The sequence below is a fragment of the Pantherophis guttatus genome, chromosome 3 (genome assembly GCF_059756535.1).
Source record: "Pantherophis guttatus breed Tessera chromosome 3, ASM5975653v1, whole genome shotgun sequence".
Lineage (NCBI taxonomy): Eukaryota > Metazoa > Chordata > Lepidosauria > Squamata > Colubridae > Pantherophis > Pantherophis guttatus.
Genome location: NC_142065.1, coordinates 100,996,992 through 101,285,349, shown reverse-complemented (window position 1 = coordinate 101,285,349; position 288,358 = coordinate 100,996,992). Strand labels below are relative to the sequence as shown.

Here is a 288,358-nt window from a genome sequence, read left to right as displayed (position 1 = left end):
AAACTCAGAAGACAAAACTGCTGGTCCCTTTTACCGACCCAGATTGGATCCTGCACTATTATCCTGGGACACATATATTCACCTTCATTCATCAGCTACCTTCATATAGGTTCCATGTCCTTCCTGGCTAACCAAGGTTTCTCTGGAAGTGACATGCAGTTGGATCCTGGGGGTAATGAATTCTTCTCTAAAAGGGGGTAATTTATTTATTTAATTTCTATAGTCACCCAACTCAACTAAGTGACTGTGGGTGGTATGTCCACCACCTTGAGTTATTTATAAAAATAATAAAGGCGAGATAAAAAGTTTTTTTTTTAAAAAAAATGGAGACGTATTCATCTCTCCTTGTAGTCCCCCACAGCTGCTATTTAAATGGATTTTACACAGAGCAGTTTACACAAGAATCTGTGATAAGGAACTTTGCCAAAAGCTTTTGGAAAATCCAAGGCTATAGATTGAGAAGTATTCTTGTCAATGCTCTCTAATAACTACAAGGCTGGTAAATCAAAAAATTATCTTGCAAAAGCCATGTGATTTTCCTTCCACAAGCCGAGTTGCTCTGTGTGCTTAGTTTGTCTTTTTATCTCCATTTCACCAATTTGGGCAGAACAGAGTTAGGATTTCCTCCCTGAAAAATGTCAGTGCAAACTTATTTCTCTTATTATCTGTAAGAAAATTTCCACTGTCACAAGTACCAAATTAGCAAATGCTGAAACTCACCTGGGTATGTGTGATCGGTTGATTCCAATGTCTTGCCACTCTAGTGTGAAAAGGTCACAGGTACTGTTTTTGGGGGTACACAACCATTTTTGCAAATTTGCAAGGACGGAACCCATGAATAATGTGGATTGCTGATATCATGGTTATTGTTTCCTATCAGCTCCATAATATTTATGTCTTATATTAGATTACTACCGTGTTTTCCCAAAAATAAGACCCTGTCTTATATTTTTTTGAACTCTGAAATAAGCGCTTGGCCTTATTGCCATGTGCTCAAAAGCCCGATTGGGCTTATTATCAGGGGATGTCTTATTTTGGGGGAAACAGGGTATTATTTCCCAGGGCTAAATCGGGCTCCTGTCTGGTTGGTTCCAAGATCACTCTTCTAAGACACAGTCCATCAGAACTCTGGTTCCTTTGTTGTGGTCTAAGCATGAAGGAACCCAGTCTCTGTGAGGATAATTGAAATTCCTGACAAGAGCCTTTTGTCTGCATATCTCCATGATTTACCCCAATATCACCTTGATCATGCAAGTGATAGCACATTCCAAGATTTAACTCCAATTTTTTTATTAGATATTGCCACCCATGGTGATTCCATTTGTCTGAAATGCTATAAGGTTTCCTAAGCAGGGAATCTTCAAGGTCCCTTCTAACACTATTATTCTTTTATTCCATGGAGGAACCCTCCTAGGCTTTCAAGTACATTTGTTACCCTGTTTGATATAAAGATCACTGATGTTCCCTTCCTGCCTGTTTGAAGTTTGAATCCAAGAATGACCATATTCCTTTCATTCTCTTCATCCCGTTATGTTTTATTCTATGCACTATTCTTATGGTCTTATCTACAACAAGGCATTCTTAATCCTCCATATTTTCTAAGTGATTTCTAACATTGGAATGGAATTATTATGCCTTTTTTCAAATGATGGCATAAACCAGGGCTCTCCAACCTTGACAACTTTAAGATTTGTGGACTTCAACTCCCAGAATTCCCTAGCCATTAAGGTTGGTGATCCCTGGAATAAACAATTTATGACCCTTTAAAAAAATATCCTTATAGTGACGTCCAAAAGCTCGTTTTGAGCTTTCCTACTAGTTGCTTTCATCTTTGAATTTATAGCATTTCTAGGAATTTCACCTTGGCAGTCATGAACTTCAGCCTGTTTCATAGGAGCCAGAGTGAATTTCCAGGGGGTTTTTTGTCTATATTTTCTGAATCGTAGCCACTGCCTTCTCCCCAACACCATCTAATAATTTATCCAAAGAAGTGTATGATGTCTACAACCAAGTAAGCAAAATAGTGTATGGCAGGGGTGTCGAACTCATATCATCACGGCGGCATCACGTGACATATCGGGACTTTTTCCCTCTTCATTAAATCGGGCACGGGCATGGCCAGCATGTGACACATCTGGTCCACGGGCTACAAGTTCGACAACCCTGGTGTATGGTGTCTACAACCAAAAAAAAAAAAAAACCAACCATGAAACCTACAGACAGGTCACAAACTCACATACCTGTGTTTCTAATGCTTGAAATGTGCATAACAAAAATCTGTCACCCAAGAAGGAACACCAAGGATTAGGTTCCTTCTATAGGAATCTAATCCTCAAAATAATGTTCTCCACCCCAAAACGTCTGTTCTTCAGACAGCCAGGGAGCGCTATCATTGCATGAATGGAATGAAGCTATTACATGCAAGAACATCATGTCTACATATCTCTCTAGTACTTTAAAGCATCTCTCATTCCACCAACTTGTTTCCTCAAAGCCAGGAGCTCATTGAGTATGAATCTTGACTAATGCCCAATATATATTGATACTCTTTTCAATAAACTGAAAAGCACCTTGCCTCTTGCTGGCTTTTTACCTTCATTCTGTGTAGGTATTATTTGGAATATGGTTTTCTTATTCTTTTTAAACAATTGTCATATATTATAAAGCCATATATTACATTTTTACAGCACTGGGGGCATTGAGTTCCTCTCACAAATATTTAAAGTCACTTTAATGCTTGCTCTCTGGAGGTGGGAAGTCAGTGTTCTTTCTCCCACTATCTCACAAAACTTTCTTGTTTGCCTTTCTAATTGCTTGCTTTGATTGCGAGATCTCAAGTGTCTCTTCTTCTTCTTCTTAAGAGTGCTGACGGGGATTGACATATTGACAGAGAATGCACAACAACCTACCATCCATTCACTTCAACAGTGAGTCAACTCAAGCTATAGCTCCCCTGCTGCTTTTACTATGTGCTGGGCCAAAGAGCAAACAAATAGCTCATTCAGCCCCTTCCCCCAAAAAAGTCTCACTACAACTTCATCCAATTATCCCAACAATTTATTAAAAATGTAACAAACTCTACAAATACACCAATTCCCTTGCAAAACTCTATGTTCCTATTTGCTTTCTTCTCATTAGCTCCCAATTGCCTCATTGCTTTCAAAGGCTTGCTCCTTTTTGTCAATATGGAAAAAATAGTTCTTTTGCTCTTTTAAAACAGGTTTAAAACAGATTGCATGCCACTGGCCATATTCAAAGCTTATTAATGTAATTGCAGTTATTATTCCTATGCCTAAAGTAGGAAAATATTTTCAAATGAAATTATATTTATAGAACTATGTGTCAAATAGTCCTTATTAAAGTTAGCCATAGTTCAGAATAATATAAATAATCGATATGGTGAGGATTAATGTCCTTAAATAAGTTATATGACATGTTGAGGAAAGATGATGTCGGCTTTGGAAGCCGTTTTAGGCCAGAAGCTTCCATGCTGCCACCTTCTCATGTGTGGGAAAGTAGGAGGGGAGATTTAGTAGAGGGGTTGTCTGTAGACATAATAGCATTCTTCCTATCGGTCAAGGTCAGGGCGATCCTGCATCTGGAGAAGGAACGGTCGGAGTGATATCTCGAGACGGGATGGCAGTTGATTGGAGCATGTGATCGACTGAGGAGTGAGGGGATGGTTTTGGAGGTTTTGATTTACTGAGGGAAAATCCGAACCTCTCAGATTCGGGTTTTCCCAGATGTGCCAGTTTACCTATTCTAGTAAATGGAACTTTGAAAAATAATTGCTTCAGAGTTTTACTTGGAGTTGGGTTTTTTCTGGAATGCTGACAGATGACTTATACAGCAGCTGTGAACAAAACTAAATACACGTTCTACTTATGATACAAATGCAAATGTCTCGACAGTTCACCAGCTAGTAGAAAAGCTCCTATTTGTCTTCAATCTTGGACATAAACATTTTCAGCCCTAAGAAACAAAAGAAGGGAAATTTAGAGACATTTGCCATAATCCCATATGATATAATAGAACTATCCTTTAAACACCTAAAAGGGAATGATTGTAAGGATTGGTAACCTATTGGAGAGCTTGCCACCACTGGATGATTAGCATTTATTAGCTTTGTGGCTACAATTAGTTTGTTCAGAACTCAAACATTTTGTATTTGATAAATAAAATATTTGTTTTGTAATATTTTCAAAGACTAGGAGAGGGCTGTCAAAGTTGCAGCATCACGTTGTCGTCACATGACGTATCATGACTTCCCCCCCTTTGCTAAACTGGGTGGGGGTGGCCAGTGTGTGACAGATCCAGCCCACGGCCTGCGAATTTGACACCCCTGGTCTAGGACAACTCACCACGGCCAACTCGCTGCAGCCAATAACATGCCTTACGTGGTTATATTTTTGAAAAAACATAGTAAGCTGAGAAGTGCCTCCTTGTAGAATCATCTTTAAATGCTGTTGGGCCTAAAACAGATTCAATAAGCTTTCATGAGAAACAAACATGTGAGGGGTGATTTGAACTCTGTAGTTCATTCAATAAGACAATTACTTGCCCAGAAAAAGAAAAAGAAATAAGGATGACAGGAAGTATACTGAAGAAGGTAAATCAAAAGACAGAAATGGCAAGGGACATTCTAGTAGGTTGGTACTACTGATACCTCTTTTTTTTTAAGTTTTTTATTTTTTTTAAACAAACAAACATACAAACAAACAATACATCCTTAATCATTCAGTGTTTCATCTGAGTACATATTTTGTGTCTTCTACTCCCTCCTCCATCCTTTTCATATTATATTTCTATCATACCTTTATATTTTCATTTAGATTGTTACATCATTCTTCCCAAATTTCTTATGCTTATATTAATTCATCAATTATCTAAAATTTTATATATATCTCTTGTCTAACCATTGATATAATTGCCCCATACTTTAAAATACTTTGATTCTTCCTTTTCTTTAATTACCAATGTTAATCTATTCATTTCTGCACATTCCAATATTTTCTTAATTACTTCTCCCTCTAAAGGGATTTTCTCTGCTTTCCAATTTTGTGCAAAGACAATTCTCGCTGCAGTTACAATATGTATAATCAAATAAGTATTCTCTTTACTATATTTCTCTGATAAGATACCCAATAGGAACAGTTCAGCTTTAAATCAATACGTTGTTGTATCATTTCCTCTAGCCATGTTCTAATTTTAATCCAGTAGTTCCTCACTTCTGGACACGTCCACCACATATGATAATACGATCCTGGTATCTGATGGCATTTCCAGCCTTAAGCTGATTTATCTTTAAACATTTTTGCCAATTTTTCAGGTGCCATATGCTATCTATAGAACATTTTGTATTGATTTTCTTTATATGCTGTGGACATGGTTAATTTATAGTTTCTTTCCCATATTTGCTACCATTTGTCTAACTCAATTGTATATCTAAAATTCTTAGCCTATGATATCACTACTGATATCTCTCATGATGGCCAGTTTGGGAAGAGTTCCCAAAATATGTTCTCAAAATTCCTAGGATGTTCTCTAGCCTTAAAAGGATAGATACAGATGCTGATCTAGATGCTGAAATATAGTTTTAGAATGCTCTTTGGGTTGGTTCAAAAATTTCTGTTTTAACGCAATAGCAATATTTATTCACTTAAAACTTGGAATCATAATCTGTAGGCAAACTAATTTGGGCTGTAAAAAGGACCAAAAAATAAAATAAAAGCTGTTTGGGATCCTGAATTTGAGTTACAATTTATCAGAGGGAAATGTATTTTTGTAACTACACTCAGCAAATTCGAGTAACAGTATTTTATAGAGTTAATGGACTTTGAAATAGATAGAATTTAAGGGACTTAACTATATAGCACTGCATTTTGTTGACCTTGTCTGGATTTACTTGTGTTTTCAGTTCAGCTAAATAGACTGGGGAAATTCCAGTTTGCAGTTTCAAATCAAATAATGTTATCTCTCTTTGATCACAAATGGATATTGTTGTATTATTGCGGACTCTGATGTAATGCACATTTCATCATTTTGCCCATTATCCTACACAGATTATTGTTGTCCTATCTGGAATCAGAATTTATTTCTAGAATAATATTTTGGAGGGTTTTTTAAAAACAATGATTACACTATATGTAATATTAAACAAAACAGAAATATTCACCTTCATAAATATAATCACCACTTATCAATTTATGTCATAGGGAAAAATACACCCCCACACCTCAAATGGTGATCTAACTTTGGCATGTTAGAGATTAGAGAGGTAATTTTTGTAAAGTATATTTGCAGCAATTTAGATGTGTATATTACCACACTCAGAATCTACATGCATACAAAATAAATTTAATAAAACTTCTGTGTACAATGCTACCACTCCCATATCTCTCTCTCTCTCTCTCTCTCTCTCTCTCTCTCTCTCTCTCTCTCTCTCTCTCTCTCTCTCCCCTCCCTCCTCTCTCTCTCGTACACACACAGAGAGTTCAGTAAGGTAACCAATTCCTGGGATAGGGGATAAGGGTGGGAAGCTCAGGGAATGTGCGTTTGCCAATTGCAACTAGGGATTTTTTTTTCTGCATAAGAGCTCTAGGTTTTTGGATTTTTTTTCTGTGTAAAAACTGCATTTATTGAACACTTACATCACTTTTTTTTTTAAAAAAAGCTTTTTTTAAAAAAGTGTTCCATGGTCAATATATTATTAACTAAATCTTTTCCAAAGTGCATACACTTTGATATATATATATATATATATATATATATATATATATATATATATATATATATATATATATATATATATATATATATATATATATATATATTTGTTTTCTCAGGTTTTCGCGGGTGTTTGTATGTAGGTCTTTGGTTATTCGGGTCTTCTCCCACGTAAAATTGGAAGTGTCTTGGCGACGTTTCGACGAAGTCTCATTCGTCATCTTCAGGCTGGTGTTCTCGGCTTCGTGCTTCCAGGAGCTCACCACCCAATCAGCTCACACCTCCACTAGTAGTTAAAAGGAAGAGACAGCTGCGATCTCACATTGCTCCTGGAAGCACGAAGCCGAGAACACCAGCCTGAAGATGACGAATGAGACTTCGTCGAAACGTCGCCAAGACACTTCCAATTTTACGTGGGAGAAGACCCGAATAACCAAAGACCTACATATATATATATATATATATATACATTTCAAAATACTTAACTTTGGAAACAACCCCTCAGACATGTCTGTGCAAACATTGCTGAACTTCAAGTCCCATATTTCCTCTAGTTCTATTCACATTTCCAGTATTAAATGCATCTTATCCCATATTCACATCGGTTTTCAGACTTTAAATAAAAATCCAGCATAAACAGTCATAAACATTTTTACACGCACATGTCCGTAATGTTTGCATTACTGCATTATTGTACAGTTTTTCAATGGTTCTAAACTTTTCATGTAAGCGGTTTTACCTATCGTTTTACCTACTTATTTTTCTCTATGTTTTTTCTATTATGCATATTTTACCAAGTATTATTCAAGTGGTTAAAGTGCATTGCAACCTACAGGAAACTGCAGCTCCATCTTCCTCCCTCCCTCCCTCCCTCCCTCCCTCCCTTCCTTCCTTCCTGAAATGGGAATTGCGTTTTAGTAAAATTAGCCTACAAACAATGGAATTTCTCCTTCCCTCATTACTTCTTATGCCTGATTGATAGGGATATATGAACCACTCTGGCATGTAAATTACACATGGGGTGTTTAGCTACTTTGCATTATCATAGTAACTATAAGTTGTAGCTACCTAGATTGCATTTAAGGAAAAACTTCCTGATGATACAATCTGTACAGCAGTGAAATATTCTACGGACTGAGTTTGGCCAACTTTGGAGGTCAGATAATCATCTCCCAAGAATAGTTTAAGTGTTGTTGTTTTTTGCACAGTGCAGAAAAACAGTCTAGAAAATCCTCATAGTCCTTTTCAACTCCATAGTTCTATGATACTTACATACGCTTCTGAATATTAACAACCAGAACCTCATACAGAATGTTGTATCATCCTACTTTCACTTTTGTCTTTTGCCCACTAAAGAGCAGTATAATAATCTATTCTTAATCATCCAAAACATATTTGAGGACTGTCAGCATCATTATGTACATAATAAGAGCTACCAGATTTTGGATATATATATTGTACATAAAATAATCCTATTAATCAACCTTTGGTCCTGAAAGATTCACTGTTGTTTGTTATGGTCTGTTGAACTATATGGTTTGGAGATCAAGATAGAACAGTTTAAATTGATATTGAATACTTTTATGGTCTTAGCCTTTTCAGGGGAAATGGCCTCATTTACTGGCACTGAAAATATAATTCAGCATTTGAAATGTTCAGATTTATGTTTTTTCTTCAAGTAACTAACCAAATCAAAAACCACCTCAGATCCAGAATTATTTCTGCATCTACTTCATTTACTGAGCCATTGGTTACATTGTTCAACTTGCAATTTACTCAACTTGCAAACCAAGCTTTTCCTAGCTTGGCCTAATTAAATCAATCTTGGTTAAAGTTCTGGACAGTCAGCATTGCTAATGTGGTAAGTTCCCCTCCTTTCCCTCACCTTTTAAAATCTCATTAACTTGAATTTCTAAAGCTTTTGAACAAGGACGAAAGAAATCCCAAACCACTTTTCTCCGTGGAGAAATAATGCCACTAAGCACATCTTAGGAATTGAGACTGCAAGAGTTGGCAGGGTGCTAATCACAATCAGACTTCATGTTCTGGAATTGGAATCAGCATTTGAGCCACAAAAAGTATTTTTCTCTACACCAATCCTAAGGAAGTGAAATCAATTACTCCAATAATTTAACAACAAAAATAGCTGCTTTTATAGGTAGTCCTCAACTTATAACAGTTCACTGAGTGACCATTTGAAGTTACAGCATCACTGGAAAAAAATGACATGACAATTTTTCACACTTATGACTGTTGCAGCATCCCCATGGTCACATTATCAAAATTCAGATGCTTGGCAACGGGTTCATATTTATGACAGCTGCAGTGATCCCAGGGTCATGTGATCCTCTTTTGCAACTTTGTGACAAGCAACGTCAATGAGGATGCCAAATTCACCTAACCATCATGTTACTAACTTAACAACTGCTTAACAACTTAACAACTGTGGCAAGAAAGGTCGTAAAGTGGGGAAAAGTTCACTTAACAACTGTTTCACTTAGCAACACAAACTTTGGGCTCAATTGTGGTCATAGCTTGAGGACTACCTGTACTCTGAGGTATAAAATAGCCTGGAGTATCTGAAGCATGGTGGGTTTCAAAATTTTTTTACTACCAGTTCTGTGGGTGTGGCTTGGTGGGCATAGCTTGGTGGGCGTGGCAGGGGAAGGATACTGTAAAATCTCCATTCCCACACCACTCCAGGAGAAGCTTACTGCAAAATCCCCATTTCCTCCTGATCAGCTGGGACTTGGGAGGCAGAGAATAGATGGGGGAGGGGCCAGTCAGAATTTTTACTACCAGTTCTCTGAACTACTCAAAATTTCCGCTACCAGTTCCCCAGAACTGGTCAGAACCTGCTGAAACCCACCTCTGGTCTGAAGGATTATAATTCTGAATTCTTTTCTGACTCATGGAAGCTATTAGTTATTGCTCATTAATTCAGTTCTAGATAAAATGGGCTTTAGTTCTTGAAGTTCCTTCTACCAAATAGCTGTCAATTCTCTGCTGCACTTGAATGCAACATGACTTCCCCTTTGAAAGATCATGATTGGCATCAACATCTGCCTTGTTGATTTGTTCACCAGAACAAGCCAGATTTCCTCCAAAGAACAACATGCAATACCAATACTCAGAAAGGTTAGACTCTTTTGGATCCATTGGCCTTCTATAATTATCTTACTGTAGGGATGATTATTGAAGTTTTATGCTGTTATTATGCAGCAGGTATATTAACTTCTAATTGAAAACAAATTAACATCTGCAAAACTGAAATCCAGACTGTCATTGTTTGATCTGTGTAGAATTTGATGATAATGATGATTTTGATGATATATTTGAATTTGCTGACATGAAGAGTTAGAAAAATAAGATAATTTTAAAATTTAGTAATTTTAAATGAATAAAACAAAACTTAATCAATACTTTTCTAGGGCATGGTATACCTCAGAAAAATATGCAGATTTTCTAGAATTCTATTAATTTCCAATTTGTGCAATACTTAATAGGACAAATTGAGGCTTAATGTCAAACAAGTTTTGTTTGCTTCTAGTCATTTATGAAAATTGAAAAAAACCACAGTTGGCAATAGGACTATACTTTGTAGGTGAAAGCAGGTGGCATATATGTTTATTTTAATGGTAAGGTACAAAGTGTGATTATACAATTTTGTTAAATCTGTGATCAGCATGATTTCTGGTATTTTTTTTAAGGGAACGATAGGTGCTTGTAACATTTTTTTCAACCTGAGTAAAAAAATTACATCGACCCAGATGCAATGAGTAAAAAGGAACTTCAAGTGAACCTTTTTGTTCCTGGACCCCTTGAAGTTTTTTAAAAAGCCCTATTGTACAGAGAAAGATTCTACAGAGATTGGAAGAATACTCCTTCTTTATCCATTATACAACAGCCTTTCTATATTCTATTTCTGTGAAATTTCAATAACGTACTACAGATAATCTTTGACTTACAATAGTTTATTTAGTGACTGTCTGAAGTTACAACGGCACTGGAAAAAGTGACTTATGACCAATTCTCACATTTATTACTATTGCACCATCCCTATCGTCATGTGATAAAAATTCAGACACTTGGCAATTGATTCATATTTATAACAGTTGCAGTGTCCCAGGGTCATATGATCCCCTTTGCAACCTTCCGACAAGCAAAGTCAATGGGGAAGCCAGATTCACTTAACCATCATGTTACTAACTTAACAACTGCAGTGATTCACTTAACAACTGTGGCAACGAAAGATCGTAAACCTCACTTAACACACGTTTTGCTTAGCAACAGAAATTTGGGGCTCAATTGTGGTCATAAGTCGAGGACTACCCGTATTCCATTTCCTGTTTTTCCTAGATGAAGGAAACCAGTTCCAATGTTAATTGGAATTCCAATGTTAATGGTGTAAATATGTATCTAGGGATTGTTTGGTTTTGCACAGTGGAGATTATGCTTTTGCAGGCTTTTCATTCACATTTGCTTGCTTACTTCTCTGTTCTTTGCATACAATTTTTAAAAAAATCCTTTAAAAACCTTCTTTGGAATGCATTGCCATAGCCATTCCTGGCCAGGAGATGTTGCTGTATGCTTTCAGCTAAACACCTGCAGAATGGCAAGAAAAGCATTAATGAGCCAACCATCTTCAGCTCCAGACCATCTCTGCGTGAAAAGCATTCTATTAGCAAATTGCATCAGCGGTTACATTGGCTGGTTATTATGCAGGTGTCTCTCGACAGCTTCAACAGCACCACAGAGAAACGATGCTGCATCCATTCTAAAGCCCTTCTGTCCCCTTTACAGCCACACTATGAAGATGGAAGACTCAGTTGTAAACTTTCGGCTCCTTGTGGTTGGCTAACGAGAGCAGGATGCAGCAAGACACGAAATGGGTATCAGAGGTACATTAACGATCATAATATAGGTAATGTTATCTGTTTCATTTTGGAAAGGGTCGGCCACATTTCAAAACAGAGGAATAAAAGGCAGCTATCAGCACACAGCTTCTCAGTGGCTAGGGACCTACACTCTCACACAAGGCAGCACATGAATGCCACCATTGAGGAAAATGAAATTGGAGATACAGAGGCAGAAAATTGTTCCTGGTTGGACAGCAACATCTCATCTTCTCAGCAGAGCCCTACTAAAATAGTTGAAGGCATCTGTAGAAGCACTCAGAATTTGATGCTTTCTGCAGCAAATAGGCATCCACACGCTCATTGCTTAGTTACTTGCCAAAGATGTAATCTCGGGATAACCTCTCTTTTGTATTCTTATTGCTATATTCTAACATTAGCGAAGCTTTCAAACAGTATTACGTTCAGCCAATGGTATTGGAATATGGATGTGGAACCATACGCCATTTAGAATCGTACATAATTATAATGGTTAACTGAGTTCAGCAACAAAGTTGCTTATGTTTCAGGGTTCCTCACTTAGGAATTCAAATAATCCATTCCATTCCTTTCTACGCATTTCCCCTTCCCGTTCATAATCTCGTTGCCCTCCGTAACAACTCTGCATACTTCTTCCTCTGATTTATAGAAGGCTTCTCCCTTATATTGTTTGGTTCGATGGCAAACATTGGGGTTCCACCCAGCCTTTTGACACCTTCCTTTTATGTCCTTCATTACATACAGGGCATGACTATTTCCAACAAAGAGTATAATATTGCTGAAATAATGTGACAGGAGGAAGCATTATTGTTGTTGTTGGACCTGCCTAGGGTGTCGAAATCATGGCATTGCCTCATTAACCTTTGTAGATTTGACTTGTACCGATACAAACTGGTAATTCCACCCAACTGCTGGAAGAGAAAATCAAGCTGATTTTTGATTTCCAAGATAACTAAAGTCTGGTTAATGAGGTCAGAGGCCCTGGGGTGATTATCCAAAGCAGCTGAGTGCTCATTTTCAGAATGGTTATGTTACATAATTGATTATTTAATAAATCCTCATAGAAACATTTTGAACTACTCATGTTTGGGGTTTTATGCATTGATTGGCACAAGTTATCACATTGCCTTGGGTCCAAGATCAGAATCACTTATTTCTTGGCCACAATGATTCTATAGCATCAGATATTTCCATCGGGTTCCCTTTCCAAATTCTGGCTGTGGCCTTTTTGTTGCTAAGTAAAACAGTTGTTAAGTGAATTTTGCCTCATGTGTGACCTTTGTTGCCATGGTTTTTAAGTGAATCACTGAAGTTGTTAAGTTAGTAACATGGATGTCAAGTGAATCTGGCTTCCCTACTGACTTCTGCTTGTCAGAAGGTTGCAAAAGAGGATCACATGACCCTGAGACACTGCAATTGTCATAAATATGAGTCAGTTGCCAAGCATCAAATTTCAATCGCATGACCATGGGGATGCTGCAATAGTTGTAAGTGTACAAAACAGTCATAAGTCACTTTTTTTCAGTGCTGTTGTAACTTCAAACAGTCACTAAATGTAATTTGAGGACTACCTGTAACAACTCCATGTTTCTCCCAACGTTACAAAACAGACAAGTTGTCCAAGCAAAGAATGGTTAAAGCAGAAGAAAGTTATGTTTTGAGAAGTCCACTATCTGACCTTAATCCTAGAGAAATGTTGTGGAAGAGTTTGAAGAGAGCAGTTCATGCAAGGAAGCCCATCAGCATTCTTTTTTTTAAAAAAAAAAAACACATTTTATTGGTTTTTTTCTTTTCTCCTCTCCCACCTTCACCCACATCTTTCTTTCTTTTCTTTTCTTTTCTTTTTTTTTGATCAGAGTGTTGGTTGTTTCTTATTTTATACAATTAGTCAAATTCAAATACATTTTACTCAATTACAATTTTTGTCAATATTGTCTTCCTCCCTTTCCTTTTTTTGAAAATACCTTAATATTTCTAAACTTGCATATGTAAACATCTTCTTCATTTACCCCTAAATTCTAACTTTACTATTTATACATAGTTATCCTTTTTTTATTCTTAAACAATTCATTCTTTTTCTTAATATATTTATATTTGTTTATTCGGAGCTGCTCCGAATAAACATCAGCATTCCTGAATGGAAGCTGTTCTGTGAGGAGGAATGGGTTAAAATCCCCCCCCCCAGTCCATGTCCAGGATTGATCAACAGTTATTAGAAATGTTTAGTTTCAGTTATTGCTACCTAAAGAGGGGCACCTGAATTCCTGAAAGCAAAGGTTGTCATATAATTGCCATGCACAAATATGGATCTTTTCCCTCAATATATCAATGAACAAGCCTAATGCTTTTGACTCATTTGTTTAATTGGATTCCCTTTATCCAGTTTTCAGACTTGGGTGGAAACCAGATCACATTTAAGGTCATACAGATAGTCCTTGACTTACAACAGTTCATTTACTGACCATTCAATGTTACAAGGGGACTTATGACTGTTTTTCAAATAACCACTGCAGCAACCCCCTAGTCACATGATCAGAATTCAGATGCTTGGCAACTGATTCATAATTATGACAGTTGCTCTGTTCAGGGGTCATGTGATCATCACTTTTTGTGACCTTCTGGCAAGTAAAGTCAATGGGGAAGCCAGATTCACTTAACAACTGTGTTACTAACTTAACAACTGTAATGATTCACATAACAACTGTGGCAAGAAACATCGTAAAATGGGGCAAAACTCATTTAACAGATGTTTCATTTAGCATTTCATTTTGGGCTAGTTGTGGTCATAAATACAGTCTATCTCTATTTATGCAGAACACTGAAAATTCAAATGAGTTCACAAATGTTTAAGCCACACTGCAGTTAGTCCTCAATTTATGGCCACAATTGAGCCCAAAAGTTCTGTTACTAAGCAAGTCAGTTGTTAAGTGAGTTTTGCCTCATTTTTTGACCTTTTTTGCCACAATTGTTAAGTGAATCACTGCAGTTGCTAAGCGAATCTTTGCTTGTTGAAAGCCAGCTGGGAAGGTTACAAATGATGACCACATGACCCCAGCACAGTGCAACTGTCCTAAATACAGGCCAGTTGCCGGACACCTGAGTTTTGATCATGTGACCATGGGGATATTGCAAAAATCATGTGTAAAAAAACAGTCATAAAACACTTTTTTTCAGTGACATTGTAATGTTGAACAATCTCTAAATGAACATTATAAATTGAGGACTACCTACAGAATACAGCAGTGATGGTTAACCTTTTCCGGACCAAGTTTTTTTTTTCTTTCTTTAATTTATATGCCACCCTTCTCCGGAGACTCAGGGCGGCTTACAATGCATTAAGCAATAGCCTTCATACTTTTGTATATTTATACAAAATCATCTTATTGCCCCCACAATCTGGGTCCTCATTTCACCTATCTTTGAAAGGATGGAAGGCTGAGTCAACCTTGAGCCTGGTGAGATTTGAACTTGCAGTAATTGCAAGCAGCAGATGTTAATAACAGTGCTTTAGTCCACTGTACTACAGGCTCGTACTAGTTTCCAAAGCGTCTGCATACCCAAACCCCGAAAATGCAATGCGCATGCGGCTCCTGTGCATGTGGCTCCCATGCATGCACCCCGCCCCTGTGTATGTGCATGCGCCCCCGCACGCGTGCACCTCCCACACATGAGCGCGCAGCCCCCCACGCACATGTCCCACTCCCCACGCATACGCGGCAGAGACCTGATGACCAGCTGGCTGGCAGGAGGCACATTCGCATGCACGGTGGAGATGAGCTGGGGCGACGGCTCGTGTGCCCACAGAGAGGGCACTGCGTGCCACCTGTGGTACTCGTGCCATAGGTTCGCCATCACGGGTATATAGCATTCTGTACCCTTGCAATTAGCAAGACCGTTAAAATATTCTCATTATACTGTATCTTCAGCTCTAATGAAATGACTGTGGGAAATCCATTTTGGCATGTATGCTTTGTTTTAACTCTCATTGTTTTCTGGGTTTTTGTTTTGTTTTGTTTTAGCTTTGTTAGATACTTGAAGTCTTGCAATTAGGACAATCCATAAGTATTATAAACAGGCAAACTCTAAGAATATTCAACAGTAGCTATGCTGGGATAGGAAATTCCAGGACTTGAAATTTGGAAATCTGTGGGGCTTTGGAAGGATGTTCTACATGACTTGGAGACAAAGTAGCTCGAGTCCTCTAATATGAACCTGTGCAGTATTAGAATAAACTCCTGGATGGCTGTTGTCAAATTGATCAGCGTATAATAAATGCATGCATGGTAGAATACAGACCATTCCCTACCCTTCTCTTTCCCTCTTTCCAGCTTTTTAAAAACTTGGATACAATCTAGAGTTTTATCTGGAAATGTTCATCTATGGATATTTTTCATGACATAGATCACATTGCTTTTAAAGATAAGATAGTCTTGTCCTCACATAATGAATGGAAGAGAAAAGAACCCCAACAGATGCCTTGAATTGAAAGATCTGAAGCAGGTTGCCTGCTGTAGGCATGTGAGACTGAAGACGTAATGCAATTGGGAGTTGCGTTCTGCAGGAAAACTAGCTTCCTGCTGAAGTCTTGATTTCCAATATTTGAAGGATTATAGGACCAAATGGCATAGGCACAGAAGAGGGGATAGGGTCAGCCAGCGCAAACTGCTTGGTCTCAGGAACACCTGTATGGAGCTACAGAAGTAATTTAATGTTCAATTCAAAATATCTTTGGATTAGATACTACACTCAATATGTGTGATTCCTGATTTCATGGCAGTTAGCCAAGTTCTTATTTAACTGCTGTGTTTTGCAGAAATATTAGTTTTTAGTCCATAATTATAATGTAGCAAAACAAAATACAAAAAACAAATCGGATCATATAATGCACCAAACACAAATCATCCATGTTTGTTAACTTTTTATTTTTATTTTTCCACAAAAGCTGCAGCTTCTTCCAAGTCACCCATAGATACCCCCCCCCCCCCAAAATAAAGAAATCGTTGAGAAAGGAATGGTTTTTCTGGAAGGACAAACAAAATCTGACTAATGATTATCTTCTTTTGTTGAGCTACAGTAAGTGCTGTTCCAAACAGAATTACTGAATTTGCAACAGTTGGCTTTATGTAAGTGTAAACACAGTTTAAGTAGAAAAGCAATCTCACCTAAATCTTGCTAAGGTGTCTCATTGTGGTGGAGGTGGGGGTGTTCCTAGGAAGAATAATGAAGGACTCTGGAAGTATAAATCAAGGGTCTATAATCCCAGCAGTATCACGCAAGGCAGGAAGGATCATCCTAGCTGCCAAGCCAAAGCAAGCAGGTACACATGCAGTATATATATATATATATGGCAGCAGTGATGTAGAAAAATTCTGGAGGCAGATGATCACTATAGTAACCATAGCAAAAGCATCATTCCATATTACAAGGGAGAAAGCAGTGGTAAACCTTTCCTGCATGTTACAAAGAAAACTACATGGATAGACAGTATAAAGTGATTGATGGTATAGTGCCATACGATCAGCCTCTCAAGTTGGGTAATGTACAATGTATAATAGAAGGAGAGCTGAGAATCTTTCATACTACTAATGATGTTATGATGTGGCTAGATTAAACCCTTTGGGGCATCTAGTTGCTGATGTTGCTATGCAGAAAAAGAAAATCCCAAACTGCAAAGCCAGACTTAGGCTGGGAACAGGGAATGTAAAAAGCATGAATATGGTGAATGGTCAACATAGCTGAAGATGAAACAAACTGAATACAATCTTAGGCATCACCAGAGAACTCAGATACTGGAATTAAACACTTTCAGTCAGAAAATCATACTGTTTACTACGCAGGGGACACACACACACACACACACACACACACACACACACAGAGAGAGAGAGAGAGAGAGAGAGAGAGAGAGAGAGAGAGAGAGAGAGAGGGAGGGAGGGAGGGAGAAGGAATGGTGTTGCTTCCATAGCAAGAAAGGATATAGCAGAATAGAATACAGAATAATAGAGTTGGAAGGGACCTTGGAGATCTTGTCATCCAACCATCTGCTCAAGCAGGAGACCTTATACTATTTCAGACAAGTGGATATCCACCAGGCTCTTCTTAAAAGCCTTCAATGATGAAGCACCCACAACTTCTGAAGGCAAGCCACGTCACTGGTTAATTCTTCTCACTGTCAGAAAATTTCTCCTTAATTCTAGGTTGCTTCTCTCCTTGATTAGTTTCCATCCATTGATTCTTGTCGTGCCTTCTGGTGCTTTGGAAAATAGGTTGACCCCCTCTTCTTTATGGCAGCCCCTCAAATATTGGAACACTGCTATCATGCCATCCCTAGTCCGTCTTTACTCTAGACTAGCCATATCTAATTCCTCCAACCGCTCTTCACATGTTTTAGTCTCCAGGTCTTTAATCATATTAATTGCAAGGGGAGTTCTTGGGTGTAGTGCAATGAATGACTATCAATTAGACTTTACAGAAACCTTGGCAATATGATCATCCCAAACATGCTTTTTAAGAGGCAACTGGACTTTCTTGTTTTTCTTTGAAGACATTTCACTGCCTCTTGAAAAAGCACCTTTGGGACAATTATGACCTGGATGACTGAGAATCTCCATAGACATCTGGCAATATGATGTTTGTTCACATTTATGTTCCAGCATGGGTGTAGAAAAAGTAATTGTATGGTCAAATTTAATATGAAAGAACATAAAAGCAAGACATGCTACTTGTGTTTGGAAAATAGAATGCTGAAGTTGAGATATTAAGAAGGAAAATGGTTCCTATGCCATGAAATTGGATTATATGAGCTAGTAAACGAAAATGAAGCAGGGGAATGACTTATTAATTACCAACCCCCCAATGATTTCTTCATTGTTACCACCATTTTCATTCAATCCAAACAATGCCAGATATATCACTAGATGAAGTACACAGAAATAGAATTGATTGCACTGTTGGCACAAGAAGGTAGAAGGAAGTCTAGTTATAACAGCAAAAATGTGACCAGGGTCTAACTGTGGGAAAAGATCACAAGCTGCCTATGAGCTAGTTTTGAGTCAAGCTAAAACAGCAGAAGAAAGCCAACCAGTTTCTGCAATATGATTTTACAGGTCAGGAACCTACAGTACACGCAGAACATGGTGAAACAGACTGGCTCCAGGTCCACAAAGGAGCATGCAAGACTGTATATTCTTCATTTATGTATTCAACCTATTGTATTGGAGGCTAAAACATATGAAGAACGGTTACAAGAACTGGGCACAGCTAGTCCAGTGAAGAGAAGAACCAGGAGAGACATGATAGCAGTGTTCCAATATTTGAGGGGCTGCCACAGAGAGGAGGGAGTCAAGCTATTTTCCAAAGGACCTGAAGGCCAGACAAGGAATAATGGATGGAAACTGATTAAGGAGAGATTCAACCTAGAAATGAGGAGGAACTTTCTGACAGTGAGAACAATCAACCAATGGAACAGAAGTTGCCTTCGGAAGTTGTGGGAGCTTCATCACTGGAAGCTTTCAAGAAGAGAGACTGGACTGCCATTTGTCAGAAATAGTGTAGGGTCTCCAGCTTGGGCAGAGGGTGGGACTGGAAGACCTACCTACATGGTCTCCTCCAACTCTGTTAATCTGTATATGTTGAATATATATTGAAGGAAGTGGAATTGGAAGTGGAATTGGAAGAAGATACCAAAATCTATAGTAGTTGGTGCTTAGTTTAGAGTTAGCTATCTCACTGATGCCCTTTTTTTTTAGTACCATTCAAATATCTTTTATTTTCCTTAGCCTTTTAATTGTGCATTATGTATGTATTGCTGTCATAAGTTGTTCAGCTAATCTTAGTGTACTGCTTAGCAACTGTGTGAATTGACGGTTCAAAGTTTATTTAGTGATAGTTACATGGTGATATATATATTAATTATATATGCAGTATATATGTTAATAAAAACATTTCTAATAAAAAATGGTGCATAACTTGCTGCCTTGGAGCCCCTGACATTGGCATGGCCCCCAGCCCTTTCCCAGCTGCCCTCATTTGGTAGGAAATTAAAATTAAGTAGCTTTAGATTAGGAAAAATTGGAAGAAAGTAGGCTGAGATAATCTAATAGAAGATCTTGAAGAAAAATTGGGTTTTATTCCAGGCACAGCTGTTTTATACTTTGTTCTGCTCAAATACAATTCCTAGCACATTCCACAATATTGACACACTACGGTATCAGTATACTATTAACTTTAAAAAGGTAAACGCCCACGTAGTAATTCTGCATATAGTTCAGAGGGTGGGTCTTTTTGACTTTAAGGGAATCTAATATGTAGATTATTATATATTGGCATGCATGTAGAACATGTGTGTGTTGCTTATATGCATTTATGTATTCATATATGCACTGGTTGGCCTGTGTTAAGTGAGTGGGAAGAAGTGGTGTTTAGAAAGGTGCAGCAACTAATGGAGGTTGTCCAACAGCTTCTCCCATCAAGCTAGATTTTTTTTCCTATACTTTCCCTTTCTTTCTGTTATAAACTGAGCCAAATAAAATGTTTTTTTTAAAAAAATAAATCAGTCATGAATGAGAAAAGTTACAAGAAGCATATTTATTTAGGATTTCAGAGATAGATAGATAGATAGATAGATAGATAGATAGATAGATAGGAAGGAGAGAGAGAGAGAGAGATGAGATAGATAGAGAGATAGAGAGAGAGATATATAGATATGTTAGATAGATATGCTAGGTAGAGATAGATAGATGATAGAGATAGAGATAGATAGATAGATAGATAGATAGATAGATAGATAGATAGATAGATATGCTAGTTAGAGATAGATAGATGATAGGATAGATAGAGAGATATGAGAGAGAGAGAGAGAGAGAGAGATAAATAGATATGAGAGAGAGAGAGAGAGAGAGAGAGAGAGAGAGAGAGAGAGAGAGAGAGAGAGATATGCTAGATATTTATTTATTTTATTTATTTATTTTATTCAATTTGTATACCGCCCTTCTCCTAGTGGACTCAGGGTGGTGCACAGCCAGAACTAAAACACATACCAATACAAAATTTAAAATTTTTAAAAGAATTACATGACTTTGGCCCAAAATTTAAAACATTCAAACTAAAACCCATTGACAATTTAAAAAGCTAAAAAAAGGGGGGGTTCACACCAGCCCTGCCTGATGGAAAAGAAAAGATTTTAGGGCACGGCGAAAGGCCCGGAGATCCGATATCCTTCGTATCTCCGGGGGCAAATCGTTCCAGAGGGCAGGAGCTGCCACAGAGAAGGCCCTCCCCCTGGGGGTCGCCAGGCGACATTGCCTGGCTGACGACACCCTGAGGAGTCCCTCTCTGTGGGAGCGTACTGGTCGATGGGAGGCTATCGGCGGCAGAAGGTGGTCCCGCAAATACCCAGGTCCTATGCCATGGAGCGCTTTAAAGGTGGTAACCAACACCTTGAAGAGCACCTGGAAGACCACTGGAAGCCAATGCAGCTCACGCAGGAAAGGTGTCACATGGGAGCGCCCCCTCGCTCCCATAACCCCCGCGCGGCCACATTTTGCACAAGTTGGAGCCTCCGGGTGCTCCTCAAGGGGAACCCCATGTAGAGAGCATTACAGTAGTCCAGGTGGGAAGTGACGCGTGCCTGAGTGACTGTGCGTAAGGAGTCCCGATCCAGAAAGGGACGCAACTGGCGAATCAGGCAAACCTGATAAAAAGCCCCCCTGGCCACAACCGTCATATGCTCTTCTAAAGACAGCCGTGCATCCAGGAGGACGCCCAAGTTGTGAGCCCTGTCCGTGGGGGCCAATAACTCACCCGCAATAGCCAGCGATGGCACCAGCTGGCTATATCGGGACGCCGGAAGCCACAGCCACTCGGTCTTGGAAGGGTTGAATCGAAGCCTGTTACTCCCCATCCAGATCCGCACGACCTCCAGGCATCAGGACATCACTTCAAGGGCATCGTTGGGATGGCCTGGGGTGGAGATGTACAGCTGAGTATCATCAGCGTACTGATGGAACTCCACCCCAAAGCTATGGATGATCTCACCCAGCAGCTTCACATAAATGTTGAATATAGATAGATTGATGATAGAGATAGATAGATGTTAGAGAGAGAAAGAGAGAGAGAGAGATCTTCTGTTTTACTATTTCAGTCAACTACACACAGTTATAAAGTTAAAGCATTTAGGATAGCCCATTCAGCAGTCTAGGATGATTACACATTTGTATAGGCCAACAGTACAGTCTTTGGTAGACCACCATCTCCAGGTCTTTGGGGCAGCAGAATAGCAGCAGATGAGGATGGCTAGATAGAGGGCATGTATATCCGTGAGCCTGAAATTACCAATAAGCATCATTCTGATCCCACTCACTATAGCCACCTGCCTTAGTTTTTGCCACAATGGGCAGTCAATAACGATTAACTAAAGGGAAAGCACTGGTTTAATATCAGTAAAGTTAAGGATAATTTAAAGCTTTTTGGGTTGAGAACAAGATAAAAACAATTTTATGGGCATAGAGAAGAAAAAAGAGACATTTATAAGGCCAGAAGGGAAAGGCTCCAAGAGAGTACTGAGGTATCTTCTGAAGTGTTATTGTCATAGGTTTCACAGTGTTCTGAAAGGAAAAATCACCATCAATCAAGAAAACACTGCTAGTTGTGTATACATAGATTCCATACTGATATTCAACTAAATAACACATCCAGAATTATTTTTTGTTCTACTTTGATATGGAATGAGAACTTCCAGTTCCTTCCAGTTTGAGGTAATTCTGACTACATTGCTGACCTGTTTTTAGATGTTTGGACAAGATGGACGCAAATAATATTTTGAACTGAGAGCATAAATAGAAAATAAAGGAAAATTTTCTTATTCAGAAATTTTTCTTTTCCTCTCATGTTTAATGAATACTGATGATATTACCTAGTTTGGGTAATAAAACATCTTCAGGAAAACAACCAAACTCAGAGAGCATTAAGGACCCTCATTTTAACCATGACCTACAAATATTCTCACTTAATATTAAGTTATTATGAGAATTGATTACAAGATAAGTAGAATAAGGTATTTACAGATTAAAAGGTGATGAATCCAAATTCCACTTTCCCTCTTAAACTGCTAGTGTACACATCTTAAATAGCCCATTAATAATGGGTTTGAGTAGGAACAGCATTATTTTAGGATCTTATTTATCCTCTATCCAAAATTGGATCTAAATTGCATAGTGGGTTCCTAGATAACTGTTTAGTGGATGGATGACAGTGTGAATAAAGCACAGTTTTATCTTATGCAAGAAATCCTTTTGGGGGAAAATGATGGTCTTTGAATTAACAAAGAGAAAGTGATGGAATATGGTGGCCTGTCTAAGATTAGCCAGAATTACTCCATGACTGGAGCAAAATTTGAAACTGTGTGTTTCTGATCAGAAATAAGTGCACCATCCTTCCTCTATAGTTTGAATAGGATTGTGTGTTTTTAAAAAAAACACACAGTGGACATAAACCCAAAAAGGTTCAGCTTTCCCTTTCTGTAAAAATGCCGCTTTTGAAATTTCTCCTTCTTATGCATCTCTAAAAAGCACTGAAACTTTGCTAGGAAAAAAAAGCAACTCTACCTGGAATCTCAAATGACCTCCTATTATTGGGCTACCAGTAAAAATGCTTCCGTTAACGTCTCTTTTTTTGCTTGTTATAAATAGCATATGTACCAGGAGGCGTTTTGCCAACTAGCTGCTGAAAGGCTCTTTTCTTCTGCCATCTCCTAATTATGCTGTTAACAGAAACCCTGGTAATGAATTGTTCCTGCATGAGCTGTCCATGGAGCAAGACAAGAAGATATATTTATATTTACTTTCTTGACCCTGGAAAGATGAAGCTGATTAGAGCAGGCAATATTCAACAGCTATGCAATGGGAGAACAGGCCAAGCCTAAGAACTGTTGGGCAGTTCCAATAGAAATTAATGGTTCTAAACCACTGTGTGATTGCAGAGGCTAAGTTTGCAGGCGTATCAGATGAAATAGAATTTAACTTACAGGCAAGAGTAAAGATTATGCCCAATTCAGTCCAATCCCCTCTGAGTAAAGCATGCTGGAAACTTGGCTTAGCTTTTTCCTTACAGTTGAAAGCATGGCATCTTTCAGCCTTGATAGTGTCTTGTTTTTACAACAGTGGCTATAAACCGCTTCTATTCCAACAATGAGATTGTTGAAAGAGCAGAGTGTTTACCAACTAACCACAAGCATGTCATAACATATTGCCACATATAATGACAGTGTTTACTGAATTTGTTGTGCTCATCAAAGACAAATGGGGGTGGGGGGAGAAATCTCTGCCTGGATCTCCAACATGAAGAGATTTTTTTTCCCTGACTATTTGTCTTTGATGAGCACAACAAAGTCAGTAAATGCTGTCATGCTACCAAGGTGTGTGTAGGGGGAAGTCTCCTGGCATTTTCCAGACCTTGAATGCATACATCAAAAGCTAGACCTTTAAGAACTGTTTTATGGATCTGTCCTGCCCCAATATTGTCTCTTCTTCCTGGAACCAGTTCTTCAAGATCCCTGGAAGAGGGTTTTTTTTTAGGTCAACTATCCATCATTCCTTTTGTCAACCTTCTCCAACCAGATGCCTTCCACATATATTTCAACAAAACCTTCCTGAATTCAGCAGATTATAATCCCGACACAAATAGAGAATCCTGAGTTGAGGAATACCATTTTAACTAGAGTTGCCCATGATACAGAAACTGAAAATTGTTTATAAGCAAAGCATCAGTTTTTATCACTTTCAGTAGTATTTTTTTCCTTTGTTGAACAAGGGGGATCAGTCATGCATTTATGAATATTAACTTGCATAATGAAGAAATAAATTCACCTTGAGCAAATATCTGTATACTATGGAACATGTCTTCTAGGAATATGTTTTCCCGTTTCACATATAATTGAGGTACATTCAGTTGAGCATCAGAGGCAGACAACTTTTTCAGGGCTCAAAGACTTCATCAGTTTTGGAGAAGCCAAAGGCCACAAAAGGAAAACCTTATATATGATGCATTGGCTGTATCCCCCTTACGGTTATGGCCAGAAATTTCTCACTGCTCCTGTTTTATGTCGGGAAGGTTTTTTTTAAACTTTATAGTTAAAACTTTCAGTTATTTCCATATATGGATAAGCCACCCTGTTACTTATATTTCAGTGAAACATTTAAAGCACAATGGATTTCCCACCATTTCAAGACATCAGCTTTGCTGGCAAGAAGCCAATAGAACAATCCCTGTTCACAGTTGGTATCATTTATATATTTATTTATTACATAGATTTACAAGGCCACCCAAATCAACAGTGATTTGATTAATTGCTCTCTATTGCTGTTCTACCTCTGCTGTTTCAGCTCAGCCTTTCATTTCCAGCCTTTCATTTCCACTACAGAGCCATTTCATTTAGCTCTATATTACTCCATACCATCCTCAATGGCTCCACCTCCTCTCTATTGTCCATGTGGCTACCCATATCCAAGCTTTCAGATGTTGCTCTTCCATACTTCCTACTTGTCCTTCTACTGTCAATATTCACTTGTTTGCAGAGAGCAGCAGGAAGGCAGAGCAATCAGGCTATCAGGCTCTAGAAAGCCACTCCCCAGTTGTTGGTCTGAGCAAGTGTCCAGTGGCTCAGTGGCTAAGACGCTGAGCTTGTCAATCAGAAAGGTCGGCAGTTTGGCAGTTCGAATCCCTAGCGCCTCATAAGAGAGTGAGCTCCCGTTACCTGCTCCAGCTTCTGCCAACCTAGCATTTGAAAGCATGTAAAAAATGCAAGTAGAAAAATAGGGACCACCTTGGTGGGAAGGTAACAGCATTCCATGCGCCTTCAGCATTTAGTCATACCAGCCACATGACCATGGAATTGTCATCAGACAACACTGGCTATTTGGCTTAGAAACGGAGATGAGCACCGCCCTCTAGAGTCGGGAACGACTAGCACGTGTGTGTGAGGGGAACCTTTACCTTTACCTAAGTGTCCAGAGTTTGCTGACCTCCAATATAAGCCTATTTCTAACACATATTAAGTAGACATGGGCGTAATCTTGTCAGTTTCTGGGTGGGATTGAGGCAGGGGGCTGTAGTCAAGTAATAGATATCCCAAATCCTTCATAAAGCAGGTGAAAATACAGAACCAAAGAAATGGAATTTCAGTCTCTTTCACTTATATATGGAGAGTTCAAAGTTGGAAGACTTTCTGATGAAACCAAAAGTGTTTCAGCCATACTGAATGTACTGGGTCAGGTGAGTGCTTGTAGGAATCGGACAACATTAGTTGGCTTGGCACTAAAGCCCAGAATAGGGGTTTGGTATGTGGAGGCATGTACCTTTCTCTCTCTCTGTCTTTCTCTGTCTCTGTCTCTGTCTCTGTCTCTGTCTCTGTCTCTGTCTCTGTCCCTGCCTCTCTCTCTCTCTCTCTCTCTCTCACACACACACACACACACACACACACACACACACACAATCTCACACAGAGACACACAGATGTTTATATCCATGAATGTAACAACTGTCATACTCTAGCAGGCTAAGGCAATCTACAATAATTAAAAAGATTCCCAATCAAATTCCCAATAAAGATGGAGAATCCTTTGGTTGCTTAGTCAAAATTTAAATTTTGGGGAGGGAAGCAAAAGCCACATTGTGTATAAAGCTAGATTTTTTTTTCTTCCCCCTTCTCAAGCTTTTAGGGAGGAATTTGTATGCTTTTTCTTTCTTTAAGTCCATGATTCCTATAGTAGAGTTTTATTGCCATTTTATATGTTCCTCAACTCAAAATGATAGGAAATTGTGTGACTTTCCTTTTTGGAGACAACTGAAGAGGGTCATAGCAACCCTAAAGGTTGTCCACCCTTAACAGAACAAGTTGTTAAAGCCATTATGACATCAACTGTCATTTCACCAATCCCCACTCTCATTTCAAGCCTATTTGGAAGCCTAGCAACAAAAAGTTTAAAAAGGCTGTAATTCTCTACAGGTTTAAAAGCAAAAAAAAAAAAGTTAAAAATGAACGTGAGCAGGCAATGACAAGAGACAACTGTAGTTACTTTTCGCAGCTCAGCTATTGTCTATTCGATCACAAACTGTGCAAGTTCCTTCAGGGGTCTGCCCCATTGTGTTAAACACAGTTTGGGATTACAGTCTGAGTGTCTTTTGTGGAAAAGCAAAGTAAAAATATTGTTTTTTGAAATACTGTTTTTTGAAATACAAAATACTTTTTTGAAATGCTTAACGCACTTCAATTGCTTAACACATTGTAAGCCGCCCTGAGTCTCCGGAGAAGGGCGGCATATAAATTAAAGCAAAAAAAGAAAAAAAAAGTGAATTTGATAGAATATAACAATGACGACGATGATCATGTGAATGATGGGGTTAAACAGTAATAACAAGCTGGAGGTGACTATATTTACTTCCCATTGAGTCTTATTAGTGTCAAAATGGATGAAATAAGTAGTGGGTTATTAAATCAAAATACTTTTCCCACTTGCCAGGAATGGATAATGCAGCCAGAATAATCCACATCATCACTGATTAATTTACATAAATGAGAGTGGTGGATTAGTTTCTTAGTTTTACTGTATCTTAGCGGGCCTTTTCAGATTTCAGTCCTATTTCTAGATGACAACAGATGTGCACATCCACCAGAAAAATAAACATTGAGTTAACATTTCATCTAATAAAATTGTTATGCTTTTATATCCTGTTTCATTATCACATTAGTAGGGGCACTAGATGACTTCTGTTTGAAATGGGTGATTTCTCACAGGAATGCTGTCACTTGATGGATGCTATAGACCACAATTTATAATCAGGTTTATGTGACTTGCCTGGGGATTGACAAAGATGGAGTGAAAATCATTGAAGGAAGTAACAATGTAGCTAGAAAGTTAATGAATGAGTAGCCATTCAGTAGACATTATTTTATGCAGTATTACAGCATGAGTAAACCTGTAGTTGCCTAGAAGAGATATACAATGAATTCTTCTGATCTCTCTGTTTTAATTAAAAAGTACAAGCCAAAGTTTGGATATCTTAACTCAGAACTCAACAATATGTTACACAGAAAGAGAACTCTAGACTTTGCCACTTCAGAGTCCCTGATAAAGGAGTAGCATATTTTAGAACAATATGTGGAATAGCATATTTTGGAACATGGAACAGCATATTTTAGAACAATACCCCCCATTTAAGAAAAGAAAATGTCCATCTATACATCTAAAAACACATTTAGCATAGAATTTTATCCCTACCACATTGGATCAGGCTGGAATTTTTCCCAAACCTTTCCTAAGTGCAACCCTATATTAACAACTTCAACCTTAAATTGTATCTTCTAATGTTTCACCTATCATAGCTTCCCATCTTGCTATAGCGATATGATTTCTTCCCAGGCTGTTGAGGCCAGATAGGGAGATTTACTTTGGTTCCTTCTCTTACACCAGTGTGAAAACTATGCACATGCTAAAGCAAGTTGGAAATGATTTGAAGAAACCCATATTGTATGTCTTGAACACAGCTCTTTAGAGACCCTCAGTCTATTGATATAAGGGCTCATGTAGAAACCTTCCTTTCACCTAAAACTTTGCCTGCTGAATGGGAATGAATGGAGAAAAAGCTATTGTACAGAGGTTCACTTCTTAGAAAGACTGAGCAGCACTTGAGGTGGTGAAATAAAGAACTGTTTCATTTATTCATAATATTTTTCTCATTCTTCTTTTAGGCAAGATAGCACACATATCATTCTTGTCTCCAGTTTTTCCCCAAGCATGCAGGAGATTGGAGTGACAGGTAGCTAAGAATGGACCTGAAACTCAGTGTAAGGTATGTGCTGTTGAAGGACAGAATTTGTGATTTCCCCCCTCCCCCACGAAGGGCATCATAACACATATAGCAACTAATTTGTGGAATTTGACTTCTCCAATTTGATCTGGATTTTAGATAGAACCCATTCTTGGTGGAAATTGCAGATGCAGTGTCAGAAAGATTCTTATTTTGTAAAATGTCCTCTCAATATTCATCTGGTGTAAACAACTTTTGGACTCCTATCCAATTTGATTACTTTTTCACTGGAGCTCTCATTTGCCGTATATAGTAAACACCTGGACACAGAGATAAACACCCCATGTTCCATTTGGTAATGAAAAGCTATTTGGTAGTATCAACAATGCATCTTTATGAAAGACCCACCATTTTTTCCTTCTTGTGGAGCACTTGTCCAAACTGTTCACAAATGGTAAGCACTGTAATTGAATTAGAGAGGTCACTGAAAAAGGTCACATCTTAAAAGCTTTAATTCTACTGATGTTGTACTAAACATAAACAAGAGCAGCTACATTGCCTAGTTACTTCTGTCAACATTCCTACTACACAATCTGTCAAATGTTGAAACTCATTAACTCTCATTACTTCTTTTATGGGTGTAGATTGTTACCTCCCCCACGAACACAGTATTTCTATGTCTTTAAGAGAGGAGAACAAAACTTGCTGTCTCATGTGGCTCACATTATTAAATATATAGTGGGAAAATTAATGTATTCATTTTTAATCCATTTAGAGGCATGTGAGTTTTATAAAATCAAACCTATTTTTTTCTCTTAGCTCTGCACGCTTTTTGCAACGTGGATTCTGGAGCACTCGATGTGGCTGTCAACTTGAGAAACTTAACAAACTTTTAAAAGCTTGCACGACAATGAGAAGCTGCAGAAATTTGGCTTTCTCAAATCTGTAGAGTAGTTATCCAAGTGTATCTTCCAGGCCCTCCCCAGGCAAGGCCGCATCAGTTACACAAACAAATCCCCTCTGAGATAGCAGGTTTTTTTTAGGACTGCTAAAAAAGCAGCAGGCATCTACAGGTTGAAGTTCAGACATCTTTCCCACATAACAAAGGGTGTTTGATTGAATCTAAAGTGACCAAACATGTCCTACTACCATTGTTGGTGACATGGAAGACTTTGCAGCAGCTATGAAAGAAAGGGTCTTTCTTTGATGAGTCATTCAGTACTGTGCTCTCACCAAGGCAGCACGGAATATATTTATTAATTTTAAATATTTATACTGGAAGGGGCAATCTGTGGTCCTGTGCAGCTATCAGCCTATTTTTCTATAGCTTCTAGCATGATTTTTTAAGTCCCTCAACAATTCATCAGAACATATTTCTGGCAGGCAAGATAACATGTCAAGATAATATGTCACTTTCCCAGCAGTTTGGAAAAGAGATAAGAGGGTTTCAGGAAGACACCAAGAGAAAAAGAGAGACCAGAAAGAAGGGAGGCACATTTATTTTCCTGGTTTCATTCTACCCGCTGCTAATTTTAGCCTCCCCCTTCCCCATTAATTGGCATATGACCTCCCCCCCAAGAGCTTATCATCCCAAGCCTGAAGCTCCCGACAGAGATACAATTATCCATCTGTATTTGTATTCTGCCTTTCAATTTAATTATTGCAATAATACAAAAGCCAACAGTTATATAGGCAAACAGCACCCTTTAGACTTTGACCAATGCATGGGGTTCTTTCTTTCTTTTTTTTCTCTGATAGAGAATGGATCTTTAAAGAAGTGTTATACAAGTTATCTTGCATGTTTTTTTCCTTGCCATTTTTCATTTCTCCTTAAAAACATGAAGCTTTTAATTTTTTCCCCCCAGGAGAATAGAATTTTGAAAAAAAATCATTGGATGGAAGGATGGAAGATGGTATTTTCACACTTATTCAGTGTTACATTGGCCATGTGCAAATGTTGTCTTTCACTGTACAACCATCTCTCTAATAGCCAGCAGTATCCATGACTTCAGACTTGACTTCAGTTCAATTCCAAGGCAAGAAATCATGATATAATGAACTGTTTCAGTTGGGAAGTGTGTATCTTAGCATGATGCAAAAATGCACAACAGAAAACATCAGCCCTGAGTAGCAGATCTCCTCCTGTAACAATAGATTCAATTTTTTTTAAAAAAAAATAATATCTCAAACTCCCTAACAACTAAGGTAGAACAACTGAGTCATGTTTCTCATGGATGACCATTTTTGAGAAATTGCAGGTCAGGTTTTGGCTCAGAAGCTGTCCCTCACTGGACCAAGACTGGAGCCAGGCAGGATACCTATGACTAATTGTTCTTCCAGGAGATATGGGATGCAGAGTAACAGTAACAGAGTTGGAAGGGAACTTGGAGGTCATCTAGTCCAATCTCCTGCTCACACAGGAGACCTATACTAGGGATTCAAACTGCCGACCTTTCTGATCGACAAGCTCAGTGTCTTAGCCACTGAGCCATCTAGGAGTCTCTGATAGAATCACAGGATGGTGGAAGGGACCACACAGTATCCTTCCATTTTATAGTTTCCAGTTCCTGACCATCTTCCATGAACTCATTCCAGTTTGTCTAAATTTCACCTGATGTTTGGCAGCCAGAACTGAATACAGTTCTCAAAATAAGGTTTAACCAGTGCTGCTTCTGCACATTGGCTTGAAGCCCCTACAGTTAGCCCTGTTTTGCTGATACAATCTCATATGTGCTTAAGAGCAAACTTAAGCAATAAGCTTTAAGTACATAAGCTACGATTAAGCCAAAAGGTGCTGGCACCCTATTCTCAAGACCTCTGGCTTGTCTTCTATGGTGTCTACAAAGTAGACCACTTGAACATTGTAAGCAGATGAAAATCATTTTGCTTATCAGCAAAATATCTCAGCAAAAAAAATTCAGCCAAGTAACAATTCCTTATTTAAAAGGTCATCCATTAGATGGCATCTAGTTAAGACAATGATGCAAAAGGGCCATTGAAGGACTGAAAGAATATTTACTTAAAGGCACATAAATCCTTCTGCAAGTAGCATTCAACCTTGGAAGACAATCTCCCCAGCTGCTTTTAAGTTTTGAAAACAAACTGGATCTTTCAATGCATCAAGAATTTCAACACAATGGAGACTAAATGTCTCTGCGGAGAAATAAACACTAAAGTGTTTATTTCTCCGCAGTTGTACTATAGCCCAGTTTTGCTGCAAAATTCTTAAGAAAACAACATCTCTGTAAGGTAGGATAGGCTGAGAAATCCAGCTGATAATCACCAAAGGTTTCATGACCAAAATTGGAATTCAGAAAAGTATTTGTTAATTTTATAGAAACAAATCTCTGCTTGTACTAACAAAACATTCATTATTGTGAAATTTAAGGTAGTCTGGAATATGCAGAAATCACGGAATGCCTATCTGTATACACAAGCAAGAACTCCACATCCTACCTAGAGTGATTCTCGGTTACTAACCAAATATAGATTGTTACCAACAATATAGATTGTTGCCATTCTGTTTTCTATCAGGATCTAATTTTTTAACTTCCTGATCTAGCCTAAAGCCCTGGGATTTCTTGGTAGTCTCCCATCCAGGCACCATGAAATTTAGTGGAAGCCCATTGAGCTCCCTCCTTAATGCATCCCATCAGTGAAGTATCATTTCTTGGCCACTAGGCAGCAGAAAAACATAAGATACAAAGGCTTTTTGTTCTATATAAAGGCAAGTTCTTGTGTCTCTTGTAAAGAAAACAGCTGAAAGGAAAATGTCATTTTGCTACATTGCAAAATCAAAGTGTCTAAGTATCTGACAAGAGAATTCTGTGTTTGCAGTCAGCTTCAGAAGCCATAGAGATGCCATCAAGTCCCAAAATAATTTTTATTTGAAGTGCTGTGACTTCACAGGGCTTTTAGAAGTGGCGGCAGAAGCTTATCTTGAAATAAAACCAATTTTGTTTACAAATATTTGATTTCAAACTTAGACAACACAGGCAGTCATTGGTTTTTCTCTGATCCATTGGTTAGGTCATTCTACAGATATGCTGAATCAAGTCTCATAATCCAGGTTCATTATAGGAATTCGGTTCTGAAACATCTGGAGAAAACCAAGCTGGGAAAAGCTATGATTCTGAATGATAGTTAACCTCAATGCCAACCTCTGCTTAGGCATCTTATCTAGATCTGTAGCTACAAAAGAGGGATAGGAGACAGAAAAATTATTAAACTCTGTTTTTATATTTCTGTTTTTCATTTTTACTGATTTCCTAAAAATTAACACATCTTGAATCAACCAAGAGGAATCACTCTGGCAATAACAGAATCTAAAGATGTACATGTACAGTTATTACAGTATAGACCCAGACGTTTTGTGAACTTAATATGTTCTTCGCATGAAAATAAATATGAAATTGAAAATAACCTATATGCATATTTCTAAAATAAATGGGAAAATAACTCATATGCATATTTTTTTTTAACGTGTGGGTATATGATCAAAGAATCCCAATGGACATTACTATCTTTAAAATGCTACTAGACAACCTGTGTCCCATTGGATCATCATTTCAGAGATTATTTTTTTTACCTAAACAGAGAAACTGACCAAGGATGGGCAAAAAAGCAGTGGGAGCAGGAATGACTTCTGACTTCCAGCTAGCTTCCCCACTGAGCTGTCTTGTGAAAATATGGTAGGAAGCACTGCAAGTTTTCCTTCCCTCCTTCCTTCCTTCCTGCCTTTCCTTATCAGCAGGAAAGTAAATGGCTGCTGGTGAGTGGGAAAGGGAGCAAGGAATTGCGAGATTGGCTGGGAAACTGTCATATAGGTTGAAAATGAAGATCATGTGACCAGAACTGTAGCCAGCAATGCAGCAGCAGCCATAACTTTCCAAAATTTCATTCTGTAAGTTAACCATTTGAGGTATCTTTGTTCAAAAATTGTTGCCCTATGATACACAGTTTCATTTAGTTAAAGGTCAAGATAATGAGAGTTTTATATATCTTTCTACACACACACACACACACACACACACACCAGATTTCTTTGATTTATACTCTCAAACCAAGGACATATAGATGCTATATATGTCACACCTTCATGGATTAGGTTTTATATTATTTTCAGTTTCCCCATGTATATATCCTATGTAGAATTCTGCTTATACTATTTAGCAGGTGTCCCCCCCCCCCCTGTTTTGGACTATACTGACACCATAGCCACAGATCTTCCTATGAATCACAACCTTCTAGTGGGAATTGACCTCATGGACCATTGTACTAAATACAGAGCATTAATTTTACAAGCTATTCAAGCTCTAGTACTCAAATGGAAACTCTTATCTGTAGTGCTGCACGAAGGAATATATAGAATCTATCTTTAGAATGGTATGTACAGCCCACTTTTCTTTTTCTTAAGCTTTCAGGTGAGAGATATACTGCATAGATGTACATATAACACATCTGCAAAGTGTTACATGATTCCACCCTCATCTCTAACTCACTCATTCTTCTTCATATTGAGGTCTTAAAGTTGCTAAAGTTGCAAAACACTGCCATAGAGAGCATTCTTTGCTTTTTCAAAATAATTCACTGATTTAAAAAAAAACTTTTATAGGTCTTAATTGTGTCTCATTTTTGCCTGATGTGTTGAGCGCCATGCCCCCAAAGCAGGCCAGGAAAACCTGATGGGGGAAATTCAGAATGTTGGAAGGATACCTTCTGCCTTTCTGTCCTAAATGCAAAAATGAGGCCAGTTTTTGGGCCCACTCTTTCTGCAGGAGTTCCTAAAGCTGAAAAACTATATATGTTTTGCATCACTCCCCGGGGTGGTATTCATTTACCTTTGCTACCAGTTCGCAAATGTGAGTGCGCGCTCATGCGTGCTCGCTTTACTCATGCACGCCTCCTCCACACATGCGCAGAGCCTTCTATGCATGGGCAGAGGGTCAAAAACGGGACGTGATGATGTCTGGCCAGGTGGACGGAGCCTCCCACAGCCGGCACTACCGGATCATGTGATCCGGATAGAACCAGCTGAATTTCACCACTGTTCATTGCCTATATGAATACTTACTGTTAATTCCTAGGAAGGAAGATAACAGTATTGCAACTGATCGGAGGTATCAAAATGTTAATTCAGTGAAGGGTTAGACGTCTTGGGGATAAACAAGGTCAAAGACAATAGTTCGATGTCCCTCTCCTTCCCTTTTAGCCTTGAAACTTGCTTCCTTTTGTTTTTTGTTTTTAATAACCAACTACGTATTCTTTGTTTTCATCAGAGTAACATGTTAGCTGGGTTTTCTATTATGTGCACAAAAGGGATTTTGTGTCTGGCAGTGTTAAGCTTAATATGACGCGTTTTATCTTATGAAAAGCAATAGGTTTTTCTGTGATCTGAAAGGAATAGGTAAATAATGGGTGGTTTTGACTGAATAGTGGGATGAGGGGAAAAAAGGCCTTGGGAGTAATCAAGATGGTAAAGCTGGCTTGCCACATGAAAAGGATGGATTAAAAAAAACTCTCCAAAGGCATTAAAAGACTTCATTGGAGTCTTGGGAATTATCTGGTCAGAAATAACTAGGAAGTATTATTTGCTTTAGCAGAGCTGCACCTCCTCTCTATTGCAATCAGTTAGAACAATTAATCAGTGGAACTGCCTTGCCTTCAGAAGTTGTGGGTGCTCCATCACTGGAGGTTTTAAAGAAGAGATTGGATAGCCATTTGTCTGAAATGGTATAGGGTTTCCTGACTAGAAGTTCTCCAAAGTTCCTTCCAATTCTGCTATTCTGTTATTGCAATGTGGCTTTAGAGAAGGCAGAAACAGTCCTTCTCATCAGTTTGTCCATGAGTTTGTCCATTCTTAGGAGGGATAGCATTACAAAACAAAACAAAAAAAATAGTTGGGGGCAGAAAAGAAAAGTAATTTGGCAATATTAAACAGTCAACTTGATTTAATCATCAGTATAGTTAAATTTAAATGTATTTAATTAATTTAACATGTGTTTAATTACGATCACAGATCCGTAGAATTTTACCAGTCACCACCTTAAACTCAATGGTAATATTGGGAAGCTACTGGTATCTATCTTTATAAAATCCTAGAGCTCCAAATTAATTTTTCCAAAAATTGATTTTATCGCAGTCCACTTGGAACACCTTAGGCAGCGCAGACAAATGATAAATTATAATCTATCATTTCAGAGCTTTGGAACAGCGTGAAAAACTGTTCTGTATTCACTTAGTTTCTAACTGTATAGGTCATGGAGCTGTAATGCTTCTCCCAGACAATACAGAGGTTCTTTTCATAGCAAGGCAGACCAAGAAGTGATATTTGTCCTAGAATGACAAACAGTAACAGTTGCCTCTGATGCAGATTAGGTGTGATGATAAAAGGACTGCTGAGCTAGGCTGGACAAAATGTTTCCAGTGAAAACGCAAACCCCAGCAAAACCCACCAGCTTTTCAGTTATATGTCAACTAAGGAACAATTCAGATTTATAAGGTTAAGTAACAGTTGTTACTTTTCCTGACAAATGATGAAAACAGCTTATTGTTTCATATATTATCTTTCCCCAGAGGTACAAATGTATAAGAAGTTACATGTATCCAGTGCAGAGAAACACCATATAAATATCAATTTTGCCACACATTCTCTCATTGAAAACAAAAATGGCTAATAGGAGCTTCTAGCTGAGTAATTGGACAATGAAACATATAAAGTTGCCAGCTTAGGAGTTCAAACAGGTACCAAAAATAAAAGCAAAACAAAACAAAAAGGCAGTTTATCTGGTGGTGTATTTTTTTAAAAAATAAAAAACAAGCCCAATTCTATGTGAAAGAGAAATTTGGGAAGACTCCAAATCCAGGCTCCAACTATACTGTATTGGGATTTTTTTGTAAAAGAAATCAGTGAAATATACACTTACGAAGAAAAACCTTCAAGCATACTTTTTTGCTGCAGATCATCACCCAGTTTGCATGTTACATAGCTGCCAAAACTTGGGGTCTTTTAAAATCAGGAAAAAACAGCAAAAGTCACGGAGAATTTTAAAAATACAGCGCGCTGTTAATACATCTATGAATAACTCAGCTGGGGGAGAACTAAAAGGGAAAAACCCTATAAAGTTAACCTTGCATAGCATGGATCTTATAAGCTAGAGCTATAAATAAACATTTCGTTATTGCCTTTGAAACATCTGGATCTATTTCAGGCATTCTTCTGAAGTGCCCACTGCACACACACTGGCATTTGGAGCTAATACACCCACTCGTTAGTTTGTTTAACTCCACTCATGATGAGATTTAGATTTCCTTAGATGTCCAGAATAAAAGAAATGAAACTGGTTAAGATTAAGGAAATTGAGCCAAGGGACCTTCTGTCTTCCATAGCCTGGCTGAGATAAGATCCAATTGAGTTGTTTGCTAGGTTCCTTCGATCAAGCAGTGCCATTTATTAGGGACTGCAGAAGTGTACCTACTCTATCATCAGATGCCTGTTCTCTGGAATGAGATTCTTTCTAATGGCTTCTACCCTGATAGCATTCTAGAAAGCCCTAAAGATCTGAAATATTCTCCTTGGCCTTGGGTTAGAGTGACTGGGGCCCTTGTCAGATTTGTTTCAGGGCGCAAGTGCTCTTAGCCACCCTTGCCATTGGTTCTTGTTGTCTTTTATAATTTTATTATATTTATTTTCTATTTTCTATGGTTTTACGATGTACTGTCCAAAGTTGGCAGCCAGGCACCTAAATTTTATTCTGAAGCCTTGGAAATCCAGATCTTTGCAATATAACTGGTCCGTTTACATTACTAATACAGCTTATACATGATGACCAGATTTGAGTAAATTTACCATTCACTGTAGAGTTTTTAATACACACATTTGTTACATATTTATTTCTGCCAATGTGACTTTTCATATTTTTAATATATTTACTTTTCTAAAGTTTTGCAAAAACAAACCTCGTAAGTAACAACATGACTAAATCAATTTCTATTCTATTCTATTCTATTCTATTCTATTCTATTCTATTCTATTCTATTCTATTCTATTCTATTCTATTCTATTCTATTCTATTCTTTCCAGAGTTAATTCTTGATGAACTGTGAATATAGATTTAAAAATAATGTTATGCTATGTTCTCAAATCACCCTTTTGGAGTTTTTGGAAAGATTCTTAAGACTCTCATGCTTAATTTAAGATTTCTATACAATATTGATTAGATTACCTCTCTCTTCAACAATAAATGAAATCACTGTTTCAAGGTTGCTAATGGCCTTAACTAGTAAGATCAAGATAAGTTACTGATATATAGAAATTAATCTGACTTGCTTGAAACCAAATTGGAATTTGGGATTCATTATGTTGAAAAATATATATAGAAACAAATATATATTGGAAACAAGGTTTCCAATACATTTCCAGTGCTGTGTTCAATGAACATTTTTCCAATTTTCGTGAATGTATGCATAATGTGGACCTATTATACTATGTGTTTTGAAAAAGAATAAGAAATAGTAAGCCAGATCAATTAAGACATGTGATTAGAAAAAGAAATATAGCTAAATGAGCCTATGTCTACTTCCATTTGCCCATTGATTATTCCTTTATATATTGTTTCACAATTCTACTTTCTTAACTGTCTTTATATCTACCCTAGTCTTTAATTCATTAATTTTCAGATCCTTGCTTCTTCTTGCATTATAGCAGTGCTTCCCAAGCCTGGATTAATTACCCAAAAGTGGATGAAAGGGGATTTTCTTTACATAACTTCCCACAGTCCCATTACCCAATCACCACAGAGACATTTAAATTGACTTAAAGTGTTTCACCTACAATGTGTAGAAAGGGCTTTCCTATAAGGTGTGGAAGGTAATGAAGGAAAAAGTTTGTGAAGCACTACATTACACAATCAAGCTAATATTTATTGCAAATCGGGGTGTCAAACTCCAACTTAAATCTGGCCCATGAGGCCAGCCTGGAAATAGCAAAGGACCAGCCCGCGGTGTCTCTGGCAGCCAAAATGGGGCAAGGGGGGTCATGCACGGGCCATGCGCGGCCCCCACATGGCACATTTTTGGCCTGGATGACCTCCTGTAGCACATTGCTGGCAAAAACAGGGTGCAGGGGGCTGTGTATGGCCCCCCTATGCCCCATTTTGGCTAGTAGGGTGCTGCAGGAGGCTTCCATCCTATCTCCCTCCGCCAGCCCATGAAGGAGAACTACGAAGCTGATCCAGCCCTCGAAGAAATCCAGTTTGACACCCCTGATGTAGGTTGTCAGCCAACAAGTTACCATCCCACCATATAGAAGTATCTGCATATACACATCACCACAGTGCTAACTTTACTATAAGCTTTCTTTAAACTTTAAACAACAAAGATGATATAATATAGTTTTGTCATACTGCCTACATTTCTTTTTATACCTTTTTTACTTGCATTTTGAACCAGTCAATCAATCAAATTTTATTGATCAAAATTCTGTATAAAACACCAAATGTAACACAATACATCTACAATAATAAAAGGTTAAACACATAGTTAAATGTTTTTATATAGAAACCACCAGAATTTAATTATACCCAACTGCTCCTTACTGCAATCACGACTGAATATTTTGCTATTTTTTGAGGTTTCTAAAGACTTAGCAGCTAATAAGAAAAACATATTCTGTTCCACAGACTAATTACTCTGATTTATAATGTGGAATGATATTAATTCAGAGCTCCATCATTGGTACAGTGGAGAATTTAGGAAAACGTATGATGTTAATTCAACTTTCCACATGGGAACAAATGTGATCAATCAGCTTTCATCCCCACAGTCGTGCCAAACATTCCATAATCCAAGCCTATTCATACTCTTTTGGTAAATCGACAAAAGTAAAGTAACTTTCTTTTTCGCATCCATGTATTTCTCAATTAACTAATGAGAAGCAAAAATCCAATCTGTACAATCTGTTTCATATAAAGCTGCACTGCATTTCTCAAGTTTTGCTTTTTATCACCTCGTATAACTTTCCAGGAGAATTCTTCCAAATACCTTCCCAGCCATACTTTTCAAACTAGTGGTTTCTGCATTCCCTTTAATTAAATATCTCTTTGGCTAGGAGAACAATAACGACCCATTTCCAATCATGAGCCTCAGATCATGTTTTCACATACACATTAAACAAGTTGCTCAGGTTCTTCATAAGGAAACCACAGCTATATTTTAACTTTTTTCATGTTCTCCCATCATCTCTGCAGCCTTATCATTGTTTAAAACATTCTTACAGCATGATTTGTCCCCTTTCATCATTTTTCCTGGGTACTAAAACTTCAAATATTGTTTTCATTCTACCGTTATAGCCCAGTAATTTGCATGCAATTCTCTAAAATTTTCTTTTTGGTATTTCTTCATGATTCCTTGCTTCTTTGACAAGTTTTATTCACCATTTTCTTCTTTTTCTCAATCTCATTTTTGAAACAATCGTTTTCTTATGCAGCATGCATTCTTTGTACTCAGAGCCTTTTTGACTTCATCATTAATGAGGCACTTTTCGTATTTCCCATTAATGTAATTCCACATGGTTCTCAGTCATTTTTCATTCTCTTGCAAGCAGCTTCTACATCCTGTTTTATTACATGTATTTCCATGAATTCTGCCAAGAAGTGTATTGCTTTTCCAATACTTTTTCATATAGGACTCATATTTTCTCTTTCTACCTTCCTTCTATTATCATATAAGTTTACACCTCTTCCCTTTTCTCTTATAATTTAGTCTTGAGACAATCCAATAATGGTTTGTCCCACCATTCCTAACCCTTGTATCTTTCATTATTGTTTTTAAATCCAACATGATCTTATCCCCATTCCTTTTCCACTGAAGCTATGTCTCCAATAAGTTTTTAAATATGGATTTCATGTAGTAAATATTTAGATTTTAGCAATAACAATAAAAATAGCCCTTAAACTTATATACCGCTTCATAGTGCTTTACAGCACTCTCTAAGTGGTTTACAAATGTCAGCATATTGCACCCAACAATCTGGGTCCTCATTTTACCAACCTCGGAAGGATAGAAGGTTGAGCCCATCAGCATCAAACCCCAAACAGAGGGCAGATTTAGCCTGCAGTACTGCATTCTAATCACTGCACCTCCACGGCTTATTTTTTAATTTTGATGGCCTGCTTGGGGAGCAAGGGTCAAAATGAGCAACATGGCAGATGTAGCATTGTGATCAAAGCTGTGCCCGTTTTCTATATTCTTCAATATTACACATCTGTATGAAAGGGGAAAGACTCAGATGCTTCATGTTTTCCCATTTCTTCATTTTCAGCCTTGCTGGTTAATGAGGACTCAAATGCTAGTACATGCTAGCCTGTTACACAACTTCCTAGTTAACTGAATTAATTTAATTGTAAAGGAACAAAATAATGTTTCAGGTTTTGCCTAAATAACAGAATAACAGAGTTGGAAAGGACCTTGGAAGTTTTCTGGTCCAACCTTCTGCTCAAACAGGAGACCCTATACCATTCCAGACAAATGGCTGTCCAGTCTCTTCTTAAAAGCCTCCAATGATGGAGCACCCACAAGTTCTGAAGGCAAGCAGTTCCACTGGTTAATTGTTCCATCTGATTGCAATACAGACGAGGTGTAGCTCTGCTAAAGCAAATTACACTTCCTAATTATTTCTGACCAGATAATTCCCAAGACTCCAATAAAAGGCAATTTCTCCTTAGTTCTAGGTTGCTTCTCTCCTTGTTTAGTTTCCATCCATTGCCTTCTGGTGTTTTGAAAAATTGGTCGACCCCATCTTCTTGGTGGCAGCCCCTCAAATATTGGAGCACTGCTATATTTGAGGGGCTGCCACCAAAGGCAGTTTAAATCACTATAGGCAGTTTATTTTATATGAGTCTTTTGCCTAAATACGTCATACCTCACTAGAAAAGCTACCTTTTTGAGTAGGTAATTGCAACTTGATGTGCCTTTTGATGTTTGAAGATAAATAGATATAAATTGATTTGATTTGATTTGATTTATTTGATTTTTATACTGCCCTTCTCCAGCAGGACTCAGGGTGGTGAACAGCCAAGGTAAAACATAGCATACAAAATTTAAAACAATTTAAAAAGATATTAAATAATTTCGGTTCACAATTTAAAACACCCCAATAAAATCAATTACAAATTAAAACTGAAAGATGGGATCAAGCCAGCCCGACTAGATGAAATAAGTGAGTTTTAAGGGCCCGACGAAAAGTCTGGAGGTCCGGGATCATACGTATCTCTGGGGGTAGGTTGTTTCAGAGGGCGGGTGCCGCCACAGAGAAGGCTCTCCCCCTGGGGATCGCCAGCCGACATTGTCTGGCTGACGGCACCTTGAGGAGCCCCTCTCTGTGCAAGCATACTGGCCGGTGGGAGGCTATTGGCGGCAGAAGGCGGTCTCGTAGATACCCAGGCCCTAAGCCATGGAGCGCTTTAAAGGTAGTCACCAACACCTTGAAGTGTATCTGCACCCCCGTGGCACAACTGGCAGCCGGACCAGACCCCTTTCCCCTTGGGTTATCCCCCAAACCCACACAACCCTCCCACCCAGAACTCCTTAAAAGTCTATCTAAAAATTTCCCCAAAAAACCCCTCAATCCCCTTTTTGCAACATGCTACCTCTTGGGGTTCCAAAACCCATCATAAAGGTAGGCCCTCGATAGAGTGGAGGGCCACACCTGCGAGAGGGGGAAATCTCACAGAATAAGAAGCTCCGCCAGCGAATACATCTAATAATTGGGAGAAGCCCATGGCCAGGGGGTCCATCAAGTTGGTCCAAGTTCCGGAAAGAGGGATACCCATTCAGATCCAAGTCAATAAACTCCACTGCCCTCTCACAGCAGTGGGTGGAGTCTTAAGCCATTTCGGGGCCAGATGTCAGCACCAGCCGCCCTCTCACGAAAGCTGGGAAGGGCCAAGGAACAGCAGTCTTAGTCCGACTCCATACCAGACTTGAGATCCAGAATATATCCCTCTACAGTTGGGAAGCATAGGTGACAACCACCAATCCACAGGACCAAGGGCCAGAACAGACTCCGGTGACTGCACCTTAGGCGAATCAAGGAGCCCATATAAACGTCCGTGGGAGGCAGATGTCACATTGTTCAGAGGCCACCTCCAGATGATAAATAGCCATACAGAGGCCAGTAGACCACACAAAGGCACAAAAACCTGGCCAGAGATCTTTCACAGCCAATGGGATCAATAATGCCTCTAGCTCACCCCCCATCCATATGGGGGAGGGAGAGCCTCTGGAACGACCAGGGGTGGGCCCTCTCCAGGTGGGTCACCCCCCATGGCTGCACCAGGCAGTTCCAGTTACAAACGCTGGTAGCGTTTGTATTCCAAAGCTTTATTGCTATATCACAATGATTCTTTCATAAACATATATATTTTGTCTTAAATTCCAAAACAAGCACCTCATTCTCTAGCTTACTTTCCAATCTGGCAGTTCTTACAGATATCATGTTTCCCTGGTTCACACACCAAAAGCTACTTGAAGGATATCTTCTTTATGAGTAAATGGTGAGTTAATGGCTGTCTAGACATTGCTGACCTATAATCTCTGGTAGACCTAAGGAGGATTATAAGTAAAGAGGGATGCTAGGAAGCACAATTTAACAAAAATTTAAGACTATAGTCCATCTATAGTTCAATCATCAATACAATCAGTTTCTGAACAAGAAGTAGAAAGAATTGAAAAATGAAAGAAATGAAAATTTAATTTTGGGATTTGATGATTAGAACTGTTTATGATTATAGCAATACTATATGCCACTGAATTTTAGAGCAAAAAGTTAATGCATTTTATATTTGTAACTGTATCAAAGAAAGTTGAAAGTTACTCTTTTCATTTTTGTTTTTCTTCTTATTCTTTGCACTTCCTCCCTTTAGTTTTTTCCTTTTTGATTTCTTTTTTTCTGTTTTTATATTTTATCTTTACTAGAAATTTAATATATTATGTAGACAAAAAGAAAAAAGAAAAATTCCATCAACATCATCAACAAACCACTCAACCAAATGATACTTTAACCCAGGTTTTAAAGACAATGTTGACAAATTAGCATTTGACCTAAGGAAACAAGTGGAATCTCCCAAAACTTTTTAAAATACATAAAATATAATACATTTATAAAATGTATAAATCAGACAAATATTATTTTGAAAGTATTGACAGTTTCCCTGACACTTTAACTAAAAAGTCCATTAACTAAAGCCTTCTTTAACTTTTAAACAGCCTCCTTCTAGATTATAAGATCAAAGAAGAAATTGAAACATTTCAACAAAGTAAAACTTCTGGGATAAATGAATATAGTGAAAAATTCCATAGTACTCAAGGTGCAGATCTCATACTTCATATTAATTGCCTTTTAAATAATATTTTAGAAGGTGGGATTCCAGAAATGCAGGCTAGATTGACCTCAGAAATATCCTTGCTCTCTGGGACCAACTTGTTAATTGCAATCCTTGCCAAATGTTTTATTCAGTTTATTATCAATACAATTCTAGTGATCAGATTGGGTAAGTGCCAAATTGCCAAATACCTGACACAAAGCTCTTTAGAAGATTGGAATGGCTCTATTTGCTCAGGCTGCTGAACAAATTGTGATATGAAGAAAAAATTAATGAACATAATAAGGCAATTATATCACAGATCCAATGTAACCATCTATAAATGTGATGACTCGTCTCCAATCCAATTTTACAAAGGCATAAAATGAAGTGCCTCCAGAAAACCTTATTGTTTAACATAAGCAGCTTCCAAGCTCAAGGGAGTTTGCATTAATGAAAAAAAATCATAAGAACAATTTACTTACTGATTACGTTCTTTTAGCTGGGTGTTAGTCAAAGAGACTTACAGCCCCGTTTGCTAAAATACTGAAAAATTTCAAATTAATAATAGGTTTAAGAGTCAATTATCATCATCTAGGAGTTCTTTGCCTTAACTTTCATTTTCAGTACACAAAGAACTTTGAAATCTACATTAGCAGTAAAATATTCTGTTACATTATTTGATAATTGTTTTATTCATATTTCCTGCAAAAGATAATAATTCTGATATTAAGATGGGCCCTTGCAACAAAGAAACATTTGTCAGGAAAACGAAAGTTCTGCTTTCTGAGCTAAGATGGCCCTAAGATATCCCATTTTAAAAATAAAGTATTTGTGGAGGGGGAAAAAAACCCAGTGACTAAATTCTTAAAACAATTACAAATGAAAAATAAGGAAATGATTGGTTGCTTTAAAAAAACAACATAAAATTACTGATGGTAGATTAAAATAGGAATAATTATGATTATGACATTTGCAAATTCCCCCTTTATTGATAGTTATTATCAATATTATTTATGCATTTTATTCATTATGCTTAATTTGCCCAATAACTGAAATTCTTTGGCAGTTTACAACATTATTTAAAACACTAGAGGTTTCATAAAACATAAACACATTAATAAAAATGGGCAAAAATGTTTTAAGACTTCATTAAGTATGACTAATAGCATGTTGTCTAGACAATGTATAAAAAAGTTGGACAAGATCTTAAATTTAAGATTATGTTATCTCATAAGCAACTCAGCATGTTTCTATTGAATTACCTGGTAGTCATGAACCATTACTTACTAAATTGGAAATCATTATCTGGAACCTAATCATTCCAAATTCATATTTGCATCCTATATTACATTATCCATTCTTCAGTCATTCTAGCATCTCATAATTCAAGAAACAGAGATCAGAAAGCACTTTGAGCAAAAGCAGAGCCTGACCATTTCTTAGTTTTAGTCAAGTTAGTAGCAGAAAAACTCTCCATCAGTTGTTTGATAATGCCTACTGAACGATGCTAATATTGCTTACAAACTTGCATGATTGGGAATGAATGGACTATGATTATTTTAAAACTTTTCTGTGCAAAATAATGGAGATATCTGTAAATTCATTTATTATGTGACAGTGGTGGAATTCATTTTTTTTTTACTAGCGGTTCTGTGGGCGTGGCTTGGTGGGCGTGGTGTGGCTTGGTGGGCGTGGCTTGGTGGGCGTGGCAGGGGAAGGATACTGCAAAATCTCCATTTCCACCCCACTCTGGAGCCAGCCAGAGGTGATATTTGCCGGTTCACGAAACTACTCAAAATTTCCGCTACTGGTTCTCCAGAACCTGTCAGAACCTGCTAAATAGCATCCCTGCTATGTGGCATTATTTATTTATTTAAAAGATTTTTCTACCCTCCCATTTTAAAAACCAAACTCTGGGCGGCCTACAACCCTGCCATAAAACTATGCTTGGCTAAAATGTGCTGCATGGATAAGACTACCTTGCTCAAATATTGCAGAGGCTGACCAAAATTAAGTTCTTGAAATTCACTTATAGGGTGATATTGATTGGTAGTGGTAAAATTCTGAGAAAAGATTTCAAATATTGCTAGATGCAGCAAATCCAAACATTTTCAACACTGCTGTTGGACTTTGCTTATGCTAATGTAACTATTATTATCCTACGTCTGCAGACAAAATGGGAAGGTTTAGTCTGTTTTTGTAATGGAACATTCTACCTATGGTTGTACCATACTGTATCTTTTTTGAACTGCCACAGCAGCTAAAGAAAATAATAACAAATATAAAAATAAATGAGGTTAACATTCATGTTTTTGCACAAGAAAGCAGGTACGTGAAATGAACAGCTTTCAGCAACATTTAGCCATTTGGCAGCTATTGAGCAAGGATACCAGATTCAAAGAAGAAACGATATAATTATACTTTAAAATCAAAACAAAAATTCAACCTAGATGACAGGTGCTGATCCACACTGACTTACAATTCTTGGATCCTGTATTGCAATATATTCATTTCAGGGTTTTAAAAATTGTGCCAGACCTTGGATCCTATAATTAAATCAGTCCCAGGTTTTGCTCAATTGTTTCTTTCCCAATCCTTCTCTATCTATACCTTTTGTCTCACTGGGACAGCCCAAACTTTCAGAAATTTCTAAGAAATCTGGAATTTCATCTATAGAGTAGTTATTCCAGAAAATTATATATGTCATTTGAGTTGAGACAATTACATCATCCTGTGTTAATTAACTGTAAACATGCCAGATTTCTTTTCTGTTCTGATTAAAGACTTGTAAAATAGGACAGGGTACAATAAATTATAAACTGACCGCTTCGGCCAAAGGAAAATAAAATAAGAAAGGGTCCTAGATTGAACCAAGAGTCTAAGTACTACAGTGTTTGGCTCATGCTGTGTCACCCAGATACATTGGAGAAATTCACAAACAGAAAGACAATACCTTTCTTCTATTATTCTTCCCTACTAACTGGTCTTTATAACACATCCCCTGATTCTGGAAGTAAAATACAGGTATCAAGATGAATAACCACTGATAATGTAATCTTCCATGAGGTCTGAAAGTATTAGACATCTGCTTAAGATAGTAGAAGGCAAAATTAGTCTATTAAAAAGACTGGGAAAGTATAATTTTATTTTTATGGGAGCCATATAAACATAGAGATAATACTTGCTCCGGTCATTTTAATAACCTAGATACAAAGCAACATATCTGCATACATAACAAACTTGTTCATTGCTTCCTTTAAAAATGATTATATGCCAGGAGAACCAAAGGTTCGCTCTGTATGGAGTTGGTGGGCCCAAGAGTTTATGCTGCTGGAGACAATGCGTAACAACATCCAAATTATTATCACAACCAATGTATAAAGGTATTTTTGCCCTCCTAGGCAATTAAAATACACTAGAAATATATTCAATGACTATTTCATGATACCTAATATCAACTACTGGAAGCAACTTCAGGGTCACAGCAATGATGCCTGGCCAAGAACTTGTTGGTTGCTAGACCCCTTGAATGAGATTGTAAAGGATTCTCAAGAGAGTGGAGACATTTGTGTTGTTACAGCCTATGTGTCAACCATAACCAATCAGGTATTATTCAGATTGCTGGGCTACAACCTTCAACCTCACACTCATGCTAAGTGGGGGTAGTCACAGTACTGGTCTCCAGATCTGGTGGAAACACATTGGAAAAGTATTGTAAGTTCAATGAGAGCCAAAGTCATGCTCAGGAATGCCTACACATGTGATTACTCATTCATTTAGGGTTGGATTTTAAGAAGATGAATCAAGGAACTGTTTTCTTCAGTGGGCGTCACCCACTGTTGTTTTTACTCCTCTCTGTTTTAGCATCTGGTTTTTTTCCCCCTAGCTATATTTGTATAGGGTTGCTGTATTTGTATTCATTTTATTTGGCCTCTGACCAAGGGAAGGTGGGATGAAAAGCCTTTTCCCTTAACAAAAATGCCAAAGAAGCAGAGCAGCAAATTTTGTAGCAGTGTGAGGGGGGGAGGGGATGAGTCCTGCTCAGATAAGAATTGATATTCTCAATAAGTCTGTTGTTGATCTAACAGCTGGTTTTTAGGAAGTGAATTTTGTAGCAGTAGAAATTTTGGATGAGAAAGGTCTATTCTTCTGTTGAAAAGAAGGAACTTTGCCCTCCTCACTGAAAAATTCTATAACCTGTCACCATAATTCATTCATTCACATTCCCCACTTCTCCGTTTTTTAAGCCAGGCAGCTTAGCTACACATCCTGTTAGTTTTCATCATCTGCCATTTTTAGATATGATGTGCCCTGACATTTGACAGATATCTCAGAATAACTACCTGATCAGTCACTGGAGGTTTCTGGAGCTATTAATATACTTTGACCAATTGACAGTGTTCAATGTCTGCTCTTCTGTATCATTATTAAATACATCCATTCTTTATTACAGTCAATGATCCACACATTGCAGTAACATATAAAATATATATGATAACCAGGAATACATTATTTCATGACATGTCTTGATTGCGGTTGTGGAAAATTTGGCAACAATTTAGTGATGTTGACTTTACAGTTAGTAAGTAGAAGCTTTGTATACCAAAAATCTGTTTGCAATATTATTGCAAAACAGGTTGAATAAATATGTTCCACAGATCCCTATAAAAATTACAATACAACAGTATATGAATGATAATTTCAATTTTTCTTGAACTGCTTGGCCAAGCTTCTTTAAAGAGGGGGAATTGAATATCTACTCAGTAAGAGAATAGATATCAAAGTATTATATCATATACAGTCAAAGACCTGAGTCAATGTTTATTACAGTATACCATATACAAAACAAGCCCTAGGGAATTACTAGATACCAAAATACAGTGTATTATTTCCCTTTTTATGTGTGCACCACACATCTGACCACTATATGAATGAAGTTATGTATAGCCTAATGTGATGAATAGCAACATCTCTGCTATAAGCACTACAGAAAACTGGAAATATAAACTGGCATTTTAAGACAGTCATTCTAACTGGTAGTGATGGGTGCCGTAGTCTAATATATCTGCCAAATATTAGTTTGGACAAAGCAGCTCTATAATATGAAGCTAAGATCCGACTCTGGCAAGACTAGGTGTCTAGCCATTTGGCAAATCTTTAGAATACTAAGCATCACCATTAAAATGTTGTCAGAAATATGACTTCAAAACACTGGGCTGCATAATTTAGGAAACTATCTTCATCAAATATTTTCCTTTTTTTTTCTGGGAGAAGTAGACAGTTTTCATCTTATTAAAAAAAATAGGTTTTTGTTTTAGTGCCAATCTGGTATGTGAATACTGAAAATCCTCAGGAAGAAGGGGTGGGGAAGATCTCAAAATGCCAAGGGTTTTATAAAGTTCATTAGAGAAAAAGTAATGAAACCAGGAAATGAGTCAGAATCCTCTAGAAACCAATGCTGTCATGTTTCCAGGATGCCTAATTTGGCACCATGTGAATTCTTTGTCATGTACTCTATAATTTGTGTCACCTGCGGTGGGAATTATTTAGACCATCAAATGTTTTTTACGCTATTTTACAATGCCTTCAAGGGTTCTGCAAGGGATATTCTTCTAATATTTTTATTTATTCAATTTGTCACTTCACCTCCAACCCAAAGGTTGTGTTGCTATTTTAAAAGCTGTAGATCATTTTGGTCTGCTTAGATTGGCTCAGTGTATACAGTGTTGGATTCTCAGAAGGCTCAGCAAAGATTCATTTTGGTTATGAATTTGCAATGTTCTAATATACCCATACCTTAACCTGTAATTAGTAACAAAAACAACACCATTAAAATATTGGGAAATTTGATTTTGATGCCCATGTTGGATCCTGAGATGTCTTGGTTCTGATTCAAAGAGATTTCCCAAAGTCCATCTGAGGCCACCCTGGTGGCAATGCTTTAATTCAGCTCCCAAGAATCCACATTAGCTTTTCAAATTTTAAATCCAAGTCTATTGCAGCAATGCTTAGCAACAGCTCAAGGCCCTTTGCCTTTATAAGCATTTATTTACTAAGCATATTTAGTAAGCCACTTTACTTAGAATACAACTTTATTTAGTAAGCATATGCGGGGCTTTTTGAAGTGGAACTGATGGTATTGATTGCTTCATACTGTTTGACAATGGATGCAATAGCGCCACTTTGAACATTTGAAAGTTTGTGATCCTTTATCATTATAACACTGCATATATTATGCCTGTTGGGAGCAAAACACTTAAGAGCTGCCTGGAAGCCAAAGCCATCTGTAATGGAATCCTGCAGTAAAATTTCATATTTGGGATTTGTGGGGAAATGGCACATTTTGTTATATAGATCATTTAAAATATGGGGGGAGAGGGAGGGAGGGAGAGAGGGGAGGAGAGATGGTTTAGTGTGATGTAGTAGTCAAGATACTAGACTAGGAGTAGGGAGACATTTATTTATTTATTTATTTTATTTTATTCAATTTGTACACCGCCCTTCTCCTAGTGGACTCAGGGCGGTGCACAGCCAGAACTAAAACACATATCAATACAAAATTTAAAATTATTAAAAGAATTACATACTTTGGCCCAAATTTAAAACAATTCGAATTAAAACCCATTGACAGATTAAAAGCTAAAAAGCTAAAAAACTAAAAAAAGGGGGGGGTGTTCACGCCAGCCCTGCTTGATGGAAAAGAAAAGTTTTCAGGGCACGGCGAAAGACCCGGAGATCCGATATCCTTCTTATCTCCGGGGGCAAAGCGTTCCAGAGGGCAGGAGCTGCCACAGAGAAGGCCCTCCCCCTGGGAGTCACCAGCCGACATTGCCTGGCTGATGGCACCCTGAGGAGTCCCTCTCTGTGGGAGCGTACTGGTCGGTGGGAGGCTATCGGCGGCAGAAGGCGGTCCCGCAAATACCCAGGTCCTATGCCATGGAGCGCTTTAAAGGTGGTAACCAACACCTTGAAGCGCACCCGGAAGACCACTGGAAGCCAATGCAGTTCACGCAGGAGAGGTGTCACATGGGAGCGACATAGATCCTATATAGTTCAATGCTCCGTTAGTCACGGATAAGGGAGGTGATGATTAGGTGATTTTTTAGATAAGCCACTATTTCTCAGCTTTATCCTGGGAAATCCAATTATATCTACCAGCCTGCAATGGACCAGTATAGAATATTATGATCCATAACCTTCAAGAAGAGAATTTTTTTCTTGAAATGGATTGATTGGGGATGATTATGATGATCACACTCACACACACACACACATATTCACATACACATACAAGCATTACAGGCCAAATGATTTAAACTGTCAGCCAGCAGAAAGAGTTAATGTTTCATACAGCTCTGAGTTTTCCATCTCTCTAAAAGCAGTGAATTTGGCAAACTGATTTTAAGCTATCAAAATACTTTTTGGTCCAACTGTTTTCTCTCCAATATAAAGAAGTGCATATGGATCTTCTTCCAGGTTCATAAAAATTGAAAATATATCAAATTTTTGAATTTTGTTTTTTTAAAAAATCATCTATCTAAGCCATTTTCAGTACTTGGGGCACCCTGGGTCAGTGGAAAAACCCAACAAGTACAATTCTTGCCTCTCACTGAACTTTTTAAGGCTTGAAATAGAAATGGAAACACTATGCAAGTCCCTGAGGAATGTTAGAGAGATGGACTCCCCCTCAAAGTCTCTCTGAGTTAAAGGGGAACTGAGGACGACTACAAACCATTCACCAAATTGCTGTTTTTCTTTGCATTTTGCATATGACCTGCTAGTTTTACCTTATCTATACTGAGTGTATACTCTGATTTGTTTTTTATAAGAAGTTATAGCCTTTTAAAAGATATAATCCTAACAATATCTATGTTACTGGAGAAAAGTCATAAATTTTACAGTTCAAGATGAAATATACTGGAATTATTTTATTTTCACAGCATTCTGCCCTGTTGTAAATAATCATGGAGCAGAGGATCGCATATTCTGAAGATAACTTCAGCATTTCAACAATCTGGTTCCTTTCCTACCATTTTCTGGGATATTCTCTGTCTTTCAGGGCTAACAATGGCTCTGAGATTTTTCCCAGCTTTCTGCCCATATACTCATATTTTTCGGAGTATAAAACGCACCTTTCCCCCCCCCAAAAAGAGGGTGAAAATCTGGCTGCATCTCCGAATGTATCCCCGCCCAGCTTCTCAAATGGAGGTTTCAGAGGCTGAAAAAAGCATCAGAAAAGAAGCTTCAGAAAAGAAGCCCCCAAACAGAGCTTCAGAAAAAAAGCCCCCATCAGAGCTTCAGAGGCTTTTTTTCTGAAGCTCTGTTTCGGAGGCTTTCAGAGGCAGGAAAAAAAGTTTTTTTCTGAAATGGAGTTTCAGAAGTTTCAGAGGCAGAAAAAAAAGCAAAAAAAAAAAAAAAGGCAACACACAGAGCTCACAATCAAGGAACCTGTTGCTAAAATTCACCTCTGGGAACAGCTGATTGGGAGTGTTCTGGGAGGCCGATCCACCTGCCAATGAGCTTTTTTCTTATTTTCCTCCCCAAAGGAAGGGGACCCTCCCCAAAGGAAGGGGACCCTAAGGTGCGTCTTATACTCCGAAAAATATGGTATATTGTGCTTACACACACACTAATTCCCCACCCACTGACACACACCTTATAGCACACACAAACACATCCAATGTAGGCAAATCCATAACATTAATAGGTTATATTTTTAAAATGCTATTAACAATTAGAAGCCTCTAGGCTATCCCCCATGACCTGCTAGGCATGAACTTGAGAACCTCAGTAATTGCATTTAGAGGATCTAAACAGAGTTTGGAACAGTCTTGAGCCAAAAAAAAAAAAAATGCAGGACAAACTCATTTTTTCCTGCCCTAGTTCTAAAGTGGCTTCCTCCAGCTTCCTCCAGCACAAGCTGTGCCATCCAGTCCATTGAAAGTGCATCATACCATGAGTGACCTGCCTATTAGGCACAAAAGACCAGAGCCATATGTAAAGTTCCAGTTAAACAGGTTTATTTATTTATTTATAGGAATCTAGTCAACTAATGGTTAACACTATTTTGGCACTAGATAAAGTTTAACAGAATTCAAGAGGAGTTGGACTTAGCCGTTTGTGGCTATGTAACAACTGTAGGCTGATTCCTCTTTTGACTCCATCCTCAGGAGTCTCTGTCACTCCTTCTTCTACATAGCCTATCCTTTTCCTGTGAATCATCTAAGACCAATGCAGGTACATAACCCCCCCCCCCCATTAGTTCCTGGCCACTGATTTGCAAAGCCTTTCATCTTTTGGCAATGGGAGACTCAGAGCTTTCCCGTTTTTCCAAAAATTATCATCTCTTTCACTTCTATTAGCAAAGTATGAGTGAAAAGAGAAGAGGGGGAGAAAACTTGAAAGTGGGTCTTTGAGGTGACATTTGTTCTGTCACCATAAAGATCTACTTCTTCTTTTGAAGTAGTGGCTGAACAACTAGATTCTGTCATTGTAACCCTATAATAAATGTATTTTTTGTATTCATGACTTTGGTGTTCAAATCTGGTCTACCTTGAAGACTTTAGCCTGCTTTTACCCCATAGAAAAAGTATCCAGTCTGAGACACTTTTCTCAAATTCCATTCATGCTTGTGCTGAGATTTCTCTTGTCTGATCACTGACTGGGATGCAGCTTTTCTTCCTCTTCCTCAACATTGTTCTCATAGCTCATTTCATCTGCAAGACTAATGGTTAGTTTTGCTGGCTCCCGCAGTGAATGATAGCATTTTATTGCCGATGTGCAAAACAGCATTTATCACCAAATTTAATTCCTTACCTCTATTTTAAAATGTCTGTGGGACATATCTCTCCTTTTGGCTCTTACATTGATTGAAAGTTTAGGCAAGTCACTGACTGTGTTCACAGATCAGACTAACTTATAAATTTAAACATACTTTGTTCAGCAAACTATAAACAAGATTTTACAAGCCACAGGGGCTGGGTTCATAGGTTGCACTTAACCAAAATTAAGCAAATCCACTTTTTAATTTTGTGCAGTATGCAGATGCTGCTATTTGCTCTTTATAAAATGGCCTGAGACTCCAGTTAAACAAACATTGCCTAGTTTATTTACCGCAGCTAAATTTATCAATGTCAGCAGTCCTTAATCTATTTTTCCTAGTAGTAAATTCAATCTCCATCTAATCTTTCTAAATTCTTTTTCATAAGATATTGGCTCTTCCTTCTCCTGGTCACTGATTAGACTTGCATATCGCTTCATTTCTCTGAATCATAAATTCACAAATACACAGTAAACAAACTGTATACTCTCCTGACTCTGAGATACTGAGTAGTTTAATCAGTCATCTTGAACAGCACCTAGAAATTATTCTGGCCAATTATGATTGCTATGTCTACTTGCACAATCTAGTCCTTATCTTATAGCCTTATCTTATGTTATAGTTCCATCTATCTCTCAGCTAGAATAACAAGTGTCTCATCACAGAAATTAATCTTTCTCACTGCAAAAAAAATGGCTTGGGTGTGGTAGGTAAGCTATAGACCTACACTAGCTTACCATTTGGTATAATGTTCAGTACTGAATTGTTAGTAGTTCAGATTCAGAAACATATATTATGGGTTCTATGCTGGTGAAATCAATCAGAAATTAATTAATGAAATATTGAGTTTTATTCCTTTCTAAAAGTTAATTTGGACATTTTCAGAGTATTTCAGTAAATATTGGACAAGTATATTGTCTACAAGTGTTTGGATAGGATGATATTCATCATCAGGGTTATATTCCATTGCTATTTGAACTTTAATCTTTGAACTTTATTGAAGAAGCAAAGGCTTGTGGTCTATATCTTATGGGAAACTTCCAGCCCATAATAGTACTTTGAATCTGGTTCACATTGCTTTGACACATTTTTTCTCCAATTGGACATTCTGGATTTTTCTATTGCTGTTCTAGAACAGGCTCTTGGCTTCAATTCTCCTTTCTTCTCTGCAATCTTGAAGTAATATCCCTACTATTTCATTGATGCTAGTATTGGCATCCACACGAGCAGAGCAGTTGATATCACAGACTGACTGGATCTTTGATTAAGACTTGCATGAAATTCCTGAAAGTTTTATCTAATCATGCATGTTTTGAATAATTAATTTAAACGCTGCAAGTTGTCTGCCAATTGTTTTACAAATCCTTCAAGATATTGTAGCAGGTCCCCAAGTGTTCTTAATTCAGCTCTTGGGGGAAGGGGGTAGAGATTAGTTCCCAAAACAGCCTTTTTTATTAAAAAAAATCTGGGTTCCCTCTAAATTCAATTATGAGACATCCAGGGTAAATGAGTTTCTTCAGGAATAGAAGCCATTCCTTTTGTTCAGTTTTAGGTCTGTGGTCATTAGTGTTGCTAAAACTTTAAATGAATTCTGGTGATGCTAATTCTCAAGGAGACTTTGCACAAGGAGTGCCCATGAATACTGAAACATCTTTCCAGTATTTGCACAAATATTGCTCTGGAGAATAGCTTATTTTATTTGTGCTTTGACTTGATAAGGTCGCTTAAGTTGATCTGAATGATATATAAGTATAGGTAGTCCTTGACTTACAGCAGTTCACTTAATGATCGTTCGAAGTTACAACGGCACTGAAAAAAGTGACTTATGACCATTTTTCACACTTACGACCATTACAGCATCTTCATGGTCACGTGATTTACATTCAGATGCTTGACAACTGACTCACATTTATGACGGTTGCAGCGTCCCAGGGTCATGTGATCCCCTTTTGTGACCTTCTGACGAGGAAAGTCCATGAGGAAGCCAGATTCACTTAATAACCATGTTACTAATTTAACAGCTGCAGTGATTCACTTAACAAATGTGACAAGAAAAGTCGTAAAATGGGGCAAAACTCACTTAACAAATTTCTCACGTAGCAGCATAAATTTTGGGTTCAATTATGATCGTAAGTTGAGGACTGCTTGTAGACATAAGCAAACAAACTGAAGTCATTTTTAAAGAGAAATCTAATTTAGGATAACTTGGGTCTAGGTCAGGGGTCTGCAACCCACGGCTCTGGAGCCGCATGTGGCTCTTTCATCCCTCTGCTGCAGCTCCCTGTCATTCAAAATATGCCGGCACATGATTTATTGAGCTTTTCGATCCATCTTTTTTTTTGGAGTTCAAAATGTTTTCGTTGCATGCAGAAATAAAAATTTGTTTTCTCTGTAGCAGGTCATTGATTTCATAAATGCAACACACTATAGTTTTTTTATACATAGCATAAAGGTAAAAAAACAGTGTTATCTTCATTTTAGATGTCAATAGGGTTTTGTGGCTCCCGGTGTTTTCTTTTCTATGGTAAACGGGTCCAAATGGCTCTTTGAGTGATTAAGGTTGCCGACCCCTGGTCTAGCTGGATCTGCCAAAATCCTCTGAAAGCTATTAGGATGTTTTATGCTAGGAATAAGAAATAATAGAAATAGAAATAATGTCATCTATAATAGGAAGGACATATTTCTCTCCTTCCATAGCTTTGTTCAGTTGTTTCACGTCCTCACAGATGCTAACCATGCCATCACTCTGCAGCCATCTATGAATGAGTCATTCAATGAATCATTCCAAAGACCAATTACTTTCATTATAGAGAATAATGAGTGTCATATTGTCTTGGCAGGTTGGACTACATAAGGAATATTTATTTATTTATTTGTTTGTTTGTTTGTTTGTTTGTTTGTTTGTTTATTTATTTATTTATTTATTTATTTATTTATTTATTTATTTATTTATTTATTTATTTATTATATTTCTATACCGCCCTTCTCCTGCGGGACTCAGGAGAGGGACTAAGGAATAGCTCTTTCCTTAAGTTTTGTCTTTCTCAGAGGAAACTTTAGATGCCATAATTCAGTGGTGGGTTTCTACCAGTTTGCCCTGGCTCGGGCGAACTGGTAATGGTGGTGGGAGACTCTGCCCACCCGCCTGGACGTCATCAGGGACGCTCTGCGCATGTGCAGAAGGTTCTGCGCTTGCGCAGAAGTGCCGTGCATGAGCAAAGCAAGTGAGCATAAGCGCATGCTCCCAATTCCGAACTGGTAGCGAAGGTAAGTGGAACCCGCTACTGTCATAATTGTAGCTTCAAGTTAGCCTCTGTGGAGAGTTCTCGAACCAGCCATACTAAATCCACTCCAACTGTGATTCTTAACCTAGAATCATACATATAAACATATATAACATGTTTATGCACATGCACACATAAATCACATCCACTTTCTGTGTACGGGGTAACCCAGCAATGTCATGTTGCGAGAGTCTGGAAAGAATATAGTAATGTGTTAGACATGAAAATTCTGGATTTTTTTTTAAAGATTTTGAAATCAGTTCCCTCATTCCTGTTTCACTTTCAGAGCACATTACAACAGCCTTTGCTTTGCAAAGACATTTCCGTTGATCTGGCAAAATCATCAGAACATGCAAGCAATTGACTCCAAAGAGAAATGCTCATGAATAACTCCACGTTTTTCAAGTTCTCTCATTTCTCAAGCATGATAGACAGTTACAAAGGAAGCTGTTTTGTAGAATTCAGTAGTTTGATCAGCACTTCTAGAGCTCAGTGCAAGACTTTTAACTGTGGTGGCGCTGTGGTTAAAATACAACACTGCAGGCTAACTCATTCTTCGCTCCAGGAGCTCGATTCTGAGCGGCTCAAAGTTGACTTGGCCTTCCATCCTTCCAAGGTCAATAAAATGAGGATGCAGATTGTTGGGGACAATATGCTGCTGACTATTTAAACTGCTTAGAGAGGGCTGTAAAGATCTATGAAACAGTATACATGTCAGAGGTGGGTTTCAGCAGGTTCTGACCAGTTCTAGAGAACCGCTAGTGGAAATTTTGATTAGTTCAGAGAACCGGTAAATACCACCTCTAACTGGCCCCGCTCCCATCTATTCTCTGCCTCCCGAGTCCCAGCTGATCAGGAGGAAATGGGGATTTTGCAGTAACCTTCCCCTGGAGTGGGGAGGGAACGGAGATTTTAATGTATCCTTCCCCTGTCATGCCCACCAAGCCACACCCACCAAACTACGCCCACCAAGCATGACATGCCCACCAAGCCACACCCACAAAACAGTAGTAAATCTTTTTGAAACCCACCACTGATACAAGTCTGAGTGCTATTGCTAGTGCTATTTATCTAGCCAATCTGATTTAATTCATGAGAAACATTTGTTTATATCTTCTAGAATGAGGCACCTCTTGCCTCAGCTTTGTTTCAACTCTCAACAGGTAGGACGCTTAGAAAAGTGAAGGGGGCACAGCAAAGCTCCCTTGAGTGTGCCTGACAATGGCAACTGGCAACTAAGTATGTGGTGGGGCCCTGCTTCTCCTTGTTCAGAAACCAGGAAACTGCCTCTAAGAGTATGAGTTCAGTTGGCCCCAGTTTATATTGCGCATAAAAAAGTTTTTGCCTGATTTAGATAGCACCCTAGTTTTTTTCTACAGTATAATGCAACCACAGCATTTTAGTGACATTGCTTTGATAGTGTGGCAACACTTGTCTAGCTTGGCTCATTGTTTCCCAACTGGAAGCTTGTTTCACTTGTCTGGGGCCTTTAAGCAATCTTCTGCCAGCCCATTAAGGAAGACTATCATATCTGGAGTGCAAAAGTGCAATGAACTAGACAGCAGTGAAGAGTTTTATGTATCTCTTTCTCTTTTCTATATTTCTTTGGAGCCCAGATTTGGTAACCCTACAATTAAGATTCCTTGCTCCTGACCAGGATTAGTTCAACTCAGGTCATATTAAAGCTGCATTCATCTGTAGTTTGAAGGAGAAAGTCATGCCCAAATTTCCCCCCACCTGTCAATCCATGATAATTTATTTTCTGATATCTCTAAGCTCTCAGCCATTTGCTTTCTCAAGGAGCTATATCAAATTAAGCCTAGCAGATTCTTTAAACTTCAAATGTCTTTCATAAAATTATTGGGCTTCTCTTGAACACAAAATATTCATCTTCTTGACCAAAGCAATACTTGTTAGTGCAGCAGCAGCACAAGTAAAATTTAAAGGTTTGTACTACTTGTGGCAAAAATGGGGGCATGTATAGCTTATAGTCCATTCCTAATAACCATTTCTGCAGTTTCTTATCTCCAGTTTCTGTCCTTTCAGGTTTTTGGCTTGCCATACTGAAGTCTGGCTCCTCTTTACTGATTAAGGTTGGATTTCACTACACCAGCCACTATCTCTCAGATCCAATCTATTCTCAGAATAGTGATGACAAAAGAAAACAAGATAACCCCACTATGGTGTCTTGAGTTCCTTGGAGAACACACAAATATACTATAAGCAAATAATTGACTGTCACACAGGCAAAGTCTCTCAAACAGCATTGGTCTGTCTGAAACAAAGCTATATCTGGACTACTCAGTGTAAGCCATTGTAGTCTGTCAGCTGAACTGCATTTTGTTCAAGCCAAAATTGATTTTTGATCTTTCCTTACTATATATTCTCCAGGCATCGCTGAATAATTCAGCACAACACCCTCCATGTCTCTCTTCCTGCCTGTCAATATTGAGCAGCATTCTTGATGAAACCTGTTTCATTTTCAGTCTATTGCCTAGGTGGACGTGTTTGCTTCAAACCATCACGTAGCAAGCAGGATGGTTCTACTTTTTAATGCAGTCTTAAGCCAAGTAATATTGCTTAATTTAGCCATGAATTGTAGCCAGTATTGTAGTGGTATTCCAATAACGTTGTGTTTTTCTGACAAACTCTGTTCCAAACAAATGAATTACTAGCACCAAAAATTTAAAAATTTCCAGCTTTCATGGACTACCCTGTCAACATCCAATTGCAACCAAATTCTTGGAACATTTCCTATAGGATTTCAATTTGGTGCTTTTGTGCATGACTCACACCCACACACCTGGCATCTCAAGACTCTTCCTAACTCTTCTGGTCCATTGCTCCTCAAATGTTTTGAACCATTTTAAGGGCACATTTATTCTCACAGTTGCAAAACTATTGCACTGTTGTTGGCAAACAGCACAGGAAACAAAAGAGGAAAAATTCCAGTTTGCAATTTTAAAATGGATCTACTAAAAATTGCTTAGGAAAATGTATTGAGATGATTCACCCTTCTCTCCATGGTGGATAGGCACATTGAAAAGGCCATGTTGGGCAGCTGATATTCTATTTCATGGTGACCTTGTGACATGTCATAATGTCAGTTGATTCTGCAGTGATTAATGCAGAAGACAGTTGCAGACCACTTCACGAATGCTATCAATTTTATAAGTCCCCTTTGCATTAATAATCTAATTCTTAGAATCCATGCAAGTGGTAGTATAAGCTGATTTCTTCCTGATTTTATTATTCATGTAAAGAGAAATAGCTCAGTATGTAAGAGCTCTCTCTTAGTCTTAATTCACACTTAGACATTGTGCCATTTGTTTGGTTTTGGCTTAATGTGTTGCTTGAATCCAATCAAATGCAAGATAGTCAACAAACCAGGACTCTGCGTGTCTGAGGACAAATATTTTTCCCCATACTGGGTTACAGAAGATGTGAGAAATTACAACCATTTCCTGTTGCAAAAAACTGGATTATTAACTCAAGGTTAGTCATCAGTTGCAAATTTTAGGTTGTAGAAACCTGAAGTGATAGTTATTCTTGAAAGAAAGAAAAGAAAAAGAAAGAGAGAGAGAGAGAGAGAGAGAGAGAGAGAGAGAGAGAGAAGAAAAAGATGATATACAGTAGTGATTTTCAATCATCTTTACAGTTATATTTTATCCTCTCTAAGGGTTATATCAAGACTCTCTTTCTATAGTCTGCCCTTTCTAATCATCAAAACCTATTTATCACAAGTTCATTTTTTTCATTTAAGCAAAAATACAAAAAGGATTTCAAGCCACTAACAAATGTAGTTATTGTTTTACCAATAAAAGAGAATATTTGTAGCTAAAGGTTGAAACGAAGAGTCCTTGGTGCTCTCTGAGCTTGGTTGTTTACTTGCAGATGTTTCATTACCCAAAAATCATCAGTGTTAGATGACGTTACCTAGTTTGAGTAATGAAGTGACTGCAGGAAAACAACTAAACTCAGAGAACATTCAGAGTTATTGTCTTTTCTCTAATTAAACATGTCGATTTTGTCATATCTGAAAATTGTCCTCTTCACCAACCATTTCTCTGTTGTGGATATTTCAGACTCTTTCCAAGCTAGATAAATTTTCAGAGCATTCTAAACTCCTGCAGTTCTGAGGCCATGACATCTTAAGAACAATAAATTGCAGAGCTCAGGGGCCCTTGCAGTAAAAGGCCTCACCTGTGGCTCCATAACCTGCCTTCAATAACTGATAAATGAATTAGAAGGTGGAGCTGTACAGTTGGAGCTCTCAAATTTTCAGGAGGTGAAAGTAGTCTTGCACTTTCCTCTGTACTAGGTAGATCTGACAAAAGTACTATAAGAAGCTTTTATGTCCAACAAGGACTATATGATTATGAAAGAGCCTTGATAGTACAGGGGTTTAGTGCACCCTGTAATTAACACAGCTGCCTGCAATTTCTGCTGGTTCGAATCTCTCCAAGGCTCAAGGTTGACTCAGCCTTCCATCCTTTCTAAGGTAGGTGAAATGAGGACCCAGTTTGTGGGGGCAATAAGCTGACTTTGTATAAAACATACAAAAGAATGAAGGCTATTGCTTAACGCATTGTAAGCCGCCCTGAGTCTCCGGAGAAGGGCGGCATATAAATCAAATTAAAAAAATAAAAAAATAAAAAATAAATAAAATAGTACAAAAAATAATCTTCAAATTATTATGCTACTATTAGTGGCTGAGCATCTGAGCTATAGGTAACAATGAGTCTATTGTACTACTTTCAGCTGTGGGGGGTGGGAGAGGGAAATTGCCTGTCTCCGACTTACGATTCACAACCAAATGTGGAGTGTGCTAAATTTAGTTTATCTCTCTGAGGATTGATGCTTGAAAAAGAATAAAACACACAGAGAGAGGAGATGAGCAACTATAGAAACAATCTGTTATGCTTCCTGATTCAAAACCTTATTATGCTCTGCTTAAAAGCTTGCTCAGGGAAGTAGGGAATTGAGATATACATTATACAACTGACAGAAGTGTGGTTGGCGCTGTTTGTAGTGGAATTTTTTTTTTTAAAAAAAAACAATTTTGTAAAATGGTCTGAATTATTTCAGCCCTTACAAGAGCCATAAGGTGCTGAATCCCATCCATCAGGTGAATTAATATATTTTTCTGACTTATGTATAAGTTTATTAATGGAATGTCAGCATCGCTTTCAAAAAGGAGGTGAATTGAAACAGAGTCTGATAGCTTCCTAATAATGTTTTTGGAGGATTTTAATAGTAATACATATTGCTTTGGTGGATGAAAATACAGCATTATTTTGTTATAATCTAAAGTAAACCAGTCCTTTCTTAAATGATGCAAATCGGGAGAACAGGACTGAAGCTGATACGTTTTCCTTAAGGTTATCTGGTGACTGGCTCAAAACTTCCTCCAAATATTCTGAAATATTTTATGCAACCGCATGTACTGTAAGATTTTAGTTGTGTGTCATAAAATGTGTTGCAGTGTAATAAGCAGATTCAACTTTTTTTTTTAAAAAAATTGATTTATATGCCGCCCTTCTCCGGAGAGTCAGGGCGGCTTACAATGTGTTAAGCAATAGCCTTCATTCTTTTGTATATTAATACAAAGTCAGCTTATTGCCCCCATAATCTGGGTCCTCATTTTACCTACCTTAGAAAGGATGGAAGGCTGAGTCAACCTTGAGCCTGGTGAGATTTGAACTTGCAGTAATTGCAGGCAGCAGATATAAGTGGATGTTAATAACAGTGCTTTAGTCTGCTGAGCCACCAGAGCTTGCATATGATTCTTTCTTGTCACTGAGAATTATTTTGCTTCAAAGGAGCAAATATAAAAAAAGATTACAGGGAGAACTAAGAAATATAGAGAATTACATAAGCAGGATAAGAATAACCAAAAGAAGATGGAGCCCTTCTTGGATTTCATAGCAAGTTTGTTTAAAAGGAGCAAGGTCAGTTAATATTTCATTTGTTTTATGAATCTGGCTATTTGGGCAGAATCCATTCTCCCAGCAATGGACAGTGGCACTAAAACATCCCATGATAATCAGTGTATGATCTGACCGTGACAAAGGATAGACTCTGAGAGCTCCCCCAATTTCAGATTCCATAACTACTGCTCCAACAGGAACATTGGATCAGATGTGTGACTACTGTTCCATGTTGGGCTCTGGATGATCTGTTCTAGTGTAAACTTACCAGTGGAATAACAGAACTAATAGATTGTTTGGTCAAACTTTCCACTTCAGATGGTGCATTCATGCTAGTCTTTACCGAAATAGCTGATATTATTTTATCCCTGGAAATTTTAAAAATACCAAATTACTATATAGTGTAGTCTCAGTCTTTCTGTTGGCAAACTGCCTCTGGCAGGGGTGAAGATAAGTTCAGATTTCTCAGGGAGTAAAGTTCCATGAACAGTATTGCTCTTGTTTAAATTAGTCTGGACTCATGAAGTCTCTACCTGATTTGGTTGTTCAGACTGCTTATTTCCTCTAATGCTGTTTAAGTATAAATGAGGAACTCAATAAGTGTCCAAAGTAAATAAAGTCTTATAAAAAGAAATGGTTATGGGGGGAAAATTGCAGACATTTTTAAAAGCACTATACATCAACTGAATTCAATCAATTGAAATGGCATAAAAGCACCTGTAATAAAATAAATAGACCTTGTTTAGAAGTGCTACCAGACACTTGAGAGAGAATACAAAGAAAAACTCTTCTTTAGTAATTATTTGGAAGGTGTTTCTATGTCTTCATGGTGTCTCAGAGATGTAGCCTTTTGAGCTATGTGTGCAAAAATTATATCAGAGTACCTATTAAATTTAAACATTGAGTAATTCCCTCTGAGCCAAATTGTCTGGCCATCTAAGATGGAATGGGAGTTGTAGTCATAAGGGAAACAAAGGGGAGCAGTTGAAAAAACATGTATCATGGCATGAACCAAATGATTTACATCCCTACATCCAACATCAAAACAAAAGATGGAAAGCTGTGTTTTGCTTCATGATGCTTTCATGAACATTTTTTTTCCATCCTCACGAACTGTACTTAATGCCTGTGGTTGCAACCCAAAATAGCTGGTGGGCACTAGATTCAAAAAGGCTGGGCTAGAAGTTCAGTGACAGCACAGTTGGATGTTCATAACTTAATGATCTATTTTTTAAGTTAACTGATTATATATCACATTTTAAAACAAAAGTTTCCCAACTATTTTCCAAGAAACCTTCTCGCATCAAGTTCCTTCCTGTCCTTGCTCAGATCTGTATTCTTGATAGTTAATAAGCAGAATTGGGGTCTGTCACAAAATGGCACAAGGGATGCATTTGCTAAAAAGTTTCTTGTCACCTGCTGGCCATCAAGATGGCATTTCTCCAGCTTTTCTATCTGTTCTTCAAAGGAAGCACCATCCATTCTTCTGATTTTTTTAAGAAGGCTATGGGATTTAGACATTCTTGTAAGATAAAATGATTGGTGTTTTGCTTTGAGGCACGGCCATTTCTTATTATATAATTTTCAAAAGTTAAAGCCAGGAAAACATTAAGACAGGGCAGTAATGTCCACAAGTACCACGTTCCTTATTCAGCAAAACAATGTTGGCCCTGCTTCTGCTTACTTGGCTTCTGTTCTTGACTTGATTGTGGCATCCTGTGCTGAGGCCATTTTTTAAATATATATTCCAAATGAAATAAATGAAGCTATTTAGGAAAGTGTGTTCCAAACTGGAGGAAAAAATGTAGATTGCAAGATACCTTTGCTCTAATTCAGTACTGCCTAATGAAAGAGTGCAGAATTGAGAATGAAAACCTAACATCCATTACAGTATTAAACAATGGCATGGTGTTAAAGTTGTAATTTTCCACAGCTGTTCTGAGGACTGAAATACTGCCACCCGGACTCTGTTTCCCCCTATTAATGACAACTCCTATCATTGTCAGTAACACATCTAGAACAGCAGTGATTGTGATTACCTTTCAAAGGACACAGTGTTTTCATTCTCAGCTTCTACAGGGTATCTGGGCCAGGGACAAAATGAGACAAATTCTTAGCAGCAACTCAGGAACTTCAACTGATTTGGGGGAAGGGAATTTATTTATTTATTTATTTATTTATTTATTTATTTATTTATTTATTTATTTATTTATTTATTTTTAAATTTGTATACCGCCCTTCTCCCTGAGGACTCAGGGCGGTGAACAGCCAAGTAAAAGCATAAACTACAAACATTAAAATACAATTAAAAAGATATATATAAATTTGGCCCCATGATTAAAAACAATAACAAACAATTAAAAACATTTTAAAAAGTGTTAGGCCAGCCCGGCTTGCTGGAAAAAGAAGGTTGTAAGGGCACGACGGAAGGCACCGAGGTCTTGGATTCTCCTTATCTCTGGGGGCAGCTGATTCCAGAGGGTAGGTGCCCCCACAGAGAAGGCCCTCCCCCTGGGGGTCATCAGCCTACATTGTTTGGCTGATGGCACCCCGAGGAGGCCCTCTTTGTGGGAGCGCACAGGTCGATGGGAGGCCGTCGGTAGCAGCAGGCGGTCTCGAAGATAACTAGGAATGCCCAACAACTTATTTTATGTCCTAAAAGTAGCCTGTTACCCCAAGGATAATAAAGGAAAATAGATATTATGATTGGGAGCATAGTCAGCCAGATGTTTAGACTGGATTTAGCATTTTTGTCCACCTATCAACTCCTCCCCATCTAGTTATCATTGTCTACTTGGCATAAGCACACATTGTTTTAATTTAATTTTAAAGCTATTATCGCGGGAGATATGCTGTTCTATCTTTAATCGCATAGTTAGCCAGATATTTAGATAGGATTTGGCATCTGAGAACTGCATCTGTGCTGTACATTAGGTGGTTTGTTTCTTGCAGTGTGCTGGTGCTTATATTTGACATTACAGTGTTGGCATCTTTTAATTTATTTTAATACTGATGTTAGCTATTTTTTGGAACAAGCTTCAATCCAACCAACCTTATTCTGTTATTTTTGTGCTCTTCTAGATGCCCACACATTCTTTGTTTCAATTCTGTTTCTTTCTTTTTTTGTTAGAGGGTTTGTTCTTTCTGAGAAAAAGGCAGAGAATGGGATGCCTGATTTTGTAATTAAAACAATTCAGTATGTATGCTGGCTTCCTCTACTGCCACCTCCGCCTGGTTTGCCTCTACAGTCTGAGCTACTTCTGTCAAGGCTTTGATTTCTTTGCCCTGATAGATCTTTGTAGTTCTTTTGAATCTGCTTCTGTGATATTTTATTTTGTATTATAAATCAACATTGATCTGCTAGCCTTTGTTCTGTTATTTCTGATTCTGGATGATCTTTCCAGGATTGGTACATTCTTTTCAGAGTTCCTTTTCTTGTTGGAACTGATTTGTAATACTAGATCATTATTTCTTTGTTTTCAATCTCTATATATTTGTGATGGGTAAATGCCTTTTCTTCCAATAGTTCTACAGCTGCTGATCAGCCAACAGTCCTGAGCCCTATAAGCTGTATTGGTATATGGAATGTGAATTACCATAATTGTATTTGTACAATAAAGAGCACAAATAATGAAAGCCTGAAACTACCATTTATTACTGTTGCACACATTGTTTTAGCCAAGTCTTATCATCTATGTTGTCCATATGATCACACTTAACACCAGGCATTGCTCCAAACCTATTATGGAACACATTTGTCAAACTATTAGAAACATACACCAAGGTTTGAATTCCATACATGCTAAGGTTATAAATTCACGCCCCTTTCTTTCTGCCTTTTCAATAGAATCAATCAAGGATATTGACACGCATGCATGTGTCGATACCCATAAATGCACCCCGCTCCCCGCACTTCCCCCGCTTTTGGCACGCAATGGCACGATGGGCCCGGTAGGCCTGTTTTTTGGTCCCCCCAGGCTCCAGAGGCTTTCTAGGAGCCTAAGGAGGGTGAAAACGGCATTTCCCCCCCCCGCCGGAGGCCCTTCAGAGGCTGGAAACCGCCTGTTTCCTGACTTCTGGTGGGTCTGAAAGGCCCAAAAATCAACTGGCCAGCGTGTGCATGTGCGCTGCAGCTGAGGTAGGGCAATGCTCACGTGCCCACTGATATGGCTCTGCATGCCACCTGTGGCACATGTGCCATCGGTTCGCCATCACAAATCTATATCTATCTATCTATCTATCTATCTATCTATCTATCTATCTATCTATCTATCTATCTATCTATCTGATAAAGAACACTCTGGAGATCCCTGCTAATCAGAGTTAACTATACAAGCACACTGCCTGTTTTACACGTTATAATGAATTATTATGATTTGTTTGCTTTGCAAGTCACAATTAGCTGGGTTCACATAGCGAACATATCAACTACATCATGGTTTATATGTGAATCCAGTCAGTCTGATCAAGTAGAGGTAGCTTTCTGCGATTGGGAAAAGAAGAAGCTGCATTGTGCTGAAAGCTTTAAGTGCAATGCAAACTCAAAAGACAGGACCAATCAACATGGTGGGCTATTTCTGAGCTACAGAAGCTCCTCAACCTTTTCTGACTCTGGCTTTATTAGATATATTGCAAAAAGTGGGATGGGAGACCAGGTTATCTTTTGCATAGAAAATGAAAACAACCCCCACCCTTGTTTTTGTAATTTAGATAGGTAAAGGTAAAGGTTCCCCTCCACTCTAGGGGGCGGTGCTCATCTCTATTTCAAAGCTGAAGACCCAGCGCTGTCCGAAGACATCTCTGTGGTCATGTGGCCAGCATGACTAAATGCCAAAGGTGCACAGAACGCTGTTACCTTCCCACCAAAGGTGGTCCCTATTTTTCTACTTGCATTTTTTACGTGCTTTCGAACTGCTAGGTTGGAGACAAGTAACAAGAAGCTGGGAAGCTGACAAGAAGCTGGGACAAGTAACGGGAGCTCACCCCATTACGAGGCACTAGGGATTCAAACCGCTGAACTGCTGAGCTTTCGATTGACAAGCTCAGTCTCTTAGCCACTGAGCCACTGATCCCTCATAATTTAGATTTAGATAGGAACACTCAAATTCCCCCTCGGAAGCCCATTTAAAATCACTGGTGAAGCTGCAGACAGTATTAATGTGACAATACAATTATCAGTGACAATACAATTTTCAAAAGTTTGTGTAATACAGGAATGATTTTTTTTCCCTATGGGAACATGTTTGAAATCCTTGTAGAGCAGCTACACTTTCCATTGATAATATACATGAAATCAATTTGTTCTGTTCCCAATTAGATGTGTTTGAAAAACAAAGCATCTATATCACCGCTGTTCTGTTTCAAGCACATAATTTATAGTGTCTTTCCTTTTTTAAAAACAATGGGATTGGACAGGAAAGGGCAGGAGATTATGTTATGAGTTTGGTTTCCGTAGGCATTAAGTAAATGGTTATGAATTGCTATGATTGTTCATAATTTACTGCAAGAATCTAAGAGCTCTGATGGATCAGACTACTGCTTGCATTGTTGAATGCATTATTTCTTACAAGAGCCAAACATATGTATCAAGGAAGCAGAAGATACCAATGAAACAAAACCCATCTTCAGCATCTAGGATTTACAGCCGTAATACCCATTTCAAAAACTCAGCAACACTATCTTATATTTACTGAAAAATGGGGCATACTGTGGACCTAATTGAGTCTTAGTATCAAAATCAAGAGTGGTTTATTGTACTTAATGTTATCGCATAAGTCTTCCTGCAACTGAGTTATCCTGTTCAGGTGGACATCCTGACTCTATGGACATTGTAGGAGGAGAGCTGTGCTAGCCTATGGTAGCAAAACATTGGAAGTAGTCTTTGTTAGTTAGACAAGACTATAGAGTAGCATGGCTCTCCACTTAGAATCAGAACTGACTTTTTTTCACTTTCTGACTGTGTGGAAATCACTGTAAACACAGATTTAATCCATGATACATGGATATCTATGAACATAGCTGATAACATGGCCCTGTTCATTTATAAACATGTACTCCTCCTTCAAAACATTCATGAGTGAATGAAATAGCTACTGCTAAACTGTGAGACCCTATGTAGATATCATAGCTGATAGCACTTGTCCAGGGAGTCTGTCCTTCATTCATGATTAGATTTGGGATTAACTCTTTTTTTGAATACCGATAGTCCTTGTTTAGCAATCATCTCATTTAGCAACTATTCTCAGTTACAATGCTGATGAAAAAAATAACTTTGTGACTAATCCTTGCCTTTACAACTTCCACAGGTCTGTGAAGCAAAGGAAAGCTGAAATAAGATCATAAATACAGTTGCAGTTTCACTTAGCAACCACTTTGCTTAATTACCATGTTGTCAATACCAATTGTGGTCACTAAGAAGGACTACCTGATCATTTTCAGATACACTTCATTGTAAAAGTGGAAGGGAGATAGAGACTCAAGCTCTAGGTCCACATCAGCTAAATTCCAACCTCCCTGTGTTGAGGTGAATGTTCTGAGCAGAGTTGTAACCATCGCTATGCAGATCACTTTCTCAATCTGGGCTTGCTGTTCATGTGCAGGCAAGTATCCAGAGTCCACAGAATGAAATTTTATGCTTCCAATGCTATGCAAGAATATCTGTAGAGTACAAAGCAGTATGCACATTTATGCTTCTTCCCCATAATGAGAATTATGTGCCTAAAGAAAGTATTGGTAACTATTCTCATATTTTGTGCCAGCAAATTCTATATGCTAATTATACATTATCCTTGGAAAGATACTTCTGTAGTCTATAGTCTGATCTAAAAGTGGTCATACATTTCATGGGGAAAATGAATTAGAACAGAGTTCTAATACCATGAAAAAAGGATTAAAAAAAGATCCCTCTGCTTATATTTCTCATATCACTCATTGGTTGGTTTCATGCATTGGACAAACCATAATGGGGTTGGTTTGTTTTTGACTTAATCTGTTGGGTGACGTTAACCATTGTGGTTTATAAGTCACGGTTTATAGCATACATTTGAACAAAGCTGTTATGGCATCTTTAATAAACAGGAATTAAAGACAAAGAGATTTAGTGACATATGTAAGGCACATCACTGAAGGCTCTTTTATCATGTTCCATATTTGCTATCTTATTTTACACTCAGAAAGCTCCCATAATTTGTATATTCAATGTGGATAGTGTTCCAGTCCTTTAATTGGTTTGATTGATGCTTTCTGTACCTTTCTGGGTCCATTACAATAGACAGATGAGAGACAGTGTATCTACTGAATTAGAACTCCTTGCAATAGTCTAAATATAACTTTAGACTTCTTCTACCTGCTGCCTTTCAGCTGTGCTAGATAGTCCATGGAATTAAAGGACTTGTCCAAGACACATAGAGAGAAATGGGAAGTCCACTTTATATAATGAAAAAGTGAAATGAAGTTGCATTTTGAATATTGAAAACAGTTTATTCCATAAATTTAAACAATAACCATCCAGTCTCTCCATCCTCATTGAAAGACAACAGCAAAATATTTAAATATATTGTGATATATTGTGGCTATTTTTATTCTCAATTGCAGTTTCTGTTATTACAAAGCCACACATGGTTTGCTTTAAACTCTTCATTCTGAATCTCTCTGCATCCGTTATATGTTTTTACCATTTTTATGAATATTCCATAAACCTGGCTGGACTATTTATGTTATCTGAGTAAAGGACAGAGAAAACACCCCTGTGGAGAGAAGCAGCTTGCTGGCTGCATGTGGGCACAGCTGCTGTGCTATACATAACATCTGCCCCCCAAAATGTTTTTAGTTGCCACCAGATCTTTTGTCTTTAAATTACAGTGGAATCATCCAATGGTCTTGGCAACATACAATTTCCCCACCATGTGAAACACACACACACACACACAGGGAGGGAGGGAGGGAGGGAGGGAGAGAGGGGGAGTATTAGATAGTGGGAGGGATGTATGTCAATATTTAATTTGGCTTGTACTTTCTGAAATTCTTAAAGCAGGCATTATCTCAAGGGCTTTCTTTGACATTCTTTTTCAGCCTGGTCTTGAAGACGATATTGCCACAGCCAGTCCTAAATATTTCCTCCCAGGGACAGAAATTGTCCCTCAGCTGCCAGAATTCCTAGAGGAGGGGTGTCAAACTCGTGTCATCACGGTGTTGTCACGTGACATATCATGACCTTTTCCCCCTTCGCTAAATTGGGCAAGGGCACGGCCAGCGCGTGACACATCTGACCTGCAGGCCACGAGTTTGACACCCCTATACCTGGAGTAAGGTCCACAGCTTCTTATTACCCCTCTGTAATGATCATCCATAGAGCTTTGTTTTATTCCATGTTTCTCTGAGCAGAACTTCCATTACTCTTTGAAATCAAGTCCTTTCAATGAGGTTGGGAAAGAAGCAAGATGGCACATGAGTCAAGTAACTAAATGAAACGTTGTCTCATATTCAGGAGCTGATAAAAGCTAAAGCAGTTGATAAGAGCTTACCATTCTGCAAGAACCTTTCTTTCTTATTCTCTGTGGTTCTATGAGTTTGTGTGACCTCTCCACCCACATCTCACTCCCACCCAGATTAAAAGTAATGACTTTATAGTGGGTTAGCATTGGACATGTATAAATATGCCATTTCCTTTTCGTAATATAATTTTAATCTAGATATAAAATGTAATACTAATGGTACCACACAACTTCATAAATTAAAACTTCTGCATTGGAAATAAACTATGAAACATTCAAATCGAAAAGCATATTTATCAATGGGAGGAAGGAATGTTTTTTTTTTTTTTGCAATTTGTTAAACATGTTTAGCATAGTCTTTGGATTTGGGATTTTAATTTTGAGATAGCCAGCCTTCCTGTTCACATTTCTTTTGAATATGGGTAGTCCTCGACTTACAACCACAATTGACCCCAAAATTTCTGTTCCTAAGTAAGACAGTTGTTAAGTGAGTTTTGCCCCATCTTATGACCTTCATTGCCACAGTTGTTCAGTGAATCCCTGCAGTTGTTAAGTTAGTAACGTGGTTATTAAGTGAATCTGGCTTCCCCATTGACTTTGCTTGCCAGAAAGTCATAAAAGGTGATCACATGACCCTGAGACAGTGCAACCATGCAGCCAGATCCCAAGTGTCCCAATTTTTGATCACGTGACTACAGGGATACTGCAATGGTCATAAGTGTGAAAAACGGCCATAAATCACTCTTTTTCAGTGCTGGTGTAACTTCTAACAGTGGTTGTAAATCAAGGATTACCTGTACATATGCCAGTTCTCAAGTGTCCGAATTTTGATCATGTGATCATGCAATGGTCGTAAATGTGAAAAATGGCCACAAGTCACTTTTTTTCAGTTCTTTTGTAACTTCAAACTGTCACTAACCTTATGGTTATAAGTCGAGGATTACCTGTATATATGAATTTTTAAAAGAATAAATATGGAAAAAAACCTCTGATTTACTGATGACTTGTCCAAGCAAAATAGGAGAGAACGGGAGAGAATTCTGACAGTGATTCAGCTTTGGGTACATATTTCCTAAGTCTTGCATACACATCCTATAAAACCATACTCTGGATTGCCCTTTCTGCTTTGCTTGTCAAAGCAGGAAGTGGTTTGTGCAGACAGAATGGGATTGCTTACACAAACTAGTTGTGCAGTTTTGTGTGTGCAACAGAGGTGGGTTTCAGCAGGTTCTGACCAGTTCTGGAGAACCAGTAGCAGAAATTTTGAGTAGTTCAGAGAACCAGTAGTAAACATTCTGACTGGCCATACCCCCATTTATTCTCTGCCTCCCAAATCCCAGCTGATTGGGAGGAAATGGGGATTTTGCAGTAACCTTCCCCTGGAGTGGGGTGGGAATGGAAATTTTACATTATCCTTCCCCTGCCATGCCCACCAAGCCACAGCCACCAAGCCATGCCATGCCCACCAAGCCACACCCACAGAACTGGTATTAAAAAATTTTGAAACCCACCACTGGAAGCCTGGAAAAGTCTGGGTGGTGATCCCATTTTGGATATGCAGACCATCAGGAATGAGAAGTGAGTGAAAAGCCATCATTGAAATCTTAACGATGTCCTGCTTCCAAGGTGGCTTGCTCTGTATTGGGAATGTGATCCTGTCGATTATCCTTCTGATGGCATTGTGCCTTGTGGATTATGCAGAATGTTGACTCTGCAGTGATGTTGCTTAATTCTTGGTAGCTGTTTACAGAAGATAGCAGAATATCGGCTTGATTCCTTAGCTTTTACATTTGGGGATTTTATAGGCTTCTCATTCCCCATGCTTTTTAAAATGGTCATGAAATTCCCCATACTGTTTAACTTTAATGTGATCCTTCAGAGATTTAGGAAGCATGGCCATCAAAATGTTGATGTGATGCGGCTCTATTTTTTTAATCAGATCCTGGTGATGCAGTGAAGATGCTTAATTGATTTATTATTGTTGATTGATTCATTTATTTAATAAAATTTATATAGCGCCCATCTAACCAAAGAAGACTCTGGGCAACAAATGAGTAAAATCATATATAAAAAACCTACAGATATATAATAAAATATAAGAATCACATTAACTGTAAATACTATAAAAACAGAGATACAAACCCTAGGCAAAGAGAGGGTTAAAACGGTCAGCTCAGCAATGGAGCCATCTAAGCATGTCTCTGGTTCCCTGGCTTGATAACATAACTAGAACTTGAGGACCTTCCCAAATACCAAAAGGGATGGAGTTAATTGTAATTCAGGAAGAAAAACTGCTCCATAAATTGGGCACCCATGTCTCCTGTGTGTGGATCACTAGTTGATGATATGCACCCCTTCTCTGGCAGATCTCATAGGGCTTCTTCATTGTGGTAGAGTGATCCAAGTGACTGAAGTTCAATCCAGACAGGAGAGAGGAAAACCTAGCAGAAAGTTAATCTGCCCAATTTTGTGGTTGTTCAAACTGCAGGAGCAAATTTTGCTGACCCTTAAAGCTCAGTTTTGTAACTTGTAGGTAGAATAACAGAATATCAGAATTGGAAGGGACCTTGGAGGTCTTCTAGTCCAACTCCCTGCTCAAGCAGGAAAACCTATGCCATTTCAGACAAATGATTGTCCAATCTCTTCCTAAAAACCTCCAATGTTGGAGCATCCACAATTTTTGCAGGCAAGTTGTTCCATTGATCAATTGTTCCAACTGTCAGGATATTTTGCTTTAGTTCTAGGTTGGAACTAAATCTACTTGATTAGATTCTATCCATTGCTTCTTGTCTTGCCTTCAGGTGCTTTGGAGAATAGGTTGACCAACTCTTCTTTGGCCCCTTAGATATTAGAACACTGCTAATTATGTCACACCTAATCCTTCTTTTCATTAAACTAGACATATCCAATTCCTGCAAACGTTCTTCATATTTTAGCCTCCAGTCCCCTAATCATCTTTGTCATTCTGCTCTGTACTCTTTCTAGTCTCTCAAAATCTTTTTTATATCCTAGCAATCAAAACTGGATGCAATATTCCAAGTGTAGTATTATCAAGGCATTATAAAATGATACTAACACTTCCTTGATTCTACCCCTCTATTAATGCATCCTAAGACTGTGTTGGCTTTTTTGGGGGGTAGAACTTAAATAGCCTCTGAAACACTGAGTAAATTTAAAAGGTACTATCCATGATCTTATTTGGCTAGAGATAGTCTGGTAAATGTATTTTTAAAATATCTTATATTTAGGTTACTGCATTCTGTTGGAGAGGTAAGCTTTTTTCTCAGCACTTTCCATAAATTTTAGAGGCAACTATGGTGGCTCAGGGATACTGGCTGGAACTGGGTGTTATGATTGCATTATTCCAGTACTGGATCATCTTCATGGGATGTCAGTCCACCACTGTAATAGAATGCATGAATGATCTTGAGGGACAAGAGGGGCTGCTACAGAAACCATCAGTCAAGAGAAGGTGGAGCCCTCAAGGGTTTAAAAGTCAGAGGAAGAAACTTAGGAAGCACCTGCCCTGGTTGATCAAATAGTTAAAAGTGGCAGTGGGACATTTCTACCTTCAGACTTAAAAGATTCGGCTAATGTAGCCTTACAATAAAGCAGAATTAACTCATCTAGGTCGTGTTTTCTGTCTGGTTTACACTGGAGGGCTGACAAACCACCAGACCCAGTACAGCATGCTGGTGTTGTGCAATAAAGCCTAAAGGAATATCTGAGGCTCAAAGATGGTCATTGGAGACCTTGCTCTAACAATGGCAATTCAAGAATGGACTTTGTTGGTCGTAGCTTCATAATTATAGAATAATCGGTTCAGATTTGCCTGTTGCGTAGTTTTATCTTTTTGACCCAAGGTGAAATCCTTTTCATTTCTCTTTTCCTTCTAATGTCAGTCCAAATTCTCTGTTCTACAAAGATTTGTTATTTCTCTGGTGGTTTTACCAGCTTATTTTATTTTATGGCAGTTTTTTCCTTTGACGGTACAATTTTACCTTTTTATATGCATTTCTACATGTGTTGAGGGAGTAATAATAGCAACACATGGCCATGTGCTACATTTGTCTCAGTGAGTCACAAATTGGCAGGCCTTTTTTATCTTCTTTTTAATGCTAAGTCATGAGGACAATGGAACTGTTTCCTGCGTTCCAAATATGTTGCTAATTCATTTCCATTAACTAAAATAAAGAAATTCTTATTTCAATTACCCAGTTACATTTTGGCCTTTAACTTCATTTTAAGCATTTGGTAGTCTCGTTTGCAGCTAGGCCAGTGAGTAATTTTAGGGAAGAAAAAGACCTTAATAATGTTTTTATGTGTCGATATAACACAAGGAACACGTCCATTAGATAATTGAAAATCGCAGATCAGAAATATTTTAATATTTGTAATTATTTGGAAAGTAAAACAAAGTCAAGCTGTACAAAGCAAACACTCACCCACAATATTTACATCATTTAAACTTTAGAATGGTAGGCCTTCATACATGCAACACCCATTTTTCTAAGAAATAAATACATAAACTATTCCAAAGTTGAGAGACATTCAAAGCAGCAGCAAAGGTTTCCACGTAGGTGTGATGATGATCTAGAAATGAAGAGACTTAAGTTTAAATCAGGCTTCAGTAATGACTTACCCACCGACTTACCTTTTTTAGACCAGCCTACAGCATGGGATGGTTACCTTCGGGATAAAATGGGAATGCCCCAGGGGTGAAATCCAGCAGGTTCTAACAGATTCTGGAGAACCAGTAGCGGAAATTTTGAGTAGTTCGGAAAACCGGCAAATACCATCTCTGGCTGGCCCCAGAGTGGGGTGGGAATGGAGATATTGCACTATCCTTCCCCCAGGAGTGGAGCGGGAATGGAGATTTTACAGTATCCTTCCCCTGCCACACCCAACAAGCCACACCCACAGAACCGGTAGGGAAAAAATTTGGATTTCACCCCTGAAATGCCCCTTAGAAACCACCTTGAGCTCCTAGAAAAAGCCTGCAATACAAATCTAGCCATTCCTTGTTATAAAAATAAGTGAACATGGCATCTTTAATTAGAGTTACGCAGAGACAAATATGCAACACCCACTCTCAGTTAAGAAATGTGTACCTGTACGGCTGATCATTGTGTTTCAGAAATGATGGATCTGCAATGGTTTTGATCATTATCAGAAGCAGCATCTGTTTGCTTCAAAAACTCCTATTGTTTGCTCTAATAGGGATCAGAGGAACAAATTAGTAACCAGAACCTTTAGATAGCTGACATATTTTGCTCCCTGAGAGATGTGCCTTAGATGAAAGGTAGCAAGAGAAGAGTTTTTAAATTTTCTCTCCCATTGAAAATGATTAGGGTCTACATTTGATCAAGGAGAGCTTGCTCTCATTTTTAGCCCAGCCTGCAGCATGGGATGGTTATTGTAGGGAGAAAATGGAAATGTCCCTTAGAAGTACCTCAAGATAGATTAAACACAAGCTCCCTGACATTTTGAGTAAATGGTACAACTACAGATGATGGAATATTAATTATGTGAATGTGATTATGTTTTCTACTAATGCAAATAACAACCACAGGGCCTCTGGGAGAGAAAATACAATCCTTTCCTAGTGACATCCAGACAAAAACCTTCTCTCTCAAACTGCTTTGTCTCTCTGAAGCTGCTGTGCATTTCAAGAATTTCCAATGGCGTCAATGGACGCTTCCCTTGAAACGCAAACAGAATGGAACACAGGAAGGGTTATGCATCATTAGGCTGTTCAGCCAGCCCTGCCGATGCTGTTTACATAACAGAAAATGATGCATGTTAATTGCCTTCACATAATTAACCCAATTTCAAGCTTTACTCTGAGACACTCTTCACAGGGGCAAAGATCCTATGCTAGTGAACAGGTATTTAATGAGGAAATTGACATATCCTAAAGTACAGGTAGTCCTTGACTTACAACAGTTCATTTAGTGACCATTCAAAATTATAATGGCAGTGAAAAAAGTGATTTACGACTGTTTTTCACACTGACGACCATTGCACCATTCCCCATGGTCATGTAGTCAAAATTCAGACACTTGGCAACTGGTTCATATTTATGATGTCCTGGGGTCATGTGACTCCCTTTTGCAACCTTCTGACAAGCAAAGTCAATGGGGAAGCCAGATTGACTTAACAACCATGTTACTAACTGAACACCTGCAGTGATTCACCTAATAACTGGTGAGAAAGGTCGTAAAATGGGGCAAAACTCACTTAACAAATGTCTCACTTAGCAACAGAAATTTTAGACTCAATTGTGGTCATAAGTCGAGGACCTTGAATATCAGGGTGGAGAACTGAAAACCTTCCCAACATTATTGAATTTCTGATTTTGAGGAAATTCATCTGGAAATCCAATGATGAAGTACATACACTGTACTTCAATGTCAGGAGACCCACAGTTTTCCCATTCCTAGAGAAGATAATTAGATCCCATGTCTAAAAAACAAAACCTATAAAAAAGAGAGAATTTGTATTAGGACTGCATTAATGCACCCCCAGAATTCCAGAACATGCATAAGCTGGTCTCCCATTTCTTATTCTTTTGACATAAAGAATGCTTAAGTGAAAGCAAAATTGTACAGGAAGAACATTGAGATATACAGAATATGCCTTACCGTATAGCATGTATTTCTTCTTTGCTAATAACTCTTTAGTAGTTAGCAGGGTCTGGTTCATTTTTTCTGCCAAAACAGTTTCCAAGAGGAAGATGAAGTGAACTCTGCGGCTAAGCACCATTTAGCTCTTCTTAAGGGCATTATTACAAAACCTAAGATTAATTTAACCATTTGAGATTACTTCTGCACAAAACGAAGCACTACAGCATCCAGCCTTTAAGATAGTTTTGCTGTTGTTTAATAGAGATTTAGTGAAGATATTCACTATGAATGATATATTTGTAATTAAAATCTCTTCCAGCATCCTGATTAATATGCTTTTCCCCAAAAAATTTTACAAGGACAATGTGGGCATGATTCCTACTATATGCCTTTAAAAGGGTAAAGGGAGGGGGGGTTGGAAAATATAATAATTATTCATTATTTTCATATAATCAAGCCACTCCAGTGATGTCTGGATGCGATTCCTGGAGCTATGGACAGAATAAATCAACTGCCACAATATATTTAGCAAATGCTAATGTGCAAGATAGCATGCGACAAAAACAGGTCAGGCAATATATCTCCCCTGGGGACCTATGGCTGGATAACAGATAATTTATAAGAATGAAAGAGGGCTTCTTTGTCTACTCATTTTAAAACCAAACAATAAATTGCTAGTTTATTTTTAATTGCAATTTTGGATTAAAATTAATTCATATTCTCGACAAGACATTTTCTACGCTTTTTGCCAGTCCTCAGTGGCAGGGTTAGCCCTGTTTTTTGCCTCCTGTTCTCCATCTCTAGGTGGTTCATTTATTTGAAAAGGGAGGCAGCCCTATTTGCAAAGCCTGGGTGACGGCCAGAGGCAGCTCCACAACACAGCTGTGCCTTTCCTGCCTATGATTCCGGTCAAGGCTGGTTCACCATTTAAACAGTCAGCTGTGACTCATCACTATTCCACCATGCTCTGTGGTGATGGAATTGGAATTTCTGCCTTTCAGAGAACAATGTAATACCTCTTGTGGAAGAAGTAGCTAAGGAATCATTTTTTTAAAAAAATCCCACCTAAGGATGCATAAGGAGGGAAACATTTCTCTTAATTGTTTCCGCAACCATTTTGCTCATTAGCTGTATTTATCTGGCACACCGAATCATTGACTAGACAACGGATTTTTAGCTTATATAAAGAGTTTATGGTTCAGGGTGTTATGCAAGCTTCAGAAAATCAGGTTAATTGAGTAAACCATGCACGGTTTAATTGGATATGGATAAATATGGCAATATTTTCTTTTACTCCTTTATTTAGGTATCATTAACAAGTTGGGTCTCATAGGAATGGATATGATGCCGTATATAGACAGCTTGCATTTAGTTATATATTTAACTACCAGTCCTGGATTAAGTACTAGTTTATCTCCTTTAGGGCTTCTAGATTATTATTTTTTTTAATGAACTGCAATAGCCTTATCCTTTTCTTTAGCTTCTTTGACAGTAATATATTTATTATTTATTTATATTTCATATTTCTAAACCACCCATCTCCCTCAAAAAGGGACTCTGGGTGGTGTACAATATAATATACACCAGAATGGAACCGAACCGAACCAAACAATATAGAATAGAATAGAATAGAATAGAATAGAATAGAATAGAATAGAATAGAATAGAATAGAATAGAATAGAATAGAATAGAACAGAACAGAACAGAACAGAACAGAACAGAACACTTTATTGGCCAAGTGTGATTTGACACATGAGGAATTTGTCTCCAATGCATAAGCTCACAGTGTACATATAAACAGCAAGCAATAGGTCATAATCATAATTACAACAATTAATCATAAGTTACAAACAACAATTGATAAATCATCAGAAACCAATAGGAGAAGATAGTAGGAAAGATGAGAAGATGAGAAAAAATGAGAAATAAGACAGTGCTGTGGGAATTCAGCAGAGTGATGGCATGGGGGGAAAAAACTATCTTTATGTCTGGTTGTTTTGGCATGCAATGTTCTATAGCAGCATCCTGACAGGAGAAGTTGAAATAGATTATGTCCAGGATGTGAGGGGACTATAGATATTTTCTCATCCCTCTTTCAGATTTGTGCAGTATACAGATCTTCAATGGAAGGCAGGCTGGTTGCAATTGTAACCAATAAATAAAACAATATATAAAAATTCACATTAACATTAAAAATTAAATTAGGGTTGAAAATTACAGTTAAAAATTAAACATCAAAAGGTGGGGGGAAGCCCAAGATGGCCACATACACTGTTTTGCTCAGGAGTGAAATTCATTTACCTTCCCTACCAGTTCGCAAATGTACACGCACTGCGTGCACACGCAGAGGCTTAAAATCATCGCAAAAAAGTGATGTCATGATGTCCGCATGGGTGGGCGGAGCCTTCTGCAGCCGCCGCTACTGGTTCGCCTGAGCCAGATAGAACCAACTGAATTTCACCCCTAGTGTTGCTTCTTTTCTCTGTTTAATATAGCAATAACATTTAGACTTACTGTATATATCACTTCATAGTGATTTACAGACCTGTCTAAGTGGTTTACAGAATCAGCATATTGCCCCAACAATCTCATTTTACCGACCTTGGAAGGATGGAAGGCTGAGTCAACCTTGAGCTGGTTAGGATCAAACTGCTTGCTGCGGACAAAGTTACCCTGCAATTCTGCATTCTAATCACTGCACCACCACAGCTCCCAGTCAGTAAACACTTCTTGAAATAGTAAATAAGATAGTGTACAATTAAGTGCATCCACATTGGAACTAATTTATAGTAAATTTAACCATAAACTTTAGTGTACTAGCTAATGATTTTTTTTTATTGAAAAAGTTTTAAAACAAACACAATTTCCCCACAACCCCCCACAACCCCCCCTCCCCCTCCCCGACTTCCCAGAGCAGAACACAAGGTATTTCTATTGACCTTTAACAATAAACTAAATTGCATAACCAATCATTAAACTAACACCCACTAACAAAAATTCTTAACCCCCCATATATAAAATCTTATTTCTTAAACATAATACTTCTAATATCACTTATATAACGCTTATACAAATAAAAGAGATCATTCATAAGCTATTTGATATTTTTTGGTCTGATACTTATTTTGTATATAATCAATCCATCTTCTCCAGTCCTGTATATACCTTTCTTGTATGTGATCCTTCAGATATGCTGAAATTTTAGCCATTTCAGCTAAATTAGTTACTTTCAATATCCAATCATCAATAGTAGGCAAAAAGTCCTTCTTTCAGTGTTGTGCTACCAACAATCTTGCTGCTGTTATCAAGTTCAAAATCAATTTAGTCTCTGCAACTGTACAGTCCGTAGTTATACCCAGTAAGAACAACTGTGGAGTAAATTTCAGTCTCTTTTTAAGAATATTCTGCATCACCCACCAAATCTTTATCCAAAATGCTTTGATTTTTCTACAAGTCCACCATATATGATAATAAGTTGCATCATCACAGTCACATCTCCAACATTTAGCTTGCACATTAGAATACATACATGATAATTTTTTAGGATCTAAATGCCATCTATAAAACATTTTATAAAAATTTTCTCTTAAATTTTGTGCTTGTGTAAATTTCACATTTCTAATCCAAATCTTTTCCCAAGTCTCCATCATTACTGGCTAATGATTTTTATTGTCTTCAAAGGCTTAAGAAATCAGTAGTTGTACTGAGGGGGTGGAAAACATATTAATATGTTTGTTAGAAGAACTGACATTCAGGGAGTCTGATATATTTAAAATTCCCAGGAATTCTTATCAGGTTTATATAATACATACTGTATTGCTATTTAGTTTTAGAGCAACCAGTATTATGCAAAGTGCAAACAAAAACAATAAGCAAAAGGAATTAGACGCAAGAGAGAAAGATCTGGAGCTTATGATCATACCATTCTTTATATCAGTGGTGAAATTCAATTTTTTTTACTACCGGCTCTGTGGGCGTGGCTTGGTGGGCATGGTGTGGCTTGGGCGTGGTGTGGCTTGGTGGGCGTGGCTTGGTGGGCATGGCAGGAGAAGGATATGCAAAATCTCCATTCCCACCCCACTTGGGGCGCCAGCCAGAGGTGATATTTACTGGTTCTCCGAACTACTCAAAATTTCCGCTACTGGTTCTCCGAACTACTCAAAATTCCCACTACTGGTTCTCCAGAACCTGTCAGAACCTGCTGGATTTCACTCCTGCTTTATATACTACCATGCCTTCACTGCCTTTCAGTGAAGGTGGCTTTCATGCCTATGGCAGGAATAGAAGTCACAGTCCCTGTTTCCTCACCCGGTACCTTAACCACTGGACCAAGCTGGCTCTCATTTGACCTTCTTTTAACAAATGTTCATAATTCACAATAGAACATATAGTGCCTAGTATCTTGTTATCAGTATTTGCATGACTTAACATTTCTCTATCAATTTTTCCATCTTCAGTAAACATTCTACTAAGATAGAAAAAAATAATCTCTTGTTTTAGTTTTTTACCACTTATATTTTAATTTGGAACTATTCTCTCTATTTTCACTGTCAAACACAGTGAAAATGCAACTATCTTGGTATTTGATGTCAAAGGTCAATACACTCTCCGCATGTGTTTCTAAGAATGGGAATCTAATCTGAGCAAGAGTTATAGAAGCAGGTTTTATAATAATAATAAAAATAAGGTGGTTTTATTTTCAGGAAATACATTATAGGACTAGAAAAAGCCCAATACATACAGTAGCTAGCTACATCTTTTCAGGAGCAGAATCCAAAAGCATATCTGTTATGCATGTGTGCTTGGAAAGAAAGGCAAAAGGAAGTAAATTCAAATGAGAAATCTCTTAGACAAAGAGCAGACATAGCGATAGGCAAAGGAAAGACACAGAGTAATGCCTTAGCTTTGCCTTTCACCCTAAAGCTCTCATAGTCAGTGATGAACAGTCACTGCTAGATTTGATACATTAATTTGCAGATCCATACTGTTTGTTGTGTCATACAAATTTATAATTCTTATAAATCCTTTGGCCTTTCAGCTAACAACACAGCAACGTCTGCATGCAAAAGTACTCATGTCTCCAATGTCTAACACCATCACAAAGCATTTCTTATATATTTATCCATAAAAATTCCCTTGCCTGACTCTGTGCTCAGTATTAAACCATTTGCTAAATGTTCCATTTATTCTCATGCAGTTTTACAATGTATACTTTTGCTACATTTAGCAACCAACCTTCAACTCCATTAAGGCAACAAATGTTTGCCTTTCAAGTCAATTGATTTATCACTTTTTTTTCTAAATAGACCTACGCACAATAATGTTTTTCTCATGTTCATATACTGTATTTCTTAGTGACCTGCTAAAGAGCAAAGGACAACCATAAATTAACATTTTGTAGGTTACCTATCATTTGTCCCAACTTTTTTACACCCTTCAACAATCACACTTCAACATATCGTAATTCCCATAAAAATCTCTGAAATGTTCTTTCCAACATTCTGTCAGTTCAGTTTTATTCTAAACTATTACAATTTTGATTCTTTGTTTGCTAGTTTTATACTCTTCCTCTCCTCCAGCAGTTCCAGCAGCTGAGACCTTCTCCAACCTAAGTTGATTGAACTGAGAAAAGGTGAATGGATCGAAGTGACATACTAAGCTTTTATAGGTAAGAATACATCTGAATATTTGTCTACCTAGTCTTAGGCAAGTGTCTTAACCACTATACCACACAGGTTTTCTGTTCATTCTGCTAGAGCAGGGATGTCAAATTGGCGGTCTGTGGGCCAGATGCGTCACACGCAGGACAGTGGTGGGTTTCAAAATTTTTTACTACTGGTTCTGTGGGTGTGGCTTGGTGGACATGGCATGGCTTGGTGGGTGTGGCTTGGTGGGCATGGCAGGGGAAGGATACTGTAAAATCTCCATTCCCACGCAACTCCAGGGGAAGGATACTGTAAAATTTCCATTCCTTCCCCAATCCAGGGGAAGGTTACTGCAAAATCCCCTTTTCCTCCCGATCAGCTGGGATTTGGGAGGCAGAGAATAGATGGGGTTGGGACCAGTCAGAATTTTTACTACCGGTTCTCCGAACTACTCAAAATTTCCGCTGCGGTTGTCCAGAACTGGTCAGAACCTGCTGAAACCCACTTCTGACACAGGCCATGTCCACCCCAGCTTCATGAAGGGAAAAAAATGTTGTAGTATGTCCTGTGACAGCAACATGACACCATGAGTTTGACACCCATGTGTTAGAGTCTTCTTGTTTAGCCTTTTTCACCTCCTTCCAAAACCTTTTAAAAAAAAATTCGTCAAAAGGCCTTTAGCATTTTCTTTGCTTCTTTTACACTCTCTAGGTTCTATGGCAACATTTTTCTGAATTCTTTTTCTACCCCTATACTCATTCTGCAACATTTTATCTTCATTTTTTGTAGCAATAATTCTCTTACACACAGTTTTTATCTCCACATTTTTCTCACTTTATCATTCCAAACACACTTTTCCATATTCTGCATTAACATAACCATGCACTCTTTTGTGGAACTTGTAATATAATATTTTCACTTTGTTCCAGGGGGCTTCTGCATCCTCTTTCCTTGTTGTCAGTCAATTCTGTTGGGAAATTAATCTTTTATACAGGACTTGTTTCTCTTCCTACAACTTCCTTGTAGTTGTTCTAGTTTACCACTAGTTTCTTTTACTTTTTTCTCTCTCTATTTTTCTCAAAGATCCACTTCTGACACTATTTAACAATGGTCTGTCTTATATTCAGAACATCACCTTGATAAAGAAACCTTGTATCTCTCATTAATTCTTTTTTTTTCATTATAAAGAATAAGCACAATCATTCCTTTGCCATGTGTATGCATAAATAGACTTATACCTAAACCACACTGTCAAAACAGGTATTTCTTCCTAAGCAAATTCAATTTTTCATCAGGCAAATTAAATGTCAAAGAAAAAATGTGAATGTTATTTAAGCCTACACCAGATTACTCTTCATCTTCCTGTAGCACATAGACATGTGGGTAAGTGCAGTAAGTATTTACTTATTTCTTTTTCTCAGGAAGTTTTGAGGAAGTTCTTTGTGCAGCCTGACACCATCTCTGCATCAAGGACATTCTAATGTGCACTATAATAATGTGATTATTATAGGCTTACCCAGAGTGACAGATTAATCTAATGAAGGCACAGCTTAAACAAACAACCACATTTTTTCTGCCTCCTATTTTACTGGACTTTTAATCATTATGTCTGTGGAAGAGTTCTTGCCCATTATTTTGTAAGCTTTTAGGTGACTTAATAAAGTCATTATCTTAATATAGGTGTAGTTTTAAGAGAAATTATTCTGGTAATTTGACCAACATACCCTCCTTCAGAAGAAAAACAATTAGTTGGCTTGATTCACACATCTTGAACTATAAAGTGGTTCATTTGGCTTAGTCATTTTTGTTTATTCAACAAAACAAACAATGTACACCATGACTGGACTCACAAAATAGTCAACAATACACCATGGCTAATATACTCCAATGATCGTTATCACTCAGTATAATGCAGGAAACTAAAGAAACTGTGTTATGACTTTAGGTGGTAAGTAAACACATTTATCAAAGCAATGTCCAAAGAATGAACAGAATTTATTTCAAAGTTTGGAGATAGACATGATTCACTGTGAGTGAATAAACGATATAAATAAAAAAAAACATTAAATTGTGTGCTTTATGTCCTTTTCAGCAACAGCCAACCCCATCATTAACTTTGTTATCCATTGTTATCCATAGAGAAACTAATAGAAATCTCAGAAACAATTATTGATATTTCTTGGAGACAACTATTGGCTCAGTGAAGTTTTGAAATAAAAAGTATTAAGGTGTAAATCCAAGATACATCAAAGAACCACCAAACTGGTAGTTGCAGAGGATTTGGGTAGCAGACTGGTGTGCATCTCATCCTTGACAACTATAAGATGCATGGATTTCAACTCCCAGAATTCCACAGCCGGCAGCTCTACATGTTGTAGAGTTTCCAAGGTTAAAAAATAGTGATTCCTAGACTAATACAAACCCTCCTCCCCTCCCCTCTTTCCCTTTTAAATCCATTAGTTGAGTAAGGATGATGTGTGTTGAAATCTATCTTGCCAAGCTGTCAACCTGAACATTTTCATTTTCTTTTGGATTCCATGTAACATGTTCCCACACTTCAGAAGAAAGGAGCAGGTGGACGCGGATGAAACTTCAGCAGCAAGGGCTTTGTAGTACATCACCATTACCCAATCAAGTCCTTTAAAATGTGGAGGGAGTGGGAAAGACTGTTTCTCCTTGTTAATTGTAAATTGGGAGTGGTTGCAGGGAACTAAGTGATCAGAAGCTTGGGAAAGGAGATGGCAATGAGCAAAGGAAGGAAAAGTGGGGAAACATTGGCAGAATACTTAGAAGAGTGGAACTTGAACAGATTAAGGCATTTCTTGTGGAGGGGAGTCTGGAAGAAAAAAATGACAAGGATCTCCTCAAACCATATATTATTCTTATATATTACTACCATATTACTACCGTAGTTTATTTTTGGTTACTCCATTGAGAATGTAAAAATTATCTGTGGCATCACGCTAAGGCCCATTTGAGTTCACTGGTTTAGATGGTGGTTCTGGAATGGTTGTAAGTAGGAAGTGGAGGTACAATCCTTTCCTGTTGCTCTTCCCACCAAGTGGAGACATAATAGCTACAACTGGAAGTAGCACAAGCTTTTCAAAACTGAAAGCATATGCTAAACCTATCCAGTTCTTTCTCTATTATAGGTTGACTTTCTCAACTTCATTATATAGAGAAAAATATGATTTGCTTAAATTTATCGTGAAGAGATTAATTAAATGCTTCTGTGATGGACATATTATGCTTGAATATAAGATGCTTATTTCTATTTATATCATACTAAGTAAAGGAATTTTCTAACTTAACTTTCTGAAGTTAAATCCAGCTTATACTGTAGTTCTAAAATTTTAATTATACTCCATGAAATATGAAATGTACCTATGTCATATTTTTAAATTCTGTTACAATTTTGCTCTGAAATACTTTTCAACGAAATCCAGCATTTCCTATTTCAGATTAAAGCAAGTGTTAGCTTTTGCTTGTTTAGGAATTTGACTACTTTTAGTCAATGAAGCAACATTTCAAAATATCTAAACATTAATAATTTCTCTTCCTACTCAGGAAACTATTTTTTGTATCTTCTCAAATCTCTTTATTTTGTAGAAACTTTTTTTTCCAAATACAGTACAATTTTAATATCACATTTAATTAAAATAAACTAATATAGCCAATTTTATACACCCTGTGCAGAAATAAAGTCAATATCCTTCAGTTGTTTCACACCTGTTTTTGGACAGATGATATGCTGCTAAGGAATGTACCAACTATTCTGCTCTAGAGGAATAATTTGTCTTTGTTGAAATGCCAATATTTTATATACTGTTTTCCTCTTTGCCTAATGCTTTGCACTATGTGAACTGATCTGGACCTTTTTAAAAAAAGAGGTGTTTGTGAGTGAGTGAGAGAGAGAGTGTGTGTGTGTGAATTGTTGCAATTGCTCTGGGCCCCAAACATCAAAAGGTGAATATGGTTCTGTATTTTAAACAATCAGATGGATCAACACTTTCCATACAAGGTGGCAAAATTAATCAGTTAAAGTATAATTTGAAGAGTTATTTCAATACTTTTAGGCAATTTCACTCTTTAGTTTATTGATCTGTTGACCACAATGGACAACAACAACAACCACAGCTAAAGATATTGTACCACATAGGATGCAATGAGAAGAAAGTGTGTAGAGGAGCAGGGCTCACATGAATTTTTTACAGAATCAATTTTCTTGATGTCTGAAGACCTGAAACTGACTCAAGACTTATGTATATTCAATAATCCATTCCAGTATGGACAGTTTTGTAGCCAACAAATTATTAGCCAACAAGGAAGCTAGAGTAGATATTCATCACATCCGGGGGATTTGAAAATGGGGGTTATGATTTTTGGCATTATGAAAAAAGCCATTGTAATGTAGTGATTGGCACCAGAGACATCCAGACTTCTGGCAAGCCATTCTTGCTCAGTGTAAACTACTACACAGGATTGTTATGAGGCACTTTGTCCATGAGAAAGAGAAAACTTTATAGGTTATTCTGCTCTCCCTGAAGTAAGAGTAAGATAAAATGCAATAAATGCAAAGTGGTGCCATCACACACCTGAGTTCTCCCTTGAGGTCAATAGATTTGTATCTTTCCAGGAGCACCAGAAGGACTTGTGCCAAAGTGGAAAATATTAGACCACATCTTTGCATGTAGCAGACTACAGTGCTTAACAAATGTTGCCATGTCAGAGTGCAGGTGAATGATACCATTTCTGAACAGCACTAGTTTTAAAAAGATCCCTGAAAGTAAAACACTTGGAGAGAAGGAGAAAGAACCTTCTCCCCTGTTGTGCTACTGTTTTATCTGCAGAAAGTTGAATATAGAGAGGTTGAGAGGCAGGAAGGCATGTGGACCACCGTCTAAATTATAGCATCCAAATTTTGCTCAATGAATATAGTCCAGATTTGGACAGGGTACCAAGAGGTGGAACAAGGCTGGAGTGTACCATTCTAAGAATGGGAATGGGAATTATTGTTCTACTCTGGCAATTGCTTTATTTAGACACAGAGGACCCAAAGAGACCCCCCCCCCCAGAGCGGAAAAAAGAACGCAGCGATCGAAAACGTTCGGCGTCGTTCCCTCTTTTTGCAGTAACTTTTTCTTAAGATAAAAGCACAATATTTTCCCCCGACCCCCCGCGTTGGCCATCCGAAGTGGCACAGTCCAGCCAAACACCTCGGGATTCTACCGGTTCGTCTTTGACGCCTCTGTCGGTGCAGCGCCGTAATTGAAGCTGGGGCGAGGTCTCCTCCTCCTGCGGGCTTTTTGAGCGGAGCCAGGTGTGCTTACCAGCTGTTTCCCACCACCCCGTAACCCCCCTCCTCCCGCTGCAATTCTGTCAAGCGGCTGGGAGAAAGGGGGCAAAAAAAAGAAAAGAAAAGAAAAAAAAAGGATGCCTTTTGCGTGGGCACCCTGGGCCGGAGGGAGGAGTTTCGCTCCGGAAGGCTGAGAGGCTCAAAGTAGGACATGCGTAAAGGAAGAGCGGGCTGTAACGAGCCGCACCGCTCCCACGTCGTTCTCGTTTTTTCCATTTATTTCTTCCCGGGCCGAGTTCCTCTTTCTCCTGTTCTCCAGAGCCGTTGCTGCGCGTCCCGCCCCTTCCTCGCTTCGGTCCCGCCTCCGACTCCCCGGAGAGGCCGCCCAGCGTCCGCCTGTTTGCCTAGGCTGCCGCCGCCGCCGCCGCCGCCTGCCAGCTCGCTCGCTCTCTTTCCCCAGCCTCGCGCTCGCTCTCTCCCTGCTGCCTCGGCGGTGGCGCGGACGGGCTGGAACTCGCGACCTTCTCCTGCTCTCCCCCCCCCACCTTTCTCCCGAACAGCCCCGCAAACTAGCAAGCCGCCGCGCCGTCAAACCGGGGACTTGAAGCCCAAGGAGGCACTTCTTTGCAAGCCCGGCCGTCGGGGCTGAGAGGGGAGACGGCCAAGGCCGTTCGGCAGCGGAGCTCCTAAGGTGAGAGCGATACACGGGCAGCCTCGCAATCTCTCGGGGTCGCCCCGCTTGCCTGCATGTCAACGCGCGCCCGTCAAAGAGCCTCTCCCCCCCCCCCCAGCCCCGGGAGAGAATTAGGGATCTGCTGCTGGCGCTGGAAGGAAAGCGATGCTGCTGCTGCTGCTGCCGCCTTTTCCAGGTCCTGGGAGGCCTGGTTTTTCGCACTTTGGACGTTTGGCGTTAAAGCTGCGACCCAGAGCTTGGCGCTGAGCGAAAGGCACCCAAGCATCCTCCCCCTCGACCCAGGTTGCCGAGGGCGAGCATCTTTCCTGATACGGGGTTTGGTTTAGATGGGTTGGCAGGTGATTTAGGCCCTCCAGGATTTGGGCGACCGTCTTTCATCTCTCTCTGTCTCTCATTTAATGTTGACCTTTTTTTGTGTTTTGTTTTAGTGTTTTTGGGTTGCTCTGCTTCCCAATACAGTATCGCGATGGAATGCCTTCTGCTAGGTGACAAGATATGGCTTGGGTTGATGAGGGAAAAATAACCCGATTTCTCATCTCTTTCGGTTCCAGTTATTCTGGAGAATAAACAAAAAAATAGATGAATGCCTCTGTTGTTTATTTTTGTATGCATGTTGTTTCCCCATAGAGGAATTCAGACATAAATACTTCTTAGTGCTATACTGGGAGGTAGACCAGTCATGTAGCTGCTGGCAGTTGTTTGAAAGAGTATCTGAAATTCACCCATTGTTTTTGTGTTTCGTTTGTAAAAGTTAACTAATAATAATTACCGTAAGTTACCTTTGGGAATTACTTCTTTTTTTAAAAAAAAAGAAGAAGAAACCAAACCACCTAGGTTTTAAAATCCTGTTGTTATCCTCTCCAGTTTAAAAGAAAATACATTTCAATGTGCAATGTCTATAAGAAAGCCAGCATTTACATTATTGCTGACTTAACTGTAGGTGTCAGACTCTGCTTTCCCTGGCATGATGATGGATAGATAGATAGATATATTTGCAGTTTTAGACTTCCTCCCAAAGAGGCCAGTGGAGGGCTTCCTGTTTGTTTTCAAGCTGCATTTAGCAGTGTGAGTAGTAGTAATAAAGGCGTCTCCCTACATTCTCTCCAATTAGTGCATAAAAGCTTCATTTCTTTAGGGAGTGTCAGTACTTTTTGAGGTGTTACTGTATTGCAAACTTGGAAGAGTATTTGTTTGTTTGTTTATCTGCCATTCATTGGCTCCTATATGTGTCAGTTGTATTTTTGGAAATATCAACTGCATTAGAGAGCCATTTTTGCACAAGGTTTTCTTTGTGCGATTTATACTGCTATGAGTTTTTCCTGTTTGTAATAGAAAGCTGCTGTTTGCTGCTTATGTATGCCAGTGAACAATAATTCTGGAATGATGGGATGAGTTTGCCCATTGCATGCTAAGTATTCAAAGACATATGAATTGAAATGGTTAGGGAATTCTGGGAGTTGAAGTCCACACAGTGGTCAAGGTTGGAAAGCTCTGCCCTACAGCTTCAAGATTGCAGTCAAGAGTGTTCACATTTGTCTGACAGATGATTTCAGATGCACTGCTGTTCAGTAGAATCAAATTTCATGTTCTATTCATTTGGTCCTGAGAAGAGTTTCTATTTGCAAGAAATCACTTAGAATTCAAAAGGAACTAGTTAACCTAGTGTAGCCCCTTCTCCTCAGTTCTTGAAGCTGAGATGTTATGAGGAAATTTTCCCAGCACATGTTGATTTATCTTTTTAAAAATCCTCTTCAAAAGGGAGGAGGTTTTACAATTTAGCTTATCCTAATGCTGAGAAGTTTTAACAGTTGGCATTTTCTCTGAATCTTATTTCCCTATAATATATATCATATTATCTTTTTGGATGGGCAGATTTATTTACACATTAACTTCATTGGTATTTAAATATTTTGATTAAATTGTGCATACCGCTCATAATATTCTGAGTTGGTAAAAAAAAAAAATGATGTCAGATTATTTAGTGATGCTGTCTTGCCTGATTGTCTAGGGAATGATTCTTAGGCAATTGGTATGAAATTTGTATTCAGTATTCTGAACATATGCAATCATATTTTAATATATGAAAAACAACACTAGTTTTATTAACACTGAAACATTGTAGGTAACTTACTAGATGCTATAGTGTAACAAGGGAGCCCTAATCCTTAATTGAACCATATGAACATACCAAATGTAATAGCAGGATGTAGAAAAGGGATTCAGACTAGCAATTTACTGTAGTTGCACATAATTTTTGCCTTCTCCTTACTGGCTGTTATGTCTGAGTGTGTAGGTGACTCTATTTTGATATCTTAAAAACATTTAATGACCTCATAATTTTAATTATAACAGAAAGCTGATGTATTTCTAGGCTCTACGTTCTGTCAGTGTGTGTGCCTCAGGAAGTTTTGCTAATTATGATTAATTTTTTTTGCAAAGTTTAAAGACATGGATGAACTGTCAGAACTGTCTGTGTGGTAGTGTTGGCAGGGGAAAAGATTTAAGCACTGGGATTGTTAAAAGTTCTGATTTGCAGATATGTTGATAATACTTGTACAATCATCTTCAGAATGACAAGACCCAAGAATTATGACTTATCTTTTCTCAATTCACTAACGTATGCTGAAACTCCATGTCATATTCTTTTTTTGATAGCTTATGTTATAGCAGCAGCAGAACACAGCAGGGTGTGTGTTTTGTTGTGCAATAATATTGGCGGCTGAAAGCCATTTTTCACTTTCTGTCTTGCAACAGGCTTTGGGACTGGGTGTTAGTAGACAACAGGCTTTGGGACTGGGTGTTAGTAGACAACATCTGTGCATAGTTCCCTTTTACAACATTCAGTATTCTTCAAGACTGATAGATAGAAGGTGGATGCTTTTGTCCAACAGAAATCTTTTTTTTAAAGTGAACTTCAGTCTTTCACATCACTGCAATTCTAATGTGCATATTTCTATTTCCTCCCTTATTTTTTTCTTCTCTCTGACTTCCATATGTGGTCTTACAACTTTTTAGGCATTTATTTGTATCTTGTTTGACCAATATAGGTTTGTATGTGGGTTTATGTATGCATATATTTGGAAAAGTCGGACAATGGAACATGATGTGAAAATTGTCATTTTTTGTCATTTACTCATGATTGGTTTACAGGATAGTTTTCAGGATAAGTGAGAAAATATTTCAACATTCAAAAAAGTGCCTTATATAATGATAATTGTTTTTGACTAACGTTTTTGTGATAGTTTGAAAGGGAGTGATATCTGCATATTTTACTCTACAGTTCTAAGATTTGATGCAAGAGGCTTCTATTATGATAAAAATGCTTGTCATACAGTGACACTTGCTAGAGTTTAGGGTCGTAGAACTGATCCTGGAGTCAGTAAGCATCATAGAAGTGAAGAAATATCTTGCTATTGAGTTTAGAAAATGGACTTTTTAAGTATGGGAGTGGAGGTCTGGGGTAAAAATAACACTGTGGTGGGCCTGTCTGTTGCCATGCCAACAGTGCTCTGTGAGCTGTTACATTGTTCAGTTGCAGGTTGCTTTATACAGTATTGGCTTGCCAAACAGATAACAACAACAACCTATGTTTTCCTGCTATGGCTGTTCTGCATGATACAGTGGGTGGGTGGGGGATATAGTTGGGCAAGAGTAGATGTGCCATTTAAGGAAGTTTCCCTGTTTCATTTATGACTGAGGAACATCCCTTTCTGCGGCTAGTGGTTTTATGGTTTGCATACTGAATGGCTGTTGTTAGACTGAGCTGAGCTATCCCTGTGTACATCTTTAATTTTGTCATATTTATATTGTGCTTTTACTTTAGGGGTTATAGTTGCCCTCACAGCAAGCAACATGAATAGATAAAGAGTGACTTCTTACACAATGGCAGACCACAGAGGATCTTGGGTTCACTGCTGTTATGTGTGTATCTTCCTAACTGCTTCCTTTGGGGCAATTACGCCTGACACAATGAATTGGACTATGTCTCTTTCTATAGCATATGCATCTGACAGTATTTTGCATGTGTTTGTTTTCTAGCCCTGTGAACTATGGGCAGAAAACGTGAAAGGATGGAAAGGAAAGGGGGGAAAGTGCTTTTTTAAATTAAACTTTTCTACCTTTGCTTCAGGTAAAGAGTATAATTTATATCAAAATATATAGGGTTTTGGTTTTCATTTTTGTATTTTCAGCAATGTTTGAATAAGGTGGACACACAATTAAGTACCCTCTACCGGAGATGCTTTTTTTCCATTGAAAAAGGGAGATCAGACTAAACTATCTATGACTATATTTATTGTCCTATACACCTGAAGTGTTGGACTATATTCTGGAAATAGTAGAAAGATGTTTATGCTTTTGAAGAATCTTATTTCTCTTGGCTGGGGGTGTGTACTTTTAAGAGAACCAATGTGATACAATAATTAAAATGCTGAATTAGGTCTAAGAAGAAGCCCAATTCAAATCCTGCTTTGATGACTTGACCAAGCATTATTTTTCATCCTAAAAAGAGAGGATCAAAATTTTATCTTGATGAGATAAAATGAGGGAAGGTTTCCATTAGTGCTGCCTTTTGTTTCAATGGAAAGATAGGATTTATGTACAATAATAAGAATAACAAAATAAATATACTTACAAGAGGACTGATGAACGACTTCCAAAATTATTATACCTAGAAAATGGAGGTGCAGGGATATACGAAAGATGCATGAACCAGTTTGAGAAAAACCTAGTTTTCCTCTTAAGAAAAATAAGTATAACTTGTTCTACTTAGCATAACATCAACCTTTTAAAGTTCTTATTAGTTCCTTTCAAATCTACCTGATGGATTGGTTATGACAATATTCTGTTCATTCTTTAAATGCAAGTAGATAATCTATCATTGAAAGGGTGGTCTTTGTTTTGGAATTTCAAATACAAGTAGTCATTGACTTACAGCCAATTGTTTAGTGGCAGTTCAAAATTATAACAGCACTGAAAAATATGAGTTATGATTGTTTTTCACACTTACGACCTTTCCAGCTTCTCCGTGGTCATGTGATCAAAATTCGTGTGCTTGGCAACTGGCATGTATTTATGAAAGAGGTTATGTGATCACCATTTGTAACCTTCCCAGCTGGCTTCCAACAAGCAAAGTCAATGGGGAAGCCAGATTCACTTAATGATCGCATGATTCACTTAACAACTGTAGTGAACTGCTTACCAACTGTGGGAAAAACATCATAAAATGGGGCAAAACTCACTTAACAACTGCCTTGCTTAGCAATTTTGAACTCAGTTGTGGTCATAAATCAAGGATTACCTGTAGTATAGAGTAGTTGACTAAGAAATGTCAATTTGCATTTTAATTTACAGTATGTTATTGTTAAGAAATATCAATTTGCATTTTTATTTTTATTTATGTTACATATAATCTAATGTGTTGCCTGTAGCTAATCATAATAATAACTGAAGCTCTAGAAGCTGGACTCCAAGTAAACAAATAGAACCAGAGTTTTATGCTGAATATCTGCATATTTCAGCCAGACATACTCCTGGAACCACTTTCTTATTATCAGTCAGAATCATAAAGAGGAGGAAGAAAATGAAAAATAAATGGAATTTGTACTCCACACTGTAACAAAAATTATTCCCTTTTTCATGAATTTATGTTTGCAATATGCTATGTAGGTAGCTATGCAGGTCTCAGCAGTGCCTGGATGAGAGGTCACTTAGCATCCCAAGTAAATTCCTTTATGATTGATGACAAGAAATTAAAAAAAAATACTGCCATGATTTGTCTTCTAACCTGAGTTGAACATGGGATTGGAGAGGGATTCCTAATTCTTAGCCATAGTCCAAAGCATTTTTGAAGTAGTAAACACAATATATTTCTTTTAAGTTTATTGATACTATTGTATTTTCAAAAGCCAATTTCTTGATGGTTAGAAAGAATGCCTCAGGGACCAACAAGTAACCCTTACACAAACTGTTATAATGGGAGTTAAAACTTCTGCATTCACTTAATTCTCAAGTGCAGTTTAATAAAATTCACTTTGTAGAAAATACATTCGGAATGAGCATCTGAGGAGAATTTTTAACCAGTAGCTAAAGTGATTAGGAATTTGGGGTGTCATGGTATCAAAATCATAGAAAACTCTAGGATAAAATATATCTGTTGCATCCAGCATAAACTGGTGGAAACAAGTGTGGTGATGTGCAAGCTAGTGTTAAACTAATGAACAGATTGGGTATGAGAAAATATTTTTGTTTCCTATTGTTTTAGGTCAACTGTGGTTTGTGTATTCAGAAATACTGTTTCAAATCATTCTATTGGTAAATAAATAAAGGTAATAACATAACATTGTATACATGCGGTTGAATGTAACTTTAAAACTTGTAGTAAAATATTATTAAAGATGGCATTTTTTTCATAAAACAATAGTGCTGGAAGCTGTCCCTTATAATCTGGAGATCCTTCAAAAGCTCATCAGAGTATCTTCAAATCAAAAATGGCATATACATACTCCTCAATTTATGACCACTATTGAGCCCAAACTTTATGTTGTTAAGTGAGACATTTGTTAAGTGGGTTTTGCCCCATTTACAACTTTTCTTGCCATGGTTGTTAAGTGAATCATTGCAGTTGTTAAGTTGGTAACACGGTTGTTAAGTGAATCTGGCTTCCCTATTGATTTTGCTTGTCAGAAGGTTGCAAAAGATGATCATATGACCACTTCCTAATAAGGTAAAATTCTGTGGGAGGAGCTGAAAAGGTATAGCTCATTCTTAATAAGTTAATAAGTTGGTTCAACTGGATAGGCAGATGCATCTATTATGATGTGGTGCTGTGTGAAAACCAGACCATTGTGGCTAGTTTAAATAATAGTAAAACATTCCTCCTCTAGCATTATGTAGGACCAAAGTCTATAAAACATAATTATTGTGGCAGTTTCCAAAAATGAAGGTTAGCAGAGTTTCAGTTAGTGAAAAGACTTCTTGTCTGTGGAAACATTGTTCAGTAGCAGTGAAGATATAAATGAAGTTTGATGAATGCCTTTGTCACCTTGGCTAGGAATGTTAACTGAGAGAGATCCTGATTTTAATCTATGCTTTGGCACAACCTTTTAACCTTAACTGTGGGTGGGTTTTTTTGTACTTACAAGCACATGTATTATATTTCATTTTTCCCTTGCTGCAAGACCTTCAGGAACACACTAGTTTGTCCTGACACACACTTTGGGGATTATAGCCATTCGCTCATAGTTTATGTGATCCCTGCAGCAATGGTTTATATTACTAAGCTATTAATGGAACAGTTACAGAAACCTTTAAAAAAGCATGAGCATTTCGGAGCAGAGCAGGCAAATGTATTCATTAGCCAGATTAATTTCTGATCCAAGGGGGGACTTCAGGGGTAGGGCGTGGGATTCATGGCAAATTAGTTGTCCCTGAAGGAGAGCATTGAGGTGGAGTTTGGAGGTCAAATGGTAACTTCTGGCCAGCAAAGTTTCTCTGGAAAAAGGAGAGATCATGAGATCATCCACCTGCGCTCTGGAGAGTTGCTCCTTATGAGTAGACTGCAAGAACTGAGGTTTTTGCATTCGGCTGGTAAATTGAATGATTCCAATCAAGTAAACTAAAATTGATCAAAGGTGCTAAAGGATATGTTTGTTTGAAATGCCTTCAGTTCTATAAAAGGAACACAGCTGGTAAATGCTGTTGAATATTCATACGCAGTGGATGGGTATAAGTTGTTCCATTATGATTTCTCAAATATAAAATGAGCTCTCCAATTTGGAAATGACACCTTTTTTTTTGTAGGTTGAAAAAAAAAAAGCATCACATTTGGTATTGCATTATTTAAGTAGCTAATCTCTTCATCAAATAGTAACTGATCATTAAAATGTTGGCTTAGTCCAATGGATTACTTTAAAGAGGTTGCTCCAACAAACCCTGTTCAGTAGAAATAATGCTGTCATTTTTAAACACTTCTGAAACAGAAGAATGTAAAAGGAAAAAAAATGATAAGGGATTGACTCAGCTTCATTAGTAAGATTGGTCATTGTTTTTGGCCTTATTCTAGAAAATAAAAATAGCAACATGAAAAAATAATGAGCGTTAGGAAGACAATAAAGGATTTTTCCCTGCCCATTTCCGAAATATGGCTGATAATTCTCTGCTTTTTAAAATATGCCCGCAGATGTGGAATACTTTTGATTATGAATAGTATTGTATTTCTACAATGAAAGACAGCTGATATAAAAACAACATTTTTTAAAAACAAATTTATATCTGTTGTTCGTTTTTTATGCTCAGCATGTTTGATTTGATTCAACCATTACATTCCAGCTGTAAAAGGACATACATGAGCTTTGCCCATTTTTGTTCAGTGCTTATGCTGCATGTGGTTTGGGACTGAGAGAGATGGTTGCAAATTCCAACACAGCGGTGGCCTTTGGGGAGTTCTGTGTATGAGTATATCCTACTTCCTTAGTTCATCTATAAACATAATACATCTATAAAGGTGTACAATTATTTGCTTATTATGATTGTTGTAAACATAGGCAAAGTATGTAACAGCATTTCTATAGAATAAGACATGCTTTAAGTTAAGGTATTAAGTATACAGTGAGTAAATCTATCATAATTCCTGTTCATATTAATGAACTTTCATATTGGCTTACAATTTCTCTATTATTTTGCTTTGTTTTTAACTTCAACCCTCCCAAGTACTTTTATAAAGTATGCTTAGTATGCATGCAAATTGATTAAATTTAGATTGCTTAAACCAGGACACAAAATTGCAGATTGTGTTGTTTTCTTTCTCCCTTTTTCTTTTCTAGTACTGCATGGTATTATAGGTTACCCACATTTGTGCTAAGGCAATGTTTGAATAGTTCTTAGTGGTCTGGTTCACAGATAATGCCAAGCTATACACCATTTAAAACAATATCCCCCAAAGACTGCCCTTTCCACAATGCAAAGATTTTCATGGATGTGAGCTTGCTTTACATATTTAACAAGTGCTGATTAAGCAATTGCTGGAATCTTTTTTTTTTTTTTATTATTATTATTCCCAAGGAAGTTCTTGCTCATTATTAGTCAATGTTGGGGGTTTCCTCAGGTCTTATGCCCAGAGTATTCCTAGCCAGTAGATATAATAAAATTAAGTAATCATCATGCAAATAACCTATTGCCTGTTTAATATGAGTCTCTGTCATTAAGTTAATAGCTTCCTTGCCACTTTTTTATACCAAATTATTGATGGTTGAAAGTTCTTCTCTATCCCAGTGATCAGACTACTATTTGATGATCTGACACAGAATAGTTGGTCATTTTTGCTTCCTTGGTTTATAATGTTTCTCTCAGATAAATTTTAATTGCCTGTGAATACACAAATTCATTTCAGGGTAGTTTTTTTTTTTGGTTGCTGATGTATCACCCAACCTTGAACTAGTATTCTTTTTATATAACTTCTTTTTCTATAAATCTCTTTGATTGAATTGCTTGATTATTAAGAGGAATTGCCTGTATGACAGACAATTTGAATGGCTTAAATTAAATCTGTTTTCTTAGCCTACCATGTGTTCTGTTCTCTGGCATTGCTTCATAGCAAAAATAAAATATGTTGGAATGTTTGCAGCTTGTTATCATTACACCATATATATTTCAGGTAGAGCCATCTTTTGAATCACTGGCAAGGCATCAAAGTACAGTATACGACCTGTCTTGCCTGCACTGTGTTAATGGTGAAGAGTAGTTAGTTGGATGTACAAGATCTATTACCTAAGCCTTTACATATTTTATTTTGAAGCACCTATGTGCATACATACATAGGCAGGCAGCATATCCCTCCCAAAACACCTTACAATGCTAAAGAATTTGATTCAGAACTCATTCCTTGAGATACACGGTAACAATATGTATTGTATGTAGATGCTTGCTTATATAGTTTGTGCATGAGATGTGTGTAATTGTTTTAGTAAAATTTTCAATATATCAGATTTCATTGATGAATATATGAGTATGTGTGTATAAAGTGAAAGACAATTTAACACGTTATTGTGAAACAGCTTTATCACTATGAAGTGCTAACCTGATGAATTTTTGTGAAGAAACTACACACATTAAATTAACTGCAAAACTAGGTTTCTAAAAAAATATAATTCTTGTGTTCTCATAGCATATTATGCTCATATAATGAAGATCTGGTCACCCAGGCTGCTTGGGAATGGCTGGGTTTCACAAAACAAGCAGAAACGCAAACTACCAAAATCCATTTAAGTGTGATCTTCTCCAGTTTAGCCATATACTTATTTCAAAGAAGAGGAATGAAATAAAATAGACTTTATTTTCAAAGAGGAAAATTACATAGAACAAGAATAATAAATTTCTGTTTAGAATTCTTCCCTGGCAATATGTATTACTAATTTTCTGAATAGCAGATATTTGTAATTAAGGAAAGCTCACTGAATATAATTTTCTAAAGTATTCCAAAGTGATCCATCCTGTCACTGAATTCTATAGGAATGGATTGGCTATTTAAAAAAATAAACGCTCTATTTGGGAAGCAGCTTGTGGTATCCTGGTCAGTGCAGTTTACCACTGAACTGTCCTGGAATGGCATAGTCCATAGGACATCGGACCAATCTGGATTTTTTTTTCTTTTTCCCAAACAGTACATTCCTTCTGAATCTTGAGTTTCAGAGAATATCCAGAGTTCTTCCCAAAGAAGACAGTCTGTGAAACACAATTTGTGTATTTTTAATAGTAAGGGATTCCACAAAGTAGAATTAGGTCTTAATTATAGGAATCCGAAATTAATTAAACAAATTCTTGTTTTTTTCCAGTGGTGTGATACTCTCAATTTCTCATTAAAGCAATCTAACCAACAAATTGGTGAATTTCGTAGTGGCTCACTCCTTCTTAAAGAGGCTAAATTTATTTATAAGAAAAGCCAGATTATTTCAAGTAGATATTATTAGGATAGATTTAGAGACAAAGATGATGATTCATATAAGCTCAGATTTTTCAATGCAGTTCTAAGCAACAAGATGTTCCAAGAAGTATTGTTAAGCTATATCCAAATGTATCAAACATCTGATCATGTTTTATTGCAGTTATCAAGGTAATTAACTTGATAATAAACCAAGACTGCATTAAAGTCCAACATTTCCCTTATGCCTGTAACGTCATTTTGAAGATAGATTGTTCAAATATTGCTGTAGCTGCATAAATGCCTCTCCTGTTTTGCTAACTAAGCCTACAGATTCTTGTTTTATACTATGAACTGAAGGAGAATTCTGCACAGAAACAAAGTTTGTAATTAAATTTAAGCAAAGTTTCAAAACAGTAAATTATAATTGCAGACAGTGTTCATATTAGTGAGATTATTCAATTTTTGATATGAGAGATTATCTACAGCAATGGCTAACCTCTAAAGTATGTTTACAAAGAACCCTTAGCAGCTGGACTGAGATAATTTCACTAATTCCTGGAATAGCTGATTTAGCTCTATCCGCATCTATAAGAGGAAATGTAGCTGTGTATGTAGGGTAATCTCTGTGAGATGGGGATATGAATGAACCTGCTTCAGGGCAAGTAAGTACTTTTAAAATACTTCTAAATGCACATCAATTTTTGGAAAGACATTAAGAATGAGATGATCACAATGTAGACTAAACAGGTCAGCGTAGTCTGTTATTGTCAATAACACACCAATAACCAGTGTAGTTTTCCGAGAGCTAGTTTTTAAGAAACCAAATTGGTACTCTGACAATAGAGTAGGGCAGTATCAACCACCTCGCTGAAGAATAAGAGGCAGATTGCAAAGGAACCAGTGACGACTCCTTGCAGAGATGATTAAATTAATTTGTTTGATTAGAGAAAAGACAATATCTACAATTTATGGGTGACTGAAAAATCTTTAGAGACTTTTTGCATGAAACAAAAAAAATGCTCTTACGCTATGTGGTTTTGATGTTTAAAAAAAAATTGAAAATAGAAAAAAAATGAACTTTTTTGTAATTATAGAGTAAGATAACTTTGTAATCGTACTTGTATTTATTGCAAAGGAAACCAGAAGCTTCCCTACATCCCTTCTCTTTATTCTGTATTAGTTTCTGTTAGTTATTATATTATCTTTAATTTAAAAAAAATAAAATTTATATGGTAGAAGAACCTGTGAAGACTGAGTATGCTAAGGGACTTCAGGATAGTGACTGATAGTTGGAAGAAAGAAATACAAATCAAATGACAAGAGGAATGAAATGAGGCAGGGGCCCATAAACATAAATGAATGGACTCATTTAAAATATTGAGAGTATATTATGTTTCTTACATAGTGATATGAAAGATGGAGACTTCCTCATTAAGAGAATGGTTCCGATCACAACATGGCCTGTTAACATCCTGGTAAATGGAGATCTTCTAGCAATAAATTTGCCTGTAGACCATTTCAAAACTCACCCAATTGTATTGGTAAAATAAGGCATGATTTATCCTAAAATGTTAACCCAGTGTAGAGATGATTATCTTGTTTGGTCAGATGTATTCCAGTGAAATAACATATTTGATCAGAAGGTTTTTAACTTCTTGTCAATCATATTTAAGATATCTTTTTTGCATAATCTGAAATTCACTGATTTTGACTGATGCTTTGTATTTTTCTGGAATTTTTGGTAATTTTGCTGTATTTTTTGTTTGTTTCAAGAGAAGATATTGTAGGTACTGCTCTATACAGCATCTGTTGATTGCTTCGCTGGCTTGAGACAATGAAAACTATAGTGTAAAAAAAAAGATGTAATTTTAAGTGTACACATAATATGCTGAGTTTTAGTTCATATTTTAGGGTATTTTTCCTTTTGCAAGAATTCTTTGCAGAACAATAGTAGTGCTTAGTTTCATTTCATTTGTTGCCATTCGAATTAGTAGGGAAACAGAAAATGTAATTTAGTCAGGATCAGAGTTAAGAACAACTCTACATACATTCTTTAGTTTTTATCTTTGTTATGTTTATTAATAGGGTATAAACCTTTTCTGTCTGATTATTAACCTGGTTCCAGCCAGATTCCCTGCTGCATATCTTTTAAGGGGGAAGCTAGCATGCAGAGGACCAAATTCTTGAGTAATTTTTATTTTGAAAGTTTCCCTGTTTGGTCTCCAGCTTTCACTTCTTTTTTCCTGTGAAATGTATGTTGTCAAAAATCCTTATTATCAATTAATATATTTGTTTTAATTTGGGGGCCATAATGGAAATGGCTAGTTACTGAATTTTTTAAGAAACAGAAATGTGAATGTTTCTGTTTCTTCTAATGTTTCAACTCATCTCTAAGCAAAGCAGAAATAAAATACAGTATGTTGACTTGTACTGTATGTAACATAATTAATGGTACTGCTCTTAATTTGTGTGTTCCCACACAATTTATCTTTCATGTAACAGTCAAGAATGTCTTTCTGTTAACTTACATTCATTCAATTTCTCCTTAATTAGGAGATTTTAATGTTCATTGTGTAACACTTTATATGATAAAAATTTCTAAGTTACCCAAAATCCATTTCATTGTACATAAAGATTTTTAATGTTCTTGCCTTTTTAAAATAGTCTGTAAAATATATAATGATAAAATGTGAAGACCCCTGATATTAATTTATTAATTCTTGCAGCATAACCTTTCTAATACGATTTTAAAAAAATATTAAGACACTAATGATTAGGTTAATTTTTCAGATATATCACAGGAATCTTGGCAATCGACTTTGTGAAAAATCTGAATTCTGTAATTGTTTTAGGGGACATTCTCAGTCCCTTAGTTATGTGTTAAAATATTTGCACAATTTTGTATTACAGTTAAGCAGCTCCACTGATTATCAATTATAGTTTATTTTTTATGTTTCCTGACCAAAGAACAATGAAGTATATTCAAAGTTAATATGATTTAATTTTGCATCTCTCTCATTCATTATTGAATAATTTCTTATGTTTATACAATACACTTACCCATGGTTAATTGAACCATGGTTTAATGAATTAATTCAATTGCCTGGGTCCATAGAAAATGGAAGTATAAATTAATCATAATTACTGGATTCAGGCAATGCAAAACAATAAATGATGCCTGCAATCACCTTCCATGCTTAAATAAAGATGTTGCTTTTAAAGATGGTCATGGTGAATGTGATTGGACCTATGCCATACACTTGAACACAATCAAGGTTTGTTCTTCTCTCTAAGCCAGTGATGGCTAACCTTTTCCGGACAGAGTGCCCAAAGTGCATGTGCGTGCCCCCGCATGTGCCCTGCCCCCTGCACATGCGTGCATGCCCCCTGCATGTGCCCCACCCCCCACATGCATGTGTGCCCCCCACATGCACCACCCCTCCCTGTGCATGCCCCCTGCGCATGTGTGCACAGCCCCCTGCATGCCCCACGCATGCGCGGCAGACACCTGAAGACCAGATGACCGGTGTGGCGGACCTGAACTGGAGTGACGGCTCACGTGCCCACAGAGAGGGTACGGCGTGCCACTTCTAGCACGTGTGCCATAGGTTCGCCATCACGGCTCTAAGCTTTTGGTTGAAATTAACTTTTTTCTTAATGTTAAGCTTATTTTAGGAGTAAAACTGCAATGTCATGCATTTTTCATATGGATACCATGATTTGCAGCTGCTACTATGGGTGGTTTGTTTTTTTTTAGATCTTTTGAATACTCTAAATTATTATTTTCTAGTTATAGTTTCCCAAATACATAGTTTCCTTCCTGTGAATTACATTATGGAATTTTCTTAAAAATGTGGGATCTTTATATGTTTACATATTAGAGATAGATGACCTTGTGGGTTGAGTAGATACATTTGGATTTTTTAGAGCAAGTTTTGAAACCATCACAAGGGTCGCATCTTATTCACAAAATAGCTGCCGTGATGGATGCAGCTACTTATAAAACTGTTTATTAGCAGCCAGGCTGTCATTCAGTACTTTTTTTCTGGAGAACTATCCGATATTTTTAAAGAATGTCAGTGTGGGCAATGTAGGAAGTAGAAGAATGTTTATAAATAAAATAATGTTTAAAGCTGGTGCTCTGATTTGCAGACGGCCAAGTTCCCTTGTTTAATTAAAAAAATTTGATAGAAAATTAAAGTCAGGCACAGCAGATATCCCAATAGCTACCAAGAGAGGTATTTGTGGACAACCCAGAGTTTGAGTTAATTGGCTTTTAAACATACACCTCCTGGCTTTCTGCATACTCCTTAACTTGCATGCTTGATCCAAAGTAGCTCAGGAAGACACTTGAAAATTCAGAATTCTTTTTTTAAATTAAACATTTTTATGTCATTATATATAAATTAGTTCTCAGTGAGCCCAGTTCTACAGTATTATCATCCATTATTTTAATAATAAGTTAACCTAGGGGCTTAAGAATGATCTAGCTAGCTGGAATACAGGAGTTGTTAAAGGAAGAGATCTTTTATGTGTTTTTACAAGATCAGATTTTAAACTATGGCACCTTGTAGCTTTTGAGCTTCAGTTAAATTTAAAATTATCTTAAGACAACTTTCTCCATCTAAATATGCTAGTTTACAATTCCCATCATTATCTCTGCTTGTTGCCCAGAAATCTAATGGTTTATAATGCTAATTTAAGTAGCATCTGATTGCAAAATATTGAATTTATGGATTCTACTTTCACAAAATTATTACAACAGTCACTGTCTGAACTTATAAATGATGGTGCTGGTTTTTTAAAAAGGCTTATATATTTAGGAGACTCTTCTTAAGTTTAAGTAGAGTCTCCTAAATATATAAAATTATCCCTGAAAATTGTATAGTAAGAAAAGTAATAATTTCGTGAAGCCTAACATTTTTATATCTTTAAGCTCCAGAAGCATATCGTCACTAGATGATAAACATTGGAGTAGCTGGACTAACTTTAAGACAATTCTTATTTTATGCTTCAGTGTTATATCCATGTGTTTATGTTTTGAACTTTGAAAATATGGTAGTAAAATGGGAGAAGCAGTCCAAAGAAAAGGTTCAGACATCAGGTTTTTTAAAAGCATAGTGTTATTTTGAACACTGGGAAATAGTAGTTAGTGTTTGAATTGGAAGTGCTTATCCAATAGAAACTCAATCTCATTGATGGCCCTTGAGTTGAGAGTTATAGTATTCCACACCATTTCCTGGAAGTTGAAGTTTTTCATAATTACCTATGAATTGGGGAGTGGGGTGTTTACAGTGAGTAGAATATGTGTGTGTGTGTGTATGTGTGTCTTTAAAAGTTCCATTAGCTGTTCCATTAGCTATTGCTAGGTGCCTCTGGAGGTACAGAGCTTGTCAAGAGCCATGGTGGCACAGTGGCTAGAATGCAGTATTGTGGTAAAATGAGGACCCAGATTGTTGGGGGCAATATGTTAAGTCTGCAAATCGCTTAGAGAGAGCTATAATGCACTATGAAGTGGTATATAAGTGCTATTGCTATTTACCTGGCTATATTTATATCCCTCCCCTCTTTAAAATAATGCTTGGATTATGTTTCTTTTCTGTTTCCATCCCTATCCAGTATCCTCTTCTGTTCCTCACCACCATCCAGTTTCCTTTTGTCTTCTTTCATGCAACTACCCTATCTCCTGAAAACATCATTATCCTGTGTATTTCTTCTTCTTTTTTTTGTTGTTGCTTCTGCTGGAAGAAGAAAGGCATACAGTATGTGAGTGTGTTTTGGTGTTTGCTTCTGTAATGGTGGTTTACATGTATGTGAAAGAAAGGTTGATATATATCAATGAGTGATATATACTATACATTGAGTGCCTTATTTTACAATTAATTTTAATGAATAAGTTAATAAAAACATGTTGGCTCTTCTTTAGAAGATCCTTATGGTAAATGTTTGTGTGTGTGTCCTTCTATCATACATGCATTTGTTGAAAGGGGATATTTACATGATTGGTTTCAATTGTAGTTGGCAATCCTCTGGTTGACAAGGTAGGGAAGTGGGACAGGACATTTAGTGTAGGCTGTCTGTGTGGTTTTATGTATATCTCTTTTTATGGGTCCTTTGGAATTGGACAGCTGCAACACATAGGAAGGAAGGAAGGAAGGAAGGAAGAAAGGAAGGAAGGAGGGGCGGAATACACACATACATATATATATACACATGCATACATACATACATACATTCATACATTAAAATAAATACATTTCAATATGTACAGAATTCTAGGCTAATTTGCATGACTCCAAGGTATTCATAAAGTATTTGGAATTGCATTATAAAGCTAACTTGTGATTGGTGTGCTCAACATAGAACTAACCATATAGAACTCATACAACAGTTATCTATTTAATGTTGAGATTAAAAAGGTAAAGGTTCCCCTTGTACATATGTGCTAGTCGTTCCCGACTCTAGGGGGCAGTGCTCATCTACGTTTCAAAGCTGAAAGCTAGCGCTATCCGAAGATGTCCCTGTGGTCATGTGGCCGGCATGACTAAATGCCAAAGGCGCACAGAACACTGTTACCTTCCCACCAAAGGTGGTCCCTATTTTTCTACTTGCATTTTTTACAGGAGCTCACCCCGTTATGCAGCACTAGGGATTCAAACCGCTGAACTGCCAACCTTTCGATCAACAAGCTCAGCGTCTTAGCTACTGAGCCATCACGTCCCTAATGTTGAGATTAAGGAAGTGTTAATCAGGATCACAAGAAATATTCAATTATGTCCTATTGTTTTTTAACTACTATATGAATATACTAGTTGCAATGATGGAACAAGTGCCACTGAAACCAAAAGAGAAACATACTTGAATCCTTGGATGGCAGAGATTCCACCTGGCCCAAAAAGCACCAGCAATCCTGGTGAACATTGATCCATTATTTCTCAATCTCCCAAGGTCTTTCCTACATTACACTTGTTTCATGTTAGCTGTTTATAATCATCCTCTAATTATAGCTGCTGATTTGGCCAGTACATTCGGTATATTTGGTTTTCAAATTCTTTGAAAAATATACTTTGAAACAAAGTGTCTTTGCGTTCATACACATGTGAAGACAGCTGGAAGAACCTTTTGAAGTATCCATGTGAACTAGGGTGACTATATGGCTGCTTTTGGGAGTAAAAAAGGGATTTAACATATGCATTCCCATATGTTTCAAAGTAGTTATGTTAAAGGAGTTGCCCAATACTCTGTAATATAATCAAACCCTATTTAATTAATTTGGGGAGAACAAACTCTCTGCCTGGATGTGTTCCTTACATAATGGGTAACTGTTGCATCTGAAATAGTTTGGGGCATATAAATTTATCTTGCATTATGATATATTTGTCACATTCGTCTGTTGTGACACTGCTTGTATTTTATAGGATTGACAATTGCTTCCAGACAGTGAATAGACACACAGTATTCTGCATCTCAAGTAGAGTAATATAGGTTTTGGCAAGAACGCAATAAATAGATGTCATCAGATCCTTTTTTTTCCTGTTAGTTAGGAAAAGTATTTGTCTTCTTAAAATCAAGTTAATTGGAAACTAGCATTTAGCATTTCTCCCCAGTCTCAGATTGAAATTGGGATTTAGTAAAAGCAGGATGTTCCAGGTAATAAACTGACACTAGGTAATATCAATTCTAAGAGTCATCAATTTTTTAACGGAATAGGGAAAAGTTAGTTTAGGGTTAAACTAACAGTGATTAGAATGCAGTACTGCAGGCTACTTCTGCTGCCTGCTGGCTTCCTGCAATTTGGCAGTTCAAATCTCACCAGGCTCAAGGTTGACTCAGCCTTCCATCCTTCCAAGGTCGGTAAAATGACCCAGATTGTTGGGGCAATATGCTCTGTAAACCACTTAGAGAGGGCTGTAAAGCACTGTGAAGCGGTATATAAGTCTAAGTGCTATTGCTATTCAGGCATTTTGAAGTTCAAGTTAGGTATTAATGAAAATAGTGCTTACTAGGGAAGTAATAGTTTGTAGTATTCCCTTTTTAAGAATTCCGGTGACAATATTCTTTGCAGTACAATAGTAGTGGTTAGCTTAATTTCATTTGTTGCTATTTGAATTAGTAGGGAAACAGAAAATGTAATTTAGTCAGGTAAAATGACCCAGATTGTTGGGGGCAATAGTACTGATTTTGTAAAGCACTTAGAGAGGGCTGTAAAACACTGTGAAGCAGTATATGAGTCTTAAGTGCTATTATGCTAAGTTAATTTTTTCCCTGTGTTATTTAAGCTTTATTGCCTCATCTCAGTCACTGTACCTTTTTGTGCAACTTAGAACCTTTTATCTCAAAAGTAGCCTCTAATTAGGAGTGAACTGGCATTATCTTGTGATCTATCAAAACAACAAATCATAAAAATCAAATAAATAAATAAATAAATACATACATACATACATACATACATACATACATACATACATACATACGGGGTCATTAAGCAAGCCCATTGTTTGCTATGAGGTGTTTTTAGTAGAAATAGGAAGTAAATGCCAGGTTTTGGCAAAATAGCAATAGCATTAGAAGTCAAAATAGCAATAGCAATATAAGTCTATCATTTCACAGTACTTTACAGCCCTCTCTAGGTGGTTTACAAAGTCAGCATATTGCCCCCAACAATCTGGGTCTTCATTTTACCAACCTCGGAGGAATGGAAAGCTGAGTCAACCTTGAGCTGGTCAGGATCAAATCCCTGACAGTGGGCAGAGTTAGCCTGCTATATTGATTCTAACCACTGCGCCACTACAGCTCAAAAATGCCATAAATCGTGGTCATGTGATTATGGGATACTGCAAAGGGCCAGAACTTCAGAACTGGGTTGTACATACCTTTTTGGGATGTGTCTGTTGTAACTTTGAATGGTCACTAAATGAGCAGTAATAACTGGAGGACTACCTGTATGTTTCAGGATTTTATGATGTTAACAACTTTGCATTTTATCTCTTCCATCAGTGAATATTTTGCATGTTATTTGTTAAAGTTAAACAGAAATACCTACTTTTTCTCTTCTCCTTAAAAAAAATAAACTTTGATTTTTTTTTAACACCAAGTGAGGTTGATCTATCTCCTAAAAGGAGGAGAGGGTGATTTCTCTGGTCACATGCTTCTATGATACAAAACCAGGAGGTAGTGCTATATAATTTTTATCCCTTTCCCCTGCTTTTGTTTGCTAGTAAGATCAAGGTATACATAACTGATGGCTTGCAGGCAACCATCCACTTTGACAGAGATCAGCTTAAGCAAGGTGAATGGTTTAAATACCTCCATTCAGTTGTCAAATAATAGAAAATATCTTCCACTGCCTTTGGCACGAGTGATACTTCTAGAATGTGCATATATCAATCATTACTGATGTTGCTGTATGATTCAGAATCTTTGACTCTCCTTGAATGATTTGAAAACCTTGAGGCTTTCCAAACACGTTGCCTGTCAGGTAATCCTTGACATACGACCACAATTGAGCCCAGCATTTCCATTGCTAAGTAAGGCAGTTGTTAAATGAGTTTTGCCCCATTTTACCACTTTTCTTGCCACTTGTTGGTAAGTAAATCATGCAGTTATTAGGTTGTGCAGTAACACAGTTGTTAAGTGAATCTGAGTTTTCCATTGATTTTGTTTGTCAGAAAGTCAAAAAAGGTAACCACATGACCCCGGGACATTGCAACCATCATAAATACATGCCAATTGCCACGCATCTGCATTTTGATCACATAACCATGGGGGTGCTGCAATGGTCATCACTGTAGTGTGAGAAGCAGTCATATCAGTGCCATTGTAACTTCAAATGGTTACAAAACAAATGACTGTAAATTCAGGACTACCTGTAATGAAGATTGGTAATTTCATGCTGGAGCAAAATGAAACAAAGAATGATGCCGCAAACAATCTATGTTAGTAATTAAGTACAGAAGTATCAAATTTATTTATTTATTTATTTATTTATTTATTGGTTCGATTTATATGCCGCCCTTCTCTGGAGACTCAGGGTGGCTTACAATACATTAAGCAATAGCCTTCATACTTTTGTATATACCTGCAAATGCAGTGATTTAAACCCCACTGTTGAATGGCTCCCACCAACTTCCAATTTCCAGTTGATCTGGAAATCATGCCTCATGGTTGGAAAAGTATCAAAAGTGATCAGCTCCAGAGAAAATATTTAGAAACTTAGGTTTCTCCTGATGGAAACAAAACACCTGTCTTACAACAACAACAACAACAACAACAAACTAGAGGAATGTGCTACAGTCTCATCTCTGTAGGTCATTATCAGGTGTGAACTAAGGGCTTTAAATTCAAGTTCACTTGCAACTTCAGTGGGAAGATAAAGCATTCCATGAACCTCAACGAATAATCATGTTGGCCACATCACCACAGAAATGTCTTCGGACAATGCTGGCTCCTTCAGATAGGAAATGGAGATGAGTACCACCTCCTAGAGTCAGACACAACTGGACGGTGGAAACCTTTATCTTTATACTACAGTTAGGATGAGGGTGGTAGCAATAATTAACAAACACCTTGGCAAGAAGGCAGTGCAGGCTGTGTAGATCCAGAAGTTTTCTAAGAAAAGGGGTTGGAACTAATGTGTTGAACCTTGTTGCTACAACATCAATTGACAGCATTCACACAATGACATGAATGACATAATCAGTCATAATAATCACAAACAATGTACTTTGAAAGTGAATGAATGTTAGGAAGTTACACACAATCCTTCCCCCAAATGATCTGCCATACTAAGGTTTCACTGTACTGATATACATTAGAATTGTAATAAATCAGGGATAGAAAGAACAGAGTTGGATCATACATGATTCCAGCCACATGATGTTTGAGCAAATGTTAGTTTTGTGTAGCTGGGAAAGATCTAGCTCCGCATAAGTGTAGCTGGAATAAATATATTTAACCATTGCTTGTTCTCCCGGTGCTGATTTTTAAATTGTAATTTTGGGAGACACTTTTTTTCCTTTTTGTGTTGTAATGTGATAATAGAACTGTGATCTCTGAGAATCCCTGTGAACTTGGTATATTATATTATACTTTGTATAAGGATCTGTATTTCAGTTGGAATGGACTTGGGGAAAAAAAACACTGTTTATTGGTTAGGCCAGGGATGTCAAACTCGATTTCATTGAGGGCCGCATCAGGGCTGTGTTTGACCTTGGAGAGGGGGGCGAGCGAAGTGGGCATGACCAGAGTGGGCATGGACAGCTTCATGTCACTCGTGTTAAGGGCACCTATGGTGGCCTGAGTGCTCTGCCAGAGAAAATGGGCTCCCAGGCTCCGTTTTCAGCTGCAACTGCCTCCTGCAACCCTCTGCCAGTAAAAATGGAGCTCGGGAGGCTGTGTGCGGCACTCCTGAGCTCTGTTTTTGCTGGCAGAGGCACCGCGGGCTAGTCCTTCGCTGTTTCAAGGGCAGCCCTGCAGGCCAGATCTTAGCAACCCACAGGCCAGATCTGGCCCCTGGGCCTTAAGTTTGACACCCCTGGGTTAGACTGTTGAATTTAGTCACAGATTGATTTATAATCTGTCCAATAATCTGCTTTACAGGATTTTTGTGAGGAGGAGAAACTTGGTATGACATTTTGAATTCTTTGGAAGATATTCTGCTAAAGTACGGTTCCATCTTTTAAAATGGTGTTTTTTCTAGTCTTTGTTTCCAGAGAAAAGTGAGGGAAAGTGTGTGGGCAATGAATTATGTCTCAAAAGCCAGCAGGATGGTTAAAATAAGAATTCTAGTGATCTGTTCTCAAGATTCTCACAGAAGAAGCATAAATTATGCAAAATAAAAGAATAGAAGTGACAACAGAATTCAGAAGATTGTATACCGTTTATTTTGCATAGGTTTAAATGATAAGTGCCAGTTTTTTGCTGGTGGAGTATAATAGATAAATAACTACATGCATTGTCATAGAAAAGGAAAAAGGAGAAAAAGACAGAAAGTGTAACAAAGGAAGAAAAATACCAGGTATAGTGTATTAATTTAGTTATAAATAGTTACAATTCTATATATAGTTTTCTATATTTCTAATATGTTTATATAATCATATTTTAACCTGTGTTTTGTACGTAACTTTCCCATGCTGCATTTTTTTGGCCATGGTAAAGGCATGGAGAATTATATTTATAGAATCCAATATTTTTTCCAAAAACTTGTGTAAGATATGTTTTGCAGAAGCATTATCCTTATTATATCTCAAACAAAACCCTCTATATAAATGTAACAGAATCCAATATTATTTTTTGTTGCATACATTGTAATTGGAGGTCCATTGGCACTCTTGCTATAAAAGTTAAAACTATCTCCCACTGTCGAGGCAATATAGGAACTTATAATTCTTTATTCCATTCATTTCTTAACATCATATCAAATTGAGTTACTGATCACAAATCTCTATAGAAACTAATAATAGATTTTTCAGTTTTTAAAGGGTTTAACAAGTTATTCTGTCTATCAGATGTAAATGAAAGTCATATTCCAACAGATACACCATTCCTACTAATGATTCTTCTAATGTTATAGTTGTACATTTCTATACTGAGCCTCCCAACATATGAGAGTTGCTCTAAATTGTGTTCTCTGTTTATTTAAGTACCTGTGGGTCACATTTGTTTCTAGGTATACCTAAAATGAATTTAAGAAGCCTTTCACTCTGCACAGAAGGATGTCATTACTTTCTTTTTATTGATGTGGTAGAAACCATATGCTATGTGCTGTTTAAAGCCAAGTCCAAGTTCAGAGGGAATTGAACAGATAATGTATTAGCCTTATTTATATCAATATTTATAATTGTATCTAGAAATGTATTTTCTAGTATCCTAATAGAAATGGAAGTGTGATGTTCTGCTTGGCCGTGAACATTTTTGAGATGAGTTGAAAGGTTATGGTTAGGATTTCTAATTAGTAAAATAAAAAACACATTTTTAAAATCTTTTGCTGCATACATCTAATTTAAAATATCACAATCTCTTTTTATGTTTTAGGCATTTTTAAAAATATATCTTTCTATTGGCATAGTTTATCCCTTCATTTTTTTATGTATGTCCCACCATCACTGGGTTAGGAATGAGTTATTGAATAATATAAGCAAAGACAGATCAGTTGTGAGAAAACAATAGAAGCGGTGGTGAAATTTGAACCGGTTTACTACTGGTTCGCTGGCTATGTGTGAGCGCCATGTGCCAAACACAAGCTGTGCGCATGATTGCACAGTGCACTTTAATTGCACTGTGAATGCATAGTGCACACATGCGTACTGCGCAGCAAAAGGAGGCTTGGGAAGGTAAGTAGAACAGTGCGGGGGGGTGATCTGCTGTGGCGCACATGGGAACCTTTTAAAAAACTTTTTTAAAGCATTTTTTTACTACCGGTTCAGGCGAATAGGTAGTAGAAAAGTGCTTTAAAAAAGTAAAAAAAGGTTCCGACGATCACACGGCACAGCTGTGATTGTTGGAGCCTTTTAAAAAACTTTTTACAGCATTTTTTTACTACCTATTTGCCTGAACTGGTAGTAAAAAATGCTTTTAAAAGGTAAAAAAAGGGCTCCGATGATCACAGCTGTGCCGCGCGATCATCGGAACCTTTTTTAAACCTTTTAAAAGCATTTTTTTACTATCAGCTTGGGTGAATAGGTAGTTAAAAAATGCTTTAAAAAAGTAAAACCGCGGGACAGCTGTCATCGTTGAAGCCTTTTTAAAAACTTTTTAAAAGCATTTTTTACTACCTATTTGCCTGAAGCAGTAGTAAAAAAATGCCTAAAAAGTAAAAAAAAAAAGTTCTGACGATCAGATGAGCGACGCAGTAGTTAAAAATGCTTTAAAAAGTAAAAAAAAAAAAAGTTCCGACAATCGCGCGTCGTTCAGCTGATTGTCGGAACTTACCGGTTCGGGCGAACTGGCCCGAACCGGTAGCATTTCACCCCTGAATAGAAGGAAGAAATTGTTTGATTTCCTTGATGAGGGTGTGACATTGTCCAGATGAGGGTTATATCAGTCGGATCTGATGCTGGCTGAGTCATAACTTTTGACCACTCCCCTTGCTCCGCCCCTTTCATGCCCAGTTTAGACTCAGTCGGCCTGAGAGAAACATCTCCTACAGATCTGGCTATACAGCCCAGGTCTGTTCAATATCACAGAATTGTAAGTCTTTTTGACCACCTTTTTATTTCTATAGCTTAAAATTGTTACTTCCCCTTTAAATTTTTCCCCCCCTTCTATTGTAGCCTGCCGGTTTTGCTTTGCTAGAGCCTCCTAAGCTGCAGGCTTTGCTTCGCTCCTGGCGGCGGCCATTTTGAAAGCCCCATTTTAAAAGGGAACTTTTTTCCTTTTTCTTTTTCCTGTCTTTTTTGGGGGGGATTTTTTTGATCTATCCCACCAACGATTGTTTAAGGGGCCCTAGACCACAATACCACCAACAATAATAGCAATTACCTAATTTTAAGGGAAATTGCCAAATCGGGCCGCCGCCCACCCTACAGCGATCCCAAAACCGCTGATCAGCTGTAGAGCGGTTAATTGAAGCCCCGCGGCAATTTTAAAAGGAAATTTTTGCCGCTTTGCCACCAACGAGTCTGCAAGTTTGGGGGGGGGCAGCAAGCTTCTTCTTGCCTTCCCCTGTGGCATTTCCAGCCAGTATTTTAATTTTTTTCTCTTTGTGGCTGGGGGGGCGCTGAGGAGGTCCGTTTCTAGGCTTGCCTAGACAGATACCTCCAGAGCAGAGTTTTCCTCCTGCTCAAGTATGACCTGGCAGCCATCGTGCTTAACGCCAGAGTCGTTGCCATCTCAAATTTCAACCACGTGGTGAAACTGAAACCAAAAGCTATTTCTCCAGTCGACATCGTGGTCGCAGTGAGTATACTAAAGATGGCAGATCGCTCTTCCCATGGGGAGGAAAATACTATGTACACTGGGAAGGAATCAACTTCCAAACGTAAGCACCTTTCTAAGCCTGAGGAGAAGGATTTAGCAAAGAGGCATAAATCTCTAGAAAAGCAAGCTAGTGAAGTGCCTGCAACTGAGCCTGATAAGGGGACCCCCCCCCCATCTACCCCCCCTCCTCCCATTTCAACTGTTAGCCAGGCCTGGTCTTCGGAGGGAGAGGGTAATGTTCTTCAACAAGACCAAAGCAATTTGCAAAACCCCTTTGCAAGTCAATTAATGACCCCTGCAACTCCTGTATTTGGTGGGCCTGCAGCTGCAGCTGCTTCAACAGGTGAATCCTCTATGCCTGTGCTAACCCCCGAAGATCCTTTAAAAAATGTGCCAGAAGGATTGAGAATTCTGATTGAACAGGCCATTGCTTCTAGAATGGCAGCCAATATTCATGGTCACCACTCTGGCTCTGCTATTTCAGAGCGATCTGCCCGTATTAGAATTTCTCCTGCAGTCAGTCTTACTGGCTCTCATTCTCCTGCAGCCTCCAGAGTTAGTGAAGCCTTTGTGTTTGAGGAAGAGAGACATTCTGACCTATCAGATGATGAGGGGTTAATCCAAGATCAACCTGCCTTTACAGGATTATTTCCCCCCAATAAATTCAAGTCTTTATTGCATAAGGCTCGCTTAACAGCCGCCTTAAAGGAAGATGAATACTTTCAAGAGATGCAGGAGGCTCAAAAGGGTGGACTACAGGGACCTTTTTCTGAGCCCCCCCCTAAACTTTGTTATGTACCAACTCCACAACTGTTCATAGACGTGGTAAAGAAACAGTGGGCTGGGCCTGCAACCATGGCATCTGCACATGGTTCAGATAAGAAATATTATGCTGTTGCTCCAAAGTTTGCTCAACTCTTGCAAGTTCCACCTGTAGACAGTCCTGTAGCGGCCCTTTCCTCTTCTTCTTCATACGTAACTGGGGATACTTCTGAAGGTCTAAGGCCAGAAGACAAAAAGTTAGAATTTCTGTTTAAAAAGAACCATCAGGCCTCGGCATGGGCAATTCAATCAGCTTCATCAGCCTCATTTTTTAATAGAACTACCATCCTTTGGCTTCAACAGTTACAGGCAAGGGTACCCCCCAGTGAGGTTCGCCTTCATCAGGATATTAATAAAATCATTGCTGCCACTCAATTTTCGGCTGATGCAACCTTGAATTCAGCCAAATTCGCATCCAGAGCCTTAGCCTCTACAGTTTCAGCCCGCAGGATGCTTTGGCTTCGCCAATGGCCTGCTGACCTTAAGGCCAAATGGCGCTTGGCTGCAGCTCCATATTCTGCAAACAGACTATTTGGGGAATCACTTGACCCTCTTCTTGTAGAGACACGGGACAAGCGAAAAATTTTGCCCTCAACATACAAACGGGCTGAAGGAAGACCCTCTCCATATTACAGAAGGCCTTCCTTTCGTTCCTACCCCCAGGGAGGCCCCTCCAGGCAGGAATATCTTCAGGGATCCTATCGATCCTCGGACCGTCAATATTTTCGGGACAGGAGCAGACAATTCCAGCCCAAACGGTCCTTTCGGGGTTCTGGTTTCCGCCAGTCCCGCAGTCGTAAGTGACTCACTACCAAATCCTCCAGTAGGGGGTCGCCTGTCCCTCTTCGCGGACAGGTGGGAAAGGTCATCTTCAGACCTTTGGGTTCTTTCAGTTGTAAAATTCGGCCTCCCCCTGGAATTTCTCTCCAGGCCTCCAACCCGCTTTCTTCAATGTCCAACTTCCAAAAGCGAATCCAGACCTCAATTAATGAACCAAGCAGTTCAGCACCTACTACAGATTCACGCCATAGAGGAGGTCCCCCACGATCAATGGAAACAGGGGTATTATTCCATCCTGTTCGTAGTTCCAAAGCGGTCAGGGGGGTGGAGAGCCATTCTGGTCTTAAAAAATCTCAACTCATACATAGTGTATCGCAGATTCAAAATGTGTTCACTAACCTCTATTCTTCAAGGGATTCGTCCCAACGATTTCTAGTTTCCATAGACCTCATGGGGGCTTATCTTCACATTCCCATCCTGCCAAAGCATCGACAGTATCTCCGATTCAGCTATGCAGGAAAGCATTTCAATACCGGGCTCTTCCCTTCGGACTGGCATCTGCACCAAGGGTCTTCACAAAGGTCCTGGCGGTGGTGGCGGCTCACCTGAGACAACAACCGGTAAGGATCCAGGCTTACCTGGACGATATTCTGATTCAGGCTCACTCTCAAGAGCAAGCCTTACACGACCTACACCTCACGATTCAAACCCTGAACAACCATGGGTTCTTGGTCAACTACAAAAAAAGTCAGTTAGTGCCAGTCACCAGGATCACCCATCTTGGCGCCATCATAGACGCAGCCCAGGGGACCGTCTACCTAACCTTGGAACGACGGTCAGACATCAGGGACCTAGTAGCTCTCATTCGCAGAACTCCATCAGTTCCATTGGCCACTCTATCCAAGCTCTTAGGCAAGATGGTCTCCTGCGTCCAGATCGTCCCATGGGCACACCTTCACGCTCGCCACTTGCAGTGGTTCCTGCTTCCTTTTCAAAAGAAACGCCAAGCTCACACCATGTTAACAGTCAAAGTTCCACTTTCAGTCAGGCGATCGCTAGGTTGGTGGACATCGCCTTCTCTCGACAAGGGGTGTCTCTTCATGAATCACGACCGACTTGTACTCACTACAGACGCCAGCCTTCACGGATGGGGGGCTCATCTTGCATCACACGTGGCTCAGGGCCGTTGGTCTGCATCAGACCTCGCCAACCCTATCAACTGGCTGGAGCTGAAGGCCATTCGTCTCGCTCTCACGCACTTTCACCGGTTCGTGCAACACCGTCATGTTCTGGTGTTGACAGACAATATGGCGGCGAAGGCACATGTCAACCGTCAAGGGGGCACCCACTCAAAGCGCCTCATGGAGGAATCATTTCGCCTGGGCAAGTGGGCAGAACAACACCTCCTCTCCATCAGAGCGGACCACATTGCGGGGTCGGAAAACACACAGGCGGATTTCCTGAGCAGGACAGAGGTGGACAACAGCGAGTGGCAGATTCATCCCGACATATTTCATCAGATTTGCAACAGGTTCGGCATCCCAGCCATAGATCTCTTCGCCACACACTTGAACAATCAGCTTCCTCGCTTCTTCTCGAGGTTCCCGACGCCAGGGGCGGAAGGGGTCAACGCTCTCCGTCTCACCTGGCCGCCGGGTCTTCACTATGCCTTTCCACCGCTGCCTCTGATTCCGGCCCTGATTCGGAAGGTCATCGCCGACAGAGCAGAAATTATCCTCGTGGCTCCCCACTGGCCACGCCGTCCGTGGTTCGCAGACCTGGTCAGTCTCTCCACATTTCACCCTTGGAGGATTCCACCAGACGAGATTGTACTGCGTCAGGGGAACCTTCTTCATCCGGACCCTCAGTGGCTCCAACTGACTGCATGGCGCTTGAAGGGGCCCGTCTAAGGCAGGACAATTATTCAGATAGGGTGATTCACATTGTTCAAGCCTGCAGACGTAAATCCACAGTCAGACTCTACAATATCTCCTGGCTCGCCTTTTATAGGTGGTGCCGTTCCCGGCAGATAGATCCTGTTTCAGCCTCACCTGCCCAGATCTTGGAGTTCCTCAGAGATGGGTTTGACCGTGGTCTGGCCCATAGTACCCTTCGGAGACATGTGGCGGCTCTGTCTACGGCCTTGTCCAGTCCATCCGGCCGACCACTCACTCAGCACCCTGTGATAAAAAAGTTCCTGCGAGGAGCCAGGCTCTTGCGGCCCTCCTCGATTCATAGATACCCTACTTGGGATTTGCCCAAGGTCCTTAACGCTTTAACTGAGAATCCCTTTGAACCCCTCCGCGCGGTTCACCTTCGCTTTCTCACCCTTAAGGTGGTTTTCCTTATAGCCATAACTTCAGCCCGTCGCATTTCGGAGCTGGCAGCCCTCTCAGTTAGGGAGGATCTCTGTGTTTTCCGGCCGGACACAGTTATTTTGAGATTGGACCCTTCCTTTATTCCCAAGGTTAATTCCCCCTTTCACAGGGCCCAAGAGGTTATTTTGCCCAATTTCTGTTCCCGGCCCTCTCATGCCTTGGAACGAAGGTGGCATACCTTAGATGTACGGAGGGCCCTAAAGATTTATATCAAAGGACTGCTCCCTTCAGGAAGTCAGAGGCTCTGTTTGTTTCCTTTTTGCCAGGCTCCCTAGGGCTCAAAGTCTCTTCTGCCACAATTGGTAGATGGATCAGGGCTTGCATCGCCTCGGCATATCAGGCCCAGGCGATTCCTGTTCCCAATAGCATTACTGCCCACTCCACTAGGAGTGCTGCTACCTCAGCAGCTTGGGCAACTCAGGCCTCCCTTGAGGAGGTATGTAGGGCAGCCACCTGGTCTACCCCCTCGCCATTTATTCGTCATTACAAGATAGATACCTTTGCTTCTGCTGAAGCGTCATTTGGCAGGAGGGTTTTGCAGCAGGTGCATCGTGCGAGGGTCTCTCCAGGCCCTTCGACATCCCGCCCTTGAGACAGCCAAATCTTTGGTATGTCCCTCATCTGGACAATGTCACACCCTCATCAAGGAAATTGGGCATTGGTCTTACCTTAAATGCCAGATTTCTTGAGGGGGGTGACATTGTCCAGCCCCTCCCTCTGTCTCAGTGCCTGTACAGTTTATTGTTCTTGTTCAGTAGTTTTTTTCCAGTTGTCCCGTTGGACCGAATTACTTCCTCCTGATAACGGGGGTTCCTGTTGGAGATACTTCTGGTGGCCTTCCTTCGTCAAAACTGAGCATGAAAGGGGCGGAGCAAGGGGAGTGGTCAAAAGTTATGACTCAGCCAGCATCAGATCCGACTGATATAACCCTCATCTGGACAATGTCACCCCCCTCAAGAAATCTGGCATTTAAGGTAAGACCAATGCCCAGTATCATTTCAGAGACATGATAGGTTTTAATAGCTGAGGTAAGATTGAAATAATAATTAAACACAATTTTTTAAAACCAAGTTTTGAGTTTTGCAGTAGAATTTACACAATTAAAGATCCTTAGCATCATTCTGTGCAAATAATGGAATAAGATGAATGGCTCCCAGATGGTCTGATAATCACATCCAACAACAAAACAAAGACAAGTATTTGACTACCTCTTGCTTTAGTGAGAGATTTGCTGTGTTGTCACTTTTTACAGATTTACAGTCTATAATAATATTCTATCTTTCAGTTTTATTTTACCTCCCACCCCCAAAAATAGTACTCTACAATACTTAGAGATCAGCAATGGAAGTGCTGGCAGAGACAATTTTCCAGTTCCCTTTCACATCTAATTTGGACCATTTGTGCTTATGATAACCTTGCAAACTGCAGAGCCTAAAGCTGATGCCTTTTTTTCTGCTTACATATTTATTTTCAGAGAATTCATATTCAGCTACTCAAACTGACATTATTAGTCTCTTCTGTATCCTTACCTAAATTAAAACTTAGCTTGGCATGTTGTAATGATACACAATAAGATTTTTTTTAAGCTCTGTGTAAACATTTTCAAAATCTCTGCAGAGATGGAAGCCTGTCATTTTCAATTGTTGTAGTAAGACAGTGTGCTTGATAAATGACAGTATGACTTTAAATTTGTAGAAAAGGAATGCAATTATCTGAGCCCATGTCACTTTCTCTCAGCTCTTACCTCCAATAGGATATCTAAACATATGAATTCTTTGTTATCCTATGGTTTCTTTTAGAATCTACCTTTCTCTTTATTTTTCCTTATCTAATACTTAATAGACATTATCAATAGACCTATTTTTGCCAAATTTATATAATGTAAACAGTTTTACTGGATTAATAGAATTTGGCAGTGATTTATTGTTGGACCAGTTGGTTTTGTAACTCTTTAATAGATAGAAATGTAATCATATAAGCGACATACATTTGATATTTACCTTTTTTCAAAGAACCTGACTTGGAAATATCTTGTATAAAGCCTAGGAATTTGGTTTGAGCTAACCTTAAAATTATCCATCCCAAGAAAAGAAAAGAGCACATATTATACGAAGTGAACGATGTACGAGAGAATTTGCTGTCTGTGGTCTGCATGCATCCCTACCCAGCTGATGTATTCATTAATCAGTGCTACTCTTTCAAATGCTGTGTCTCTTTGATTGATTATCAATATATGAGCCATGATCAGATTTCATGGCTTCAAACCCTTCCTGCCCCTCCCTGCCAAATTATGTCTAATTTAGTCATTCACCACAATATTTGGAAGGGAAGTCTGGTTATCAGTTTCTGTAGACTAGTAATATATGTGCATCATCTTAGATTAAATGGATCTATGTCACTCAATTTTATACATTAAAATTCTACCCAGCTTGCCTTGAAAGTCTTTTGAGGAGGGTGGGCAGTCTGTCTAGACTGTTCTCAATAAAGCTCTGGGTTAAATGATGCCACTAACAACGGAATTCATTGGCACAGCCAATGCATACAGGATTATGTATGATAATGCCTTCTTGAATCAATCTGATGCCCACTGAATCCATCTAGTACAATGCTCTTCCTCAACAGCCATCCGCCAAATGAAATGCCTCTGGGAATTTATAAATTGGTGTAAAGAAAATAATCTGCCCTTGTTTGGGTCCAGTATGTGATACACAGATGTTTACTACCTCTGAAAAGAGATTGTAATCAGTTGTCATGGACTTTAATCATTCATTAACAGACCTTTGAAATGAGAATGCACATCTGGATGAATGGGATGGGATAATCTGAGGCCTCTCAAGGCCAGTGCCTGAACTTAGTGTTTTGATTAAAATGTATTTTGTTCTGCTCGAATGTGAGTAAAAAGCTAATTACACCCTCCGTATACGAAAAGCTGCTATAAAACTAGGAGAATGGAAAGAAAGAAAAACAAGAAATTGCATTAACAAATACTGCTTTCCAGGAAAAAAGACATTGGTAGCCTTTGGGTTAGCTGAAGAGGTATTCTGTAATGAAACAAGTTTTGCCAGACTATCTCTTTAAAGAGAACCCAATTTTACTTTCATCCATTCACAGAATATTCTTTCCATAACCTTCTGGTTTATCTCAAGGTCTTTTGCAAACTGTAGATAGACAGCAAGAGAGAGTAGTGGCTTTTTTTTCTTGCAACCCTGTCATGTTCAATGTTCTCCTGATGGTGGTCCCACAAGATAAAATAAGATAACTTTTATTGTCATTTTTTTTTTACTGTGAGCAAACTGGCCCACATTAAAAATGAAATTCTGTTGCCTGCTCTCAAGAGAAAGTGTTCTGACCTAGGCTTCCTGAGACAGTAAAAAGCACATGATTAGTCCCAAAAGCCCTCTTTTTATTTCAATGGCTGTAAATTATTGTTCATTCACAGCCCGTAATGAGTATCAAGGAGTTGGTAAAAAGTCCGACATAAGCCTGCCACAGCCCTTCCCTTGACACGCTGCCAAAGACCTAATTGGCAATTAGCTTTGCAAGGCCACATGGAGCGCAAAGTCAAAACAGAGCTTCAGAATTTACGCTGACCAGCATGAACAAAGTTGTTTCCTGCAAAGACTCACGTGCCTTTGCTGCTCCTTTATGTCTTACGGGAGGGGCCTATCATCTCCAAGCCCTACTCCCGAGTCGACCCTTTTGTTTTAACTGTTCTTGCCTTCTGGCAGCTCTGTGCATGCGCACACTGGGAACAGGCTCCCCCTGTTCCTCTGGCTCGCTAACATCAGACTCTGGAAGCTGTGGAGTCAGCACATAATTCCCAGATAGCCCTGGCCCCATCTCTGCCTCTGATGTAGAGCCCTCGTCTGAGCTTCCCCAGACTTCAGGGCTGGCCCATGTTCCTCCTCGGCCTCCTCACTCTCTGACTCTGCTGCCAGCTCCGCAGGCTGCCAGCAGACCACAACACTTAAGTATATATCTATCTAAATGCATGCAAAACACAATGTACACATGCTATAATACTTACATAAATATATACCTGTACCATATACATGTGGAGAGGATGTATAGTGTTCCAGAAATCCTGCAGACTCTGCTCAAGTATCGCTTATATGCTATGTCCCGGATAGAAGGAAGTGAACTACCAGTGATCTTTACTGCCATCCTCACCACACTCTGTGCCGCCTTCCTGTCTGAAGCAGGAATGCTTCCAAACAATGACATTTGCCAATGCAAGAGAGATCTTTAGTTCCTTATACATTACCTTGGGTTGCTTTGATACTTCTCAGAGTATTACATGATTTGCTATGGGGAGGGTACTCCTGGAGAGGGTACTAGTGATGTTGAATTACCTCCATTTATACATATTCTGCTTGACAGTGGAATGATGGAGTCTAGACTTCTTGGAAAGAATTTTGTGATCTTTTTCAGCCTGGTGAGCACCAAGGACTGTTTTTTTTTAAAAAAGAATCCTTGGAAATCTCCTTTATTCAAACCATGACACTCTTCCACATACCTCTGTTGTGAAGATCAGACTTTGATAGTGACTAGCCAGGATTCTGTTCTTTAAATAAAGCAGAACCTCTCACACTCATCCCCAATTAACATCCCATTAAAACAAAGTTATTTACGCAGAAATTTTGAAATTCCGAACAATTCACAAACTTTTTAAGCAGCAGTTGATTCATATAATTATATTGATAAAGATTTTGTCCTATACCCAAGTAAAAGGCAAAAATATCCAGAGTTTAAACCCAAATATGTGTATGGTATGATTATTACTTTACAGTGGTAGCTGCAAGATCTTAACATGTATTATTCTAAATACTAAGTATGATTGGAACACATTATCTTACAACTGTCTCTGCTTTCAGTTCAGACACTATTACTGGTCACTTATCAGGGATTGAGAAATAGAGTCTCCTTGCTTCTGTGATTATTCTTGGCCAACTGGATCACTTTGTCTCTGTGGCACAATATGCTAATATATTTTTGGGGTGGGGCAATTAAAAGGTATGCAGATTTTCTGGTAGAGAGAGAGATGAGGGGCTGAAGTAAATTCAATGCACATTGCTAGCAAGAGGAAGAAAATGAGTCAGACTAGAAGCTGCTCATACTCAGTCCAGAGTAAGTCACTTGTTTGCATGCCTGGTTTTCTCAGGAGAAGAAAAAAGAAACTAATGTTATTAACTTTTTTCTTGTGTTGCGTTCACTACCTGAAGAGTATAGATAGTTTACAGGGGTCAAACTCGATTTCATTGAGGGCCGCATCAGGGTTGTGTTTGACCTCAGGGAGGTAAGCTGGGGGGCATGGCCAGAGTGGGTCTGGCACCTTACTCGTGTCAGGGGCATCTCTGGTGGCGCAAGTGCTCGGCCAGTGAAAATGGGCTCCCAAGCTCTGTTTTCGGCTGCGACGGCCTCCTGCAACACACTGTCAGCAAAAATGGAGCTCCGTTTTCACTGGTAGAGGCACTGCAGGCCAGTCCTTTGCTGTTTCCAGGGTATCCCCATGGGCCAGATCTAAGCATCCCGCGGGCCAGATATGGGCCCCGGACCTTGAGTTTGACACCCCTGAGATAGATTATAAATCTCTGGATGAATGCAGAACTGATTGATTGTTCAGATTATTTACAGAGGCTACATTGCTGGAATCTAATGGAAATGGCAACCAGTCTGGGTACCTCATTCAGTTCTTTTTTCCTCTGTATGGCAATATGAGTGAAATTTTAAATTAGATTAAAGAGTTTTTTATATACTGGTAATAAGAGGAGATAAAGCAAAAAATGTTGTATGATTTATTCAAAGTATATAAAATGACTAGTGGGATATAGATTTTGTGCGTAAAATCAATGCTAATGGCAGTAGTTATTTAAGTACAGACCAGGTTGCTTAAAACACATTTATATGTAGCATGACCAATTCTTCCATCTCCTCCCCCCCCCATACATAAAATTAAATTTATTAAATCCTGGACATACATTCATTATACAAGGAAGACTCTGCAATAGTGAAATACCACATACTATGTAAACAGTTTTCTAATAAAACTTCAGTTTGTTTTTATAAAGCATTCCTCAATAATTCATCATAAAACAAGCTCCAGCTTGTAGAAAGCATAGATACTAACATTTCATCAAGAAATACCCGAAAATAGCCTAACTAGGCAAAAACGATAAACAAACACTTCAAATTACAATTGTCTCTAATTTAAAAGGGCTTTTCAGCTTCTCCACCCTGTCTAGAACTCTTCTTCTATTGACACAGCTGCTCATTTTCCCTCCTTCATTTTAACCTTGTAAAAAGTTTTTAAAAACGTGATAGAAGGAACCCAGCTTTCTGTTACTTGTATTCATCAACTGGTGGACTAATTTCATCCCAAGAAGTACAATCACGAGAGTGAAAATGGGTCAGACTGATGAACCTTCTTCCTCCCCAAAAGATTCACCTTTGACATTCTCTCTAATTACCTTTAGGAACATTTTAACTTATACCATATTTTAACAAGTATCATATTTTCTTAGAGCAGGCAAGAATAAACAACTTTTTCAGATACTGGCATTGATTCTTTAAGAAAAATCATGGAGTTGAATGAGTTTTGTCTAAAAATTTGCATGAACTTTGATGGGGAAGATATTGTTATATTAAGTTAATGAAGCTTATAAGAAGTTGCACCTAATTGTTTCTTCACTATATAGTGAGACCATAAGATGACGCAGGAGCAGGGTTGGATAGGCAAGTTTATCCATATATTAGCATTTCATGAATATCAATTGATAGGGGAAAGAGAATAGCAACCCAATATTGGGCAATGGGATGTATGCACCCATATACTCACATCTAAAAGCAGTGTTAGGGTTTGGAAATTACAGTGATCTTTCATAAAATATTAATAAAGTGTGCTTGCATGTTTAGCCCTGAATAATTGATATATTTAGTAACTTTGCTTTGCTTTGAGCACCTATTAACCAAATATCATATTAAGACCTACCTAGTGGCGATAAAAATGGCAAAATTTAATTATTTTTTTGCTCTTATCACATCTGCAGATAACCGCCCGGCTGCCCTGTTTAGGTGACCCACTCCCTGCTCCATCTGGGAGCGCGGGAAGACCCCTTGGAGGGTAGGGCTGAGGATTTTGTGCAGTATCTGCATGACAAAATCACTCAAATTCGGGAAGGCTTGGACTCTGACTGGGTAGATGCAGGTGGGGTGATGGAGGCAGGTCCTGAGGGTGTTATCTGGGAGGAGTTTGACCCAGTGACCCCCGAAGACATGGACAGGATTCTGGGTAGACTCAACACTCATGTTGATTGGACCCGTGTCCCTCCTGGCTGGTGCTGGCTTCCTGGGAGGTTACACAAGGCCACATAATCCAGAGGATTATCAACGCTTCTTTGAGAGAGGGTTGCTTTCCCGCCGCCTTGAAAGAGGCGGTGGTGAGACCCCTCCTCAAGAAGCCCTCCCTGGACCCGGCTGTTTTAGCAAATTATCGTCCAGTCTCTAACCTCCGCTTTGTGGCGAAGGTTGTTGAGAGTGTGGTGGCATGACAGTTCCCCCAGTACCTGGATGAAGCGGTCTATCTTGATCCATTCCAGTCGGGTTTCAGACCTAGGTACAGCACGGAAACGGCATTGATCACATTGGCTGGTGATCTTTGGAGGGCTCGAGACAGAGGTTGTTTCTCGGTCCTGGTCCTATTAGATCTCTCAGCAGCTTTTGATACCATCAATCATGGTATCATGCTGCACTGGTTGGAGAGGTTAGGGGTGGAGGGCACCATGTTGTGGTGGTTCTCCTCCTTTCTCTCTGACCGGTCGCAGTTTGTGTTGACAAGGGGCCAGAAGTCAACCTCGAGGCGCCTTGTGTGTGGGGTGCCACAAGGGTCAGTCCTCTCACCCCTTCTGTTCAACATTTATGTGAAGCTGCTGGGTGAGATCATCCGTGGTTTCGGGGTGAAGTTCCATCAGGACGCTGATGACACTCAGCTGTACATTTCCACTCCGGACCACCCCAATGATGCCCTTGACGTGATGTCCTGGTGTCTGGAGGCCATGCGGATCTGGATGAGGAGAAGCAGGCTCAAGCTCAACCCTTCCAAGACCGAGTGGCTGTGGCTCCCGGTGTCCCGATATAGTCAGCTGGCGCCATCTCTGACTATTGGGGGGGTGAGTCGTTGTCCCCCACAGAGAGGGCTCGCAACTTGGGTGTCTTCCTGGATGCACGGCTGTCCTTAGAAGAACATGTGACGGCCGTGGCCAGGGGGGCCTTCTATCAGGTTCGCCTAATTCGCCAGTTGCGTCCCTTTCTGGATCGGGACTCCTTGCACACGGTCACTCATGCCCTCATCACTTCCCGCCTGGACTACTGTAATGCTCTGTACATGGGGTTCCCCTTGAAGAGCACCCGGAGGCTCCAACTGGTCCAGAATGCGGCCACGCGGGTGATTGTGGGAGCGTCATAGCGCTCCCATGTAACACCTCTCCTGCACGAGCTGCACTGGCTTCTGGTGGTCCTCCGGGTGCGATTCAAGGTGTTGGTGACCACCTTTAGAGCGCTCCAAGACTTAGGACCTGGATACCTACGAGACTGCCTTCTGCCACCGAGAGCCTCCCACCGGCCAGTACTCTCCCACAGAGAGGGGCTTCTCGGGGAGCCATCGGTCAAACAATGTCGACTGGCGGCCCCCAGGGGGAGAGCTTTCTCTGTGGGAGCACCTGCCCTCTGGAACGAGCTCCCCCCCCCCCCCGGAGATACAGAGGATTCCGGATTTACGTACTTTCCGCCGGGCCCTCAAGACTTTTTTATTTCAACAAGCCGGGCTGGCCTAACTTCTCCAATTGCTTAATTTTAATTTTAATTTTAAAAGGGGTATTTTAATTGTTGGGCCAAAATTGTTTAATATGTTTTTTAAACTGTTCTTAAATTTTTGTACTCTATGTGTTTACTTTTGGCTGTTCACCGCCATGAGTCCTTTGGGAGAAGGCAGTATATAAATTTAAATAAATAAATAAATAGATAGATAAATAAATAAATAAATAAATATCTTATATAAAGAAGCCATGATTTCAATAAAGTTTAGTGAATTCAATTGCACTAGGAGTGCAGGTAACAAATTATTTGTTTGCCCAGAGTATGTTTACCTGCCAGCAAATAAATAATACACAGTTGTCCTCCAGAGCATACTGTTATTATTTATTTAATATTTATTTCACTTTTCTGCCAAATTTCTGTCAGGCCCAATCAACATCACATAGGATTATGTTGGCAGAGTCATGATCCAGATTGCAGTCCAATACATTTGGAGGAAACCAAATTGGGGAAAGATAAATTAGGAAGTATTTCTATAGTTGTGCCATCATTTTACTGAGCCCTTGAAGTTAAAAGATAACATAAATATTGTAAATGTCATAGCATTGGGACATGTTCCTATATGAAGTTCTTCACTGACCTTTCCATGACTTGAAGAAATGTGGTAGGATGGAAATGGTTGAAAAAGATGTGCTGTTCCATTCAAGCCAAATGATTCCTTGAACCACTACACTAGACTTGAAGGAATTGCTTTAGTAGCATATTCCAAGAGCTTCAGAAGCAGATTTCAGCTAGCTAGTTCGGTTTCTGCAAATTTGTAATAGCAACTGGAAAGTGAGTATTAATTCAGTGAAGTCCAGAATTGAAAACTTCCAAGCAAGATCTGTTGATCCGTCAATTACTTCTTAAAGCTACCACAGGAAGTTTTAAAAGCCGGTTTTTGTCAGTAGTGTCGACAATGTTTTTAAAAATGTATAACATATAGTGGTGGATTTTAAACTGTTTTGAAGTCTGCCTTTGAAACCTATTGTGGGTTGTTGTTGTTGTTGTAAAACACAGTTAATGCATAAAATTATTTTGCTACAGTGGTATCTATGGTGTTGACTAAAGATTATTAACACCAATGTTTAAATAAACTTAGATCACTGAAGATTAAAAAGCGAAGTGTTATATCAGTATTAACTATGATTTAAAATGTCAGTATGCATAAGACTATTTAGTTTTTTGGTTCAAAATTGAGTATAACATTAAAAAACCTCTGCAAATTACATCAAAACATTTGTTGTACAATAAGGGATTCTATCCTATATTCATTGCTTAAATATTACAGTCTCTGCTGTATTGTTATTTATTATTCAGGCATATTGAAAAAAGGAGATTAAGAAAATTTGATTATTTTAATGATTTCAGCATTTATGGAAGCCATGGGTTCGTACTTTCAGTTCAAGTAAGATAAAAGGGAGGGAAAAAAAATAAACAATCTGTTACTTTGCAATTATGCTTTGCAAATATAGATAATGTGCAAGAGATACAAGACAGTATCTAGAATTCCTCACGAAAAGTAACAGTGAAAACAATTCTGAACTCAGGAAGTTTGAAAGCCCCCTATAAAATATACTACCTATATCTTCTCATAAGTAGTTGGGATGAGTTTTATTGTCATATTTAATTTATTTCCTGTGTGAGAATTTAAAATAAAAAAGTGGGGTTTATGCACACACCATCATAATTTATAATTGTATATGTAGTTTTGTGTCATCTTTGGTGCTTGTTAGTGTGATTTCTCTCTGAGACCAGAAACATCACCTGTTAAGGTAGAAGCTATTTAAATGGCAACCCTCCTCCCCCAAGTAATCACACTTATAAGTGACTGCATTAGCAAAATAAGATGATCTGGGGGCATATAGGTTTTACTCAGTATTTCTTTTACTTTTTTCCCTATAGAGAATTTTATGAGGCACATTGAATTGAAGGAAGTTAGAATCAGGCACTGAGCAATAATGGAACAGAGCCTGATCACTGGTGCTGTTTGGTGACATTTTAATTCAGAATAAAACAAATAACTGAAAATGTTGACTTTTTCATAGAATTCACAACCAGATAGCAGTACCCATCCAGCCTAAGGGGCAGCATCTTGCTGACCTTGACTGATCTCATTAAAATAATCAGGATCGGCCTAATTAAGATTTGGGAGGATTGGTTGTTTTAAATCAAGTCAGTAATTTTACTAATGGACATTTATGCCTGCCAATTTATATCTGTTAAAGGGGGTTGGTTTAAATAGACATTTTGAAATAAAACTATTTTGGAGATATTTGAGTATGAAGTAGTGTTTCAATAAAATCTTACTCCTGGATCCATGTATTTTATTTGAAGTGTAAAAATTACAAATAGTCCTGAGAAGGTGTGCTGTGTAAATTACAGATTGCTGCCTTCTTAAAGTTCCATTGCATCATCTGGAATTGATATAGCAAACAAACTTCACAATCTCTTCTAGAGTTCCCTTTTTACTGCTAGCTTGGATATATAGTGACATTGTCTGCTCTCTACTACCTTTATTGTAGATCAGGGCTGTCAAACTCCTGGCCCACAGGCCGGATGCGTCACATGCTGGCCACACCCACACCCGGTTTAGTGAAGGGGGGAAAAGTCCCAATACATCATGTGATGTCGCCATGATGACGTGAGTTTGACACCTCTGCTGTAGATGTTTCATCATTGGTAGCACCTTGCTTTTCTATAGGTAGTCCTCATTTAGCAACTGCCTTGTATAACAACTGTCACAGTTATGATGGTGATGAAAAAGTAACTGCATGACTGACCAATCCTGACATTTATGACCTTTGCAGGTCTGAAAAACTAAAGAAAATCTGAAAAAAGATAATAAGCACAGTTGTGGTTTTATTTAGATTAATATAGAGTTGCCCTTTGCAATTGTTGCTAAAAGAGGACTAGTTCTACATGGATTAAAAATAGATTTTTACAAATATAAGAGTATAATGATGCAGCAAATCACAACACATAAGGAAAGATCATAGCATAGTTCTCCTACTGAGATCCTTCTTTTCAATTGTGACATCAACACATTCATCTGTTAGCACTTGATCATCTTACAATTTTAAAAATGTTGTTTGTTTTGTTCCTTTAATTCCTAACTCTACTTTTTCATTAAAAGAATCATTAGTAGTTAGGACAGTTTGTAATCTTTGCAAGCTGAATGCCCTAGGACTGTCGAGCATCTGTTGCAAAATGCCATCATTTTTATGAGAGAGTGGGAGAGAATATGACCCCATTTTTATCTAATTTACTCAAGGATACAGGCAGGAGCAGCAATATTCACTAAGCAAGATTTATGCATAGTTTCTCACAGAGACTATTCAGACTTCTCATACCTACTCAAGTGTGGTGTCCTGTATCACCCTTCGTTGCCTTTCTTGGCTCTGCTCTCCTAGACTGACATTGGAGGCCATATCTAGAATACAAGTATCAATGTCACCCTGCATGAGGCTCAAAAGCTATGCACAACAGCTTGCCAATGGGGACTACAGAAACCTACTTTACTCTTTATAGCAACCAGTTGCCCCTTTCTACTTCCATTCCCAACCTCTATCTCTGAGAACTTTTAAAGTGTATGAACTGCATCCTGCACCCAAAGACTCCCATTGTTACTGACGCTGCCTCTTTAAAACATTTTCTTTTCTATCAGTTTCTCTAGAGTTCTTCTGAAGATTAGTAGGAATTGTCTCAACTACATCCTCATAACACAATTGGAGCCTTAGTAGCTTTGAATTGTTCCTCTAATACACGGATGTCAAGCTCACCGCATCATGTTGCCATCACGTGATGTTTCGTGACAGTTTTCCCACTTCCTGGAGCTGGGCATGGCCTGCATGTGACGCATCTGGCCCACGGGCCGCCAGTTTGACACCCCTGCCAGTCTAATATGTCTTCCTCTCAGAAAATATATTTGACTTCCAAACACTTGCCCTTCGTCAGTCATGGAGAGGTAGATTCAGACTTAGATTCCTGTATTGCCTGGAAGACTGGGTACTGCTACCTCAAAGTAGAAGCAGTTGACTTAGCTACCTAGAAGCCATCCACTAGGGTTTCTTACCCAACCAAATGGAAATCATCCTGGCTGGAGAATTCTGCAAGGTTAGGTCCACATGTCTTAAAGTTGGTAAGGTTAAGAAACGTTAAGTGCACTAGAGTGTCTTATGGAGCTAAGTGGAAATCCCTTGAAGACCTTGCTCAGAAGGAAAATGTAAACCCTTGCAGAATAGTATCCATTGTATCTTTCTGTTATAGGGCTTGGAGCTCCCTTTGCAGTCTTCTCTGCCTTCTCATGAGCAATACTTACTTTTTCCCTAAAACATGGATTTTGCCTTTAACACAGCTGTCTCATGTCTCCAAGATGTTTTTCCTGGATAGTTACAGATACTTCTGCAAACTTAGCCAGCTCATATTTACTTCTTAATCAAGATACTTTATGAACAAGGTAAAAGCAGCAATCACAACTCGGATCCTTGAGAGTGTGTACTTTTTACCGTCTTCCCTTTGAGAAAAATGCCTGTTTGCTTTCTCTTTTTAACCCATTAGCAATCCTTAAAAGGATAACCATTCTTATTCTGTGACTCCTGATTTACTTTGATGAGGAACTTTGTCAACGGGAATTTTGAAACTCCCACTGTACAGTATGACATTCAGTCACTCCCTCAAAAACTTTAGAAGTTTAGTGAAGCAGACTTCGCAGAATTTTCTGTGCTTAGTTAATTCTTTGATTATAGTTTCTACCACTTTTTCCTGGATAGATGTTAAGTGTACTGACGTATAATTTCCTGGATTGCCTTTTTTATTTTCTAAAAGTGTTGCACTAGTTATTAGTTATGCTGCATCCCCATGCTGGCTGGGGAATTCTAGTAGATGAAGTCCAGACATTTTTAAGTTGCCAAGGTTGAGAAATACCAGCCTATAGTGTGGGATAAAAGTAGAAGGTTGTATCCATGTAACTTCCTGGCATATCTCCAAGAAAGCACTTCGATAAAAGTAGGCTACTAGTGCTGCCATCATAGATGGTAGAATGAGCACAGATCCCAAGATATGCATTGTATCTCTTAACAGCAATCACTAAGCTCTAAGCTCTGCTATCTATTTACCTAAATAGTGGAGCAGGGGAAGGGGAAATTAATTAATCAAAAATGAATATTAACCTTTCCCAAAAGATACCGTATGGTCCAAATTGGATATCAGATGACAGCTGAGAGGTAAGCAATGATTTGGAAAGGAGAGTTGATTACTGCAACAAGACCTAGTTAGCAAATACATTGCTTCTGTTTCTGCACTATTTAAAAAATGTGCCACTACTCTCCAGAATGCCTGCCTTGCATAGTGTATTTCTGTTGCTATACAATATCCACCCTCAAGGATTTCTTCCTCTCAGGTCTTCCAAGCACTATTGTGTTTCCTCTGCCACCAGATGTTCTGCAGTACTTATTAATTAGAGGATGTAATTTCCATATGGATGTTTTCCAGAAAAATCTTGCACATGTGCCACAGAGACTTTGCAATATATTTGATAATGGCCTGCTGGATATACACTGAGTACCACTTTGTGTAAACCAGCATCAAGTCACACATTATATTAATTGTGTAATACTGAGTTAATTCTGCTGTTTATCTACCCTTAATAAAAAAATAAAATAAACACTGTTATATGGATTTGAGTGCTTAAATCTTTATTTCTTAGGAACTTGGTTTTGAATGGATGCAAAATATTTTGTTTAACTCTCTCCAAACTGCCCTGAAGCAATTTGAAGAGATGGATTAAACCACTTAAAACAAAGTATGGTGTTTCTGATCTGAATGCGGGACTCTCCACATTGTAACCCTGCACATTGAAGAATTTTGTGGCAAATCACTAGATGAGACATCAAGAAAAGATGTAGTGCTCTTAATGAGTGACTGGAATACAAAAATTGTAGATCCAGAGATACAGTACATAGAATTAGAAGGATTCAGATTGGGTAAATGTAATAATGTGACAGATAGGCTAATAGACTTTTTCAGAGAGATTTCTTGTGTACTGCCAGCATTTGTTCAAGCAATATAAACAGACTCTAGATATAGACATCACCATATGGACAATACTGAAATTAAATAGACTAAATAATGAGAAACAGAAGCTGGAGAAATGTAATCTAGTCAGACAGGACAGGCTAGGTACAGATTGTGGAGCAAACTATAAATTATTGGTGTCAGATATACAGATTAAATTGAGAGCATTAAGTGAGTAGGTGTGCCAGCAAGCTTTAACTTGAAGGTCAGTCAGAATATAAGATCAATGTAAGGAACAGATTCAGTATAATAACTCCTTCAATAGCAAACTAGGAACTATGAGAAGAGCTAAGAGAGATCATGAAAGCTGAAGTGGAAAAAGTATTCTCAGAGTATCAAAGGACAAAGGATCCAAGTGCTTTCAGAATAAACTATCAGAAGAGCCAGGAAAAGAGAGAGAGAATAAAAACCTATGGCAACAAAACCATACAACGACTGAACAGACTGTCAGTAGAAGAGCGAAGGGACAAGAAAAGATGTAGCAGTCAAAAAATGTCAAGAGATAAAGGAAATGAACAAGAAAATGAACATTTACTAAAAATATTTATGCATTCAAAATCAAAAGGATTGCAATAAAATTTAAGCCTAAAAGGAATACCTGAAAATATTATGGAAGAGAGTTGATGTGGTTAAAGGGAGATTAAAAGACCATGCTGACAACTTTTACAAATGGGATTATAGAGTGAAGCATTTACAGAGCAAAAATACATTTCGGAATTAGTCCTTGCAGAAAAGGAGGAATAGAGGCAGTAGACCAGCAGTCAGATAGGACTGTGCCATACACAGAGCTTCCTGAGCTATTTCAAACTAGAGAATAGGCACTTAAAATATTAACATTTTATTGGTGGGTGGGGGTGGTTATTGTTTTTTATTTTCATTTTTTTCTATACTGTGTTTTTATTGCTTATAAGCCATCTAGAGTCACTGTGAGTGAGTAGGTGGCTATATAAATTTTCTAAATAACTAAATAGCAGCATGTCAACAAATATGGAACTAGAGGGAGTGAGATAGATTGGTGAATATACATATTCTGAAGAAGAAGGAATCGAAAAGTTATAAATTATACAATGTTTCTTCACATAAGCAGAATTTTGCTTAAAATCATGCTTGCAGAGACAAATGCTGCTATAAAAGAAGATTTTTGACAAGGTAGAGACACGTGAGGTTAAATAACCAGCAGAGGATGAATATGGGGAAAGCAAAAACATTTAGAGAGGTTGATCTTTGCTTCCTTGACTACAGTGAGACCTTTAACTGTGTCTATTGAGTCAGAAGGTTGAATACTCCAAGATTAACGGGAGTACTGGAATACATGATTATAGATATGAAGATTTTTTGCAATAAACTACAAATGACAATATGCATGAAATCGCAGTGATTCAGTAGTGAAAGTAAACTGAAACAAGGATGTCTATCATCCCCATATCTCTTTTCTTCCATGAATATAAAAGTGGCAGATTGAAAGAAGTACTGGTGGCCCTACTTCGCTAAATGAAGGCAAAAAAAGATGCAAAAAACTCACTGAAATCACAGTTAAATGGCAACCCAAATGTCATGGGAACTGGGCTATCTGAGGAACCACCTCTCCCTAGTTAAATTGGCCTGCTCTGTTAAATCTGATAGAGAAGACATGCTGAAAGATGCCATCAACTACATCTTTGGAGTCCCAAGAGACGTACTTTTGCTGCCGAAGTACCTGTCTTATGGAATAGTCTTCCTCCTGAAATTAGATTAGCTCCATCCAACTTTCACTTTCACCAAATGTTGCAGGGAATGGTCTGCACAATTCTGTCCTTGGAGGTATACACACATCCTGGCATTCGAATATTTCCAAGGTCTATCAGTTCTGCCAAGTTCTAGTCAACAGTATATTTCCGGTGTCTATAATCGATCCTATTCTTAAATGGCAAAAGCTATCCACCATTTCGGTATTTTCATTGTCAGTTCTAAGGCCGATTGCTGTGCCTGTTTTTGTTAGTTTGGTCTTCTTTATATTTGAACTTAGTCCCATGTTACTGTTATGCAAATAAGCACAATAAGCAATAGATATAATTAGTACATCATGGTTTCATCTATATGTTATATATTATAATGTAATATTTAGTCACAGCAATCTATGGGATTGGTGTCACCCATTTTATCCAAGCATAACTGTAAGGAAGAGATTAGAAGTTACAATTTTTATCAAATCCATCTTGGTTAATTTTAAATGTTTCTGTAAGGAACCAGTGTCAGACCTTGCTTTATGAAGCTTCATGTTTTTACAAGATTACCATGTTTCAAGGGTGTTTAAGTAAAACTGAAAACTTGATTTTTTTTTTTTTTGATGGCTGTTCTAAAGAAGAGAAGCTTGCTTTTTAATGATATATAAATTGTTTATTGTATTCCAACATAATATTGATTATAATGGCAAGGAATTTTATAGAAATAGGCCTAGCTTTTCTCTGGACAGATTCTATCTCATAAATTTACATCTAAGGGATTCTTTAGAAAGCCCATGCAACTTAAAATAATATCCATATACTGGTTATGATTATCTGAAGTTCAGTCCATTATGTGGATTGATTCAGAAAGATGGTGATAGAGTAGAAATTCGATGCTAAGGTCTGATTTATTGGTGCATATGGGGAATTGATCTTATTCAATTATTCATGAACCTTCTGAACAACTATTTACTCAACAATCTTTATCAATAATTGACCCGTTTCCTAAACTTGACATACATGATAGTTGTGTGTTAGAAATGGAACTACTTTGTCACTAAATTATCATTTGTATGAAAATCCTACAGATTTATTTCCTGAAATACACACATGGCTTGTACATGATGAAGGAATTGTTGAAGTGAAATGATTCCTTTATTTTGTGTGGTGTGACAAAGTTTGCTGATGAAAAGAAAGCTTTAGCCATTAAAGCAAAATATTTTTTTTACAATTTTATAGAGGTTAAATAATATAAAATACTTTTTTTATAAATAAGAATTTATGTAATAAGGAAAAGGACTACTAAGGAACATCCTTCTTTTTAAATATTTTAGTGGTGGAACATATTAGTAATAGCCATTTAGCTCATACATCTATTGATTTTTTTCTTATTCCTCTTTTTTATATCACAGATTTTTAAAAGTGTCTTGACTACAAAGCTGGAAGGTGGATTATTTTTCCAAAAATCGCAAAGACCATGTGTGCTTACCTGTAGAAATGGTTTGCGGCTTAGTCAAGCTGGAGTTGACTAAATGAAACTATGGGCTGTGCATCAGCCAAGCATGTTTCTGCTGTACAAAATGAAGAGGAAGCTCAGAAGGGGAAAAACTACCAGAATGGAGATGTATTTGGTGGTGAGTTTTATTTATTGTGGATCTATATTTTTCTTCTTACTTTCCTGTCTAAAATCTATTTGTTCATTGTTTCTCAACATTCAATTTCAAGGATTTATTTTTGGATTGCAACTGGTATTACTGATGAAAAAGGTAATCTGCCTGAAAATCTCTGCTGCTTTCTAGATCCAGCTTCTCATTACAATGTTTGTAAAAATGTGTTCAAACTATATGAACTGCTGATACCTATTATAGCAACCTTTTTCTCTTTTGAGATATTTCTAGTTAATTGGGTTGGGGCTTTTACTGCATCTTCTGTTCCCATAAAGTCCTTTATCTTCTTGAGAAGTAGAATAATAATACAAAAATAAGAATATTCTTGTAAGTTTTCATATAATTTTCTAGACAGTACTTTTTTTCCCTTTTAAAAGTATGTTATTTTGGCCCAAAATTGTGTTTGTGTGTGCGTGCGTGCGTGTGCGTGAGTGTGTGTATGTATGTATATTGTTTGTGCACAATGTAGAACATATACATTCCTAATGAGTTGTTCCTTATGATCTTGTTGAATTGCAAATATTTAAGATAAATAATGACATATTCTCAATGAAATTGTTGAAGTTGATAATCTTTCTCCAAGTTAAATGAAAAAGGGATAAATATTCCAAATAAGGATTAATGATTTATTCTATATTAATAAACATACATATTTTCAAAGTTTCAGTATATATTCTTGTTTAGAGATATTCAATGTAATATGTGGAAACTTCGTAAACAGGATTCCTGTCACCTATTGAAGGGAAGATGGTGATAGAAACATTACTGTATGGATTGAAGTATTACTGTAACTGCTACTAAAAGTGACTGTTACTAAGAGTAACTTCAACAAGTACATAGCATAAGGGATATTAAACATTGCCGTTCACTAAAATTAGTCACCAATAGCAGTATAAAAAGCCTGGGAAATATGAAGCAATGGGGGAAAACCCAGGAACATATATATGCAATACTTTTTAGAACCATTTACTTAGAAATAAATAAACGGACACTTCTGCTGATGTCCATCACATTCCTACTGGCTTTAAGGTTATTAAGAACTAGAGCTGCAATTCAGTTTCAAGTGTATGACATAACTCTCCAGATGGTACAGAACATATTAGGTACTCAATAATGGCAGGATATAACCAGGAAAAATGACTTTTTCAATATTATCTGCCTAGTGTATTGTAGAGCCTTTTTCTTAACCCGTTTTAATATCTTACTCTCTGTGATATTGGAGGAAAAGTATAAAAGTATTTATTTTGCAGAGCAAAAAGGGTCCTGGAGAAACCTAAGATACTAGCAGTACATATTCCTTCAGTGTCCTTTCTACAACAAACTGAGCCTTAATCTTATAACCTCACTTTCTAACAGAAGTTCAGTCTGTTTGAGAATAATCTCATTTGCTTTTTATTTTCGGACTGGGACCTTATCATCTCTAGGATAGATGCAAAATTTCTTTCAGCTGTCATTACTTTATGCAGAAAATTGGCCTCCTATTTTAGACCTCATAAATATGTATTGTAACACATTCTATGCTGTTTTATGTTTTCTGCTGTGTCTCGTTTGTTCCTGGTCACAAAACGAGGCACACTCTTTTAACAGTTTTGTTTTTAATGTGTTAGTATCTCAATACTTTAATCATAAAGTAGTTTTTAAATTTAGTTTTAAATATTTAGATTTTTGGTATTTTATCTTTATTTATAGCATTTAGAAGATTAAACCACTGTGTTTATTTCTGTTGATCTAGAAAATTTTTATCTTAACTTGAGCTTTGTAACTTCTTACAAAAATTATATAAATACTTATTAGTTACATTAATAAGGTGCTATCACACTTCTGATGCTTTAAGTTTAAGATCTAATGAACAGTGGGAACAAATTTGGGAACCGCTGAATCAAAAGTAAACAAAGAAGCAACACCATGTACAATAAATACTCTCTCTCTCCTTGTCTTTTGAAAATGCCAGTGTTCTTGAAAGAAAAAAGACATTTTTTTGCAGCAGGATAGGAAAATGGGAAAAGCACAGTTTGTTTTTATTTGTTTTCTGCATGTTCTTCCCATCTCTATTTAATATTGACTTAGTTTAACAATTACCAATGTTTTCCTGTATAGATAATCCTCAATTTATGACTGCAATCAGACTGGAATTTTTGGTTCTCAGTCTTGCTGATCGTAAGTTGAAGCACCCATATTACCAGGCCCAATTTTATTATCCTTTATGGAGATTGTTAAGTGAATTATATGGTCATAAATGCAAACCCATTCTCTCAAATGGAATTTTTTGCCAGAAATCCGCAAACAATGACAGAAAGTGATTAGAAAAACCATTTCAAACAGATCATTTTGCTGCGGGATACTGCAACCAGTCATAAATATGAGCTTCCTGAAACACGGTCATGTGATCCCAGGGAGGAAATGGCAGCAGACATTTTACGATGGCCAGAAGTGTTTTATGGGCCATATAGCACTTTTTCTGCGGCTGTTGTAACTTGGAACAGTTATTAAATTACTGGTCATAAATTGAGGACTTCTTGTATAGATATCACTATATTGCATCAAATATTAAGGGTACCTTATAAACCAGGAGTTAGAAAGTTCACACTTACAGGATTTTAATGACCAAAAGTCTTATGAGATCATCAGATATTACACAATGTTGGTAATTTCTACTCACCTATTCAGTATTCTATATTTGGACAAAAGTGGAAAAAAATAGAAATATGTCAAATAAATCTGCTGAATTTATCATCTATTGATTTAGGACAGTACTTCTTTAACTTTCCCTAAACTTTGATAATGAGATTATTTCCCCTGTTTGATAGAAGCCATGAAGAATTGAGAGGAAAATATACTCACCTATGTCTGTTGCTAGCTTTTATTTACACAATAATGTAATAAGTGGCTTTCTCCTCCAGGGCATTAGTATATTGGCAGATAAGCATCACTTAGTGTTATTCCCTCCATAAACCAGGAACAGCTTACTGAGTGTGTGTATATAACTCAATACTTAAATGTGTCAGTGTGTACACTTATTGACTGGATCAGGTTCATTGGCAGAGCAATTCTAGTAGTGAGCTTGTAAGACCCAAAGTTAGAGGGTCTCTTATTTAAACCCTTGCTGGGTTAATGCTGGCAGGAAAGATAAAAGGGTGGATTTCTATGGAGATTCCCAGTCATCCAGATCATGGCTGTCCCAAAGGTGTTTTTTCAAAAGACAACAGGACTTTGTTTTTCCTTGAAAATGTTTTGCTTCTCGTTCAAGAACCTTCTTCAGAACTGAAGAAACTTCTTGGATGAGTAGAGAAACATATTCAAGGAAAAACCAAAAAAAAGTCCAGTTGCCTTTTGAAAAAGCATCTTTGGAACATAAAAGGTTGAAGTGATACATTATTCTCTTTCTTTTAAAATTTATTGTCTTTGGTGGCGTTAAAGCCATTTTTCACCTATTAATGCAAATGGGAGAAAATAATCTCTTTCAGTCTGTAAAGCTAATATAGTTCTCCATCCTCTGACTCCAAGACTCCAAAGCAATATATATACTCTCAGACCACTTCCTTTGGTGATCTGTCGATATGGTTATCTGTCGAAACCATAATGCCCATCCCATAAAGTATGGGATGCAGAACTGTCCATTACATCATGGAAAGAACATGAAAAGAAAGAGACCTGAAATATCTTATCACACTTAATTCCAAGGACCAAAGAACAGAATACTTTCTGTTAAAAATATAAGGGTAGTATTAGTTATATGTAAATGTGGGTAGCTTTCTGAAAGGTGAAACCTGTTTAAAGTTAGGGTTAGCATAAGAAATGTTTGAAATCAGTTTGCAAGTTTCCATGAAAGATAACTTAGAGTTTAAAAATCTACAAAGTATTCTATATTACTCTATAGAGTTTTTGATGAAAAAATAAAATAGCAAACAGACTGTGAATACTTCTGGTGGTAATTGTGGGTGGCGGGTAGAAACATCTTTTATTTTTATGTAAGTAAATGGATAAAGTTCTTTTTCTCTCAAGTAAAATTTTAAAATACTAAGTATTTTATCTATTTAAAGCCATTCAATCTTGGGCATTACAGATATACGGAAAAAATCATTTTAAAAAGTGAATATATCTCCATAATAATAGTATTAATGCATAGACTGCATTTTTCTCTGAAGTAGCACTTATAGCACTTGAGTCTGAAGAGTGCTACTTATATATTTCAGTTGAATAAATATTTGATTCTATTTCTCACATAACAATCTGTGATTAAGAGATGTTGGATAACCTTGATCTAGAAGGGCATGGTCATCTTTATAATTCCAGAGAGTTAATCTTATATTTTCCAAACTATTGAATTTCCCTCTGAAATTCCCAGTTTGTACTGCCACTCACTCTGATTGACATCTCTGGCCAGAAGCACTTTGGGCAAGGCCACAGAATGTTTTTAGTTCCTTGGAATGCATGTCTATCTTCTTTTTAATCCAATCATCTATTTAATTCTTTGGTATTAATATTTAACTATGTTTAAATTAGCAATATTTATATTTAATGCCTTTCTACCTCTTGTTCACAAGCTTTTTGGTGCCCTGCCGGAGTATCATGGTGGATGTCTGATCATAAAAAAATCCAAGGTTTCTGGAATAATCAAGATAGGAATCAAGCAAAGGCAGGTTTAGGCATATTTCTTGAAAGAAAACATACTCATTCTGAAAAATTGAGACTATTGTTTGAAATTTATTGCATTTCACATTCTATTAAAGTCACATTCTGACTTTAATTCAAATAGATTTTTTTTATTAGCCTGGGCAACATTGGACAAAATGTAATTATTGCTTTATTAACATCAGCTATCTTCTAACAAAGAGAGTTTACCTTCCTTGGGAAAAATCTTTGGGTACAACATAATGCAACAATAGACTTTTGTATGTTTGAAATTAAGTAAGAGGTTTCCGTCTCTGAAAATGTTCAGATTCTCTTTGTATAGCAATCAATTTTACTTAACCATAGAATCATTTCAGTTAAAACCATATTGTCCCATTAAACCAGATCCAAACAATGCAAGACATGAACATGGAAGAATGTTGTCAGTGGAAAGCAAATAAATTAAACGTCTCATTTCTTTTCCTTTCAAAAATTAGTGGAATTCTTTTTTTTTTCTAAAGATGTTTTGAGATATTTGGTATTTGATGTAATCCAGGGAAAAGAAATTTGTTGTGAGAAACAGAGAAACTTCATGAATAGAGGACTGGAAAATAATGTGACCTCCTTCAACTGAAGAAACCACTCTTACGACATTCTTACATTAATTTGTTTTCATTAAAGCACTTTTCCTGGGTCCAGACATAGCTCTCAAAATGAGATTTTGAACAGACGGTATTAGGACAATTATGTAAGATCCCAACTATTACTTAGCTTACATCTGGCCTAGAACACCAGAATACTAAGTACCGGTAACTATAGCTGTCATTCTTCTCTTAGGTTTGTTGCAATTTAACCTTGGAAAACTATCCCATCACAATAAAAATTAGAGTGGCAGATGTGTAAAGCTCCCCAAAAGAAATTACTGTAAGCATAGAGGTCTTTATGTTTGTCTGAATCACAGCATGAAGAGAGGAATTCTATTCTTGTTCAGACATAATAGTACCCCAAACCATGCAGATTTAGGATTTTCAGGCATTTATAATGATCTGAACCATCTGGTTGATCTCAGAAAATTATTAATTTAACATGGAAAGCCTATTTATTTTTTAGTTTTGTTTTCATCTTGGTTGACTAGATTAAAAAAATGCCAGATGTCCGTAATATTTTTGCAAAAGTGGAGATTTCATTAATTTATAACAAGTTCTTTAACTATTAAAATTTCTGTTCTACATATGAGTCCCTCAGGAATAGGGCAGTATATAAATTTAATAAATAAATAAATAAATAAATAAATAAATAAATAAATAAATAAATAAATAAATAAATAAATAAATAAATAAATAATAAATATCCCAGTCGTTTTATACAACTTCCTTTACTTTGAAAAAAGTATCTAACTAATGTAAGCCATTACCTTTTTGAAGATAATAACTACTTCTCTGTCAATGACACTTTAATTTTTCAAATTTCTAATCTGTACAATTCCAAAACAATGCTTTGAGTGTTTTATGATATTAAAAGAAGAAATGAAACATTAGTTTAAGAAAAGAGGATAGTCATCCTGAGGAAACAAAGTAAAAAAACAAACAAACCTATATTGCTCCCAACTTAATCCAAGACATGGAGAAAGGGCCAAGATTTTAGGCCTCAGTTAAAAGTGGTTAAGATAGAGGCCAACGTGAACCTCTGTGGGAATGCTACTCCAGAAGACTAATGATGTGACACAGAAGACACTTTTCCTAGTCTGGCTAGATACTTGATCAATGGAACCCAAAACAAGGTAATTTCTTGTCTGTTGCAAGACAGGTAAACTGTATGGGAGACAAGTGATCCCCAGATCAGTGGTCTCCAACCTTTTGGGTACCAGGGACTGGTTCTGTGGAGAAAGGTTTTTGCATGGGCCAGAGGGGGCATGGTTTTGCATGTTGCTTGCATCCAGCGGATGGGGCTTTGCTTGTTTGCACAGTCCAGTTTCTGGCATGCCGTGGCCTGGTACCAGTCCACAGACCGGGGGTTAGGGAACTCCGCCTTAGATAACTGTGTGTGGCTATCCCTATGCTGTATATGACAAATCAGGTAATAACCAATGTCTTAAATTACATCTGGAAACTTACTGGCAACCATTGCAACTTATAAACTATAAGGGCTTAGGATGGATGGTCCTCTAGTAATAGCTGGATTTTAATTCCCAGTATTTTTTCTTATTACCTGTTTTAGCCATGGGCTCTGAGACCTTTTGTTTGTTTGTCTCTTGTATTCACATAACTGTCCATCTCATATCACTTGACTCTGGGCAGCAGATAAACAAACAATATTTTTAAAAACATTCGGGAAGTATAAAAATTACGATTATTATAAAAAGGATAAGTGGGAGTGTCAAATTTTGAACTGTGGGACCACCTCATCAGATACCCATTACTTTTGTCTATTGACACAACCTGGTTTTCAGTGAATTTTGGAAAGTTGGCAAAGATGGAGCCAATCTCATCTCAGGGGCATGACCTTAGGAACACTTCATTTTAATACACTTTTTTCAAGTTTTTTCCATTGCACTTTTAAGCTTTGTTTTTTTTTTTTTTCAGTTCTGTGGCTTCAGTGCAGCTTACTCCAGAAGCCAACACTATGGATTAAACAGGCATTTTTTCATTATTCTAAATCAGGGAACACTGATGTTTCTATTTAGCTGCATAAATAATAACAGTATTATTTATGTTATGGCTTGTTTCTCATTAGGCTTAGATTTGTACTGGCATAAAAAGAGGAAGCGTGAAATGGTAAACACCTAAATATAGGATGCTCAATATTTAGGGGCATTGTTTGCCAAAGGCTGCTATAATTGTGTAATGCAGCTTCTTTCCTTTTGGTAAAGTTTGTAAAATGCTTGGCTAAATATAGACAGCAAAGCTAATCTTGTATTACATCTTTCATTATTTTGTACATGACTAATATGTCAATGCGTGCAGCAATGTGTGCTGCTTTCCATAAATAAGAATTAATGAAGTAACACTAAAGTTGCATTTATTTGGCACTAATAAAAACAGCGCAAGTGGCTACACGAAGCATGTATTTCAATTTTAGATATCAAGCAAAATATCCCCATATGTTATTTCCATTGTCACAACATAAGTTGTTTGCTCGCTTGCTTGCTTTATGTTGAAGGGGAATTCTTGATGCTTTAAAACCAAAGAAAAGAATTGTCATTAAAGATGCCAGTGGATCACAGAAACTCAGTGTATTTACTATCGGTGGATCAGCAAAGTATTATTAGTAAAACTAATGGATCATGTCTCAAATACTGTATTCTACAATGTTAAACAATAAGGTGTATGATTAACAAATCACCTTTCAAATTAGATTCATTTGATAACTAAGAACTCCTCATTTTCCTGTCTTGATAGTATTAGGATTTTACACAAGGAGATACAATACCGTTTATTTAAGGTCATGCATTCAAGTCCTGTATCATTGGATTAATTTTCACAAGTCTCAGATTCTTTTTGTATACTATTTTCTGGCCAGACCATAAGGAGATCAGATTAATTTACTTTCATTTCAACTGGACACTGCTGCATTTAGTATTTGTCCATCTCCAGATAGTTAGAGCTAGATAGATAGCTTCAGATAAAGCTGTGCATATTTAGTTTTGCTGTGTAGTGAAATTCTACTAATGCATATGTTTTAAAGAGACACTTCCCATATATAATCTATATGTACATTGATAAGAATATATTTGAATGAGACAAAATATAATATTTATGTTTTAAGCCAGGTGTCCAGGGATGAAATGTTCCCAGATCGGACCGGATCACCCGATCTGGTAGTGATTTTTACCTGTGGCTAGGCGATCTGGTAGCAATTGCCGCCCGGGTGTCATTACTTCCTGGTTTTAACCAGGAAGTAATGTTTTTTTTACCTTCTGTGCATGCGCAGGTATGTGTGTGCACATGATGCGCACGCGCAAACAAGCACATGTGGCACGTGCGCTTCTGAACCGGTAAGGAAGGTAAGTAGATTTCACCCCTGCAGTGGTCTCTACCCTTTGTGGCACCAGGGACCAGTTTCATGGAAGACAATTTTTCCATGGACCTGCGGGGAAGGAGAGTGCACAACCTAGATCCCTTGCATATGCCGTTTACAGTAGGATTTGTGCTCCTAAGAGAATCTAATGCCTGATGATCTGAGGTGTGGTGATGCTAGCGCTGGGGAGAGGCTGCAAATACAGATGAAGCTTTGCTCACCCACTGCTCACCTCCAGCTGTATGCCTTGGTTCCCAACAGGCCAGAACCAGTCTGTGACCCAGGGGTTGGGGGCCAGTGGTGGGTTTCTACTGGTTCACCCCAATTCAGGCGAACTGGTAGTGGCGGCGGGAGACTCCACCCACCTGGCCAGACATCATCACAGATGCTCTGCCCCTGCGCAGAAGGACTGCGCGCGAGCGAGCACGCACGCCTCTCACAGTTCCGAACCGGTAGCAAAGGTAAGTGGAACCCACTACTGTTGGGGACCGCTGTTTTAAACTGATTTTAAAAGATTTTTCTATTGTGTACAGTAGTTCACAGGATCTCCACATTGTGAAACATCTCTGAAAGTTTGTCTGGATATATCTGGACTAGAAATATCTGATTGATAAAGTCTGAATTTGTGAAAACTATGTTTCATTCAGATGCATTTGATCTGATTTGTGAGGTGTGGTTTTCATTATTTTTGTTGGACACATCTCTTTGTGTTGGAGCAGCATCTCATATTGCTTAATTTATCAGTTTTTTCCTACTTTGTAATTGATTCAATAGTACTTGGTGATGTACTCATTTATCACTGAGACTGATATTAATGGATGTCATGCTACTTCATTATGTTGCTATGGTAGCATTGTATGGTGGATTTTTTTGGTCTCCACATGGAATTCTTTAGTTATTTGTGTATAAATAATTTTATTATGAGTAAATGTGGCTATTTCTCTAAACATTCATTGTTACTTATTTACATTTATTTTATCTTTGTGTCATGTTGTGTTTCAATTTTAATTTTAAAAAGATTGTTTCATTAAAAAAGGTGAAGATGGCTTTGAATCGAATATGCAGGTTCCTTGGCAGTATTGCAGAAGTAGTTTGCCATAACCTCTTTTCCAGATTGCTTTTCTGAGCACTCAGTTTAGTCAAAAGCCCTTAAATTCCCAGATGATCTCCTACCTAAGAATTAACTGTGACAGATCCTGGTAAGCATTTAATCATCCATAGAGTATGCTGGATGAGAATTCGGAAGGTTGTGATTCTCCCACTTCTGGACAATACTGGGCTACACATGCAATTGTAATAAGTCTAGCTTTTTCCTACAATTTTGTATCGTAAACCTGTCCTTTTATCTGTTCTGTATCTTCACTATTTACTGAATAGTGATAGATTCATTAGATAAATAGGTTGCTATTTCTGTTTCAACTGTTGTCAAAATATATTCCACAGAAAATCCAAAGGTGGTCTTAGTGTCCTGTTTTTATATTTCTATTAAAACATTTTAAGTAATCATCTCCTTTTCCAATCAGTTGGATTTAAGTAGATCAGAAAATAGCTTCTTATATTGATTTTCTCGTTAAAGTAACTGCTTTAAGTAAAAAGTAAATGCTTTTTCAGCTTATTTATTAATTTTAAAAAATTGTGTAGCAGTCCATCTTAAAGTCAAACCCTGGGGGGTTTATAACCAACAAATAAAACAATGTAGTCAGCAACAGAAACAAAAGAAATGGTAAACCAAAACCAAAAAATACCAAATACCCCAAAACAAGATGCGACAACCACACTTCCCTGATACAGTCCCAACATTCTCATCCCACTTTAATCTCATCATATCCTAATACTGGTGGGGGGGAGGAGCCAGGTCTTCAATGCTCTCTGGAAAGTTAAGAGGGTGGGGGTGGGGTCTATCAGGGTATTCTATTCTGTAGGTATTGCAGTGGGCACGTCATACACACTGGCAATTTTGAGTGTGCCTACATTGTCTCCTCTGCTGGGATGGATATATACCCTCAGAGAAAGGTGGTCGTGCAAATAACCTGGTCCCACAACATGTAAGGCTTTAAAGGTGATGACTAGCACCTTGAATTATACAGATAGTCCTTGACTTATGACCACTATTGAGCCCCAAAATTATGTTGCTAAGAGAGATGGTTGTTAAGCAAATTTTGCCCCATTTTACGACCTTTCTTGCCCCATTGGTTAAGTTTGTAACACAATTGTTAAGTGAATCTGGCTTCCCCATTGACTTTGCTTGTCAGTAAATCACAAAAGGTGATCACCGGATCCGGGAACACTGCAATGGTGACAAATGTTAGCCAGTTGCCAGGCATCCAGATTTTGATCACGTGACTGTCAGCACTTCAATCTGCATTTACTCTAGTGCTGACATAAGAAGGAGGAGAGGGGGCAGCTGGCAAGAGGACGCTTGACTTCTCACCTACTTATTTTCCCTGAAGATAATATCCCCTAGGAGATGAGATGGGAGGGGGGACATTCCTGGGAGCTGAAGTAGTAGATATGGGGAGAGTGATTTGGAAGATGGCCAATGAGACACAGAGAATTGAGGAACGGAAAGGGAAGGTTTGGGGTCAGGAAGTCAGTGTTGGCTACGCCACAATCGGGGACAGATGGTCATGCTTAATAAATGAAAGATTTCATCAAAGACTATTTGTTTGGAAATGCAATTTATTTTATTTGAGATGACATCGAAACCTGACAGTGACCATGGATATGCTGCAGTGGTCATAAGTGTGAAAAATTATCATAAGTCACTTTTTCAGAGCTGTTGTAACTTTGGTCACTAAATGAAAGGTTGTAAGAAAGGTTGTAAACCAGTGTAGTTTATGCAATAGATGGGAGAGTAGCGCCTTGGTGGTGCAGCAGACTAAAGTGCTGTTAAGTAGCACCAGCTGCCTGCAATTACTGCAAGTTCAAATCTCACCAGGCTCAAGGTTGACTCAGCCTTCCATCCTTTCGAGGTAGGTAAAATGAGGACCCGGATTGTGGGGGCAATAAGCTGACTTTGTATAAAAAAGAACACCGCTGAGGGGGGGGGCGAAAGCCCTACTAAGCAGGTATATACAAAAGTATGAAGGCTATTGCTTAACGCATTGTAAGCCGCACTGAGTCTCTGGAGAAGGGCAGCATATAAATCGAACCAATAAATAAATAAATAAATAAATAAATATGGGAGAATCTAGGGGTTGTTCGTACTGACCTGTATAAAGGTTGGCATAAGCAGAATGAAAAGTTCTGGGTAACAAGCGTAAGTAACCAGGAACAGGAGTTGAGTTTTAAAGCAGTAAAAGTTTTGTTACATGCTACTTATATGCAAGAATCTGCTCTACTAACAGTCAAGTCAAATTGGCACTACACAAGAGTCAAGGGAATTCACAGGGGGCTGGATTTAGGTCTCTTGTAGCTTCATAAGGATTCTAACCTGATGGTGTATTTGATCCCACTTTCGGGCTCTGCCTGGTCATCTCCTATATCAGGATTCCCATTTTCCTAACACATTCCATAGCTTGACATAATCAAAATAAATTTTATTTTAGTGGGGATTATGCCTGAAATATATAATAAAGAATTGAGATATCTGATTGTGAATGTATTAACAGCAGCTAGGATTGTGTTTGCTAAAAACTGGAAAAATGAGAAAACACCAACGCAGGATGAAGTTATTAAGAAAATAATGGAATGTGCTGAAATGAGCAAATTGACATTTGAAATTAGAGAATAAGTAGATAAACAATACTATAAGATATGGGACCTATTTTATCAATTGTTAGATAAAAAAATATGGAAATGAAATATGGTAGAGACTCTCACAATACAAGAATTCAACAACTATGTGAAATATAACATATAGATGTATTATTATTGGATAGATTCAGGAGGATGAAATGAATGTTATAATAAAAATTAACTCAAATTTCAGAATATTTTGAATGATAATGAGGGAAGAAATAGCCATAGTCAAATAAATGATTAATGAGGATAACAATATATAGATATATATTAGGTCAATGATATGAGAAGCTAGGTAAACTGTAAATTATAAGCTATGAATTTGGTGAATGATGCACAAAAAGACTTGTAACCAACCAACACACTGTTTGCAATTGAAGATGGTTTTATTTATTTATTTATTTATTTATTTATTTATTTATTTATTTATCTATCAATCATTCCAATTTATATACCGCCCTTCTCCTGAAGGACTCAGGGCGGTGTACAGCCAAAAGTAAAAGCACACAAATATAAAATTTAAAACGATTTAAAAGCATATTAAATAATTTGGCCCAACTATTCAAATAAAAACCCCATTTTAAAATTTTAAAATTAAAAAGTTAAAAAATTAGGCCAGCCCGGCTTGTTGGAATAAAAACGTTTTGAGAGCACGACGAAAGGTGCGCAAGTCAGGAATCCTCCGTATCCCGGGGGCAGTTCGTTCCAGAGGGCAGGTGCCCCCACAGAGAAGGCTCTTCCCCTTTATGTATGTTTGTTTAAAAAAAATTAAAAAAATATTTTCAAAAAAAAAAGTTTATCGTTGTGGGAAAACTAAAGAACCAAAGCGTTTGGAAATAGATATATTTTATTGGAGTGCACAACTACAGTGATCACAGGATTCCTTGACAAAAGAACACAGAAGAACCCCAAAGCCCACATGGTTACTGATTGTCACATGATTACTGATTGTATCCCTTCTGAAATTATACACAGGACATACAAAAGCAGAATAAATTATAGCTTTATAGAAGAATCTGATAACAACATGAGTTGGCCTTATTATAGGCTGGCCTCTACATTCTGTTCTTATAATGAGGCTCCAAGTCCACCCAATCTATTAAGACTACACCTTCTAACATAAATAATGTCCTTTATTGTACCAATGTATTGACTCCCTTCACGCCACAGAAAAAAGCAACAACCTGATTATTGTTATCAGTCTCGTTTCCTTTCAGGATCGTTAGGCAATTTCAGTTTTATGGCTCTGTCTATCATGCACTTTAGAATCATGTATGTAAGGATAAAATATTATTTGTACTCCACACTTTCTATAATCAGTGAAGCATATACTGATTTATTTTTGATATTCTTTGGCTTTCTCATTTACCCAACATGCATCAGCAATACGGTAACTCTTGGCCTTTTCTAAAACCCAGTTGAACATCTTTTTCTATATAGAATTCTTGGATCCTAAACATGATTTTGCTAGCACTGCAAATGAAATTAAGGAGTCTAATCCAGGTTCCCAGGAGGCAGGGAGTGCATTCCAGAGGAGCCAAAGACAAGTGAAGCTTAGGTCATTTGAGTGGGAGGAACAGAGTCAGAACAGCTCCTCCCTAGGAATTTTCAGAGTATATATTTAATGGTGTAAGTCGTTTTCTTTATTTTAGTGTTCTCCCTCCCTCCCTCCCTCCCTCTAATGTAGAGTAGTAGACTGTATGTAGAATGTAGAATGACCTCTTTCAGTTTGTTGTGTCATTCTCCAGATTTGCTACCTTACCTTGGTTAAAAACTTTACTGACATTTTTTTCTGTTGCTTGCTGTATTTATGTGGGTATTCCATCAGTTCCTATAGTCTTCCAATTTGTAATGACCAGTGTGCTCATCTTACTTCATCATCCAATACAAGAGATTTTTTAAAAGTAGGGAGTATTTTTAAGGTCTTATGAACATTAATATCCCTGCTAGTATTTTAGTATACTCTTCCATCTTTCTTTGATCTTTGAATCAGTTATTCAATCAGGTATTACCTGTCCTTTGGCATCCTTTAGCAAATCAATCCCAGATTGTAATCTACTTATACATTCAGAGATCCTTTGAAAGTCCCTTCCTGTTTTTCCTTGTCTGTTTCCTTGTCTTTACTGATGGCATTGTAACACTGCTTCTTCTATCAGCTCTCTGGAATACTTTGTTGAAAATTCTTTCCTGACATTTTTGGCGTTTGCTTCTGTTCTTGGAAATGTTCATGGTTTGTTTTAACATCCAGCTTGTTTTCTTTTGTTTTTCTTTGGCAGACTCTTTTCACATTGGTCTTTAACAAATCTTTAAGTTCATTCCAGAGTTCCTCTGGTTTCTTCGTCAATAAGGTTCAAGAGTTCAGGGTGATTCCCAATTTCTCATTGAAAATGGTGGGTCAAGATCATATCTGGTAGACTGCTTTTTTTTTTACTTCATTTCCTTAACTTGGAAATTGTACATAAATAGTTATGAACTGTTCTGCAGTCAGCATCAGACCATGTATGTGATGCTCTACTTCCTTTTACCAATAATAAAATAGGCATTGTTTTGTTTGTTTGAAGATGGTATTAGTAATAAATAATTGGAGTAGAAAAAATTAATAAGTCATTCTCCTATTTCATTTTTATTTCCAAAGTGAAACAGTCTGACTGTGTTTTCTTCTTTAATGTTTCCAACTTTGGCATTCTAGTAATCAATACAAGGAGCATATCTTTCTGGCATCTTCTATTTACCAGTTTCCTCTTTTTCTTTATGATTGGAGCATAAATTCAGATAATCATATTAAGGATTGTCCATCAAATCTGACTGATATTATTCAAGAACTGAGTCAGTCACTGGGACCAGAGGTTTAGTTTTCTGAACTTTTGGACTCAAAAAACTAAACCTCTGGTCCCGGTGACTGACCAAGATTGGATTGTGCAACATTATCCTTGATCCCGTATACTTGCCTTCATTTGTGATATATTATATATATTATATTGTAGCTAAGTACAGTTTTTGTATATGCTCTCTAGCTATAAAATAGCACCATTCCTTCTTTGTTTTCAAAGTCCTGAGTAATAAAATATGGAAATATAAAGGAATTTCTTTTTGTATAATTGGAAAAGAGAGATATGAAAAAACAGAAATTCAAGTTATTGAGCAAAGTTGTATCAATATCAAAAATGGATTTTTTTCTTTAAAAAAAGGCCATAGTAATAATCAGTAAAAAGCCACAGTGAGTGGTATGACTTTAAACAGTGTTTTTTAACCTTAGCAATTTTAAGATGCATGGACTTCAACTTCCAGAATTCCCCAGCCAGCATATTAAAAGTTGCTAAGTTTGAAAAACATGGCTTTAAAGGAACAACACCAATTAAAGTTGCAATTATATTGTTTTCTCTGCTCCTATGGGTCAGTTGACCAAATAGTTTCAAAAAGATAAAATTATGGTAACTTTGAATTTGTAGAACTACTACAAAGTCTGTTCCTAAATCCCTAGAGATAATCAAGTTTCAAATCATCTTTAAAACATTGTAAAACAAAATGTAGAACAAAATGTTTACATGATTGTGATTAAAACATGGAGTTCCGGTCTCTGAGTAAATATGCATGTATATCTAGATTCCTATGATACTGCATGAAAATGCAGCCTTCCTACATTCCTTAGACCCTGTTCTAAGGTTCATGCAATATATAGGATGCTCCCTCTGCAAGGTTGTTCTTTACTCCGCGGAACATTAGATAGTATAGAAACCCTACGGTTTCAATGACAGGCTGTATGATGGCTTTGCTTAATCTAGTTTGACTGGTATCCTGGCTGTCATTCTGGTAACAATTCCTATTTTGTGTTGTCAAAATTGCTTCCAAATGCTTGGGAGAAATAAATTCTCCCAAGTCTTCTCGTATATTCCTATAGGGATTCCATTTTGATTAGTACAAACGTCAGGGGGAAATATTTGTGAAATTGAATTATTGCAACAGTTACCAGTTGTGAATGTTGATGTTTGAATTAAAATAATACTTAACGGCCTCATGGAAATCCAGTTCTTGAATTCAAAGTGCATTGGGTCAATTCCAGGACAGATATTTATACTTGCTGTGATTCATATTCCTACTGCTGTAGGTCATAATTAGTCAGATATTTCTCTTTAACGTTGACAGTCAAGTTACCTAGGAGACACTTCTGTTTTCTCAGCAAGGAACTAAGATATTTCAAATTACCTCTGGCGGTGATTCTTCATTATGACAACATACATTTTAATTGTACTTTTCTTAGTGGGGCAGAAACAAATCTTTCAAAAGTAACAGAGATCTCTTGAACTTGTAAAATGCCATTTTAAAAATATTCTGAGATGAAAGAAGACAACACTAATGTTTGTTGGTATGATAACCACAAATTCTAGGACTATGGTGTTCTCTGAGCTTGCTTGTTTTCTTGCAGACGTTTCATTACCCTAACTAGTGACATCATCAGTGCTAGTCATCACTAGCACTGATGATGTTACCTAGTTAGGGTAATGAAACATCTACAAGAAAACAAGCAAGCTCGGAGAGCACCAAGGACCCCTAATTTCAACCCTCAGCTACAAATATTCTCCTTCATTCAAGGACTAGATATATCACCAAATTTGGAGGGCACTAGCTTGAGGAAGACTGTTCTACAGAGATACAACAATCTATCATGAGGAAATAAAAATTAGCAGTTTTTAGTAACTATTTAAGAGCCCATAAAAGGCAGCCTACTAAGATTGAACAGTTTGACTCGTGCACTTTAATGTGGAATTTATTGATTACATAATGTGAATTTAATACATGGACTAAGGCTATATTTTTTGTATGTGTACTTCAAATTTGCACTTGTTCCCATAATAGCAACATTAGTATTATATATGCATATAGTTGTACTTTAATATGTTATCTCAAAAACTTCTGAAAGGCCCAGGTTGGGGAATAGTGTATAGAACACAAGCTGTGGTCAAGAGTTTTTCTACTCTAGCACCATCAACCTGTGTGGCGTAATGGTTAGGATGCTGTACAACAACAGGGAAGGTCCAGGTTCTGTTGTATCCTCTGTTGAAACTCACCTGCTGGTTTTTTGGGAGGCCAGTAACTTTCAGCCAGAACTATCTCACAGGGTTGTTGCTATGGAAATTGAAGGAAGGAAGATCTCTAAGTAAGCTATATCTAATTCCTGGAGAAAAGGATATTGAATGAAGGATATGAATGAAGTAAGTAAATAAAGTAAATATACTATTTCCACAGTCCCCAACTCAATATTTGTGAAAACCCAATGACAGAATATGAGTACCTGAGAACTGGTGTTTACTTCCAGTTTCCAGCCCAAAAAAAAAAAAAGAGCCACTGCAGAGAATGAGTTCGCATTACAGCTGCTGTTAAAAAAGTCGTACAAATGGGTCAGTCATGTGATGATCTGTTTAATGATCAGTAAAAATTACAATCATAATTCCGGGCTCAATTATAGTCATAAGTCAAGGACTACCTGTATCTGATTGTTACATATTCCAGTTTTTCCCTGCTCAGTCACTTATGTGGCTTCTTTATTTTTTTGTAACACCCCTATCTCCAAGATTTCTCCAAATCTTCCTCTCTTTTTATTTTTTGCCATTTTTTTCTATCAAAAATCCTTATCACTGCTAGAGGAAACCTGCTGGATAACAGCAATAATGGAATATTTTTCATCAAAAGACATCATAAATGATGGTTGTATTACTGGGGCACACTGCAAATGGCTGTAATTGTGGGCTGTTTCTGAGATGTGATCACATGACCTTGGGAAGCAGCTGCTATAATTTTGAATCTAGGTCATAAGTATCTTTTTGGGGATCCATCATAGTTTCAAGCAGTCACTAAGCAACTAATCATAAATTGAGAACTACCTGTACTGGGATCAGTCACAGGATTGCACGGTCAGGGGCCCTGGAGAATCACTTCAGCTTCTTTCTCTGTTCCATCAGTAGCACCATAGAGGGCATCAATGCCCTCTAGTCAATGTGTGAAGTATTTCCTTTTATGAATTATGCATCTCCTCCTGGACAGCTTCATTAATAACACTGGGATTTAGTTCTGTAAGAAAAATGGTCAGTGGTCAGTCATTGCTATCTCCGACTACTGATATTACTATCTTGGTTTAAAATAAATTGCGTTTGCTATTTCTCTCCCATCCCCTTTGGTTGGAGATGGCCTTTTTTCAGGTTGCATTTTCTTCTTGATTATGTATCGTTATTAATAAACTTAAAAATTTACTGTTTACTTTTTACTTTGGCTTCAGATTATTTGAAAGTACCGTTTAAAAACATCATTCTTAATATTTGAGAGGGGCACTATTTTCTATTTTTCCTTTGTGATGATTATTCATGAACCCTTGTTCTGTTTCCTTTTTTTAAAAAAAAAACTCATTACCTCTCCCTTTATCCCAGCATACAGTATCTATGTAGGGAGGTGCACATTACTCAGTCCTCTGGTGTGCTTTTCAATTGCATATGCTAGGTATGTACGCTCAGAATGATATTAAAACTACACATTTGACCATTCAATTATATTTTGAACTGGGGTCATTGATCAAAATACTCTTAACATATTGATATACTTCAAGTTTTTTTTTAAAAAAAATAGTTCATTCTGTTTACTATTTCTAATCCTTAAGGATAGTATTGTACAGAAAAGTTTTTTTTGTTAAGCTGCTAAATGACATTATGAAAAACACATAGCTTGTACTCATATATGGTTATACCATGACACACGCTTGACAGCCCTGGCTTACAGCAAATGAAATGAATATATATTCATATCCACACCCACCCCCATTTTAGCGAAGGGGAAAAAGTCGCCATACATCATGTAACAATGTGATGCCACAAGTTTGACACCCCTGCTATAAGCCCTATAGTTTCTATTACTACTTTTATGTGTGACTTTTTCCTTCTTATTTCAATTTCCAGATGAGTATAGGATCAAACCTGTGGAGGAAGTCAAATACATGAAAAATGGGGGAGAAGATGATCAGAAAGTAGCTACCAGAAACCAAGAAAACTTGGTACGTGTTGAATATTATTATTTAACAAGTTGGATGCTATTCTATGTCTGCAATGAAAGGTGAAGTATGTAGAACACTTAAAGCTCTGAAGAAGAACTTCCTTGGAAATGCCACGACTATTTATAGGTTAGAGGCAAAGTGTGAAATGCTACCTTCCCTGCTTGTCTTTATGAATTATCCCATTTTTAATTCAGTGAAGTGTGCTCCAATACAGCAGGCATTTGTATTCAATCCTTTGCAAGAGGCAATACTGCTTGGCTCATGATAAATGTGTTTGTGTGCAAAGGAGCTGTTACCAACACAGAATTTACTGCCTGTTGAAGAAGGAAGCTACCTGTTCTTAAGATGATGTCTATCATTATTTACTCTCTGGGATCCCACCCTGAATTTTAAAGAGTTGGACATGTAAATATACATAATATGTTCATAACAGAATTTACAAGAATATTTTTAGTAATATGTTATAATGTATACTCTTGTACCTTTATAATTTTGTAATATTCTTGTTTTATCCTCAGTTGCATATTGCCAGGGTGTGTGCCCTGCAGTTCTGTGGGTAAGGAGGAATTAAACGTTGTAGTAAAGTAGAAGTTAAACACTATTCTTTATAGCAGGGGTGTCAAACTCAAGGCCCAGGGGCCAGATGCGGCTGGCAGGATGCTAAGATCTGGCCCACGGGGCTGCCCTGGAAACAGTGAAGGACCAGCCCAGGGTGCCTCTGACAGTGAAAAACGGAGCTGAGGGAGGCTGTGCAAGGCCCCCCTGGGCTCCGTTTTTGGCCACGATGGCTCCTGCAGCCCTCTGCCAGTGAAAATGGAGGCCCAGGAAGGCCAGGTGCTCTGTTTTCGCTGGCAGAGGGCTGCAGGAGGCCATCACGGTAAAAACCAGAGCCTCAACAAGTGACGTCGAGCTGGCCACACCCACCCTGGCCACACCCCAACCACCACCACCCAGCCCCCAAGATCAAACACAACCCTGATGCGGCCCTCAATGAAATCAAGGTTGGCACCCCTGCTTTATAGCCTCAGAAATTTGCTTGAAAGTATATAGTTTGTGCTCTTTGAAATCATAGAAATCAATAATTTAAATTGATTGATTGGCAATAGAAAAAGAACAAGATTACAAATTTCTTATTCTGAGCTCCTAGTTCTTAATTAGAATGATCAAATGAAGGGGAATATGCTGTGAGAACTCACATTTTTAGATTGGACTTCTGAACTCCCAATATTTGAAAAATTCTTGAATCCTATCTACATGTACCAGACTAAACAGTATGAAGTCCTCACCATTTTACTTTTGTTCTGTTAAACTTCATATGCTCTATTTTTGGGGGAATCCATTTCTGTCAATATTTCCTGCCAGAAGAAACACTGCAAGTTGTAGAGGACTTTAAAATATGTTTTGAGTTGTGCTTTCAGCTTTATTATCATCTCCATTCCTGGAAGAATTGCTGACTATTTTTAAGGGAAAGGAATTGAGGAGCAGATGCTGTTTGCGATTTAAAAAATATCTGAAAAAATGAGTATTCTAGCTTGTCATCTGCAAATCCTAATTCATTTGTCATTTCCAGGTAAAAGGTATAAGATAAGATACTTTTTTGTTTGGCAAATATTATGGCTATTTGTATTAACAAGTATAAGAAGAGTTGGGCATTATTAAAAATGTTTTTGCTTTCATTTTTAACTGATGATAAAATAAATCGGTGGCTTTTAAATTGAAGCAAATATAACAACTTCCTGGAAGATTTAAGATATCAATAGAAGTTTGCTGTTTTTATTTCTATGCGAATAGTGAATACATATATTAAAACTCAATTTATTTATTTTCCTGACTAAATCAGTTTCTTTTGATTTATACATATTATTTAATAATCTGTTTATTAATGAGAATCTTTTTCTTTTTAATCAGAAGCAAGTAGTAAGCACTTTTCCACCAACATGCTGGATAAAATTTTCTAGGTTTACTTAAAGATCACTAGCAGGGAGGAGCAAATAAAGATAGAATAAATTGAATTCATTGTGTTTACAATATCAAAATTCTTTTGAATCTTACCATATAATTCCCATTTATTTTTAAATGTAAAAACAAGATTATTGATTACTGATTATTCGATTTACAAGTGTGATTATGTTTAAATTGGAGTATATCCTGTCAAATTAGTATCTGACAGCATTGTGTTATGCTATATAGTCATAGTCTGAATATCCTCCAGATTTATGGACTTCAATTCCTAGATTTCTCAGTAATTGCCATGCTAAGGAATATTTGGTTTTGAGATTTTTAAAACTTACTTTAAAGATGGTTCAGATTGGTCTTGTCCAAGCATTTTTAAAAATTCTCTATAGGTAGTCCTCAACTTACGACCATAATTCAGCCCAAAATTTATGTTGCTAAGCGAGACACGTGTTGAGTGCATTTTGACCCATTTTACAACCTTTCTTGTCACATTTCTTAAGTGAATCACTGCAGTTGTTAAGTTAGTAACCCTGTTCTTAATCAAATCTGGTTTCCCCATTGACTTTATTTGTCAGAAGGTCACAGAAGGATTCACATAACTCCAGGACACTACACTTGTCATAAATATGAGTCAGTTGTTAGACATCTGAATTTTGATCACATGACCATGCGGATGCTGCAATAGTTGTAAGTGTGAAAAATGGTCATAAGTTTCAGTGCTGTTGTAACTTTGGTCACTAAATGAATTGTTGTAAGTTACCTGTATAAGAATTGCAACCATATTGTTTGAAATCTGGGTCCTAGCTTGGGAAGGAAGTAACATTAATGCAAACTGTACCAAGAGAAGGTAGAACAATATGTTCAAAATTTAGAAAGATCTGAATCTGTGGCAGATATTATTTATACTTATTTTAAGGCCAGTAGAAAATTGGTTTCAGTGGTCGTTTAAATTGGAATGGGGTGAGGTAGAAAGCATTAGTTTTTAAAATGAAATTGTTTCTTAACATTATTTGATCTTTTGGTCTCTGCTTTTCTGTTATATTAAAGAATTGGGCTCACTGTTTGGAGCAAAGATAGAGGGAAATTTCTACTGTTCTGTCTGAAGAAACCTAAGAATTATTTTTGATATGAAGCCTTGAGGGCACTTGGAAGCTGTAACTATTCATATTATTAGTACATATTCTTTATTTATAGATTACATTTTTTTTTATCAGAGGATCACAGTTGACAAAATAAAGCAACAGAGCTGATTACCAAACATTAAAAGCAATGTTTACATTCGAAACAGCAGGAACAAGCACATTAAGAGGATTCAAAAGCCTACGGCAATAGATGTATCTTAAGCAGTCAGCTAAACTGAACTAATGGTAATTGCAAATACATTGCCAGGGGTAGGAAATTCCATAATGAGGGTTCCTTAATGAAGATTATGCTTTTAGAAGCATCTGGGGCTTAAGACAATGGAAAGGTTTCACCCTTTTCATTAAAGGAGGCCAGACCCGTCTCCAGTGTTGTTGGGTCAATCTTAATCTAATGCAGATAGACTTCTCCCTTCCTCTGAAAAAAAATGCAGGATTATCTGGAAAATGTGTTTTGATTGGTTAACAAAGATGTTTTGTTGACTTCTGGTATTAGCAGTTTTCCTCATCCTGGTGTTTTCCAGATGTTCTGGGTTTCAGCTTTCAGAATTTCCATCTAAGTGAAAACCATGTGATTTGGGAGTTCTGAATTTTAAAGTGCGAAATATTTTGGTGGGTACCAAAATAGGGAAGATTGTATTATAATATTTTTTTATTATAGATGAAAAAGATTTAAAAAAAAACATTCCAGTTATAGATAAAATAACTTTAAAGAAAAGTTGAAAATTCAAAAACTTGAAAATTCTTGCTGAAGAATGAAAAAAAACTTTTTATAAATATTTAGTTATGAGATCTGTGTAAATAAAATGACGCTCCAGTTAAAGAGGTATATTTATCTTTACTTTTGAAAGAACTCACTGCTTTATCTGAACAGCAGTGATTTCAGTTCATAAAAATGCCATGATAGCATCTCAATTTAACATTCAAAATAACCCTGGCAAAATTGTACTACTGATGGTATTTCTGTGTTAAATATTATCTCTGAGTAAGGTAAAATGAGATTGATAGTGTATGCCTGTCATTCAGCATTAGTCTCATTGGGGCACAAATTGTTAGTTACATGTTCTTTGTATTTTCGTACAGATTAATAAAATGTGATCAGACTTTGTTTGAAAATTGATCAACTGATTCAGAACAGCATACAACATAAATCTGTAATTTGGATTTTTTTTAAAAAAAATCTAAAATAATCAGAGGTTAAATCCAAGAATGTACGTTGTAAGCCACCTTATGGTTTCCAGGAATCAAACATTCCAAAAACTCAGTTAAAATTAATTACTTATCCAGAGGGACAAAAAATTATTTCATAAATAGTTTGTAGTTCCACAGTGTAAAAAGGTAATGACACCTCCTAGTTCAGTCAGTTCAGTTTAATGAAAAAGGTAACTGGGATCAGTGTTATGAGTAGTGAGCTAAACAGTTGACTGTCTTATATAAAGCTTACAAATTATGACTCCCTTCAGCACAGTGAAGTGCTCAAAACAGCATAAGACATGTTCCACTCAAAGTAATTTTTAAAGGTCTCTATAAAAAGTTATTAATGCCTGTTAGTCTAGTTTCTAAGTCTCTAAGCTCCACCATCCACAGTTACAGTCACAGTCTCTTGCAATAGAAAAGATTTTGGACAGTAATAAATCTCCCCAAGTGCAGTTGTCCTGTCAAAAGAACTCCAAGCAGTCTGGGAAGTCACAAATAACCTAAGAACAATATCTAATGAACTGTGAGTTTGTCTCACCTTTAAGTATTCTTACCTCCACTATCAAAAAAGAACTGGGTAAAAATCGATTTCATAGAAGAGTATCAAGGCAGAAGCTATTGCTCATTGAGAAAAATAATTATACTAGTCTCAAGTTTACAAAAAAAGAAATTAGTATCCTGAACATTTTCTAAGGAAATTTTATATATCTTCTTGCTTGTAGAAAAGATTTTTGGTGAATGGATATTTGCAATTTACGTCTAAGCATGATTTATGGATCTCTGTTATTTGTAAGCATCATTTATAATCCTGTGACAAATTGAAGCGCTTACATGATAATGTTCATTTTATATATGTTTGAATCTGTTCCCGTTTACTGTGTAGACATATAATACAGATGAGGTTAGAAAAAGTTATATCAAGATAACTTACTGTGTAATAGCTCGACTATTTAATTTTTACTGTTTAGCAAAGCATTTTGCTTCTTCCACTCCTAGAAATATAGTGAAAAGACCAAAAACAATTGTTTCAGGACTAAAAGGCTGTTAGGTAATAATTAGGAATGAAAAGATACTAATGGTAGGTAATAAGTAAACGTTCACATATCATAGAAAAAAAATGTATTGAATTAACAAATGTTGACAGAAATTGTCAGAATCTTTTCCTCCATTCTTTGTTCTTGGGCAATATTATATATAGTGCAATGTGTAGCCTTTTGATAATGTATGTTTGGTATAATGTTGGGTTGAATTAGTTTCTTTTCTAAATTGTAATTATTTTTTATTTTCATTGCATTTGCTTAACTGTAAAGTTTTCAAGTGAAATGTGAAGTAAAGCCCTTTAATAATAATCAGTAATGTCAAAAGATGGTTTTATGAAAACAATACTTTAAAGTTCCTGATCATTGAATTTCTTATTGATACAAGCAAGCTACATTTGCAAATATTATAAACATATTTTATACTTCCATATATCATCATTACTTTCCCAAACAGGCCTCACAGTGGAAAAACCTCTGTGCTAGAAAATTGTAGATGGTCAAATTTAACAAAGAATCAGTTGTGCTGAAAAGTAAGAGGGGAAAAAAATCCAATAAGGGAAATTTGTTTAGCTTCATTATACAAACAGGTTTATTTTAAGGTAAATATTTTAATATGTTCAGCTGGTTTGAAGTGAAGCCAGTGAACAGTCATTTCTTTTGACTGAACAAATTTGAACAATATTGCTAGCTGATGAAATATTTAATTTTTAATCTGGATTTCAAAATCATTTGTTATTAAAGGAGATATGGATTTTACAGACTAGATTCTTATATCAGACTGTGCATAGTATCCTTGTTTAATTAAGGCGTAATGTATGCACTCAGCCTTTGAGATTTGCCAACCAATATTTAATTTTTACCACTGTGTGTGAGAAGTAGGTGACCCCTATCAGTTGTCCATCAAATAATATATCACTTGTTATTGTTCACAAACTTCCTACTTTCTGTATGCATTCTCTGAATTATCATAAGGATGAAAAGTTATTTTCATTTTTCCCTATATTAAAGCTGAAATAACAGTCAGCTATGAAATCATAAAAGGGAGACAAATTATAAACCACTTTATATATTCCTTTTCTTAACCTTTTCTTATCTTTGGATTGAATTTCACTTTTTTTTTCTTAACCATGGTTAACTATGTAGTCCTTCCCCAGTATTAAAAGTTAAAAATAATTATAGTACAGCTTGAACCTCAATACATTTAGGTAAGCATTGTATAAAAGTCTTGGTATTTAGAACCCATTTCGTTATTCTTGACCATATAGAAAATAAATATCAAAAGTTTCATTTTAGTTCTAAAAGCAGCCATCTTAAGAATTGATTGAACTAATGTGGTCATGAAACAGCAGTAGGATCCTTTAGGATTCAGGCAGGAACACCCATGAAGTCATTTCATATTTATTTGATTTAGCTGATTATTTTGGATGCCCGTTGTAGATTGCCTGCTGTAAAACTTCTCCAGTTGCTAATGTCTTTGAGACAAAGGCATGGCAGGCAGTCTGTTGTAGTCTTAAGCAAAGTCGGGTTTTATCAAATAGCAAAACTGGCAGGAGGACCAAATACCTCATTCTGCTAGTCGTTATGCGGTCCTGCCCGCTTATTTGTCACTGCCCATTTAATGCTGTCTTCTACTTCAGTGTTCCTAGCTACGAAAAAACTAGCTGTGCTCTCCTGCAGAATGATTTTTAGATAAAAATGTAATATGGCTAAAATAAAGATCCTGCCTTTAGAAACGTGCAATCATGGAAATGGCACCTGCTACACAACCTTGTCTGGACTTGAAAATTAAGCAAAGTCAGGACCAGTTAGGCTAGACCTGAAAACCAAAAAAAAAGTGCCACTTAAGTATTGCTGCCAAGTAAATTGCATGACAGAGCCTATGTAGTCAACCAAGAGTTGAGTTTAGTTTACGTCTGCTTCTATCTTTTCATCATACATGTAGCCAAGTTTTGCACAACCTATTAATTTAAGATTTCGTTACTCTCAAAAGCAGCAACCTTGTATTGTGTTTCTTTTCCTATCCTCCTACAATGTCATTAAGCTTATGTGACATCTAATTCATGACAACGTTAAAACTTCTATTTCTGTAGCTATTCATTATAGGAAGGAAAGTAGAAACGTTTCATAGGGTTGCAGTTTTAGGTGCCAACAGGCAGCCTATTTTTGAAAAAAAAAATTTTTTTAAAGACATGTTTATTAAAGCCAGAAATTTCTATGTAGGCGTAAATTCTGTTATGAATGCCCAGCTATTAAAAGAGAGCTTGTCTATCAACAGTATTGTCAATGCATGGAAATACATTCTTTATCTTACTAATTTCATGCCTACATCTGTTTGCCATATATTTCCTGCTTTAAGGAAGTATTTAAAAATAAGAAGCAAAACATTGATTTGAAACATTTAACTCTTTTATGTAGGATTTAATGAAGTTGTTCTGGGAACTTGCCAGCAATGAATAGATGAATCCAAAATGAAGTTGATAAACTATATGTTAAAAAGTGCCTTGCTTATGGCGAGTAGATGCTAGAAAATAATTATATATTTTACAAAGTATTTATACTATGTGTCTCATTCTGTTCAATTACATGATACCCAAAGTTGCTTACAAAATGTTCCAAAGGGCTCCAACAAACCAATTGCAAAATATATCACAACAAAACCCACACAGTTCATTTACAATAATAGTGCTAATGAAACCACCACCCTTTAAAGTTTCCTAATTAAACTGGTGCAGCCATCCAAAGCAAAATAAAACCTGCAGAAAAAGCCTTTTTGGGACAAGTCAAGTTTTATGAAATCTACCTGGGAAAAAGGCCCAAACTGTAGACTTGCAAAGAACATTCCCCAACCAGATTAATTTTATGAGGAAATTTATCTTTGCAAACTACTCTTTCTGTCCAGATTTCAGTACTTCCAGAGATGAGTCCTCAATGAAACCTTTATAATGTTAAGAAAGCCGTTGATCCTCAGCTACTTGAAGCATACTATAAGGTAAAGAGCCCCACTCAACATCTGTCAAATAAAGATAAATTTTGAGAAACTTTAGCAGAAACCACAGATACTAAACATGCAATAAATCAGAATTTCCATAAATTCAACACTGGGAGGTTTTAAGACTGATTTTTTTTCTTTAGCTCTAATCTGATTTTCTTCTTTAAAAAAAGGGGGGGGGCACATTTATATTATTAAATCTCCCTTTGTTTTCCTGATGAGTAAATGAGTTCAGAAATTTTATTTGAAGCATAGTGTTTGATCTTGACTAGGTAAATTTTATTGTGATACGGGTTTTTTGGCAAGCTGGCGTATAGTGATGCATAGATAAATTGCCTTTAGTGATAGCAGTAAGTCATATTTTGCTTCTAATAATGGAGATGTAACACTGATCCTTCTCATTCATAGTAGTGAAATATACAGTAATAGATGGTGTTTCTTCCTCCCATGCTATAAACAGTGCAGTCCACTAATTGCTTGATGCATCTCATGTGAGGCTAGCAGTGTATGAACCAGACTATGACTGCCTTTCTTATGCTGTGTTGCCACAAAGGCCGGGAAATACTCGTGTGTAATGTTGCATAAACGTTGCGTAAACGTTGCATAAAATCCATGCGCGGATTGAATGCCCAGTGGTCCATACTGTATTCTTGTTCTCAATTCTGTGTAGGATAATTACTATGCATTTGAGCTTACGTATATCTAGCTATGTGTGCCTGACTCATATGCAAATGTTGACACTGTGTGCATTGTGTGGGTGGCTGCAGTCCTGCGCCTTCTGTATGCCTAGGCATCTGTAGACTTGGAAGTACTCCAAATTGGTCCTCAAGATTGCTCCATCGGCTTTAACAGTGCTGGTGTGTTGGAATAAGTTAAATGCCCCCTGAACGAAGCCTTCCCATTTCCAGTGACTCTTAAGACAGTACCACATGCTCTTTGTATCCTTATAGTTCTATCTGTAATGCCTTGCCATCTGGGGTCTCTCAGGCCTCATTACTGCCAGCTTTCCAGGAAGATCTGAAGATTTATTTGTTTACCTGTACTTTTCCTTGAATAAGTCCTACAGTATTGCTCTGCACAGGGCCACAACTGGGGTTGGTTTTACTTTTCTTAATGTTACTGTAACGTTTGTACCATATCGGTTTGAATTTCTTAAAGACATTTTACAAATAATGTGATAATTATAATTATTACAATTGTACTGTAATTTAATGTATTACCGGTAGTCCTGCGATTTACAGTAATAGGCAAAAAGAATTATAAAAACAGTGACTACAAATATAAAAACCATAGTAATAAATATCGTCAAAAGCCACATAAGTAACAGCTGGTCATAACTTAGGTTTCAAATGTATAAAAACGATGCAAGATCATCCTTTAAGCCTCAGTGCAAAATGAAACGTATTCGTAACAAAAGACTTTTAAATCTTTGGGGGAGCAAAGAATCCCCAATTATCACTTTTCATAAGACGAAAATCAACTAGCCATTTCCTAGGCAGCATTATAGAAGTGGCTTGCCAATGCCTTATTCAAGGATTTAAAAAAATAATAATTCTAGGCTAGTATATGGATCTAGAATTGTCTTTCAAAAACTGCCCTGCCTAGCTTCCACAAACAGCAAAAGTTGGCTAGGTGCTGCCACCTGCTGACGTCTATAGGATATACAGTTTCCTTTGGAGGAAACTATGGAGATTATGTCTTCTGGGTCATGGTTGTCCCAAAAGGGCTTTTTCAAAAGGCAACTGTTGTTTTTCCTTGAAGAAATTTCACTTCTCATCCTAGAAGCTTCTTCACTTCTGACTGAATGGTGGAGAATGGAAGAATTGTAAAGGGGTATTTGTAAAAGTTTATTTACAAGAAAATTATTTGTATCACCACTGTGACTCACTGCTCTGCTCTACTCTGCTGAAATTAGAGATACGGTATGAAAACTCAGAATGGGAAATGAAGAGATATAGTAGGGAGGAAGAGATATGAGAAGATTGCTTTCGTCTCCCGTTGAAGTCATCCCATTCTAACTAACAGATTACTTTGTTGCTGATTTTTTTTCCAGTTCCTCCTGGCAACAGATATTATCTTACTTCTGTTAGCTTGAATGTTCATTATGAAGCAATATGTATTGTGTATCATTTATTTAAAATAAATGCATGGCAGATAAATGTCATACTTTGGAACGCAACATTTTCATGTCATTTGAAATTCACATGGAAAGGTTCTGTGGCATAGGCTTGACTAGTTTTATGCTTATCAGATCCACATAAAGAATGTGTGGGTTTTAAAAGTCAGAATTTGTGTATTGCCCAGTTCAGTGGAAGAGTCACATTCAATATATTTTTACTTTGTGTTTCTTTGATCATTATTTTCAGCTGTAATTGTTGCTAGAGAAAGCCTCTTTAGCAGCTTTCTAGCCTTAAGTGCCAGGTTAAGTGATCAAGGGCTTTCTTCAGAAGTATAAACAGTATACATGTTATTGTGACATTCATGTTTCATTCAGTGGTGAAATCCAAATTTTTTTACTACCGGTTCTGGGGGCGTGGCTTGGTGGGCGTGGTGTGGCTTGGTGGGCATGGCTTGATGGGCATGGCAGGAGAAGGATACTGCAAAATCTCTATTCCCTCCCCACTCCTGGGGGAAGGATACTGCAAAATCCCCATTCCCTCTCCACACCTGGGGGAAGGATATTGCAAAATCTCCATTCCCATTCCACTTTGGGGCCAGCCAGAGGTGGTATTTTCCGGTTCTCCGAACTGCTCAAAATTTCCACTACCAGTTCTCCAGAACCTGTCAGAACCTGCTGGATTTCACTCCTGGTTTCATCCCTGAGAAATCTTGAACATCCCCACAGAAAAGGGAAAGCAAGCAGTTTTTCTCATTTTCCGTTGCAAGCAGCTTACGGTCTGCTCTTCTTTAGATGCTCATTAGATCACTGTTACCCACTAGGATTGATATGAAGGAATAAGGGCCTATTTTTTTTTTATTTTTTATTTTTGGCCTGTTGTGGAGTCAAAGCAATCCACAACTGGCTATGAGTTAAGTGGGCTCCTTGTAACACAACATGTCACCATTGTTTTTGCAGGCTGAAGATTACATGGTTATCCATCATGCACTCTGCATAACTGCTCAGAAAGCAATGGCCCAGGAAGCAGTGCTGAAAACACAGGATTACTTTTAAGTATATAGCAACCATACTGTAAAACAAGGCAGAACCTAAGTCCCATTTATGAAAATTGAATGAGGGCTCTACAGAGTTAGTGATTCCCCCCCCCCACCCCTTAGTATTGTGTAGCACAGAAAGGAAAATTGAAAAGGAATCGAATCAGTAGCTTTCATTATCCTCAAGGGTAGAAGCCTTGTTTTAGTAAGTTCATTCAGCTGAGCTAATCACCATAAACAAGAGAGACACAATGTAATAGTCCTAGAGAAGGTTTGAAGATCAGCTGTTCTGAAAAATAATTTTTAAAAACCCTATATTATTAGCAGGTTGGCTAACCACGGTCATACAAAGACTTATGGTGAATAAAAAAGACAAGATTGAGAGCAGTTGCTGATCGCTGATACTTGGCCTTTTTATCATATATCTACATTTATTTTAAGAAAAACAGGGCATACCAAGCCTGAAAAAGAATGAATTTAAAATGAACCTTGCTATGAATTAAGTGGAGAATTTGTATCCTCAGAAATCCAATTGTTGCTTTATAATTATGGATAGTGTGACAGTCGGTGCTAACAAATGAGAAACCATGAATGCTTAATTATGAAAGCTGGGCACTTAGTTTGGGGCCAGTTACTCTCTCTCAGTCCAATCTACTTAACATGATTGCTTTTGTTGTGAAAACAGGTGTGAATATTCTATGTCATCTGGAGTTGTATAAAATAAATGTGGGACATAAAATCATCAAACTCTAATATTGTCTGTGTAACTAGGGAATGATGATCCAGAGATCATTTAGCAAAAGAGTCTGTTCATGATTGCTTAAAATGAATCCTTCACTCTTCTGCAGGATTTAATGTAATAAAAAGTAGTAATTGTAATTTTTAGTGAACATCCCACAATTTTTCAGCGATCTGGTAGCTTAGAAATGCAAAGAACTATAAAATAATTATCATAGCTGGAATGTGTTGCAAATGGGGTAATAGGCTATGGTTTCCAAGAACAGAAGTGGGAAATTATGAAAGATTTGTAATGGATATTATTTCCATCCCAACCTAAATTTACAACTTTTTGTAAATTGTGTGGTATGACTAATTAATTGGAATGCATAATATATTACCAAGCTAACAACAGAGTTTAGTCAACTTTGGCTGATCTTGAAAAAGCTATGTAATGTTGGTACTTGTATAAGAGACTACAAGGAAATCCCAGAGCTGTAGGCTAAAATTTCTAAATTTTTAGAAAATTATCCCAGAATAAGGCATTGGCAAACCCATTAGATACTGTTGCCAAGAAAACGAAAAGCTAAAAACTTGACCTCAGGAAGCTTATTTACTGTATATATTTGTGGATAAGCCAAGCATGTTAGGTGGCAAAAGACACCACCAAAATTGCATTCAACTTACTTGTGAGTGTGTATATCTGTATGCATTAATATATAAATTATTTAAAGTACCCAAATATCCCATATACACTCATCCACATATAAGGAGACTCTCAAATTTTAAATCAAAATACCCTCCCTGAAAAATGCATCACTCTCAGATAAGCCAATTGTGAAAATTAAAACATAAAAAAATTTCAAACATCAATTTATCAATGGATAGATTTATGATACAAGAATATATGGTACTTTCGGCAATGGCTTGTATGTCCTATAGTTGGAAGAGACTGATATCAGGCAACAAGAACATTAAAATAGAATCACAATAATCAAAACTGTATTACTTAATTGCATTGCCCAATGGACTTAGAACAGTCCTTATTGTCTCCCCTTGCAGTCCTGAACAGCTGCCTCTTCAATGCTTTTCAGAAGACCCAACAAGGAGAGTATGGTCCTCATAACAATGGACAAATTTATGTCTACATCATAGCTTTGAATTATTTGGTTGATAGCTAATAGTCTCTGAATTGTGCTTTCATTTGCAGCTGAAAACTGAATTTGAAAGAAAGTGAGTTGTTGCTCAATACGTTTCTGGACAGTAAACATTTATTTCGTTCTGGATACATTTGGTCTTTACTCAAATATTTGTAAGTGAATTGTTTGAAATTCAATAGTTTTGCCTATAAGAAAGGAGATAAGCAAGAGGTCAGCTATGAGTTTTGCTTCTAGAGAAATATATGTGGCTTTAGGAAAACATATATAGATTGTACTTCATTGTTTATGGATCACAACAGCACAACAGTATGTGTATACACACACACACATGCATACCTACATACACACACATAGTAAATTTATTTTACACAACTCATTGTACCTAATTGTACTTTGTTAAAATACTAACATTAAAGAATCAAGAATACAGTTTTATTTTTACATTGATTTGACTATTGAATCTGCTTGGAGGTGTCAACTTGTTTTAAGTACTTCATCTCCAATCCAAATCCTACTGTAAAGGTAAACCTGGTATCTGGTTATTTTCACTAAGCCTTGTTTACTTTAAACCAAATTTGTAGGTAACAATAGAAGCTAGTTCCTTTATAGTGAGTCTACTATAGTTAATTCATCCACATTACTATACATATAATTCTTTACCAAGAATTTGCTCCATGTATGAAAGAGAGAAAGAAGTTATCAATGACAGAAAAGTCTGAGTGTGATTAGAGTATTTTAGATCACATAAAGGATATCACATTTTTTTCTTAGCTTATGCAACATGCATGGACTTTCTTGGTGCACAATTTTATAAAGCATCAGAAGACCACTGCATGTTGTCAACCCAAGGTAGCATCAGGATAATGGATTTCAGCCCTTCGCTAAGGTGAAGGGAAGCTGATGAGTCTCTGACTGAGCTGGGATTGAAATTGCCTAAATAGAAGCACCATCTTCTCAATTCCACCATGTGTGGAACTTGCAATTTTTCATGATTCTCAGTGCAGCATCACAACTATTTTGCTCAACTTTTCTTTTCTTAGTAAAAAGCTTGAACTGTTTTTAATGGCAACTTCTGCAGTCTTTCTTTTTTCACATAGCCTTGATGGTTAGCAATGCTGCACTGTGTGTGGCAAGTACAGACACTTACTTTCCATGGGAGAAACACTTTATTCCTGGAAGACAGGAACATGAACAGGCAGGAACTAGAGGATCAGAACAGGGCCCTCTGCTGACCTTAACCATGCTTGTTATAGTTTGGTTCTTTTATATTAGACACAGAACCCAATATTTAAGGGTGTGCCTTGAATGGGAAAACTACACACCAGTCAGAATACATATTAGTCAGAAACAACTGGCATTTTCATATATTTAATTATAAGCCTCAGGGTAGGTTCAGCTTTGCTGATACTGGAGGATACATGCTGGCTGGTGTATTCTAGGAGTTGAAGTTCACACCTCTTAAAGTTTCCAAAATTGCGAAACACTGGTCTAGGCGTTTTCCCTCTTTTTTCAACATTGATAGTAGCAAACTAGGACTTTTTTTTTTTAGTGATGTTGCTATTTTTATTGCATATATTGAATGGAATTCTGAACCAGGGATACATTTTTTGGGTGTTTTTCCTCTACTCTAGTGAATTGTTTCAAGCTAAGGTTTCTCTGGGGTTCAAATCCTTTTCCATCTCTCATATTTTCCTTCCATCACAAGTCAACCCAGGCTTCAAACTGGAGATGTAAAACTTCTTTAAAAAGTTGCAATAATAATAGAAAAAAAACATTTCCCCATTTTTCAAGGAAATAAATTCAAAACAGAAATTTTGGGGAGAGTAGAAATGTATGCAAAACATATTTATAAATATGTGTGTGTCCAAACATGTAAATCCTTTTTTGTTTTATAGCTTATATTCTTATAAAAGCATGTTGAAGGTATAAAATAGAAATGTATAATTTATTAAGACTATAATGTCTTGTCTGAATTTATTTTAAATTATTATTTTAATTATAAATGGATCCACAAATTGATGAAATCTAGATGTAGGGTCTCTTCATTTTTGCCTATTTAGAAAAAAAGCAGAGTAACAAAGTTAACTGTGAAAACAGAACAATCCATCCACACTTCATTAGAAGAAAGGAAATTATGTATTGGACCATATCACTAAATTGTAGGGGTGGGGTGGGGGAAGGGAAGGGAACTAAATCTCAGAGTTTTGTCCTATGTGCATTTTATTATAATCTATTATTGGTAGACACGCCAGTCACATGTGGGTTATTGGCTTCGACTTCATCCAATGAGACCGGGTCTGCTAAACTTAAAAGCCCCGCCTTCTGCTGCTTGCTTCAGTTTTTCGACTCGGTCTTCATTGAGACAGTCGTGTCTGTAGGAGTTCAGATTTTTTTAAATTTAATTTTATTGTTTTGGGGATTGTAAAATTGTCAGTGGGCTTTGCCTACGAGTTTGCTAGCCGCCAGAGCAGCTTCGATCTGCCATCCGGCATTCTGATACCGCAGCGCGCACGAGCTTGCTCCACCGTGTCTGCAGGAGCCTCCTCGCCCTTTTCTTCTACTGCGTGGGTGGATAACAAGTGGTTGTGAGTTGCTGTATTTGGCACCAAAGCCTTACCGCTTCCATTCTGATTGCGCTAAGCCAGTAGGCTAGCAATTAAGGTTTTCTCCACGTGGAGGCTGCAAAGCGCAAGTATTTGGGGCTTTTTCTCTTTCTGGAAGTTTTTTCTGGGCATCTCCTTATTGTGAAATCCCAGCACTCAATTAAGCCTGGGTACAAGTGGTCTTTGTTGAGAGATTGTTTTTAAATCCCAGCATTTAAATTCTAAGCCTGGGTACTAGTAAAATGGCTCCTTCCAAAGCTGCATCTAAACGAAAGAGGCAACAACAGGCAGTTCCTGACGAGATTGTGCCTGAGGCCCCTTCCCAGAACTTCTAAGGCGCCTCGCCAAGCTGACCCTAGGGTTTCCAAGATTCCTAGAGAGGAGGCAAGGCGCCATAAAGCCCTGGAAAAGGTTTTTCAAAAGGCTCAGTCAGGGACAGTAGTGGTCTCTGCTCAAGTCCATGTGGATGCCCCTTCCACTGTTACTGTTCCTGACTCAGGAGATCAAGCCTCTGTGGCCAGGCCTTCTATTTCTCCTTCATTGTCCCCGGATAGGTCCTTGCATGGAGGTTTATATTCAGCAGAGGCTGCTTCTGTGTTCCCTATCTCTCCAATGGGCCCCAGCCTCGAGTGGTGATTCAGGACGCTCCTCAGGAGATCATGGTTGAAACTGCTTCTGTTTCTGGAGCTGAAAGCAATATTAGGAGTGATCAGGCTCTGCCTGAGATTTCACCTGCCTTAGCTAATTTGATTTCTGCTGCAAATTCGTCAAGGGATAGCTGATGGTCTTTCTCAACGAGCTTCTTCTGAGGTTTCTGTTTCAGTAAGCCACCATGGTCATTCACACAGGCCTCAATCTTCTGAACAGAACATTTCTCATCGTGAAAGAGCTGATTCATTTCACTCTGTTTCTCAGGAATCTCTCTCTGAAGGTGAAATTCTTCCAGACCAGGATCTTTCAGAGGATGAAGGTCTGGAGCCGGATCAACCTGCCTTTGTAGATTTATTTAGATCTCAAATGTTTTGTTCCTTATTGTTTAAGGCTCAAAACACTACCCGTCTTGGTGTTCCTTCCCCCAGACCTGATCCTATTTCCGCTCTTGCAGATTCATCTACAACAGTTTTCCAGCAGCCTACAGTCCGCTCGGAATCCATTCCTGCTCCCAAATTGTTCACTGATGTTATTCAAAAGCAATGGTCTTTTCCTAGCACTGGGCCTGTTCCCAATTCTTTGGATAAACGATTTTACAATGTGGCTGACGAATTCTCATCTATCTTACAGGTGCCATCGGTAGATTTACCAGTGGTGGCTTTAGCATCTTCTTCCCCAGTTACAGGGCCTGCAGAGGAATCCTTAAAGCCAGAGGACAAGCGAGCAGAAAGTTCTCTCATTAAGGGTCATCAAGCCTCTGCGTGGGCTGTTCCAGCCTCTTCAGCGGCTTCCTTCTTTAATAAGGCTACTATTCTTTGGATTAAACAGCTCCAGGAAAGACTTCCTGCTTCTGATTCCAGATCTCACCAAGATTTAAATAAAATTCTAGCGGCTGTAGAGTTTTCGGCGGATGCTACCCTCAATGCTGCTAGATTCTCGGCGAAAGCCATAGGTACCTCTGTCATGTCTCAGCGTCTTCTGTGGCTCAGTAACTGGCAGGCTGATGTCCGGGCTAAATGGCGTTTGGCCTCTTCCCCGTATGCAGGAGAGAAGTTGTTTGGACCCCCTGCTGATTGAAACCAAGGACCATCGTAAGGTATTACCTTATCTTTACAGACGTTCGGAGGCACGTGCTCAGGGTTCCTTTCGATCGGGTTCCTTTAGTGGCCAAGATTCAGGATTTTACCAGCAACGTTTCCAGCATTCTTTTCAACCCAGGGGTTTCCCTCAGCAAGACAGTCAGGTCAGACAGCAATACAGGGCTACCGCCAGGAGGCCCTTTAGGGGAGGCAGAGGCCGTCCCTTCAGGAGATCACGTTAATTCCTCTTCTGATCTCCCAATAGGTGGTAGATTAGCATTTTTCGCTGATCAATGGGACTCCACCATTTCTGATTCTTGGGTTCAGAATACCATTCGATTTGGCTTATCCCTGGAATTTCGCTCCAACACCCCCCCCCCCGAGTTCTTCCTGCGTTGTCCTCTGTCTACGGATAGAGTAAAGAGAGCTCAAGTTGAATTGGCCATTGAGCATCTCTTACAAATTAATGCCATCCAACCTGTTCCCAAGAATCAACAGGGGCAAGGTTTCTACTCTCATTTATTTTTAGTCCCTAAGTCCTCTGGGGATTGGAGAGCAATTCTTGACTTTAAATCCCTGAACGGTATGTTATTTACCGCCGGTTCAAAATGCAATCTTTGCAAACTATTTTACTAGCTATCAGTTCAGGTGATTTCATGGCTTCCATTGATCTCACAGAGGCATATTTACATATCCCTATCCTTTCCTCCCATCGTAAATTCCTTCGTTTCTGTTATAGGGATAGACACTATCAATATAGGGCCCTTCCATTTGGTCTGTCTTCTGCCCCTCGGGCGTTCACCAAAATAATGGCCTCCCTTGTGGCTCACATTTCCACTATTCCCATTAGGATTCTGTTTTATTTGGATGACATCCTCATCCTTTCCAGGTCAGAGGCTAGGGCTCGAGGGGAGATAGCTACAGCCATTACGATTTTACGAGATTATGGTTTTTCTATTAATTGGAAAAAGAGTCACCTTGTCCCTTCTACCCGCCTTCAACATCTAGGCGCGGTAATAGATACAGTTTCCTCCAAAGTTTTCCTGTCACCTGACAGACAGCGCAGTATTTCAGATCTAGTTAGTCTTTTTAGGAGGCACAAGTCAGCTTCCCTCCTAGATTTGTCCAGTTTACTGGGGAAGATGGTTTCTTATGGCATTGTCCCTTGGTTTTGACCTCCATAGCAGATCTTTACAGTGGTTCCTCCTGCCTACCAAGGGAACCTCGCAGCATCTTCAAGGATCCGTCTTTCTATTCCTCCGGGGGTTCTCAGATCTCTGGATTGGTGGACGTCGGAGGCGATCTCCATAGGAAGCAGTTTCCGCGAACCTCGCAGATTGATCATCATCATGGATGCGAACCTCTCAGGCTGGGGAGCTCATCTAGGATCTCACATGGTTCAGGGCTCTTGGTCGCAGCAGGAGCATTCACTCAACATCAACCTTCTGGAGCTTCGGGCTATTCGCCTTGTCCTTCAATCTCTGCACCCCCACATACCAGGAAGGATGTCCTGATCCTCACAGACAACACCATGGCCAAGGCGCATATCAACCTTCAGGGAGGCACTCGATCGAAAGCCCTCATGCAGGAGATGCTTCAGGTAGGCCTTTGGGCAGAGGCCCATCTTCTGTCACTTTGGTCGGAACACATCTCGGGAAGAAGCAATGTTTAGGCGGACTTCTTCAGTCGCTCTCTCGTAGATCAGGCAGAATGGAGCCTGCCTCCCCTGCTGTTCCAGGGACTAGTGGGTCGTTTCGGTCTCCCATCGGTGGATCTCTTCGCTTCCAGTGCCAACCATCAACTTCCTCAATTCTTTTCCCAGTTCCCATCTCCGGGGGCGGAAGCAGTGGACGCCTTGCGCAGACCTTGGCCACAGGATGTTCTTCTCTATGCTTTTCCTCGCCTTCCGTTAATACCCAGAGTGATACGGAAGCTCTTAGAGGAGAGGGCCGAGCTTCTGCTCATAGCTCCTCACTGTCCAAGGAGGCCATGGTTCACGGATCTGATCTCATTGTCCGTCACTCCCCATTGGAGGATTCCCGACAACCAAATATCTCTCCTCCAGGGTCGCCTGGTTCATCCCGACCCTCAATCATTCCAACTGGCCATTTGGAGGTTGAGCGGAGCATCCTAACGGAGGCCATGTTATCCCCAGAGGGTATTTCGATTATTCAGGCCTCTCGATGCCAATCCACGAACCGCATTTATGATGCTACATGGAATTCTTTCTCCAGCTGGTGCAGACGGCATAACATAGTTCCCATCTCTGTGTCTGTCGTTCAACTTGTTGAATTTCTTCGTGAGGGATTCATCTCCGGCCTTGTGCTCAACATGCTCAGATGGCAAGTGGCGGCCATTTCTTCCATTCTCACCTGTGGTTCGAGTTCTTCTCTAGCCAAGGAGCCTCTGATTTGCAGTTTCATGAGAGGGGCTTCCAATTTTTGACCGCCAGTGATTCATAGGTTTCCCACTTGGGATCTCAACAAAGTTTTGTCAGCTCTCACTAAACCTCTCTTTGAACCTCTACGTGAGGTGGATCTTAAGTTCCTCTCATTTAAAGTCGCCTTCCTTGTGGCTATCACGTCTGCCCGTCATATCTCTGAATTGGCCGCCTTGTCTATCCGACAGGACCTCTGCATCTTCCACCCTGACAGGGTTGTTCTTCGTCTGGATCCTACCTTCCTTCCTAGGATTAACTCAGTCTTCCATAGGACTCAGGAGCTGGTGCTTCCCAACTTCTGTCCTTCTCCCCGGCATCGTCTGGAAAAGGTTTGGCATACTCTGGATATCAGGAGGGCGCTCAAGATTTACATTGCATGCACCTCGTCCTTTCGTCAAACAGAGTCGCTCTTCATGGCCTTTCAACCATCAGCCATGGGCTCTAAACTGACAGCCACAGCCATCAGTCGCTGGATCAGAGCAACTATAGCTTCAGCCTACTCAGCTCAGCAGTTACCAACACCTAGTAATATCACGGCTCATTCCACTAGGAGTGCAGCCACATCTGCAGCCTGGTCCACTCAGGCTTCCTTGGAAGAGGTTTGCTGGGCGGCAACCTGGACGTCACCATCACCCTTCATTCATCATTACAAGCTGGACATCTATGCTTTGGCGGAAGCTTCCTTTGGGCAAAGGAAGGCAGTGCATTCGGCAAGTGATTCCCGGTTCCGGCCTGGTCCCTCCCTATAGGACATCAGCTTTGGTATGTCCCACATGTGACTGGCGTGCCTATCAATAATAGATTTGGGCGTTGGTCTTACCTGATACACCCTATCTGTAGAAGGTAGGCACACCAGTCATTCCCTCCTTTATTGGGGCCGTTCCCGGGCTCTGTTTCGGGGGGGGGGGTTCACTTTCTTCTTGATTTTCCTAGTCACGACAGTCTGCTGTTTCTACCTCGTCTCAAAACTGAAGCAAGCAGCAGAAGGCGGGGCTTTTAACTTTAGCAGACCCAGTCTCATTGGATGAAGTCCAAGCCAATAACCCACATGTGACTGGCGTGCCTACCTTTTACAGATAGGGCGTATCAGATAATACCAATGCCCAATTATCACATCTCATCAATCTCATGAAATAATATTACTCTCAACAGTTCTGTTTATTCTAATCCTTTCTTTTTATAATATCATTTTCATAGAAATCTGGAAACCAAGGTTCTATGTATGCTGAGAAAAAAATATATTTACATTTTAACATCTCTTATGTATGTTAAAATACTGTAAATTGGTTGGAACACAAAGAAGGAGAGCATCATAAATACTTACGTATACTATTTTAGTAGTTTTTTATTTTCTTTTTTTAGTATTTTTAAATAATAGTGGACATGTTTGGCATCAAAAATATACAGTAATTTTTCATATCATAAAAATAAGTAAACGTACTTTAATTTCTCTCTAATGTTATACCAAGCATCAATTTTATAACTTCAGTAACTTTCTTTGTCCACTAACTGATACTTTTTTGAAACTATGTTCTTATTATGAATAAACAACCAACAGAAAAGCATATTTCTTGGTTTGGTGTGGATATTTTTTGAGACCATTTTCTTAACTTACCTTAACTATTATATGTATTTTTAAAGAAACAATTAGGAAATACTTCATAATCTATGTATTACTAATATACTGATAAATCTCTGTTTGATTGTTTGTAACCTTAAATTAGGTGAAACGTTGTACGTATTTTAAGTTACCTCAAAATACGTGTCCAAAATCCAGGACCCGTAACTCTTGTGGGATTGAAATTTGACAAAGTTGTAGCTACTTCATTGCTGAAGATCTGAACACTGCTGCAGTCAGTTACAGTCACATGATTGTCATTTCCAATGTTCCTTGCCAACTTCCTGCACTGCAAGGAAAGTCAGTGGGGAAGCTAGCAGGAAGTTGGAAGTTGCTTCCGCTCACTCTACTTTTTTGCCCTTGGCCATTCTGTTTCTCTGTTTAGAAAATATCTGTGAAATGATAACCCAATGGGTCACAGGTTGTCATGTGTAGGGTGTGTGTCTCTGTGTGTGCGTTCTGATATTTTGAATTGTCTTTGAAAAAGATGAAAATTTAAAGCAAATTTGCTTTAAAAAATGGCATTGGAACATTGGATATCACTCCCACTATAGATGAGCTATGATCTACAGGTTCTTTTTTCTTTGTTTTAGATGCTCACATATCTTCACCATATACCTAATTGCATGCTTGTAATATTTTTTTACATGACACACAGTCACTTTCTATCTAAATATACAGAAGTCTGAACGTAAGTCACCAAGTGTTAATGTGAGCATGGTTTTAGACAGTCATTTTCTAAATTCATTAGTTTTATCAAACTGTAGCATGACCAAGAATTAGTACATAAAGATACAGTATTGGGATATCAAAGTTGCTGCAAGTCCAGTTGTCAGTGACTTTCACTGAATTAAATGGAAGTAAGAAAGTTCAACCTGGTTATAACTATAAAGAGAGTGAAAACTTGTCCCACACATTCTCCTGAACATTAGTGTCAAGGTTCCTGTAATGCATAGGTCCTTCGTTTCCTAAATCCATTATCTAGTAATAGCAGTATTTGCACTTGAGGGAAGAAACCATCCATCTCTGTAAACTGTGTCATTTCTATAATCTCAGTGGTATTATCTTTGGTTGATGGATGAAATGGAATAGAATTTAGGTGGCTGAAGCCTAATATGAATTTAAAGACTAATGTAGACTAATCTAGATCAGGCTTCCTAAAGCTGAAATCACTACAGTGAGACTACAACAAAGATGATGCTGGATGTTGACTTGAAATTCTTGGGGTGGTAGTCTGACATAACTAGCGGGCACCAAAGTAGGAGGAAAAAAATGAATGTAAAGTAAAACTATTCCTAAATAGCCACTGTGGTATTTGATAAATATTTCTCCATTTTGGTACTAGTTGGAAAAAATGAGTGAAGAGGAAATGACTGTTAGGGAATTTACATTCTACATGCTGCAAAAAAACAATCCTCATGAACAAAATATTTTAGAACCATGAGGACATTTTTGAGATAATTCTCAGCTGCAGAACAGCATGTCCTATTTGGAGCTTTCTCACAACATTGTGTTGGGGTCAATGATTTTTAGGTCTCTAGCATTTAACAGTTCAAACCTTAGGAGCCTAACTGAATTTATGCTTATGCATAAATCATGGTCAGCTTCTTCAGACTCTTCCTTTTATGGTTGTTTATGTTTATCTCAAGTAAAACTCATCATAGCAACTGTGTTTTGATCTATATTTGGTATGGATATTCAAACAGATATTTCTAAATCCATGGGCTTCATTTCTACATAGTTGTCTTTTCTCCAGGCATCCTTCAAGTTGGAAGTTACTTGCAGGGATTGGGACCTCAGAAACTAGGAAACTCAACAGCCAGAACAGGAGGATAGATTCGTTTTTGTAATTTATTTTTTTTAATGAATATCTAGCAATGTCCCAAAGCATCCTAGGGCAAAAGGTAATTGCTTCATTTAAATTAGCAGTTGCCATTTCAGAAGAGAGGCACAATATCCCAACCTCTAGGGTTGCTTGGCATCATATGGGAAGGGGATGTTAATCTGTTAAATCTGTTTTACAAACCAAAACAAAGGTATAAATACTTCAATTGAGTTAGAATGAGATGGAATTGTGATTTCCATTTGTTCAACACAGAATCTCTGTTGGTGGTGTTAGTTTGTAGTTAGTTATTTTTAGTATTGTAAACCAGGGTGGATTTGATTTAAATCAAACTGATTTAAATCACGATTTAAATCACGATTTAAATCACTAGTCAGTAAGGTTTGATTTAAATCATAGTTTTCTACATAAAGACTAATTCTTGCTGGTATAACTTTAATATGCAAGTAGATGAAGATTTTTAGAATAACAACTTTTCATATTAGTTTTTTTATCCCCAGTTTAATAGGTTAATCATTCATATTTGGACAACTTTTCTGTTGCACTTAGGAAGGAGAAAAATAATCATTACCTCAATAATAACAATTTAAATAGATTTATTCAACTGAAACAATAACATTACAGCATATGTTATTTACTTAAACAAACATCCATGTTTGTTAACTAATTTGGCTAAACAATATATATATATATATTTTAAGAAACTTAGACTGTCAGCCCAGCCTACACATGAAAAACTTAATTACTGTCCTGTCATCATCTTCATCTTCTTCTTTGTTCATAATTTGGAAAAGAAAAACAAGCTTTCCTGCTTTATCGGGTCCCAAACGATTTCTCAATTTAGAATGAATGAGTCCAAAGGAAGAGAATATTCTTTCAATGCCTGCAGAAGAAGCTACTGCTGTTAAAAGTGAAATCATTACTTGAACAGTCTCTAAATCCAAGTGCTTAAGTGACTTCCACCAGTTCACTGGTGTGACTTTCTTTAAAATATCTTCAGCAAACATATATTTCTTGAATAGTTCCCCCTTAGCTTTGAAGTTTATTATAGTTGGCATTACAGATGGATGATTGCTGGATACCCATGTCATAGCTAACTCCTCTTCCTCAGCACTTAAGTTTTGACCCTGATACTGGATATTGACAATACTTGCCAAAAAATGAGCTGGAGACAGTACTTGTCCCATTCGTTTTTTTAATGCTTTTAATTTAATTCTGTCCATGTGTAGTTCTGTTTTTAAGTGTTCACTCAGTTCCTTCCAAATTTCAACAGCATCAGCAATAAAACAGCTATTTTTCTGTATTTTGTTTAAAGCTTCAGAGATGGGTTTCAGGATGCTCAGCATATGTTCAACATTTCTCTTAAGCCCAATGTTGAGGATTTTGGCCGTGACAGTGCCATCTATTTTATCTCGATTTTCTTCACAAACTGTCATCAGAATAGGCCAGTTGTTGATATACTGTTCAAAACAGTCAACCACAGAGTTCCATCTAACATATTGTGGGAGCATTAGCTTGGTTCCACCCATCCTTTTCAGAGCTACTGCAGCAAAATGATTGTTACAGAAGTATTTAGCAATTTCAACATTAGTCTTTATTTCTGGAACACTTAAGTCTTTGGCTAAGAGGTGCAGCAAATGAGCACTGCAACCATATGTTATTAGCTTTGTATTCCCTTCCTGCTCTTCTAAATTTCTTCTCATCTTGAGAATGCAGCATTGTCTGTGACTAAACTGCGTACTAGACATTTGAATTTTTGTTCACATGTTATTATAGCTTTTACTGCCACTTCTTGTAAGTATTCTGCTGTGTGTGCATTTCCTGACGTATCAATTGTTTGTGCAAGGAAGACTTTCCCTTCTTCTGTTGTTATACAAGCACATATAATAGGATCATTGTGGACATTACTCCACCCATCAATACTTAGGTTAACAATTCTACCCTCCAGAGCTGTTGCACATTGCTCCATTTCTCTGTCATACACTTTATCCAGCAGTTTCCCTGCAACATCTGCTCTGCTGGGTGGACTGTATCCTGGTCTCAGTGACTGGACCATATTAATGAAATGTGGGTTCTCAGTCAGACGGAAAGAAGAGTTGGTTGCATAAACAAACTGGGCAATTTTTTCATTGATTAACTCTTTCTAATCTGCTAGTTTTTATCACAAACTTATCTATGGTGGTTCCAGGAGGGAAGGGTTTTTTCTTTCTTTTAGGTGATAGTGATATGTGGCTGTGGGTGTCTGATGATGATGATGCTAATGAAGCACTATCCTGGATGGATAACTCTGAAACTGTAGAACAGGAGGATGGTGATCTTGAAGGTGGATAGTTTCCAGAATCCATTAATTCCCCTAAACAAAAAAGTCAATGCTGTTATTTTATTGTTTATACAATTTCTGTTTATTGTACACAGCACTGCCCCAAAAGGAATATTTGTTTTTCTTCATAACTGTACCAAATGACAGTAACATGCAGTAATAATAGGAAATATAATTTTGCTCAAACATGACAGTTCAAGGCAGTCTTTAGAAATATGATTCAATAAAAATGTTTACCAACCTGAAGACCTTGCCTGTTCAAGTGTGTTTCTTTGGTCATCTTCATCACAGCACTTCTCATGATGTTGCCTCATTCAGGCCACCAGGCCTTGCATTTCTTTGTTGCAGTGTTTGCAGTTTGCACGCATGCCTGCCTTACCGATAGGTAAAGGAACTTCATTAAAATATTGCCAAACTGGTTCTCTTTTATGGCCTGCTGCCATTATAGGTTTTTTCCTCCAAGGAAAGAATGTGATAAACCTCAGGTCATACACACAAAAAGATCCAGACTTGTCTGTCTGTGGCTGTGCAGTATTGTGCTCAGAAAGTTTCACTTTCATTTTGTACTGCTTGTCTGCTTGCCCCTTCCTCCTCACACTTAGTTTCACTTTCTTCTTGTGCAGATCTATTCCACTCCAAACAATCAGAAAAATATTGTTTCTATTCTATTCACTGAACTTCTTGAAACTTAGCACTGAAGGGGTTGATTCTGTATTCATAGGTTTATAGAACAATAGGATTAAGGTCTTTTTCTCAACTCTGTTCATGTTATAACATTTTTGCTGTGAAGAAGAAGCATGTGATCTCTGCTGAGTCAAATTCAGTTTTGAGAACTGCAAAGTTCTCAAACCAAGCATCTGTGATAATATCTTGTAGGCAGACAAACTGACCAATAATCTTACAAAAACCTCTGGAAGAGCATGACATTGTGAATGGATTAATGGAATTTATTTACCAAAAAAATTAAACATATACAGCCTTATTCTACATAATTAAAAAACTAATCTTTATTTCATGATGGAATAACCTTTGGATGGTAATATATTTTCCTCAAAAAGCATTTTATTTTAAAAAATCCGATTTAAATAAAAAAAATCTGATTTTTTTGATTTTTTAAAAAAAATCATTGATTTTTATCCACCCTGTTGTAAACTCTGCCTCTTTAATGTTAAGACAAATCATGTAAGTAAATTAAAGTAAAGTAATTAAATTTTATATGTTGTGTTTTACCGTGGCTGTTCACCACCCTGAGTCCTGTTGGAGAAGGGTGGTATACAAATTAAATAAATAAAATAAAATAAAGTGTCTTGACATTCTTAGGTAATAAACAAGTCATAATATTGAATAATATAACTCAAATAATAAAATAAATATCCAATTTTCATTGCTGTATTTAGATTTAGATGTTCGATATTTATATAAATTATAAATTAAATTCTTGTATCCAAGCTAGATTCATTATGCCATGTATTTGTAAATTCCTTTTTACTGCCTTCTGCTACAACTTGTTCTGAATTTTATTTATTTAAATATTTGTAAACCATTTTTTGCAATGTTTAATGTATTTTAGGCTGTCCAAACTATTTTTCATATTTTTATGAAATATAATTCTAATATGTCTTTTTATAGTTGTTTAATTGCAGAAGTCGTCTAAGGCATAATTTAGAAGTTCGTAAATATGCTGCTGGTTTAAAATTGCGTTCTACTACTTTCCTCCAGTCACTTTGAATCAGGAAATTTGAATTAGGACAGTGTTCAAACCAGAGCTGGCAAATGGCCTGTCAAAAATTTTCCACTAAATTCATGGGCATAGACATTGTATGGCTAAATTTTCTGAACTTTCCAGAAGAAATTTTCCAGCTAGTGCCTACATGATCCTTGGTGTGAGACTGTGTGGGACTCATATCTGCTTATGCTCAATAGTGAAATGTTAATAGCAGTGGTGAAATCCAACTGTCCTGCTAATGAAAAAAAGTCAAAGCTGTGTCTCAACAATTTGCCTGTGATTTCTTGAGATGGCAGCTTATTATGATTTGTAAGTAAAAAACAAAATGTATTAAATATGAACTGCCGTTTTGAAAGGAAAGAAAAGGCTTGCTATGTCACATAATGATATATACAGACAGGTATATCCACATGGCAAGGTTGCAAATTCATTGCCAAATGCAGATACACAATAGGACATTTATTGGCATTCTCTCCATTTTCCCTGTTGTATTATTTAGAATAAGTTTCTATTTGTCTTTCTATCACACTTACCTGTCTTCCTCAAGAAATTAACAAATTCCAACTGCCTTTTTAGTTTGGGGCACAGCCATAGAAAAAAGGGCTAATTGTTTTTAATCTTCAAGTCAGGATATAAAAGACGTAATACTTGTTTTGCATTTTTGGGAGTATGAAAACAAGATTTGCAAGGAGTCACAGCCACTCCAGCTATCAATATGGTTTATTTAGTTTTGATTTTACGCCATGTGAGAACAAGGCCATTGACTTTTTAAAACCCAATTTATGACTTGGACAATTACAGCTTCAGCATGGCTTAGTTTGAGGTACAAACCCAGCTATAGTGTTCATGAGACACAAATTGGTTATGCTCACAGATGTACATTATACAGCACCACACATTGTAAAATTTTAAAAATAAAAGAATGTATAAAATAACCCAAGAGATCTTGTTGCAATAAATCGAAGATAATCTAACTTGGATATTGTTTAGTATTTTATTTCTTTTTGTACTAAATATCACAAATTGGCTAGAAGATAACAGTTCAGAATTTCAATTAGTATTTAGTCTCATTGATGAATAATTAGAAGTTAAATCTTCTTCCAATTTAAAAACTCAATTGGTTACTGTTTGCAAATTCCTCTGAGACTATTAAAAGAAAATGTGCTAATGAAATGTACCGCATAAATGTTGTGGAACACAAGCAGTTCATGTCTCGTTCAAGGGAATGCCCTGTGGAGCATCATTATGTTTGGATTTTTTTTTCTAGCTGAAGAAAAAGTGGTCCAGGGAAACAAATGATTTGACTCTCCTGATCCAAGAATACAAATAACTTGGCCTTCCGTCATCTATTATTTATCAAAAGTTTCTAATAAATCTTAAGTGGCTTTAAAAATCTATATGGAAGATACAGGTTTTAAATAAAGCTTTGCAGACTTCAAATAATAGCAAAGTAGCCCTTTTAAAAGCAGAGGGGGGAAATGATAGTCTAGAGTTTTTCTGAATTTTAATTCAGACACATTCTATTTTTGCAGTGGTTTCCCTTTCAGGCATTCTGATATTTTAGGTGCATAAAAGAGGCACAAGACTGCAGCCTCACAAAGATTACCAATCTGTTTCCTGTTTTTGAAACTATAAGCAGTTCTTTGTTTGGCTTGTAATAGAACCCTTAGTCTGGTGCAAAAGGAAGGGAGCTGGACAATTGTTTGCTCTCCAAAGTATAAAGGGCAACCATAAAAGATATTTTAAAGTGCTTTTTGTATTGCTGGATTGAGATGCTCCCGGCAATAGCTGTACAAAACCTAGTACTGAAAAATGAAGAGGCTTCATCTTTGCCTGAAGTGCATCAGTTATGAGGTATCTTTTTTTCTTAAAATAAAAACTCACTGTAACAGCAAATTGTGAAGCGTATTTTCTAAGAGCTCAGGGCAAAATGCACGTCAATAATGAAACTGTGCCAAGGTCTATCAACTCATGTCATGGTTGTGTATACAGGCGTCGACATGACGCCAATCATACTATAAAGTAATAATTACCTAGAATGATTGCATAGAAAACTAATAATGATCTTTTTTTCTAGAATGCTGTGCTTTTTCAATGGCTCTGTTGACAAAAGGACATTAGTCTTGGCTCTGCTTATGATCTTGAGTATCTCTGTGCTGGGCCTGCCAATTTGGGAAATTATGTGCAATTCTGGTACTAAGCACCATGTGATAACCTGAATGTATTCTCATAAGTCTCTAAACACCGCTTTGTTGTAAGTTTATAATGTAATCAATACTCTCCAGTTGTTTTGAGCTGCCTTTGATTGTAGGAAATGAAGGATATGGCCCTGTATAACATGAATATTGTTCTGGCAGACTGACACCTTAATTACTAGAACAAAATAATTGTTCATGTAAACACCAAGAGAAGGAAGTAGGAAAGGAATCTAACAGGAGCACAGATTTATATTTAGATCATCCTGTTACCACTGGTTTTTATGTAAGAACAAAATTGCAAAGAAAAAGACTATAAAATTGGCATTTGTCTGTGAATAATTTTTCTATTCCATGTGAATGAAAGAGTTCAACAAAGTAATATGAGCTTTATGGGCAGGAGATACCAACTTAGTCTCCAGTCTTTAGAGGGAACAATCCTTTCTTGATCCTTAGGAGACCTGACTTCATATTACATACTTTTGCAATTAACCAGCAACTCACCTTTGTAAATAAAGTGTAAACAGAACTATCTGTATGTTGCTAAACAAACCCTTGTTCTCTCTGTGGCTAAGCATCCCCTAGTGCAGGGGTGGGCAACTGTGGCCCTTTTGCAACCTGTGGACTTCAACTCCCAGAATTCCTGAGACAGCCAAGCTGGCTCAGGAATTCTGGGAGTTGAAGTCCACAGGTTGCAAAAGGGCCACAGTTGCCCACCCCTGCCCTAGTGTAATACTCATTTGAAGAATCCTTCCATAGCTTATGTCTACGTTTTTAGCAATAATTGTATAACTTTTGAAATATTTATAAAAGATATTTGACAGATCATCACTCTTTTGAAAAGACTAGTAAGAAATACAACTAAGACTGATGTATTGGGTTGAATATTGGCATTGTGATCCAAACTGTCTGCTATCTAAAATATATCTTGTATTGTACAATTGTCGGGTTGTAAGGAAGAGATTTTCTTTAGATTTTCCTAGGATTAGTTTTGGACACAATAAAGAAAACCTAGGAATGCTTTGCACATGAATTTCTCATGTATAATGTCAGATGGTTTTCACAATATAAAAAATTGTCTCACTTTGGTCCCTTCCATATGGATTGTTCTTCAAATTTCTGTAACTCCTCAGCTAGCATAACAAAGGCTGGAAAGATACGTTATATAGTTGAAGAGGCTCCTATAGTATCATTTAAAATCTGACGATTTAAGGAAGAGCTTTCTCTAATATTAAGGAAATTCTTAATGTTGTAGAAAACAAGGGAAGTGGATATGGTTCATTCAGACAATGTTACTAAGAATGAATGGGTCCATTGTATTTATTATTTATTTATTTATTTATTGAATTTGTATACCGCCCTACTCCCGAAGAACTCAGGGCGGTGAACAGCCAAAAGATAAAATACGTATAATACAAATGTTAAAAAACCATTAAAATACAATTAAATAATTTGGCCCAGAAAACAAAATTTAAAACACCCCAAATTTATAAGACAAATTTAAAATTTAAAAAATTTAAAAACAGTTTAAAAAAGAGGTTAGGCCAGGCTGGCCTGATGGAATAGGAATGTTTTGAGGGCACAGCGGGAAGCGCGCAGGTCTGTAATCCTCCGTATCTCCGGGGGTAGCTCGTTCCAGATGGCAGGTGCTCCCACAGAGAAGGCTCTTCCCCTGGGGGCCGCCAGTCAACACTGTTTGACCGACGGAACCCTAAGAAGCCCCTCTCTATGGGAGCGTACTGGTCGGTGAGAGGCTACTGGTGGCAGAAGGCAGTCTCATAGATACCCCAGTCCTAGGCCATGGAGCGCTCTAAAGGTGGTAACCAAAACCTTGAAGCGCACCCGGAAGACCACCGGGAGCAGTGCAGCTCACGCAGGAGGGGGGTCAAATGGGAGCGCCCCGTCGCTACCATAACCACCCACGCGACCGCATTCTGGACCAGCTGGAGCCTCCGGGTGCTCATCAAGGGGAGCCCCATGTAGAGATCATTGCAGTAGTCCAGGAAGGAAGTGACGAGGACATTAGTGTCCGTATGTAATGAGTCCCGATCCAGAAAGGGACGCAACTGGTGAATCAGGCAAACCTGATAAAATGCCCTCCCGGCCACAGCCGTCAAATGCCCTTCTAAAGACAGCTGTGAGTCCAGGAGGACACCCAAGTTGCGAACCCTCTCCGTGGGGGCCAACGACTCACCCCCAATAGTCAGTGATGGCACCAACAGACTATATCGGGATGTCAGAAACCACAGCCACTCGGTCTTGGATGGGTTGAGCCTGAGTCTATTTCTCCCCATCCAGATCCGTACAGCCTCCAGGCACCGGGACATCACTTCAAGGGCATCATTGGGGTGGTCTGGGGTGGAGATGTACAGCTGAGTGTCATCAGCGTACTGGTGGTACTTCACCCCGAAACCACGGATGATCTCACCCAGCGGCTTCACATAAATGTTGAACAGAAGGGGTGAGAGGACCGACCCTTGTGGCATCCCACATACAAGGGGCCTCGGGGTCGACCTCTGCCCCCCTGCCAACACAGACTGCGACCGGTCAGAGAGAAAGGAGGAGAACCACCGCAACACGGTGCCCCCCACCCGTAACTCTTCCAGCCGGTGCAGCATGATACCATGGTCGATGGTATCAAAAGCCGCTGAGAGGTCTAATAGGACCAGGACAGAGGAACAACCCCTGTCCCGAGCCCTCCAGAGGTCATCAACCAATGCGACCAATGCCATTTCCGTGCTGTACCCAGGCCTGAAGCCCGACTGGAATGGATCCAGATAAGCCGATTCATCCAGGTACTGAGGGAGCTGTCATACTACCACACTCTCAACAACCTTCACAACAAAGTGAAGGTTGGAGACTGGACAATAATTAGCCAACACTGCCGGGTCCAGGGAAGGCTTCTTGAGGAGAAGAAGCCGTCTCTTTCAAGGTGGCAGGAAAGACACCCTCACTCAAAGAAGCATTTATAATCCCCTGGAGCCAGCCTCGTGTAACCTCCCGGGAGGCCAGCATCAATCAGGAGGGACATGGGTCCAATAAACATGTGGCCGCACTCAGTCTACCCAGTATCCTGTCCACATCTTCGGGAGTCACAGAATCAAACTTTTCCCAGATAATATTCTCAAGACCTGCCTCCATCAATCCCCCTGAATCTACCCAGTCAGAGTCCAGATGTGCCCGAATCTGAGCAATTTTGTCATACAGATACTGTGCAAAGTCCTCGGCTCTACCCTCCAAGGGGTCCTCCCGCACTTCCTGGTGGAGCAGGGAGCGGGTCACCCTAAACAGGGCGGCCAGGTGATTATCTGATGATGCAATAAGAGCGGAAAAATAATTACATTTTGCCACTTTTGTCGCGACCAGGTAGGTCTTAATATAAGACCTTAATAGTGTTCGGTCGGATTCAGAGCGACTGGCCCTCCAACTGCTCTCCAGGCGTCTTTTCCGGCGCTTCATCTCCCTCAGCTCCTCGGTGAACCAAGGAGCCAGGTGAGACTGGTGCCGGGTCAGAGGCCGCAAACGCACGACCCGGCCCAAAGCTCCAGCGGCTGCCCTATCCCAGGCGGCCACTAGGTCTTCAGTCGAGCCGTGAGCCAGAGCCTCAGGAAATGTCCCAAGCTCTGTCTGGAACCTATCCGGGTCCATCAGGCGCCTGGGGCGGAACCACCTCATCGGTTCTGCCTCCCTGCGGTGGGGTGTGGCAGTTCGAAGGTCAAAGCGAAGGAGGGAGTGATCTGACCATGACAAGGGCTCGATCACTATATCCCCTATCTCAAGATCACTCAACCACTGACCAGAGACAAAAACCAGGTCCAGCGTGTTTCCCCCCATGTGAGTAGGGCCATGAACTAACTGGGTCAGGTCCATGGCCGTCATGGAAGCCATGAACTCCCGAGCCATCTCAGAAGCTTCACCGACGGATGGCAGGTTAAAATCCCCCATGACCATAAGCCTGGGGGTATCAACCGCCACCGCGGCTATAACGTTGAGCAGCTCGGGCAAGGCCACCGCCACGTGGCAGGGAGCCAGGTACGTAACCAGCAAGCCCATCTGCACCCCATGACCCCACTTCACAAGGAGGGACTCACATCCGGCTGTCTGAGGAACAGTGGCCTCCCTCGGACCAACACTCTCTTTAATAACAACCACCACCACCCCGCCCCTCCCCTGTGACCTTGGCTGGTGAAATGCGCGAAAACCGGGTGGGCACATTTCAACGAGGAGGACCCCCCTCCTGGCCCAACCAGGTCTCCGTAATACCCGCTAGGTCCGCTCCCCCCTCCTGAACTAGATCACAAATGAGGGGGGCTTTATTTACCACAGACCTGGCGTTGCATAGCATCAGCCGAAGCCAGGGCCTGAGGGTCTGTGCAACCTGGTGAACAAGAGGAGCATTGGGGGCCGGAGCGCGCCACCGCTCGAAGACAGGGAGCGTGCGCTCCCATAACATGATATGGCCCCCTGCTCCCGCCATATCTGCCCCTCCCACCCACAGTACTGATATAATGTCCATCAACAGCACAAGCTCTAACCCCCTCCTTGACCCCGAGTCCTGCACCTCCCGTACCGCGCTCTTCAGCCGGACCAGGCCTCCTCCCCCGCGGGTTCTCCCCCAGACCCACACAACCCACCCCCCTCCCAGAACCCTTTAAAATCCTATCTAAAAACTTCCCCAAAAAACCCCACAACCCCCTCTTCGCAACATGCCACCTCTCGGGATTCCAAAATCTGTCATCAAGGTAGGCCCTCGATAATGAGGAGGGCCAAACCTGCGAGAGGGGGGAATCTCGCAGCACAAGAAGGTCAGCAGCCGTAAACATCACAAAAAACAGAGGTGGAGAGTAAACTGGTCAGGGCTTCATCAGATAGTCCAATAGTACTGGGTCAAGAGTAGAATTACTCTGTGTAAAATTAGAGCAGAGAAAAAATAGGTAATGAAAATTCCAAGGTAGATCTAGAGAAAGAATTATTCAGAGTGAGATGATACATTTTTTTAAAAAGTAAAATGATTAGGAAGCATTTAATCATAGTGATGTTTCTCTGCTAATAGCATCTGGCTACCTGGTTACTGTTATTTCCTAATATCTTGAAATTTTCATGTGATAAAGCTACACAAATGCAGCAGAAAGACATCTAGTAATTAGTTTATCTTTGATCATTGTTACAGCCTACAGAGGAACAAACAATAATTGCATGTGTGTTTCTCTGTGTGGTAAAATGTTTAACAATGCTAATAGAAAAAACTGTTAAATCATTATCAAGTGGCATTTGATCTTCCCTTGGCCATCATTCCATCTGAATTTATCCAAGTTTTTTGAAAGATATTTAAAGCAGATATCAGAAATATTTGCTTTAAAGAATCTTGCATTAGTTGTTGAAGTTGTCAGTGAGATCAGATGAAATTCAGTACCATGAATTTGGTATGGAACTTTTATTTCATCTAGTGGGACTAAACCCTAACACCTCCTTTTTTGTGAATACCAGTACTTCCAGCAGCATTAAAAGTCAGTTTAGCAATTTATCAATGCCTATGTTACAAATGCTCCCTTCTGCAGGAAGCATTCCTCTCAGTCCAAACATTTCGTTTGGTTCCAGCGATATTGGAATGTAGCTAAATCTGGTTGACTGTACGGTATCTTACAACAGTGTTCCCACTAGGTGGCTGCTGTTTGAGGATGTGGTTAATGAAATGATATCCTAGAACAGATGGCATTATCTAGCTGATGTTGGGTGCTCTTAGAAATTTAACGAGGACTAGTATTGGATTGTAGATCAGTCATAGTTGAAAAGAGAAAAACACCTCAGAAAGAAAGGAAAAAAAGCTAATAGCAAACAACTTCTGAATTGTTGCCCTTGAAATCATTTTATCAAAATGATAGGTAAGAAATATTGGCTTTGTTTCAATTGTTACTAGAATGGTGGGTTTTCTTATAGCAAAGTAGATGACCAGATCAAACTCTGATGTCTTCTAGTTCATTTTGTGATGACTGATTTTGTTGGGATCTTTGATGGGAACCCCAGGTCAGAAAAAAGGTGCAGTAACAACATAAAAGTAGAACAGTAGTAGATGTCATGTGGGGGGAGAACATTCTTCAGGGTTTGTTCTGAAGAATATTTTTTTTGTTCTCATTCTGCCTATAGTGTCACTTTTTAAATTTCACAAGCCAAATGTTTTGCTAGTTTTAACCTGTACTTTCTGAGAATTAACCTACCATTTCACGTTGTTGTTAGTTGCGAAGTTGTGTCCGACCCATCGCAACCCCATGGACAACATTCCTCCAGGCCTTCCTGTCCTCTACCATCCTCTGGAGTCCATTTAAGATCACGCCAACTGCTTCAGTGACTCCAGCCAGCCACCTCATTTTCTGTTGTCCTCTTCTTCTTTTGCCCTCAATCTTTCCCAGCATTAGGCTCTTCTCCAGTGAGTCCTTTCACTGTTAGGGATGGAAAAACCTGCCATGATCAAGTTTCTTGTGCATTTTTTTAAAATTCAAGTTTTTTCATTTGTGGCACATTTTTTAAAGAAAACCAGATGGAATTCCATTTAAAGCTGCCATCTCAAATGCAGCTGCTAGAATATCTAAGGAGACATTGAATGGTTCTTCAAAGGGTGATAAATCAAGGAGCCCGCAAGGTATTTCCATTGGTTCTGTATATATTGAAAGAGCCTATCTGTGTGATTGCTAAGCTTTTGTGACCTGATTCCATATAATCATTACACATATATAAACATGCATGCGCACACACAACATAGAAATACAGGCAAATTTGCCACTCTTATTCATCAATGAATTAATCTTTGTGATATGTGGCACCAATAAAGGAAAATATTTGTAGCTCTGGTTAAAATGAGGGATCCTTGGTGCTCTCTGAGCTTACTTGTTTTCTTGCAGACGTTTCATTACCCTGACTAGGAACATCATCAGTGTTAGTCTAGTACTGATGGTGTTACCTAGTTAGGATAATGAAACATCTGCAAGAAAGTAAGAAAACTCAGAGAGCATCAGGGACCTCTCATTGTGATATGTCTTTATTGTAGACAATTGTTACTTTTTTAAAACAGTTCAGAACAATATGGTATTATGGCTGCTTCTCCCTGGATAAACTTGATGATTAGCTGTACCCATTTTCTTCTGTCAACCCCCCCCCCCCATCCACCCTTCTCCAATCTACTTAAAAAGACAAATTGGTATCAATTTGTACTCTTTGAGGTACATTAGGATGAGAAATTGCAACTTGCTTAATGCCGTCTAATAATCTTTATCTGGAATAAGATTTTATCTTCGGCCCCTTGTGTCCAATACTAATATACTGCACAATTTATTGCACCCAGCACAGATAGTTATTTAGGGCTGTTGTCAGCACATAATACATACAGTAGTGGTGTGTGCCAAACTGAAAAAATAGCTAGGGATATTTGCAAAACACATATACTTGCTCTAAATTTTAGACATTTTATTGCTGGGAGTTATCAACAGGGTTTATTCTTTTAAAAAACCATGTTAACAGGGTTCCGGGAACTAGGTATGTCTAGTGCTGTGATGGCGAACCTATGGCAAGCGTGCCACACGTGGCACGCGGAGCCATATCTATGGGCACACGAGCATTGTCCTAACTCAGCTCTAGCATGCATGTGCACACATGCGTGCTGGTCAGCTGATTTTCGGGCCTTCCAGGCCCACTGGATGTCAGGAAATGGGCCATTTCCAGCCTCCGGAGGGCCTCTGGGGTGGGTAGGGGAGTCTGTTTTCACCCTCCCCAGGCTCCAAAAAAGCCTCTGGAGCCTGGGGAGGATGAAAAACGGGCCTACCGGCAACTTTTTTGCCATCGCGTGCCAAAAGTGCATGCACGGGGGGGGCGGGGTACAGAGGGCATTGAATTATGGATGTGGACATGCACACGCGTAACCTACTCCCATGCTCCCCTGCTTTTGGCACGCAATGGCAAAAAGGTTAGCCATCACTGATCTAGTGTAACGAAGAGAAGGACTAGGATTGACATGATAGCAGTCTTCCAATATTTGAGGGGCTGTCACAGGGAAGAAGTGGTCAACCTATTCTCCAAAGCACCTAGGGAACAACAAGAAGTAACAGATGAAAGCTTATTAAAGAGAGGTCCATCTTAGAATTAAGAGAAATTTCCTGTCGATAGAAGGTTAAACAGTAGAATGGCTTGCCTCCAGAAGTTATGGGTGCTCCGTCACTGGAGGTTTTTAAGAAGAGGTTGGACAGCCATTTATCCAGAATGGCATAGGATTTCCTGCTCAAGCAAGGCATTGGACTAGAAGACCCCCAACTCTGGTATTCTGTATTCTAAAAAATTTTCTAAATAAACCCCCCTATGTTACTCAACAGCAGTAACATTCCCTATAACATTCAAAATTCTAAAAAAAGTTTTGCCACAAAGAAGAGGGAGTCAAGTTATTCCCCAAAGCATTTGAGGATAGGACAAGAAGCAATGGGTGGAAAATAATAAAGGAAAGAAGCAACTTAGAACTAAAGAGAAATTTCCTGACAGTTAGAAGAATTAATCAGTGGAGCAACTTGTCTCCAGAGGTTGTAAATGCTCCAACAGTAGAAGTTTTTAAGAAGAGGTTGGATAACCATTTGTCTGAAGTGGTGTAGGGTTTCCTGCCTAAGCAGGGGGTTGGACTAGAAGACCTCCAAGGTCCCTTACAACTCTGTTATTCTATATTCTAAAATTGCAAACTTGCTTGCCTCCACTAGATTTATGAGAGCATTAATTCTGATGCCTCAGTTTCTCCAAACTTTTGTTTCATTAATTATATAGAGTGGGCTTAATGAACAGGAATTTTGTGCAATATCTGTGGTACCTTGGGTCAAAGCAGAAAGGGAACGTCTCCAAAGTAAATGTACCTTCTTTCTTAATTCTTTTGTACATTTATTCCTTCATCCAATATTGCATAAGCAGGCTTAAGAACTGGCTCTCCAACATGATACCCATGAACCTCTCTGGCCTGACCTTTCTCACAGTCCTGCTTTTTTCTTACTTTTTTCTTTTTCATTTTTTTAAAAAAATGTTGATGGGAAGCACCAGCCTTCTGCATTATCTTTACATCTAAGACTGCCTTTGGGACCCACATGGGGCTCATAATTGTTTCTCAGAAAATAAAAATAATTGGTAACTACAGCATATTGCTTTGTTTGGAAAAATGCCTACCTGTACAGAAAAAGATCAAAGGTAAGGAGAGGCTGGGGAACTAGAGAAGATGATAGAAAGCATTCTGTAAAATCACAGCTCTATAAATAGTTGTGTCCCTCATGGCTGCCCTTAGTGAATGAGAAAACCATCCAGCAGTCATTATGAAGAAGGGTCCACACCATCTGCTCACAAGCACAAAGGAATGGGGAAACTGCTTAATGAATCTCACTTTATGGTATTGTAATTAAAGAGAAAATGACTATTTTTTTTTAAATTTGATTTATATGCCGCCCTTCTCCGGAGACTCAGGGCGGCTTACAGTGCGTTAAGCAATAGCCTTCATTCTTTTGTATATTTTATACAAAGTCAGCTTATTGCCCCCACAAACTGGGTCCTCATTTCACCTACCTTAGAAAGGATGGAAGGCTGAGTCAACCTTGAGCCTTGGAGAGATTCGAACCAGCAGAAATTACAGGCAGCTGTGTTAATAACAGGGTGCATTAAACCACTGTACTATCAAGGCTCAATTGACATAAAGGCCAATGTCATCTTATCCAGGGGACAAAAATGCCTTTCCATGCTGCCTGGTGAAGATGAGAGAGTAGGCAGATTGCCCAATACTTTGGTGGTTAAAGAAAAGCAAAGGTTAGCTATGCTGGTTGTAAGCAAAGCCCGAAGGCAGATTTTGAGCTGTTCAAAGGGTCATTTGTTTCAAGCCATTTCAGGGGGAATCTCAAAATAGATTATAGAATATATTGCACATTACTTGACCTCTGGGCAAGTTCCAGGCAGTCTGTGTACTTTACCAAAGTATCAAGAAAAGACTTTTACTAGGAAGAAAGGAAAAAGAACTTGCTTGAAAACTCAAGTTCCATGATTTTATTTCCAGAAAATATTGGCCAAAGATTATGTTATTCCTGTGGTAGTTTAGAACAATAGATAGTTGGCAAAATCCCAGTGAGTCTGCAAAGAAAGAATTTGCAAAAATCAAATCAGGAAAGGATATGTCATTATAGCTTGAGAGAACAACACTTGTATTGTCAATCTCTGTTAGTTCATTAAATCTTTTCAGAAAGGAAAAGCCCTCAGTACTGAGAGGAGTAGACTTAATGTATACACGCCTAGCATACCCAATATTTCAAATGGTGGCTTATAGATGTCAAAAAAATTAAACTGATCAGGTCAAGTAAGGCCAGTGAGGCTCATGTTTGTTACAATGCCAGATCCGAACCTCTCTGGCCTGACCTGATGCAGAAACTTTGCTACAGACTTAGTACCGACATTCTCTTCTATCTCTTTTGTAAAGGTACAATAAACATTTGAAGCCTTTCCTAACCTATCAGATCCAGATCTGTTGGTTTTGTAACTCCTGGGATTTCCTTTTTTTAAACAAAAAAATAGTAACTTTATTAAACATTACAATTAAAAAGATTAAAAACTAATACAAAATTAAGAAAAATAAAGGAAATTTAAAAAGAAAAAATAGAGTAAAGAAAAAAGAAATATCTAAAGACTTCTCGACTTCTCTTAAAATATAATTATGTATTTTTCTCATGTCTTCTATAAACAAAATTGAAAAAAAATTGTCATTCAGTCCTGCTCAGCAAAAGTCAATTTATACTTACCAGAGAACAATATACAGTATCTATTTTAATCTTGATCAAAAAACCCAATTTTATATTCCTTCCTTTTACATTTAGCTTTAGTTCTTCCAAATAATGTTCTAGGTTTTGATTTCATTTCTTCTTCTTCTCACAGAAGTCTTTAAAACTTTTACAAAAGTCTTTTTGTAAATCCAATATACGGCAGAAGAATTATCCAGATCACTCCTCGGGTTAGCTATTTCAATATTCCTTTTAATTATCAAGACATCAGCTGATTTCATTTGTTTATCCAGTTAACATATTTTTCAAGAATTCCATATAACAGCATTTTCCAACTGGAAGGATTCTTATAATTAATTTTAAAATTGATTTCAGATCCATCTGGACCCTTAGCCTGTTTGTAACTTTCCAAAATCAATCTTCTAGACACCCTCTTGTTGTTTATTCCCAATTTTATGCTGTCTTTAAATGTAAAATGTATTTTGCTAAGAGCTGGAGGAAGCTCACCAGATGTATAAAGCATGCCATTCTGAAGATTTGTAAGAGTAGTTAACAAGCAATTTTCAAAGGTGATTTAAAAAGGAAGTATACAAACCCTGTATCCATAAAGGAGCTGAACCATGATTTGGGCTACTGTGGCATTCCCTCATGTGATGAGTTCTAAATCTACTGGAGAGTGCTAGTTTGTCATCTCGTCATGAGGAGCAACTGTCCAGACCACTTGTGGGGATTCCAATTCCTTGTTCAGAGAGGACCAGTCCTCTCTGAAAGAGGAATTGGGAAGAGTCAGTCCTTTCATCAGCTCTTCATTCTACCAGGTCCACACTGGTCCACTCTCAGCAGAGCTTTCTCCCGTTTGCTATTTTTTCCCTGGAAGTCCATAACTCCTGGGATTTGCAATTTATCTAGGGAACACCCAATGTGGTCTCATTTTTATTCATGCTGCCAAAGATCTTTCCTGACCTATATTAATCATACTGAATTCAAGATAGAATTCAAGATACTGCTAAACCCACAGTTTAAATTTAGTTGCACTTACCGGTAGTTACTGATATGTTTTTGTTAAGCCTGTCTATTGAATCCTCTGAATAAGGGACTTCAAATGATAGTTATAAGCATGAAGGTTTAATTCAAATATCACACTAGACCATACTAATCATAGTTTAGCATGAAAACCACAGATTTCTGTCTCGTAAAAAGAGAAGAAATTATACGTCAATTCAGACATTGCATTAAATCACAATGGAACCATGCATTGTGATCTGTTATTAAATGTTGTTAGATCTAGCCAGTTTTCCTGTTTAACTCAGGATTTGAAATCATGGTCTAATTTTAAAGCAGTAAATTCTGATGAGGGGAATGGTGTTCTCCACCCTGAGTTCATTAGTACGAGTCTAGCAGCGCTGTCCCAGTTATGGAACCATGCCAATACAGTCATAGTCAAATTGACACATATTTTTTCCATTTTGTTTATATTTTCTGTCAGCTGTAACTCCACATCAGTTACATGATGGTAGTACGAAATGGTATGGACCACATGAGATAATGAAGAACAAAGAAGCATTATGGATTTGTGGAACTAGATGATGATTTTAAAACCCCAGTTTTGCAGACTCATGTCATAGTGCCCCCGTTCAATTTCATTAGCACTTACTCCTCCACCTCTGTTGACTTGAGATTACTGTCTGCCTCTCATGTTTGTAAGCAAAAGAAAGCCTGCCCAGAAATGACAATCCCAAGTGCCCTGGAATCAAAAGAACATAAGAGATGCGTTTCACTTGGCATCTTTTATTCTGAGGCTTTGCATTGTGCTGCTGAAGAATTGAGTGGAAAGGTCTGGCAAGACTGATAGCTTTGAATGAAAATCCACTCATCTATTGTTGCTTATCTCTCCCTCAGTCTCTTATTTGCAGTATATGATTTTGCAACCCTAAGAAATATCAGGTGTTAACAGAGAGCTTACCAATAGAATTATCTCACCGGCTGCAAAAAATTTATTAATGGCTTCCCTATTCAGCTTCTATCTCCTGGTAGTCAAGACGCTTTGGGGCTGAAAAATCTGTGGGATGAAAAGTAGTAAGAATGGACAAGAGATCCATCTGGTTCTCACTGAGTGGTTAATCAGTATGGTAGTACAGTAGAATCTCTGGTCACGAATGCTTCTGGCCACGATCAAATAGAGTTCCGACCAAAAAATGTACAATTTTTTCTTTTTTGCAGCCGATTTCCCCTTCCGCACAATTTTTTTTTGTAAGCGCCAAATTTCCAAAATTAGATTTAGGTCACAACCAAATCGGGTTGCTACCAAAGTTATGGAACGAATTATGGTCATGACCAGAGGTTCTACTGTACGAGATTCATTGATTGGATACAGCAGCAAAAAGTATAGATGTGTTTTGATATTTAAAAAATAGATTATGGAAATAAGAGTTTATGGCTCCCAGATGCCCTAGGTCTGTTTTATTAAATATTGTGCTTTTGTTTTCACAAGAAATCACTGCATTATTCAAGCTTCTGTGTCGTTTTGGATAATTTGGATAATTCAAATTGTTTAGATTCTATGAAAAAGAGAATGGGCTTAATATAATACTTTGAATTGGGTGCTCAAGTAGGAGGTTGATGTATGACTGGTTTGTCATAGATTATCATTGTAAAACTTGACTGCCTTTTCTTGTCTAAACTCTCATATTTATAGATGAATTCTTCATTATTCAATTGACTGTGATGGCAAATATTCCCTATCATTTAAAAAAACCCTCATCAACTTGTGACTATGTATCTGGTTTTTTTTTTCAGGAAAAAAGTGCCAGTTCACATGTAAAACTTAAGGCTAATAAAGAGCTGCCAGGATTAGTACATCAACCTAGAGCAAAGTAAGTCCTATTCCATTTTGTTGCATTTAATTTCCATTCCTTGCCCCTTTTCCTAAACTAAGAGATATTTTTCATATTCTTCATTATTGATTTGAATAGTGGAATATTGTGCCTGCTAATCAATTTATTTTATATTACTGGCTTTTTGCTGCTTCAAATGATTACTTTGTTTTATTGCCAAGCTATAATTTATAGTGGTATAAATACAAAAATAAAGAAAAAGTATTTGAAATCCATAATTGGCAAACTGGAGCTATGCTATAAAATAGATATAAATTGTGGTTTTTGATCTCTATGGATTGGGAACACCATACTTATCCAAAGAGAAGATTATTTTGAATGTAATAGAATCAAGATCATGAGAGTGATACTACTGTTTTATAATGCCTTGGTAAGACCACACCTAGATTACTGCATCCAATTTTGGTCACCACAATATGAAAAAGATGTTGAGACTCTGGAAAGAGTTCAGAGAAGAGCAACAAAGATAATTGCGGGGGGGGCACTGAAGGCTAAAACATATGAAGAACGGTTGCAGGAATTGGGTATGTCTAGTCTAGTGAAAAGAAGAACTGGGGTGACATAATATTAGCATTAAAATATTTGTTGTGTTGCCATAAAGAAGTCGGGGTGGGGGGGTTCAACCTATTCCCCAAAGCACCAGAAGGCAAGATAAGAAGCAATGGATAGAAACTGAACAAAGAGAGAAGCAATCTAGAACTAAAGACAGATTTCCTGACAGTAAAAACAATCAACCAGTGGAGCAATTTGCCATCAGAAATTGTGGCTGCTCTAACACTGGAGGCTTTTAAGAAGGGACTAGAGAACCGTTTGACTAAAATGGTATAGGGCAGGGTGTCAAGCTCAAGGCCTGGGGACTGGATCCAGCCCGTGGGGACTTAGATCTGGCTGGAAACAGCGAAGGACCAGCCCATGGGGCTTCTGCCAGTGAAAATGGAGCTCGGGATGGTCCGTTTTCACTGGCATCAAAAATGGAGCTCGGAAACCCATTTTTGCTGGCAGAGCGCTCGGGTCCCCACAGGTGCCCCCAACACGAGTGACATTGAGCTGGCCACGCCATCCTGGCCATGCCCACCCAGGCCCTCCGAGGTCAAACACAATCCTGATGGGGCCCTCAATGAAATCGAGTTTGACACCCCTGGGTCTCCTGTGTCAGCAGAGGGTTGGACTAGAAGATCTCCAAGGCCCCTTCCAACTCTGTAATTCTATAAGAAGATGATCCTTATCAAAAAAGGGACTAGAGGGTGAATACACACATATACAACCAAATGTCTTATGTAATATTCAGCTTCCTTACCATATGAATCTAGGATTCCCAATTTCTAGTTAAAACTAATCCTGAAGATTTCCCTCGCTAAAAACAAATCTGTGAAGGTGACATACTTGTAAATCTGTATGCATAAGTATGTAAATATATAAATCTGCAGAAGCCATGCTTCAAAATGAGATAGGCCATTGCAAAAAATAAATATATGTGAATTGAAATATCTACTTAAATTTTAAATGGGTGCAAAATAAGACACCCTATTTATAAAATTATTCCAATTACCTTTACCATTCCCTTTCACACACAACTCACCTCTTACACATAGAAAAAGGCACTCCATCAAAAAGAGCAAAGATGATGAAGAAAAATAATAAATAGGATGGAGGAAAGAGGAATGTGTTGCTATGCCAGAAAGATAAGGGAAAGGTGGAAAATGAATCTGGACAGAGAGAAGGTAAGCTGTATTTAATAAAAATAATAATAATATATTGATTTATTCAGCTTTAGAAGATACTATAACTAGAAAGTGAAGCGCCAAGGAGGTGGAAAACAAGATGAAATCTGCTCTAAATCCAGACTTACATTAGAAAGTTTAGACTATGGTCGTATTCTAAACTATGATTCATATAATAGTACATGCTTGACTGAATTAAACCACAGTGTTCAGACTTAAAAATTTGCTTAAAATGGTGGTTTTTCAAATTCCCAGTATTAAATATATATCATGGTCAGAAACTTGGTGAATGAAATGCATTGTCATAACTTCTAGAAAGTTCAAAAGATATTCCAGTATATTTAGGATGATTAGAAAGATATTCTACCTCCGTTCACAGTTTTACCAAATCCTACTGCTGTGCTCAGGTACAGGTTTACATATTCATTAAAAAAAACTAGGCCTTAGATAATGATGTTCCCTAGGCTATCATCATTAGAAGAATCTTGACTATCATCCCTATGGATATATTGAATTTCTATAATTTCTAGTCCACATGACCAAAGCTTGGGAATTATGGAAATCCAAATTTAAGACATTTGGAAAATACTAATTTGGAGAAGGCTGTATTTTAGGAGAAAAGTTTGTCCATAAACATGGCTCAGGTCAGCAGTCCTTACACTATCTTTAATGTTTCAAAAATCCTCTGCCTCAATCAGGTATTTATACCTCCTCTTGTTATTACTTGTAAAGATGCCAATGGTCACCACTATACTAAAGCCTGCTTTGTATTAGAATAGAAGTGAAAGGTTTTAGAGCAGGGGTGTCAAACTCAAGACTGGGGGCCAGATTCGGCCTGTGGGGTGCTTAGATCTGGCCCACAGGGCTGCCCTGGAAACAGTGAAGGACCGGCCCACAGTGCCTCTGTCAGTGAAATGAAGCTCGGGAGGGCCACGGGCGGCCCTCCTGAGCTCCTTTTCGCTGACAGAGGGTGGCAGGAGCCATCGCAGCCAAAAACAGAGCATGTGAGGGTCGCGGGCAGCCCTCCTGAGCTCCATTTTCACTGGCAGAGGGTTGCAGGAGGCTGTCACAACCAAAAGCAGAGCTTGGGAGCCCGTTTTTGCTGGCAGAGTGCTCGGGCCGCCACAGGCGCCCCAACATGAGTGATGTCAAACTAGCCATGCCCTCCCACGCCCCCCGAGGTCAAACACAACCCTGATGCGGCCCTCAATGAAATTGAGTTTGACACCACTGTTTTAGAGGAAGCAACACTTTGTACTGAAACAGTAACTGGAAAGTTGTTATTACTTTCTAAGAAACTTTTTTTTCCTTTAGGCCACTCAGTTTTTCTGTGTGCAAAGCATACTGTTAAAATTCACTGATTTTAAATTTTGGGAAGATGATTTTAGGTTATTCCAGTCCTAAAGAAGAATAGCATGAGCTGAAAAATCAGTATTTATTGTTTCTCGTTTTCAGGCTTTGTTTTTTAATGAAAAGAATAGAATAGCATAGCAAAACAAAGCTAGATAGAACTATATATAAATACAGATAGAGCTACATGCATCACTAGGTATATCTATTTTACTTTAGGGGATGCCAAAGGTTTGCACTGATACATGATGCTTACATTATGCTTTCATGCATAATCTCTAACATGCTTCAGTTTAGATAACAATTTATATATTAGTTTGTTGCTAAAATTTCTAGGCTATTCTACTCCCGGTGATTCAGACCTGCATATACAGGAAAAAGTTATTGCACAATCAGTAATCTCCACATAATTTGCTTGGGGCATGGGCGTCTTGTGCAGTCTTTATGCTTACACATAGTTGTCAGTGGACCTGACTGAGAAAAAGCTAATTTAAATCAATTAGTTGTTCAGTTTAACAGGTGGATGATAAAATGTATGTTTAAAAAACTCATGAAACTGCCCAAATTGACAAGGGATGAAATTCATAGACTTTTTATTCTGCATTTTAAGAATTATGGGGTTACTTGAGAATATCACCAAATCCTTTGAAAATTCCACCTCATCAAAAATCAAATCAAGAGGGGGGAAAAGACCAATATTCCCAGTTTCTAGAGAAATTTAAGGCAAAATGGGTATCTTAAGCCTCTGCATTGTTTATATATAAAGGGGTCCAGAAATGTTAGTATTCCCCACCCTGAAATCCCAATGTGATTAGTTTTATGGGGCAGGAAGTTATTTGAAGCCCCTAGACCGAAAAAGCTTCCTTACTTTTTAAAAAAGTGTTCGTACCATATAGAATTCTTGTTTGGTTCCATCACTTTGAAAAAATGTTTTTGAATTCTGCTGTCTAATTATTTATTTTATTTTATTTTATTTATTGAATTTCTATACCGCCCTACTCCCGAAGGACTCAGGGCGGTGTACAGCCATGAAATAAAACACATAAATATACAAAATTTAAAATCGAATAAAATGAATTAAATAAATTTGGCTGAATTAATACCCATAATTTAAAATACCCATAATTTTAAAATACATTAAAAATTTAAAATTTACACTTAAAAGGGAGAAGATTTAGGCGAGGCCCGCTTGATGAAATAAAAGCGTCTTCAACTCGCGGCGGAAGGTGCGCAGATCCGGGATCCTCCGTATCTCTGGGGGGAGCTCATTCCAGATCGTCGGGGCCCCCACAGAGAAGGCTCTCCCCCTAGGGGCCGACAGCCGACATTGTTTGGCCGACGGCACCTGGAGGAGCCCTTCTCTGTGGGAGCGTACTGGTCGGTGGGAGGCTGTTGGTGGTAGTAGGCGGTCCCGTAGATAACCAGGTCCTAAGCCATGGAGTGCGTTAAAGGTGGTAACCAGAACCTTGAAGCGCACCCGGAAGACCACCGGGAGCCAGTGCAGCTCGCGCAGGAGAGGTGTTACATGGGAGCTCCATGTTGCTCCCATAACCACCCGCGCGGCCGCACTCTGCGCCAGTTGGAGCCTCCGGGTGCACCTCAAGGGGAGCCCCATGTAGAGAGCATTACAATAGTCCAGACGAGAGGTGACGAGGGCATGAGTGACTGTGCGTAACGAGTCCCGATCTAGAAAGGGACGTAACTGGCGAATCAGGCGAACCTGATGAAAAATCCTCCCGGTCACGGCCGTCAAGTGCTCTTCTAAAGACAGCCGTGAATCCAGGAGGACGCCCAAGTTATGAGCCCTTTCCGTGGGGGCCAATGATTCGCCCCCAATAGCCAGCGATGGCGCCAGCTGACTATATCGGGACGTCGGAAACCACAGCCACTCAGTCTTGGATGGGTTGAGCCTGAGCCCGTTTCTCCCCATCCAGATCCGTACGGCCTCCAGGCACTGGGACATCACTTCAAGGGCATCGTTGGGGTGATCCGGGGTGGAGATGTACAGCTGAGTGTCGTCAGCGTACAGATGGTACTTCACCCCGAAACCACGGATGATCTCGCCCAGCGGCTTTACATAAATGTTGAACAGGAGGGGCGAGAGAACCGATCCCTGCGGCACCCCACATATAAGGGGCCTCGGGGTCGATCTCTGCCCCCCTGTCAACACAGACTGCGACCGGTCAGAGAGAAAGGAGGAGAACCACCGTAAAACGGTGCCTCCCACCCCCAACCCTTCCAGCCGGTGCAGCATGATACCATGGTCGATGGTATCAAAAGCCGCTGAGAGGTCTAACAGGACCAGGACAGAGGAACAACCCCTGTCCCGAGCCCTCCAGAGATCATCAACCAACGCGACCAATGCCGTTTCCGTGCTGTACCCAGGTCTGAAGCCCGACTGGAACGGATCTAGATACGACGCTTCATCCAGGTACTGGGGTAGCTGTCGCGCAACCACACTCTCAACAACCTTCGCAACGAAGCAAAGGTTGGAGACTGGACGATAGTTAGCCAATACTGCCGGGTCCAGGGAAGGCTTCTTGAGGAGAGGCCTTACCACCGCCTCTTTCAGGGCGGCGGGGAAGACACCCTCACCCAACGAAGCATTTATAATCCCCTGGAGCCAGCCTCGCGTCACCTCCCGGGAAGCCAGCACTAACCAGGAGGGACACGGGTCCAACAAACATGTGGTCGCGTTCAATCTACCCAGAATCCTGTCCACATCATCTGGGGTCACAGGATCAAACTCATCCCAGATAACAGTCTCAAGACCTGTCTCCATCACCCTCTCTGGATCTATCGCGTCAGAGTCCAGACCTGCCCGAATCTGAGTGATTTTGTCATACAGATACTGAACAAAATCCTCGGCTCTTCCCTCCAAGGGGTCCTCCCGCACTTCCTGGTGGAGCAGGGAGCGGGTCACCCTAAACAGGGCGGCCGGGCGATTATCTGATGATGCAATAAGAGCAGCAAAATGAGAACACTTTGCTGCTTTTATCGCCACTAGGTAATTCCTAATATGAGATCTTACCAGTGTTCGGTCAGATTCAGAAAGACTAGCCCTCCAACAGCTCTCTAGGCGTCTTTTCCGGCGCTTCATCTCCCTCAGCTCCTCGGTGAACCAAGGAGCCAGGCGAGATCGGCGCCGGGTCAGAGGCCGCAAAGGCACGACTCGATCCAGGGCTCCAGCCGCCGCCCTATCCCAGGCGGCCACTAGGTCCCCAGATGAGGCGTGAGCCAGAACCTCCGAGATTGGCCCAAGTTCCATCTGGAACCTATCAGGTTCCATCAGGCGCCTGGGGCGGTACCATCTTACCGGTTCCGCCTCCCTGCGGCGGGGTGCTGCGGTTCGAAGGTCAAGGCGAAGGAGCGAGTGATCTGACCATGACAAGGGCTCGGTGACTATATCCCCTATCTCGAGATCACTCAACCACTGTCCAGAGACAAAAACCAAGTCCAGTGTGTTTCCCCCAGTGTGCGTAGGGCCATGAATTAGTTGGGTCAGGTCCATGGCCGTCATGGAAGCCATGAACTCCCGAGCCACCTCAGACGCCTCACCCACGGATGGCAGGTTGAAATCCCCCATGACCATAAGTCTGGGAGTATCAACCGCCACCGCGGCAATAACGTTGAGTAGCTCGGGCAGGGCTGCCGCCACGTGGCAGGGAGCCAGGTACGTGATCAGCAAGCCCATCTGAACCCCATGGCCCCACTTCACAAGGAGGGACTCACAACCGGCTGTCTGAGGTACAGTGGTCTCCCTCGGCCTAAGGCCTTCTCTAATAATAACCGCTACTCCCCCGCCCCTCCCCTGCGACCTTGGCTGATGGAATGCGTGGAAACCTGGTGGGCACATTTCTACCAGAGGGACCCCTCCCTCTGGGCCCAACCAGGTCTCCGTAATACCCGCCAGGTCCGCTCCCCCCTCGTAAACAAGATCACAAATGAGGGGGGGCTTTATTTACTACAGACCTGGTGTTGCACAACATCAGGCGAAGGCCCGGGCCCTGGAGGTCTGAGCTACCTGGAGAATGGGTGGAGCCTTGGGGGCCGGAGCACTCTACCGCTTGAAGACAGCGGATGCGTGCTCCCTTAACATGATATGGCCCCCTGCTCCCGCCATATCTACCTCTCCCACACACAGTACCGATGGTAGAAACGCAGTCTGGACCAGCTCGACCCCCTCCGGATCCCCCACCACCCCCGCCGAACGTCCTGGCCAAGCCCGATTCTCCCCCTAGTGGGTTATCCCCCAAACCCACAACCCTAATTCCAATCCCACCCCCCTCCCCCCTCCCAGAACCCCTTAAAAGTTTAAACAAGGACAATTTTAAAAAACCCCGCAGCCCCCTCTTTGCAGCATGCCACCTCTCGGGACTCCAGAGCCCGTCATCGAGGTAGGCCCTCGATAGAATGGAGGGCCAAGCCTGCGAGAGGGGGGAGTCTCGCAGACCAAGAAGCTCCGCTGCTGAGTACATTAATCATAATGGGTGACACGACCATATCCTGAGGGTGTATATAAAGGACCGAGGAGAAGACAAAAAGATGGGAGAAATCTCAGAGACATATTTGCAGGACCAAGTCCCCTGTCCCCTCACAACAGAGGACATAGTCCAAAGCCAGGACGACCACAGTTCCAAGGGGGAAATAGATCCAACCACCCTCTCACGGTGGTTAGGTCAGCTGGACAGCCCCCTCTTGTGGTGGGGTGGCAGCAATGAACCGATGCATATAGACAGCGTCCGGGGGTCAGGTCCAAAAATCGCCCTCTCACAGCGTTTTGTCCAGTGGTAAAGACCGATGGTAAAGTCCCCTCGCTGGTAAAGTCCCCTCGCTGGTAAAGTGCATATATGTAGAAAGCTGGTAAAGTGCATATATGTAAAAAAGCGTCCCGGTTTAGCCCCCAGGGGCTCTGACACCTGGCCACCCTCTCACGGTGGTCAGGCAATGTCTGGCCCCCTCAGCCGACGGGATGCAGCCATGTATCCCCAGTCTCCCATTCAGGTGGAAAATAGCCCTCTCCAGAGTCAGGGGGGGTTCAGAATAGTAATAGAGCATAGCACCAATGAGTCCCACAGGCTGACAGTTGGTCCAGGTGGGCCCAGTTCTAATGAGGGAACGCTGGGGGAGAGAGAAATGGGGCAAAAATGGGGCAGTTTTCTCGAGCCCCCAGCCCCCCCCCCCAACCACAAATTGAGGCCTCCCAGGGCCCAGAAGATCACTCCGGGTCTTTTTCACCCCAACCGTGGTTGCAGGTCTCCCAGTCCTGTTGGTTTGTTGCCCCCCAGCTCCTTTTCCAAAGGGGGGGGTCCCCAGCGCCGTCTGACCGTCAGCTTGCCTCCACAGCAACCGCCATCACCGCTGCCCCCGTGCCCTTGTCGCCAGCCCCCGAAAGAGCCTGGCGACGTCCCAGAGATCTTCTGGGGGTGCCCGACACATCTTGCAACCCTTCGGGCAACCCCCCCGGGCTTGGAAAACTCGCTGCGCGGTGGGCGCCTGCCGCTCCAGTTAATTGCTGGCCTCCGGCTGTTAGAAAAACGCCGCCGACGTTGCCGACGCCCAGCTGATCAGCCTGACGCTCCGTGCATCGCCCCTTCCTCTCTGCTCAGTCACGGAGGGAAAGAAAACCCTCTCCGTGCTGGCCAGGAGCTCCCCTGACTGGTCCTGGGGTCGGAGCTCTTCAAAATGACCCCCAAAGGACCCAAAGGGTAGGTCGGCGCCCCATCCTCAGATCGCGATCCCAGCGGGCGCCGCCATCTTGGGCATGCGCAGGAGGACAATTATGCCTTGGAAGCATGGCAGAAAATGTTTGCAAGCATTGTTTTCTTGTCCTCTGGGTTAATTCGTTCTCTAAGAAGTTTCTTCAAGGCAAATGTCACATTCAAGTTCCAACCTGCTATAACCATAATCCCCACTGGGTTTACGTTTGGGATTTTCCTATTCTATTGAGCCATAGGAGCTGCTCCGTCATTTTGTTGGAGCTTGTAATAATTACTCTAAACCTAATTATTATACCCCTGATGCTTCCTCAGCTTGACATCACCACCTAGGTATTAATCCATGTACCAAATCTCTCCTTTGGAAGACATCCATTCATTCAATGAACAGATTCATTGGATGGCAGAGTTCTGCAGTGGAGTTCAAGAGAATTTGCAGGCAGTAGAGGACTAAATATATCAATTCATTCAAAATACTACTGATACACAAGTTCTTATTGAAATGTTTAAGACAGCAAGTTCTCCTGAGTCAGCCTTCAACTTCCTACCACATTGAGAATATTTATAAAATAAAGCAAGAAGGGTTCCATTTCTTATTCCAACATCCTCTGCCTAATTCTAGAATAGGGGAGGCATCACAGTCAGGCTCCCATGACCAACAATATTCTGTACCCATAGATCAGGCAGAAAATTGGATTGTCATGGGCACAAGGTAAAGTCTTCCATACTAGCAACTGTCAAGCTTGCATGGCAATGTGTCATTTCTTGCTGCCAAAGATAACACATTCCTGTCTCACTTGCCAGAGGACAAGAGGTAAATACTTCCATTTTTTTCCCCCAGAAGTAGTACATTTTGTAAAACAGGCATTAAACGCTTGGCAGTTTATGTCATCATCCAGTATTGCCATACCTGGCTCATCTCCACTGAACTGACACTGGAGGCTGTTTTGAATTGTGGATCTTCCCTTCAATAAAAATAGAACATTCAGTAACAAGATTTACTGAATGCAATTCCTAAGTGTGTTAAAATACACCATAGATGCAGGCAGCATCAACTCTACTTCTACCCCATCATATTACTGATCTTGGTTCAACCAAACAGCAGCATCTTTAGTGGACTGTTCGCTTGCCTCTTTTCTTAAGAACTGTAGTGTACCTAAAGAGGGTGATAGGCTTAGACTTTTGCTCTTTCGTGTTATTTTTTAAGGTAATACATATTTTTCCTCTCTTGCAGAAGGAAAGGAGATGCACATTTTTTCATGTATCCATAGTTTCCCATGATCTCTCCTTTCATTCTATAGCACATGAAACCTTTTGTTAATACTACATGTTACCATTCAGCCTCTCTTCAAATCCCAAAAGGGTTTCTTCCTCCTTAAATTGATAATACTTCTTGCTGTATTCTTCTGCCTTCAAAGTACCAGTTTGTTCCTTTACTCAACAACTGACTCCGTGTATTTGTGTTCTGAGTGATCTCACATAGCTCAGTAAGTCATTTTGTTCAGTGAAGTCACGTTGTTACCCTTGCAAAAGCAATATGTGCTTTGGGAAGTTGTATGCAAACTTTTCTTCATAGCGAAACTCAGAGTCTACATAATACTCCATGCAGTGCCTGCAACTACAGTTGTTTGCTTTATCTTTCTTTGGAGGTGCTCCCAACAGGATGGTGCTTCTGCTGCATTTTCCCTTGTGACCCTCTCTTATACAGTTCAACCTTGTAGTAAAGAATTCATGCATTGGGAACTGATTTCAGTCAAATTTATTGGAGGTGTTCCCTTTATGACTCCTTTCCCAACGCATGTGCATGTCCTTACTACTAGTTCTTCTGTGACTAGACAGGAAGTTCAATTCCAATACCTTTTCATTCAAGGTGCTTGATCTGGTATGAAGCCTCATGAAACATTCACTAACTCTTCATAATTTCAAAACTACTCATAGGCTACCATGGCTGTATCCATAGCTTCTCAAGATTATATTGGGCAGTTCTACAGTAGTCTAGTTCATGAACAAGGTGGTGTGAAATCTGCCCCTCTTTGGTACTGTTACAGATTTGGCATTGTCATATCTGTCATTCCATCTTCATCCCAGCAATCTATACACCAAGAAGTGACAATCTCTTCCCTGACCTGCTCAGCCTTATCTAAAAAAAGCCAGCTATACAAATAGAACTTCAGTCCATAAGGAGTGAGATTTTGTTTCTATATAGCCTTTATTTTAGGAATATATATATATATTAATACTTATTTCTTTCTTTCCCTTCAAATTGTTGCAAAATAGAATAATGGTGGAAAAAAGTAGCAGCATTGAGTAAATATTTAGCATCATAAATTTATTGCTTAATTTTTTCAGACACATAGCCCTTGTTAGTGATTACATAATTAATCTTCCTAAATCAAAGCCTTTGCTTTGTATAGAAATCTTAATTGGGATTGACATCCAGAGAGCTCAGCAGCAGTTCTGAATTTCAAATGCTAGGTTGATGTTGCCTCGAATAACAATGGACGGAGGATGAGCAAGCTGTCTCATCAGCATTCTGACTGCATCTCTCATACTTGGTATGTCAAACAGGGCATCAGCTGCTGTGAAATTGCCACATCACCTTTTATAAATGGCACAGTGTAATCATTTCTCCATTACTTTATCTGTGGCTTCATCAGACATACAAGGGGAGACGTTGGGGCATACATCTGCATGACTGAATTGGTTACCTAAATTATTACGTTCCTAAAACATGTCTGCTTCTTGAAAAAGATCATCTCAGAACTAATTCAAAATACTGCTGAACTTTTCTGCATTGATCCCTCTTGGAGAAAACTGAAAAGCAAATGGCAGAGATACTGTAAAGATGACAGAGAAAAACTGCTGGATGTCAGCCTCATTCACAATACTTCATTGTGATCTCTCTATATTACTCAAAATATTCAGCAAGTTTTTTTATCTGAGATTTTTGGTGAGAGATAGAGCTCCACTTAATCCTTATGGATGTTTAAAGGAACATTTAGCAGCTTCTCTTCTTTTTGATCATTGTTGCAGATGCCTTTTCCTCAGTGTTTCATATTTCTTCACTTTCCTGGTCCCCGTGACCATTTCTGTATTCCGCTCATGGTGTTAGTCATTTATTTATTTATTTATTTATTTATTTATTTATTTATTTATTTATTTATTTATTTATTTATTTTTATTCGTATTTCTATGCCGCCCAACTCTCCAAGGACTCTGGGTGGCTTACAACAAAGACAGTATGAACAATATACAATAAGAGATGTTAAAAAACCCATACACACCGCTCATGGCCAGATCTCACAAGATCGCAGTGGTGAAATCTGGCAGGCCCCAAGCCTGCCGGAAAAGCCAGGTTTTCACCATTTTCCGGAAGACCAGTAGGGTGGGAGCAGTCCTGGCCTCAGGAGGTAGCTGATTCCAGAGAGCCGGGGCAGCCACAGAGAAGGCCCTCCCCCGCGGACCCACCAGGCGACATTGTTTAGCTGATGGGATCCGGAGGAGGCCAACTCTGTGGGATCTTACCGGTCGTTGGGAGCTATGCAGTAGAAGACGGTCTCGAAGATAACCTGGCCCTAAGCCATATAGGGCTTTAAAAGTAATAACCAACACCTTGAATTGTGACCGGAGACCAGTAGAAGCCAGTGCAGCTCAAGGAGGATTGGTGTAATGTGGGACTACCTAGGTGCACCCACGACCGCTCGAGCGGCTGCATTCTGGACCAACTGTAGTCTCCGAACACTTTTCAGGGGTAGCCCCATGTAGGGCTACCCCGAAAGGAGTCATGGACTCCTTTTCACTAATTAATCTCTACAGAGATCATGACCGATACACATTAAATTTTGAGAAGGAAGCTCAAGTTGGTTTAACTTCTATAATCAACCATCTTTCTTCCTGGATAATCTTGAAAATGAAGTCTTATCTTTTGCTTTTGAAATGTGTTCTACCATAAGGCAAAGGTAAAGGTTCCCTCGCACATATGTGCTAGTCGTTCCCAACTCTAGTGCGTTGTGCTTATCTCCATTTCAAAGCCAAAGAGCCAGCACTGTCCAAAGACGTCTCCATAGTCATGTGGCCGGCATGATTAAATGCCAAAGGCGCATGGAACGCTGTTACCTTCCCACCAAAGGTGGTCCCTATTTTTCTACTTTACATGCTTTCGAACTGCTAGGTTGGCAGAAGCTGGGACAAGTAACAGGAGCTCAGCCCGTTACTCACCCTGCTAGAGATTCAAACAGCTGAACTGCCAACTTTTCAATCAACAAGCTCAGTGTCGTAGCCACTGAGCCTCCGCGTCCCTTACCATACGTTTTTTAAAAAGAAGAAGCTCTATTTCCAGTGTATTTAACATGATGTTGCCTGGCTTTAAAAATCTTGGTTTCTCCATTTTCTGTTTCACAGTATACAATCTCACTCTGAATGCTTATATATCAACAGAAGATGCCTTTAGGAAATGGGCTACATCCATCAGGGTTATTTGTTAATCACTCCAATATTATATATTGGAATTGGGTCCTGGAGATCATGAATTGCCAAAACCAAATTTACCATAATCTTATTCTTTATTGCTAATATTTCCATTAGAAATCTCAGTTGACGTCTGCTAATAGAATTGTAGTAAAAATGGAAGCCACTGAGTCATAAGAAATAATACAAGCAAGAAAAACAAACAAAACACAAGACAACTTCAAGTAGGTTATTTCTCCTTTCTGAGTGGTTCTCTGGAATCTATATTTGAATATTTTGATCTAGAGTTCATTTTTCCTAGAACCAAAAATGCCAGACTCTGTTTTTAAAAAATACATCCTAAAATTCAGCACTGAATGTAGTCGTGCAATGTTCGAAACATAGCCTCTGAGTCTCCTGTGCATTGTACAGTAAAATTATCTGGCTTTATGATGCCCTGTGTCCTGAACTTTTCAAATGCACTGCCACACTTTAATAGTACAGTTCTAGTACAGTTCTGTTCTATAGTATTCAATACTATATTTCCAGCACTTCCTACTTCTGAGAAACAAAGTCTCCCCAATTTGGCATCTTAACACTGGGTTGTTAATGGAAGTAGATTATTTGACTTTGTGGGTAGTGGTAAAAAAAAAATCTTGTTCTGGAAATGTCAGTATATGTTAAGAGTATAAATTAGAGGCTTCTGATGAATTTAATGTAAAGAGTTATTGTGCTATGTCTAACTCCATAAAAGGACTTTTGAGGGTAAAACTAAATAGTGCCAAGTCTCCTAAACATGCAGTTGGTTCTGTGTCTTACTTTGTGAAATCTTTGTTTTCAACGCAGATTTTTTTTAAATAATTAAATTATTCTGAATTGGGAGAGTCTATCCTAAATTAAATGTATAGTTCCCAGCTCGTGATTCATTGAAATTATAACTCTCCTGATTGTTTTCTAAAAAGCAGGTCAAGGTAGTAAACTTCCTCTAATGTCCTGTAATTCAAATATTGGGAACTTTTCCATTGGGAGTCATTCCCTCTGTTGTCATATATGTGAGATGCATAATCTGTTTCCAAATCTGCAGATTAGACCTTGTTGCATGTGCTGAAATATGCAAAGGCATCCCCACTAAAATAAATTTCCTTCTTCCGAGTCTTTTGCTAGCTTTGATACAGAAATAATGCTCAATCAGGGTTGATGACTTCTCTTCCTCTGAAAGTGGCTGATTGCCATAAGAAGACCAACTAAACTACATCACTTGAAAATCCCTTTGAAATGATTCTTTCTATTTTCAGCATGCACATTTCTGAAAGCCAACAAGAATTCTTCCGAATGCTGGATGAGAAAATTGAAAAGGTAAGAGGAACAAAGAAAATAATTAATACATTAATGTACTGTATTGTAATACAGTTGCTTGTGTATCATCCTGAAATGCAAAGTGACACAGAAATATCTAAAATGTACAACTATAACTATGCAATCTGTTAAAAGGTGAGAATCCATTTGGGACTTATCATTTAGCAAGTTTCCATTTTATAACAGGTTCCTAATGCTAACCTATTATACTTTCACTTATGGATTGATTTAATTGGAATGTAAAACCATAACCTTAAAAAAAAAAAACTTCCTTTGGGGTCAGTGCCCATTTTCACTAGAGGGAACTCCCAAGGCCAAGACAATTCAAAGACAGTCAGTAAGTAGGTATGGATAAATTTCTTAGGTGCCATAAATGGCGTTTTTCAGACTAGGTTGAAGAAGGATTTGAATATGAGTTCCTCAGGACTGAGGGAGAAGAAAACTCTTTGCAACCTTTTCAACCAAGGATCAACTCTAAATTGATGCTAAATAAGACTCGACAGAATTTAAGAGGGGTTGGAACTTAGATCATTTGTAGGAACATAATGATCCTAAGCTGATGACTTGTTTAACTCAGCCCCACATCCCACCCCACCCCAGCACTGCTTGCTCTTCTTCTAAAAGGGCTTCTTAAATGACATTTAGAACTTTCACCCCCTTGATCAGGTGTTACAGATTTTTTTAAAGCAGATTCTACACTCTGAAAAAGTTTGAAAAACCATGAAATCTCTAGAACAGTAAGCTAGTCTGATCCAAGAGCTTTTACGGGGATATAAGAATTATTGTTTATCCTGCCTTGACATAATGGCATATAGAAGGGTTTTGGGTTGTTGTTTTTTTTTTGGTAGCTCTGGTAGTTCATCTTATACCTGATAAATGGTTCAACAACTGCAATTTTGCCTCCTTCTTTTCTTTTGATGATTTTTTTGGTCTTTAACTAAAATGAAGATTTTTTTTTTAAAACCAGAGAACATTTTATCTTCATCCTTGATAGAAGTGTTATTACCTTAGGTAACAGAACTGCTGTTCTCCATAAGAAGAACTGAAAATTATTCTCTGACACCAGCAAGTAGAAATTAACGTATTTTTCGCTCCATAAGACACACTTCCCCCCGCCCCAAATAAGTGGGTGGAAATGTGCATTTTATGGAGCGAATATTGCATCACAGATCATGAAGTGTATTATTTTAGGGTCCCCAATGGTGGACCCATGCCGGTCCTTTGGTGAATAGCATCTGGGCCGTGGTGGTGGGGTCCTTTTACAGTGCTGAACCTCGCCTTTTCTGTCTTTGTCATTCCCCGCCTCTTCTCTCTCTTTTCCGCAGTGCAGGAGTAAATAGGCAGAGGTGGCATATGAGAGGACATTTATTTGTGGTCCTCTCAGGCTCCGCCTGACATTTTTTTCCTTGTTTTCCTCCTCTAAACCTAGGTGTGTCTTATGGTCAGTTTTGCATCTTATAGTGTGAAAAATACAGTAACTTCTACCCACAAAACTGAAGTGTTGGTTAAATGCACTAGGGGGAAGTGGAAAATTAGGCCATTTAAGAAATTTCAGGAAGCACTCTTTATAGATGATATATATTTCTGCGTTAACGTAGTGGGTATATTCATCCATATGAATAATCCATAGTTCAGCTATTTGAATTTAAATGTAGGTTTCTGCATGATCCTTCCTCCAACAAAACTGCAGGTGTTTGGGAACAGGAATCTCTTTTCAGATTAAGCATATTTTTGCATATAGTTTGACTTTTCTATTGACGTTTATCCAGGCTGAAGTTAATGAAGACAAATTTCAGGATTTTTTTTGCCTCCCTGCTTTAGAATAAACAGTAGCAAAATTCAATACAGAGTCTTCTAATGCAGGAATAAAATGTGTGCAGTTGAAAGCAGTTACTATAGGTTTATGTCAACACTGAATGACTAGCCACAGTAGATGCTTCTATTAACCCAAACTACTTCATTGCAGATTCCTGTACTATTAATAAACACATTGGTTACACGAAACATCTGGATACATTGCTTTTATTTCATGTGTATCGTAACTATAAAATTTGAAAATACATGAAAGGTTTGTGTAATGATAAGTGATTCCCCAAGCAGCAATTGCTTAACTTGTCTAGACAACACAAAAATAATAAACGATGGAAAGAATTTGGCTGCCATGGAACGAACTGCATTAGTTCTACACAGCCTGCCCTGGGGAAAGAGGAATATGAGGGCTTGAGAAAGATACAGGAAAATTGATTTGGGAAAATGAAAGGTTTTCATCTGGCCCAGAAGTGAAGGACCCAGGAAATGCACACTAAAAAAAAAAAGAAAAAAAAGCTGCCAGCCTTTTTGTTCTAGACTTCTATTTATGGCAAATCTGCAATTGTATCATGTGTTCCTTTATTGGCGAGGATGGCACACAAATGGAATAAGCAAGCATTTTCAAGTTAATATTTGATGCAACATATTTTGAAAGGCACTGGCTACATGGGAACACAACATCAGTCTTTGTGTATGGTCTCTGATTTTAGTAGTCTTAAATGACCTAATACTGTCAGATTGGCATCATGATTTTTAAATAATTATAAATGTTGTCCTTACGTATATTTTCAAAAGCTATAGTGTAAATGACAAAAAAAAAAAGGCAATTAACTTCCTATTTTCCAGTATATTAAGAAGGAATGAGAATAAGAAAAGCTGCTTCCTCTCCATTAGGAGAAAAGGTTCATGATAAATATTTTCTCTTTCATTCCCTGTTACTGTAATGTACCAGGATCAAATTATAATTTTCTTGTGCATGCATACACATTTTATTTATTTATTCAATTTCTATAGCCACCCAACTCAACCAAGTAACTGGATGGCTGATTAATATTAAATTAACAGCCACGAATAAAAAATCCCCATATAAATTACCCCCACTTCAGCAATAAAATGCTTGTGCCACTGGAATTTTTAGACTTTGCTTTGAGTCTCTATATCAGTGTGTAAGTATCTGTTGGGAGCAGAGAGTGACTTTTTCTTGGCACAATATATAAACCATCCTTTACGTTTACAAAGTAAATGAGAGTGCTCTCCATTTCCTAGAATTGTTTCAAAGAAAAGGTTTATTAGCAGAGGAATCATAAAAGGAGCCCAATCTTTTGTTTTCACTTCTTGGCCAAATATAATCATGTTGACCATTTCTAGCGCATTTAAGATTATTTCCTCCCCAGGGTTAAGAACTCACTTATCAAGGTATTATTTTTCCATTTAATCTGCCACAAGCCAGGATACCTGTCTCCTACATTTCAAGTTGTGATGACCCAAAGAGATTAATAGAGGATAACTTGCAAATGATTCTATTCTTTTGTTTGTTTTCTTAGAAAAGCTCCAGACCCCTCAATTTTAGTTCAAAGGTAATGGTTGTTTATGTCCATAATTCTTTCATTTTCCTAAAACTTGTCAACAGAAAAGAATACTCGGAGTTCCTTAAGAATTTGAAATAACAATAATGTGTGTAGGATAGAGCCACAAAAGTGGGCTTCGTTCATGAACTTAGCTTCAAGGGCAGATTCACAATTGGAACTGTAAGACAGGAATGATAAAATATTCGCTTAATATTGGTTATTGCTAGTGCTTTTGCAGAACTACATAATGAGGTTTTGCAATGAGAAAGGTCATGCTGGTGTCAGCGAACACTACTTAAACAGCCTATTTAGCCAATATAGTTGGATTTTTTTCCAGAAGGCTTCTGTAGCTCCTATGAAATGTTTCTTTAGCAAAATGTTGAAGGGTTTGTTTAGATCAGTGATGGCAAACCTTTTCGGCACCGACTGCCAAAAACGTAGCACACGTGCTTTGCACTTGTCTGGGCTGCAACCCAGAAGAGGAGCTGCCCAGGGCTCATGAGAGCACCCAAAAATGAACTTCTGGTTTCTGGCGCACGCATGCACGCCAGCCAGCTAGTCTTCTGGGTTTCTGGTGCACATGTACACGCAACGATCAGCTGGCCAGCATGCATGCTCATGCAAGAAAACAGAAGACCAGCTCTTCCAGTTTCCAGCACTGCCACACGCATGAAAGCCAGCTGATCATCATGCACACATGCGCATCAGAAAAGAGGAATGGGCGACGCCACGTGTTCCAGGCGACATGGCTCCATGTGCCACTTCGGGCACGCATGCCATAGGTTTGCCATCACGGGTTTACATCCTGCTCCTAATGAAGTCAAAGCATGTTCAAAATATTTGGACCGCTTAATTCCCAAATAAGCCACAGAAGATGCTGTGGGTTTCTTCCATTATAAATCAACGTTATCTTGTGATGCAAATAAAATTTTGTAACAGTTCAACTTTTGTCTGACATGCTATAAGAATAAAGACACTGCTGAAACTATGTGTTTCATAGGCTGAGCCCAAATGGCACTAAATTAACTTCCATAAAAGTGTAATGAAACTTCTTTAGTCCTATACTTAAACAGAATAGCCCATCTAAATTCAAAATTAAATGCCTAGTTCACATGCCTACTTGCTAACATCCTTATAAGTAATGTGATTTATTGATCTTGAAAACAAAGTACCGGTATATGTGTTTGGAGAGAAACAGGCTTATGAGATTCAGTGCTTGCAGGTGAGTACTGTCTAACCAGGGTATGTTGAAGCAAATCAGTGTGGTAGCATGCGTTTTACAAGCCCCAGGTTCACATTATCTGTCTCTAACTGCTCATTTCATTTACCTTTTTTTATTGCAGTTGGCTATTGTCAGATGTAGATAATTCTTCAGATTTCTTTACTTTTCTCTTTTCTGTGACAAAGAAATTTGAATGCAGTATTATGGATATTGTCATCCTGGACTTTCATGTGACCCCCGCTAGTAATATAAAACTAAGCAATGGCTAAATAGTTGGGATAATAATATATCACAATAATCAAGGAAATTGGTACGGTATTAGGGAATATCCCCCCCCCCAGTTTAAAGATTTATTTAAATAGGACTCATCTCCGGACATGCTCAAATATGTTTTATAGAATTGAAACTTTATCTTGACATTAACCAAGGCTAAAGAATAAGTCCTGGGAGAAAATTACAGAAAATAGGCAAGGGATTAGCTTGATTGTAGAAATCCATTCATGAATTTACCTTAAGACACAATCGGTATGAGATACTTGCAAACAAAGAGACAAAAATATTGAGGATCTTGGAGAGTCATCATAGGCAAAAGTTTTCTAAAGTGAATAAATTAGATTTTTTAAAAAAAGGAACTGGTAGCTTGCTGGTTGGTACAGAAGATAGACTACTCCATTGTGTGGCAAAGCCAGATAATAAAAATTGAGTGCTTCTAAGAAGAACGGAATAAGGAACAAACCTGACTATCGTGAATCTTACTTCCAGTTTACATTAATAAATTTCCAGATCGATTGTCCTCCATGTTAATCATGGAGATTGTATATGGATTTTCTACCTCCATATTCCATTGAAATATTTCAGATGTAAATTGATGCAAATTGAATAGTGAGAACGTTTGAAATTAAATTTTCTCTTGGGACAGTCACATTTTAGATTTAACAGAAGGGTTAAATTGACCCTTGTATACCCCAGAGCTGAGTGTCAGATTAAAACCTTGGTATTTTCCCTTGTATGACTAGTGGGTTTGCCAGAGCTCTCTGGAACCAGTTACCTCCTGAGATCCGGACCATCCCCACCCTATTGGCCTTCCGAAAAGCGGTGAAGACCTGGCTTTTCCAGCAGGCCTGGGGCCGTTGATCTCGCTGTTGCGATTTGGCAAGATCTGGCCATGAATGGTGTGAATGGGTTTTAATTGTTTTTAATGTTTTAATGTTTAATGTTTTTATATATGGTTTTTAATGCATTGTAAGCCGCCTTGAGTCTTCGGAGAAAGGCAGCATACAAGTTGAATAAATAAATAAATAAATAAATAAATAAATAAATAAATAAATAAATAAATAAATAAATGTTCCTTGAACCCAGTTGTCTTTAAGTGTCACCTAGCTGCATTAGGACTACATTTCCCAGGGGTAGTTAGAGCTAACATGTCAGGGCAAAAATGATCTGTTGAAGCACATAATGAAGAAAGTCTTTGCCAAAGCTTCACACATTTATGCTGTAAAAGACAGCATTAGCAGCCACTATTTGTATCTTTGTTTCAAAAAAAAAGTCCTGGTGTCCTGTATGTGTGATGGAGGGGCTATCGTGGGAAGAAGCACGGTGGGCAGAGTTGGCTTCAAAACTTCCAGGTGTTAATCTTGACTCAAAATGTTTGTGTAACTAGATGTGATAGCAGTACAACCCTTCTTGGATTCTACTGATCACTTATAAAGAATGAAGCTTGGGAGATTAAAACAGGAGTCGTGATGGCACAATGATTAGAATCTAGTATTGCAGGCTAACTCTACCTACAGCCTGGAGTTTAATCCTGATTGGCTCAAGATTGACTCAGCCTTCTATCCTTCCGTGGTTGATTAAATGAGGACCCAGTTTGTTAGGGGCAAGAAGCCGACATTGTAAACCACCCAGTGATTGCTGTAAAGCACTAAGTGCTATTGCTAAAACAGTATTTTGTGGAGATGGAAGCTTGATTTTTTTTTCCCCTTCGCCCATGGCTTTATTTGTGATTTCAGAGCTTAGTTTTGGCAGGCTGCAAAACCGTTTTCACTCATGTGGGTGGACTCTTCATAGCTCTGTTCATTTCTTTTTAAGAAACAAAAAATTATGCTCTGAATATGTGCTTGCATGTGCATTCATTGACATTCTTCTAAAGGGCATCATGAAAACAGAAGACCAACTGAAGTTTAGAGTTTCTGTGGTAGGGAACCACTTTAATCCCTTGGAGAACCATTCATCAAAAAAGCTGCAGTGTCTTTGCAGTTCCCTTTACTATCATTAAAGCAAAAATGTTTGACATAATTATTTTCATCATACCACACCAGGCCACCCAGCCACTTCCGTTGCGTCCTTTGAATGGCAATTAGAAAAAGGAGTCACATTGTTAAAAGGTTGCAGCAAGTAGAAGGCATTGTGCTTCTACTGGTTTCTGGTTTTTCTGGTTTCTGAACCTCATACTGTGGACCCATAATAGAGCTATGCAAGAGAATAATTTATCTTACTGATTTTCTGTATTCCTGTGGTGTCAGTTTGTTTATGAATGCATCATTTTAAAACAATCAAGCAGCTAATAAAAGGATATGGTGCAGAACAGGCAGAATGTTGCCAGAATATGAACATGATTATCATTAATTGTTAAAAATGAGAAAGAGGAGAGGCAAAAACAGGAACATGTTGCATTAAACTGAAATTCATCCTTGTCTGTATTGTGTTGTGGGGCTATATTTGCTGTAATCATGCTTCTGTTTACATACACGCAACCTTTGTTTATTTTTATTTTTATTTTAAGAGGAATAATTTAGAATTAGTTAAAGATAACAAGACTAGAGAATATCTGTGTCAGAAATTGCCTAGATTTTGTGCTTTTTTTTAAAAAAAAAATTTAAAATATGTATCTAGTGCCTCAAGCACAGAGATGGAAGCATTAGGACCTTCCAAGTTTAATGGTTTGGAACAGCATGTCCCAAAGGTGCTTTTTCAAGAAGCAATTGGACTGTCTTGTTTTACTTTGAAGATGTTTCGCTTCTCATGTGGCCTCAACGACTCTTTAAAAGAATGCAAATGACCAGCTGTCTGCAAGGAATATAAATCCTTCCATTCCCCACTATCCAGTCAGAACTGAAGAAGCTTCTTGGATGAGAAGCGAAATGTCTTCAAAGAAAAACAAGGAAGTCCAGTGCCTCTTGAAAAAGCACCTTTAGGACAACCAGGACCTGGATGACCAATATGTTTAGAACAGCATTTTTCAAACATTTTGATCTCAAGACTATTTTACAATCCAAAAAATGATAGAGGATCTCACATAGCTCTGGTTTATGTGGATTATATCTATTGATATTTACTGAATTAGAAATTAAAACCAGGAAATTTTAAAATTTTCGACTCTGCAGACTCCTTGAAAAGGTCTTGATGACCTGAAAATCACATTTTGAGAACCAGTGGTTTAGACAAATTTGTACTTTCTATTTTATAGCCATCTTTTATAGAGTTCAGAATGCATACACATAATATTCTCTTCCATTTTATTTTCATATCAACACTATTAGGTTGAGAGAATGTGAATGGTCTACAGTTACCTAGTGAGTCAATGGATGAATGTTAAGTGAATTTCGTCGTTAAGTAAACTTTCATAATAGACTAATAAATGAAATAATACGAAATAAACTTTATTTCGTAATAAAGATGATGATGATGATGATGATGATGATGATGATGATGATGATGATGAATGGGATTTGAATTCAGATTTACATGATGATAACCCAGGACCCTTAACTGTACAACATAACATTGGATACAAATGTGTGTTTGTGATAAAAATGATGAAGATGCAGGATAGTTAGCAGGTAGAATCAAGTATTTAAAAGTAGAACTAATGTTGAAATATTAAATGCAAGATGGTATTTCTGCGTTTTTACTGGGTGTTGGGGGTTTTCTGGAACGCTGACAATTTATTTATTCACTGTTCTCAGAAGAGCTTAAATATATAAAAATTAATAGAGCAGTAATCTCAAAGATGCTGTCTGAGTTCCATCATATCAGTCATACCATTTAGAAAATACACCATGATTTGCATGTAGCTACAAAGCTCAATCTAATTTGCATTTCAATCTAAAACAATTGACAGAATGTGTACATCTCTTTCCATAGGCCTGGCCAGAATTTAGAAATATTTCATGACTCATCTATAATTTATTCTACAATGTTCCTATCCTAATGTGATTCTCTTCAATGACAAAGAGGCCCAATTCTTAGTCTTTATTCAAAAAAGAAGAAGAAGAAGAAGCCTGAAATGAATTGCTTTTGGCCACATTGTTTTCTTGTTTTTAAATAACAATAATTTCCACTTCTTATGTCACCATCATTTCATTCTCGTGTGTTGATTACAACTTCTCCTCTTGCAATTGTACTTAGGGTTGTAACGCTAAGGAATATAATGCTATCCTGCCAAAATAAAATCATCAAGTTGATTAAAACACACAGCATGAACTTAACTGAATTTCAAAACTAAAACGTATTGAGTTTTAGCAGGGATGATTACTCATGTAGCATACAACAATATTAGGTTTGTTTCCCTATTCAGGCCTTTTAAGAATATAGACCTTTTAACCTAGATATAGATAGATTTTCTCACAAAAGCTTCCCTCTCTCCCACTCCATTCCCATCTCCTGATTTCAACCCTTTCTAAAGGAAGGTTTTACTCAATTTATTTGATCTCCAGATTTTTTTTATCTTCTCCCTGTCTGGCAATTTGGTTAAAATATTTTTTCTTTGTCTTGCTTATATTTTGAACTAAAGGTGAAGACTGAATCCAAATTGCAGGAAGAAGGTATAATTTAAGCATGCTAATATTAACGCTTCATGACAGTGACCTATATTCAAGTACAGATTTTTAAATTGAATTAATAAGTTCAGCCATGACCTCTTTTTTCATGGCAATTATTATCCTGAGAAAGGAGCTATGCCGAAGAGCTGCATGCCATTCTTCAGGAAGACGTGGGTTGCCCATGGTTGCTCTTTGGTTAAGAATAATGGAACGTAATGGAATAATGGAATTTATAATCCTGTGGGAAACACAACTTTCGATAATATTTATTTATCAAATTCTTAAAGGAAATAAGTATATGGTGCTTCTTAACCATATATGCATCAATAATTTCAGTCGGGGATTGACACCAAAATTGCTTTGCTGTCTTAAAGGACGATCTATGCTGAGAATAGGCAAGAAGGTCTTTTGAGCCATGACCACTGTCCTTAAGATCTTTCCGGATTAATTAGCCTTTGATAGGAAAGGAATCCAATGAATGTTTCCAGCATCCTAGGACTATTCCATTAAGCCTTATACCGTGCTGTGCAATAGAGCTGTTTCGTCCCCACTGCCTTTCCTTTTAATGCAAACAGGCAACCAAGCACAGTCATGAAAATTTGGAATGAGTCATCAGTAAGTCGATAACATTGTCCTCATTTTCTGCTTTGAAAGTGAGTCTGATGAAACCAGAAATGGTTGGCTCCAGCATATAAACTGCAGTTTAATCTGGATAAAGCAAACTTTGTTGATGGTGGTTATTGTATCTGATTTAGAAGGTAATGTTAAGAGTTTTCTGGATAGAGTTGATCATATTCTCAGCTTATGGAGTAGTCTTATATCTTAATTTCTCTGTGGAGTTTTAAATTACTTCCACAACAGATTGCAATTTTCCATATTCATGGGGGTTTCATGTCAAAACTTTGAAAATGTGAAATTCAGTGAAAATATATACTCTTGCCCAGTTACTCCCAGATGTTGTCCCTGCATGCATAAACACACATATGCCTAAAGTCAAGCTATAGTAACTTAATGCAGATACACAAATCACACCAAGATCACAAGCCATCCTACACAGATGACACTTCTCTGGGAGACTAAAGATGTATTTGCTTCCCCATCACTCACAGGGTGAATGCAGCAAGCAGCAGCCAGATTTTTAGTATGATAAATTTCACAACTGCCACCATGAAAAGACAAATCCACCAACATAAATCTTGTGAATATGGAGACTCAACTATTTACCTTCTACTGGTTTAAATGATGATCCTGCTGTGATCCTTCTTTAACATGAGATTGTCATGCCATGGTTAATTATACTCAGATTTTTATAACACTGCATATGGAATTGCTTTGGAAGATTACTCAAACTCTTATATTATTACCATATAATCAATGTGGGTTGGGTTTGTGAGATAACAATTATGTAAGTACTGTAATTATATACTCCTAGCCTTTAAGTTACAGGAGCTCTCATGCAGATTTGCAATAATTTTTAGACCATCAAGTTCATGAAGTTAAGATTGGATTAAGTAGGAAATAAGAGCTTTCCAAAGAAGTTTATGCAAACATATAGATTTCATTCTGATGTGCAGCAAACTGGCTTATCCAAAGGCATACATATGTAATATATGGTATCTGAGTTTAGCAAATATCCACTTTTATAGATTGGCATTATGAGACCTAAATGGGATAGCTGAAAACGCAAACATGAGGAGCGAAAATCCAAAAATCAAACCAGTCTATGGAGTGGATTTTATTTATCAGTCTTATTTGTTTACAATCTATATTATCTATGTATAGATATGTGCATACATATAAGATACTAGAATATTATGTCTGCATGTGCACCTTGCGCGCGCACACACACACACACACACACACACACAGAGTGGAAAACATTTATTCCAGGACGCTGTATTTTTCCAAAACTTCATTTTTAATTTTAAAGAGCTGAGATCTAGATAAGGGATGTATAAAGGCCTCCCAGAAACGTCTAACCTGTTCTGTGATATTAAGCTTTTTCTTTATTTGAGAATCAGCGCACATCAGCAATATAAGTTACTATAAGCACTATAAGTTATTGAAAGACACGCTAATATAGCCTTTAAGACCTTGATGATTACTGGAAATACAAAGAAATGAAGTATGTTGAAGTATACTGTTGCAGTTCTTAATTGCTGCAGGTAGAAGTTACACACAGCATTTTTAAATTCTTGCCTCATTAGGGAGTGTAGTCTCAACGTGGTAAGTGGTACCTGACCATTCAGTTTTCTTCAACAACAGGAAATGATTGCCAATGACTGAAAGACTGTAGAGAGGTTTACACTTCTCAGACATACCCAGTTCACAAAGTTATTGTAAAACAAACAGAATGGGAACTGGCTAATGTAATTTTCCTCTGTTTTGTGGAATAGAAGTACAGTAGAACCTCTGGTCACGAATGCTTCTGACCACGACCAAATCGGATTCCTACCAAAAAATTCACAATTTTTTTTTCCGTAGCCGATTTCCCCTTCCGCGCCATTTTTTTTATAAGCACCAAATTTCCAAAATTAGGTTTGGGTCACGACCAAATCGGTTTGCGACCAAAGTTATAGAATGAAGTATGGTCATGCCCAGAGGTTCTACTTTGAATCAGATGTCTATACATCAAAATGATGGTAGGACTGTTATCCTATGTCTTTGATGAGCTATCTTTTTGTATGGTTTCAGTGTACTTTTTTTTTTTTAAAAAAATCTCTTTTCTTCTAAAGGGTCGTGATTACTGTTCAGAAGAAGAGGATATCACATAGTGCCAGTTCTGCCAATCGAAACAGGAATGCTCCTGTGTAAATAGATGACGGTTCAATCCAGATCTTTTGGGGGACTCTTCTCAAGTGAACAGCACTACATAACAAACAGTTATTTCAACATTGTATGCTCCATTCAGTTACAGTGTTTTCTTAATGACCATACAATGAGCATGGTTCAAAGGAAGAAGAACAGCTTCTATGGAACTGCCTTTGCTGCTGCTAATTGAGACCTGTTGCAAGTTTTCATTTCCCGTGCCCAGGAACACCATGGACGTTTGACTTTGAACATCTAAAAGACACTGTAGCTTTCACTTGGGCTGTTGGCCTGTTTTCTATTGGCTGAGGTGGCATTGTACAAAATCTTCCATAACGAAGCAGCTGAATCTTCCAGTTCACCCTATTCATCAGCCCAGGGGCATGGAGTTCTTGTTATATTGACAGTTTAGAGCTTTGGAAAATGGGATGCTTTGCCATGATGAACTTTGTTTTCTGCTAGGAAGAAGTTAAGAATTAAAAAGCATGTTGTCATACAGATACTGAATATGGTGATGCAGGAGCAGAAAATCTGTATTTTTTTTTAAAAAGCCGCCAGTTTCTTTTATTAACTATTTCAATCAAGGAATATACTTGCAGTATTGGCTTTGCTGACCGCAGATGGAAATTATGATCACAATCAGTTTGACTCCTCTCTCCCTTTCTCTCTCTCACACACTCTCTTTTTTTAAAGAAATAAACATTTTACTGTTTTTAGGTATTCTTGTCTTATACCCATTCATACATCCCAGTGTGTTAAGAATAATTGGGAAAAGGGAGTTGGTAAAGGAGACCTTTGGAAAGGTGATTTGAAAGGATATTATTTTCAAATGCTGTGTGCCAATTTGAGATGTCTGTAGAGTTTATTTTTCCATAATATAAAAAGTTGATACTCTCTCTTCTCAAAGGCAGATGTAATATTTTTAACAAATATTGTCATGAGTAAAAATGATCCTAAGGTTAAAAAAAAACTTTTGCATTTATTTTTTTTAAAAAATACATTATAACTTAACTATTTTACGAGCTTGGTAACGGATTCTGTGACTTTGAGGAACATAATCATAAAGGAAAATACAGCTTGCAGCAATGGAGCTGCATTTGCCCAATTAGGATCTCGTGATGGCAGTCCATCAATAAAGAAAGCACATTGTCAATGGGATTTGTAAAATAATTAACATTTTATCCCATGGGAATGTACATATGTCCAACTAATTGAAGGAGCTTACTAAAGGGGTTTTCGTCATATTTTCCCTTAAAATATAAGTGGTCCTCTATTTGCCATTAACTCATTTGCAGCAAGTGAAGGATGTCAAGATTTTTACCTAACAGCTGATTATTCACAGGTATGTAGATTTTGACTCATCCAACTTCAAGTAAACACAACAATGAAACATTGACTCCCAAAGATTGAGAAGGATAATAACTTCTTGGGTATTAATCTGTTGAATGATTCGTCAAGTATTTGGTGAGAGAAGGGAACAACATTGTCTTTTTCAAATCATTTATCTCTGCTGTAAAAACAGATACTTATGGTGGAATTGGTTCATTCCTTACCTTCTCTTTATCCATTATCACTAGATTTTTTTAAAATCCCTTCCATATTTACTCTAAGCTCTGCAAAGAATTATTTTCCTAAGTGTCTTGCTTCCTCTTTTTCCTTTATAATTTTCTGTTTTCTTGGTTTAATTGGCTAGTCTTTGTAGTGTGTATGAATACACTGTTTGGAAAGGATGGTTTGGATTTTCATAGTCCACCCCCCACCCACTCCCTGGAATCTTTCCTTAGCTGAGCCCTTCCCACTCCCACTTACATAGTTTCAGCTCATTGTTTCTCAGTTCCTCTTCTAACTGATGTACACAGCATGTATAGTGTGTTTTTTCATAACCCACTCGAAGGGCTTCTCTTAGGGTTTTTGCTACGAGTCCTCATCACTGAATTATGGAATTATTTCTTAAATTGATCCAGTGGTGGGATCAAAAATCCCTTCCCCAAGACATCCCAAATGTCTCTTTTGCTTAGGCGAAGGGCATTGAATGGGCTCGGGTGTCAATTGTCAAAACTTTGTGCTATAGTTGCATTGGAACTGATTGTGTTTGACTTCAAAATACTCTCACTCCATCTGATATCAATGTAGCCTTCATTGTACTTCACAAAACACTTGATGTCCAGACTTCACAGATTGAGGTGGGTGCAGTGTCAGTTACAGTTAACTCTTGCCACCTTAACTACAAAGCCATTGACATCTGGTAGGCACTTTCACTCCAGCACCAATGCCTAAAGAACATAAATCAGAAGTGTTCCTAAAACAAAACAGTTTGGAACATTGTCACCTTACAGGAAGATAGACAGCATAAGCAATAAATAATTATGGGAAGAAGCTATCTAAACATCATTCAGTTTCATAATGAATGGTGCCATAGAGGCTGACCAGATGCTATGTATGACCAGGGTTGACATAGCTAGACTGGTGACTCCATGTCTGACGCATAATTTATTGCAACTTATTGTAATATTTTTACTTGCATTTCTCTCAATGCAATAGTTATGTGAAAGTCTTAGCTTCTCATGATTCTAGCCTTCCAATCACTGATTAGTAGTGTATAGGGGAATGGCACTCTCCTCAATACTTTCATTCTTGCTCCCTGCCAAATTGAAGATGATACAGCTATAATTGGCTACTTTAAACTCAATATTATCACTATGAGTACAATCCAGCCTGAACATACTTTACTTATGTAGTTAAAAATTAAAGTACTTGGAAGAATTATTTCGTAATTTGTTAGCACAATATTTATGCTATTCCTTCAAATAGCCAGGTTTCTAGAAAAAGGCACCACTGCTTTAATGAATTGACTCAGTAAAACAAGTAGATTGTTAAAGCAACTTCAAAGCAGCTATGGCTTCAAACTGGTGAGGAATGACTGCTTTAATGAATAGCAGAGAAGGGCTGTGTTTGGGCAAGTTTTTGCAAATCATTTCTGAATCATTTTCAAACTCTGCACAGACTAATTCCTGTAGCAAATTTTGGCACTGGTTCATGTCCTATGATTTTTATAGTATCTTCACAACATAATTCCTACTCTTGCTTAAGCAACACTGATTCATACTTGCATCTACATAAAAGTTCATTTGTCAACTACCTCAGAAACTGTCACTTTAGCTTCCGGCAAAGATCCTGGATTGTTTCTGATTATAAAGTGCATACATTTTCTCTTTTATTATATCTAACCATCAGGTATCCTCCTTTGTTTCTGAGAATTAACAGCTTCATCCACAACAAGTACCCTACATGACTAAGACTCCTGGTTTCACAGTGAAGCAACATGTCATAGACCAGGCTCAGGACTCAAATTTTGAATCTAAATCTGATCCTAAAGAAGCTGCTCCAGTTGAGTCTGGAATGTCAGTTTCTCAAAAGGACAAAGCCAGGAATCATATGAGGCTGATCAAACACAAGCATCATCTGAACAGCTGCAAAAGTCAGGTGAAGATGACATAAGGCCTTCCAGTCCCTACACCAGATAAACAGAGAAGAGAGCAGAACAGTGAAGATCTAATCGACTCCTCGGCAAGCCAAGAAGTAAACTTGGTTATTGACAGCTGGCTGCAACCTTATTTAAGAAACATTTCTGAGTTGACTCTCTTGCTGGAATTAATATCTGACTTCAGCTCATGTATGACATTTGTGTGGATTCTACTTTTGAACCTCTGACTTTTGGACTGGCTGATAACAGGACAATAAATTTCCCTGGCTCTCTGAAACCTGGACGGACTTCAGACAAGCATTCTATACATTTCTATTTCAAAATAAACTCTGCAGGCAAGCAAAGGGTAGAGACCTTTATCCAGGCATTTTCTGTATTCCAATAGTCACAACAAATTTTCATATTTCACAGGATATTGTCTTATTTGTTCCCTTCTCAGAACAGGTCAGTGATTTGGTGTCTTTTATGTGCTACCATCTAGTCTACTATTATTTTACATCTATTGTGCACAGGGACCATGACAAATTAATGATAATAGTTAAGACTTTGGAATTGGGAGAGAGGAAGAGAACACACAACAATAATTTTCAGCTTAGATATAGCAATGGAATTTGGCCAAGAGAAATATGCTACAGTAGAAACAAATCAGGGTAATGTTACAAACAAATGGAATTGAAATGCCAAATGACCAAACAATCAGGAGCCATTAGGGTGATGCCTACAGGTAAGTGGGCATTTTATAGTTGAATAGCATCAAATATGGGTGGATGATAAATGTGATTACTAATGAATGAATCCAAAGAGTGAAAAAAGGGCTAAAGACAAAATTGAATGGTAGAAATATCATCCAAGCCATTAATACCTATGCCATACCTGTGACATGATTTTAGGGCGTATTAAATTTTTCAACTTTCTATTTCCAAACATTCCTTGGGGATTGTAAAAATATTTTGGTTACTTTAATATACTTTAGATGTGCTTGGTAAGTAACTATATAAATTATAACTTTTAAACATTTTCTTTCATTTGATACATTGCTGTATCACTTATTAACTGGACACAGGCTGAACTGAACAGTTTGGACTGAAAAATAAGGAAGTTACTGACTTCACTATGCATTATAGTGGAATGGAGACAGAGGTTTACTTCAGGTCAAACAAACTCTCAAAGAAGAAAAGCATGCATTGGCTGATTATGTAAAAGACAGCCAAAGCAAGCATTTATGAAAGTTAAAAATTGGAACTTACTGATTGTGCAGAAAACAAAACATCAATATAGTGTAATAAAACAATAGAATACTGGCAAGAAAAATTACAAGGTCAATTTCTACAAAAGATTGAGGGGGAAGTGGTTAAAGATAAAGATAAATGGTTTATAACTGGAACATTAAAAAAAGAAACTGAAGGCATGATTTGGGCTGCTCAAGAAAAGGCTACTTGAACTAATGCAATCCAGGCCAGAACTGAAAAATCTTCAAATGATTCAAAGTGCTGATTGTACAAAAGGCAGAAGAAATAGTATATCATACACTCAGCTTGTGCAAGAAGATCACACAAATTGATTGCAGAATAGAAGACAAAAAATTGGAGATCACAAAGATCTGAAAACAGAAGTTGACTGATATATTAAACTTATATGCTACCCAACTCTCAATGATGTTGGACTGCTTGCAACAATAAAAAAAAGCACAGATGACCACTGAAATTAACAGTTGCAAATAAGCATCAAGCTGTCACATCTTGTTGTTGATGTTGAGACTCTAGAAACAGTGCAGAGAAGAGCAACAAAGATGATTAGTGGACTGGAGGCTAAAACATAAGAAGAACGGTTGCAGGAACTGGGTATGTCTAGTTTAATGAAAAGAAGGACTAGGGGTGACAGGGTAGCAGTGTTCCAATATCTCAGAGGCTGCCACAAACAAGAGGGAGGAAAGCATCTGAAGCACCTGAGGGTAGGACAAGAAGCAATGGGTGGAAATTAATCAAGGAGAAAAGCAACTTAGAACTAAGGAGAAATTTCCTGACAGAACAATTAATCAGTGGAACAACTTGCCTCCAGAAGTTGTGAATGCTCCAACACTGGAAGTTTTTAAGAAGATGTTGGATAACCATTTGTTTGAAGTGGTGTAGGGTTTCTTGTCTAAGCAGGGGGTTGGACTAGAAGACCTCCATGATCCCTTCCAACTCTGTTATTCTATTCTATTCTATTCTATTCTATTCTATTCTATTCTATTCTATTCTATTCTATTCTATTCTATTCTATTCTATTCTATTCTATTCCATTCCATTCCATTCCATTCCATTCTATTCTATTCTATTCCTTTCCATGTTGGCTCTAAAAATCCAAAGCTTATATAAATAAGAATGTCATCTAAATTGTCAGAAATTGAACAGGAAAAGGGAGACCTAAAGAATATAACTGAATGAAGCACGTGCATTTGCCTGCTTTTTTTAAAAAAAATGACAAAAATAAAACTGCCAATATAGAAATGCCATCCTATAAATCTATGACAGAACTGCACTTAGAATGCTAGGCTGTTTCAAAAAGTATATTTCAGGTCTTAAAAAGGTGTGGAAAGAGGGCAGTGAAAATGAAAAGCGACCATCGCAGCTTCCCTACAGGGAACAACTGCAATACTGGGAAGATCAGTATATATAAACTCACACATGATAAAGGTATATAAAATCAGGCCTAGTAAACAGAATGAGGATAGAACAAATTTTTTCTCAACATTAGAAAATTAGACCACCTAATGAAAGTAATATAGGAAAATTAGGGCAAGTGAAAGGAATTTTTTTTTAAAAAAAGTTTAGCTAAACTGCAGTTTGCTGCCATTACTGTAATTATCATCAGATTAGAAAGTTTTCAAAGAAGACTAGACATATCAGTGGAGGAATGAGCGAATACCAGTAGGTAAAATGTTGTTTCCTAAATCACAGGTGGTTTCTACTTTAAATAAGGGCACTTCGGTCCATGAGTTTCCTGGTACAAATGGTTTGGCCATCATGAGATACAAGGTACTGGACTAAATAGGTCCTTGGCTTGATCTAGCAAGGTTCCCCATCTTCCATTTTTTAAGAGGCCTTTGTAGTTGTTAATGTGCTATATGCTTACAAGAGTTCTGTTCACTTGATAGGCCATAATACTTCAACCTTTAAAATGCTGAAATTATTTTAATTTTCCTTCATTCTTAGTTTGGGCATCTTACTTCCATTCATAATTCCTTTTGTTTTTGTTCCATAATTCCCTGCTTGTCCTGTCTATCTCAGATTGCAGGTTGCAGATTCCTCTTTCTTGGAGGATGAATTCAAATAATAATAATAAGTTAATGATAGACAAGGTACATAACTACAGCTTGCTTTCTGTGAAAAGGAAGTCAACTATCCTTTGAAGGATAGCCTCCACTTTCTGTAACAGTTCTTCTACATGTCCTTTCAAACTTGGAGACTTGAATCTATGGTGTGAAATAATAACATGTAACAATAATAAGCTGGTGTACTAGTGATGTATTTATTTGTGGGATTTATAAATTAGCAGTAAAGGTCCGGAAATGATACTTGTGCTGCACAAATTGTTCAAGGTTTTTCCAATTCTCATTCTTTCCTATCTCTCATTTGAGAGTTTTTAAAGAGAGTAAAGCAAGGTTCAGAAGTCTGGGCTGTATAGATGTTAGACCCAAACTCTGAACAGAGGAATTCTGGGAGTAGCACTCCAACAACATCTGGAGAGCTAGATATCTCTATGGTCCACCTTTAAAAATAACTATGAAATCAAATCATTAATATATCCACAATATATTTTATTCAGAATGAGAGGTGGCCTAGTAGTAAAGACGCTTGAGTCCCACTTGCAAGGTTGAGAGTTCAACCCTAAACAGTGGCAGATGTTTCTCTATCAGGGCGCAAAGAGAAAATATCTGCTGTGAACTCTGCGTGGGGTCAAGAAGGGCATCTGGCCAGTAAATGCTCCACCTCACTCAGTCGCCCTGAATCCACCCCGAAGCAAGGGATTACAGAGTCATTAAAAAGAAATATATATATATAGCCAGAATGCTTTTCTGGATTCCTTTACCTTTTTTGTTCATTCAGTTTATCTTAGTTTTTCTAGGATTCAAACATAGGTTTCTGTTCTCCTCTCTCATGTTAACTTCAAAGTGATGCATTTTAAAAAAAAATAAAATAGCCTCTGTTAGAAATGATAAACTTAGTTTTTAAAAAATGTGGACTGATTCAGCAACCTGGGGAATATTGTGTCAGATGAGTAAATTCCCTGAACCCCAGAGGGCTGCAGGCATAATGCCAGAAATTTTTTTTTGCATGAGCTTACATTCTCAGTGACATACACTGGGGACAAAACCCCAAGGATTTGTCATAGATAAGGGCAGTTTCTTTACTCCCATAGAGGAATGTAGAACACAAAATCATAGGGCTGGAAGGTATCTTGGAGGTCTTCTAATCCAACCCTCTGCTCAAGGCAGGAGACCTTGTACCATCCTGGTTCAATGATTATCCAGTCTAATTTTTGAAAGCCTCCAGGTAAGGAGCACCCACAATTCCCAGAGGCAAGCTATTCTATTGATTAATTGTTCTCGCTGTCAGAAATTTTCTCCTTATTGTATCTAAATCTGTGTTAACAATCCATTAGCAGCAGGGAATAGAAATCTTGCAGAGTTTTTGAGGACTTGAAGAAGGAGAAGATTTTTCAGAAAGCAGAGGGACAAAAAGAACTTTCCTCTTACATTATTCTGAAATTTATCCCTTTCTATATTAAAAAATATCAGACATAGCTTTGGGACTGATGGACAAACCTTAACCTAATTACTAATGACCTTTTTAGAGAGCTGGTAGAAATGTTTTTCCCCCTATTTTCATATCTAAATCCTTCTATATTTGAATATCATATTTAAAACCCCTACAGTGTTTTGTTCACTCAGCACTTACGAACTTACACTCAGCACTTACACTTAGTGTCTAACTATGCTGTGATGGAACACAAAATATGAGTGTTCCTGCACCTGGGTCTCTAGCATGTGTGGTTCACTGGGGGAGCAGAATCCTAGCCCAGATGTACCTGGGATCAAGTACACATTTGTATGTAATTTCACATTTCTGCTGTTCAGCCTCTATAGTTTGGAATAGTACAATGCTACTGCTACTTCAGAGTTGAAGAACTTGCTTTCCTCCTTGATCTGATAGAAAAAGGGAACAAACAAATCGAGCAGGCTTTACCCAGGGATGCACAAATGTTTGTTTAATATTCTTATGATGTTCTCAGTTTTGTCCAGGTTCTTTGAAAAAACTTCTTCCCTCCCCCACTATTTGAAATCTGGGCTATCCTGAAGCATCAATTTCCATTGTGCAGACTATGATATTCTGACCTTTTTAACTGGGGTCTAATAGTTATCTAAAGTGTTCCTCAACCTCATGCTGGCTGGGGAATTCCGGAGGCCAGAGTCCACACATCTTTAAATTGCCAAAGTTGAGAAAACTAAATGTTTGGATGATGCTTCCTTAAATTTCTTCCTAGCCAAATCATTATTTGTAGAAAAAATAAATTTCTTTTTTTCCATACACATTCTGTACCCTAATGCTCACTTTAAGATTATTTAGAAATTAGAAACAGGCCACAGTTAAGTTATGCCAAATGGATTTTCAAAAAGTACTGAGATCTGGATAGGTAAATTTAGGAGGGTTTATACAAGTCGTACCTTGGTACTCATGGCTAATTCGTTCTGGGAGGAGTAATGAGTACTAAAAATGATGAGTACTGAGCAAACCATGGGACTTACTACATGACATGACCCTTTATTTTGGTTGTAGGGAGTAGTAAGTCACAAGACAGCCAACATCAGCAAGTTCTACCTTGCCCATCCAGGACCAGGAGACAGAAGAGTACCGGGACAAGATTCTTATTTCAAATTGAATTGAGTATTGAAGCAGTCAGATTTGACAAGTTTTGAAGCAGTTCAGTACCAAGGTATGATTATACTAAAATAAGCAACATCAAAGCAAAAAAAAAAAAAAAGATTTCTTGTTCTCCATAATTCAGCAATAAGGAGCATGTTTTCTGAATGTGCTAATTATAATGGAAATTAGGTAGCTCTATCATTTTATTGTAAATTTGTGGAAAATGGGGAGAGAGGGGAAGAGAATTTATTCCAAAGAAAATTTGGAGCAGGGTTGGGTATTCTAGGAGAAAAACTACAATATTAAGGGTTACAGTTTGATCTCTAGCAAGATGGATCAACTTTTCAGTGGCATGGAATGGCAGTCACTTCACCATAAAGGTACCAGAAGTTTAGAGTCAATAAGCAAAGTCCTACAACTTGAACATTCTTTAAATATCCCAAGAAAGTACAAGTTTTCATTCCCAAAACCTTAGCATGATTGCTGTTTTCAACTCTAAAAACACACAGTTTTGTGGTGCTCATCTGGACTAAATAAAAGGATATATGCAAATATTTACTTTAGTAACAAATGGATAGTGTTGGTTCAAACTGAAATTTGTCTAAATTCATTCATTCATTCATTCATTCATTCATTCATTCATTCATTCATTCATTCATTCATTCATTCATTCTCTTGTTTTATTCTGTGACATATTCCCCTGGGTTTCCTGTCTCAGTTCTGCATTTTTATAGGCTTCTTCTAAAGGCAAGTTATCTATGGGCAAGATAACAAATTTGCACAATATATGGAGGAAATGTAACAACTCTTAAATACAGAGAGAGGCAAAGGTGCCAAAGTAACCTGAATCACTTATGATCTATTTATAGTCAAGGATTCAGGTGTTAGATAGGTCTCCTCAATAGATTTTAATTTTACAAGGAAAATCATTGGTCCAAAGCAATTATTTATTCATTCATTCATTCATTCATTCATTCATTCATTCATTCATTCATTCATTCATTAGGACAGGGACGGTAGGCATGCTGGTGTGCTTATGCACGCAATTCCAGGTTGTTGACAGATGCTGTGGTCCAGGCTGCTTCTTCCCCATCCATATCTTCTCTCTAATAATATGTTGATGTGTTCAGCATTGTTATAAATAACACTTTCTGCTTGGTTCTTTTTTCTCTCCCAATTTTCTCTAGATTTGTTTCGGCCAGGGACAACTAGAGGCGATCTTGCTGCTCCTGATCAACCTTGCTCATTCCTCTGGAGACGTCTTCCAAGATTGAACCTTTCTACAAAGGGAGTCATCATCCTGAGTTGAAAAATGCTCATTTGGAAAAAAGACTCATAGAATTGATATATAAATAAAAAAATGCATTAAGGACATTTCTGTTTTCTTTGATCCTGAGCAAGCAGAGTTGTATGTTCTGACTTTACGAGACAAATGGGACAAAAAACTTGTGTTTGTTTTGCAGCTATGAAACAGGCAGAGGTTGAAGTGTAGAAAAGTGAAAATTATGCATTCGATCAGGCAATAGATAATTTATTAACTTTTTAAAAAAGCAATATGAACTTTCCACTAAATTCCACTAAAAACTATTCTGCTATTTTCATTATACTTCCTTATTTACTTAAATTAAAATTCAGAATCAAAGAAAGACGGATAGTTTAAAAGTCTTCAAAGAGCCTTCACTTTATTACAAGTATTCGTAGAAATAGAAGATTGTAGTCCTACAAGTCCTATAATACCCAGCCAGTATAATCAAAAGGATATGGTCATTATAAACTTTTACGGGACAAAACCTAGCTGTAAACATCTGTAAACAGGAAGAAACTAAGAGCCAAATGTCTCACAAGAGTTCCAGCATAAAGCAAAGCTAGGAGCAGTCCCCATATCCTAATCCGATCCTTGCAATTCACTAAAGTGATTTTTTTTTTCTAAACATGGACTTTCTACATGAAGGAAAGAAGAGTGCTTCTTTGGTCTCCTGTCTGTGGGCTTCTTAGATACATTTGGTAGGCCACTGTGTAACGACTGCTGACCAGATGTGCCTAGCATTCTGTTCCCATATTCTACCAACCCAAAGAAACTGCTTTTTGCCTGAAGTGTTCACTTCTAGAATGCAACGAAAGTTTCAGTGATTTCCTGGAGCCCCAATAGAAAGGAGAAACCATAGAAAAATAAATCTTTTTCTTTTTGCAATACCCTATATGCATGCTTCTACATGGACTGAGGAACAGAATATGAGTGCTTCATTAATCTACTGCTAAAATATCTGCTCTTGAAACTCATCAAATGTAAATATATGTTTTATGTTACCCTTTTGAAGCTTCACTATTTCTGCATAAATATAATATCAAATGAGATTTTTTTCCCACACAAGTTCCAAATCCAGATAAAGAAAACCAAATTCAACCAAATCAAGTCAAAAAATTGTACTTGTTCATTTATTCTTTGAGGGAAATGATCCAAAGCTAAAATACTTTTAATTTAATAGAAGGGAAAAAAAACTTGTCCAGGATCCAAACAAGTTTTACTTTGATGATTAATGCAAGCAATTATGTAACAGCCACCTCCTGATTTTACAGGAAATAAGCTACAATTCTTAAAGTCCCCAAATATCCAACATAATTTAGCCTCTCTAGCACAAATCTGAGGATAACTGATCAAAGAATACTTCAAAATCTTAAATCTATTGAAGAGAGAAGGAACAAATACCGTTTACTACCTTTTCATGAACTTCCATAAATAATTAGGTGGAAATGAAATTCTAGACTAGGGGAATTTGAGTCTTATCCAAGTCTAAATATGAATCAAATTCCTGTTTTTGGTCTTAATCTTTAGTGCCATCTATTGCTACAGTGTAGAAACTTCATCAACCAGAAAAGTCATTGGTTAAAATGCATTGCTTACCTAACTCATGGCTGCTATGGTAGTTTGTTAAAATGTACCTGTTCTTCAGCTTATTAAAACAAACTCCAAAAGCCAAGAAATACATTGAATGGCTCAAAAAAGGCTGCATAATTTTTTGCCCGCAGGATTTACTGTCTAGTTAAAGGCCAGACAGTTTTATTGGAACTGTATTTATAATAGACTAATTTACAGTCTAGACCAGGGGTGTCAAATTCATGTTGTCACGGCAGTGTCACGTGACATATTGGGACTTTCCCCCCCTTTGCTAAACCGCGTGGGGCGGGGCCAACATGTAACACATCTGGCCAGTGGGCTGCAAGTTTGACACCCCTGGTCTAGACCATGGATGGTGAAGACTTAAGACTCCAATTCACAGGAATCTTTTTCCTGTAGAAGTGCTAGTTTTCTTTGAAAAAGTAGTGCTTCGTGTAACTGCATTCTACCTCAATTTTGCAAATTCCTTAAGGACTTAGCAGTTGCTTTTCCTGGGAAAGAGATTATTATTTTAATTTTTTTATTCTTTAAAAAAGATCATTGTGGATAGAGGTGTCAGAAGGTATTCAGGTCCAATCACCCAACAAAATATACTGTTACCAAGGTAGCAGATTATACATATGACACTAGAACTAGACAATAAAATTCCAAAAACCAGATTACTGTTGTTTTTAATGCCGAGTACGTTGTCAAACTTCATTGGCTGTCGCTAATTTTTATGACAAAGATAGCGATTCATAGTACTTTTAGGAGGAAATATCAAGTGTGTTGCATAAGATGATGGATTGGATTATGCCTTTCATTGGGGGCCTCTTCACTATAGGGGCCTCCCCCGCCCAACTAAAGTAACTTGAGCTGCTGCAGGACTTCAGTTGTTCACTGGTATCACCTTCATTCTTCTACTCCACCAGGATGTTAAAAGCCAGGCCAAAGGAAGATGGCTTTCTCTTTCTGCTGATATAAAGAACACCTTTAAGTCTAGTGCCGGCTTCCCAGGAGGTTACACGAGGCTGGCTCCAGGGGATTATTAACGCTTCTTTGAGTGAGGGTGTCCTGCCGGCTGCTTTGAAAGAGGCGGTTGTGAGGCCTCTCCTCAAGAAGCCCTGCCTGGATCCTGCTGTTTTGGCTAACTATCGTCCAGTCTCCAACCTTCGTTTTATTGCGAAGGTTGTTGAGAGTGTGGTGGTGCGACAGCTTCCCCAGTACCTGGATGAAGCTGTCTATTTGGATCCGCTCCAGTCCGGTTTCAGGCCTGGGTACAGCACAGAAACGGCATTGGTCGCGTTGGTGGATGATCTCTGGAGGGCTCAGGGTAGGGGTTATTCCTCTATCCTGGTCCTGTTAGATCTCTCAGTGGCTTTTGATACCATCGACCATGGTATCATGTTGCGCCGGCTGGAGGGACTGGGAGTGGGGGGCACCGTTTTGTGGTGGTTCTCCTATCTCTCCGACCGGTCGCAATCTGTGTTGACGGGGGCAGCGGTCGACCCCGAGGCGCCTTGTTTGTGGGGTGCCACAAGGGTCGATCCTCTCGCCCCTCCTGTTCAACATGTATGTGAAGCTGCTGGGTGAGATCATCCGTGGTGATCTCACCCAGCAGGTTTTGGGGTGGAGTTCCATCAGTACGCTGATGATACTCAGCTGTACATCTCCACCCCAGACAATCCCAACGATGCCTTGGAAGTGATGTCCCAGTGTTTGGAAGCCGTACGGGTCTGGATGGGGAGAAACAGGCTCCGACTCAACCCTTCTAAGACCGAGTGACTGTGGCTGCCGGCATCCCGGTATAGCCAGCTGGCACCATCGCTGGTTATTGGGGGCGAATCATTGGCCCCCACGGAAAGGGCTCGCAACTTGGGTGTCCTCCTGGACGCACGGCTGTCTTTAGAAGGGCATACGACGGCCGTGGCCAGGGGGGCCTTCTATCAGGTCCGCCTGATATGCCAGTTGCGCCCCTTTCTGGATCGGGACTCCCTACGCACAGTCACTCAGGCACTCTTCACCTCTCGTCTGGACTATTGTAAGGCTCTCTACATGGGGCTCCCCTTGGGGTGCACCCGGAGGCTCCAACTGGTGCAGAATGCGGCCACGCGGGGGATTATGGGAGCGACAGGGCGCTCCCATGTGACTCCTCTCCTGCGCGAGCTACATTGGCTCCTGGTGGACTTCCGGGTGCGCTTCAAGGTGTTGGTGATCACCTTTAAAGCGCTCCATGGCTTAGGGCCGGGGTATCTATGGGACCACCTCCTGCCACCAATTGCCTCCCACCGGCCAGTTCGCTCCCACAGAGAGGGCCTCCTCAGGGTGCCGTCGGCCAGGCAATGTCGGCTGGCGACCCCCAGGGGGAGAGCCTTCTCTGTGGTAGCACCCACCCTCTGGAACAATCTACCCCCAGAGATACGAGTGATCCCAGACCTCCGGACTTTTCGTTGGGCTCTCAAAACCTATTTTTTTCAGTTAGCCGGGCTGTCCTGATTTTATGATTGGTTTTAAATAATTTTGATATGGTTTTAATTGGAATGTTTTAAATTAATGGGCCAAATTTATTTAATTATTTTAAATTTATTTTAACTTTTGTATATAAAATGTTTTATTTTTTGGCTGTTCACCGCCCTGAGTCCGAAAGGAGAAGGGCGGTATAGAAATTTGAATAAAGATAAAGATAAAGAAGATAGTGTTTGGTAATCAGTCTGGGCAGCCCTAAATTTCGGAAACGTTACCCGAAATTACATCTCCCAAAGGGAGAAATTAGGTCCCAAAACATCTACTGCGCCTTTACAGAAGAACGAAGGGTTTATTAGTTCAAGTAAAACAAGGATTCAAAACAGAAAATGATAGCAGAGAAACGTTGGACTGGGCCACAAGATGTTGATGAGTCCGCTGAGAAAATTAGCTTTGAAGGAAGCCTTGAGCACCTGCAAAAATAAAATATTGTGTTTATTTCATCCTAGATTCCAATTTGAATACCTGATGCTTATGTTGATTCAATACAGGGAGCCCATAGCTATGCATAATTGGGGACATACTTGCACTGGAGGATGTATGACTTAATTCCTCCAGTAGGAGACCTCTACAGACTTTAGTGCATTCCACAATTGCTAGGAATCCTTCCAAAATATTGTCAATCTGGTCTTAGCATATTGTTTTTCACTCCTCTGAGACATGTCTTTTAAAAGAAGCATGTACATGTGTAATTTGGATTAATGTGTATGCACTTAATGGAATATACATGTATTTATGGAGAGCACAGATTATTTTGAGGAGCATCAACTTTGTTTAAATCATTAAGTCTCAATGAACAATTCATTCCAGTACTTTGACCAGAATATTTACATGTTTTATTAAATCTTTACAATCAGCAATTATAATCAAGTAGACAATTTTATATACAAAGATTATGTACACTTTGAACTCAGACTTTTACATCACAGTACACGTTTGCCCTTAGGGATATTGTATACGCTTAAAATCGCCAGACTGAAAAATCCAACAGTAGTGTTAACAAGCACCCCTTTAGACTTTTTCATAAATTACATCATAAGAAAATATATGGCTGTAAATTGGGCTGGTAAAAAGTCTTACAAAAATGTGGATGTATGGTATGCATTCATAGAATGTTCTCTCTTTATTCTACTGACTGTTGGGTATAATATCATCCCTCGGATCTCTTTTGTACCTGCACTAAGTAACCACACGGGAAAAAAGATGGAGACAAAACAAGCAGGTTAAGGAAGAGCCCAATGAGAGATGAACTAGTATTATGCCAACTTCTGCATGACTTCCCTTTAGGTTAGATGCATGCAAGTGGCTGACTTTCGTGCTTCTCATAAAACGTGCCAGAATGGTAGTCTAAAAAGGCTGATATGAAGATCTTAAATTAGGTAACTTCTCTCCAAAAAGCCGTTAATGTAGTTAATATGTAAACCTTTTTAATGTTGAGCAGGCTTATGGCTGTGATGAAGAACTAGATATATAAAAAGGACAAGCTATATCTGAGGTAGACTACCACCTTTCAGATGCTCCTTTCTAATGGCAAGCAAGTATTTCAATAATCCCTGAATCAATGAGAAAAACTCAAAGCATTTGCAGATATTTAATGGCAGGTGTAACCTAACATTCATGGTATGTATAGGAAACAGCAGGTGTGCAAACTCTTAATAAAGAGCTGCATTAATTAATAGTTAATGCAAGAGGTGGTGAAAATTTAGTGGTTGTTGTGCAGAAAGATATGAATCTGTCCAAAATGCTTTGTGAAGACACTACTAGTAAATGATCTTATCAGAAATAAAATGAGCAAGTCCTGCTACAGGATTAAAGAAAACAGCAGCTCGGTAAATTATTCTAAATCAGAAGAAATATTTTAAAAGCCTTTTACTAAAGGTGTTCCTATTCTGGATATGCAATACATTCCAGGTGTTTTTTATGTATTTTGTCAGCTCAAAACTCGTTCTCTACCATAGGGCCCTAAACTATCAAAGGGCACTTTAAAGAATCCGGTACTGATTCGCCTAGAGATTCCTAGTGCGTAAAAACCAAGCTTCATATCTAAACACAATTTGGGGTTCATTATATGCAAATAAAAACTTTTAAAAAGTTAAAGGACACTTGTTTTATTAATTCACTAAAACTCACAACCATTTGCATCCAATTCCTGTAAAAGTCTCACCTAGGTATCAAATTCCTAAAAACATTCTGATCTGTACATTTAAAAGGCTGCTTTACACACTGTAAATTTTTTGTAGGAGGACCTTTCAGCAGTTTGCTACCTACTGTACATACATAACCGCAATGTGGTTTTAATCATTTACTGTGTATCAATCTTTTGTGACCAAGAAACAACTCAGACACACGAGAGCAAAAGAATAATTCATTCCATCTTCAGTTCCCAGCTCAATTAGAATATAAAGCAGAACTGTCTTAACTCTCATACCATTGCAGTTGACCTTTTCCTGATACAGAAACCCACTCTTATCACTCAGTTCTATGGGGAAATAAAATGCTGCATTAGAGGGAAGCCATTGGTTCCCTCCAGAAATCTGCTATCCAATGCAATATTGGATAGTCAGGTTTCAGTACTAAGGAGCCTGCAGGGAGATGCAATGTAAGCGTACTTGCAGTATGACAAGCCTTCCCATACAACATATTGCATTTGAACATACGATCTTTGTCAATTTTTGCAACAAGTCAGCTATACATGAAAAGGCCAAGTATAGGGCGCAGTGCAATATGGCTGTGTCAAATTATTTGACTTTTTGCTTCCTCAAAGTAAAAAAAATGGGGGGGGAAATGAAATTATGTTAGGCAGTCTTATTTGCTTTGTTTGCTACACTGTTTTTTTTTTTTAAGGAAACTAAATTTAAACATAAGACATCTGTGAAACATGATTCTGTGAAATATTTCTGCTACAATTGAAAAAAAAAAAAAAACTATACTAACGACATGCAAAATGTCCTGAATTCAAAACATGCTGAGTTCAAACTGCTCTGTTCCAAGTTTGAACAGGACTTTTCCAGAAGTGCTCGGAGTGCAAAGCATAAAATACCTGCTATGAACCTAGATGAGGAAGGCATTCCAATAAGCACAGATCCACCCAATTTGAAGTCAAAAGGTTTCAAATTCAACATGTTTTGCATACCCCACACATGATACTAGTTTTTGCTTGGCTTTCTATTATGCTAAGGATGCATTATTTCTTGTTGAGATACTGACCACTTTTTATAGAAGGAAAACACACAAATTTTAAGATACGCACAGAATAGGATGATTTTGATGTAAGGCCCACTTAATTATAAAAAAATGCAGAACAAAATAAATTAAATCCTAATGCAAGATATTTCGTACCTTTTCCAGAGACTGGGAAGGATACTAAATTTGGCTCATTTTGAACTTGCCATTTCATGCACAACATTCAAAACCAAAGTGATGGGAGTGTAGAGCGCTTTTGTCCTATTATGCATAAACAACTTTAAGAATTATCCAGTTTTTCTTCTTCATTTTTTGTTAACAGAACACATTGTCTTTGGTTTATAAACTATCTTGTCTTGAATTAAGAAAAAGAATAACATCCAAGTGAATTGGTCATTCTTCAAAGTGATAAAATGGAAGAAGTGATAAGGAGGTACAGCACACTTACTACATTAAGTGGCACAAAACAATCACAGCTGCCCACTGCTTCGCCTTCATCATAAAGGCACAACAAACTATTTTCCACCAAGTCTCCAAAAAGACTTTGAGATACAATATTGACTCTCAAAAACAGCATTGTCACACCTGCCATTCGTGGCCTTTATAGGCCAAGATGTAAAGCTACAGCTGGCCATTCAGTCTCACTGGTGCATTAATCCCACTGCAGTCATTTCTTTGCCTCCCGAAGACTATGCTAAGCTAACCCACAACAATCTGAAACACAGGAAGGATTCATATCATTCCCTGAATGAACCTTCTGTATTACAGCACCATGCAAAGGAACTCTGCAAATGGGTCGATTGCACATTCCCATTTTTAAAAACAAGGTAAACAAAAAAAAAAAAAAAAAAACCCAGTTCAAATTATAACACATGCTGGCTTTTGCCAATAAAAACCTGGCTGCTTGTCACAATACTGAACAATTCTTTTTGAATTTCAGATATCAGGGCCATTATCTCCTTGGTGAAGTTCACAAGCAAAGTATTTAAAGTTATAGTTCATCTTTTTCCATCATTTCAAATGCTTCTATGTCTTCATTCCAATCAGCTAATATTGATTCCATAGATTGGTCTTTATTACTCCAGTTATTACTGGGACTGGAATCTGTCTCAATCGTTGACTGTTCCTCAGGATGATTATCCTGTTCTGATGCTTGACTGCTACTGCTAGTTTCCTGGAATTCAGGAGTACAAGAATCTTGGTTTGTTTGAGAAACACTGTTGCTGTCTGATTCTGCAAATGAGCTCATATCAGCTTCTCCTTCAGATTCTTGAGAGACCAAGTTCAAATCTGCTGAAATGTCTTCCATTTTCTGATTATGGGAATCATTATCAGATGACATCTGATCCACGGTTTCCATTTCCAAATCTTAGAAGTAAAGGGGAAAAAACAATTATTTAACACATTTCTAGTTTACTTCCAGCTAGAAGTACCATATTACCATAAGCAATATCAATTGACTTTTTCTTAACTATGATTAATAGTGTCAAAGTTAAACTCCCAAATGTACACCTTTTAGGTTCTTCAGATTTACATCTGTTAGATAAGTATTATAAAGAAATCAGTATAAATTACTTACTTGATTGCTAAAGCAAGGATAATGTTCTCCTCAAGAAACTGAGTAACCTAAATTTCCATGGGACCAAATTTTTCCCCTTAACCCAAGCAACTGCTTCTATCATATAAACATAAAAATAAACAGCCTAGCAGAATTCATCCAAAACCATGTTTACCTATTTTGAATCTAAATTTTCAAAGCATTCTAATATTAGGATGTACTTAGAATCCTAATCTCCAGCATTATTTGAAAAGAAATCTTTGATCACTACACTAGATTCCTGAAGCTAGAATTAAGAAACTAGTCATTGCCTCTCATAATTTATGTGCATCTAAAATATTCATCAAATTTTTGAGCTGTGGTGATTTTGGACAAAGCAGTGATGATACTGAAGAAAATACCTCAACTTTCTTAATGAGCGCACCCAACATAGGCATATTTCTATAACTAGATTTTGTACATTTCTTGTTGGATCAACATGTCAGCAGCATCCCAAAAACTTTTAAACATAAACTATCCATAAATTAAGGACTAGGTCTTGCTGACTAATTTACATTTTACTTAGTTGTAGTATCAGGAAACATCTCAAAATATCTTTTTATCTCTCTCTCTTGGTAAAGTATGTACAGATATTTTTAATACTTACTGCTATCAATAATGTAGTTTGGAATCGTTTTATCTTTAAATATAGTTGCTGACATTCCAAAGGTAGCACAAGGAGAAGGGAAAAAGTACATGTGCATAAATCCACAAACCCACCAATTTTCAATTAAGTTCATTTATTTACTTAGCATCTGCTTTAGAAAAAAAACCTCTCTAAATAAGATCTCAACAGGATTCAAACAACTATTTATATGTGTGTATTTATTTGTTAGATTTATAAAGCCATCCAACTCAAATAGTGTGACTCTGGGCAGCAAAAAGCATGAAAACAAACAACACCCCCTCCCACTATATAACATGAAAAAAAAACTTTATATAAATATAAAATACAAAATATAGAAATGGCAATGAACCATAACGGAATAACCAAAAGAGGACTCCATTCAACTGGCCTCTAATGGCAGGGGAGGTAAGGGAGCCAGCTCTTAACAACTTTCTTAAAAACGAGAGTTGGGCCTGTTGTGTATGGGTGAACACAATGTTCCAAAGAGGAGCAACCACAGAAAAGACATGATTCAGACATCCCATAAGAAAGAAAGGACTTGGGGCGTATCCTCCCTATGGGAGCATGTGGGGTGGGGAGACGTTCTTTGGATATGGTAGTCCCTCAAATAACCCAAGTCTATGCCATACTGGGTTTTTAAACTGACAACCATCACTTTGAATCGCATCTAGAAGATTATGAAAGCCAGTCCAGTTCACACAGTAGCAGTGTTACATAGCATAATGAAATGCGCTCATAACTACCCACATGCTGCATTCTGGACTAATTGAAGCTTCTGGATGGTCTCCATACACTGTAACTGAAGCTCCTGCAGTAGTCTACTTGGAAGGTGACTAAGGAGTGATTGATTGTGAGCAGGGCATCTCAGTCCAGGAATAGGTGCAACTAGCACACAAATTGCAGTTGTGCAAAGGCCTCACTTGCCAGAGCTGCCACCTGTTGAGCAGGAGCTATGAATTCAGGAGAATCCCCAGATTGTGCACTTAGTCTGAATAGGGTAGTGCCACCCTATTCAAAATTATGCAAACCCTTCAATTTCCAAATGAGTGGGTCCCCAAACCATAACTATTTAATTTTGGCAGAATTGAAGACAACTTATTCTTTTGTATCCAGGCCCTCACAAACTCCATACATGGGAAAGAACCTCAACAGCTTCACTGGACAGCCAGAGTCAGAGATGTATCACTGGATATCATTGCATATTGATGACTCTCCAAATCACAAATGACCTTTCCCAGTGGCCTCATGTAGACATATACAAGGAGGGTGGAGAGTATAGAGTACTGAGGCACCCCACAAGTAGCAGACCAGGGCTCAACCACTCCCCACCACCAACACTGACTAGAACTGGCCGTGGAGCAAGAAAAACCACTCAAAAACAGTGCCACACACTTCTTATACTCTAATCCTGAAATGGAGGCGACAAGGCTTTAATCTGATAGCAAACATATTCCCCATACAGCAGGAGAAAGTTAGGATCATACTTAACATTTACACACAGAAAGAGAATTCAAAGTAACTGAATTTAGTTTGTCAGAATTTATTTTATCCTTAACAATTAACTCTAATACTTCCTACTACCTTAGCTTAAATAGGAGTTAGGGTGAAGTTTCTCCCGAGTCTCTTTTAAAGTAGTGTTTTATTTTACTTCTGTTTAAAAGCCTCAAAACTCATAGCCCCAATTGTCAGAAATTTTAATTGCTCTTGTGATTTTGTGATAACCACTCTTCTATGTGATCAATTCTCAGAACTAAAAGGAGCCGAGGTGGCGCAGTGGTTAGAGTGCTGTACTGCAGCTACTTCAGCTGACTGCTAGTTCAGCAGATCAAATCTCACCGGCTCAAGATTGACTCAGCCTTCCATCCTTCCAAGGTGGGTAAAATGAGGACCCAGATTGTTGGGGACAATATGCTATTTAGTATACTGTCAATTGTTGTAAGCCACCCAGAGTCCTCGGAGAGTGGGCAGCATAGAATTATGATTAATAAAAAAATAAAGAAATAAATAACCTTAAAGGTTGCAAAATTTCTATTGAGAGTCATGGTTTTTGGAAACTACCTGGTGCTTTTTTCACATTACTATTTTTTTCCTATGCATTTCCCCCCTTATATTTACTATATTTACTATACTTTGCTTTTATGACTTCTCTTGGATTATAAATAAATACAAAATATTATTTTCTAGTTCCTCTGGAAGGGTACCAGATTTTAATATAATCAATATTCTTACATTATGAAAATATACTTTAATATAATTATTGGCATATATTTAAAATATGTATTTTCTTATTTAAATATATTTCAGTAATTATATTAAAGTATATTTTCATAATGTAAGAATATTGATTATATTAAAATACCCAAATTAGTTCAGTAACAAGAAATATTTTTTTTTGAAGTACTGTATCAATAGGTACCATTCCAAGCTGCAAGCAATAGTATATTAGTTTGCAATATAGTTGCTATCTTAAAATAATTTCTGATTAGTTAAGGAGATACATCCTAGCTCTTTCTCTATACTAAACTTTTCTTTAAATTTGGGCAAACAAAAGTATACTTTGAACTGTTTTCTCACTTCAACAGAAAAGAAAAGTTTCCACAGATAAGAACTAGCATCAGAGATGCTAGTGGTGTATGTATAGAAGCTGCACACATATATTTACATTGTTTTTCATTTCAGATGGTACCAATGGGATAATAGGGGCAAAGGAATACACCAATACTCTTTTAAGTGCCTTGGCCTGACAGTATAAAAATGAAGATTCAATCATCCAGGCCAAAAGTATCTAAAAAGGTTAAATCATGGCAACTGGACCAAAGTTTGTTAAACTGAGATGTTTCATTACTTATCCTAATTTTTTCAGACAAGAAAAGCTTTTTGATGGAAGAAGTAACTTGGATGAGTAATGAAATGTCTCAGTTTAATAAACTTGGGTCCAGTTGTTAATCTTTTTAGATACTTGATCTGACAGAAATTATAATTTGAAATAGCAGTCATTTCCAGGGAAAAGTATGAATGCCTAATAGAGACAACTCTTGGTTGTTTATACAAACAAAACATATGTATGATAAAATTTGGAATTTGAACTATAAATTTGCTATAATCTCCAAAACCCCATTTTCTATTATACGTATTTCAGAATTTTCTCTAGCATTTTTCAAGAACCTAGAAGTACTCAGTAGACTTTGTAAGACCAAAGTCTTTCAATTAAAATTTTTGGGTTAAACATGCATTTATTTAATAATTAAAAATAATTCAACTCAAATGTCCTCCAGACTTAGAAAAAATACCCAATGAAATTATGCTGTTTCTGGATACTTGTACACTAATCTAAAAGTTTGGCATTGCAATACTTTGCATGAAATGTTCTTTAAAGAAATAACAAAATATTCAGGTTGAAAACGAAAAAAGGTCTTCACGAGGTTGCAGTTGGTTAATTCAGGCTTCAAAATCCACAGGGATTTTGATGAGAATTTGCTACAAGAAAGACTGTCCTAATTTTAGTCTGTTACATGATATCAGCAAAGGTACATTTGCAGCAACAAAGCTTGTTTGCATTACAAGTTATGATCATCTGATCTTTCTAGTATGCTTAAAAATGTAGATTGATTTTGCTGTGTAGGACCACGGCCCACTAAATAAATTCATCTTTAATATTTAGCATTGTTTTTAAAATGCTATTTTCAAGATTGTAGAATGAACATTCACTGATAAACTTTACCAAGTTCACATTCATATCAAGATGCATTTTTCTTCTCTAAACCTATATTATGTACATCTGTGGGCTTGAACTGGCAAGCAGAAAAGTTGATTGCTGTGCTTCAAGTATTATCATGGAGGGCCATAAAAACAGAAATCAGTTCACTGTATTCTTACATAGACAGCTTAGGAGCTACTAATTTTAATATCCCTGAAGTTGCAAAGGTAAACCTACATCATTTCCTTAATTAACTACAATGGGTAAGGCACTGCACCTTACACATTTTTTTTCTAAAATGTTTTGTTTAAAAGATATATTTATTTTGTGATGCAGAGTAAGGATTCGCTTATAGAAATTCAGTCACAGTATTTAATAAATAATGTTATTTCAGAAAGCCTGGCATAGATTTCCATTTATTAGCTTCAAAAGCTTCACTTTCAATTGATTAAATTTTCCTTCTAATTCTCTCTCTGTATTCTCCACAACTGAAATTTAAGACTACAGGTAGTCCTCAATTAATGGTGGGGACTGGAATTGCCATCGCTAAGCGATGCAAACATAAATTGTGTCACGTGACTATACTGTTTAGCGATGGTAATTCCAGCAGTCCTGATTGCTGACATTAAGTGAGGACTGCATAGCCTGTTAAGCAAGGACCTCCTGTGACTCAACTTTGACTTCCTGCCAGTTTTTCCATTGACTTTGCTTGTGAGAAGCTAGCAGGGACCATTGAAAATCACATGACCACGGGGACACAGCAACAGCGGGAACTGAGAGGCCCAGTTGTAACTCCCACTCATTTAGTGTTATTGTAAATATGAACAGTCACTGATCATTAAATAAATAGTACTGTATGACTCATTGGGATTGCTTTTAATCTTAACAAAGATATACTTTTACCTCCTTTTCTTTATCAGAAAGCAGCAATTTTGTCCTTACCTCTGTCTTTTGCTTTATCTGAAAGCAGCACTTCTACACCTTCATACGACTGAATGGCATCAAGAATAATATTTCCTTCTTTGTTGAAAAGAAACAGCATGGGGATAGTGATATCGTCTGTATTCTTGCCATCACCCGCCATTTGAAAAAGGGGAGCTGTATCACTGCTACTTCCTTCATTATCATCTAGGTAGAGCAAACATAATTTTTTCCAATAAAATTTCCAGTGGAAATTTCCATCATTTGTACCACATCCACATCGTTATTGAGCATTTTATATGTGCAAGTAATAGACCTGATGTATTTTTTCATGGCAGCAATAATCTTTGGGAAATTATTTTAAAAGAAATAGGGACACCACAACTTGTGTAATCTATGAAGTACAAATACTCATAAGGTTTTTAAAAACATTTTAGATCTATTTTTCAAGATGTTGTGGAAAGGTGCTGATTTTGTACAATGGGTAATATCAACTACTTAATACTGCAAGCTGTCGTAAAGAGAATCCAAATCCTGGATGCACAATTAAAAATTACACAGAGAACTTCTACTGATATACTTTGAACACACATATATGTTTGTGTTCACACATGCATGCATCTCTAAGCAACAAGACCTAAAATAATGTGTTTTAACTCAGTTTCTCTACAGCAGAGATGTCAAACTGGCGATCCGCAGGCCATGCCCACCCCAGCTCCATGAATGGGAAAAATGTCACAAAATGTCATGTGATGGCAAATGTGACACAAGTTTGATATCCGTGCTCTACAGCTTCTGACCCACCACCCAAGTCATAATACATGCTTAGAAAGGGAGTACAATATGAAATATCCCACTCTAAAAAGGAAAGGCCAAGATTCACTAAGCTAGCACAAGACACCAGAACCTAGGCAACTATTTGGACTGCTCTTCTTACATCTATCTATTGCATCTGTGCCATTTGTCATTTGGCTTTCTTTGCCAACAGAAAGTACATGTGTAAGTAAAGTAAACTTGTGGCTGGCCAATCTATTTCTCTACTCCGCTTGGCATACAGTTCAGATATCAATACAGGTAATCCTCAATTTACCACAGTTCATTTAATGAACGTTGAACTTTGCCATTCAAAGTTACAACGGCATTGAAAAAAGTGACTTATCATTTTTCACAGTTACCACCTTTGTAGCATCCCCATGATCATGTGATCAAAATTCAGATGCTTGGCAACTAGTTCATAGTTATGACCCTTGTTGTGTCCCAAAGTCATGTGATCACCTCTTGCAATCTTTTGACAAGTAAACTCAATGGGGAAGCCAGAGTCACTTAACGGCTATGTTACTAACTTAACAACTGCAGTGATTCACTTAACAACTGTGGCAAGAAAAGTGGTAAAATGGGGCAAAATTCACTTAACAAATGTCTCACTTAACAACAGAAATTTAGGGCTCCATCGTGGTCGTAAGTCAAGGACTACCTGTACAATCTTAAAACACTGAAGTCTTAAGACAGCAAGTGCTGAAGCTGTTCAAGGAATCCTATCTGTTTCGATGTTAAATAGGGGTCATTATATAACCCATTCGTATAATCTCCTAGAGTCCAAGTTTCATACCTGCCTGTGACCATTCAGAAAATATACATTGAAAAGTTTGCATAACTTTGAATAATTTACCAATAACGATGCCGCCTATAGCCCCAGCTTTTTGGATGTTCCGGGCCTTTTCAGCAAACATGCACTGCCCTCTTTGCATCAGAGCAATTTTTTCCATCAGTGCTTCTGGATTGGTAATCTCAGAGCATCCATTATATGGTTTACTGACTGCAACAAATCCTCTTGTCTGTGGAAGAGATTAAAAGCTTTAGCCTACAATATTCAAGCCTGTAGAACATTTGCATTCCACCAGCAAAACATAAGAACAGCTTCCTAGCAAATATATCTATCAGGTCTAACACAAAATTCAATATGTATAAATCCACTGAAATCAATTAACTTAAACCACATTGGAACATAGCGAGTAATTTTCAAACACAGACATTTAATAAAAAAATGTTTTTCTTAATTTATATTTATGCTTAATAACAATAAGATTCTTAGGCTAAATAAGAATAATTATATCAATCCTAGGAACATTTTGAAGCTGCTTTATTAATTTATCATATAACAAAAGGGGGTATAAAATATTTTAAATATTTTAAATTGAGTACCTGATATGGTGTTACATAATCTTGCAGCGCTGGTCCAAATTGGTACATTTTTTAATATGAATTCCTATATGAATTTTAAATAACCAACAAAAATCTGCTTGTCATGATAGATTAACATTGTCTAGCTCATTATGAATCTGAGATAATCATATTCAGCATAAAATTAGAAGAAACGGAAGGCAGTTATATTCATTTGCTGAATATCTCCACTATGTTTAGTATAAAATATGAACAGACTGCAGCCCCCATATGTTGGACTTTCAACCAATATGGGCAGTGGTGGAAGATATTAGGATTTGTAGCTCAACAGCAAAGTGACCATCTCTGCTAAATACAGTTGAACATGATATTCTTCTGGAAAAGAACACTCTTGCATTGAAATAGCTTCCAACCTATTTTACATATTAGCTAACAACACATAACTGAGAAAGTACAACATAAATGCAATGTTCATCTTTTTATAAAAATATACACAGCCAAAAGGCAAGGAGCCAAAAACCTAAGTCTTTTGTAGCATCTGGTAATTTAGAATGCAAAGGTTTGAATCAGATGACACCCAAATTAACCCATAATTTTAGTTTTGACAAGACTTAATAGGAAAGCATGCAAGACAAGCCCATAGTCAAACTAATCCAATCAAAAAAGTTGCAGGCTAGGTTAAATTGTATGTGCATTCAAGTTGTATATCTTGCTGCAGTTAATCACTGAACCACTTGTTGAAGTTGAAAACATTTTTTAGTATTTATATTGTAAACTGGATTGAATTTTCTATGTGCATCAGTGCTACAATGAAGATTTTCTTAATCCAATCTGATCTCTGGGGTTATAAAGCCAAATATAAGACAAGATTGTTGCCAAGCAGTTATTCAACTGGGACTGGTAACCTATTCTATTCTTCTGATTCGGTATTATAAAATCACAGGAAGATTCAGAGGTTCCCTCTAAGTTATAATCAAATCAAAAAGGCAAATAGTACATATTTGGAGCATTTATTATATTGCATATCAACCAAATGTGCTTGATCTACAACAGAACTGTGTAAATTGTTTCAAGCTCAAAATGTTTTGTTCTGTCTTCACAGGAGGTGTTCCAAATTGAAAACAAAGGAATTTCAATACCCCATTGCAAGCTTGAAATATTTTGCACACTTCTAACAACAACAAATGAGATTCCAAATAGCATCTCTAAAAATTTGCCAGCGGAAAAGAGGGAGAACAATGCCAAAAAGAAAAAAGAAAGAAAATGTTTTTGCATTTAACAGAGGCAAGGATTTCAAGTAGCTTGGACAAACCTTTTTTATGATACTATTTTCCAAACTTTTGGATTCCTTACAGATGTGCCATATTTTGTTTATACTAATTCAAATCATTTTGTTTAGTACTTGTGTAATATGAAAAGAAGAATCTTTGGGGGGGGGTGTTTCCATTATCTCACTAATTTGGGTGGTGGGCATATCATGTTACAAGCATGTGTCATCTCTGTTTCATGAGATGTACTGGTTGCACTTTGCTTCCAGTTACAATTTGTGCCAATTATGACCTACAATATTAATGGGACCCAGTTATCCAAGAGATTTTCTATTTTCAATAGTTTTTGCCTGCCCAGTAAGATTAGGCAAAATGGTCATCAATTAAAGAATGTGATATATTGAGGCCTGGCTAGCATGCCTCCTCTATTGTGGTACTTTCCCCTGGAACAGCATCTCTCTGCAGTTTCTTATAACTCCTATCTTAAAGCTGTTTCTAAGTTGTCAAAAATCCACATGAAAAATCCAAGCCTTTGTTAGTTTTTTAACAGGTTTCAGGCATATATGGTCATTCGACTTTTCTGGAGATACTTTTTTATTCTTTAGGGTTTTTTGTGTGAATTATAAGCTTCTCAGAGCCTTTTTGAAGTCAGGTGATCTCCAGATCAAATAAATAAATAAAATGTCTTTTTAGCATTAACTGATTATTTGCTAGCTACTAAAAAAATGAAGATATCATATGGGCTCCTTTTATGCAAGTTAATAAGCCTCTTTTCGAAATAAAACACTTCATAGCAAACTTTAAGATATTCTTGAATACCATATTTTTCGGAGTATAAGAAGCACTTTTTTCTTTCCTAAAAGAGGCTGAAAATTTGGGTGCGTCTTATACTCTGAATGTAACCCTGCCCACCTGCCGGCCCTCACTCTTTGGCCTCCGCGTGTCCTCTTCCTGGCTGCAGAGATTGCCACTGATAATGACTTGTGTTTTTGGGCTCTGCACGTTGCGTTTTCAGCCTCCAAACACTCTGTTTGAGAGCCCTTCAAGGCTGCGGGGATCACCAAAGCACATCGCCAATCGCTGCCCAAAAATGTGATGCGTTTGGAGGCTGAAAACGCAACCCGCGGAGCCCCAAATGGTTACCCAGAACAGCGGCAGTCTTCTCTTACCCCTTCCATGCTTCGCCTGCTTTAGTTGCTGGAGCTCCCTCTGACAATCAGCTGAGCCTTTGAAGCTATTTTTTAGCCCAACCAGCCCCAACCTCAAAAATAGTGAGTGAACTAATGTGCTGAAGCTGACCAGGCTAAGGATGCTAGCCAGATAAGCAGGCAGAATCTGGTAGGCAGAATTTTCCCCCATTTCCCCGCAAAAAAACTAGGTGCGTCTTATACTCCGAAAATACAGGTACATGTCAATAACTTCACATTCTGCATTTACATGTACCACAAAATATAAGATGTAGGTTAAGTAAAATTTCAAAGGCAACACATACACCAGATTGGTGCTTAGACAGATCCATTCCAAACTGTGCAGGTCCTGCTGTCAAAACTACCCGGCCAAAGAATGGATGGGAAATAATTTGAACTGCACGTGGAGGTAACTGCTGCTCTTTTTGTTGTTGGCTGGATAACTCAATCATTTCTTGCATGAACCGTAAGCCATCTTCAGCATCTAATGAACTTGCTGCCTAATAAAAGTAAAAAAAGTTAATATTTTAATTAGCATTTTCCAGAGCCTTCTACTAAATCCAAAATAACCAAGAGATATTTGGAGAGAGATCTTTATAACTGAATTGGTCTAATGGTTGGTTCAAAGAGTTTTAAAACAATTATTCTTTAAGAAGGAATTTCAAAGTCACTGGTGCCACCATAAAGATTATTTAGGTCCTGGTCTCATATATATATATATATATATATATATATATATATGAGATATATATGATATAAATATGATATATATATGATATATATATGATATATATATATAATTAACTTTAATTTTCCTATGATTTTAACCTGTCTCTCATGAAACTATTAGCACCATGACAACCAAGCATGAATAAGTAATTATAGGGGCCTGGTGGCTCAGCAGACTAAAAGCATTGTGATTAACACCAGCTGTCTGCAATTACTGTAAGTTCGAATCTCACCAGGCTCAAGGTTGACTCAGCCTTCCATCCTTTCTAAGGTAGGTAAAATGAGGACCCAGTTTGTGGGGGCAATAAGCTGACTTTGTATAAATGTACAAAAGTATGAAGGCTATTGCATAACGCATTGTAAGCCGCCCTGAGTCTCCGGAGAAGGGCGGCATATAAATCAAATTAAAAATAATAATAATAATAATATATCTATTATCTCTAGGATAAATAGCATGAAGAAATATGTATTGTCCAAATAGTTCACAGACGTTAGAGCAAGCATTTCAAAAATTATTTTATAAGACTTATAATACATCAATGAAAAGAAGGTTAAGGCAAAGTGAGACCTTACTTGGATAGCATGCTGCACCAGTTGTACTCGTCCATCTTTGAGATGAATCAAACTGACTCCCATCTTTTTCAGTATCTCTAAATGTTCAGGATTACTGGCCATGAAATCCCTGGCTCTCAGCGGAGGCTTTGGTCCACTGCCTAAACCCTCTTCCCTGAAAAAAAGACAAGCAAAGCAAGTGCTATCAACATTTTAAGATATGAACGGATTGGGTCCCAATATAAAGCAGCCATGCACACTTGCTAATCACATGGCAAACGGCCAGTAAACTGTCAGAAGCCCAACTGCACAGAAGACATACAAAGTCATTTTCTTGTCTCTTTCCCTAAGATAACAGCAGCATCAGCAGGCAGGGAGGGAGAACCAGAATGCACAACCATTGTAAATTGTTCCAATATTGTTTCTTTTTGCCCTTTTTATTTTCTGGTTTCTTTCCATTACTCACTCTGTTGAGTAGTTAATTTGCGCATATTATTTCAAGGGGTTATGTACTGAAAAAAATTACAGGGATTTGCCAAAACTTTTCAATAAGAATTCTGCTTGTGAAAATTAGATGTTAGGGAAGCAACCTCCACAAGGGTAATTACCATATTTTCTGGCGTATAAAACGACTTTTTAACACATGAAAATCTTCTCAAAAGTCAGAGGTCGTCTTATACGCTGGGTGTCGTTCTCCTATAACCAAGTTGATGAGCCTTAAATGGCTCTGGTGATCCAAGCTCTGACGATCCCAGCTGCGCTGCCTGCTAATCAGGCAACGCAGCTGGGATCGCCAGAGCCATGTAAAAGGAAAAAAGTTTTCCCCCTCCAGCTTGCTTACCTTAGCTTCTAGTCGCAACGCTTGCCTTGCTTCGCTTGCCTGAATCCATTCCATCAGCAAGCCACTCCCTGCCTGCAATCAAGCAGGCAGGGAGTTGTGGACTTCAACTCCCAGAATTCCTCAGCCAGCAAAACAAAGCTGGCTGAGGAATTCTGGGAGTTGAAGTCTACAAGTCTTAAAGTTGCCAAGGTTGGAGACCCCTGTTCTATTGGGTAAGTTTTTTTCCCCTTTGGGAGCTTTAAAAAAATAGTTAATTGGGGTTTTTTTTAGTTATTCTTTTTTAGACCTAGCCATTTAAAGTTTAGGAAGTTTTAAATTTAGTTTTCATATAAAAATAAAAATAAAATAAAATAAAATAATATTTATGCAGCTTTCTGAGATTTAGTGTGTTTCTGTAGTGTTTCACTCTAACTACACAAACACACAAAATCTCACAAAGCTGTATGTGGAATTTTATGTGTGTAAAGTGTGAAAGTTATTTTTTTGGGGGGCTTTTTGTGGCTGTGTGAGGTTCCTGCTTGTTACAGGGGCCATTTTGGATCTAGCACAGCTGCTTTTACATTGTGGGTGAGCCAGTTGATGTTTTTTAATTTTTATTTGGTGTGTGTTGGAAGAGGGGTAGTCTTATACTGCGAGTATAGCCTAAACCCTATATTTTAATAGGAAAAGTCGGGGGTCGTCTTATACACCCAGTCGTCTTATACGCCGGAAAATATGGGTATATTTATATAATTGCATTTATACAACTTGTTAGCCTAGCAAAAATTAGTAATAAAACATTAATAGCAGGATTTAATTTTGCAAAACAAACATGTGGATTAACATAATCATTTTCCTATTTATCTTCCTTTAAAACCCCAATGGAAAATAGAAACAACTCTTACATTCTTGAAATACTCCTAGGGCAGCTCTTGTCCACCACATTTTTCAGGGGTTCCCTTATACTCTGAGCATACATGGGATCATTGGGAAACAGTATTTGGGTGTTAGGACAAGTCCAATCAAAATTACTGTCATCCAGCTCCATGTATTCTGTAGTCTGTAGGAAAAAAGGACATACACAGCCTGCTAAATTTAGAGTTACATTTTAATGCCTATAAATCATCACATTTTAGGAAATTGACCATCCAAATGCATAAAAATGATATGTGGACAGAGGCAGACTCTTCTTCCAACCGATCAAGATTTTATGTTCAAATTTCATAATCATATTCTGCATACTCTCTGCGAACAGAGAGTAAGAACAGAATGAATACTTAAGAACAAATGATTAATTTAATTAGACTGAAAGATTTGCAATGCAGAACTCACAATATTTTTTACCAGGGCTGTTTGGTTTGCAGTAGATAGCCAAAGAGGTAGCAAATGAGCCTCTGTAGTAAAAATGTAGTCTTCAATATCAAAAGTTAGGTCTTCTTTATCAGCAAACAGCAGGTATAAATATTTGAACATTTCAGCTAGGAAGAAAGAATCCATCCTACAAAAAGAAGAAAGAGAACATGCATTTACATATATATTACTTCTTTTTGATGTTTTCATTTTCCTGCACTTCTAACAAATCTTTAATAAAGTAGCTAAAGAACAATTACTAATCACAGCTTTATCATCTAGATTATGTTACCCACAATTTCAAAACTGTACATACGGATATATTTAATTGAGCAATGCAATATTTAAACAAAGTACCATGTTTTCCCAAAAATAAGACAGGGTCTTATTTTCTTTTGATTTCCCCCCCCCAATAAGGGCTTGGCCTTATTATTGGGAGGTCTTATTATTTTGGGGGTGCAGGAGGCGGTGAGTGTGGGACTGGATGTCCTGTTGCTGCCGTCGCCTCCCCTCCCTGTTCTTCGTGCTGGCCGAGCGGCCCAACACGCCCCACACCACCCCAATGGCAACAGCTGCTTCCCTTCCCCGCCGTCTCTTTTACGAGAGGGGTGACAGGTGAGGCGGGGGAGAAGTGAGACGTGTGGAGCGACACGTTGCTCCCCTTGCCGTCTCTTCTCCCGCCCCCACCGGGCATCACAGGGCTTCTGCCCCTTGCTTAGCCACCCTCCCCCTTTAGGGATGCAATTTGGGGGTGGCAGGTAGGGCGGGTGAGAAGTGAGATGCACATCTTACCTTTCCAGCTCCGTTGCATTCCTCGCCATTGTATCCAACAGGGAAACACGCTGTAAAAGAAAACCTTCTCACGAGTTCAATCAAACTTCTCAAACTCGCGATAAGGTTTTCTTTTACAGCGTGTTTCCATGGACACAACGGCGAGGAAAGCGATGGAGCTTGAAAGGTCTCATGGCCCAACATGTCCCACCGTGTTTGCGAGTTCGAAAAGTTTGATTGTTCCCCCCTCACCTCCCCCCTCACCTCAATTCATTTTGGTTGCTCAGCAAGCAACCAGAGGAAATGGTGGGACCGGCACTTACATGCGCATGCATGTAATTAGTTGGGGGGGGGGGGCTTATATTATTGCATGCACTGAAAAGCCCGATTGGGTTTATTATCCGGACATGTCTTATTTTCAGGAAAACACGGTATATAGTGCAAAAAATTGTCCAGCCTGCAAAAGTGTTTACAGAATTGCACATGCATTTCCTCTCTTGGTGTTATGGACCCTAGCTATGGACTTATTTTTCCAGTTTCTATTATAAAGTCTTAAATATGTTTATTTTAAAATTTTCATTAGCTGTCTTGGAGGTTCCTCTATGGAAATATTTTCCCAAGATGATAATTGAATGTTATTTTACATATGCTTAAATAATAAAATAGTAACATTAAAAAGAAAAAATCCTACTAGCATAAAATCCTATTTTTCCCAATGTTCTTTGACAGGCAAATGAGCATCAACATTTTTAAATTGAATTTTACAGACTTTTGTCTCAAGATTTTTGAAAAATTCAGTTACCTGTCCTCATGACTTCCGGTGCGAACATCCTTCATAGCAGCAAATCCACAAGGTACTCGTGCATATTTATTTAAGTTTTCAATGAGAGTTTTTCCTACTTCTAAATAATAGGGATCTCCGGTAGCCTATTTTCAGGGAAATAATTTGGATTAATATATTACATTGATTAAAGCCCTAACTGCATTACTCTGATATTCAATCTCTGATGTATTTTAAGGTTTTGATCTAAAGTCATAATGTCTAAAACATAATAGAAATTTTAACCTGTTAATAACCATAGTTAGAGGCAGCTTCTGTAACTTTAAAGAAAATTCTCAATTATTTTTGTTGTGGAAATATCACAATATCTCAGTAGAACTGCATGCTAATTATCTTAATTCCAATATGCTTTAAAATATAGTTTTAGTCTTCCAACAAAAACTCAAAGTACACTCCAGAATTATTTTCTGTATTGTTAAATCAAATCAAATCAAATCAATTTAAATTTTATTTTAATAGCAGGTTGGTCACAAATGTCAGACTCAAATCATAAACTGCCACCTATGTAGGCTAAAATTAAGGATTCCAGAAATCCAGAACTTCCATCAAAACAGTCAGCCCAGTGCTTAAATTATGCTGAAATAACGATAACCACCCCTCCTGCTATCCTAGCATCTGCTAAAATTAAGAAAGGTTTTGTTTTCCAGTGCAGTAATTACACTTAGCTAGCAAACCTCCTAATCATCAAATAAGATGTTTTTTCCCTAAACCATCTAGCTACTGCTATCTGTCAGCATAACCAATTTCACAGAAATATTTTTCATCACTCAGACTTGAACAACAAAGCATATCTAGCTTTCTTAGATAACAGGAGGCAAAATGAGTTCTGCAAAGAGAAGATACTCCATATATTTCATTTAATTTTTAATGCGTTTCCTGCTATTTTCTAGAATGTAACGTATCTTGAATTTGAAGAACCTTACTTTATACAAGAAATATGTGCTTTCTGCAAATTCTGGCCGTAAAGGATGCTGAGCCCAATGAACCCGGAAGTCTGTTGTAAATGCCTGAACAAGACAAGTGGAAAGGTAAAAATACTCAATTATTCTTCTTTGAAGGAATAACTTCTAGCATACTGGGATCCTGCAAAAAATTAATCAAAATATCCCAAAATTGCTATATTGTCCTGCAAAGAAACAGAAATCTTCTGAAACTTGGCTTATCTTTTAAAAAGCTAACCACTAAGTATCTAAATATCAAACAGATGCCATCAAGTCATACAATGATGACCCCTGTCTTAAGTCTGCTTCTACTGGACCAACTCTCAAATGAATGAAACAGAACGCACAGACATTTTTGGCACAATACATTAAAAGAGGCTCAAAAGACATTTTCAACATGTACAGCAAAATTCAGAATGGACAATTCAGTTATGGACAGAGTAACAAGTTCACATTCAGATTTCACTCAAAAATCTCTTCCAAATTAAATGTAATAAATACACAGCAATCCACAAACGTTAAGAATAATACTGCTTTTAATCATTGAATAAGCTTACTTTTATCATTCATGATCATTCATTTTTTATATTTATGGGACGCCATCCAAATATTATATTATCAAATTCAAAATAAGGCATTCAGTGGTAAAAATCTTAGAGAAATAGACAAAACAACTAAAATAACCAAATACCATATTAAATATTACCGTGTTTCCCCGAAAATAAGACCCTGTCTTATATTTTTTTGAACCCTGAAATAAGTGCTTGGCCTTATCGCCGTGCGCTCAAAAGCCCGATTGGGCTTATTATCAGGGGATGTCTTATTTTGCAGGAAACAGGGTATATATATAAATATAATTTATTTTCCCATATATCTATGCATGTTTTAAGGGTTTATTTATTTAGTCAAAATTAGAAGCTTCTTTTTATTTAGAAGAGTAGTATATAATTGACCGTTTGAAAAGTGTCAGGGTTATTAATGCAAAATCTCAAAAAGTAAAAATTGACAAATAGAACTAGGTGGATACAGTTAAATATTCCTAACACTCATTTTCCCCAAATACCTGAAATGTATACTTCATATTTATACTCCCTAAATATTGAATTTATAAGACATGGTCATTGCCTTACCTCAGGAAGGAAATTATGCTTTTTTATGACCTGATATAGCATTTCATGAGTTTCTATAGCAGGTCGAATATCACCTTTCAGTACCTAGAATTCAAGGAAAAAAGGTACATCACATTATATTTAAATAGAAGAGTATATTATTTTCCAATCCACAGCACAGGGCATTACAGTAAGACTCCAAGTTAACAATAATCTAATGAAAACGATTTTACATTTATTTTAAAAAGGTAAGTTGTTCATTAAAAGCAATGGACTTGATGACAACACTATTTATGTCCTCTAACTAAAAACATACATTTGCTTTGAGTATGTAGTAGTTAGTGATACACAGAAAGTATCAAATTTGCACCATTTTAAATTCAGATTAGTCTGTAGCAAGTTTGAAATATTGTTCTGGGTTTGCCACATTGTTGTTGTTTTTCTGTATTTGATATAGGCTGTTTTGAACATTCTGGAAGTATTTCAGATTTGAAAAAGTGAAAATGGGACGTTTCGAATTTGCATATCCTTTATTTTATTTATTTTATTTATTAAATTTATATCCCGCCCTTCTCCCCAAAGGGACTCAGGGTGGTGAACAGCCGAGAATTAAAATAACATACAATATAAAAGTTAAAATAATTAAGAATAAATTAAATTAAACGGCCGCCCCAATTTAAAACCCCTAGCAATACAATTAAAAAAACTAACTCCTAAAACCTATTCAGGCCAGGCCGGCTTGTTGAAATAAAAACGTCTTCAGGGCCTTACGGAAAGTGCGGAGATCCGGAATCAGCCGTAATCCGTGAGGTAGCTCGTTCCAGAGGGCAGGTGCTCCCACAGAGAAGGCTCTCCCCCTGGGGGCCGCCAGCCGACATTGCTTGACCAACGGCACTCTGAGGAGGCCCTCTCTGTGAGACCGTATTGGCCGGTGGGAGGTTATCGGTAGCAGCAGGCGGTCTCGTAAATACCCTGGCCCTAAGCCATGGAGCGCTTTAAAGATGAGAACCAACACCTTGAAGCGCACCCGGAAGACCACCGGGAGCCAGTGCAGCTCGCGCAGGAGAGGTGTTATATGGGAGCGCCATGTCGCTCCCGTGATCACCCGCGCGGCCGCATTCTGGACCAGTTGGAGCCTCCGGGTGCTCCTCAAAGGGAGCCCCATGTAGAGAGTGTTAGCGTAGTCCAGGCGAGAAGTGACGAGAGCATGAGTGACTGTGCATAAGGAATCCCGACTCAGAAAGGGGCGCAACTGGCGTATCAGGTGAACCTGATAGAAAGCCCCCCTGGCCATGGCCGTCATCTGCTCTTCTAAAGACAGCCGTGTGTCCAGGAGGACGCCCAAGTTGCGAGCCCCCTCTGTGGGGGTCAATGACTCGTCCCCAATAGCCAGTGATGGCGCCAGCTGGCTATATCGGGATGCCGGCATCCACAGCCACTTGGTCTTGGAAGGGTTGAGTCGAAGCCTGTTTCTCCCCATCCAGACTCGCATGGCCTCCAGACACTGGGACATCACTTCAAGGGCATCGTTGGGGTGTTATGGGGTGGAGATGTACAGCTGAATGTCATCAGCATACAGATGGCATTGCACCCCAAATCCATGGATGATCTCACCCAGCGGCTTCACATAAATGTTGAACAGGAGTGGCGAGAGGACCGACCCTTGTGGTACCCCACAAACAAGGCGCCTCGAGGTCGACCTCTGCCCCCCTGCCAACACAGACTGCGACCGGTCGGAGAGATAGGAGGAGAACCACCGCAACACGGTGCCTTCCACCCCCAATCCCTCCAGCCGGTGCAGCATGATACCATGGTCGATGGTATCAAATGCCGCTGAGAGATCTAATAGGACCAAAACAGAGGAGCAACCCCTGTCCTGAGCCCTCCAGAGATCATCAACCAACGCGACCAATGCCGTTTCCATGCTGTACCCAGGCCTGAAGCCGGACTGGCATGGATCTAGATAGACGGTTTCATCCAGGTACTGCGGGAGCTGTTGCGCAACCACACTCTCAACAACCTTCGCAATAAAGCGAAAGTTGGAGACAGGACGGTAGTTAGCCATAACAGTCGGATCCAGAGAAGGCTTCTTAAGGAGGGGCCTCACCACTGCCTCTTTCAAAGCAGGCGGCAGGAAACCCTCCCCCAAAGAAGCATTTATAATCCTTTGGAGCCAGCCTCGCGTAACCTCCCGGGTAGCCAGTACCAGCCAGGAGGGACACGGGTCCAGTAAACATGTGGTTGCGTTTAACCTCCCCAGAATCCTGTCCACGTCCTCAGGAGTCACAGGATCGAACTCGTCCCAGATAACATTCTCAAGACCCGCCTCAGCCACCCCGCCAGAATCTACCCAGTCAGAGTCCAAGCCTTCCCGAATCTGAGTGATTTTATCATGCAGATACTGTACAAAATCCTCAGCCTGCCCTTGCAGGGGGTCCTCCCGCGCTCCCTGATGTAGGAGGGAGCGGGTCACTCTAAACAAGGCGGCTGGGCGGTTATCTGCCGATGCAATAAGAGAGGAAAAGTAGTCACACTTTGCCGCTTTTATCGCCACTAAATAGGTCTTAATACGAGACCTAATTAGTGTTCAATCGGATTCGGAGCGACTGGCTCTCCAACCACTCTCTAGGCGTCTTTTCCGGCGTTTCATCCCCCTCAGCTCCTCGGTGAACCAAGGAGCTGGGCAGGTGCGACGCCGGGTCAGAGGCTGCAAAGGCACGACATGATCCAAAGCCCCGGCGGCCGTCCTATCCCAGGTGGCCACCAGATCTTCAGTCGAGTCGTGAGCCAAAGCCTCAGGAAATAGCCCAAGCTCCCTCTGGAATCTCTCCGGATCCATCAGGCGCCTGGGGCGGAACCACCTAATCAGTTCCACCTCCCTGCAGTGGGGTGCAGCGGTCAGAAAGTCCTGCCTCAGGAGAGACTGGTCAGACCATGACAGGGGCTCAATAGCTATATCCCCTATAACCTGGCCATTCAACCACTGAATGTGGCAATCTTTTAACAAAGTATAAAATAGCCTGTCTATAAAATTATTGTTTATAATAAATACAGATTATTAAATGATGCTGAAGTGCATCAGTTGAAATCGCTTAAGAAATACAATGTTAACAAGTACATGTGGAATATCTAATAATTTTACAAACATTCTTAATGTCTAACAAATGAATAATTTAGGGAGAAAGATGACCCTGCGCACAGATAAAGAATCCTGTGAAAATTAATTGCATTATTTGAGGACTAATATTAATTGAGGGGGATGTGGTTAGAGATTATGTTATCTCCTGAATGTTGGTTGTTTTTTGTATATTGTTGTGCTTCTACCTTGTGAAGCCATCTAGAGATGCTTTGGAATTGAGTGGCTTTGAAATATAATATCATTGGATGAAAATGTTTTGCACGTGCAACTTACTTGCAAACCAGGAAAAAATGCTAGTAGTGAGTCCATCCATGTGCGAGCATTGAGCATTGGCTTGTGTATGTGCACATCAAGCAAAAGAGGTGGCTGGCTGATGTATCTCATTATGGCATCATAATGCTAGAAAATATCAACATTTGATGTATTTATTCACTTTGATTACTGAAGCTGACTTAAAGCAGATAAGCACACTAAACAATAATGCTTAGATTTAGAGGCTGTAAGCCAAATATCAGCCAAATACAGCTTTTATTTAAAAAGGAAATCAGCCATACTCTTCAACTACTTTACTTAAGACATAAATAATACGGTCAGAAATACAATTTACATAATTTTTATTACGTTACTTAAAATGAAGTATTCAATTAATCTAAGGTCCATAAACAAGCAGAATATGCAATTAAAGGATTACCTTCTGTCCCCAAGATCAGTTTTTCTTTCTCTATTCACAGGTAGTCTTCAACTTCTAACCATTCATTTAGCAACCATTTCAATTTATAATGGCGCTGAAAAAATGACCTACAAACAGCCCTTACACTTACAAGGATCACAGTAACTCCATGGTCATGTAATCAAGATTTGGTGCTTGGCAGCTGGCATCTATTTATAACAGTTGCAGCATCCCAGGGTCATGTGATCATCATACGTGACCTTCCCAGACAGCTTCCAAGAAGTGAAGTTGGTCAGGGAAACCAGATTAATAATCATATGATTTGCTTAACAACTATGGCAAAAAGGGTTGTAAAATCTGGCATGATTTGCTTAACAACCCCCTTACTTAGTAATGGAAATTCTGGTCACAATCATGCTTGTAGGTCAAGGACTATCTGTATTTTCCTCAACTGTACTTTAATCGCAATAAAGCTCTAGTCTTGGATACATAGCATTGGCATAAACTTGCTTCAGGACAGAATATGTTACATTCAAGACAAGTTATAGTGAACATTTTAGCTGCCAATTTTTTTTTGGTCAACATGATAGTTCTAAATCTATCTAAATCCAAAAACATATAAACATTAGCAAATATTTTGATTCACTTATTTATTGCCCATTTTACTTCCAAAACTTAAGAATTCTAAACGTGGGTGATGCCTCATTAATAGGCAACTTTAAAATGAATTCTATGATTAATTTGAGTTTTTTTATTACAGATATACCAATATTTGGAAGTAGATGAATTTTATGCTAAATGGAACAATGAAAAAAAGGCAACTTGTGCTGGAATGGAAGAAACATCATATAATTATTTCTGATTGTAATAACACACTAATTTTAGAAGAACAGATCGACAATATCTAACATAATACATCACAAGCATAGTACAAAGTTCTATAGTTCAAGGAGAGAGAAATTCCATCTGTACTTACGGTGTTAAATCTTTCTAAAAAACTGTCATCTCCAAGCAAGACATAGGCCTTTAATAAATACTCATAATACGAATCTATTCCTGCTCCAACTCCGCTATCTAGAATAAGATACAAATGTTAATACAATTAATTTCATTACTAGTTTTCAGTTCCATGAAGTAAGTTCTTATTGCTATAAAACAATTAAGTGCAACCAAGAAACAGATAAAAAGGGCCATGGGATGAAAGTAAGCATAATCAGTGGTGGGATTCAAATAATTTAACAACCAGTTCTCTGCCCTAATGACCAGCTGGATAGGAGTGGCTTGGTAGTCATGTGACCATGTGGGTGTGGCCAACTCAACGTCACTCACATCGATGGGTGCTTCGCCTTAGCTGTTAATAAAGGTTAACCAAAGGCAGTTTCTGTAAGCAGGGCAATAAAAATTAGGCTAGAAACAACACCAGAATGTTTCCTTCCTGCCTTCCTTACAGGATTAGCCCTGTAAAGTGGAAAAAAACAAAATAAGATTTCTTCCAACCGGTTCTCCAAACTGCTTAAAAAGTTAACAACCAGTTCTCCTGAATAGGTGCGAACTGGCTGTATCCCAATATTGAGCATAATGCAATATCTTTTTTTAGTCCAAAGTTAGGCACAATTTTCTGACATACAGTTTAAATCCTCTATATAAAACACCTCTAATCTCCAATCTCATTGTTATGTAATTAAGAGGGAACATAGCTTCATACCTTTACGGACCCAGTCACCCGTATGAATGTTAATAGTAACTCCTACTAAATTGCTGCTACGTTGCCTTTTCTCCCAAAGGAAATCAAGGGCCTTCCGAGCATATTCCTATAGAAAATAAAATTAACATTTTCTAATTAAATACAGTTTTACATGCAATGAAGTAGTCAGAAAATTGATGCAAGCAATAAATTTATTCAGTGGTTCTACTTTTAAACTTACACAAGTTGATACAACAATAAATTCTATTTTGTATGTATTGGACATCTCAGAGAAGGCTTTAAAAAAGTTGGATGCAAATGCGTTGCTGCCAAAGATGCATCATAAAAATTGGAAATAACTCATATAGTTTGGACTTGTCATACTATTGCTGCAGTTTGGACACCGAGAGATCATTAATATAACCTTAGATTGATCAGAGTTGCTAAAAATGCAAATTACCTGTTTGGCTGTAAACCCCAGCCATTCAAAATGTAAGATCAATACCATTATACATGGGGAATGTTCCTTAAGAATTGTCTTACAATATTGGAAGGATAACTCTATACTGGACTCACACCAACAGATGGCAAATGTGTACTTCTGAAATAAACCTCTTTTTTTTACAAATAGGCAACAAGAAGGACTTTTGAGTAAGCTTGTCAAATTTGGGGAGCTGTATTTCCAGAGTCTTTTTTCCCCTTTTGGGGGGGGAAGTAGAATTAATATCATTTTGTAGTAAACCTCCACTTAATGGACTAAAAAAGAAAGAAGTGTATATTAGAGCTAGATGCCTATTAAATAACAAATGGTATTCTTCGGACACCCAAACATATTGATATATCAAAAAAACCTCCTCACTAATAATGCCTATTTTGAGGAGACGCAACAAATACTGTTCAGACTGATTCAGACTTGAACCAGTATTTGGGGCAAAGCTTTATTGCCTGAAATTCAAACAAAAGAATTCAGATTCAAAGAACACTGTACAGTATCTTAAATCCAAATCCAAAGTCTGTCAAAATAAATCCCTCAAATCAAACATTTGTCATAATTTTTTTCATTAGAATGAAAACGTAATAAAAAAATCAGGAAACAATATTATATACCAATATTAACCTCTAGAAGAATAGTTATGAGTGCCAAAACAATAAAATTATGATTGTTAATAAACAAAAATAGCTCATTCATTTAAAAACCCCACCCTATTCTTTGCTTCAAGCAATAGATGTTTGGTAATTTGGGACACCATATATTAAAAGCCTCAAGTAGCATGGCCAAATTTCAAATGGACACAGCTTCTTTAAACTTTGTAATTAAGGATTAACTGCTGGCTCCACTTCTATCTGTAAAGTTTCTAAAATCTACTTTGAATAATATTGCAGATTAATGGATTAGTAAAAGAAAATGTTGCCCATTAAAACTGAAACTGTAGGTTTATTGTATACAATGATTTTGTTGCAGTATTCTCTATGGCTAATTGCAAGAATTCTAAATATAACTTCAAGAAAAGATAACGACTAAAATGCAGATATTGTAAAAATCGAAGTATCTGGAATTATAGGAAGAGTTGGACTGATAACATGCAATGATGCAGAAATGAATTTAATAGAGTTTTAAGAAAATAATTCTTTTTTTATTGACAATCCCTAATATAAATGCAGACTTCATTCTAGATGTCACTAAAAATGCAGCTTCAAAATCAAATTGACTGTTATACGAAATGGAATTTGAGATGGTGTCTGGTCAGCCAAAATCTTTCTGTGTAGACTGTATAACAGACCGTAAATTATTAATGTCAAATAAGCAAGTCTTTCAGCATAATTAAAGCAAGTACTTGTCCCAAAAAGATTTGTGTTGAAGGACATACAATCCAAAAATAAGAAACATATAAAGACAAAATCAGTATGCTGTCCTTATGCATAAGATATACTTAGGAGTTATAGAAGAGACATGGCCAATACTGTAGTTATAATACTGTCCAATGGTAAGGTGTCAGGCACAAATAAAATTTCTAATGAACTACTTAATTGATTGAGGGAATATCATATGTATGTTTATGTTGTTCTAAGTTAGTCTTTGAAATTTTGCGGCAACACACAATTTAATACAATATTGTATAATTACACAGGGTATTTCATGTTCATATATTATAATGATTTGTATTTATTAAACAATTATACTGCCCAACTCTCAACATCTCTGAGTGGCTCACAACTATCAAAGAAATTACAACAAAATCAATTTAAAAAATAAAGATAAAAGGTTACATTATGTCATAAAGAGTCTCACTCTCCCAAACACAGCACAACCTTCAGGCCCTGGAACAGAACGCTGATAGATATTTTAAGCAGTACCTCATAATATAAATAGAAAAGCAATTTCTGGTATGAGAGATTCAGTGACCAGTTCAGCAACAGAACATGGCTGAAATTAATACTATCAAGTAATTATACGATTTTTAAAAAATCAAAAGTTAGCAGTTGCACAAAAATAATTCATCACTTATCATTAAACAAACCTCAAATATTGATGCCCCTGTGAAACGACTCAGAGCAGCAAACTCTAAGATCAACGTTCCTGCACAAGCTGTACAAGTTTCAGTCTCTGTTCCTGTCCGGGCTTCTGGACTTCTTAGACCAAATTTTAAATTAATCTAGAAGAAAAAGAAATGCTAAAATCTGTTATTGTGATAATGCTATTTCTTAAACACTTAGAAAAATAAATAGATATGTTTTTTTCAAACAAGACACAATAAGTAGTCACTAAGTTTGTACTATATTGCAGAAAAGCTGGAATAATTAAGTAAGCTGCAGCAGTTAGAAGCAAAGAATGTACAGCACCATAAAAAAAATAGTGCTCAACAACTTTTGAGTGTGGCAAACCTATGCAAACTGACCTATTATATGAGTTTAAATGTCAATGCTAAAGTCACTGGTGCTTTAACTTTAAATGAAGCTGTCTCTGAGTATATCACCTGCTATAGAGAGAGCAGTCCTCATTTTCATAATCAAACCATATGGCTTTTTAAGTCCATTGCATTTGAAAATGTAGTACATATAAACATATAAATATCTTCATAAACCATGCTATTAGCTGAAGAGTTAAGATTCTAAGCGTTATAAAAATCAGAAGTTTTCACCGATATCACTGATAACTCTCTCTCTCTGACTCAACATGTAATTTTATAATACTGGAAAAACAAATAATACATGGCATACATTAGTCTTAGTTCAGAGTTTACTTACTCTTGGATATGGGAGCCCACTTGTGGTGTTAAAAGCTGGCAACAGTTTGTAGCCTAACTGTTTTGCCATGTGCAGAAGTTCTCCATTGTACCACTGCATGACTTCACCTTTCTCTTTCAGCATGATTGCTACGGAGTGCCCACCTAAAAGACCTCTGGATAAAATGAAAGGGAGAAGTCAGGAAGTTTATTAACTTAGTGAATGCTGATACAGAAGAGAACCAAAGACTGGGGAAGCAGAGGAGAAGAGAATGTCACTCTTCAAACTGCTTCCAATCTCTAATGATGTTTAGTAATTACAGTTATACTAGCCTTAAACATAGCATAAGTGCTGAAAAACTGAAAATAGTTTGTAGAATGTTTAAATATTACTTACTTCTAAAAAGTGTATATAAATGAAGATGTGTAAACCTTTTTGACAGTAATGCAGAAAATGCAGTTTACAAAAAGGATAGGTTTACAAACTATGAACTATGAATTCTATTATGCTTAAAAATTTAAGAAATAAGTTTATTTAATTTGAGATCACAAAATGTATAAAGGTAATCATTGGCAGATTTACAAATCTGATCCCTTTTGTCCCAGTATAAAACTTACCCAAGCACTCTTATGTTTGTTTCAAACACTGATACCACAATGTCGTTGTCTAAATTAACATCTCTAATTACTTTTTTAACAGCATCTTCAAACTCTTTGGTTTTATTTAACACCTGCAAAACAAGAGTAAACAGGCTGATTATCTCTTAAGAAGCTAAGTTTTGTTAAGGAGAAACTTGAAGTTTCATTTTAAATAAAAAATAAAGAATATCAGATTCTGTCATCTTTGGTTAGCAACAAAATCCTATTACAAAGGCAAACTCTGAATGAAGGTTGTCAGGTTTGTTTAATTTATCCTTCTCAAAACCAGTAAAAGAGGTATAGTTGAGCAATACATACTGAAGAAATCTGAAATCTCATTACATTTTCAAGCCACTTAAGGTATAAGTGCTGTCTAGGAGCAGGGAGAGCCAGGTGTTAGTTCACTCTCAAAAGCTCATGGATGATTTTGGAATAATCACAATCTCTAAAGCCCAACCTATGTACTCCACTGGGTTGTGCCTGTGAGAAAAATGGGATGGGGGAGCACTGTGTATGCCACTTTATATCACTAATCCATTTTCTAAAGGTAGATTATAATTTAAGTAAATCAAGTATTTGGTTAAGGACAATTATTAAATTCTACACAATCATGTAATGAGAATTTAGATTTAATACATTAGAAGAAATCAAACCTACCACAAGAGTGTCCAAAGTATCTATTAGTGTCAGTGAAAACCTGGGTGAAAAAGGAGAGATGAAAAATAGGATTTAATCAAATGCAATAATTTATTATTAAATGTTCATGTAAGAACTTGTAACAAGTGCCTATTACTAAAAATGGTGGACAGTGTTCTCCTTCCTCAAGTTGATGAACTGTTAAAGACACAGAATGCTTTCATGAATCATTGAAGACTTTTGAAAACAGACTATATATTAAAAATATGCAGCTTCAACAATTCATAAAAACTATAAATGACTTCAGCAGTTTGTCAGCTCAAGAGAGTTCAACACCATCTGCCATGGCAACCAACACCTGTTTGCAATGGTTGTAGCATTCCCAGAGCCACATGATCACCATTTGCTATCTTCCCAGGAGGGCTTCTGATAAGCAAAGTCAACGGAAGAAGTGAAATTCACTTATCAACCGCAGCAAAAAAGATCACAAAATTGGACAGATATCATTTAGCAACCATATCACTTTGCAATGGAAGTTCCTGTCCCAATTGTGGTAATATTTTAAATTAATATTTATTTTACTTAGTTTAACTGTTTTATGTTATTAAAACACTGTAACCTGCTGCAACATTCTCCAGATAATGCACAGACTAAAAATAATTTAAAGAAATTAATAATATTTATCTGATGCAATTATTAGTCAGATATTATTTTTGCTTTTCTCCCTTTTGGTAAATATTCCTGTTCTGTTTATGGCTATTTATTCAGAATTTAGGTTCAGTTTTATTGGATTTGTAATAATGGATCCACAGAATTTCAATTAAATCTAAATACTGAATCTTCAATAATTATTTCAAAATACTAACTTTCCCAAGGCATCATCCACATCTCCACGACTTGGCTCTTGACCCCGAATTCTTCCACGGCAAGTTAAAGGCATGAGCTCATCAGCTGGGTAAGCATGTTCCTATTGGGAAAAAAAGGAAATGAAAAACAAAACAGAATAATAATCTAGTGAAGTTGAAATGCATGATACAATAGCAATTAGATCAAGTTTTACCCAGTGGTGAAATGTAAAATTTGTTATTACCGGTTCTGTGGGCGTGGCTTGGGGGGGTAATGTGACTGGGTGGGCATGGCCAACCTTTTTTTAAAAAAACTTTTAAAACCATTTTTTCTACCACCTCTTTGGCCGAAGAGGTTGTAGAAAAAATGGTTTTAAAAGCCTCTGACAATCTCAGCTAAGCAGGGCAATCATCAGAAGCTTTTTTTTACACTTTTAAAAGCATTTTAAAAGCCTCTGATGATTGCGCAGGTCTGCTGGGCTTGTGGGGGGGAGCAGGGATTTTTGCTACTGGTTCTCTGAACCACCCGCCGCCATCGCTACCGGATTGACCATGCAATGCTGCAGCTGGTCATAAATGTGAGTCAGTTGCCAAGTGTCCAAAATATGATAACATCAGTGCAGAGGGGTGGGGAGGCAGCAGTCATAACTTTGAAGGCATGTTGTAAGTAGGTTTATTAAGATGAAGAATGGTTACATATTGGTGGAGCACCAATTTTTGTATTTGCAAGATTGGCTTTTAAATGTTTCTTATTCAGCACCTCTCATGTTGCTAAGCTAAGAGTTCATTGCACCATTATTGTACATAAATAGGAATTGTCAGCAAGTTGTTTTGAATTAATTCAAATTGTTTTAAAGAGATAATTAATGTAATTCAGGAATATAAATAAAATATTCACAATGGTTTTGTCATCTAGAACTAGTTACACCTGAAAGTCTCTTACACTGTTTTCATTTAAAGAAAATTGGGAAGACATCCTTGCAATCTGAACATTGCCCCTTCTGCCTCCATCCTCAGAAAAGCATACAATCTAACTTAAAACTTAAATACAATTGAATAATCCCTTTGGAATAAGAAAGTATTTACATTCAAAATAATGTATTTAAGAAGATCACTACATTGACAAGTAGTGGTCAGCAGATTTTTCAAAACAAGATCCTTAAAATGGTGTGTTACATTCTCTCTAATGTCCCTAAAAGGGATGTGTAAAATGTATAAAATTTAAAGGATTTTGGAAATACTTCAATTTAAAAAACTGTTTGATACAGGCTGTGCCAACCATTTCAAGAATATCCAGTCTGAAACAGAAATTATGAGCTTAGAACACTTTCAGAATGGCTAAAATGGATTCTGTAAGGATTTAAACCTTTTAAATGCAGAACAAAGTATCTAACTCAATATATTTCAGAATATATTGATACACACCACTAGTTCTTAATAGAAATATACACCATAATAGGATGGCAGAATTTCATTTCCAAACCAAAATTCAAACTTTGCCTTCAGAAAAAGTGCTAGCAGATAATTCATCTTTGTGTATATGTATATTTTGTACCTTTACCATTTTTTGCCGTATGTACGTCCATATACAAATAAAATCAAATGACATTACTTTAACTATTCCAAAATACTGAAAAAGCATGATACCTTTTAATGTCACAATTTGCTTTGTTAAATAGTAAATTTAGCAATAACCTTTAAAAAAACCACATTGTGGCACATGAGACGACCACATTCTCACATTTATAAAGATGATGATTCTGCTCTTTTACTAGCTCTGAAGATAATCCTTACATTTATTTGACCTTTACTCACATTATTTTCGACGCTGATGGAAAGGACTTAAATGATAATAAGGATTCTATATTTCTTTGAAATGTCAGTAGCCTCAAGATAAGAAGTTGCACAAGATGTCACTTAAAAACATTTTACAAAATATACAGGATTGCAGATTTGTCAACAAATTATCTGGTACAGAAGTGTCACACTAGGCTTTTATGGGTATACTGTAGGCAAGAGGGTTTAGGGCAAGTCATCAGCTGGATTGTATTTTTAAATCCATCTAAACATTCTTCTCTCCTTATCACTAAGTGAACATCAAATCTGAAGGAGCAGAATTTGTAACTATGAGCACTATGTAATTCTTTACAAAACTCAGTAAAAAAATGGAACTTTTCATTGAAGAAATATGTGATATATAAAGCAAGATTTAATGAACATTCCCTTTTTAAAAGTAGAAAAGCGCATTTTCCAATAACTTCAAATAGTAATAAAATCTATTTCTAGAATAGAATTTTGCTACATTACTGTAAAAATAATCAACTAAAAAGCCTTACAAGATTGGAAAATGAAGAAAGAACTGATCCATAGAATCATCAAGATTAGCATCATCAAAAAAAAAGTTTAAATCCTTGATCTTGTTTGCCAAATTCAATACACTCACAAATTCTATTTGCTTAAGGCTTTAGGACCCATATTAAATAAATATCCTTTTAACATATAAGCTTCCAGGATGTGCCAAGTCATATACTTCCTTAAATATAATACAAATAATTCATACTACAAGTATAGAAATCCTTTGCCATCTCACAAATGATAAAAAAGCCTTTTCACAACACAGTGTAAAAGAATGACAGCATGCCCTAGGTTTTCCCCAGCACAAAAAATATATATACAATTTTATGTATATTTTATTTGCAGTTATGTGTACCATACTTATAAATACAGTAGGGCATAAATGTGCCAGTTCTGTCCTATGAAATACATAAAACAGATTGAAAACCATGAAAATAGTAAGTCCCAGATGAATATTTTAGCAGTCAAAATTAGTATCTTATTCATAGTTTCAGTGTTATTCTCTGCAAGAAATTCATATTACCCGTATTCACTAAAACTCTTGATAAAAATGTTTACCATGAAATTATGCAACAATAATTCATCTTAGCTAATTATGATCGATTGAAGGGTTTGCCAAGCAACTTGTATATCTGTGATTAGTGGGATTTTAATAAAACACATGATTTCCATCTTAGACACGAAAGCTACACCTAAATTGTATTATAGCTTAAACAGTTTTATTAGATTAGTAAGTATCTTTATCTGAATTGTTTCAAGGAAAGAATTATAAAATTTCTAGCATGACAAAGAATCTACCTTTTTTTAAATGTAGGCTTTATTTCATATCATAATTTTAAAAAGAGTTTAAAAATTGTGTAAGTAACTCTGAACAGCTCTAGCTGATCTAAATAGAACTGTTTCACTGGATTGGAGTCCCTGGTCCTGGAATGTTTTTGTCATGATCATAATCTGCAACTCCTTCCCATATTATAGATTATGCTTTTCAATTCAACAAATTCAAGGACTGAGAAAAAGGTTTCATACCTAGGACAAAAAAGCCAGTTTTAAACAGATTAAGTTTCAACATGTAAACAGCCTTACAATTAAACAAGGAAGAACTGCAGTGTACATTCACTGTAAATAATACATCAGGCCAAACCATACATTAATACAATCCACTTTGAACTAGTTTTTCAGTTGCTGATAGTATGATTCAGCATATTACACCAAACAATAATTATGACCCTTAATTTAGTACAAGAATGAGCATCCAATAGCCTGCCAATCATCTGTGGACCCCAAATTCCTTTTTGGAGACTTGCCATTGAATTTTGTTAATTAAGCTATCAGGGAATGGAAGTATGATCTCTCCCCATTGTTTACAGGGGGAAAAATATTAGGTTTGAGGTTTCTCTTAGGCTTAATACACTAAGGAAAGAAACAAAAACCAGATTCCAAAAACATAGTATCAGTATGAAAGCAGAGCACTGCTTGTCTATTACTATCTGCAGGTGATGGGCTGGCTAACCTTGCATTAAATCATGATTAATTAAAAATACACTAGCAAGAGTTCATCATGTATAGTTTATGTAAAAACAGCTTTAAAACAGAGTGTTATTAACATTAAAATAATATAAACATTGCACTTACCATGTAATTACTATAGGCATGATCAAACATTTCCTGTACTTGATTTCTGAAAAACAGATAAAACCAGAATAATTCAATTGTGCTCAAGTGAAAGATTTACTAGCAATATTTTTTCTTAATCTGCAGAGACTTTCCAAACATTTTGATGAACTGTTGGGAATTTTACAATAAGATGCAACAAACAATACAACTGAGCATTTATATAAAACCAAAATCTACACACTATTTCCATTTTATGAACATTTACTTTAACAATCCTAAGCTATGTAGCCATTTGTTATTATAAGAGAGCAATGATTCTTTATGAGATTATTTTTAAAAACACTTTTTTTTAACTTAATAGGAATTCAAAATGATTATATGAATGTAGATGTTCCAAAAAGAGATCCATGTACAGTATCTATTGGGCTTTCCAAGCAGATAAGATTCAATGCTAGTGTGATTTTTTTGTGCTAAGTTTTTTATGACAGAACTTAGTTCAGTTTAGCTGATCTCAAAAAAGAAAAAAAAAGTAAAATATGGTTAGCATTTAGAAGGACGATTACAGTAAAAAGAGATTTCAGGATAGTATGCTAGATTGAGAATTCAGAAGTATCCTGGAAGGGGGCAATCAATTCTGTACAGTTGCCAAGAAAATTACATGGCCATTTTCATGAAATCATGGGTTCAGATTCAAATGTGCATTGCTAACTCTGCTTAAATTTAAAAAATGTGCCAACTGAATACTGTTGTCACTATGTTTGTCATAAAACTCACTGAACCTATATGGGTATATAGCCGTGATGGCGAACCTGTGGCACGCATGCCAGAGGTGGCACGCAGAGCCCTCTCTGTGGGCATGTGTGCAGTTGCCAGCTGCTCTTCCAGTTTCCATCGTGCACATGCATGCTGGCCAGCTGGTTTGGCGCACATGCACACCGGCCAGCTGCTCTCTTCCGGGTTCCGGTGCACGTGCGTTCCAGTTTCAGCACTCAGTGCCAAAAAGGTTAACCATCACTGGTATATAGGGTATAACCATACATCTATCAATTTATATCTATGATTATGCAATAAAACATCAGACAATCTTATATACTTACATACTTATATATTTACTTTATTGAGGTATCTCAATAAAAAATGAAACATCTGCTTTTAAGTAAATATGTACAAAATTGTATATGGTTAAATAGTTCCTCGAAGAGGAAGTACCATTAAATAAAATAAGTCTATTTAAATCTTATGATGAAATCAAATACATTTTCATACCAAAGATAGGCTTTACTGAAATACTGCAATTAATAAAGCAATCAAGCCATGAACTATGAAATTCTTAATTTTAGAGCCCCAGAATTAATAAAAAAAATAGAATCCAAGTTCTATTTTTCATAAAGGCCAGAGGATTCCAGAAAGTCTAATGTTCTCCTAATGCTCTCAAAAAATGAAATTGTTTTCTGCCATAGGTTAAATTAATATTACGAGAGTTTTAAAAAAGTGAAATGTGCAAATATTATAAATGTAATGTGTAGGTGCATTCTTGATTATTAGTAGACACAGACATTGAAGGTATTTGCAATAGTCAGGTTCCTCAGATGTACATTTCTGTTGAACATGTGCACTTTTTGGTTTTATTCTATGAAACACCAGCATCTGATTTGCCTTATTTAGCTCACTATTTGCCATCATTTTAAAGTATCTGGTCTTTCAAAACAAAATACTGTTTGCACAGCTAACAAGATTATCCCTTAACAATGAACCTTTTAAAGTAATTATATTATCCACATAGCATTTCAGTTTACAGGGACTTCAACTGTCCTCAAAGGAGGTCAACAGCGAAGAAATAAATGTATTTCTCTGAGAAGTCCCAAAATTACTTTCAACTGTGGGATTCACTCCTCTTTGCCAATATCTGCTATATCACATATTATATACAAAATTCTGTATTAAGTACACTTGTGCCTTCTTATAGAAATATTAGAACCGCCATCATACTGCCATATATGATAAACACATGGAAAAAAACATGCGTCACTGAAAAGTTGATCAGCAAAACTCGCAATACCAAAATGAGCAAAAAAAAGTGTACCAACCCACCTACAAAAAGCAACAACAGAGAGATAAGAAGAAAAGTTCAACGAACTTACATAACTGAGCTTTTACTTTGTACAAACATCATTTTCTAGAATGATATCCATGCGTTTACGATCCTAGTAGCATATTTTAAACTTGGGGAACTGCATCTTTCAGTTTTAAAAAAAAGCCCTCTCCCATCTTTCTGTTCTCTCTCAATGACAGCATTTGTTTTGAACTGTTATTACTCACTTTGACTAACCAAAGTTCTTACATCCCTGCCTTGCTATGACACTCATCATTTCTAGACAGGGAAGTTTCACAAAATAGTGGTGGGTGGAGAAAACAATTCCTAGGGCATGGAGGTAAAAAAAAAAAAATCTAATGAAATACAATTTAGATTTTGAAAACCTACCCAGTAATAAATATATATTTATATATGTGTGTGTACAGTTAATATTTCGGGTTTCTTCTCGTGTAATAATATAAATCAAATTAAATCAAATTAATTGTGAACATATCCCTATATACATATATACCCGTGAAAACTTACATAGACATACATACATACTTACTTACTTACTTACTTAATTTATTTATTTAAATTTGTATACCGCCCTTCTCCCGAAGGACTCAGGGCAGTGAACAGCCAAAATTAAAATACATACAATATAAAATTTAAAATAATTTAAAAACAGGATTAAATCAAATTGGCTTCCCAAAAATTAAAACCCATTACCCTTAAAATAACCCATTAAAATTTTAAGCCAGCCCAGCTTGCTGAAATAGGAAGGTCTTCAAAGCTCGACGGAAGGTCCGGAGGTCCGGGATCAGTCGTATTCCTGGGGGTAGCTCGTTCCAGAGGGCGGGTGCCCCCACAGAGAAGGCTCTCCCCCTGGGGGTCGTCAGTCGACATTGCTTGACCAACGGCACCCTGAGGAGGCCCTCTCTGTGGGAGCGAATTGGCCGGTGGGAGGTTATCGGTGGCAGAAGGTGATCTCATAAATAACCGGGTCCTAAGCCATGGAGCGCTTTGAAGGTGAAACCAATACCTTGAAGCGCACCCGGAAGACCACCAGAAGCCAGTGCAGCTCGCGCAGGCAAGGGGTCACATGGGAGTGCCATGTCGCCCCCATAATTCCCGTGCGGCCGCATTCTGGTAATATATTTATTGGCCAACTTTACATTTAAAAACTGAAATAAAAAAAATGAGCTGGGGTATCCTTCTCAGTCTGCCTCGGGGACAAGCTTGAAATCAGCCTGTGTCAGTCTGGTTAAAGACGACTTCAATGTAACTTGCTCGGTCTCCTCAGGCAGCCAAATGCAACCTACAAAAAGGAGCGGGACTTCAATCAGGACAGTGCCGGAAGGGAACCTTAGAGGTCTTCTAGTCCAACCATCACTCCTTCCTCGAGCTACGACACAATATGCTCCCACGGTTCGCAACCGGGCCAACGGCATCCTCGCCAAGGTAGGCTCGGCTGCGGCACAGAAAAAAGAAGAAAAAGAAGCGGGCGACGGGGGAAAAGCGCTCTTACCCAAGATGACGCTTCTCCTCCCGGCTCATCGCCTGCACAGCCGGCGCTGCTGCCAACACCGAAGAAGCGGAGAGGAGGCCCAAAGCCAGCAGTTTCCAGCCGGACCAACGGCCTGCCAGGCGGTTGCCGCTCCTTCCCTCGCCCCCAGCTGCTGCTCCGCTCATAGCGGCAGCTGCCCCGCTAGGCCCGGTTCTGTCCCATCCCTTCAAACAGCGCGGCCGCCACCACAAGACGAGGGACCAGCCCTTCGCTCGCCTCCTCTAGCTCGCTCGCTCTCTCTCACCCTCCCTTTCTCTGGCGTAGCCAAGGAAACCGGAATTTTGCCGCTAGGTTGCTTCCGGGTTCCCTTCCGGTCGCGCGACACGCCGCTGCCCGCGGCCCAATGAGATCCAGATTTTGTATCACCTGACCGTACGTTATTCCTCCCTCCTCCCTCCCTCCCTCCCGGATGCAGTGATACGTGGAACAAACGGGCGGGCTACCTCCTAACCTGGACGTGGCTGTCGCACTCTCAACAAGATAAGAATTTGCTCTAGCGACCGCTCTTTCTCTCTCTTCTCTCTCTTTCCGTCGAAATACGTAATTTCCGGCTTCATGTTACACATGATCCACGTTTGAAAAATTATGCCCAGGGCTGAATTTAGAACGCCCCACCACCACACACAATACATTGAATGTAATTACAGGGGTCTCCAACCTTGGCAACTTTAAGCCTGGCGGACTTCAACTCCCAGAATTCCCCAGCCAGCAAAGCTGGCTGGGGAACGCCAGGCTTAAAGTTGCCAAGGTTGGAGACCCCTGTAATAGGGAATCTACCTGCCCCGAGATGTCGGGCATTTTTGTTATATCAGAGGTGTTCGTGATGTCCTGATCAGGCAGGGAAAGAAGGGAGGCTTTACGGAGGTCGGAATCGCGGCGATTTCACGTTGATTTGATGCTCGGAGCCACGACGGCTTGATGGACGCTACTCGGCTTCGGAATAGAGAATGTGATCGTGGCGAACCTGCGCGGCTCGGAGTTGGGCTTTTAGAAGCTTCCCCGAGCGGACGTTCTGTCCCTTACCTACGTCGCAATACCAGGGCTGTGACCTTGAGAACGGCCCGTTTCAGCATACGGTAGCACTGAAGTTGTCGCCCAGGCTTAGTGACACACCTCCAATTTTTTTTTTTTTTTTTACCAAGTTAAAAAAATAAAAATCTGCGTTCAAATCGAATTGTTCGCTTTCTGCATTTTCTTTGTCTGGGTCATCATCCTTCCCCCCCCCCCTCCATACAGTAACAGTAACAGAATTGGAAGGAGGGACCTTGGAGGTCATCTAGTCCAACCCCCTGCTCACGCCGCCGAGCTTTCTGATCGACAAGCTCAGTGTCTTAGCCACTGAGCCACTTAGTCAGGCTATGGTCCTCTATATCTATCTGCAGTTGAACCTGATGCTTTGCCAATCGGATAAAGAGATATATCTCTTAAGATAATGCCGAGATGGTAGTATGGAACGTATCCTAAGCATCTTCGTTATATTTGCTGCAACCAACAGGCATGACCTCCACCAGGAATCAGTGGGGGAAATGGTTGTTTCCTGTTCTCACTCAAATCTTTAATATTGCTTTTAATTTTTGAAAAACAGTTAGAGCATCGTTTTTTGCCGTAGTCCCTCAATTTGCATATTTATTTATTTGTATCCCATATTTTTTTACAAAAAAACCTCAAGACAACAAACATATCCAACACAATTTTCTCTTCCTATTTTGCCCAGAACAACCACCCTGAGAAGTGGATTGGGTTGAGAATGACTGGTTCGAAGTCACCCAGCTGTCTTTCATGGCTAAGGTATGATCATATTCATGGTCTCTCACTTTCTAGTGCCTTAACCACTGACTAGACTAAACTGGCTTATATTGGAAGCTGCAGGATTACAATTAGAGTGGACAGAAGAGAGAATTGATAGGAGTTGACAGATATTTCTATCAACCCCGTCATTTCAAATGACTGAATTCCTGGGATTGGAGAGCAAAATACTTTAATACTCAAGTCACAACATTGCTATTGTTCTATTCTTTCCTTTGGCAGTTTATTATCACCGTTCAGAAAATTTATCTGCCTGCCTGCCTACCTCCTATCTATCCTCTCTCCCTCCCTCCACCTGTCATTAGTTCTTGTTATGTAACCAGCCCATTTCCATTTCAATTCCCCCTCTTGATTATATTGTATACTTTAGTTTATTTTCTTAACCATGTGCAGGTCTTTCTATTTTGTCTTGTAATGCCGAGCATGTATCTTTCCATGTATCTATGACCAAGGCAGTCATAGAATGGATCCTACTTGATAAAAAGTGTCCACTAAAGAGACATAAAACAAGATGGATCGATGACATCAGCAAATATTGTGGGCCCAATTGGCAAAAAAAGCTCAGGATCTTATTGGTTGGAAAAATGCGGAAGAGGCCTTCTTCCTGTAGTGGATAGAAAATGGCTAAAATGATGATGATATCACATATATCTAGTAAAAAGCAACCATGTTCTAAAATTTTAAATATATACCCATAGAAATTACAGGTCATAAAAACAAACTGTTGTATTAGCTACTGCTTTTATGTCCAAGGTTTAATCACATTAAATAATTGTAATTCAAGTTCTGCCAATCTTCCGCAAGCAGAAGAAAATAAGTTTTATGTTTCTGAGATTGCCAGGATTCTAGTATAAACAAGGCAACTTTTAGACAAAAGCATGACGTAAGAGTCTTCAGTTTGAAGCCAACATCACAGTAACAATTTCTGTTATAAAACAGGACCATGGGAATTTGGGAATCAACAAGACTTGGGCACATTCTCTCGAAAACCTCCAGAAATGTTCTTATCATTTTCATTGTGGTTAAAAAACCTCTTATTAGGTAATTTTTAATTAAATGGAAATGAAATCTAATTTAGATTTTTAATCTCTGCTGTCTATGTGTCCTGTTTCTTGTGGTGTTTTGGACAAAACAGGCCTGTTCTGGAACCAAGGACTGTTTCTAATTTTGAAGTTTAATCCTGGAAAAACCAGCAAACCACTTGCATAATGTATCTAATCAAGGTCTCAGTCCTTCAGGCATGCCAGTTAAAGGCAAAGTTACCATCTTTGCCATGCCAGCTATCAGGAAATGCAACAAAGGCAACCAAAGGAAAATTGACTTTGACTGGGGGCTTTAATGCCATGGTGGCACAGGGGTTAGAATGCAATATTGCAGGCTAATTCTGCTGACTGCCAGCAGTTCGATCCTGACTGGCTCAAGATTGATTCAACTTTCCATCCTTCCGAGGTCAGTAAAATGAAGATCCAGATTGTTGGGGGCAATTTACTGCTTAGAGAGGGCTGTGAAGCACTATGAAGTGTATATATTTCTAAGTGCTATTGCTATTGCTATTTTGAGGGACGGGGAGGAAAGGGAATGGGAAAAAAGCCAAGAAAGTAATAGTCATTTTTTTAGATTTATCTCCAAGATCATCTGAACTTGATTCTCTTTAGGCTTATCCAGGCTTTGGAGAGACAAAGGAACTATTGGTAAAAGCAGCTGCATTCAAATATTTCTTTTTTAGACTTTAAAAAGAAAATATATTGATCAAGTTCAACATCACTTGAAAAGTTAGAGAAATTGTTTTTATTTGCATACAGATGTTATTGGAGCCCAGATAAATTACAAGGAACTAAACCCAGGTACTCTGAGCAAAATTGGAAAGGTGGTAATCTTGCTTAAAAGCCAGGTGCTGCCTCTGACACACCAATGTAGTGTTTGATGTGAGGAATAAAGCTTATATTTAACCTAATTATCAGTTTATTACAGCAGTCTACAACATGCTGTAGAAAGTGTGAAAACTGGCCAATTCATATATTGCTTCATCTGTGTTCCCACATACTTCATAAGAGTTGGTTAGATATGTGAACTGCAAATTCTGTTTATTTCTTTGAGTAAAGCACAATACTTGATAAAGTACAGAAGCCCCAATTCAAGTATTAGATTGTCAAAAGATTTACAAAGTAACACAGTCCCCCTCTCTACACATTTCTTGGCATGGCACAATGAGGCAAAACATTTTTTTCCCGTTTGTTTTGTTCCCATGTTGTTTCTTTACCTCAGCAATTCAGAAAGGCGGCAACCTTTACCCACCCTTAGCAATGCTGGTATAAAGTGCATTTCCTTCCCCCCACACATACACAATATGCTAATGTAGGAAGCTCACCCCCCACCCCGAATGAAATATTTTGGGGAACATTAAAATATTTCCCCAAAGGAGAAATGGAGAAAAATCTTAACAAAGGCAGAAAGCAGCCCCAACAGCCTCCAGCAGACACCTGAAGTCTTTAGAGATTGATATTTTGTGCCCATTAAGAAAGACTGGGCCAATCTATTCACAAACAAAACACTTTCAGCTCCGGTTGATGGGATTAAGAAGGACAGGACATGACTTTTGGGACATAATAGGATTAACCCACCCACCATTAGAATAGCAAAAGACATGAAGCTCACTACATTGCACCCTAACCCTAACCCTAACCCTGGAGCAGGGGTGAAATCCAACAAGTTCTAACAGGTTCTGGAGAACCGGTAGCGGAAATTTTGAGTAGTTTGGAGAACCGGCAAATATCTCTGGCTGGCCCCAGAGTGGGGTGGGAATGGAGATTTTGCAATATCCTTCCTCTGCCACGCCCACCAAGTCACGCCCACAGAACGGGTAGAGAAAAATTGTGGATTTCACCCCTGCCCTGGAATATTTCAAACACAAAACCCCCAAGAATGTATAAAAGCCTACCTATCCCAATCCCATTTTGTCAGCTGTCCCAGAACTACATGCTGTTGTTGGTTCTGCTCATCAATAAACAGAGTCCTCCTTTTCAATCAGCCTCAATTTTATTTCCAGTGCCTTTCTCCTGGATTGGAACCAGACTGGATTTGTCTTCCTACAGTAACATCATCCAGGACAGAGTCAAGATACAAGTTCTCTTATGCTTCATTAGCCATTATCTTAAAGCTAAATCAGATAACCACACCAGGAAGGTGTGTTGTTTTAATGTTAGGAAGCATGGGTGTAACCTTCCTCTCATGTTACTAGCCAGCACCCATTCTAGTCATCATTTTTAAACAACCTAAAGAGATTGCTGAATAAATAGGAATCCCTCAATTTTTCTCCAGTTTAAAAGCTAAAAGACTAAATTTGTACGTGGGATATATTTCCTAAATTGTTATTTTCCCTTTTTGTCTTCCAAATATTTCCACCATTTACTTTCATAGCTTCAGTCCTGCACTGTATTCATTATCTCAAAATTAGGTGTTTGTATTTATGATCTGTATATTTGTCCTTATGCAATGGGTTGCCACTGTAATCGGCAAATATGATATTCACTGGGATTTTGTAAATACCTAGCAACCCTTCCACCCCCAAATAAGTCCCAAACCTCTTTTGATGAAATGCACAATGTGAAAGATTAATATTTTATTTGTAAATGTGCAGTTGAATAAAGTTAACCACATTACATTGTGTTTGTAGTTCTTTTAGTCAAGTTGATTATTCAAATGAAATATGTACACATAAAGAATGTTAAATGATATCTGGAACATTCTATGCATAGGAAAAAAATCATCAACATATGAAATTAGATCTAATAGATAAAATTATATCTAATTTTAAAAAGTCTCAAGAGAAGAAACTTTCTAAAAAGATTATTTCCTATTAAATACTCAAATCTTCAAAATGAGAAAAAAGGAATATGCTTATTTTAAGACTATAATCCTAAATATATCCTCTTAAGGCTCAACTGCGAGCAATTGGAACTATTACAAAATAAAAATAATTCAGATTTAATGATAAGTAAATATTTAGATCCCTTGTTTAAGGAAACAAGTATGTATTATTAATCATAAGCACATAGTCAATTTTTGAAAGAAAATGGTAGACTTGCATTAATTTTATCTCCATTTTATGAAATCTACTAGAGCTGGACATGCTTTAAAAATAACGCAGA

The 288,358-nt window shown here is 38.2% G+C and overlaps 2 protein-coding genes and 1 long non-coding RNA gene across 8 annotated transcripts; 2 read left to right on the top strand and 1 right to left on the bottom strand.

The window, feature by feature from the left end:
- Positions 1 to 88,798: 88,798 nt before the first annotated feature.
- C3H1orf21 (chromosome 3 C1orf21 homolog) lies at positions 88,799 to 240,336 on the top strand. Of its 5 annotated transcripts, none has more exons than XM_034409625.3 (7): positions 88,831 to 89,571; positions 137,426 to 137,647; positions 156,991 to 157,085; positions 200,477 to 200,553; positions 215,104 to 215,164; positions 236,695 to 236,851; positions 237,969 to 240,336. In XM_034409625.3, the coding sequence occupies exons 2-6, from the start codon at positions 137,554 to 137,556 to the stop codon at positions 236,800 to 236,802; spliced, it is 435 nt and encodes a 144-aa protein (XP_034265516.1). In that variant the 5' UTR covers positions 88,831 to 89,571; positions 137,426 to 137,553; the 3' UTR covers positions 236,803 to 236,851; positions 237,969 to 240,336. The 5 variants fall into 5 exon arrangements, with proteins under 5 accessions (XP_034265518.1, XP_034265516.1, XP_034265517.1 ...); XM_034409626.3 differs by having other exon boundaries at positions 88,833 to 88,904; XM_034409627.3 differs by lacking the exons at positions 236,695 to 236,851; positions 237,969 to 240,336 and adding an exon at positions 227,319 to 228,361 and having other exon boundaries at positions 88,799 to 89,571.
- A 2,656-nt stretch (positions 240,337 to 242,992) lies between these two features.
- Positions 242,993 to 282,820, bottom strand: EDEM3 (ER degradation enhancing alpha-mannosidase like protein 3). Of its 2 annotated transcripts, XM_034409623.3 has the most exons (21): positions 282,366 to 282,820; positions 278,779 to 278,824; positions 274,813 to 274,913; positions 273,968 to 274,007; positions 273,290 to 273,402; positions 272,694 to 272,847; positions 271,967 to 272,101; positions 269,469 to 269,574; positions 268,740 to 268,837; positions 267,367 to 267,492; positions 263,976 to 264,059; positions 262,828 to 262,911; positions 261,866 to 261,990; positions 260,275 to 260,440; positions 259,848 to 260,002; positions 258,144 to 258,297; positions 257,147 to 257,341; positions 253,875 to 254,040; positions 252,227 to 252,412; positions 247,567 to 247,614; positions 242,993 to 246,730 (listed from the first exon to the last, which is right to left on the bottom strand). In XM_034409623.3, exons 1-21 carry the CDS (start codon positions 282,527 to 282,529, stop codon positions 246,354 to 246,356), a joined length of 2,823 nt encoding a protein of 940 aa, XP_034265514.1. In that variant the 5' UTR covers positions 282,530 to 282,820; the 3' UTR covers positions 242,993 to 246,353. The 2 variants fall into 2 exon arrangements, with proteins under 2 accessions (XP_034265514.1, XP_034265515.1); XM_034409624.3 differs by lacking the exon at positions 247,567 to 247,614.
- Positions 282,821 to 282,831: 11 nt separating this feature from the next.
- LOC148114704 (uncharacterized) lies at positions 282,832 to 287,873 on the top strand. Its single transcript, XR_015733188.1, has 2 exons — positions 282,832 to 284,192; positions 287,257 to 287,873. It is a non-coding gene; the product is annotated as an uncharacterized LOC148114704 (long non-coding RNA).
- The last annotated feature ends 485 nt before the right edge of the window (positions 287,874 to 288,358 follow it).

Bases quoted from the DNA above. Each gene is read 5' to 3' on its own strand.
- C3H1orf21 (XM_034409625.3), top strand. From the start codon at position 137,554: ATGGGCTGTGCATCAGCCAAGCATGTTTCTGCTGTACAAAATGAAGAG. The intron at 157,086-200,476 runs GTACGTGTTGAA...TTTTTTTTTCAG, and splicing joins CCAGAAACCAAGAAAACTTG to GAAAAAAGTGCCAGTTCACA. The intron at 200,554-215,103 runs GTAAGTCCTATT...TTCTATTTTCAG, and splicing joins GTACATCAACCTAGAGCAAA to CATGCACATTTCTGAAAGCC.
- EDEM3 (XM_034409623.3), bottom strand. From the start codon at position 282,529: ATGAGCGGAGCAGCAGCTGGGGGCGAGGGAAGGAGCGGCAACCGCCTG. The intron at 267,493-268,739 runs GTAAGTACAGAT...GATATTTTCTAG, and splicing joins TTTTAGAAAGATTTAACACC to CATTATGATGCCATAATGAG. The intron at 262,912-263,975 runs GTAAGGCAATGA...TGTCTTGTTCAG, and splicing joins AGCATAATTTCCTTCCTGAG to GCATTTACAACAGACTTCCG.